Below are 223397 nucleotides of genomic sequence, written 5' to 3'. Positions count from 1 at the left end.
GAGTGGGAGGAAAAGCACTCCGGGCAGAGGGGACAGTCTTACAGTAGTCCGGAGGCAGGCAGGAGTGGGGAGAATCCGAGCTACTCCGGTAGAGAGGGCACACGCAGAATGAGGGAGCACATGGGGCCACAGAAGGAGGCCACACCACAGAGGGCTTTGCAGGCTTCGGATTTCATTCCCAGAGGAGTGAAGAGATCAGAGAGTGAGGGGCTGCTGATACAGAGGAGGAGAGATGGGTGAGGGGCCACTACAGTGTCTGAGGAGAGCTGGACACTGGGACAGCACCCCCAAAGGACACATGGAGTCTCCCAGGGTGATGGAAGTAACGAGAGTTAACGCATCTAAGGAGGGACCTTCCAGTTACCCTCCCATCTTCTCACCAGGGACCAACACCATCCTTCACAGCCGCATCGCAGGCTCCTATGGTAGCCAGGCGATGGACAGAAGTGGAAATCAAAGGATGTCTTTAGAATGAGAGGGCTTGTTAACACAGGCCGGAAGGAAACGAAGGTGGTTCTTGGCAATGGCTAAGAACTGGGTGAACAGGTGGGGTCCTTGTGACTGTTTAAGGGGCCTGAGGAGGGGCTGCATGGAGATGGGATGGGAACACAATGGTGAATGAAAATCCTGGGACTTCCCCAGTGACTAAGACTCCATGCTTCCAATGCAGGGGGCCTGGGTTCAGTCCCTGGTCAGGGAACTACATCCCACATGCCACAACTAAGATCAAAGATCTTGCAGGCTGCAACTAAGAACCAGCACAGTCAAATAAATCTTTTTTTAAAAAAAGATTTGAGTCAGACTGACATACTGTGCTTGACCCTGAAAAAAATCAAAAGGGAGCCAGTACAGCCCAACTCCCCTTGTCCTGTGCCTTGCATCACAACCACCCTTTGGGCCCATGGCCTCCTTTCCTCTCCGATAATTACACCCTGGGAGGGGCCTCCAGCACAGGGAGCAGAGTAGAGGGGATACACTGGGGTGATGGTGCCACCTCCTGGAGGCCACAAGTAGTGTAGCATCCTGCTTCAGCCTCGTTTCGGGTGAAGATGGGGTATTGGGCTATATCCATAGAGCTTTCATGCTGGTGATGATCACGTCATTCTTGGAGGACTGTTCAGGCCTGGGTACTCCATTTGTCAGTGAGGTGCTGACATGCCCTCTCCACCATACCCAAGGGAACCACTGTAGCTGCCCCTGATTAAAACCCTCCCACTGCCTTCAGGACTGGGGCCAAGCTGTCTGGCATAGCAACTATGGATCTGGCCCTGGCCTTAGGGATGCCCCATTCCTATTAGTCTCCATCCCTACCTGTCCCCCACCCCAACCTGCCACACACGCACCTCCATCCCTTTGCACAGGTTGTTCTCTCTTCCTGGAACCAGTTTTCTCTTCCCCTCCAACCAGTTTTCCCAAACACTCTTGCAGGTTCCAAATTCTCCATTCCAGGGCTTCCCTGGTGGCTCAGTGATAAAAGAATTCCCCTGCCAATGCAGGAGACATGAGTTCGATCCCTGATCTGGGAGGATCCCACATGCCTTGGAGCAACTAAGCCCCCTGTGTGCCACAACTACTGAGCCTGTGCTCTAGAGCCCAGGAACCACAACTGCTGAAGCCAGGCACCCCAGCACCCATGCTCCACAATGAGAGAAGCCACAGCAATGAGAAGCCCGCACACAGAAACTAGAGACTAAGCCCTCATCTGTGGCAACTAGAGAAAAGCCCCCACAGAAATGAAGCCCCAGCACAGCCAAAAATAAATAGAACAATAATTTTTTTTTTAATTCTCAAGAAGCTTCATAGTTTTAAAATACAAACAAAAATTCTCCACTCCCTTCCCCACCCCCACATCAGTTGGGCGAAGAGAGGAGGGAAGAGTGTGTCAGTCCATGGGAACAGCATGTGCAAAGGCCGAAGGTGGCTTCAAGGAGCTGGGAAGAGCCAGAGACCAGAGAATGTGACAGAGCTGACAGGGCTACAGCAACGGATCCATAGAATCACAGGTTCTGTGAGGGGCTGAGACCCCAGTGTGCAGCGAGAGGACAAGCTTTTCAGTAGCAAAGGACATGATCAGAGGCGTGTTTGGAAAGGCCAACACAAGGCTGCCAAGTGGGAAAGGCACCGGAGAAGCTAGAGAAGCCACATTCTTAGAACAGTTCCCAGGGGCTGCCCAGGTAAGAGCTGATGGGAGCTTGGACCCCTGAATGCCTACTTTCTGAGGGCTGGGTCCTGAGCCAGGGCTCCCAGTTATTGACTGCAACTTCCTTGACAGGACCTTGAACTTAACCTCAGTGTGCTCCATACCAGCTCTGACTGCCAACTGTGATACCCTCCCCCACTTCTCAGCCCTGGTGTCATGTCCCCAGACACTACCTGCCCCATGGAGTCAGCGCCTGTGCCTTTTGGAGCTGCCATCTCATTTTAGAGGAAAACAGGCCTCTTGGGCTCAAAATTGGGAAGTCAGTAGTGAGCAACAGAGATAGAATTTGAACTGAGGTCTGCCTGTCTCCTCCAGCACACCAGGTGTCACAGAAGTTGTAAGCAGGCTCCTGTCCCCTGATGGCAATGCGACTTTTGGTGGGTCACTTTACCTTTCTCTGCCTCAGTGTCCTTGCCTACAAAATAGGGGCAATGCACCTGCTCTGCAGGATTTGTGAAGAGTATATGCACTAAATGCCCATAAAGAGCCCAACACAGCACCAGACACATAGTAGGTGATCAATAAATGGTTGCTGTTCACACGAACACTGTTCCAGGAACTTAACATGTTCATTGGGAAAATGTACTTTGGCGCTGTGAATTAGGAGGAGGACAAAGTAAGCTCAGGAGGGATGGGAAGGAAGGAGAAAACAGCGAGCATCTCAAGGCAGGTCTGGAGCTAGGTGGCCCTAGGATTCAAGCACACAGCAGGTGTCAAGGACACTAGCTCTGAAAAGGTTTGAGAGACACAGTGAGGAACCACTGAAAGTTCTATAGTAGAGAAGGCACAACCAGAGCCCCACACCTAGGGGTGGAATGATTTCTCCTCCACAGGTGACAGCACTGACACTGGAGGCCAGAGGGAGCCTGGACAGCAGAGCACTGGCAGCAAGGAGCCAAATTCTCAGGTTTCAGAAAACCCAAGTCTAGGGCTTCCCTGGTGGTTCAGTGGTTAAGAATCCGCCTTGTAATGCAGGGGACACAAGTTCGAACCCTGGACTTGGAAGATCCCACATGCTGCAAGGCAACTAAGCGCCTGTGCCTCAACTGCTGAGCCCATGCACCCTGGAGTCCACGCCCCACAACAGAAGAAATCACCACAGTGAGAAGCCCATGCACCGAGAATAGAGAGTAGCCCTCACTCACTGCAACTACAGAAAGCCAAGGTGCAGCAATGAAGACCCAGTAGAGCTAAATAAATAAATAAATATTTTAAAAGAAAAGAAAATCCAAGTCTAGGTAGCCCTTTTCAGGCCAAAGAACCTCCCTTATGTAGTTTTCTATCTTGTCACATGGTGGCGATAGTCTGCCACCAGGAAAATCCTCTTTACCTGTCTTTCAGCCAAAACAATAGCCAAGTACCAATACTTGTCAGGTTCCTCAAGGACTCTAGGGAGAATCCTTACCAATCTCTATGACGTAGAGTCTCTTTATATCTCTAACTTACAGGTGGAAATGTGGGCTCACAGAAGTCCAGGAGAACCCATAAAATAATCCAACCAGGATTTGAACCCTGCTCTGTCTCCCAGTCTGCCTGCAGCAGCTTCCTGTCCTGGAATGAAAGTTCCTGGCTCTCTTCTGCTCCATCACTGGGCAGTGCTACCTTTGTGGAGCAGACATATTAGACAGGGAGTAGAATGTTATACAGGGCAAGAAGGACTTTCACTTCTGCTTTTTCTCTCTTGTTTACCTCCCTTATGCACCTTTTGCATTGAAGGTGAGGTGATGGGACAGTTTCCATCCCTGGGGTAGAGAGAAGCTGGGCTGAGGGATAAGGCAACTAATTTTGAGCACCTTCTCTGTGCCAGACATTATGCCAACCAACATTCATTCCTACATTAATTCAGGACACAGTAATAAAGCACCCACTGTTGGCCAGTCACAGGTGACACAGTACTTCCAAGCTTTTGGCATACAGCAATAAACACTTATACATTTATATGTAAAGAAAGAAAGAAAATGAAGTTGCTCAGTCCTACCCAACTCTCTGTGACCCTGTGGACTGTAGCCTGCCAGGCTCCTCTGTTCCTGGGATTCCCCAGGCAAGAATACTGGAGTGGGTTGCCATTTCCTTCTCCAGGGGAACTTCCCGACCAAGGGATCAACCCAGGTCTCCCTGACTGCAGGCAGACTCTTTACCGTCTGAGCCACCAGGGAAGCTTTATATGCAGAGATATGTTTTAAAATATAAATACGTTTAAAAATACTGTAAATGAGCCCTCAGCTTAAAAATGTTTATTGACTAAAACACCTACTTTCAGCCTTAGGTACCCGTGAGACATGCAGGTATCAAGTCTGGAACCCTGGGACAAATCTAAGCTAGAGACTGAGACTCAGAAATTACTGGCATTTAGGATATGCCAGTGACCAGACGAGATTCCTCAGGAACTCTGGGTAAACAATCAGCAAGGTGAACCTCTGTTTGCCAAACAGGAAAAAAGGAAGGCATACCCATGACAGGAGAGAAGGGCTTGATAAAGAGGTAGGAAGAGACCAGACTAGAGCGGGAGCTTCTGGAAACCTTGTTAGGTCCCAAGGGTCAAGAGAGACAAATGCTGCAAAGCGGAGCAGCAAAGATTATGAAATACCACCGGTTCTGGCAGAGCAGGACTGCTGGTGACCTGAAGCCAGACTACAGTGCAATGAGAAATGGAGGCCAGAGTCAGCGGAGGGGAGAAGAGAGAGAGCCTCGCTGTAGACGCATGGAGATCTTTCTCTCACCAGGAGGAAAGACTGCATGGTTTGCGGGCTGCCGAGAAAGAGCGAGAAAGACAGGAAGGCTTGGAGCTCCAGGGGAGCGAAAGGAGAATGATGCACAAAAGAGGGCGGAAGCATGAGGGCGGGACCCAGAGCCCAAGAGGAAGGCCAGCCCAGCCCAGTCCTCTTCTCTATCTCAAAACGATGGGCCAAGGCGCAATCTCTGGCTGGATTTGCGGCATGCCGGACATTACTAGATATTGCCGGCCCTTTCCGAGCGCGCCCCGCTGCGTAAGATCACCTTTCCCCAGGCTACACCACCCTCTGCTCCCGAGGGCAGCGCGGATCGCGCGGCCCACGGTCTGGCCGCTGCTGATTGGCCCACGGGAGCCACCTGACCGAGCCGGCCAATCAGAGGCTCTCTTCCGAGGAATGGGGCCCCACGTGTGGCCCCTGGTGCAGGGCTGACCTGCTGTGAGGCCCGGCGGCCATACGGACAGCGAGGTTAGAACAGTTCTCAGCCCCTGAGGAACTCAAGAGGAGGCCTGGCCTCCCCCAACCCCGCCGGATTCCTGCCTATCCGGCTACTACAACCCCCAAACCCTTTTGCTAAATTTCCTCTCTTGGCAGCTTCTGTGACTCAGCCGGGGTGGGTTCATCCTTGTCCCTCTGCCTTGACTGGTCCAAAGTGGTGATTTGGAGGAAGACAGACCTAAGTTCCAGTCATCGTGTGACCGATGGCAACTGTTTAACGTTGTTGAACCTCATCTATAAAACGGGAGTCCTAATACCTACTGCGGTGTTTTTGTGAGGGTTGTAAAGCCCAGCGCCTGGTACATGGTGAGCTCCCCAAAACATTGATTATATATATATTTTTACTGTTGTCTATATTTCTACCTATCAGGAATTCATAATCCTCATTATACAGGGTCTTGTGTTAAGCTATTTTTTATTCCTGTTCTTTTATTAGAATGTAAACTGTTCACGGGAATGTGCCTATATACCTTTTTAGTCTTCCAACTCCATGGTCCCTTCACTTGGTCTGACAAAGGTAAATTTAACTTACATAAACAGTAGCAGGACAGAGTATACAAAATCAAGGAATTTATAGCATGGAGAATCTCAGCAGTTAGGTTGGGCTATTTATAATGCAACATTAATGTACTAGGGGGAAAAAAAAAGCCTTAGAAGACTACCAGGTGCCAGCTCTGTGAGCTCAGGCAGATCTTGACCTCTCTGAGTCTCATGAGAACAATAATGATGACTGTAACAACTTCAGGACTAACCGGCTGCTAGATACTATTTGAAGCTCATATTAGCTGTCCACAACCCCGCTTGACAGAGAGGACACACAGGCATAGAGAGGTTCTGTAACTTGCCTGAGATCACACAGCTATTAAGTGGTAGAGTTGGGGGTTCAAACAAGGTCTTTTGGGTCTGAGTCTATACCCATAACTGCACTGTGTGCTACCGTTCAGGCACCAGCACAGGCAGTTGGCACACAGCACAAAACTATGGAGAGGGCTGGGCTAACAGGGCAAAGTCTTCTGCATCTACCAACCAAAGGAGGCCATTGTAGCTAAAGGGCGGAGAGGGAGGGGAACAAGGTAGATGACGAGCCTGGACTTGCAGGCAGGTCCACATCTGTCAGATGTCTAGGCCACAGTGAGGAGCTGGTGTCAGCACGGCAGAAGCATGTGACTAGGTGTTCCAAGGGCTTTTTTTTTTTTTCCACACTGCGAGGCTTGTGGGATCTTAGTTCCCCAACCAGGGATCGAACCTTCACCCCTTGCATTGGAAACACGGAGTCTTAACCACTAGACCACCAGGGAAGTCCCTCCACAGGCATTTCTGACCCTTTTGTTGCCACAGACCTGGGATGCAGAAGGCAGCAGCGGTCTTTCTTCTACTATGGTATAGCATCAGTCCCTGCCAGGATTGGAGATCCAGGGCCCATTATAGCCCTAAGTCCCCTAGCTGTCCCACAGGGTTCCCTCCCTGGGCAGGACTAGAGATGTCACCACCTTGCCCCCCACCACCTTGCCCCCCACCAACTCCTCCCTTCTGGTCTCATAATTGTCTTAGGCTCATTAATATGACTAATTAGATAGGCCTGAAGTCAATTGCATCTTCCTATCCTCCCACTATGTAAACCCTGAGATGCCTCATTATTTTAAGCCTCTGCAAGTCTCCCTGGGGCTTATTATGAACTCTGGACATATGAACTGACTTTCCAGGCAAGGGGCCCAGAATTTGGGGTATCAGGGCAGGGCTCCTGTTGACCATTGAGCCTCAGTTGTTCATTTCATTGGTCCTGTCTTATCACTGACTTCTCTGGAAACTCCCTGGCAGTCTCCTCATACTCCCTGGGTTTTCTCACCGCCTGTCCTGCCGCTATCAAAGGCTTCTGGTCCCACCTCCTCAGTGATGACTCTTGAGGTACTCTCTCTCACCTGGTTCTTCCTCTAGGTCTTCAAACCGAATGTATTTCCAGCCACTAGCATGACATGTGCTCCTGGTGTCCTTCAGGCTCTCCATACCTAACATGCCTGAACACCAGCACCTGCCTTGCTTCAAAGCATTCTTGCAAAAACATTAACCCAAGTGTGATCAAGCCTCCGCCCTTATATCCAGTTTACAGGAAATACAGGGGGCATATGAACAGGTAATGAAGAAGCATCAGCCGAATGCAGAACATGGGGCCAGATAACTGGCCCAATCCCTGCAAAAGTCAATATTTCAGAAAAACAGGAGGTGGAGCATTTGAGGTTGCAAGAAACCTAAGAGCTACAGGGACAAATGCAATATATGAAATTTGACTCGATTAATTCAGAAAAATCATCTATCAGAAACATTTGGCAGAAATTTGAATATGGAAAGAATGTTAGATATTAGGGAATTATAGGTGGTACTGTGGTTATATAGGAGAACACCCTCATACATTGGAGAAGTTTGCTGAGTCTTTAGGTGAGAAGTATCAGAATGTCTGTAACTCACTTTGAAATTGTACAGAAAAGAAATATCTTTATCTATGGGACTTCCCTGACCGTCCAGTGGTTAAAACTTAGTGCTTCCACTGCAGGGGGAATTTAATCCTGCACATTGCACGTAGGGGGAAAAAAATTTATCTCTGAAGCAAATATAACAAAATGTTAACAGACACTCAGTGTATTGATTATATCTTTTTGTTTTGTATGTTTGAAAAATGTCACAATAAAATGTATATTTAAAAACTTAACATAGGGAGAAAAAGATGGTGGCGCCCAGCTTCCTAATGCTGTTGTACGAGCCTATGGGCCGCAGACCCTTCAGTGTAGAAGCCTTCAGAGGACATGTTTCTGCTGCTGGATACACTCCAGGCAGCAGCGGTGTCTGCATTCCTAGCCTCTGTGATCGGTCTTCAAGCTTTGTACATCTGCACTTCTGTCAACCCCAAGGCAACAGCGTGTACCCTGGAGAGAGCGCGCTTTAACAAACTCCATATTCAACCAGTTATTACAGATTTCGTTCCAGGCTTGCTACCAAGATTGAAGGAAAAAGTTGATCTTCTGGTGTTTAACCCAGTGTAGTTACTCCACCTGAGGATGTAGGGAGTCATGGGATTCATAGAGGCAGCTTGGGCTGGTGGCAGAAACGGCAGTGAAGTAATGGACAGATGCTTACCACTGGCCCCAGATCACCTTTTACCAAGAGGATTGTTCTATTTGGCCACTGTTAAAGAAAACAATCCATAAGAAATTTTGAAAATAATGAAAACAAAAGGTTTACAAGGCATCACTGCACTTTCCAAGTAAGCAGGCCAGGAAATCCTGTCAGTCCGCAAGTTCACCAAGTCCTAATCTACAGAGTGTGCTACTTAAAGCTGAACACATTTGGCATATTTTGAAACTGAAGTCATCTCTTAGTTAGTAAGTAAAATTGTAAGAAATTTGCTATCCAGAAAAAGGCAGACAAGTAAGGGTATTTCCTTTTACCCAAGAATCAGGCCTATAGAAATATTTGCACAAATGCAAGTAAGTATGTATATATTATATATATATAGATACAATTTGAATTTTGCATATTATATATATATGTAGAGAATATATAATGAAAAAGTTATACTTAATTATATGTGAAGAGGATATTCATTTCAGCATTACTTGTAATGGCAAAACAATGAAGTTAAGTGTCCATCAGCAAAGGAATTGGTAAAATAAATTACAGTATATTCATGTTACTGAATATAAGTGACACATCCAACCATTAAACATGAGTCAGGTCTGTGTATACTGAACCAGAAGGGGTTCATGGTGTACTACTGAGAAGTGAAACAAAGCAAATTACAAAACAGTGTTAACCTATATATATATATTTTTTGAAAAACTAACAAAGAAGGTTTGCATGTATTTGTATATGAGAAATTCTCAAAAGGTCCATAATAGGTGGGAATAGAGGAATTTTAATTTTTTTGTGTTGACAATGATAACACCTACAATGATAATGTATTCTATAATTAAAGAAATTTTTTTATTAAAAAAAAAACTAACATATATTTCCACCCCTTGTCCCAGCTGTATTCCTTATGTTTGCCATCTTAGTGGTTGATGCGGCCATCTCTCTAGCCTGGAAGTCTGGACCCCCGCTTTGACCTTTCATACTCCCTCATGCTCCCATACAGTCTCCATGTCCTGCCCTCTCTTCTTTCTGAAACCATTCTTAGTCCATTTTTTTTTTATATTGAGGTATACCTGATACAAATAGCTCAACTGGCATTCCATCACCTCCACTAGCTTTGTTCGTAGTGATGCCTTCTAAGGCCCACTTGACTTCACATTCCAGGATGTCTGGCTCTAGGTGAGTGATCACACCATCATGATTATCTTGGTCATGAAGATCTTTTTTGTACAGTTCTTCAGTGTATTCTTGCTACCTCTTCTTAATATCTTCTGCTTCTTTTAGATCCATACCATTTCTGTCCTTTATTGAGCCCATCTTTGCATGAAATATTCCCTTGGTATCTCTAATTTTCTTGAAGAGATCTCTAGTCTTTCCTATTCTGTTGTTTTCCTCTATTTCTTTGCATTGATCGCTGAGGAAGGCTTTCTTATCTCTCCTTGCTATTCTTTGGAACTCTGCATTCAGATGCTTATATCTTTCCTTTTCGCTTCTCTTCTTTTCACAGCTATTTGTAAGGCCTCCCCAGACAGCCATTTTGGTTTTTTGCATTTCTTTCCCATGGGGATGGTTTTGATCAAAGCTGAGCGCCGAAGAATTGATGCTTTTGAACTGTGGTGTTGGAGAAGACTCTTGAGAGTCCCTTGAACTGCAAGGAGATCCAACCAGTCCATTCTAAGGGAGATCAGTCCTGGGTGTTCATTGGAAGGACTGATGCTAAAACTGAAACTCCAATACTTTGGCCACCTCATGCGAAGAATTGACTCACTGGAAAAGACTGATGCTGGGAGGGATTGGGGGCAGGAGGAGAAGGGGACGACAGAGGATGAGATGGCTGGATGGCATCACCGACTCGATGGACATGAGTTTGAGTGAACTCCGGGAGTTGGTGATGGACAGGGAGGCCTGGCGTGCTGTGATTCATGGGGTCGCAAAGAGTGGGACACGACTGAGCAACTGAACTGAACTAAACTAATACCTGATAGATAACATGTGTTAGTTTCAAGTATCAGTTTCAAGTTTCAATGTTTCAAGTATACAATGTAATAATTCAATATATGTAGGTGTTATGAAATGATCACTACATCAGCCTAGTTAATATCCATATTACTATTACAAAAAAATTTTTTCTTGGATGAGGATTTTAAAATCTACTCTCTCAGCAACTTTCAAATATGCAAAAGAGTATTATTAACTATAGTCATCATGCTGTATAAAACATCCCCCAGATTTAGTCCATCCTTTATCCCCATTTCCCTGCCATTGCTCTGGTAAAGACCACAGCTACCTTTTGACTCATGGTCCCAGCATCTTCCCAAGTATCTCTGCCTCCACATTCATCTTCCACATAGTCCCAAGTTCATGTTTTTCAATGTTGTATCTGATTGTGGCACTCCCCATGCCAGTGGAATTAAATTCCAGTCCTTAGAACTCTTCATAGTCTGCTTTTGATGACTTCTTAAAATTCTCTCTCCCTTTCAGCCACTCAACCAGACCCCTTTACATTTCCTTTATACCCTTCAAAAACATCTTCCGAAAAAAGAAAAAATAGATACAAAGATATCTTCTAAGAACTGAGTCTTGAAAAAAAAGTAACTAGAAAGCTATAAATTCAATCTGAGACACTGTTAAAAAACAGAAAAATCTAATTCTTAAAAGCATGATTGAAGGCCTTGCTGTTAAAAAAAAAAAAAACCCATCCTATTAAACTGGGTATTTAATTGAGAAAAACCTAATATATGAGCTTCATCAAATGGGAAAGTGTCCACATAAGAGACTGGGTATCAGTGGTTTGAAGTATAATCCTGGGGACAATAATGGAGCCCTTTTTAATTTTTAAAAATATTTGTTTATTCATTTATTTATTTTTGGCTGCACTGGGTCTTTGTTGCGGCATGCAGACTTTCTCTAGTTGCGAGTGGAGGCTACTCTCATTGCAGTGCACAGGCTTCTCACTGAGGTGACTTCTCTTGTTGTGGAGCACAGGCTCTAGGGCATGTGTGCTTCAGTAGTTGAGGCTCCTGGCTCTAGAGTGGGCTCAGAGTTGTGGCACTTGGGCTTAGTTGCCCTGAGGCATGTGAGATCCTCCTGAACCAGGGATCAAACTTGTGTCCCCTGCATTGTCAGGCAGATTCTTAACCACTAGACCACCAAGGAAGTTCCATGGAGCATCCTTAAGAAAGGCCATGTCACAAATGATCTGATAACACAAAGAAGGATAATTGAGCAAATTAACATGAACATCAACAATTCTGAACCAAAAAAAAGTGATTCAGGAGTCTATATTCAAATGTAAAGAAGTTTTAAAAATACCTTAATTAATTTATTGCACTTTTATTTTTCTGTTTATGAATGCACAAAAATGATATATGAGTTTTTAAAACTATAAGTATATCTAAAGGAGCTCCTTATGTAAGTTTAAAATTAAGAATATAAGGAATTAAGAAAAAAATCTTCCAAGATCTCCCAAAGATTCAAGAATATTACAAATCTACAGACAAAAATATGTAGCTAGCAAGTCCAGAGATCAGCCAAACTCACTGAGGGAGGCAGGGTTCATTTAATTCACTTCCACTCTCAAACTGGCCTCATGGCTTGCCTTTGCTCCTACCCCAACCATGTTGGCCTGTGATCTGCCTCAGGTCACTTTAGCCTGGAGAAGTCTCCCACAGGAGGTAACACTCCACACTAACCAATGTGTGCCCAGCGGTGGCTGGTATGTAGGGTTTAGGAAATGTTACCTGAGGTCAGGCGCCCTGTGCTATGGCTTCTCCCCTACTTCAGCCAGCCTGGGCCCGAAGGCCTTGACTTCACATGCATTCTCTCTAGCCCATCACCCCTTGACCTTTCGTCTGGTAACCATTTCCCCCTAGAACCTGGAGGGGATTCAATCATGAGTGGAGAGTGCCCACTTGTTAGGTCCAAGCCTGGGCTCTGGTCCCAAGGTCACTCAGCTGTCCTCTGATTCCTTGAGCCTGCAAGCCCCTCCCTTCCCTCTCACTTCCTATCTCTGGAGAACACAGAGGTACTGGGTGGGACCTCTCTCAATTTCCTTCCTTTCCCACTTAAAACATAGCTGAGGTCCCTTGCCTTTCCCTGCATGTCTCAGATATTAAGGGGTTTCTCATCTACTCTCGGAGAAGGCAATGGCACCCCATTCCAGTACTCTTGCCTGGGAAATCCCAAGGACGGAGGAGCCTGGTAGGCTACAGTCCATGGGGTTGCGAAGAGTCGGACATGACTGAGCTACTTCACTTTCACTTTTCACTTTCATGCACTGGAGAAGGAAATGGCAACCCACTCCGGTGTTCTTGCCTGGAGAATCCCAGGGACAGAGGAGCCTGGTGGGCTGCCATCTATGGGGTCGCACAGAGTCGGACACGACTGAAGCGACTTAGCAGCAGCAGCATCTACTCTCTGGGCCACCCATCCCACTATGGCCCCATTCAAACACCCTGTACCTCCTTGCACCTCCTTGGCCTCAGTGACCTCTCATCATTATTGTACCCTCAACCTTCCCCTCCCAATTGGCTTCTTCCCAAAACATTGTACTTATTCAATGTTATTCATTCAATAAGACATTGAATAAGTTTCAATTGATCTACTCATTCAACCCACAAATATCTGTCAAGCATCTACTGTGCACCAGGTACTGGGAACAGAGCTGTGAATGAGTCCTAACTTCTTGGTATGTCTATTCTAGACAATGAGAAAGATGGAGGTATGGGACCAAAAAAAAAAAAAAATCAGGCAATTTAGACTTTATAAGGGTGGGAAGGAGAGAGAGGGATAGACTGGGAGTTTGGGATTGACGTGTACACACTGCTATAGTTAAAATAACATGCTTTTCCATAAAATAAAGAGAAAAGACTTTGTACTACTGGCACAAAGACAGATCTATTGAGTCAGTGAGAGTGAGATGCATGAACCTAGAGCCTGCCACACAGAGTGAAATAAGTCAGAAACAGAAAAACAAATATCGTATATTAACACATACAGATGGAATCTAGAAAAATGGTACTGATTGACCTGTTTGCAGGGAAGGAATAGAGAAGCACATGTAGAGAAGGAACTTGACACAGTGGGGAGGGAGAAGCTAGAACGAATGGAGAAAGTAGCGTTGATATGTATACACTACTGTGTAAAATAGACAGCTGGTGGGAAGTTGCTATATATACACAGGGAGCCCAGCCTGGTGCTCTGTGATGACCTGGAAGGGTGAGGGGAAGGAAGGAATATATGTATAAGTATGGATGATTCAAGTTATTGTATGGCAGAAACCAATACAACATTATAAAGCAATTTTGCTCCAATTAAAAATAAATTTTATAAAAGATCTATTGGTCAATGGAATAGATTAAGAATTCAAGAAGAAAGCCATGCTTCTATGCTCAATTGATTTCTTCTTTTTCTTTTTTTAAAATTAATTTGTTAAAATTAATTTAATTAATTTTAATTAATTAAATTTTTTGGCTACACTGTGCTGCATGTGGGATCTTAGTTCCCCAACCAAGGATTGAACCCACACCCCTTGCATTGGAAACATGGATCCTTAAGCACTGGACCACCAGGGAAGTCCCTGATTTTTTGGCAAGGGTGCCAAGACCATTATCGAAGAGGAAAAGTCAGTCTGTTTAAAAAATGCTGTTGGAACAACTAGTTATCCACATGCAAAACAATGAAGTTGGATCCCTACCTCACACTGTAGTAAATTAACTCAAAAGTCCTAAATGTAAGGGCTAAAACTATTTCATGGGATTAAGCAATGGTTTCTAAGATATTACAAAAAACACAGCAACAAAAGAAAAAGAAACCAGATAAATTGGACTTCATCAAAATTAAAAGCCTTTGTATTTCAAAGGATACTATCAAGAAAGTAAAAAAGTCACAGAATGGGATAAAATATTTGTAAATCTTAATCCAAAAAGGACTCGTATCCAGAATACAGAAAGAATCCTTATAACTCAGCAACAAAAAAAGATATCACCCAATTTAAACAATGTGCAAAGAAGCTAGATAGACATGTCTTGAAAGAAGATATACGAATGGTCAACAAACACAAGAAAAGGAGCTCAGCATCACTAGTTGTTCGGGAAATGCACACTAAAACCACAAAAAGATGCCAGTTTGTACCCACTGAGATAATTACACTCAAAAAGGCAGATAATAAAAAATACTGGTGAACATGTGGAGAAATTGGACCCCTCACACATTGCTGGTGGAAAGGTAAAATGGTATAGCCACTTGGGTAGCATTCTTCAAAGACTTCCTGATAATTCCTGAAAAGGTTAAACATGGAGTTACCGTATGACCAGCAACTCCACAATTCCACTCCTAAGTATATATGACAAATAAGTGAATTCACATGTCCATGCAAAATTGTGTACATGAATGTTCACAGCAACATTGTTCATAATAGCCCCAAAGTGCAAGCATCATTGAAAAGCAAAACAGCAACTGATAAATGAAACGTGGTATATGTATATAATGGAGCATCATTCAGCCATAAAAAGGAATGTAGTACTTCTACAAACCATGACATGGACGAGTCTGGAATGCATCATGCTCAGTGCAAGAAACCAGACGTAAAAGACCATGTCCTAAACAGGCAAATCCACAGAGGTAGAGAGTAGATAGGAGAAGGCAAAGGCACCCCACTCCAGTGCTCTTGCCTGGAGACTCCCATGGACGGAGGAGCCTGGAGGGCTGCAGTCCATGGGGTCGTGAAGAGTCGGACACGACTGGGAGACTTCACTTTCACTTTTCACTTTCCTGCATTGGAGAAGGAAATGGCAACCCTCTCCAGTGCTCTTACCTGGAGAATCCCAGGGATCGGGGAGCCTGGTGGGCTGCCATCTATGGGGTCGCGCAGAGTCGGACATGACTGAAGGGACTTAGCCGCAGCAGAGAGCAGATGAGTGGTTTTAGGGCCTAGGGGGAGGGAGGGATTGGGGTGTGACTGACTGCTGATGAGCAAAAAGTTTCTCTGTAAGTGATGAAAGTGCTCTGGGATTAGATAGTGGTGATGGCTGCACAACTTTATGAGTGTATCAGAAACCAGTGGGGAATTCCCTGGCAGTCCAGTGGTTAGGACTCTGTGCTTCCACTGCAGGGGACCCAGTTTGATTCCTGGTCAGGGAACTAAGATCCTACAAACTTCAAGGTGAAGCCCAAAACAAATTTTTAAATTAATTTTAAAAGATCACTGGATTGTACATTTTACTTATTTATTTACTTATGTATTATTTTCTATATTTTTCTATTTTTTGGCTGCACCACATGGCTTGCAGGATCTTAGTTCCCTGACCAGGGATTGAACCTAGGCCCCCTACAGTGGAAGACCAGAGGCCTAACCATAGGACCACTAGGGAATTCCTGGATTGTACATTTTAGAAGGGCAGATTTTATGGTATGTGAATTATATCTCAATAAAAAGAAAATAAAGAAATAAGTAGGGAAAAATCAGATAATTTCAGAGAATGGTAATTGCTGTAAGTTACCTCAACAGGAAGATGTAACAGAGTGACCTAGTGTCAGTTGGAAGTCCTCAAGTTGAGGGAGGAGCCAGGGAGGCCTGTCTGAAGAGAGACTCTTGAACTCATAGATAGAAAGAGTCCTGGCAGAGGTGGTAATGGAATCTTCCAGACACAGAAACACAGACCCTGAGAAATTGTCTTCCCTCCTAGCCCCTCTCCAGCATCCTCCTGTTCTACATGGCCACCTGTTTTCCATGGTTTTTGCCTAAAGTCTTTACCTGAGGGTGCGAAGATTTTCCAGATTATTTGGAGCATTGTTGTTTTTCAAATCATGGTTTTTGCCTAAGGTTGTCACCTGGGACATGTGAAGACTTTCCAGATTTTTCAGAGCTTAGTTGGAGTTAAGGATACAAATTCCCAGACCTTTAACTTCCATTTGAACTCCTTGATCTGCCTAAGAAAACACCTCTCTTCAGTTCCTTCAGATGGCTCCCACTCATGAGAGACAAGCCATATCCCACCCAGATGAATCTCTGTGGGCCAAGCACTCCAAAGAGAGGGTGCTGGAGAGCCCTCAGAGCTTCCTAAGGACTTACTTCATCCAGTAAACTCAGGTCAGGGCTTTAGCCTTATCTGTCAGTCCTAGAATTAGAACCCAGCAAGAGACATTACTTTGCCAACCAAGGTCCGTCTAGTCAAGGCTATGGTTTTTCCCGTGGTCATGTATGGATGTGAGAGTTGGACTGTGAAGAAAGCTGATCGCTGAAGAATTGATGCTTTTGAACTGTGGTGCTGGAGAAGACTCTTGAGAGTCCCTTGGACTGCAAGGACATCCAACCAGTCCATTCTAAAGGAGATCAATCCTGGGTGTTCACTGGAAGGACTGATGCTAAAGCTGAAACTGCAATACTTTGGCCACCTCATGCGATGAGTTGACTCACTGGAAAACAGTCTGATGCTGGGAGGGATTGGGGGTGGGAGGAGACGTGGAAGACAGAGAATGAGATGGCTGGATGGCATCACCGACTTGATGGACATGAGTTTGAGTGAACTTCGGGAGTTGGTGATGGACAGGGAGGCCTGGCGTACTGTGATTCATGGGGTCGCAAAGCGTCAGACACGACGGAGCGACTGAACTGAAGGGCATGGTTGTCATGGGGATGCATATTATAACATGCTGGTTTTAATTGAGAATGGAGTCAAATCTTTTCTAATCGAAAATCAGGGTGAGTGCTTGCTTCAGCAGCACGTATATTAAAATTGGAATGCTACGGAGATTAGCATTGCCTTCGTGGAGGATGATTCGCAAATTCATAGGGCACTCCATATTCTTATATTAAAAAGTCAGTCTCAGCTGGCTGAGGCATTTGATGATGGGGCCCGGTTTTGCCATTTTAGACACACGAGAGACATTTTCTATAAATTGATAGAGCTGAATCTACAGCCCCAGGGCTTTATGATGTATTTAAAGCACATATATAGTATGAGTGAGTGTTAGTTGCTCAGTAGTGTCCGACTCTTTGTGACCCCATGGACTGTCTTATCCCACTGTGCTCCTCTGTCCATGGAATTTTTTCCAGGCAAGACCACTGGAGTGGGTTGCCCTTTCCTTCTCCAGGGGATCTTCCTGAACCAGGGATCGAAATTGTGTCTCCTACAGCTCCAGCATTGCAGGAGAATTCTTTACTGAAGAGCCGTAAGTGAGTACTGGGTTTAAACTCTGAGCCTTCAACCACTTGCCAGAACAAGACACTGCTTCTTTCTCAGCCTCTGTTTTCATATGTAAAATAGGACAATATCCTCTTTTTGCAGGGAGATGATGGGTGGGTGGGTGTAAAATGGTGACCCTTAGGCAGGCAGAAGGTACAGGGCTCTCCTGGCCACCAGCTGCAGACCTCCTCCTTACTCTGACTTCATCCCCCTCCTCCCCAGAGCCCAGCATTCTTCCACAGCCCCCTTTCTCCCCTGGGAATTAGTACCTTCAGAAGTGCTCGTCTGGCAGCTAAGGGTGCATCTGAAAAATCAAGTGCTCAGAGAAGAGGTTTGGAATGGAGGGAAGACTGACCTGTTGGGTTGGGGAGCCCGGTGGCATCTGAAGCAGGTGTCTCATGGGCAGCTGCTCTGTGTGAGCCCTCCTACCAAGTCCTGCCTACACTGACATATTCAATCTGCCCAATGACCTCATTTGTGAGGCTCAGGAAAGGGAAAGATTTGCTGATAAATGGCCCCGCTGCAGTTTGAACCCACATCTATCTGACTCCGGATACTATAGGCTCTCATACTTTCTGAAAGTCTCGTCTGGCACAGAGGCCTGAGTGTTCCCCAAACATCCCTGAATCCTTTGAGGGATGGTTTGACATGACCAAGTGGTCCATGTGAAAGTGAAAGTTGCTCAGTTGTGTTCCCCTGGACTGTAGCCCGCCAGGCTCCTCTGTCTATGGGGTTCTCCAGGCAAGAATACTGGAGTGGGTTGCCCTACCTTCCTCCAGAGATCTTCTCAACCCAGGGATCAAACCCAGGTCTCCCACATTGCAGGCCGAGTCTTTACTGTCTGAGCCACGAGCCATAATTCTTCTGTCATTTGAAGACACAGACTTAGAAAAGAGGTGAGCAATAGGAAATGTTTTCCCAGCACTTACTCTGATCTTCATAGTCCTGGGCTTGGTCACTGGTGGTCATAAGGGGCTCACCAACTGGCTTGGATTAGATATGTAAAGCCAATAGTTACTGCAAAGGCTCATCAGGAAAAAAAAAAAATGACTGCCTGCAAGGAAGGAAACAGGGAAGACTGCCAGGAGGAGAAATCTTCTAAACTGGGCTCTGAAGTGAGCTTGCATGACAGGGGAAAAGGCAGAGGGGTGGGCCTGAACACAAGATGGATGGGATGTGGCCTGTCCTGGCACGGTGATACACTGTGCAGCCGGGAAATTGAGGAGGGCAGAGATTAGAGGCCACTACACTCAGGGCTTTCCAAAGAGAACATTTGAAAAACAGAACACTTGAAGGTGAAAACTTGAATCCTTGGAGCTAGGGCTACAGCATCAGGTTAGCTGACAGAAACCTGGTATTTTGGGCAGGAAGGAAATTGCTGGAGGGCTGTATGGCTCCAAATGCCAAACCTTCCTCAATCTTAAGTGGAAGCCTGATCCAGTTCTGGAGAAACCACTTGGTGGTACAGAAAGTCTTAGACCCATCACAAGGAGTGGTTGTAGTATTCACCAGCAGTGTTTGGGACTCATCACCACAGGCCTCCAAACCTCCCCACAAAACCTGGCTATTTCACCAGAAAACATGTGCTGCTCTTGTCCAGCATGGATGAAGAGCTTGAACTGGAAGTTGGGGTGGGAGCTCAGCCCTGAATAAGTCACACTTCCTCACTTCCTCCCTGGAAGATGGAGATAACAAGAGCGCCCATCTCAGGAGTAGATGAAAAGTGTCTTGCAGAGTAGCCACACAGAAGAGAAGCCACAACTGTTACTCTAACAAAACAGTCCTAGCATACCCCAAGGCAAAACCCTCTTATTTCTAGAGAAGGTATCCATCTCTTCTGGGCACTGCTGGCAGAGCGAGCTTTCAGCTGCACAGATGAGATTCTTAATCTGCTTCTTAACCTTCCATGGCTCCCTACTGCCTTTCCAGTTAAAAGCTGAATTCTTTAGCTTAAAAAACAAAGTCCTGAATTGTCAGGTCCCTGTGGCTTTCCCCATCTTCGTCTGAGGCCTCTTAACTGCACTCATCACCTCTACTGCTCCCGCCTTGCACTAGCCTCTGACCACACTGAACTGTGGTCAGTCCCTCCAAATCCCAGTTTCTGCTGGAATCTCTAATTTATCCCCTCCTTTCTAAGCTATTCCTGTATATACTTCTGAGTTCCTTGTGAATGTTACTTCCATGGAAGGCCTTCTCTGACTGTCTCTGAGCCCTCCTCAACTCCCCCAGCACCTCTGGCTTCTCTCGCAGTGTTCAGCTCTCTACCTTGTTACTACTTCTCTGCCTTTCCCACAAGACTCTGAGGGGGAACACAATAAGTATCTGCTGAATCAATGCATAGCCTTTTTTTTTTTCCTGCCTCATTACATAGCTTACAACCCCATGGACAATAGCCCGCCAGGCTCCTCTGAGGGGAATTTTCCAGACAAGAATACTGGAGTGGGTTGCATTTTCTACTCCAGGGGGTCTTCCTGATCCAGGGATCAAACTTGTGTCTCCTGCATTGGCAGGTGGATTCTTTACCACTGTACCACGTGGGAAGCTATATCTGCTGAATTCATGAATGAAAGGGGAGGGCAGTTCTAAGAAAAAAGGAGTACACTGGCAGAATGCCTCTACAGGTATCTCTTTCAGTAGGTTACCAGTATCGGTAATTTACAGATGAGGAAACTGAGGCTAGGGTAATCTCACTCCGCCCACCACTCAAATTCCAGAGTCCTTATGCGCAAGGCAGTGGCCTTCTCACCTACTGTACCCGGAAGGAGTGTTTGCCAGGAGCAGAAGATGTGAAATGACAAGACTCTGAGACCTTGCAGAAGGGCTTAATCTTTCGGGCCTCTTTTCTGCATAGGGCCGCTAAAGGTTTAAAGGAACTCATGCATGTCAAGTGCCCAGCATGGTGTCCAGTATACTGCATAGACTCAGCAGGTATTTACTGATTCTAATCTCTGTCTTAAGGATGGGAGGCACAGGCCCAGAAAAGTTCCGTGTGCTGAGACAAAGAGGGCAGGCCACAGCCCTATCCTTTCTTCCCCTAATTTGGGAGCCAGTGTTCTTATGAGAATATAGGGTCCTGTGGGTCCCCTCAACCAAATGTTGGCACCCAACAGGTGCTTAGCCTTCTGAATGGGAGTCACCAAAGGAAGCTGCTGTGGGTGAGACCTCTGTAGCCAAATTCTATTCTGAGAGCCAGGAAAGGACGCTTGAGTCATTCCAGGAAAGTCCAGGAGGTTTTCTCTGGATTCCAGTCTTTTCCCTAAGACCATCATCAGTAAGCTGTTCATCCCCAGCTGCCTGTCCTTCTTTAGCTCCTACGCCTATTCTGTGTGGGGCAGTGGGAAAGAATCCACCTTCCAAAGCAGGAGACACACAGGGGACTTGGGTTCGAACCCTGGGTCGAGAAGATCTCCTGAAGGAGGAATTGGCAACCCACTCCAGTGTTCTTGCCCCGAAAATAACCTATGGACAGAGGAGCCTGGCGGGCTACAGTCCACGGGGTTGCAAAGAGTTGGGCATAACTGAGCACGTAGGCACTAGACCTATTCCGTGGGGCCTGTGAAGTTGGAGAGAGAGGTTCGTTTAGGTCAGTGATGTCTAGAGGTCAGCTCTGGAGGAACCGCTGTCCTTGTCCCTCTTCACACCTTTGCACCTTTAAATGTTTTTTCCTAAGGCTGGGGGCTTCCTAAGGTAGGGATCTCATCCTTTGTTTTCCCAGCATCTAGCAAAACTGCCTGGAATACAAAAAAATGGTTGCTGAAAGAAGCAATGAAATACATCTCATCATTTATCAAGTATGTAGTGCGTATAGGCTCCAAACACCTTTGCCTTGCAAGAGCCTCAGAGCCACTCTGTGCATTGGAAACCACAGGTGAGGAAACTGAGGCTTGTGGCTTTTTAACTGAGTGACTCAAGGCCATTGAGTGGCACCTCACAGGCTCTCAGGATGGTCATGGGAGAATAAAGGGTTGCAAGTAATCTGAATTGGGGCAGTTGATAGGAGGTTACTGTCAGTCAGAAATGACTAGTTTAAAAGATTAGGTGCAAAGGAGTCCCAGGTGGCGCTAGTGGTAAAGAACCTGCCTGCAAAGGCAGGAGACATGAGACGCTGGTTCGATCCTTGGGTTGGGAAGATCCTCTGGAGGAGGGCAACCCACTCCAGTATTCTTGCCTTGAGAATCCCATGGACACAGGAGCCGGGCAGGTTACAATCCATACTGTGGCATAAAATTGGACACGACTAAAACAACTTAGCATGCAGGAAGGAAGAAGGAGCTAGTCAGAGCTCCCCCATTGAACTGACTAGAAAGGATTAGCAGGAGTCACTCCTTAGCAGAACAAAGGGCGGGTCCTTGTAGGGCGGGACCCTGAAGTGTAGACCCAGCTCTTCTTCGACTCACTGCCAACCTGACTATGCACTTGGGAACAGTCAGGATACCTCATTCTCTTCAACAGAAGGAGGCCGCCTGAGGTCACAGTGCTCCCCTCATCACACTGGTTCCAGGGGACACCTTCCTTCCAAGACAGCCTGCTTGCTTTCTTGGCAGGGATGCATCCCAGCACTCAGGTGTGGTAAGGACCTGTTGTCTATCTCCTTGGCTGGTCTGTGGGTCTTGGAGGGAAGCTACGGGCATCCTGAGCTCCAAGTCTACTGGGGCCAGTTTCGGGGTGAAGGCTGGGGAAGGCTGAAGGACGGAATTGAGGGAGCAGCAAGCGAAAGCCAATACCGCACAAGACAACGCCAAATGTGCCTTTCTCCCAGGTGGGCTCGCTATTAACGGATAGAAGGATGGCGGGTAAACACTCCACTGAGGCAATAATTATGCACATTTACTAAGCCCTAGGAGGAATGGTAGTCACGTGGCTCTCGAGGGCGGCGCCCTCAGCTTTGAGATGGAGTTAACTCTAATCACAGAAGGCTTTCTGGAGGAGGCGGAATTTTTTTGTGGCGGTCGTTTGTGATTGTCTCTGAACATCGAGGATGAACTTAGCACTCTAGGGACCAAATAGATACCCAGGTGAGCTTTTTGTCGGGGAGCAAGCCGGGAGGGGGAGGGGGGGTCAGAGTTGGATCGGGTTAGGCGAAGGGCCTGGGGGAGGTCGGCGTCGCGGGGTCGTTATTTGGGTTTCCCCACCTGCCCTCGCGGTGTCTTTGGTGATTGGATGCGGTAGGCCAGTGCTGCGGGGCCCCGGGTACTGGGTGCAGGCCTCGAGGTGCCAGGCGCCCGAGGACAGAGCGCCCCAGACCAGGAATTAGGCGAGCAGTCTTGGCGGGGCCAGCCCGGCGGTCCGCCCTCCCAGCGCTGTTCCGCCGGGGTCCCGATGCCCGGCCCGCAGGGGCGAAGCGCGCTCTCCCCGGGGAGCAGGGCTGCGGAGCAGGCGGCTCGCGCGGGGCGGAGGTGGCACGAGAGGGCCATCTGCCTGGGTGCAGAGAACTGCAGCGTCCGCGGTGCGAGGCTCGGCCCCCAGGGCCCCCAGCCCGCGTCCACTGCCCCGCGCGCACACACCTACTGACGCCCGCCCGCGCCCCCGGCCCGAGTCCCAGTGCCAGGCCTAGACCCGGACTAGACGCGGGAGGCGGTGCAGGGATTAGTGGACCCCTCCCCCAGCGCTGCCCTCGCCCCGCCCGGGGCTGCGAGGACCCCTGGGCCCGGGGGTGACGAGGGAGCTTCGTCCCGGCGGTGCCCGGGCTGGGGACTCGGCCTCACTGGGCGGGGGCCGCAGCGCGGCAGGCCGAGGTGCGGGCGCGCTGTCAGACTGCTGCCCGGCTCGGGTGCGGGGGGTGGGCTCAGCGCGGGGGTCGCCTGGCCTCATCCCCCCCCACGAAGGCCAAGGCTGGGCGGGCAGTGCCCGGGCGGGTAACCCGACCCGACCCGGCTCCCGGGAGCCGCTCACCCCGCACGGCCGGGCAGGGGGAGGAAGAGGAATGGAGGGAGGGGGAAGGGAAGGGATGGTGGGTGAGGGGCTGTGGGGACCGCAGGGCTGAGTCCCCGGCCTGCCTGCGCTGCTCTAGGGCGGCTGCCTTTGGTGCCCGGGACGAGCCAGCCCCCTGCCTCGCGGGCGTCGGGCCTGCGGCAGGAGGGAGCCCTGGGGCTGCTCAGGCTTGGCTCGGGGAGGCAGACCCGAGCTGCTGCCTCCATTTTGTTTCCTGCTCTGCTTGGTCTGTGGTGGTGGTGATGTGGGCTTGGGGTGCGGCCCGGCAGGGGGTTCACCTGCGGCCGCGCCTGCTTGGGGTTTGAGGCCTCGAAGACCCCCAGCCCAAGCCCCCAGGTGAGCCCCGCGGCAGGAGGGGGGTTGCCTTGGTCTCGAGCCCGAGCCGAGCGGGCTGAAGGCAGGTGCCCAGTGGATGGGGAACCCGGGCTGTAACCTAAGATGGAGGCCGGGACTGACGCGGGCCCGAGCGGGGCTGGCGGGGCGGTCGGACAGGCCTCAGCCCAGCCAGGTGCCGCCAGGGCTGGGGCTCCAGACCGGTAGGGTGCTCTAAACGTGTGCAGCCCGGGGCCGGCGCAGCTCCCCGAGGTAGGTGAGGGGATCGGAGTGCCACCCACGACGCCCGCAGGCCCCGACACTCCGGGGAGGCGCGCGAGGCCCCTGGGGAGCCCGCCTCAGGCCCCGCCCGGGCAGTCGGGCCGGCCCGTAGGCCCGGGCCGCGAGCGGGCGCGCAGGGGGAGGGGAGGGGGCGGCAGCGGCGGCTCCGCTGATTGGGTGGCGCGCTCGCGAGCCCGACTTCACCCGCCCTGAACCCCGAAGAGCGAGGCAAAGGAGCGCGCGCCCTGGGGAAGGGGTGCGCGCGCACTCGGGGCCCCAGCCGCACGCGGGCCGGCGCGAGGCGCTCGGTCGCACGCGCCACCGCGGGGGCGCGCGCGGTGGGGGTGTGAGGAGGAGGAGGCGGCGACGGAATAGGCCGGGGCAGGTCGCGCTTGCTACCTTCTCTCCTGAAGAGAGACGCGGGGGGAGGGGGGTGCGGCGAGCGGCTCCACGCTCTCCCCACCGCTCCGCTCGCGCCCCAGTGTAATGAGGGTCACCCCCTCCCCCCAGCCGGCCCGGGAGGGGGCGCGGGGCACGGTAACTAGTGCGCTGGGGTGGGCGGCGGGCTGGCGCGAGCGGATGGGGGAGGCGGCCGGGCGGGGAAGATGGTGGTGGCCGTGAGGTGAGGGGCGCGGGGGAGGGCCGGGCGCGGCGCAGGGTTGGTGGCCCGCGGCGTTGCAGCCGCAGGCCCCCTCCCCCTCCATCACTACCAGCCGGGCTCAGGCCTAGCCGGCCGGGCCTCCGCGAACTTCCTCCCCGCGCGGCCCGTGCCCCGCCGGCCTCCCGCGCGCACCTCGGCCTCCGCCTTCCTTCAGGTAGCCGGCTGGGGGGCACGGGGCCGGCTGCCCTCCTGCAGCAAACTTTGCTTGGAGTTGAATATTGATGAGTGCGATCGGCTCGCCCAGGAGGTGCTACCGGCGCTGCGGGAAGGGACGCGGCCCGGGCAGGCGGCGGCGGCGTCGGCAGCAGCCATGTTTGTCAAGCTGTAGCAGCTGCTGCTGCTGCCCTGACTCGGCTTCACCGACTGCCTCCGTTTCTCCCCCTGCCGCGTTCCGGCCTTTGGGCCTGCAGCTGTGGACCAAGCAGGCCTGCAATCAGAAAGGAGAGCTTCGGGGTGCACCCGCTTCGCCGACTTGCTTGCGGCCTGAGCACGGCCACTGCAAAGGCTCGGGCGCCAGTTGGGGCGCAGGGTGCAGCGCTATTGTGACCGCTGCGCCAGAGCGAGCCAGGAAGGATGGGGGGGTAACCTTTTTGTGCAGCGTCCCGGAGCCCCCCTCGAACCCTACAGCCCCCTGCTTTTGGGAGATCCGGCCGCTGGACTCCTAGCGGGGGAGGGGAAAGACAATCCTGTTTGAGATTTGGAAATTTCTACTGCCAACGGGATTTTAATTTTAGATCAGCCCAACTGTCCACCAGTCTGCAGGAAAAAGGGACGGGCTGTTTCCATGTGGCAAGATCTACCCGTCTCCGGGAAGATGGAGTTAGCGGAGGCTCACCGAAGCCGTTTTTCTATCGTCAGCTGGGGGACTTTTTCCACCCATGGAAGTGCAGCAGAAAAGCATCGAGGCCACTAGGCCTTGAGAAGTGGCTGCCATTTTGAAGATAAGAGTCAAATGGCCCATTAACTCAGATTAATTGCCATGTTTTTGGATTCCAGGTTGATGCTGGCCCAGGATGGATCAGACCTGTGAACTACCTAGAAGAAATTGTCTGCTGCCCTTTTCCAATCCAGTGAATTTAGATGCCCCTGAAGACAAGGACAGCCCTTTCGGTAATGGTCAATCCAATTTTTCTGAGCCACTTAATGGGTGTACTATGCAGTTCTCGACTGCCAGTGGAACATCCCAAAATGCTTATGGACAAGATTCTCCATCTTGTTACATTCCACTGCGGAAACTACAGGATTTGGCCTCCATGATCAATGTAGAGTATTTAAATGGGTCTGCTCATGGATCAGAATCCTTTCAAGACCCTGAAAAAAGTGATTCAAGAGCTCAGTCGCCAGTTGTTTGCACTTCCTTGAATCCTGGTGGTCCAACAGCACTTGCTATGAAACAGGAACCCTCTTGTAATAACTCCCCTGAACTCCAGGTAAAAGTAACAAAGACTGTCAAGAATGGCTTTCTGCACTTTGAGAATTTTACTTGTGTGGACGATGCAGATGTAGATTCTGAAATGGACCCAGAACAGCCAGTCACAGAGGATGAGAGTATAGAGGAGATCTTTGAGGAAACTCAAACCAATGCCACCTGCAATTATGAGCCTAAATCAGAGAATGGTGTAGACGTGGCCATGGGAAATGAACAAGACAGCACACCAGACAGTAGACATGGTGCAGTCAAATCGCCATTCTTGCCATTAGCTCCTCAAACTGAAACACAGAAAAATAAGCAAAGAAATGAAGTGGACGGCAGCAGTGAAAAAGCAGCCCTTCTCCCAGCCCCCCTTTCACTAGGAGATACAAACATTACCATAGAAGAGCAATTAAACTCAATAAATTTATCTTTTCAGGATGATCCAGACTCCAGTACCAGTACATTAGGAAACATGCTAGAATTACCTGGAACTTCATCATCATCTACTTCACAGGAATTGCCATTTGTAAGCAGTTTTTGGTACAACTTAAATATATACATTAATGTATATATACAGGCAACTTAAAGGGAAACTATAAAAACCGGTTATAACTAATCGATTTTTGGTTGTTTATCAGTTCACAGATGAAAGCTTATTGCTAATGATAAGCTCTCTGGGAAAATTTTACTTCGCTCTAAAATTTTTTCTGTATTTGAGTTTGATTCTTTTCTCATTTTCCAAGTTAACTCTCCATTGAGGGCTGGTTAAGAGTTAAGGTTTTAAGGGCATTTGATTGAGTTCAGAATTAAGTTTTCAAGATAGAGGTATACATTTGTTTAGCTTTTTTTTAAAAAAAAAAAAAAGCTTTGGCTTTGGCTTGCTGGTGTCATGAGTACAGGAATCAATGAATTACCTGGAGTCCTATTTTTGCATAAGGCATGGCTTATATTTTTAGTTGATGGGATGACTTGCAGGTTGAAGTACATTTTGGGTTCACATTCAGGGTAGCTAAGATGAAAAGGCCTTTTTGGACATCAGTCAAAATTTAAATTAGGCTATTTTTTTCTGAGGTACGTGTTGTATAGCATCCTATGGTAACAGCCACCATCAGTAGGCTCTTGAACCTTTTCTACTTTTAAATTTTGAAGTGTGTGTATGTGTGTGGTATGGGTGTGTGTGTATAGAAATGGGGAAAAATGTCCTTTGAGTTACTCAGTAGTGCTACCTACTATTGTTAGATTGTGGTAAATGATACTTGCTTTTTAAAAATCTGGTCTTCATCCAGAATTTTTGACTGTCCCTAGTTAGCTAAATGACCAGTTGACTTCACTTACCCTGTTTTCATCACTTTTAAAATCTGAACCAGCTTGATTGTTAAAAGATTCCTTTCAACTTTGAATATTTGATTCTGATTTTTGTTTCTGCCCAGACACATTGTCATGGTCATCTGTTATGTCACCAAAGAGGATCCCATTCCCTCCCCAACATGCCTCTGAAATACTCTGTAAAGATTTAGATAGAAAAAACTTTGTGGTGTGTGGTGATAGTTTTGAGTGCATTAAACGTTCATTTTACTATATAGCCCTGCTGTTCTTTAAAATTAGGAGTGAGGATGTGGGTGTATCGCTTTTGTTTCTGTTGATTCATATCTTAAATATGCTTTAGTACTACTCCTTGACTTCTTAGTTTGGCAGTTGCAGATTTTAAAAATTTGTTTCGGTAGTTATCTTGAGTCTGTTTTGTCCTAGATGTTTTTTAGGGTAGATAGGCTGTGTTGTCAGCCTATCAGCAGCTCAGACAAATTCTTCTTGTTACATTGAAATGTATCTTACATGTATATAGTTTTGTCTTTACATAAAAACTTAGATCGGAAGGTAGAGATACATGTTTCTCTAGAAGTGTAAGTGTAAATCTATGTGGTTCTTATCAAAGAGATGTCATTATTTGTTCTAAAATACTAGAGCCTTTAGAAAAAACGTTACGCATCTAAAATGAGAGTTAACGAACTTGTATGAGTGTAGAAAAAATTTTTTCACGTAGAAAATAAAATTACTCAAAGACTGAACTTGAAACCAGTATCTATTCTTTTTTTTGACCGTCCTGCATGTGGCTTATTGGATCTTAATTCCCCTGACCAGGGACTGAACAGTAATTCAATCTTAGTTCCAGACCACGACAGTGAAAGTCCTAACCACTGAATGCCAGGGAATTCGAATCTTTATTCTTTTAAGACTTTCTTACAGATTGTGGATAAATCTGAATTGCTTCATCCGAAATCTATTGCTTTCATTTTCGCCTTTGATATTTTCTGAGAATTTAAAGTGAAGTCAGTCTCGAAATGCAAATTTAGTTGAATAGTAAGCTTGAAAAAGGTGTAATTAAAAGAAATTCTATATAGCTACACACTTGATGTATTCAGACTATTCATAGTGACTGGTTGATGCAGCAGGTATGGAGAGCACTTACTCTGTATTAGAGCCTGTGCTTAGGGCTAGAAGTTGTAGAAAATCTTTTGTACATGCTGTTGTCCTTTTCTGTATGTGATATTGTGATAGAATAAGATTCTCCTGGCGAGAGTAACGAGTACTTACTAGGATTTTAAAACGAGTACTTTTTAGGATTTTAAACCCTCTGTCTGGAACTAGAGAATGACAACATAATTCAACATTGTACAACTAGCTATCAGCAGACTTTTTGTCTCCTGTCGTAAAGGAGCAACCTCTTCAGTTTACCTTCATGCTCTCCAGTTACTTTTTCTGCATACAGTGATGTGAAATAGTTCTCACTATAGTTAATAATCCTGACTTGGTGTTTTTATATTTAATTGGGTTGATACTGTCTAATTTCTGCCAGTGTACATATATAGTATACAGTGCTTTGTATATTGTAGGTTCTTGGAAAAAAATCTTCAAGGAAGGTTGGTTCCCAGAGCTCCAAGTTATAATAGGCAATAATTTAGTTTTAGGTGCTTTGGTCTGTATTGTCTCATTGGGTCTTCATAGCCTTGTAGTAAAAAACAAATGTCATGGAAGGTCTGCTGCTGCTGCTGCTAAGTCACTTCAGTCGTGTCCGACTCTGTGTGACCCCATAGACGGAAGCCCACCAGGCTCCCCCTTCCCTGGGATTCTCCAGGCAAGAACACTGGAGTGGGTTGCCATTTCCTTCTCCAATGTGTGAAAGTGAAAAGTGAAAGTGAAGTCGCTCAGTCGTGTCCGACCCTTAGCGACCCCACGGACCCCTCCCAGGCTCCTCCATCCATGGGATTCTCTAGGCAAGAGTACTGGAGTGGATTGCCATTGCCTTCTCCGATGGAAGGTCTAGGTCTGCCTTAAAGGTACTTGAGATTATTGGGGATAAGACTGAAAACTATTGAAACCATAGAATTATTTGAGTACTCTTGTTTTTCTTTAGGAACTTTTGAAGGTCCCTGATACCGTTGCCTGGGCCTGAAGTAACTCCTGGTTTTCTTACTAGGCTGATTGCAGCAATTGTTTGTTTGATATTCTTCCTCATTTAGATATTTTATGGAGGTAAAATTGAGTCAATTTATGCTGTGGCAATATTCATGAATTTTGGGAATCCTCAAAGTTCTTAGGATGTAGGCAGCCTCCAGAGTAGTCTAGAGTGTATGTTATATTAGTGATTCTCTTTATCTGAAGAAGATCACTAAAAATGAACACAATTAAAATTGAGGATTAAATTTCACAAGTAAATACGGAGGAAAAGGTTTATTTAGATTTTATATTGAAAAGTAAAACTGAGAATTAAAAAAGTTTTAAACCTTTATCAAAATTTTGATTATGATGGCAACTATTTTTTATAATAAGGCAAGAATCAGATAGATTTTTATTTTTGGCTATGATGGGTCTCCATTGCTGCACATGGGCCTTCTGTAGTTAACTGGGAGCATAGGCTCATTGCGGTGCTCAGGCTTCTCGTGGCAATGGCTTCTCTTGTTGTGGAGCATGGGCTCTAGGCACCCACGCTTCAGTAGTTGCAGACCTCGGGCTCTAGAGTGCTGGCTCAGTAGTTGTGGTGCAGGGGCTTAGTTGCTCAGTGACATGTGGAATCCTCCTGGACCAGGGATCAAACCAGTGTCCCCTGAATTGCAAGGCAGATTCTTAACCACTGGACTACCAGAGAAGCCCTCAGGTAGGTTTTTAAAAATTTTGTCCAGCAAAATTGTACAGTGGGTAGATGGCATACTTTGTTTTATTTCATTTTCTTACCATGATCATAAGGATAAATTTTTATAAAATATTTAAGGTATTCTTTTAAAAAACTATCCACTATGCACAGTTTCAGGTGTATACTAAAGAAGAAAAAATGGCTGAATTTCCATGTACTCCTCACCAACCTTTAAGAATTACTAATATTTTGCCGATCTTGTTTTATCCTCCCTCCACTGTGTCATTTCACTAACTTTTCTTAGTCCTTTGATGTTCATCGTCTCTCTCTTTGAAGCTCTTGTCCTATTCTCCTTGTCAGTTGTCACTTGTTTATTGGTTGACATAGATCACCTTTTTCTTGCCTTTGATTGGAGTAGTTCTTTATTATTTACATTGACTTTGAGAAACCCAGCATCTTTGTGCCAGATTTGTTTGCAGTTTTACCTTGTACTTGATTTGCACTGTAGTACTTCTCTGCTGTGTGAAAACTCTCAATCTGACTTCTGAGCTTCAGACCAAGAAACAAATTTCCAGCTGAGTTTCTCTTCCACCTGTAGCCTACTTACCTACTTTTGACCGTCTCTTTTTGCCAAACATGCTTTTCCTTCTGTCTTTTTTAAAAAAATATTTATTTTTGTTTGCCCATGCCAGATCTTAGTCGTAACATGAGGCATATTTGATCTTCATTGCAGCACTCATGATCTTTTAATTGCAGCCTGTGGGGGTCTTTTAGTTGCAGCATGCAAACTTGCTGCATGTGGGATCTAGTTCCCTGACCAGGAATCAAACCCAGGCTCCTTGCATTGGAATTGAGGAGTCTTAGCCACTGGAATGCTAGGGAAATACCCTCCTGTCTTAATGATGGCATCATCCTCCAGTTCTTTTCAAGGTTGGAAACCTTGGAGTCACTTGTTTATATCATCAAAATGCACTTGAGTGCCTTCTCGATGCCAGGCACTGCTGGTTTTAAAAGGAAAGATACAGTCTGCTTTTAAGGAACTTTACCATGCAAGGAAGAGTAGTGTAAACAATGACAGTACAGAATACCACATGGCCTGGTAGAAGTTACAGAGCAGTACTGTGGGAGTTTGGAAAAACTCATGCCTGGAGTAATGTGGAAGAATTTCATAGACGGTTATATATATTGAAGCAGAGACATGCCAGTAAGTAAGGAGGAATAGCATATGAAAGTGGCAAGAAATTCTTTGATAGGAATCTGAGAGGAGCAGGGTTGTCAGGAGATAAGTATAAATAAATATAGACCTTGTATTCCATGTTATAGGGTTGAATTTTTATGCTGTTTCCATTCTATTATGTGATCTTTATTACTGGTCTTCATATTGTTTTTCTTTCCAGTCTGTCTGGAGAGACAGAATTACCTTTGATCTTGAAAATGAGAAATACTAGGTGAGGTCTCTGATGGGGCTTCCCTGGTAGCTCAGATGGTAAAGAATCTGCCTTCAATATGGGAGACCTGGGTTCGCTTCCTGGATTGGGAAGATCTCCTGAAGGAGGGCATGGCAGTCCACTCCAGTATTCTAGACTGGAACCCCATGAACAGAGGAGCCTGGTGAGCTACAGTCCATGGGGTCACAAAGTGTCAGGACTGAGTGACTATAAGCACACAAAGAGAACACAGGTCTCTGATGAAAGCTTTACCTTCAGTGCCTAACTCTTCTCCCCATTTGCCGAACAAATAAAGCCCAAATTCAGTGTCTTTGATAAGACCTCAAGCCACTCCAGTACTCTTGCCTAGAAAATCCCATGGATGGAGGAGCCTGGTAGGCTGCAGTCCATGGGGTTGCTAAGGGTCGGACACGACTGAGCGACTTCACTTTCACTTTTCACTTTCACACATTGGAGAAGGAAATGGCAACCCATTCCAGTGTTCTTGCCTGGAGAATCCCAGGGAAGGGGGATCTATGGGGTCACACAGAGTCGGACACGACTGAAGTGACTTAGCAGCAGCAGCAGCATCTTGACTTTCCCAAATCTCATATGCTAAACCCAAGATATTCTGGCTGGCCTGAGTTCAGCCAACCTGAACTATTAGTGGTGCCTTACTTCACAGTCCCCTAGCTATGCCTTTCTCTTCCTGGTCTAATTTCAGCATTTAGTATCTTAACAGTGTGTAGCTTGATGCTTTCTTTGTAGCAGACACTCAGTGTACTTGTGGATTAGAAGAATGAATGGTACTATTACACAGATACAAGTTGGGAAGGGGAGTACATTTTAGGTAGAAAGGTGATCAGATGGTGAGCTCTTATCCTCAATGTATCAAATTTCAAAACTTCAGAGATTTTTTTTTACTTCATTCCCTCGTGCCTTCAGTTTCTAAGGGCTTTGAATTTGTGCTCCTTATTTCTCAAGCTTTCATTTTCCTCTCTATTCTCATGTTTAAGCTCTTAAGGATATTAAGTCATAATAGTTTCAGATTCCTTGAGATGCTACCTGTTTAGTAGAAGTCCCTAATCTCTTAGAGCCCATTCCTCACTTCTAAATGGGGCAAATACTGTGCAGCTTTGCACATTTGAGAGGATGCAGCAAGATAATTTATCTGAAGCAGCTCGCACAGTGCTATTTTTGAAATAAGTGCTCAATAAGTGATGCATGTTATTCTATGCCAAGAGCCAAATGTACATTTGGAAGAATTGTGAATTTTGAGAAACATGTCTTTACAGTTTTGCTTTATTCTGTTTATCCAAACTCTTCTTGCTTAATTGGTAAGATAAAGGCATTGGACTATTTGACAGTTTCAGTTTTTGTTTAATATCAGGAGAATTTGATCCATTTTTTGATTGGTAATCAGGATAATTTAATTTCTGAACTGAACTGAAGTTCAGTATCTTTCTGTATTCCAGCTGTGAAGTGGTACAATTTATTACATTGTTGCTTTTTGCTGGGTGTTCTTTGTCAGGGACATAAATGTTTCATTTCCACACCCTGGTTTGTAGGAGAGCCCACCTCTTTTCTGGTGGTGGACTTGATTTTCATTGAAGATCATTTCTGAAACTTTTTTAAATGATCTCAAATGAAGAAATTGCTAGGAATCTTTTTAGTTATAAAAGTAACATAAATTCATGGTAAAAGTGAAAAATGGAATATTAATAAAAAAGGATCTTTATTTCTGTCACCTTCATATGTTACCTCTTTTTTTCTTTTTTTGGGTCAAACTGCGACTTGTGGGATCTTATTTCCCTAAGCAGGGATTGAACCTGGGCCCCCTGCCGTGAAAGCAGAGTCCTAACCATTGAACTGCCAGGGAATTCCCAATGCTCCCTCATTTTCACTCTTAGTATTTTATCAGAATTTTCTTTGTAGACTTTTTTTTTTCTTAATCTTTTGGTCAAACAAGTGGCCTCATATACATATTATTGGATATTTTGGTTAATATATTAAGGACATGCATTCAAAGGAACATGTAGGTAGATTTTTTTTTTAATTGAAACTTTTATTGAAATTAGTGTAAGTTCACATGCAGTTAGTTGTAAGAAATAGTACAGAGATCTCATGTGTGTTTTGCTTGATTTTGCAGTGGTATGTTTTGTGAAAGCATCTAATACTACAACCAGATTATTGACTTTGGTATAATCCACCAAACCTACTCAGATGACCCAGTTTTTGTTTTTCATATTCTTTTTTAAAGAAAATTCTTCGTTTCTATAAGGACATATTCCAGATGTCCCTGGTTTTACTTGTATTTGTTTGTGTGTACCGTGTTAAGTTCTTTGCATTTTTGTCACCTGTATGGATTTGTATACTCAGTACCACAGTTAAGATGTTTAACAGTTTCAGTGCCACAGGGGCCTCTCCTGTGGCCCTTTTGTATCACATCATTTTCCTGGCAATTCCTCCTCCATCTTTGCCCAACTTCTAATCTGTCCTTTGTTTCTAAAAATTTGTCATTTAAAAAGTGCCTGTAAATGGAATCATGCAGTATATATATGTGTGTGTGTGTTTATCATGCAGTGTTTATGTGTGTGTGTATATATATATATAGCGTTGTATTGGGTGTTTTCACTTAAAATTACCTGGAGAGTCATCCAAGTTACTGAGTATATCGATATTTTATTTCTTTTTGTTACTAAGTAGCATTCTGTCACACACACACACACCAGTTTGTCTAAACACACATACACATACACACACACACCACCACCACCCCCCGCCCCCAGTTTGTCTACCCATTTACCTGTTGAAGGACATCTGGGTTTATTTTGGCTATTAGAAGTAAAAGTGCTGTGACCACTCATACATAGCTTTTGTGTGAATGTAAGTTTTCCTTTTTCTGGGAATAATGCCCAAGAGTACAATTGCTGAATCATATGTTACTGGAATGTTTGCTTTTGTAAGAAACTGCCAAGCTGATTTCTAGAGTGACTATACTATTTTACATTCTCACCAGCAGTGATGAGTGATCCACTTTCTGTTCATCTTCACCATCATTGAGTGTTGTCACTATTTTTGTTTTAACCGTTTTGATAGTTATGTAATAATATCTCATGGTTTTAATTTGCATTTCCCTGATAGCTAATGGTGTTGAACATCTTTTTGTGTGCTTATTTGCCATTTGAATATCCTCTTTGGTGAAATATACTCATGTCTTTTGTTCATTTTCTAATTAATTTGTTTGATTTTAATTGTTGAGTTTTGAGAGTTCTTTATGTATTCTAGATGATCTACATTTTTTATTATGCCTGTATACAAATCCTAATTTTTAACTATTACGTTTTTTAGATGACTTACTAAAGAAACTATATAATCATACAGACTTGTTTCCCCTTAATAAATTGGAACAGATTTTAGTGTTACTGTTATTAGGTAAAATTACTTAGTCCTCTAAAATTCTTTTTACATGTCTAGTGAACTTACAGGAAATACCATAATACTATGTTAAAGACTGCTGGAAGGATAAAATACATTTTGGAGGATGAACAATTATATTTACACATTAAATTAAAAATAATTACTGGTTATATGATATCCCCTCATATACCAAGAATAATCTGACGGTAATCTTTCTCTGTAAATTATGAGGGTATATTCCTCTTGTCATCTCTGTAATTTCTCTTGACGCAGTAATTGGAGCCGTTGGGGATCCCTGATGATGTCGGCAGTGTGCATTGTGCAAGTTCGTCTATACCAGTAAAAATAATAGACATTAATGCCATGCTAATTGTTAATGAAATTTTATGTCCAAAGGCATCTCTTTAATGTTGCAGATGGTTCAACTGACAGTGTATTGACTCTATTTTTCTTATTAACATATGAAGAAAAAGCACTTCCATCATGCCATGATCTGTAAAGAATTGCAGAGCAGTGGTTGAGAGGTAATAAAGTGCTACATTTGAAATGCTTTTTTAATGTAGTAGAACTTTTGGGGCAGAAGTGTTACAGTGCCGGTAGTTATACCACTGAAATTAGTTACTTGGTGGAGTAGATACTGGAGTTTTAAGTGAAGTCTTGATAGGTACCTTAATAATTTCATAGTGATGCCTGTCGAATTGTTCCTAAGGATAAACTGGTAATAGTTTATTAGGGCAATGGGTTAATTTTCTTTGTGTCTTAGATATGCCTATTTCTGTATGGTTCTCCAAAAGGATTGTACGATTTTTGCACAGTTCTAAATAGTGTATGAGTCCGACGTTTTCCTCCCTTTGATAACAAACCAACTTTGATAGCATTGATTTTTTTTTAAGTTTTTTACATAATTAAATAGATGCATATTTCTACTGAAAGTTTGATTTAATTAATACAATTTTATTGTTGGAAATGATTTGTTTGTATTTCTTCTGTGACCTTTGCTGTCTGTATCCTTCGCTGACTTATCTGGATTGTAGTGTTTTGTAGCTATTATCCTTTCATTTTATGGACATAAATATTTTCTCTCAATCTGTTTTTCATTTTAGTTAATAATTTTCTATAGTTGTAGAGCTGAAGTTTCATTTTTCATATAGCCAAATTGGTGTTTTGGAGTAATTTCTTTTACCAATTTGAAGCTTATTATGCTTCTATATATTCAATAAACAAACTTTATATGCTTGTAAAAATTTGAAGAAATCCTGTCTGCTACAGTCTTACTGATTTAATAGAGATTTTAATATCCAGCACTGTACAGATAATTTTTATTGTGTCTTTAGTATTCTTTTTGGAAACAAATTCTTTTAGTTGTGGGAAATGTTTCCCTTTGTATTAGGGAAGCAAATTACCCTCAAATTACCCACAAATTGAGTAGTCTAAAACAATAAACATTTCTGTCATACGAAGTTAGGAATAAGGGTGTGGCTTAGCTGGATGGTTCTGCCTTTCTCTCATGAAATTACAAGCACGATGTCCTTTACTGCTGCAGTCACTTGAAGGCTATTGTAGGATCCTTGTCCAAGATGATGCACTCATGGCTACTGAAAAAAACAACATATGGCTGTTGACTGTAGGAGACCTCAGTTCCTTACCTTGTGGGCCTCTCCATAGGGCTGCTCACAGTGAGTAGCAGGGTTTCCCCAGAGTGAGTTGTTCAAGAGAGGAGAAGTCTAACAAGGAGATCCAAAGAGATATACAGTGTGGGAGGGGAATACCTTGAACTGTGGATCACTGGGGGCCACTAGGGCAACTAGTTACCAGCCCACCCAGTAAGAAGTAAATAGTTTTAATTAAAGGAGAAAGCTTAAGTATACATAGTAGTGATTCTTTTTATTAAAACTTTTGAGCTGAGCTAATGGACCTTGGATTTTTGAATTAGGTATATGATTGAAAAATATAATATTGAAAGATAACTAACTAATGAAGTACCCTGAAGTCTTCTTCTACCTTGCCTGCTTAATTAACACTTTGAGTTCCTATGGGCCTTCCTACCTTTTTGTATGACAAAGGTAGCAGATTATGTACACTTTCTTTTTCACTTAATTTGTTTTCTAAATCTTCACATTTTTGAACAATATTTTCTCATTTGTTTATATACTTGGATAGTATTTTATTGTATGAATGTATGAACATTTTCATTCCACATATTCTTTTGCTGAAAGGGAACAACTGTGCACATAAGTCATTGTGAATGTATGCAAATAAATCTGTAGGGTAAATCTTCAGGACCGAATTCTGGGTCAAAGTTAAATGTTTATGATTTTGAAAATATTGCCAAATTACCCACTAAAAGAATATATGTATTTACACTCTCAGCCGGCAGTATATGTATTTCCCTGTTTCAATGGGGATTCTTTATTTGATTTGTCATAGTATAAAATTTAGGATCCTAGCTTTTTTTTTTTTTTTTTGCCACACTGTGTGGCTTGCAGGATCTCAGTTCCCTAACCAGGAATCGAACCTGGGGCCACCTCAGTGAAAGCCTGGAATCTTAACCATTAGACTACCAGGGACCTCCCCTTCCTAACCATTTTGAAGTGTACAGTTTGATGGTATGAAGTGTATTTACATTTTGTGTAGCCATTCTCCAGCACTCTTACCATCTTAGAAAACTCTCCCGTTAAACAGCTGTGCACTTTCCCTTCCTGCCAGCTCCTGTCAGCTACCATCCTGCTTTCTGTTTCTGAATGTGACTGCTCTCGACACCTCTTGTAAATGGAATGATACAGTGTTTATCTTTTTGTGATTACCTTATTTCACTAGTGTAATGTCCTCAAGAGTTTACCCATGTTGTAGCCTGTTAGAATTTTCTTCCTTTTAAATGTGCTGTATACCACATTTTCTTTATCCATTTCTCAGTCGATGGCCACCTTTTGGCTGTTGTGAATAATGCCAATATGAACATAGGTGTACAGATATATGTCTTCTAGATTCAGTGGGGTTCCTTTTTTTTTTTTTGGTCACACCATGCAGCTTGTGGGATCTTAGTCCCCTGACCAGAAATTGAACCCACGCACTCAGCAATGAAAGCGCACAGTCTTAACCACTAGACTGCCAGGGAATTCCTTACGGGGATTCTTTAAAGCTTTTTTTTTTTTTTTAAACTTGGCTCCACTGAGTCTTAGTTGTGGCACTTGGGATCTAGTTCCCTGACCAAGGTTTGAGCTCTGGCCCCCTGCACTGGAAGCACAGAGTAGAGTCTTAGCCACTGGATCACCAGCAAAGTCCTCCTGTGGGGATTCTTAAGATACTTCTTATACCCCAGAGAGAAGAAGGAATAATAAACGTTTGTTTGATACCTAAATGACCTATAATGTGGATAGTCTTTTTCTTTTTTGCCCCTCTTTTTCCTTCCCTCCCTCTCTTCCTTTCCTAAGGTATTTTTTGTCATTTAAAGCATGGACCTGTAAAAATCAAACATCCTTTTCATCATGTATAATTTTTTTCAGCATTTCAATTCTGAGTGTATGTCTTATAAATTAAAAAAGCATAGTAACTGCATTTTAAAAAATCAGGATAAAATTCACATATTGTAAAATTCGCCTTTTTAAAGGATACAACTCAGTGTGGCTTTAATGTATTTATAGAGTTGAGCAACCAAAACCACTATCTAATTCCAGAACATTTTATCACCCAAAATGAAACCCATAGCCAGCAGTCACTCTTCATTTTTCCCTCTCCTAGTCCCTGTCAACCTCTGATTTACTTTGTCTCTATGACAAAGTAGTCTATCTGTTGTGGATATGAATTTCATGTAAGTGGAATTGCACAGCCTTTGGCCTTTTGTGTCTGACTTCTTTCATTTAGCATGTTTTAAGATTTATCCATACTGTAGTATTATTATAGCTACTTATATCTATTTTATTACCAAATAATATTGCATAATATTGATAATCGTATTTTGTTTACCCGTTCATCATTTGATGGACATTTTGTTTGTTTTCACTTTTTTTGGCTGTTAGGCATAATGCTGGCACTAGTGATAAAGAACCCGCCTGCTAGCACAGGTATGTGTAAGACACAGGTTTGATCCCTGGGTCAGGAAGATCCCCTAGAGGAAGGCACAGAAACCCACTCGTGTTCTTGCTTGGAGAATCCCGTGGACAGAGGATTCTGGAAGGCTGCAGTCCATAAGGTCCCACAGAGTCAGACACAACTGAAGCAACTTAGCATGCATGCAGGCACGATGCTGTTAGAAACACTTGTGTATAGGTTTTTTTAATGGATATATGTTTTCAGTTCTGTTGGGTATATTCCTATGAGTGGTGTCACTGGGTCACATGGTGACTGTTTAATGTTTTGAGGAACTGACAGACTGTACCATTTTATCATCCTTTTAATGATGTATGAGAGTTTTAATTTCTTCATATCCTTGCCAGCACTTGCTTTCTTTTTTTTAAATTTTAGCCACCCTGGTGAGTGTTACATGTTATCTCATTGTGATTTTGATTTACATTTCCCTGATGACTGATGTTGAGACTCTTATGTGCTTTTTGGCCATTTGTATAGCTACTTTGGAGAGTCTGTGTTGTAAATTATTTGTGTATTTTTTAAAAATAGGGATTTTTTTATTGTTGCGTTATAGTTCCTTATATATTTTGGATTAAGTTTCTTATCAGATATGATTTGCAAATATTTTCTCCCACTCTATGGGTTTTTTCATTTTCTTGATGGTATCCTTGAAGCACAGAGGTCTTTATTTTCTTAATTTGGCCATGCTGAGTAGCCAACCAGGGATTAAATCAGGGCCCTTTGCAATGAAAGCATGGAATCCTAACCTCTGGACTGCCAGGGAAATCCCAAAGGTTTTTAATCTTTTTTAAAAAATATTTATTTGGCTGCACTAGGCTTAGTTGTGGCACTTGGGATCTTTAATATTTGCTGTAGCATGTGGGATCTTTAGTTGTGGCATGTGAACTGTTAGTTGCTGCATGCAAGATCTAGTTCCTTGACTAGGATCAAACCCAGGACCCCTGCAGTGGGAGACCATTGGACCAACAGGGAAGTCCATGCCACATAGGTGCACACACACACACCTATATATATAAATATATAATTAATTAACTTATTTATTTGGCTGTGTCTAGTCTTCGTTGCTGATGAATCTTTGTTCCGTCATGCAGGATCTTTCACTGGAGTGGATGGACTCCAGAGCACACAGGCTCAGTAGTTGTGGTGCGTGGTTAGTTCCCTGACCAGGGATTGAACCCGTCTCCTCTGTTTTGGCAGTTGGATTCTGTACCACTGGACCACCAAGGAAGCCCTCCCGGCTGCCTCCCCCTATCCTCCGCCTTTTTTTTTGTTTTTTGTATTGGCTGCATTGAGTCGTCATTGCAGTGCATGGGTAACTTAAGAGTTGTGGTGCTTGGACTTCTCTTACTGTGGAGCACGGGCACTAGAGCTTGCAGGCTCAGTAGTTGTATCGCACAGGTTTCTTGAGTTTCGCTTAGTTGCCCTGCAGCATGTGAGGTCTTAATATCTTAGTTCCCTGAAAAGGGATCAAACCCTTGCCCCTTATATTGGAAGGCAGATTCTTAACCACTGGATCACCAGGGAAGTCCTTCCCTTCCTTCATTAGTACGGTATATTACATTAATTGATTTTTCTGTATGTTGAAGCAGCCTTGTGTTCCTAGGATAAATTTCACTTGTTCATGATATGTAATATTTTTTATTTGTTGCTGTATTTGGGTTGTTAGAATTTTTGCATCTTTATGCATAAGGGATGCTAGTCTGTGGTTTTCTTGCAATGTCTTTCTGATTTTGGTATCAGGGTAATACTATTCTAATAGAATGAATTTCATTTTTTAACATGATTATTTTTAATAGTAAGAGTTACATTGTAAGTTTTCAGTTAAGAATAATTTTACCAGGTACATTTTATTGTAACTTTGCATTTTGAAAATTGCTAACATTGGGACAGTACATTCTTCATTCATTACTCAATAATTTTTTTTTTTTTATTACTCAATAATTTTTTATGTGCTAGGAATGCATAAGATGGGAATATGATGGAAGCTGAGGCAGGGCAACTGCTAGGCTGAGGGGAGTGTGATTTAGGATTGAAATTGCTGCTGCTTTGGGAGGATAAGAAGTTGAATATGGCATGATTAGTTTGGGAAGATGGTGTAGGAAGGGATGATATTGAAGGGAGAAGTTCGGGTCTAGGTCTTTCCCTAAATTCTCCCATTTCTTTTTGTTTGTTTAAATGATTGAAGTGATTTTTTATGTATTTATGGCTGTGTCGGCTCTCCTTTGCAGCACGTGAGCTTCTCTCTAGTTGTGTTGTGCAGGTTTAGTTGCCTTGCAGCATGTGGATCTTAGTTCCCTGACCAGAGTTTGAACTCATGTCCCCTGCATTGGAAGGCAGATTCTTAACCACTGGACCACCAGGGAAATCCCCGATTGAAGTGATTTTTTTTTTTTTTTCTATTTGTATTTGACATTTGTATCTATTGTTCACCTGTTTCTGTTTCTTACATTTTGATTGCTGCTCACTAGGAATAAGCATAGATTAAATCCCATTAAAAGAGGTCATAAGAATCTTACCTTATTAGAAAGGCAGTTTATGATTGTAGAAAAAATGTGGGAGGAAGCAGACCCTTAGAGTTATTTGGAAAGCTGTGTCTTGGGCTTAGGTGCCCAGTTATGTCAATCAAATAAAACATAACTCTCATAAAACAGTTGTGGGCTTTGGAGTTGGACATGTCTCCATTTGAGACCAAGACTTGATTCTTTTGTTTTCCTTGGACAAATGACTTTTCACTCTTCGTTTCTTAATCTATAAGCTATTTTGAAAGTTAACTCACAGAACATGGTGAGTATTTGCTGCTATTGTTAATTATCACAGTTAACATCTGTTGCCCTATGGTAGGCAGCTAGGCTCTGTACTAAACAGTTAACAAGTATTAGCTCATTTAAACCTCAGAACAAGCCCACATAAGTTGCTGGGCACAAATGTTACTTCAGGTTCACACATTAAGAAATGGAACCCAGGTGATGGTGTTGGTGTTTCAGCTAAAGCCATCTGGCTTCAGAGCATTTTCTCTGCTCTGCTGCAAGGGCGCTGTTCATCACATAATGTATTTTTAGTGGACTCTTGTCTTGTTGGGAGTGGGAGATTAAAATGAGAGGAAGAAATTTGACAGTTAGTTTTTCTCAAGTTTACATGTCAATTTGGCCTGAAAACATGAATAGAAAGATATGTGTCATTAGCAAATGTGTCCTGTCCTCTACTTCAGAGTCAAATGTAACTTCTGTCCAGTATGAAGATTTATTTCTGTCTGAATTCTGAGTTATTTCTATGAATAAATAACCGAATAAGTAACTGCAGTGTTAAGTGTGGCTATGTGGTAATAAAATGTTCTTTCAGTTTATCATAAGCAGATGTGAATGTTCCATTTAAAAAATAGTTACCTTAGGAAGCTAGGACTTTTTTAAGAATTGAAATAAAATTTAAATTAGTTAAAATTTACCATTTAAACCACTTTAAACTGTATAATTCAGTGGCATTTTTTATATTTACATTGTTATATTACCATTACTGCTAATTCCAGACCATTCTTATCACTCCAGAAGGAAAGTACTTAATCATTAGAACAGTTACTCCTCTTTTCTTCAGTCCTTGGCAACCACTAATCTTTTTTTCTTTATGAATATGCCTATTCTAGACATTTTGTGTAAACGGAATCAAAGTATGTGGCCTTTTGTGTCTGGTTCCTTTTACTTAACCATCATGCTTTCAAGGTTTATCCATATTGTAACATGTGCCATCACTTTGTTCCTTTTTGTGGCTGAATAATATTCCATGGTTTGAATATACCACATTTTGTTTATCATTGATCAGTTGATGGGCATTTGAATTATTTCCACTTTTCAGTTATGATGAATTATGCTGCTATTAATAGTTGTGTACAGGCTTTTGATTGACTACTTGTTTTTAAATCTCAGATGTATACCCTCCAGTGGAATTTCTGGGTCATGTGCTAATTTTAATTAATCTTTTGTCCCCTTTTATTTTTTATTGAGGCATGATTGACATGAAAAAGCTATACATAGTTAATGTATTTATCTTAATGAATTTGAAGATAAGTATGCATCTGTGAAACTCACCATATATGATGCCATATATAATACCATACAATTAATTTAACTGTAAGATCTACTCAACAAATTGTAAGTATATAATACAGTATTGTTTATTAAATGCACTATACAGTACATCTCTCAGTCTTGTTTGTCTTGCGTAAGGGGAACTATGTACCTTTTGTTTCGCATATCTGCTGTTCCCCCTCCTCCCAGTCCTGATAACCTCCCAACCCCTGATACACCCCTGAAAATCACCCTTCACTTTTAGCTCCTATGAATTTGACTATGTTGAATTCTGTGTAAGTGGGATCATACAGTATTTGTTCTGCGTCTGACTTATTTCCCTCAGCATAATGTCCTCCATGTTCATGTAATAGCTAGTGGCAAAATTTCCTTCTTAAGAAAATTCATAATACTCTATTGTACATATATACCACATTTTCTTTATATGCTTATCTGTTGGACTCAGTTGGTTCTGTGTCTTTGCTGTTGTAAATAAAATGCTACAGTGAGCATGGGTGTTCAGATATCTATTTGAGATCCTGATTTCAGTTCTTTTGGGTATATATGGCAGAAGTGGAATTTCTGATCATATTTTTAATTTTTTGAGGAACCTTCACATAGATTTACCTAGTACCAATTTATATTCCCATGAACAGTATATAAGGGTTCTCTTTTCTTTATGTATTCTCATCAACACTTGTGGAAGTTATTTATGTGTTCTGGATGCTAGGTGTTTATCAGATACTCGATTTGCAAATATTTGCTACCATTCCATGAGTGTTACCATTCTTGATAGTTGATAGTGCCCTTTTCTGCAAAGAGAACTTTAATCTTGATGATGTCCAGCTTAATCTTTTTTCCCTTTTGTTGCTTGTGCTTTTGGTGACCTTACTATGACTCCATTGACAAATCCTGGATTGTAAAGATGTACGGCTGTGTTTTCTCTTAAAGTTTTTCTAGTTTTAGCTTCTACGTTTAGATCTTTGATACATTTGAATTAATTTTTGTGTATGGTGGGAGGTAAGGGTATAACTTCATGTTTTAAATTTTAAAAAAATTTAATGGCTTTATTGTATAATTACCACATAAATATATCCATTTAAAATATATAATTAGTGATTTTCAGTATATCCATTGAGTTACATGTCCATCACCACGATCTAACTGTAAGTTTTTTTTTTTAAATCATTTGTTTATTTGGCTCTGTTGGGTCTTAGTTATGGCCTAGGAATCTTCATTGCGTCATGCAGCTCATTGGTTGGATACACAGACTCTGTAGTTGTGGTGCTCAGTCTCAGTTGGGGCATGCAGCCTTAGTTGCTTCGAGGCATATGGGATCTTAGTTTCTTGATCAGGGATCAAACCTGCATTGCAGGGTGTATTCTTAACCACTGGACCACCAGAGAAGTCCCTGTAAGAATTTCTTTATTATTCTATTAGCAATCATCATTCTCAGGCTGAGGCAACCAGCAGTTTTATGTTCTTTCTTTATGGGTTTTCCGATTCTGGACATTTCATATAAATAAAATCATATAATGTATGATCTTTTATGATGAGTTCTTTAACTTAGTGTAATAATTTCAAGTTTATCCGTGTCATAGCATGTATCAGTACCTCAATTTTTTGTGTGTGGTTGAATAACATTCCATTGCATAGATATAGACCACATTTTGCTATCCATTCATCAGTTGATGGATCTTTGGTTTATTTCCACAGTTTGGCTGGTTGGAATGCAAATGTGAAGTTTCATGTAAAAGTTTTCGTTTGGACACTTAGGTTTTCTGTTTTTTCTCTCTTGGGTATATACTGAGCTTGAATCCACATTTAGTGTTTTTCAAAATTTTTAAGTTAAATGTCACAACTAAGAAAATTATTATTTATGAAAATTACAGCTGCTTCCTTGCATACTCCCAGTAGTCTCTCCTTACTTTTTATAAAAGTTGATGTAAATTAATATAGCATAAAATTAATTATTTTAAAGTTTATCTGTCATTGGCATTTAGTATAGATATTCACAGCATTGTAGAACTACCACCTCTATCCAGTTCCCATAGCATTTTCATCAACTCAAATGAAATGAAAATCCCATGACTATTAAAGTCATTTCCTATATACCTCTCATCTTAGCTCCCAGCAGTCTGTCTCTGTATTTTGCTTATTCTGGATATTTTATATAAATGAAGTCACATATGTGTGACTTTTTTGTTTCTGGCCTCTTTTCCTTAGCATAATGTTTTCATAGTTTATCCATATTGCATGTACACCAGAACTTCATTTCTGTTTATGGCTGAAGAATCCTCTGCTGTATTTATATACCACATTTTTTTCATTCTCCATTGATGGACATTGGTTTATTCCCACATTTTGGCTATTTTGATTAATGCTGCTATAAACATATGTGTATTAGTCTCTTTGTGGACATAACTTTTCATTTATATTCACTGTATACCTAGGAGTAGAATTTCTGGGCCATGTGGTAATTTTACATTTTAACTCTTGAGGTGCTGAAACTTTTTCAGTGGTGCACCATTTTTACATTTCCACCAGCACTGTACTAGAGTTCTTATTTGTTCATATTCTTGCCTATGCAGTGCTTTATTTTCCTTTTCTTTTTAAAGTTAGGGCCATCCTAATGGGTGTGAAGTGGTATCTTATGTAGTATTGATTTGCTTTTCCTCACTCACTAGGAATGTTAACCATCTTTTCATGTGCTTGTTGGCCATTTGTATACCTTCATTGTAGAAATATCTGTTCACATTCTTTACCCATTTTAATGTTCAGTCAGTTCAGTTCAGTTCAGTTCATTCGCTCAGTCGTGTCCGACTCTTTGTGACCCCATGAATCACAGCACGCCAGGCCTCCCTATCCATCACCAACTCCCGGAGTTCACTCAGACTCAAACATCACCATCGAGTCGGTGATGCCATCCATCCATCTCATTCTCTGTTGTCCCCTTCTTCTCCCGCCCCCAATCCCTCCCAGCATCAGAGTCTTTTCCAGTGAGTCAGCTCATCGCATGAGGTAGCCAAAGTATTGGAGTTTCAGCTTTAGCATCAGTCCTTCCAATGAACACCCAGGATTGATCTCCTTTAGAATGGACTGGTTAGATCTCCTTGCAGTCCAAGGGACTCTCAAGAGTCTTCTCCAGCACCACAGTTCAAAAGCATCAATTCTTCGGCGAACAGCTTTCTTCACAGTCCAACTCTCACATCCATACATGACCACTGGAAAAACAGCCTTGACTAGATGGACCTTGGTTGGCAAAGTAATGTCTCTACTTTTTAATCTAGGTTGGTCATAACTTTGCTTCCATGGAGTAAGCGTCTTTTAATTTCATGGCTGCAGTCAGCATCCACAGTGATTTTGGAGCCCAAAAAATAAAGTCTGACACTGTTTCCACTGTTTCCCTATCTATTTCCCATGAAGTGATGGGACCAGATGCCATGATTTTTGTTTTCTGAATGTTGAGCTTCAAGCCAACCTTTTCACTCTCCTCTTTCACTTTCATCAAGAGGCTTTTGAGTTCCTCTTCACTTTCTGCCATAAGGGTGGTGTCATCTGCATATCTGAGGTTATTGATATTTCTTCCGGCAATCTTGATTCCAGCTTGTGCTTCTTCCAGCCCAGCGTTCCTCATGATGTACTCTGCATATAAGTTAAATAAGCAGGGTGACAATATACAACCTTGACGTACTCCTTTTCCTATTTGGAACCAGTCTGTTGTTCCATGTCCAGTTAATGTTAGGTTTACCTTTTTGTTGTTGAGTGTTAAGAGTTCTTTATATATAGAGGATATTAAACTCTTACCAGTTATGAATTGCATATATTTTATCCCAGTTGGTAGGGTGTCTTCTCATATTCTTTAAAAAAATTTTTTTGATTTTAATTGAAGGATACTTACTTTACAATATTGTATTGCTTTGTGCCATACATCAGCCTAAATCAGACACAGGTATACATATGTCCCCTTCTTCTTGAACCTCCCTCCCACCCCATCCTACCCCTCTAGGTTGTTATAGAACCCCATTTTGAGTTCCCTGAGTCATACAGCAAATTCCCATCAGCTATCTGTCTTGCATAGGGTAGTGTATGTGTTTCTATGATAGTCTTTCTATTCGTCCCACTCTCTCCTTTCTCCCTCCACCTCTGTGTCCCTAAGTCTGTTCCCTATGTCTGTGTCTCCATTCCTGTCCTGCAAATAGGTTCCATGTATATGCATTAATATATGATACATATTTTTCTGATTTACTTCATTCTGTATAATAGGCTCTAGGTTCATCCACCTCATGAGAACTGACTCAAATGCATTTCATCTTTCAAATGGACATCTAGCTTGCTTCCATGGCCTAGCTATTGTACATAGTGCTGCAGTAAACACTGAGGTACATGTGTCTTTTTCAGTTATATTGATAATGTTATTTGATTGGCTAAAGTTTTAATTTTGATGAAGTGTAATTTATCTTTTTTTGTTGTTGCTTATCCTTTTGATATCAAACCTAAGAATCCTTTGCCCAGTTGGAGGTCTTGAAGACAACCCTTTGTTTTATATCAGTTCTTAAATAGGCTTCCTTGGTGGCTCAGTGGTAGAGAATCTGCCTGCCAGTGCAGGTAACGCGGGTTTGATCTCTGGGTTGAGAAGATCCCCTGGAGAAGGAATTGGCAACCCATTCCAGTATTCTTGCCTAGAAAATTCCATGAACAGGGGAGCCTTGCAGGCTACAGTCCATGGGGTTGCAAAGATCAGACATGATTTAGTCTCTAAATAGCAACAGATAGTCTATGATCCACTTTGAGTTATTTTTGTATATGGAATGAGGAAGGAGTCCAACTTTATTCTTTTGAATGTGGTGATCAGGTTGTTGCAGGACCATTGTTGCATACAGAAGAGAATGTTCCTTCTCCATTTAATGGTGTTGGAGCCACTGTCAAGTCTACTGAAGATGTTTGTGAGAGTTTATTTATGGACTCTAAATTTTATTCCTTTGATCTATATTTCTGCTCTTATGCTAGAATCATACTGTTTTGATTGCTTTAGCTTTGTAGTAAGTTTTGAATTCAGGATGGGTGAGTCCTCCTGTTTCTTTACCTTTTCCAATATTATTTCAGCTATTTTGTTTACTTGCAGTTCTATGTGAATTAGAGAATTGGCTTGTCCGTTTCTCCAAAAATGTCCTTTGGAATTTTCATAGGGAGTGAATAGAATATGAGGATTACTTTGGAAAGTATTGCCATAGTAACAAAATTAAAAATTCTGATCAGTGAACATTGATGTCTTTTCATTTATTTAAGGTCTTCTTTAATTTATTTTCAGCAGTCTTTTGTAGTTTTCAGTGTACAAGTCTTTCACTGTTATTCTTTGGATGCTGTTATAAAGTGAAATTTTTTCCAGTTTCTTATTCTGCATGTTCACTGCTCCTGTATAGAAGCAAAGGTAATAGTTGAGGTAATGTTATACCCTGCCACTTCGCTGAATTATTAGGACTAGTATTCTGTGTGCCTGTATGTGTTTTTGTGTTGTGTGTGTGAATTATAGGTGATTTTCTGTGTATAGGGTTATGTCACCTGCAAACAGAGGTAGTTTTACTTCTGCTTTCTAGTTTAGATGCCCTTTTTTTTCTTTCCTTGCTTTGTTACTCTGGCCAGAACTTAAAGGATACAGTGTTAAAAGCAGTTGTGAAAATATTTTGGTCTTGTTCCTGATGTTGAGGGACAAGCTTTTAGTCCTTCATTTGCCATGGAATATGATGTTAGCTGTGGGTTTCTCATAAATATCCTGAATTAAGTTAAGGAAATTCCCTTCTAAGTTTGTTCAGTTGTTTTTTTTTTTTTAATCATGAAAGGGTGTTAGATTTTGTTAGATGGTTTTTCTGTATATATACAATGGTAACTGTGTGTTCTTTCCTTTGCTCAGTTTTTCTCTTTTGGCCACTCTTGGCAGCTTATGGGATCTTAGTTTCTGTCTGTGAGTCTGTTTCTCTTGCATAGATAAGTTCATTTGTGTCATATTTTAGATTCCACATGTAGGTGATATCATATGGTATTTGTTGTTCTCTTTCCTATCTATTTTATTTAGTATGATAATATCTGGGTCCATCCATATTGCTGTAAATGGCATTGTTTTTTTCTTTTTTACAGCTCTGTATCGTGCACCTTTGTCAGTTCTTCTATCAATGGACATTTAGGTCATTTCCATGTGTTTGCTGTTGTAAATAGTGCTGCTATGAACATAGGGATGCATGTATGTTTTCTAATTGAAGTTTTCTCTGAATATATGCCCAGGAGTGGGAATGCTGGGTCATATGGCAACTCTATTTTTAGTTTTTTGAGAAATCTCCATACTGTTTAATATAGTGGCTGTACCAGTTTATATTCACACCAACAGTATACAAGGGTTCGCTTTTCTCTACACCCTTTCAAGCATTTATAGTTTGTAGACTTTAATGTCGGAGAAGGCAATGGCAAGCCACTCCAGTACTCTTGCCTAGAAAATTCCATGGATGGAGGAGCCTGGTAGGCTGCAGTCCGTGGGGTCGCTAAGGGTCAGACACGACTGAGCGACTTCACTTTCACTTTTCAGTTTCACACATTGGAGAAGGAAATGGCAACCCACTCCAGTGTCCTTGCCTGGAGAATCCCAGGGACGGGGGACCCTGGTGGGCTTCTGTCTATGGGGTCACACAGAGTCGGACACGACTGAAGTGACGCAGCAGCAGCAGCAGCAGCAGACTTTAATGTTGGCCATTCTGACTGGTGTGAGGTGGTGCCTTATTGTAGTTTTGATTTGCATTTCTCTGATAATTAGCAATGTTGAGCATCTTTTCATGTGCCTGTTGACCATATGTATATGTTTGGAGAAATGACTGTTTAGGTCTTCAGCCCGTTTTTTGATTAGGTTGTTTTTTGTTGTTGTTATTGAGTTGTATGAACTGTTTGTATATTTTGGAAATTAAGTCCTTGTCAGTCACATCATTTCAGATATTTTTTCCCAGTTTGTGGGTATCTTTTTGTTTTGTTTATGGTTTTCTTTGCTATACAAAAGCCTGTAAGTTTGGTTAGGCCCCTTTTGTTTGTTTTTGCTTTTATTTTTATTGCTTTGGGAGATTGACCTAAGAAAACATTGATATGATTTATGTCAGAAAATGTTTTGCTTTTGTTTTCTTCAAAGAGTTTTATGGTGTCATATGTCCTATATTTAAGTCTTTAAGCCATTTTGAGTTTATTTTTGTGTATGGCATGAGGATGTTTTCTGACTTCATTGATTTGCATGGGGCTGTCCAACTTTTCCAACACCACTTGCTAGAAGAGACTCCTGTCTTTTCCCGTTGTGTATTCTTGTCTCTTTGTTAAAGATTGATTGCAGGTATGTGGGAATACTTCTGGGCTCTCTATTCTGTTCCATTAATCATTATGTCTATTTTTGTTCTAATACCATGCTGTTGATTAGTTTTATGGAGAAGGAAATAGCAACCCACTCCAGTATTCTTGCCTGGGAAATTCCATGGACAGAGAAGCCTGGTGGGCTACAGTCTGGGGTAACAAGAGAGTCAGACACGACTGAGCGATTTCACTTTATAGTATTATCTGAAGTCTGGGAGGGTAACGCCTCTTGCTTTGTTCTTTTTCCTCAGGATTGCTTTGGCATTTCTGGGTCTTTAATGGTTCCATATAAATTTTAAGATTATTCTGTTTCCTTGTAAAATGTCATGGGTAATTTGATAGGGACCACATCAAATTTGTAGATACCTTTGGTGGTTTGGCCATTTTAAGAGTTCTCTTACAATCTAGTAGAATGGGATATCTTTCCATTTCTTTGAATTATCTTCAGTTTCATTAATATTTTATAGTTTTCAGTTACCTCCTTGGTTAGGTTTATTCCTGAGAATATTTTTGGATGCAATTTAAAAAGGTTTTTTTTTTTTTATATTCCCTTTCTGATATTTCATTGATAGTGTAAAGAAATGCAACCAGCCTTTGTGTGTTAATCTTATAGCCTGCTACCTTGCTGAATTCGTTTATTAGTTCTAGTAGTTTTTGTGTTGAGTCTTTCATATTTTCTGTAATAGTATAATATTATGCCATCTATCGGAGAAGGCAATGGCAACCCACTTCAGTACTCTTGCCTGGAAAATCCCACGGGCAGAGGAGCCTGGTAGGCTGCAGTCCATGGGATCATGAAGAGTCGGACATGACTGAGCGACTTCACTTTCACTTTTCTCTTTTATGCATTGGAGAAGGAAGTGGCAACCCACTCCAGTGTTCTTGCCTGGAGAATCCCAGGGACGGGGGAGCCTGGTGGGCTTCCGTCTATGGGGTCACACAGAGTCGGACACGACTGAAGCGACTTAGCAGCAGCAGCATGTCATCTATATATATAATGACAATTTTACCTCTTCCCTTCCAATTTGCAAACTTTTTACTTCTTTTTCTTGTCTGATTGCTGTGGCTGGGACTTCCAAAACTGTTGAATCCAAGTGTTGAGAGTTTCATCCTTGTTCCAAATTTCCACAGGAAGGCTTTCAATTTTTCTCTTGAGAATTGTCTTGGCTGTCAGTCAGTCAGTCAGTTTAGTAGCTCAGTCATGTCTGACTCTTTGCAACCCCATGAATTGCAGCACGCCAGGCCTCCCTGTTCATCACCAACTCCCAGAGTTCACCAAGCTCATGTCCATCGAGTCGGTGATGCCATCCAACCATCTCATCCTCTGTCATCCCTTTCTCCTCCTGCCCCCCCAGTCCCTCCCAGCATCAGAGTCTTTTCCAGTGAGTCAACTCTTCTCATGAGGTGGCCAAAGTATTGGAGTTTCAGCTTTAGCATCAGCCCTTCCAATGAACTCCCAGGACTGATCTTCTTTAGGATGGACTGGTTGGGTCTCCTTGCAGTCCAAGGGACTCTCAAGAGTCTTCTCCAGCACCACAGTTCAAAAGCATCTATTCTTCGGCAGTCAGCCTTCTTCACAGTCCAACTCTCACATCCGTACATGACCACGGGAAAAACCATAACCTTGACTAGACAGACCTTTGTTGGCAAAGTAATGTCTCTGCTTTTTAATAAGCTATCTAGGTTGGTTATAACTTTCCTTCCAAGGAGTAAGCATCTTTTAATTTCATGGCTGCAGTCAGCATCCACAGTGATTTTGGAGCCCCAAAAAATAAAGTCTGACACTGTTTCCACCTGTGGGTTTGGCAAAAATGACTTTTATTTTGTTGATAAATAAAATGACTTATTCTTTTATTTTATTATGTTGAGATATTAGGTTGGTGAAAAAGTAATTGCGGTTTTGAAGCATGAATTTTGAATCATGAAAAGAACTGAAAGTGTAGTCGCTTAGTCGTGTCCAACTCTTCGTGATCCCTAGCCTTACCTAGCCTACCAGGCTCCCCTGTCCGTGGAATTTTCCAGGCACGAGTACTGGAGTGGGTTGCCATTTCCTTCTCCAATCATAACTATGCTCAAACACATCTTTATTAATCAAAATAGGAACCATTACAATCAATACATTTTTCCAACAAGAAGTTGTTTTTTTATTTTTGGTGTTTGGGAGTGATTTTTATTCATACGTGACGATTTCCAAGGGAGAAATTTTGCCTTACAGTTTATAACTTTTCATTTTTCATTTACATTTTTGTTGCAATTTTCAGAGTGAACTTAATATTCCCCACTTTCTTAGCCCTTTTAAACAATTACTAGGTTTTATTTTTTTGAGCAGTTTTAGGTTTACAGAAAAATTGAGTGGAAAAGACAAAGAATCCTCATGTACCTCATCATAAACTGTAAAATCCCATATAATGTACAATACAAAGAGTAAATTGTAGTATAAACTGTAATGTAACTATTTAATAATAATGCAGTATCGGCTCATCAATTGGCATAGGAAATGGCAATCCAGTCCTGTATTCTTGCCTGGAAAATTCCATGGGCAGAGGAGCCTGGTGGGTTACAGTCCATGAAACAAAGAGATGGACAAGACTGAGCAGCTGAGCACATAGACTCATCAGTTCTGATGTATGTGCTGCATTACGGTAAGATGTTAAGAGGAATATGTTTGTTTATTCCTGTAGCATAAAAATTTGTGCTTGGGGATTCAGTGAACTCTTGGAAAGCATTTTCTGCTGCCTGATAGCTCTGGAAGCATTTTCCCTGCAAATAGTTGTCGAGATACTTCAGGAAGTGGTAGTCGATTGACAAGAGGTCAGGTGAATATGGTGGATGAGACAAAACTTCATAACCCAGTTCATTCAACTTTCAAAGTATTGGTTATGTGATGTGTGGTCAGGTGTTTTTGTGGAAAAGAGTTGGGCCCATATTGTTGACCAGTGCCCACTGTATGAGTGTCAGTTTTCAGTGCATCTCGATTTGCTGAGTGTGCTTCTCAGACGTAATGTTTCGCCGGGATTTAGAAAGCTGTAGTGGATCAGACAGGCAGCAGACCACCAAGCAATGACCATGACGTTTTTTTGGTGGAAGTTTTTGCCTTTGGGAAGGGCTTTGGAGCCTCTTCTCAGTCCAACCACAAAGCTGGTCATCTCCAAGTTACATATAAAATCCACTTTTTGTCATATGTCACAACCTGATTGAGAAATGAATGATGTGTTGTTGTTGGATACAATAAGAGAAGATGACATTTCAAAATGATGATTTTTTTTGATTTTCAGTCAGCTCATGAGGCACTTATTTATTGAGGTTTTTCACCTTTCCAGTTTGCTTCAAATACTGAATGACCATAGAATGGTCAACATTGAGTTCTTTGTCAGCTTCTTGTGTAGTTGTAAGAGGATCAGCTTTGATGATTCTTTGAACTGGTTGTTGTCAACTTCCAGTGGCCAACCACTGCTCTCCTCATCTTGAGGCCTCTTGTCTCATTTGCAAATCTTCTTGAACCACCAATTCTTTGTATGTTGTTAGCAGTTCCTGGGCCAGATGCGTTGTTGATGTTGTGCGTTGTCTCAGCTGTTTCCAGCCAATTTTAAACTCGAATAAGAAAATTGTTTGAATTTCCTTTTTGTCTAACATCGTTTCCCTAGTCTAAAATAGCAAGTCATTAGCAAAAAAAAAAATAAGGCTAGAAATACACATTAAAGTGATATATAACATAACCACATTTATTTGAATGTATTCCAATATCAAACAGCAAAGTTCAGCAATACAAAATTGCAGTTACTTTTGCACCAACATAATATGCCCTCTATTCCCACTTTGGTAAGAGTTTTCATCATGAATGAAAGTTGAATTTTGTCAGATGCTTTCTCTGCATCTGTTGAAATGGTTTCTGTTTTTTCTTTTGTTGATGTGATGTGTAACAGTTACTGATTGGTATATGTTGAACCATCCTTGTGACCCTGAGATGAATCCAGCTTCATCGTGGTGTATGATTTTTTTTTCTTTTGGTAGCCTTTTAGTATTTTCTTTTAGTTTTCTTTTAATATATATTATTTTATTTAAGTATAGTTGACTTACAGTGTTTCAGGTGCACAGCAGGGTGATTCAGTTATACACGTATATTATTTTTGAAATTATTTTCTATTACAGGTTATTAAAAGATAACTGACTATAATTCCCTGACATATAATTCCCTATACAATAAACCTTTGCTGCTTGTTGCATATCTGTTTTTTTAAATTAGAAATCTAACATTCTATTCATACTAAGTCAAACAAGTGGAATCAAAATGTCATAACTTTTTAGGCAAAAATTAAGTTTTCTAAAATTTATATATTAATACATGTTATTTATGTATGTTATACAAAAGTTTTTCTACTACGCTGATAAAGGCTTGAGAAAGAATATCAAAAAAAGAAAGAGATGGAGAAATTCGAAAATATAAACTGAATGAGATGGAAACACTGAGTATGAAATAGAGTGAAGCAAACTAGATAAAAGTAATAAAAGATCATCATATAGTCCATTTGTTTTTAAACATGACTGCCCGTTAGAAACATATCTGGAACTCTGGAGGGAAAAAAACAATACCTGCGCATTTGTATTTTTCAAAAATTGGAAGATAATTCTGATATGCATCTGAATTTTAAAAAGAGATTACAGGTTTTTCTATTAAATGGTAGTTTTGGTGATAGAGAATTCTATAATTTTTCTGTTGACCAATCATGATACACTATGTGGGGTCTGCAGTTCAATTAGTAAAGAATCTCTGGAATGCAGGAGACCTGGGTTCAACCCCTGGAGAAGGAAATGGCAACCCAGTCCAGTATTCTTGCCTGGAAAATCCTCTGGACAGAGGAACCTGGTGGGCTCCAGTCCATTGGGTCATAAGAGTCAGACATGACACACACCAAACCAATCATGATACAATAGTATTAAGTGAGTAATAGTTACACAATCACAATAGTAAAAGATGTTCATCAGTTTTCTCAATCAGCCAGAGAAAAATAAAAGAGAATTACAATTGCAAGTCATAATGGGAACATGATTAACTTAATATAAAATAATTAAATTCAACTTGAGGGCGGGGGTTGGGGGGAGTCAGTCAGATGTGGTAAGTGGAAGTAAGTACATGTACGTGTTTTCATCTGCCCAGCCAGTCTGTGTCTTTTGATTGGTGCATTTAATCCATTTACATTTAAGTTAATTATTAATATATATGATCTGTTACTGTTTTCTTAATTGTTTTGGGTTTATTTTTGGTAGGTCTTTTCCTTCTCTTGTGTTTCCTGCCTCCGTCCGTCCGTCCGTCCGTTCAGTCGCTCAGTCGTGTCCGACTCTTTGCGACCCCATGGACTGTAGCCTACCAGGCTTCTCCGTCCATGGGATTCTCCAGGCAAGAATACTGGAGTGGGTTGCCGTTTTCTTCTCCAGGGGATTTTCCCGACCCAGGGATCGAACCTGGGTCTCCCGCATTGGTGGCAGACGCTTTAACCTCTGAGCCATAGTGTGTTTCCTGCCTAGAGAAGCTCTTTTAGTATTTGTTGCAAAGCTGGTTTGGTGGTGCTGAATTCTCTTTAATTTTTGATTGTCTGGAAAGCTTTTGATTTCTCCCATCAAATCTGAAGAGTCTTGCTGGATAGAGTATTCTTGTTTTTAACTTTATCTTTAATTTTTGTCAGTTTGATTACTATGTGTCTCGGTGTATTCCTCCTTGGGTTTATCCTTCCTGGGACTCTGCTTCCTGGACTTGGTTCACAGTTCCCTTTCCCATGTTAGGAAGGTTTTCAGCTCTTATCTCTTCAAATATTTTCTCGGGTCCTTTCTGTCTCTCTTCTCCTTCTGGGACCCCTATAATGCAAATGTTCATGCATTTAGTGTTGTTCCAGAGGTTTCTTAGGTTGTCTTCATTTCTCTTCATTCTTTTGTCTGTATTCTGTTCTGTGGCAGTGATTTCCACCGTTCTGTCCTCCAGGTCATTTATCCATTCTTCGCTTCAGTTATTCTGCTATGGATTCCTTCTAGTGTATCATTCATCTCTGTTTGTTCTTTAGTTCTTCTAGGTCTTTGGTAAGCATTTCTTCTCCATTGTTTTCCCAACATCCTGGATCATCTTCACTATCTTTATTCTGAATTCTTTTTCTGGAAGGTTGCCTGTCTCCATTTAGTTGTTTTTCTGGAGTTTTATCTTGTCCCTTCATCTGGGACGTAACTTTCTGTTTTTCATCGTGGTTAGTTTTCTGTAGTCTTAATTTTCTGGAACAAAAACAAAAATATGTTTTTTTCTGTGGGACTGTGCTTCTTGCTTCTTCTGTCTGCCCTCTGATGGATAAGGCTAAGAGACTTGTGTAAGCTTCCTGATGGGAGGGATGGATGATGGGAAAAACCTTACTCAGTAAAGTTTTAATCCCATTATCTGCTGGTGGGTGGGATTGCACTCCCTCCCTGGTAGTTGTTTGGCCTGAGGCAACTCAGCCCTGGGCTCTCTGGTAGGATTAACTGGTGAACTCCAAGAGGGTTTATGCCAGGGGGACCTTCCTGGCCTAATGCTGCCAGTGTCCCAGTCCCTGTGGTGAGCCCCTGCTGGCCCACACTCCACAGGAGGTGCTCCGGCACTAGCAGGTGGTTTTGGTTGTCTCCTGTGGGGCCACCGCTCCTCTCCTCTGGGTCTTGGTGCGCTCCAAGATTGAAGTCTGTTTCCCCAGTCCTGTGGAAGTCCTATAATCAAATCCCGCCGTCCTTCAAGCCAGATTCCATGGGGGTTCCCAGTCCCTTTGTCGGATCCCCAGGCTGGGAAGTCTGATGTGGGGTTCAGAACCTTCACAGCAGTTGGAGAACTTTGCTATTACTGTTCTCCTGTTTGTGCATCGGCCATCCGGCGGGTTTGGGATTTGATTTTATCATGATTGTGCCCCTCCTACAATCTCACTGAGGCATCATCTTTGTCTTTGGACGATGGGTATCTTTTTTTGGTGGGTTCCAGCATCCTCCTGTTGAGAAGGAGCTAGCTGCAATTTTGCAATTTTGGTGTTTTCACAGGAGGAGATGAGAGCATGTCCTACTCTGCCATCTTGAATCAGAAGTCCATGGGGTATGATCTTTTTAAGGTGTTAGATTCAGTTTGCTAGTATTTTACTGAGGATTGTGCATTAATATTCATCAAAGATATTGGCCTGTACATTTCTTTTTTGGTAGTGTCTTTGTCTAGTTTTAGTATCAGGGTTATGGTGGCCTCATAGAATGTCTGGGAGTTTTCCGTCTTGAGTCTTTTGGAGGAGGTTTGAGAAGAATGGGTATAAGTTCTTTGTATGTTTGGTAGAATTGAACTGTGAAAGCCATCTGATTCTGTACTGTTGTTTGTAGAGAGGTTTTCAGATTTTTTTTAAAATTACTGATTCTATTTCACGTCTAGTGATTGGTCTGTTTAAATTATGTGTATCTTCTTGATTCAGTTTTGGTGGGTTGTATGTTTCTAGAAACTTACAGGTTGTTGAATTTTTTTCATGTATTGTTTATAGTGTTCTCTTACGACCATTTGTATTTCTTCAGTATCAATTGTTATTTTTCTTTTTTCATTTCTTATTTTATTTGGGTCCTCTCTCCGTGATCCTGGCTAGAGGTTTGTCAATTTTGTTTACCGATTCAAAGAACTAGCGATTGACTTCATTGATTCCCACCCCCAGCATTATTTTAAAAATCTCTTTCATTTCCTACCTGATCTTTATTATCTCTTTCTTTCTATTGACTTTTAGGTTTTGTTTGTTCTTTCTTTTTTCTGATTCTTTTAGATGGTAGCTTACGTTGTTTATTTGATATTTTTCTTGTTTTTAGAGGAAGGCCTGTGTTACTGTGAACTTCTAAGAACTGCTTTTGCTGTATACCATGTATGTTGTGTTGCTGTGTTTTCATTTTCATGTATCTCAAAATATTTTTTAAATTTTTCTCTGATGTCATTGTTGACCCATTAGTTTTGTAGGAACATGTTGGTTAGTCTCCATGTAATCTTTTTTTTCTCTTTTTCTGTGATTGATTTGTACTTTTTATGCCGTTGTGGTCAGAAAAGATGCTTGAAATAATCTCTGTATTCTTACATTTGTTGAGGCTTGTTTTGGGCTGTAGAGAATGTTCAATATGTACTTGAAAAGAGTGTACTTTTTTTGGATGTAATTTCTTGAAAATATCAAGTAAGTCTGTTTATTGTATCATTTAAGATCTCTGTTGCCTTATTGATTTTCTGTCTAGAAGATCCATCCATTGATATAAGTGGGGCATTAAAGTATCCTAATATTATATTCCCATCAGTTTCTCTCTCTCTGTATGTTACTATTTGTTTAACGTGTTTGGGTGTTCCTGTATTGGACGCATGCTGATGGGTATAATACCCTCTTCTTGTGTTGATCCTTCTGTCATTTTCTTTATGGCCTTTGTTTTATCTGATATGAATATCACCACCCCTGCTTTGTTGTCATGCATTCCAGTTTTTTCCATCCTCTCTCAGTCTGTGTGTTTCCTTTGCCCTAAAGTGGGTCTCTGTCTCCTCTTTCTGGCTGCACTAGTGGCTTGTGGGACCTTAGTTCCCTGACCAGGGATCAAACTTGCACCCATGGCAGAGTCCCAGCCACTGGACCGCTTTTCCCTACTCCATATCTTTTGATTGGAGCATTTAGTTCATTGACATTTAAATTAATTATTGATAGATATGTTTTTATTGCCATTTCAATCCTTGTTTTACTTTTGAGTTCGTATTTCTTTTTTATTCTTTTCCTTTTGTGATTTGATGATTTTCTTTTGTGTTATGCTTGTGTTCTCTTTTTGTTTTTTGTCAATCTATTGTATGTTTTTGATTTGTGGTTTCAAGTATGTTAACCCTTTACTATGATATTTCTTTGCTTTAGACTAATAGTCATATAGGCTCAAACACATTCCAAAAAAAAAAAATCTGTGTTTTTTTTTTTTTTGCTCTCGTCCACATTTTATGATTTTGATGTCCTCTTTTTACATCTTTGTGTTTATTCTTTTGCTGTTATTTTTTTGTTGTTGTTCATATTGGTTGTAACTTTCAGAAATATACTGGCTTATTTAAGTGATTTATTTGAGAATTGTGATTTTCTCTTTATTATAACTGCTTGATTTTTTTTCCTTTTTTTATTTAGAGAAGACTTCAATATTTCTTTCAGAATAAGTTTAGTATTCTTTCAGTTTTTGCTTGTGTGAGAAATTCTTTCTCTCTCCTTATTGTAAATGATAATCTTGCTGGGTAGAGTATTCTAGGTTGCAAATTTCTCCCTATCAGTACCTTGATTGTATCTTACCACTTCTGGCCTGCAGCATTTCTGTAGAGAATCAGCTGATAGCCTTACAGGGTTTCTCTTTTGTTTTCCTCTTGCTGCCTTGGAGAATCCATACTGTCTTTAAATTTTCTTATTTTAATTATAATATGTCTTAGTATAGGTGTGTTTTGGGTTTAACTTGTTTAGGACCTGTTATGCTTCCTTTCCTGGATTATCTGTTTCATTCGTGAGGTTTGGGCAGTGTTTAGCTATAGTTTCTTCAAATACATATTTTATTTGTTTCTTCTCTTTCTGGAATCCCTTTTATGCGTAGATTGGCACACTATGTTATATATATATATCCCTATATATATATATGTATATCCCATATATATACTATATATATCCCATAGGTTTCTTGTATTGCTTTCAGTTTTCTTTTTTCCATTTGGCTTTCTGCCTGATACTCTGATTGGATAATTTCCATTATTCTGTCTTCTAGATCACATATTCATTCTTCTGCATTTTCAATCTGCTATTTATTGCCTGTAGCTTGGATTTTGTCTCAGCAAATGAGTTTCCTAATTTTTCTTGGCTTCCCTTTCTAGTTTCTAGTTTCTTTTTACAGTAGTCCACATTTCTATTGATAGCCTTTCTTAATTCCTCGATTATTTTCATTGCTTCCTTTTTGAACTTGGTGTTTGTTAAATTGAAGAGATTTCTTTCATGGTTTGTTCTTTCAGGGGAATTCTCTTGATCTTTTAATTGGTAGTGGTTACTTTGCTTTTTTATATTTTACTTATATTTCTTACTCTGTGAGATTAGGAAAAACAGTTTTCTGCTGTGGTTTTAGAGGGGTCTTTTTATGTGGGAGCATCCCTTGTAGTCTCCAAGTTTTAACATTTTTGGTGTGAGGGCTGTTTTTAGTATGGATGCCTGCTACCTCTTTCCTCAGTGTGTGCTGACTTTTATTCCCTTGATGAAGGGGTGTACCTGGTGTTGTGATCAGAGCCTGCACTGCAAGTTGAGCGTGGCCACCTCTTTGCTCTGTGATTGTCATAGCCCTGTTATGGGCAGAGTCTGCTCCTTAGTTGTAGGAGTGAAAGTGAAAGTCACTCAGTTCAGTTCAATTCAGTTCAGTCACTCAGTTGTGTGCTACTCTTTGCGACCCCATGAATCGCAGCACACCAGGCCTCCCTGTCCACCAACTCCCGGAGTTCACCCAAACTCATGTCCATCAAGTCGGTGATGCCATCCAGCCATCTCATTCTCTGTCGTCCCCTTCTCTTCCCGCCCACAATCCCTCCCAACATCAGAGTCTTTTCCAGTGAGTCAACTCTTCACATGATGTGGCCAAAGTACTGGAGTTTCAGCTTTAGCATCAGTCCTTCCAGTAAACACCCAGGAATCGATCTCCTTTAGAATGGACTGGTTGGATCTCCTTGCAGTCCAAGGGATTCGCAAGAGTTTTCTCCAGCACCACAGTTCAAAAGCATCAATTCTTCAGCGATCAGCTTTCTTCACAGTCCAACTCTCACATCCATACATGACCACTGGAAAAACCTTTGTCGGTAGTCATGTCCAACTCTTTGTGACCACCTTGACTATACAGTCCATTGAATTCTCCAGGCCTGAATACTGGAGTGGGTACCCTTTCCCATCTCCAAGGGATCTTCACAACCCAGGGATCAAACCCAGGTCTCCTGCATTGCAGTCGGATTCTTTACCATGTGAGCCACAGGAAGCCCAGGAATACTGGAGTGGGTAGCCTATCTCTTCTCCAGCAGATCTTTCCAACCCAGGAATTGACCGGGGTCTCCTTCATTTCATGCGGCTTCTATACCAACTGAGCTATCAGGGAAACCCATAGTTGTAGGAGTAGATGCCCTCAGTTTCTGAACTGTGGTGTGAGGTAGATGGGATTGGAGCTTTCCCATTGGTAGAGGAGCCAGAGTATTCCTCTGCTGGAGCTGTCCACTGGGGAGTGTGCTTTGGGTGTCACCTAAAACCTATTGTATAAGCTCACAAAGTACACTGTTGCTAGCCCTGTCCTCATCGCTGGTTCAACTGTGGGAATGCTGCTTGTAGGCCCTGGTGTCCCTCAGGCACTGCATTTACAAAACTACTGGTGCGTATCCACCAGCTCAGATCCAGTGAAGTCCAGTACCAGGACCAGAGTAATTGCAGTGTGGGAACTATGGAAGCAGCTCAGACCCTGGCCCAGCCTCCATGTGCATACTCCCACACAGCCCGCGACTGCTAAGGCTAGACCTGTCCCAGCCTTGGGGGCACCCCTTGTCTACTTGGATGTCCCCCAGGTGCTGAGTATAAAAAGCTGGCAGCCTCGCCCTTTTCTTGATTAATCTTTTGCTTGATTGTTGCACACCTTTTTAGTTGTTCATGATGGTTGTGTAGTTGTTTGTGGCAGTTTTTCTTTCCCCTGTTGAGTTGTTATTTTTGTGGACTGACTGGCCTTTAAAATTGCCTGTTCCTTCATTTCTTCTGATGTCATTCGAGACACATTTTACTGTTACAGCCTTTGTGCAAAGTATTTTGGGAGTTTATTTTTTGTAATCATTGTTGGCTCTTGTTTTTCTCTTTTTGGCAACACCTCATGGCATATGGGATCCTCGTTCCCTGACCAGGGATCGAACCTGTACCCCCTGCAGTGGAAGTGGGGAGTCTTAACCACTGGACCACTGGAGAAGTCCCTCAGACCTTGCTTTTATTAGGGAAAATGAAGTAAGGATGGAATCTGGTGAAGAAGTTAAACTGATAGTAGTTTAGGTTTTGCATGTAATTTGTAATTAACATGAAAGAGTTTTATCATGTGGTATGTAGAGTTGACTTGTTAGTAGTTTTTTATAAACTACAGATAAATCGGTTACCACCTGTGTTTGTAACAGCCCACAAGCCAAGAATAGTTTTTTTGTTTTTAAATGGGATCAAATCAAATCAAAAAGAAACTATGTAACATGTTAAAATGATACAAAATTAAAATTTCAGTGACCAGAAGTTCTGTTGAAACATGGGTCTTTTATGTGTTGTCTATGGCTACCTTTGTGCTATAATGGAAGAATTGAGTAGTTGGGGAAACGATTGTATGAAATATTTACTATTTGGACGTTAAGAGAAAAAGTTATTGCTCTCCTGTGTAAGTTATCCTGAGAATATTTTAAATTGTCTTGTTAAGGACCATACTTGTTTACAAATTCTGGTGTGTGATGTCAAAATATTGTTCATAAACACATCTCATATTTTAAGTTTTAATGAATTAAAACTAATTCATTAGTTAAATTAGCTACAAATACAACTTTTCTGGTTAATGGGAAAGATGTTCATAGGTAGTCTGATACTCATATTGTTACTTGGTTAGCATTTCTTCTTACTCTCTTAATACTCTTCCTTGGTTTTCAGAAAGGTGGATAAAAAGTTCTGTGTTCCCATAATACTGTTACAGCATTTTTCATATATGTTTTGATTATTGTTCTGTCCTGTATCCCCCCCAGTAAACTTACAACTTCAAGCTTGGGATTGTGTTGTCTTTATTTTGTATCTTTGAGTCCTGCTACAGTTTCTCGTAAGTAGGTAAGCAACAAATATTTTTAGGAGGAAAGAATGGATATTTGTTAGAGAAATATCTAAGTCATTTCTCATTCTTGATCCTCAGAGAGGAAAGAGATTAAACCTAGATGTATATTTTACAGATGTAAGTTAAAATAACTAAGGACTTGCCAGAGACTGAATCAATTGTAGGAAATTATTATACATTCAAAGTACTACTGGCCAAAACTGTTACCATCTTTTAACTCACCAAAGTGTAGATGTACATATTTATTACTTCATTGATTTTGTTTTGGGCCTGTGTCATCAACTATGTGATCACAAAAGACGTGGGTTAATTTTCTGTGGTCAGTAGAAAGATAATTTGAATTGCATTTATGTTATTGGAAGTAATAAATAGTATTTAAAAAGTCTTATTCAGAGGTTATTCTTGGAAGGGCAAATAATGTTAAAGCTTGTCTATGATATGTAATGTATTATTTAAACCATATGGAAAAGAATATTTTATATGTCACCTAAAATAATAATACACAAGGTAAAATTCTAAAAATATCTCTCGAATGGCAAATGATACATCCTGTCTGCATTTTACAGTAAAGCTTGTAATGTGAACATTCAAATTAGAAAATTCTACCTTTTCTTCATTTAGTGTCTTCAAACAGTGTTTCGAAATTGAAGTTTTAAAAACTGAATTGTTCTTTTAGATTTTATGATTGCAAATTCTGAATACTGTCTACATTTTGCCTGAAATGTTTAAAATAGGTTTTGTCCTTACTTTTCCTGATTTCAGTTCAGTCAGTTAAGTCGCTCAGTCGTGTCCGACTCTTTGCGACCCCATGAACCACAGCACGCCAGGCCTCCCTGTCCATCACCAACTCCCGGAGTTCACTCAAACTCATGTCCATCGAGTCGGTGATGCCATCCAGCCATCTCATTCTCTGTCGTCCTCGTCTCCCCCCACCTCCAATCCCTCCTAGCATCAGACTCTTTTCCAGTGAGTCAACTCGTCGCATGAGGTGGCCAAAGTATTGGAGTTTCAGCTTTAGCATCAGTCCTTCCAATGAACACCCAGGACTGATCTCCTTTAGAATGGACTGGTTGGATCTCCTTGCAGTCCAAGGGACTCTCAAGAGTCTTCTCCAGCAGCACAGTTCAAAAGCATCAATTCTTCGAAGATCAGCTTTTCTTCACAGTCCAACTCTCACATCCATACATGACCACGGGAAAAACCATAGCCTTGACTACACGGACCTTGGTTGGCAAAGTAATGTCTCTGCTTTTGAATATGCTATCTAGGTTGGTCATAACTTTCCTTCCAAGGAGTAAGCGTCTTTTAATTTCATGGCTGCAGTCAGCATCTGCAGTGATTTTGGAGCCCAAAAAAATAAAGTCTGACACTGTTTCCACTGTTTCCCCATCTATTTCCCATGAAGTGATGGGACCAGATGCCATGATCTTCATTTTCTGAATGCTGAGCTTCAAGCCAACCTTTTCACTCTCCTCTTTCACTTTCATCAAGAGGCTTTTGAGTTCCTCTTCACTTTCTGCCATAAGGGTGGTGTCATCTGCATATCTGAGGTTATTGATATTTCTCCCGGCAATCTTGATTCCTGATTAGTACAGTATAAATCTGAAAGGATTGTGTTGGAAGAGTTTATAATAACTTGGAAAAAATTTTTTAAAAAAATGTGGTTTTCAAAAATCCTCCTCCGGTGATATGCTCAGGTTTTTCTTTTAACTCTAGACCTTAGTTCAGAGTCCAGGCCCAGACTTTTTGCAGAGAGCAAGATGGTAGATACCCAGATTTTGGGAATCAGTCAGAATTGAGCTCAGCAATTAATGATGTCCCATTGGAAATTTTCTGTTTTGGGTTTCTCAGTAGTAAATGGAGGTTAATACCCCACCTATTAGCATTTTTTATGATTCCATTATATTACATGTAAAAGGTCTTGGCACATGGTTGAAGGTTTTCAGAAACGTTTTTTTCCTCTAAACCTAAGATTCAAGTTGGTCCCAGTTTCTAAAGGATCAAAGTTTTTCTTTAAAGATTCAAATACTGATCCACAAACATTGGGTTTTCAAGCTATGTGGGTCACCGATTAGCTCAGCATATTTACTTAACTTCGGTAGATTTAAGACCTGTGGGTTCTTCATAATTTGAGTTGGTGTTTGATCCAATTTGTTCACCAGAAACTTCAGATACATCATATTCATAAATCCAACAGGTTTAGCATTGAGAATCTACATGGATAAACTGTGAAACTTGTTTTCTGGTTCCTTCCTGTTTGTATCAGGGTCCTCTTAGCACATGCTGTAGCTTTCTTTTCTTAACAGCTCTTTGTATTTTTATTTCTTCTGTGTGGGAATCAAACCATACACCACTGAAGAGGACTAGTTAAATTTCTGGAATATTCTAAGTAGACTACTGGCAACCAAAGGAGAAAATGCCCATTGGCTGTGGTTTTTAAATGAGTGTGACACTTTGGCAGGTACTTTGCACCTCTGTGCCTGCAGCTTTTGTTTTCCCACTTAAAGATGCCTTATGTTGCAGGGAGTGAAATGGAAGATAGAAACTTTTACAATATCTCATTAAGTTATTTTTTTATCTTTCATTTATTCATTATTCAACAAATATTGAGCATTAACAATGTGCCGGACACTGTTTTAAGTACTGGGAATATAGTGACCCTCCTTTGAGTACTGTGGGAAAGACTAACATTAAACTGAATACTCCACAATACTTATGTAACTACAGTAAAACTGAGGATTAGGAAGAGAAGTAGGGAATTCCTTGGCAGTCCAGTGGTTCGGACTGCTATCACTCCGAAGGGTTTAATCCTTAGTCCAGGAACTGAGATCCTACAAGCCACACTGTGCAACCCCTCTCCTGGCACTGCCCCCCCCACAACAAAGAAATGAGGGGGAGTGGGAGAGGAAAAGTATAGGGAACTTGGAGCTCGCATCCCAGGAAGACTTGATATAGTTTGATGCTTACTTAGGGAGTTTTCCCTAAGAATGTGGAGACTGGGAATCCAAAGATTAAGTAAGAGTTAACTGGGACATAAAAGGAATTGGGAGGGTAGTGGTGACAGTGGGAGAAATGAATTTTTTTTTTCTTTGAATGTGTTAGTATCTTTTTTCTTTTTTAAATTTTTTATTGAAATATGGTTACACTGTTGTGTTAGTTTAATGTGTACAGCAGAGTGACTGGTTATACATGTATTCTTTTTTAGATACTTTTCCATTATAGGTTATTACAACATGGTTCCATGTGCTGTACAGCAGGTCTTTGTTGGTTATTTATTTTAGACATAGCAGTGTGTATGTTTTAATTCCAAACTCCTAATTTATCTCCACTTCTCTTTCCCCTTTGGTAACTATAAATTTGTTTTCTGTGTCTGTGAGTCTATTTCTGTTTTGTAAATAAGTTCATTTGTATCAGTTTTTTAGATCCCACATGTACATGATTTGATTTTTTTTTTTTTTCGGCTTCACTAGTAAGATAATCTCTGGGTGCTTTCGTGTTGCTTCAGATAGCATTATTTCATTCTTTATATAGGGGGGAAAGAAACTAAAAGACCATTTTAGGCAGAGGAACCAGCATGAGTAAAGGCTAAAAGGAACTACAGTAATTTAGTAATTGTGCAAAGTCTGTGAGCTTATGATTGAATTCTGGGCACCCTGAGTGTCTGCCTTTCAGATTTCCTTTCTTTTTTTAATTCAGAGATAGATTGTGTACTCACATTGACTATGGTGAGAGGAAACTCTTTATACCAATGCCCACATTTTCCTCTGTCTCTCATGATGCCTTCTAAATAGATTGTTTCAGTTAAGATTTTAGAGCCATTCTTTTTTGTTTCCTGCTTGAAAATGGCATTTTACAATGCCATTTATGCTATAAAAGATTTATAGTGAAAAGTATTTAAGTCAGCCAGTTTCTGTCCCTGGTAAATCAGTTTATCAGTTCTTATGTGTTATCCTTTGAAATATTTTATACATATATAAGCAAATGCATATACTATTCACCCCGTTTTGTTTTTTTTGTTTTTAAATAATGGTGGCGCATACAATTACTTTTTTTAGTGTAAAAATATTTTAATAGCTAGGTTTTTTTTAGAATTTTTATTTTATATTGGAGTAAAGTAGATTAACAATGTTGTGATTCAACTCATTTAGATTATTATAGTGAGCAGAGTTCCTTGTGCTATACAGTAACTCCTTGTTGGTTATCTATTTTCTTTTTTTTTGGCCACATCACACAACTTGTGGGATCTTAGTTCCCACACCAGGGATTGAACCCTGGGCCCTCCACAGTGAGAGCACAGAGTCCTAACCACTGGACAGCCAGAGAGTTCCCTGTTTATTTTAAATATAGTAGTGTTTACCTGTGAATTCCAAGGTTCCAGTTGGTCTGCCCCCCAACCCCCATAACCATAATTTCTGTATGAGTCTGTTTTGTAAATAAGTTAATTTATGTCATTTAAAAAAATTTCTTCATATAATCAATATCATATGTTTGAAATGGAATCTCATCCAGAACATCAGTATAGAACAGAAAAAATATGGAGCTGCTTTAATTTGGGATGGAGAAAAGGCATATTTTCTTCTTCCTCTCTTGGGCAGACTCTGAGGGACTCTTCAAGATACACTCTCTGAGAACACAATTGAAACTACTTTTTGAATGGAGTTTCAGCAGAAGGAGTTTGAGAAGTCCAGAGGGAGAGATCACCTAAACCAGTAAATGTAAAATGTGTTGTTACAGGGGAAAAATTGTGTAACATGTGGAGGAGGGCGAGGGGGAAGGAAGCCAGTCCACCTGTGTTTGGGCTGTCTTGAAACTCTTTCTGTTCTTTCAGTTCAGTTCAGTTGCTCAGTCGTGTCCGACTCTTTGCGACCCCATGAATCACAGCACGCCAGGCCTCCCTGTCCATCACCAACTCCCGGAGTTCACTCAAACTCATGTCCATCGAGTTGGTGATGCCATCCAGCCATCTCATTCTGTTAATAGATAATAAATGTTAATTAGACGTTCCTTTAGAGATATATACTGAAGTGTCATGAAGGAAAATGTATATCTTGGGATTTGCTTCAAAATAATCAAGATATGAGGCTTGTAGATCATCACAGCTTGTACCAAAATTCTTGCATCCTGGGCCTCTCCATTGTATGAGAGGGCTGGTGATGTAGGGTATTAAGACTGGAAAGACTGCACAGCCTTAGTAAAAAGACACTAGAATAGAAGGCCACATATTCTAGTCTTGTTATCTTGAGCAAATCACTTAGGTATGGCAAAAAACATTGCTTTTTTTTTTTTTTAAGGTGCATGGGGACATATAAAGTTAGATTGAGTAAAATTTGCTCTTTTTTTAAATTGCAGAAAGCTATACAAATTGTTTTACTGTGTTTTCTGAGGGCATCTTTGTTTTAAACTTGAGCTGACTCAAGTTTAGTACTATCCGTTAGTGACTTGTCTCTTTAACAGTATTGATTAATTTCTCTTAACAGTATTGATTAATTTTGACTCAGATAAAGAAGTACAGTAAAGAGAACAGATAGCTTTTTTGAAGAGACTGAGGGATCTTCTGTTAGTTGAATTAAGATGTAAAGGTGTTGTGAGGAACGTTATGAGTTTATGAGCAGAATCCCCTTATTGAATGAGAGAGTAAGGTCACTAATTGTGTTGAGGTTGAGTATAGTTACGGATACTAAAGGCTGATGTTTTTCTTTGTTTTTCTGTGGTGTGATCTAGTGAAAAGAGCATGGGCGATTGAACAGAGCACAGACATGGCTCTGTTTGGCATTTGACCAGCTCACTTCCCATTTCTGAGCCTCAGATTCTACACCTGAAACAGAGAGATAGTAATTGATATGTCTCATTGTCACTAAGAGGTTTAAAATAGAATATACATTTTCATTTTCTCCTACTTGGGGTATCAGAAAAACACTTCCTTTTTTCTGTGTGACTTTACATTGGAATTGTATAGTCAGTTACCTCTTGCTTGTGTCAGAATACCTCTTTTTAAAATTTTTCTTACCTCTTCTCCCCCACCAAAACAAACTCACTCAGGCCTATAATTACAATAAAATACTAGCTAGATATATGATTTGTTTTCAACCTTGGCTGTTCATCAGAATCACCTATGGGTCTAAAAACAACTAGATGCCAAAACCCTCACTTTATATATATTGAATCATAGTCTCCAGGCCTGTGGGTGGGTGTGAGGGTCTGCCTAGGGTTGAGAACCATTGATCTGCTTCTTTTGAAGCAGAAGCAAATCGTAAAAGGCATAGACTAAAGCAGAAGTCAGAGGGAAAATAAGCCCCAGGTCATACCCAACAGTTACATGGTATAATGGTGAATGGGAATTGTGGGGACATAATAGCTTCTCAAACAGTGAAAGAAAAATTTGTGGACAGAAAGACTGTGCAAAATGAAGTTGATCTATGTTGTAATGTTTTGGCACTAAGTTTTCTATTGTAGCAAAAATGCTTCTGGTCAGTGTTATGAAATTCTCCAGATAAGAGTTCAAGGATATCTCCAAACTAATGTTTAAATCATTCAGTTCCAATTTAACATACAGGCATAATGGCATACAGCAGTTTCTTTTCTTGCATCAGGCTTGAGAGCATAGCCCTCCTCTCTCGTTCTAGCCTTTTGGGGTTTTAGAGGGCTGCACTGTCTTCTGTGCTGTTATCAAACCTGTTCTTTTATGGGTTTGAGAATTTTTATGGCATAAAACCAAAGGTCTGGGCTAAGCAGGAATGCCTTGGCCTGCGTGTTTCTGTTCTACCTCTTGAGCAGGCTGCGCTTTGTGAGCAGCTTCATGCTACATCCAGGCGGGGCTTCCACTGATAGTCTCCTAGCCTCAGCCTTAATTATCATGTGGTCATCAATACACCTGTTTTCATGAATAACCTAGCAGCTTGCTCTGCTTTCCAGCTTTCAGTGGACAAATTCCCTGCTTTTCTGCTGAACTTTTCCAAGACTTCAGTGATTCTCTTTGATCTATTGTCAATGACTTTCTCTTTGATCTGTTGTTCCTGATATTTAGGCAATAAGCAAGAGATCATTTCTTACTCAGTAACAATTAAATTGTACACAATAATCTTTAGTCTTTTGCCTCAGCTTGCTATAGGTTAAAGTTGTGATGCTGCCAGAAATCGTTTAACTACTCTTTGCTGAATTTTTTTTGCTATCTGGGTCCCAGAGCCCCTTTTTTTCTCAGTGAAAGTTAATAGACCTAGCTCTGACTCCCATCTGCAGTGTAGAGAGGATTGGTGGGAGGAGACTTAAGGACTCCAGTGCACTCCTTTGTTCTGTGATTGGTATGGTGAAGTAGGGATCAGAAGATGCTGATTTCTAATCCCCACCTTTTGTTAAAGCTCTCTACACTTCTGACAAGGTCACTCTTTGTTTCTCTTTCCTTGTCTGCTGTAAATATGGGATAATAAAAACTGTGCTGCCTACCTCACGTGATTGTTTTTGAGATTCATGCGATATAATGGATGTTAAAAGAGCTTTGACAACTAGAATGCACACGAACATTTATTTGACTATGTAGCTGTGAGCAAGGTGGGAGTAAAGCAGATGCTTAAAGTAGTATTTTACTTTCTATTCTAGAGTTGAACGTTTCCTTTGCAGTTCTGGGTTGATACTGGGAAAGGAAATCACAGTTCTCATACGGGAGAAGAATTGTAATCACTGACTAAAAATAACTATCATTTATTTTTGATTTCTTGTACTGGATTAAAAATAGTATTAGAGTTGTTCAGCCTCCTACAGAATTGGAGGCATTATTATCCTACTTTCACAGGCAAAGAAAAACTGCCAACTAAAACATTGTACAGGAGACAGGGACCAAGACCATCCCCATGGATAAGAAATGAAAAAAAGGAAAATGGCTGTCTGAGGAGGCTTTACAAATAGCCCTGAAAACAAGAGAAGCGAAAAGCAAAGGAGAAAAGGAAAGATATAAGCATTTGAATGCAGAGTTCCAAAGAATAGCAAGGAGAGATAAGAAAGCCTTCCTCAGCGATCAATGCAAAGAAATAGAGGAAAACAACAGAATAGGAAAAACAAGAGACCTCTTCAAGAAAATTAGAGATACCAAGGGAACATTTCATGCAAAGATGGGCTCAATAAAGGACAGAAATGGTGTGGACGTAACAGAAGCAGAAGATATTAAGAAGAAGTGGCAAGAAAACACAGAAGAACTGTACAAAAAAGATCTTCATGACCAAGATAATCACAATGGTGTAATCACTGACCTAGAGCCAGACATCTTAGAATGTGAAGTCAAGTGGGCCTTAGAAAGCATCACTACGAACAAAACTACTGGAGGTGATGGAATTCCAGTTGAGCTATTTCAAATCTTGAAAGATGATGCTGTGAAAGTGCTGCACTCAATATGCCAGCAAATTTGGAAAACTCAGCAGTGGCCACAGGACTGGAAAAGGTCAGTCTTCATTCCAATCCCAAAGAAAGGCAATGCCAAAGAATGCTTAAACTACCGCACAATTGCACTCATCTCACACGCTAGTAAAGTCATGCTCAAAATTCTCCAAGCCAGGCTTCAGCAATATGTGAACCGTGAACTCGCAGATGTTCAAGCAGGTTTTAGAAAAGGCAGAGGCACCAGAGATCAAATTGCCAACATCCACTAGATCATGGAGAAAGCAAGAGAGTTCCAGAAGAACATCTATTTCTGCTTCAATGACTATGCCAAAGCCTTTGACTGTGGATCACAATAAACTGTGGAAAATTCTGAAAGAGATGGGAATACCAGATCACCTGACCTGCCTCTTGAGAAACCTGTATGCAGGTCAGGAAGCAACAGTTAGAACTGGCCATGGAACAACAGACCGATTCCAAATAGGAAAAGGAGTACGTCAAGGCTGTATATTGTCACCCTGCTAATTTAACTTCTATGCAGAGTACATCATGAGGAACGCTGGGCTGGAAGAAGCACAAGCTGGAATCAAGATTGCTGGGAGAAATATCAATAACCTCAGATATGCAGATGACACTACCCTTATGGCAGAAAGTGAAGAGGAACTCAAAAGCCTCTTGATGAAAGTGAAAGAGGAGAGTGAAAAGGTTGGCTTGAAGCTCAACATTCAGAAAACTAAGATCATGGTATCTGGTCCCATCACTTCATGAGTTTGAGTGAACTCCGGGAGTTGGTGATGGATAGGGAGGCCTGGCATGCTGTGATTCATGGGGTTGCGAAGAGTCGGACACGACTGAGCGACTGAACTGAACTGAAGAGAGGTAAAGTAACTCTTCAGAGTCTCACAGGTGGTTTAAGAGCATAGCAGGAATTAAGCCCATACATTTCTGTTACGATGACTAGCAATGTATGTAATTCCTCGTTTAATTATAAGCAAATGTATATGAAGGATTAAGACTTTAAATTTAGTCACTGTAAGTTCAGTTCAGTCGCTCAGTTGTGTCCAACTCTTTGCGACCCCATGAACCACAGCACCCCAGGCCTCCCTGTCCATCACCAACTCCCGGAGTTCACCCAAACCCATGTCCATTGAGTCGGTGAGCCATCCAGCCATTTCATCCTCTGTCGTCCCTTTCTCCTCCTGCCTTCAATCTTTCCCAGCATCAAGGTCTTTTCAAATGAGTCAGTTCTTCGCATCAGGTAGCCAAAGTATTGGTGAATTACAAATGCACAGAATAGTATAGCTATTTATCTTGTTACCCTACTTATCTCATAGTCATGGACAAGTCATTTGGTCCCTTTGTCTTTCACAGTCTCTTTGGGAATAGTTTATTCCTCAGAGAGGAAACTCATTTTTAATAAGTTCTAGAAAGTGAAAATCACTCAGTCATGATTGATTCTTTGCGACTGCATGGACTACACAGTCCATGGAATTCTCCAGGCCAGAATATTGGAGTGGGTAGCCTTTCCCTTCTCCAGGGGATCTTCCCAAACCAGGGTTCGAACTCAGGTCTCCCACATTGCAGGCAGATTCTTTACCAGATGAGCCACCAGGGAATCTTAGTAAGTTATAATACTATGTAGATTATATAATAGCCTCGGAATTGTGTTACTATTTAAATATTTTTAGGTCAGTTATTTTGAATTTGAAATATTTCTCTAAACATAGTGTTACGTGGAGGTTAAGTGCCTGTACTTCCATATTAATTCTTAAAGTAATTGAAGTAATACCTTTGCAAAGAAACACAGTGAATAATAATATAGCAGCTGCTATTGAGTTGTAATTATTTGTTAGGCCCTTTATAACTTTGTAAGTTTGACTTCAGAGAGTCAGTGTTTTTTAAATTTATTAATTAATTTTGGCTGTTCTGGGTCTTCCTTGCTACCTAGGCTTTTCTCTAGATAAGGAGAGTTGGGGTTACTCTTTAGTTGTGCTACACGGGCTCCTCATTGTGATGACTTCTCTTCCTGTGAAACACAGGCCCTAGGGTGCACGGGCTTCCGTAGTTGCAGCATGTGGGGTCTAGAGCACAGGCTCAGTAGTTGTGGTACATGGGCTTAGTTGCCCCATGGCATGTGGAATCTTGTCACATCAGGGATCAAACCCATCTCCTGCATTGGCAGAAGTATTCTTTACCACTGAGCCACCAGGGAAGCCCCAGAAAATTTCTGAATAGCATTCAAATGTATTTGTTCTTCAGTCACTCATTCATGCCCCGACTCTTTGCAACCCCATGAACTGCGGCATGCCAGGCTTCCTTGTCCTTTACCATCTCCCGGAGTTTGCTCAAACTCATGTCCATTGAGTCAGTGATGCCATCTAGCCATTTCATCCTGTGTCGTCCCTTTCTCCTCTTGCCCTCCGTCTTTCACAGCATCAGGGTCTTTTCCAGTGAGTTGGCTCTTTGCAACACGTGGAAGTATTAGAGCTGTTCAGCATCAGTCCTTCCAGTGAATATTCAGGGTTGATTTCCTTTAGGGTCAAACATACAGATACTGTGTAATTAGCCAGGTACCTGTCCAACATCTATCTGTATTATTTCCTTTTCTTCCATCATTTAAAAAGTGATGCGACTAACTTACATTTAAAATACCGCTTTTCTAAACTATGCCACGTTCTCTGAGTGTTTTTTTATAAACTGAAGTGTGTTTGCCATTTCTGAGATTTTAGCCACTGCCCTTTGTGGCAGAAGAAAATGCTCTTTGAAAATCAGAAAATGTGTTGACAGCTAAGTAACAGCTTCAGTGGCTTTGCTTGCATGAATAAACTTTTGAAAGTTAGTTGATTTTTTTTTGAGGGGGCTATGCTGTGCAGCTAGTGGGATCTTACAAGTTCCCCAGCAAATGATTGAACCTGGACCCTGGCAGTGACAGCTCCGAGTCCTAACCACTGTATCTCCAAGGAATTCCCTAAAGTTATTGAGTTGGCCAAAGAGTTCCTATGGTTTTAAAGTAAAAATAAAAGACACATTTTCACCAAGAATTATTGAACAACACATTTACCATTTTGTTCCACTTTGTTCTGACATTTTTCAGGCAACTTTATAATTCCACCTTCCCAAACTTTTTATCTTTTTGAGCAAAGAACTGTACCAGGTACCTTTTACAGTCTTCCAGAGAATTGAAATTTTTTCCATTAGGAGAATTTTGTAAAGACTGAAATAAATGGAAATCCAAAGGTGCCTTGTCGGGTGAATACTGTGGATGAATCAGAACTTCCCAGCTAAGCTGTAACAGTTTTTGTGTGGTTATCAAAGAAACATGCAGTGTGGTCTGATGGAAGATAACGTGGTTTCTGTTGAGTAGTTGTGGTCATTTTTTGTCGAGCGCTGCTTTCAGTTGGTCCACCTGGGAGTAGTACCTGTTGGAATTAATTGTTTGGTTTTCCAGAAGTGGCTCATAATAGAGGATCCCCTTCCAATAGCACTGTACACACAACATCACCTTCTTTGGATGAAGACTGGTCTTTGTTGTGGTTGGTGGGGGTTCATTTCGCTTGTTCTATGATCTTTTCTGTTCCATAGTATTATATAGTATCCACTTTTCATCATGTCAGCTGTCTCCTGCGTGATCTGATGTTGACTGTTCTCTATATCTCGATTTGATTGCTATCCCCTTCAACTGGCCTGCTCGACTGTGGAGCATTGCCCAGTGAGAAAACTCCAGTGCAAAACTTCAAAAACCATTTTTTACACATTTGATCAGTCACATCACCTTCTCCACATACTGCACAAATCTTTGTTTGCATCTCAGTTGCATTTTTACCTTTCTTTAAATAATAAAACATAATATGCCAAAGGTGTTTCTTTTTTCTTTCCATACTGAATATTAAAATGGCTACAGAAAAATTCACCAGTCTTGATAAGTTTATTTTTTAATTCATGGTGATATGACAGCTATCACAATGCAGTGTAATAGAATTGTTTTGAATGAAGTTAAAGACAACCAAGCACTACTAGAGCCATTTTATGGGAAAAACCGAATGAATCTTTTGGCCAACCCAATAGCTGTTCTTGATGGGGGAATATTTGGATTTCTAAAATGGTTAGGGGGATACAATATATATTTAAATTGTATGGAAAATTTATTTGTAAAGTGTAAAATCTTCTGTAAAGAAAATTTTGGTTTATCTTCAGTGAACAGATTGGTGCAGTGTTAAAAGCATTTTTATTGGAGTCAGATTTGAATCCCTGCACTGATATTTTAGTTATAGTTTTGTGAACCTGGGTGAATGAATTAATTTCTTCCTCAGTCTTTGCATGCATGGTATGGAGAAAGACACCCTGCTACCCTGTTCTTGGAAGCTGCTGTGACATCAGAAATAAGTGTTCAGCAAAGTGCCTGATTTTTTTATTGTGCCTAAATATACCTGGCTAGGTCGTTATACTTAGTCCAGTTATTTTCCTTAGCAGTTACTTGATGTGTGATGTGGTTGGGATGCACTTTAACCCTCTTAAAGTACATCTTTAGTTACAGTGTGCAGGCTTCTCTTGTTGGGGAGCATGGACTCTGGAGCTTGCAGACTTGAGTTGTGGCACTCATGTTCAGTTGTCCCAAGGCATGTGGGACTTTAGTTCTCCAACCAGGGATCAAATCTTTGCCCTCTGCAGTGGAAGTGGGAAGTGGGGAGTCTTAACCACTGGACCTCCAGGGGAGTCCCATGGAGTTTTATACTTGTTCAAGACCAAATTCCAGATTTTATTTCCCCAAACCTGCTTTTCCTGTAGTCTTCTCCATTTTAATAAATGGGAACTCCATCTTTGCAGTATTTAAGGCATAAAGGAGTGATCCTTGATTCTCTGTTTTAGCATACACATTCCAGTCTATCAGCAAGCCCCCTGCCATCCCAGCTAGGTTCACATAACTGTAATCACAAGCCCCTTTAAAAGCAAAAGATGGGGGGAGGGGTGTGATTAGTTGTTGCAAACTTCTTGGTGCTAGATCTTTTGTTCTTGAGGTCAGGTGATGGTCAGGTAACAATGTTTGTATAAATCTCTACCAGATGAATGTTATTCTCTATCTTTACAAGAAAGAGAAGTGCCAAGGCACTGCTTTTACTCTCCAAGGTCTCAGTTCAGTTCAGTTGCTCAATCGTGTCTGACTCTTTGCGACCCCATGGACTGCAGCATACCAGGCCTCCCTGTCCATCACCAGCTCCCAGAGCCTACTCAGACTCATGTGCATTGAGTTGGTGATGCCATCCAACCATCTCATCATCCTCTGTCGTCCCCTTCTCCTGCCTTCAATCTTTCCCAGCATCAGGGTCTTTTCCAATGAGTCAGTTTTTCGCATCAGGTGGCCAGAGTATTGGAGTTTCAGGTTCGATGTCAGTCCTTCCAATGAATGTTCAGGACTATTTCCAGTCCTGACTAAGAGGAGGCAGAACTCAGTTGGCAGCTCCTTCAGGGCCAGGTTCCCACATCTTGCCCAGGTGTCATCACTGAGGGAGCCAGGCTCCCAACCCAAATGGCCCTCAGTATCCTCAGGCCACCCAAATCGGGGAGACCAGGTCTCACTGACTGCAGCTCAGACAAAATTACCACTGCTACTAGGTCGCAGAGACAGGGATGGGGGAGAGGTTCACCGCTTCCTCAAAGCCTGGGCCAAGTGATGACTCTGAAGCCCTGCAGGACATAGTCCCCAGTCTTTTCCCTGGGCCCTTCAGCTCACCTGCTGGCCAAAAGGCTAAGTGAGCTGGAGGCCGTTTAGGACAAGGCCTGAATCTGCCTCTTACCTCACACTCCACCTGATGACCACCACACCACTGACCCTTGGCTGAATCACTTCCCTGATTGTTCCTCATTGATAGTTACTTGTGGGCAGGGCCCTGCTGACCAATAGCTGAGCAGGACAACTGCTCAGAGTCCCTTGTTGATGGTTGCTTGTGGGCAGGGCCCACTGAGGCACCGACCAGTGGCTGAGCAAGACCTGTTGCCTATTAATAGGGTGTAGAGTAATAAGGCACAGCACTGGCTGCCTGATCAGGGCTGTGCTCATACTGCTCTGTTAACAACGTCTCTTGTGGAGCATGGGCTCTAGAGAGAGCTGGCTCAGTAGTTGTGCATGGGCTTACTTGCCACTTGGCGTGTGGAATCTTCCCAGGCTGTGTCCTTTAAATGAGCAGGTGGATTCTTAACCACTGAACCACAGCGAAGTCCCCCAGTGGTATTTCTTATAGGGCAGATTTGCTAGGGAAGTCCTTTGAAATTTGGGGCTCCTCCAAGTGGCTCAATCTTAAAGAATCTGCCTGCAATGCAGGAGAGTCAGGTGACAGGGGTTCTATCTCTGGGTTGGGAAGATCCCTTGGAGGAGAAAGTGGCAACTCATTCTGGTATTCTTGCTGGAAAATTCAGTAGACTGAGGAGCCTCTTGGGCTACAGTTCGTGGGGTCTTGACTGAGTGACTGAACAACAACAATATTTACAATATGCTTAAGTGTTCCTTCAATAATAAAGAATATCATGTTAGTTATTTTGGGGAATTAGCTGGACAGTAACTATTGAACACCCACTGTTTGCCAAGTACTGCTCGGGCTAAGTGTTGGACACAGATAGTGTGAGAAGCCTCCTTTTTGTTAAGGTGTCTATAGTCTCTGAGGTCAGCTACCTTAGACTTGAAGGTAAGCTTTGCTATTATCATGTTATAATGAGATCATATTGGAAAGTGCTTTATAAACCACCCAACTTATAGAAATGTAAGATTAAAAATAAAAATATTTTATTTACTCAAAAAATTTGTATGTTAAAGGAACAACTGTGAGTTTTATGTAATCTGTCACCTTAGGTATCCTATTTGTAAAATACTGAAACTACCTACTTTTAGCATAAGGATAAAGGAATAGGTAGGACAAAGTTGAAATTCCAAAAGAAAATTCAGATAGCCCTGTATAATGTAATTATTTAGAATAATGCTTAAAATTTGGTATTTTGTAAATTTTTTTTTAGCATTTTTTGAATTGTGCTGTGAGTCATGCAGGATTTTAGTTTTCAGGGATTGAACCCTTGCCCCTTGCAGTAGGAACACAGAATTTTAAACACTGGACCTCCAGGGAAGTCCCAAAACTTGGTATTTTAAATAAGTTACTAAACATATTTTTTCTCCTTTTGGACTTGATAAAAGCAGTTGTTGTTGTTGTTTAGTTGCTAAACCTTGTCCGACTTTTTGCAACCCCTTGGACTCTAGCCCATCAGGCTCGTCTGTCCATGGGATTTCCCAGTCAAGAACACTGGAGTGTATTTCCGTTTCTTTCTCTAGGGGATCTTCCTGACAGGGATTGAACCCATGTCTCCTGCATTGGCAGGTGGATTCATTACCACTTAAGCACCAGGGAAACCTGATGGAGGCAGTAGCAGACTGTTAACAGATCTTTGGAATATGATTTCTACTTGTTTATAAACCAGAGGATTATGTATTTATACTCTGAGTTGAAGTTCTCAAAATGGATGGTTTGAACTATGGAAATCAGTTTTTAGATACCAAATAATCAAGCATCTAAAGAGATGCATTTTGTCTTATACATTGCTATTGTCTTCTTATGTGATTTTAATTTTATGCAGTTTCTGTTGCCTAAAATGACAGCTGAGTCCTAGAGTTACAATAAGGCCTCTGATAATTGTCATGACAGTATTAGTTTCCCCCACATTAAGACCTATATCCCTGTACATTCTTGTTTATTTCTTGGGGGCTATTCTCTAGTTTGCAGTGCATGGACTTCTCACCGCAGTGGCTTCTCGTGTTGCAGAGCTCGGGCTCTAGAGTGCGCAGGCTCAGTAGTTGTGGTGCACAGGCTTGGTTGCCCTGAGGCAGGTGCAGTCTTAGTTCCTGGACCAGGGTTCAAACCGGTGTCCTTTATTTTGGCAGGTAGACACTTAAGCACAGTGGACCAGCAAGGAAGTCCTCACTGTACATTCTTAAAAAGTTATTTTAGAAGATATTGTTTGATACACCAGTATACAATACTAATGGGTTTTATATTTTAAATTTGTTAAGAGGAGAATCTCAGTTAAGTTTTTCTTTTTTTAAAAAATTAATTTGCTTTTGGCTGTGCTGTGTGGACTTTTCTCTAGTTGTGGCAAGTGGGGGCTACTTTCTAGTTGTAGCTTGGCTGGCTTCTCACTGTAGTACCCCTCACGCTGCGGAGCACAGGCTCTAGGGAAAACAGGCTTCTGTAGTTGCAGCCCGAGGGCTTCCGTAGTTGTGGCTCCTGGCTCTAGAGCACAGGCTCGATAGTTGTGGTGAACAGGCTTAGTTTCTCCTCACCATGTGGGATCTTCCTGGATCAGGGATCAAATCCTTGTCCCCTGCATTGGCAGGTGGATTCTTTACCACTGAGTCACCAGAGAAGCCCAGTTATCCTTACCACAAAAATTATTTAAATTAAAGGGAAGAAGGATACCGTTATAGTATGATTTGGTTGATGTGTAGTTTACCTCAGTATGCCTGGGAAGAATCTGGTATCTAAGGGTCATCCACTCTGTGGTAGCATTCAGGTAAAACACAACTTTGCCTGTACCACCTGAGCTGTTTTCATCTTAGAAAACCATTATAGGTCTGGTTTGGATCTCTTGATGGAAATTCAAGGGAAAGTGAAAGTTTTGGAGTTTAGAAGTCCAGTAGTTGTTGGTAAGGGGTGGTTCCTTCTGAGGGCCGTGAGACTCTGTCCCATGCCTTTCTCAATGTCTGGTGGCCTCTGTCGAACCTTGGTTTGTAGAAAGCATTCTCCCTGTGCGTTCACATTACTTCTTTATATGTGTCTGTCTCTGTGTCCAAATTTTCCTTTTATATAAGGATATGGTTGTATTTTAGGTTGTTGTTTAGTCACTAAAATTGTGTCCAACTCTTTGAGAATCCATGGACTGTGGCCTGCTAGGCTCCTTGTCCATGGGATTTCCCAGGGAAGAATACTGGAGTGGGTTGCCATTCCCTTCTCCAGGAGATCTTCCCGACCCAGGGATCAAACCCATGATGGCTGCTCAGTAGACGAATTCTTTATCGTTGAGCCACTTGGGAAAGCACAGTATATTTCTTCTGATTGGACATCGCTGTTCTGAAATATGCCTATCCTCCAGTCTAAGCTTAGATGACACTTCTTCACTCTAGTCTTTACTGTTAGTCTCCAGGAATTTTGGAGTCAGGAATTTATGTTTGTGTTTCTTGTTTTGCTTTGTATGTATGTTTTTAGTTGAATTATGGGCTTTTGCAAGGAGTTGTTCTTTCTATCTGAGGTGGTATTTTTAAGCTCTTCTGAGGAGTCATATTCCTCCCCCCTCCTTTAATTTCCTTTGTCCTTATTTTCTCTATTTTCATGCTTGGAAGCTTGTTTTGACCTGAAATTCTTGCCCGTTTCTAATTTTTTATATATTGAGGTCACTTTTAGGGACTTCCCTGGCAGTCCAGTGGTTAAGAATCTGCCTTCCAATTCAGGGGAATCATGTTCCATCCCAGTCTGGGAATTAAGATCCCATATTTCTTGGGGGGAGCTAAGATCATGTGCTGTGATGTAGATATTGCAGCGAACCCAAAATGACCAAAAACAATTTTTTTTTTAAAAAAGATCACTAGTATTTGGATATTGTTGTTTGTTATTAATATGTATTTGTATAGGCATTTTTTCCCAGTAGGTTTTCATATTGTTTTTTTTTCCTCTTGGTTGTCCTGGTAAATGAATTAAATAGTAAGGAGAAAATTAATGTTTCAAGTTTATGAAAATCTTCACCCATGATACCTTTAGTTTAATGAAACTATTTTTTGTGTTTCTGGGTGACTTTTTCATCACTGTAGTTAATCAGGCATAGTTTCTAAATAGTAGGTATAACTTATGTAAGGCTGTGTATTACACTTTCAGTATCCCTTAACTTCCTCTGCACTTTGCAGATTTCATTGTTTTCTGCATAATTAGTTTAACAGGCCTCTTGTTGGTTGTTAACTTTTTTAAAAAATTGAAGTACATTTGATTTACAATATTGCATTAGTTTCTGGTGTAAAGCAAAGTGATTCAGTTATACACATTCTGCTTTCAGATTCTTTTCCATTTTAATTTGTTACAGTGTATTGGATATAGTTCTCTTTGCTTTACACTGGGACCTTGTTTATTTACGTTATATATAGTAGTTTACATATAGTAGTTTATATTTGCTAATCCCAAACTCCCTAATTTATCAACCCCACCTTTCCCTTTTAGTAACCATACTCTTAATCTTTAGTAATCATACTCTTAAGTCTGATTCTGTTTTGTAAATAAGTTCATTTGTAACATTTTAGATTCCACATATAAGTGATATCATATGTTGTTCATCTTTCTTGGTCCAGTTTACTTCACTTAGTGTTATAATCTCTAGTTCTTCCGTGTTGCAACAAAGAGCATTTCTTTATCCTTTTTATGGCTGAGTAGAAATTCTGTTGTGCTTCCGTGATCTCTCAGATGGTAAAGAATCTGCCGATCTGCCTGCAATTTAGGAGACTTGGCTTCAGTCCCTGCGTTGGGAAGATCCCTTGGAGAAGGGACTAGCTACCCACTCAAGTATTCTTGCCTGGGAAATCCCATGGACAGAGGAGCCTGACAAGCTACTGTCCAAGGGGTCACAAGGAGTCAAACACAGCTGAGTGACTAACACTTTCACTTTCAGAATTCCATTGTATATGAATACTGCATCTTTATCCATTCATCTGTTGATGGACATTTAGGTTGCTTTCATGTCTTGGGTATTGTAAATAGTGCCCAGGAGGTGGATTGTTGGTTCATATGGCAGCTCTACTTTTAGTTTTTGAGAAACCTCCGTAGTGTTTTTCCAGTTTTTGCTTTTCTCCACACCTCTCCAGCATTTATTATTTGTAGATTTTTTTTTTTCAGTGATGGCCATTCTGATCAATGGTACCTTGTTATAGCTTTGATTTGCATTCCTCTAATAATTAGCAGTGTTGAGCATTTTTTCGTGTGCCGGTTGGCCTTCTGTGTATCTTCTTTAGAGAAATATCTGTTTAGATCTTTTGTCTTCCTTTTAAACATTACTTTGGCTGTGTGGGATCTTACTCGCAGTATGTGGGATCTTTAGTTGCCGCCTGTGGGATTTGTGAGAAGGGGCTGCTCTTCATTATGATGCATGGGTTTCTTGTGGTGGCTTCTCTTGTTGTGGAGCACAGGCTCTTGGCGTACAAGCTTCAGTAGTTATGGCATGTGGGCTTTATGAGTTGTGGTACTCTGAACTCTGGCTCAGTAGTTGGGGCTCACAGGCTTAGTTGCTTCATGGCATGTGGAATCTTCCTGGCCTAGAGAAATCGAATCTATGTCCCCTGCATTCACAGGTGGGTTCTTAACCATGGTACCAGCAAGAAAGACCAGATTTGTTTTTCTGTCCCATCTTGGTATCATGGTTTTAAAGTTTTGAATTTATTACTAGCTTTGAAGTAATTTTTTTTCCCTGATAACTTACAGAATGATAATAGGCAAAAATGGCGTCTTTGCATCATGCTTTTCAAAGTTTTTTAAAAAAGCATTGTAGCTTCTGTCTCTGTTCCTAGTAACTGTATATACATGAAGAACTAATGACACTTCTTAAAAAATTTATTAAGCACCTACTATCTGCCAGACACACTAGGCATTAGTGTTATTTTTAACTATTTTACTTTTGGCTGTGCTGGGTTTTGATTGCTGTGCAGGCTTTTCTCTAGTTGTGGTGAGCAGGAGCTACTCTGTCGTTAAAGTGTGTGGGCTTCTCATTGTGGTGTCTTCTCTTGTTGCAAAACACAGGCTTGACGAGTGGGCTTCAGCAGTCGTGACACGTGGGCTCAGTAGTCACGGCTCCTGAGCTCTGTAGCACGGGCTCAGTAGTTGTGGGGCAGAGGCTTCAGTTGTTCCTTCTCATGTGGGATCTTCTTGGACCAAGCGTTGAATGCATGTCTCCTGCCTTGGCAGATGGATTCTTTGCCCCTGAGCCACCAGGGATGCCTGAGACTATTTTTAGTAAGAGTATTTTGTGAGAATTACCTCGCTCTGAATGCAGTCTTAAAGTTGAATGGTAACTTACAAATCATGGAATTGAGCCCAGTACTTTTGTATCCTTGAGCCCCAGATATTATTGATCATTATTTTATTTGAATGATTTCACTCATTTCATTCACAAATATTTCATTAAAAAAAATTCCTATTTATTTATTTGGTTGTGCTGAGTCTTAGTTGCAACATGAACTCTTAGTCGTAGGCATGTGAGATCTAGTTCCCTGACCAGAGGTCAGACTCAGGCCCCTTGCATTGAGAGTGAGACCACCAGGGAAGTCCCTATTCAGCATATTCTTTATTGAACACTTAATATGTTCCAGGTAGGTACTTCAGTAGGCAGTAAGCAGGGACAATCAGGTCTGAAACAGGAACTCATCAAGCCTCTTTTGAGACTTGGAATTTATGGAAAGTCATAGTGTCTGTATGCCTCCTTGGAGTAAATGTACAAATCCTTTGTCCAAGTACCTTAGGTGCTATTTTTAGCTACCTAGAAACACTTTGGCATATGTGACACTCCTTTGTGTGGTTTATCAGGTGGGAAGCTCAGTCCTAGTAAACACAAAGCCATCTTTCTCTCAGGGCAGGAGACCTGTACTGTTGATGGGGTGTTAAAGACGTTGTTGTTCATTCACTAAGTCATGTCTGATTTCTTTGTGACCCCGTGAACTGTAGCACTCCAGGCATCCCTGTCTTTCACTATCTCCCGGAGTTTGCTCAAATTCATGTGCATTGAGTCAGTGATGCCATCCAACCATCTTATCCTTTTTCTCTCCCTTCTCCTCCTGACTCATTGGAAAAGACCTTAATGCTGGGAAAGATTAAGGGCTTTTCCAGTGAGTCGGCTCTTTGCATCAAGTGGCCGAAGTATTGGATGCTGAACATCAGTCCTTCCAGTGAATATTCAAGGTTGGTTTCCTTTAGAGTTGATTGGTTTGATCTCCGTGCAGTCCAGCAAGAGTCTTCTCAAGCACCACAGTTTGAAAGCGTTGATTTTTTTTTTGGTACTCAGCCTTCTTTATGGTCCAACTCACATATCTATACAAGACTACTACCATAGCTTTGACTATACAGACCTTTGTTGGCAAAGTGATGTCTCTGCTTTTTGTGCGTTGTCTAGGTTTATCATAGCTTTTCTTCCAAGCCACAGTTCAGTTCAGTCGCTTAGTCGTGTCCGACTCTGCGACCCCATGAATCACAGCACGCCAGGCCTCCCTGTCTATCATCAACTCCCAGAGTTCACTCAAACTCATGTCCATCGAGTTGGTGATGCAATCCAGCCATCTCATTCTCTGTCGTCCCCTTCTCCTCCCGCCCCCAATCCTTCCCAGCATCAGAGTCTTTTCCAGTGAGTCAACTCGTCGCATGAGGTGGCCAAAGTATTGCAGTTTCAGCTTTAGCATCAGTCCTTCCAATGAACACCCAGGATTGATCTCCTTTAGAATGGACTGGTTGGATCTCCTTGCAGTCCAAGGGACTCTCAAGAGTCTTCTCCAGCACCACAGTTCAAAAGCATCAATTCTTCCAAACCACAAGCATCTTTTAATTTCATGGCTGCAGTCACCATCCACAGCGATTTTGGAGCCCTAGGAACTAAAGTCTGTCACCGTTTCCATTATTTTTTTCCATTTATTTACCATGAAGTGATGGGACCTGATACCATGATCTTTGAATGTTGAGTTTTAAGCCAACTTTTTCATTCTTTCTCCTTCATCAAGAGCTTTTTAAGTTCCTCTTTGCTTTCTACCATTAAAATAATGTCATCTGCATATCTGATGTTGATATTTTTCCTGGCAATCTTGATTCCAACTTGAGCTTCATCCAGCCCAGCATTTTACATGGTGTACTCTGCATGTAAGTTAAATAAGCAGGGTGACATTATACAGTCTGGACATACTTCTGTTGTTCCACGTCCAGTTCTAACTATTGTTTCTTGACCTGCATACATATATCGCAGGAGGCAGGTTAGGTGGTCTGGTATTCCCATCTCTTTAAGAATTTTCCACAGTTTGGGCTTTCTGTAATTGCAGTGAGCAGGAGCAACTCTTCCTTCGCTTTGCATAGGCTTCTCATTGCAGTGGCATCTCTTGCTTCGGAGCAGAGGCTGTAGGCATGTGAGTTTCAGTAGCTGTGGTACTCGGGTTCAGTAGTTCTGTTACATGGGCTTAGTTGCTCCTTGGCTTGTGGGATTTTCCTGGACTGGGGATTGAACCCATATGCCCTGCATTGACTGGAGAATTCTTAACCACTGGTCCTTTATTGTTAATTAATTAATAGAAATGTCTATGAGAAGAATGGAGAGTATCACCTGCCCAAGGGACCACAGTATCCTCCCCACCCTCCAGTTTTATTGAGATGTAGTTGGCATGTAACATTGTAATGGGATCAGAGTCTCTTGATATTGTTAAAATTTTTCTTGGGCTCCCTGCTTCCACCCTATGTTGTATTGTGATCCAAGGACTAAGGTAAAGATATCTTGGGATGATTCTGTTTCTCTGTTACTCAGTTTTTAGTTTTTTAGAACTTTAAATACTTATTTTCTTAGAATGTAGGTAGATTGCTTATGTCAAGTAGATACAAATTGAGAGCTACTACCAACTGGAATATGTTATAAACAGTTAAGACAAAATAATTTAGTTCTACTTATTTTGTAATTGTTGTTAAGATGGAGTGTTTTCATCTAGTATTCATTAGGTCATGTCTCAGAAGGCATGTGGGAAGGTGATGTTTTGTTTTAAAAAGTGTTGATTTTTATTGATGCTCCATGTTTTGTCTGTCTAAAGTGTCAACCCAAGAAAAAGGCTACGCCACTGAAGTATGAAGTTGGAGATCTCATCTGGGCAAAATTCAAGAGGCGCCCATGGTGGCCCTGCAGGATTTGTTCTGATCCGTTGATTAATACACACTCAAAAATGAAAGGTAAAACTTGAGGCTGATTATATATAATAAAATATAGTGTGGAATTATAAACTTGCAGTTGCCTTTAGGAATAATTCATATTTACTTTTGATCATTTCATTAGTGCATTGTTATGTATTTTAACTTCTTTTGGATTTCTTTTAAAAAGGTTTGTTTTATTTTACTCTATGATTTTTAAAATTCTCATTAGTCTGTCTGTAGATGCCAGAAAAATGTTAGGCTTATTGTGTAAAGTTTATATTATTCAGGATCATTTTTCAGTATGTTTTTTCTACTTCAGTCTTCAGATTTGTGTCATTTGTTAGTTTTAAAGCTGAAATAATTACAAAGAATGCTTATAAATTATCTTGAATTTTAAAATCTTGATTTAAAATATTTTCTTCAGTTACTATTGTTACTTGATTATTCTGTTTGAATCTTAATGTCTTAACTTTAAAATGGTATAGCATAAGGGTGAATCTTTATTTTGAGCTCCCTGTTTCCTATTAAGATATTCTGTGATTTTATTGTAGTTTTACTATATGTATTTTAGTTTTTGACTAAGTTGCTGACACACATGGGGCTTCCCTGGTTGCTCAGCTGGTAAAGAATCAGCCTGCAATGGGGGAGACTTGGATTTGATCCCTGGGCTGGGAAGAGTCCTTGGAGAAGGGAACGGCTACCCACTCCAGTATTCTGGCTGGAGAATTCCATGGACTGTATAGTCCATGGGGTCGCAAAGAGTCAGACATGACTGAGAGACTTTCACTTGCACTTTTTTCACTAACATATGCACAAGGTTTAAAAAAAAATCTCCGATCTGTCCCATTCTTTACCTCTTTTCAGAGAGTAGCCAATTGTTCGGAGAAGGCAATGGCAAGCCACTCCAGTACTCTTGCCTAGAAAATCCCATGGATGGAGGAGCCTGGTAGGCTGCAGTCCATGGGGTCGCTAAGGGTCAGACACGACTGAGCGACTCCACTTTTCACTTTCACACATTGGAGAGGGAAATGGCAACCCACTCCAGTGTTGTTGCCTGGAGAATCCCAGGGACGGGGGAGCCTGGTGGGCTGCCGTCTGTGGGGTCACACAGAGTCGGACATGACTGAAGTGACTTAGCAGCAGCAGCAGCAGCCAATTGTTACTAATGTTTCTTTCTAAACTTGCTTTATGTAAATGCAACTATATATTCTCATCTCCCTACCTTCCTTTTATTTAACATAAACGTAGCATATGGTAGGTACAGTTTTTTCACCTGTTAGACTTCTTGGAGGTTATAACCATTCCTCTATTGATGGATGTTTAGGTTGTTTCTAATCTTGGGTTGAAAATATTATACATATACATACACATGTGTTTGTGTGCATACAAAACAGTGTTATAATCGATGACTGTATTTAATGTCTATTGATCTGTAGGATGATTTACCACAAGTGGTATGCTGGATTTTATTTTATATTTTGAGTACTAGTATTGAAGTACCCAAAGACCTTTATAGCTCACTGTTTAAAGAAAATGATACCTGACTTTGTGACCTGCTTGGACATTTACGTTCTTCTGTAGGAAATTCTTTCAGTACCTCTGCCCTTCCTACACCTGTGACATCGCTGGTTTCTCACTCATCGTGGTGTCCCTTATGTGCACTAGTTGGGTCGATGCCATTGGTTCAACAAGTAATCAGTATGTTCTAGAAGTACTGTGCTAGGTACTGGGATCTAGTCATTGGCAACACATTTTGCTTGCCCTTATATATAATTAGAGTCCAGTTAAAAAGAGAAGGCACTAGCAAATAGACGAAATAACTAATTACTTAACAGAGAGGTGTGTTCAAGGAAAAATACTGATGATGTGAAGTTGATGTTGGTGATGATGTGAAGGTACCTAACCTGAGCTTTTGGAGCAGGGGTATTCAGGGCCAGTGGTGTGGGGTCGTCGGGGCCAGTGTTGTTGTAAAGTTATGTTTGATCTGAGATGTGATAGGGCAAGTAGAAATTAACTAGGAAAAGAAGGTTCCAAGCACAGAAAGTAGTGTATGTTCTGCTCCTGTGAGGGCTGCAGCCCATACAGTTATGGAACGTGGTACAGTATGAGGCTGGAGAAGTATATGTGATTCAGATCATGTAGCATTTTGTAGACTTCATTAAAATTTTGTATTTTTTCCTAAGAACAGTGCCATTAACATGCTGTGAGCAGAGGGAGATGTGATCTGATCTATATATTTTCAAGTTCACTGAATGCAATGTGGAAAATGATTTCGAGGGGGCACAGATAAATTGGAGGAGATGACTAAATGGGTTTTTACAGTGATTATGTCACGATTACAGTGGTAAAGAGGAAATGAAGACTACTTAGAAAGTAAAATGTGTATGATTTGTTAATGGATGGATAATGGGAAGTGAGGGAGACTAAGGTTTCTGTATCTCAGGATGGTTCCCAAGTTTTTAGCTATTTGCCATTTACTGAGAGCACTGGAACATCTATAACTTGGAGGTGACATCTTGCTGATATTATTTGAAGCCATGAGGAAAGCATGGATGAGTTGGCCTTGGGAGAAGATAATATGGTGAGAAAAAAAGGTGGCTCTGAGGAAGCCAACATTTGAGTTCTGTGTGGAGGAGACTGAGTGTGCATAAGAGACGGGAAAAAAAAGATGAAAGGGAAACACCAGGAGCATATGGTATTGGTGACTAGATTTGTTTTATAAAGCAAGTGTGGTCAGTTTGGTTGAACGGTGCCTGGAGATCAGATAAAAAGTCCATTAGGTATAAGGAGATCACTGGTAATCTTTTTTGATGGTACAATTGTGGCTGAAGTGTGTGTGTGTATGTGTGTTGGATTCTTAGTATTCTATGTATTTATTATTGGTAGTCAGTCTCTTCTAGTTTCTGTTCTCTCTCCATATGAACTGCTGCATCAGTAATTTGTTATTTTTCGTCATCTTGAGGAAATACCACCTGGAACTTTTTCTGTTCCTTCAGTCGACATGAGTTACCTTCTGTGCCTGGTGAAGAGCAATCATCTTGGAGATTGCCTTCAACACTCTTGTGTCAAATTTCATCTCTTCCTTGTTTTTGATTTGCTTACTATTATATAAAATACATAGTAAGCCCTTAAGTAACTTCCTGTAAAGGAAGCACGGAGGTTAAAATTTTTTGAGACCTTTGAGATCTGGACATATATTTCTATTCTTTTCCTGTACTTGTTTGGTAGTTAAGCTGTATAAAATACTAGGTTGGAAATAATTTTTGCTCACAATTCTTTGAAGGCATTGCTCCATTGTCTTTTAGCTTCCAGAGTTTTCTATTAAATCTGAGATTGTTTTGATTTATGATCTTTTGTGTGTGATTTTTGTCCTTTTACTCTGAAAGCTTGTAGTCTCTTCTGTTCCAATAGTTCATAGACTACACCTTGCTGTGAGTCTGTTTTCATTCTTTGGAATAGGACTTAGTAGGCCCCTTTTGATCTCCAAGGTTAGTTTTCTTTAGTTCTGGAACATTTTCTTGACTTTTCATTGATTGTTTTCTCCCTTCTATTTTCTGGTAAGTCTTATTCACATGTTGACTTTTCTGCATTGAATGAGTTTTTGTTTTTTTTTTGGTTGAATTTTTGTTGTTTGATGTGCTGCGTCTTTGTTGCTGTGCATGGGCTTTCTTTAGTTTTGAGTGGGTGCTTCTCATTTCTCTGGCTTCTCTTGCTGCAGAGCATGGCTTCTAGGGCACACTGGCTTTAGAGACAGGTTTAGTTGCTCCGTGGCATGTGGATTTTTCCCAGACCAGAGATTGAACCTGTGTCCCCTTCATTGGCAGGCAGATTCTTGACCATTGGACTACCAGGGAAGTCATGCTCACTGTTGATTGATAAATTTTAGTATCTATTACATAAGTTAGCATAATCCTTATCCAGGTGTTTCCCAGCTTCCGAAACTGTGTCACATACCTGCACGCTAATAATTTATTCACCTGTCCCCTCTTATTCTCCTGTCCTTAATGAGCCTATTTTGAACATCTCTTTATTGTAGTATTAGTGGAGATCAGCAGATGGAGTGAATTTAGGAGTGCTTACTCATTTCTTCATCTTGACCTGGAAATACTCTGACTTCATCTTGAACACACTTTCAGCCAGTCTTGTTTTTATGTTTTTCTATATTTTATGCTTTTCTGTGCTTCCACTTCTGAAGTTTCCGTTGCAAAGCAATCTAGGGGTAAATCAGATTGCTTCTTAGCTTTTCTCAAGGCTGGCCTCTCGTTCATTTGGTTTAACTCTTGTCACCATCTGACTTTCAGCTTTCCCAAATTTTTATTGTTGTTTCTTTTCCTGTATTTTATTTTTTGTATCTTTTAAAAAATTTTATTTGGAGGATAATTGCTTTGCAATATCGTGTTGGTTCCTGCTTTACAGTAATGTGAATCAACTATAACTACACATACATCCCCTGCCTCTTGAGCCTCCCACCACCACTACCCCCGTTTGCTTTTATGAAAATTTCTCTTTGTCGTTCAGTTGCTAAGTCATGTCTGACTCTTTCTGACCCCATGAACAGCAGCATGCCAGGCTTCCCTGTCCTTTACTGTCTCCCGGAGTTTGCTTAAACTCATGTCTGTTGAGTCTGTGATGCCATCCAGTCTTCTCATCCTCTGTCCCCTCTTCTCCTCCTGCCTTCAATCTTTCCCAGCATCAGGGTCTTTTCTAGTGAGTCAGCTCTTTGTATCAGGTGGCATCAAGTATTAGAGCTTGAGCATTAGTCCTTTCAGTGAGTATTCAGTGTTGGTTTCCTTTAGGATTGACTTGTTTGTTCTCCCTGCAGCTCAAGGGACTCTCAAGAGTCTTTTCCGGTACCACAGTTTGAAAGCAGCAATTCTTTAATTCTGATCTCTCTGCATTCTTACCACCAATTGTTACCTGAGTGTTGTTTTGTTTTGTTTTTTTAAGTAAAACAACGTACATATATAACAGAATTTTATCATTTCATCCATTTTTAAGTTTATAGTTTAGTGGCATTAAGTACGTTCGCATTTTTGTGAAATTATTTGCACTGTCCATCTCTAGCACTTTTTCATATTCCTCTACTAAAACTCTGTATTAATTTAACAAAACTTTCAGCCCCTGGTAAGTACTATTCTACTTTTTCTTATGAATTTGACTATTCTAGGTACTTCATATAAGTGGAATCATGCAGTGTTTGTCCATTTGTGTCTGGCTTATTTTATGTAACATGTCTTTAAGGTTTATCCATGTTGTTATTGTGTTATTCATTTATAAGGCTCAGTGATTTTCATTTATATATATATATGTACACACACACACACCTCATTTTGTTCATCTTTATATCCTTCAGTGGATATGAGGGATGTTTTCTCATTTTGGTTATTGTGAATAATGCTTCTGTGAACATTGGTGTTCAGCTATCTTCCCTATCTGACTTTTTATTAATGTCTAGTCCTTTTCATTTGTTTTCTTAAGCAAATCTTCCGAATTTTGTTTTCCCCCACTGTAACCACCTTAGTTTATGTTCTAGTCATCTTGAGTATACACTAGTGGTAATTTCTGGCCTCCTGTGTCTCCTTTTTGTTTCCTCTTAAATGTAATATTCGTTGGTCAAGGTGATTTCTCTTTCTGAGGTATAGAACTGAACCTGTAGTTCCACAGTTTAAATGCAGTTCAGTGCTAATAGGATAGTGGTCAGACTCTTAACATGGCATCCAAGCTCTTCAGGTAGTTTCCCTTTCCTTCAACTTTATGATTTAGTGTTCTGAACTACTAATTGTTCCTAGCTGTTTCATTTGTTTTTTTTTTTGTTGTTGTTTTGTTTCATTTGTTCTGTTCATTTTTGTCTTTGAGGGTTCTGGGCCCTCTTATAGGAATTCTTCCCTCAATTCTCTCCCTTTAAAATTTTCTACTTAGGTGTCCCATTTGTCCTCCAATTAATGATTTTCATTAAAAAAATAGAATATTAACAACCTAAGTGTCCATCAGTATATGAACAGATAAAGAAAATGTGGTGTGTGTACACAATTGAGTATTATTCAACCATTCCAAAGAAAGCACCCTTTCCATTTGTGACAGCATGAAAGTACCTGGCAGGCATTATATTAAATGAAGTACGTCAGATAAATACAAATACCGTATGAAGGCCCTTATATCTGGAATCTAAAAAACCCAAAATCTAGAAAACGAAACCAAGTTCATAGATCCTGAGAATAGACTGCTTGCTGCCAGAGGCTGGAGGTGGGTGGGTCAGGAATGGCAAAATGGGTGGAAAGGGGGTCACAGTAATAGTTACAGAAGAAGTAAGTCACGTGGATGCAATAGACAGCATGGCAGCTGTCGTTGATACTGCATTGTATATTTGAAATTTGCTAAGAGAGTAGATCTTAAAATTTCTTATTACAAGAAAAAAAATCTTTGTAAGTATGTATGGTGATGGATTGATATAAATGTCAAATCATTATGTTGTATACTTGAAACTAATTACACCTTAGTGTTAAAAAATTCCATTGCCAATACATGCCATCAAATGATAAATTTGAGTGTATGCAATGCCCTCAAAGATTAAAAAAAAAAAAACAATGTTCATGTTGCATCAATTCGCATGCTGCTTTACCATAATCTCTTTCTACTGTATGTCTCATACCTGTCAGGCAGTGAATTCTTTCCATTGTCTGTAATAGTGAGTGTTTTCACCTCTGTATGGTGTTCTCTGTATATTGTTCTTTGTGTAGTGAGTGCTTTCAGTTCTCTCTATGCTGGCACATCATAAATGTTCAGTTTGAAGTAATTGAATTTACTTGTTTTTGGGCGAATGACTTACTTTTCAAATTGACTTTAAGAATCTGTGTGTGTGTGTATGTGTACATTTAATCTTCCTTTATAGGTGGTTTCTATTGAAGTGTTTACTAGGTAGAGACTAAGGAGTTCAGTGTGTTGTTTTTTTGTTTTTTTTTAACAGAACTTGTTTTTAAAATGTACAGTAACACAAAATTTAACCAGGTTGTAATTCAGTGTTAGTTAAAGTGAATTTTTATATAAAACAATTTCCTTTTTTTTAAAATAGAGACAAATCATTTTACCTGTGTAGCCCTGGGTGTATTTCTTTTGTGACTTTTCTTTTTTTTACTGGTATGAAAAATGCTAAGAAAATAAGTGTATAAAAATACATTTATTATGTAAATTAGATTATCTTTTCTGGATGAGATTTGTATTGATTTTTTATAATTGCATTCATACAGCTTTGGACAGCCAAGAAACTGTAGAATAATTGGATTTTTTTAATTTATTATTTATTAAGTTATTTATTTATTTAATAATAGTTATTATTTAGTTTTTTATTTCCTTTTATTTTTAAAAAATTTCTGTCGTTTGAATTATGAAGTCCCATTTTCTCTACAAATGCAGTGTTTCATTCTGAATTTGTTCTCTCTGAAGTTGAATTTATTATTGTCTGTAAAATAGAGGTTATACCACTTATTTTTTAGAGTTCATTGTGAAGAATCTATGAAAAGCAGCTTGTCCAGAGTAGCTGTGCCACCAGTGTTAGCACATCATATGTGGAATAATGTTGAACCATTTCTTCCTCCATATATTTTAGCATAATATTTTATAAGTTTGTTTAGTGTTTAGTTCTTGATAATTGTCACTTTTACAATACTGCAACTTATTATATGCCCTTTGTGATTTCTGATAATGAGGGTATAAAACTTCTGGTTTGGAATAGGTAACATATCACCAGAGCAAAATATTATATTGTTTCATTAACATCTAGCCATTTTATTGTCACATAAACTGAAATTTTACTTTCTGTCTGAGCTACCTTAAAGTTTCTTTTTCTGTAGGTTTTTCAATTTGTTGTTTTTTATGTTACTTTTAAGTGACAAGAGGGTTCTTTGCAACTGCCATGTTGCTGTTCTCTTGATGATGAGTAGTCTTTTTTTTTTTTTCTTCTTTTTTAAGTAATGACATTGTGGTTTTTATCTAGTTTCTAACCGCAGGCCCTATCGACAGTACTACGTGGAGGCTTTTGGAGATCCTTCTGAGAGAGCCTGGGTGGCTGGAAAAGCAATCGTTATGTTTGAAGGCAGACATCAATTTGAAGAGCTACCTGTCCTTAGGAGAAGAGGGAAGCAGAAAGAGAAGGGATATAGGCATAAGGTATTTTTTTTTTTTAAGTGTCTCAGATTATCTTCTTACTTTTAGGGAGGGAGGAATCCCCAACCTTTCTGGGACCAGTTTTATGGACATAATTTTTCCACGAACCAAGGTGGAGGATGTGGTTTGGGTATGACTCTTATAAGGAGCACGCAACTCACAGTAGGGTTCTCACTCCTATGAGAATCTAATGCCGCCGCTGATCGATGGGAGGCAGAACTCAGGTGGTTTATGTTAGCCATGGGGACTGACTCACCTGTCGCTCCCTTTCTGCTGTGTGGCCCAGGTCCTAACAGATCATGGACCAGTATCAGTGTGGGGGTTGGGGACACCTGGTTTATGGGCTCGAAGGAAGAAATATTATAATTTTTGAACTATAAGTTGGTGAGAAAATTGTCAGAAAGCAAATTTTTTTTTTTCTTTTTTTTTTGCAGGGATAAGATAGGGCTAACCTTCCAAATATTTCTACTCAATTTTTTAAGAAGTGATTTCAGCTTACTTTTGCCATGTCACTTACATGTGATAGTACAAAATGGCACGACCAGTCATGTTTGGGTCTATCTAATTTAAGCAGAAAATGATCATCAAAATGAAATGTTCTTCTCCCTCTCTAGATTAATTATTTCTCTTAAAAATGACAGATATAAGACTTTGAACATTCTTGTTTTGTTTGTCATTTTGGTTTTCGTGTGTGATTATCAGTGCTTAAGATTATAGTTTCACACCTCATTATGTTTTAATAAAGAACATGATGTTTTTGTTTCATTTGCTTGATGTTGTGTTTTAGCTATTTCTTTTGATACTCCTTTATAGTCCATTCTAAAAGGGGAAATAGTTTCTTTTAGATTTGTATTTCCTACTTTTAGACATTATTGGGTAATTTTGAATCAGTATGCAGTCCCTGCTATTTCCAACTGGAGTTTCTTCATCTCTAAAACTAAGGTAATAATATGTACCTTGTTGAACTCTTGTGAGGATTAGAAATAAATACTTTGTATGTCATAATATTCATGCTTTGAAACAACTAATATGTGCTACTGTTAGGATACAGGAGGCTAACTGCATCCTTTCTAATACTTTGGGTAGTTGGTGGTAGGGAGATATCAAAGTTTTTGTGTGAAGCCTTTAAGTATGTGTATTAAACAAGCACCCTTTCAAAGTTTGCTTGGGCTTTCAGGTTCTGGAAAATTGATTTACTAAGACCATAGTTAGACAATTAATGGCTGTGTGTTTGTGTCTAAAGTAAATCAGATGATAAGAAGAGGCTACCTGTGGTAGTGGCCTGAATTGTTACATGGTCAGGAGAACATCTCTTTCACAAGTATTAAAGTATTTGTGGATACTAAATGATAGTTAGAACCTTGGCTAACATCTATTGTATGAAGCCAGGGAGGGAAATAAGAGTCTTGAAAATTAGATATATTTCACAGAGCCTTGATGTCCTTATGCTATGCTGTTGCTGCTGCCAAGTCGCTTCAGTCGTGTCCGACTCTATGCGACCCCATAGATGGCAGCCCACCAGGCTCCTCTGTCCCTGGGATTCTCCAGGCAAGAATACTGGAGTGAGTTGCCATTTCCTTCTCCACCTTACGCTATGAGGATTCAAGAAAAGAGCATATGGAACTTGTTAAGCTATCCAGGGTGTATTGGTGTCTCTGGACTACATGATTAAGCCCAGGACACTGTTTGATTATAATCCAGATTGTATGTAAAACGTATAGAAAATTCTTGATTAGTCAAGGGCCTGATGATAACCTGAGTTGCAAATTTCAGGTCTTTTAGGGCAGATCTGACTTAACTGATTTCCAGTCCTAGTTTTTCCACATTCATCTTCTTTAGCCTTTTGTTTTCTCTTTTATGCAACTGAGCAAATGCATGGCCTTCATAATTCAGGAAGGAAATCTTTGTGATTGACAGAGTAAGTAGGAGTCATCTGGTTGTTCCTTGACTTAGTATATATAATGTTGATTAGTAACGTAATGGCAAGCCACTCCAGTACTCTTGCCTAGAAAATCCCATGGATGGAGGAGCCTGGTAGGCTGCAGTCCGTGGGGTCGCTAAGGGTCGGACACGACTGAGCGACTTCACTTTCACTTTTCACTTTCCACTTTCACACATTGGAGAAGGAAATGGCAACCCACTCCAGTGTTCTTGCCTGGAGAATCCCAGGGAAGGGGGAGCCTGGTGGGCTTCCGTCTATGGGGTCACACAGAGTCGGACACGACTGAAGTGACTTAGCAGTAGCAGTAGCAGCAGCAACAGTAACGTAATATGGTAGTCTAATTTACGGTCCACTTTTTTGTGCTTTTACTGGGAAGGAGAGTGGAGGGTTTCCAGGATCAGTCTTCCTTCAGTGATAGATCTTAGTGATAGAAGAAGTGCTGTGGAATCCCCATTAGCTAAGGTCTGACTGGGCTGTGGGAGTTAACCGCCTGACAGTCCCGTAAAAGAGCCTTGAAGAAATAAAACAAGGCTTGAAAAGCTTCTGATTTGAGAGGTGTTCAGTGATCATTTCCCTGTTTGCTCTTCTATTTCTTAGTTGAGAAATAATCTTTTTTTTTTCATTACATTTAAGGTTCCTCAGAAGATTTTGAGTAAATGGGAAGCCAGTGTTGGTCTTGCTGAGCAGTATGATATTCCCAAAGGGTCGAAGAACCGAAAGTGTGTCACCAGTTCAATCAAGTTGGACAGTGAGGAGGATATGCCATTTGAGGACTGTACAAATGATCCTGAATCAGAACATGACCTGTTGCTTAATGGCTGCTTGAAATCTCTGGCTTTTGACTCTGAACATTCTGCAGATGAGAAGGAAAAACCTTGTGCTAAGTCTCGAGCCAGAAAGAGCTCTGATAATCCAAAAAGGACTAGTGTGAAAAAGGGCCATATGCAATTTGAAACACATAAAGAAGAACGGAGGGGAAAGATTCCAGAAAACCTTGGCTTAAACTTTATTTCTGGGGATGTGTCTGATAAGCAAGCCTCGAATGAACTTTCTCGGATAGCAAACAGCCTCACAGGGCCCAGCACTGCCCCAGGAAGTTTCCTGTTTTCTTCTTGTGCAAAAAACACTGCAAAGAAAGAATTTGAGACTTCAAATTGTGACTCTTTACTGGGCTTGTCTGAGGGTGCCTTGATCTCTAAACGTTCTGGGGAGAAGAAGAAATTCCAGCGAGGTCTGCTGTGTAGTTCAAAAGTACAGCTCTGCTATATTGGAGCAGGTGATGAAGAAAAACGAAGTGATTCCATTAGTATTTGTACCACTTCTGATGATGGAAGCAGTGATCTGGATCCTGTAGATCATAGTTCAGAGTCTGATAACAGTGTCCTTGAAATTACAGATGCTTTTGATAGACCAGAGAACCTGTTACCTGTGCAGAAAAATGAAAAGATAAAATATTCTAGGTATCCTGCCACAAACACTAAGGTAAAGGCAAAGCAGAAGTCTGTGATTACTAACTCACATACGGACCACCTAATGGATTGTACCAAGACAACAGAGCCTGGAACTGAGACGTCTCAGATTAATCTCTCTGATCTTAAAGTGTCAAATCTTGTCCGAAAACCCCAACCAGATTTTAGAAATGATGGTTTTTCTCCAAAATTCAACATGTCATCAAGCATTTCCAGTGAGAACTCAATAATAAAAGGTGGGGCTAAAAATCAAGCTCTGTTACATTCAAAAAGCAAACAGCCCAAAATCCGAAGTATCAAGTGCAAACATAAAGACAACCCAGTTGTAGTAGAACCTCCAGTTGCAAATGAGGACTGCAGTTTGAAATGCTGCTCTTCTGATAACAAAGGCTCTCCTTTGGCCAGCATTTCCAAAAGCGGGAAAGTGGATGGGCTGAAACTACTGAGCAACATGCATGAGAAAACCAGGGATTCGAGTGACATAGAAACAGCAGTGGTGAAACATGTCCTGTCAGAGTTGAAGGAACTCTCTTATAGATCCTTAAGTGAAGATGTCAGTGACTCTGGAACGTCAAAGCCATCGAAACCATTACTTTTTTCTTCTGCCTCTGGTCAGAATCACATACCTATTGAACCAGACTACAAATTCAGTACATTACTAATGATGTTGAAAGATATGCATGATAGTAAGACCAAGGAGCAACGAATAATGACAGCTCAGAACTTGGTCTCTTATCGGAGTCCTGGTCTTGGGGACTGTTCTACCAGTAGTCCTGTGTCAGCTCCTAAGGTCTTGGTTTCAGGAGGCTCCAATCACAGTTCAGAAAAAAATGGAGATGGCACTCAGGATCCAGTCCACCCTGGCCCTGGTGGGGGTGACTCTACACTGTCTGGGGAGCTGTCTACTTCCCTGCCTGGCTTGGGGTCTGATAAAAGAGACCTCCCTGCTTCTGGCAAAAATCGTTCAAACTGTGTTACTAGGCGCAACTGTGGTCGATCAAAGCCATCCAAATTTCGAGATGGTTTTTCAGCCCAGATGGGAAAGAACACAGTGAACCGTAAAGCCTTAAAAATAGAACGCAGAAGAAAACTGAACGAGCTTCCAGCTGTGACTCTTGAGGCTGCACTACAGGGAGACAGAGAGAGTAGGGGTTCAGAGAATAGCTCCTCCAGAGGTGAGGCAGAAGACCCTGGTAAAGAACCACCCCTTCAATTAATGGGCCATTTAACAAGTGAAGATGGTGCCCATTTTTCCAGTGTTAGTTTTGATAATAAAGTCAACCAGTCTGACCCTGAAAAAATTCCTGAAAAAGGCCCCTCTTTTGAAATCAGAAAAGTCCCAGAGCTGGACTCTGAAATGAACAGTGAGAATGATGAACCCAGTAGTATAAATGAAGCAGTGCCTAAAAAGCGATGGCAGCGTTTAAACCAAAGGCGCACTAAACCTCGTAAACGCACTAACAGATTTAAGGAAAAAGAAAACTCTGAGGGTGCCTTTGGGGTCTTGCTTTCTGCTGACCCTGTAAAGAAGGAAGACGAGTTCCCAGAGCAGAGACCTCCTGCTTCGACAAACAAACTAGAGGATGCACTGACAGATAAAAATCATGCTGACCACTTAGATTCAGCTGGGCCACGGTTGAATGTTTGTGATAAATCCAGTGCCAGCAATGAGGAGATGGAAAAGGAGCCAGGAATTCCCAGTTTGACTCCTCAACCTGAGCTCCCCGAACCAGGTAAGGATTCCTAACTGTGAAAGAAAGGGACTAGATGAAGTGATGATAATGATACTCTACCAAGTTTGGTCTGTTTGACGGAAGACCTAAGTGTAAATTGGGAGGAATGGGTTAATTACTTGAAGTGAAAAAAGGGATTTATGTAGAAGGGTCTGAATTTTGATGACCAGGTTTCCACATACTTTCAGAAGTTACATTTTACCAAGAAGCTCTTTTTTCTTTTGCTTTTAATAAGTATCAAGAACATTTTATGTCTGCTCACCATTTCATACCTTTTAAAATCTGTGAACTTTTGGGGACTCTGTATTTCAGAGGTTCTGAGCGTAAGATTAAAATCTAGTTGTTAGTTTACAGAAAGCAAATAGATTTTATTGCATGTTAAGCTCTTACAGCTTAAGTAAGGTTCTTCTGTTATAGAGGCAAAGGGGATATGTTTTTGAAAAAATGTGACCGTTTTGTAGTACTTATTTGAAGAACTTAGATTTCTTGCATCCCTTCTGGAATGAAGTTTGAGAATAAATTTTTTAAAAATCTGAAATACCGGGGTATCCTACCTTAACCGCAGAAGGAAAGCAGCATAAGTTTTTCAAAATATAAGTATTATGCATTGAGGATAAAACTGACTTTCCTTAAAAGATTTCTCCACATTGTTTACCATAGTAGATTCTGTTTTCTAACAGCTTTATTGAAATATAATTCACATATCATATAATTCACCTTTTGAAAGCTTGTACTTCAGTGGTTTTTAGTATACTCAGAGACTTGCACATCCATAAACATGATTAATTTTGGAACATTTGCTGCAGTCACTAAGGGTCGGACATGACTGAGCGACTTCACTTTCACTTTTCACTTTCACACATTGGAGAAGGAAATGGCAACCCACTCCAGTGTTCTTGCCTGGAGAATCCCAGGGACAGGGGAGCCTGGTGGGCTTCCGTCTATGGGGTCACACAGAGTCGGACACGACTGAAGTGACTTAGCAGCAGCAGCAGCAGAAAGAAATCTTACAGCTTTTACCTATCTCTCTTCATTTCAGCCCTGTCTATAGATTTGCTTGTTCTATACATTTCATATAAATGGAATCATATAATTTGCTTGTTCTTTACATTTCATATAAATGGAATCATATAATATGTGGTACTTTGGGTTTTTTTGCTTTGCATTTATATTATCACTTATATTTATTATGGTAAGAAACACATGAATTTACCTTCTGAACAAGTTGAAAGTGTATACTACAATCTTAACTATATGCGTATTATTGTACAGCACCATTTATTAAGCATACTGTACTTTTCCCCATTGTATGTATAGTCTTGTTCAGTCACTAAGTCGTGTCCAGCTCTTTGCAACCTCATGGACACTGGCATGCCAGGGTCTTCTGTCCTCTACCAGCTCCTGGAATTTGCTCAGATTCATGTCCATTGAGTTCGTGATGCTACCTAATCATCTTATTCTTTGTCACCCCCTTTTCCTTTTGCCTTCAATCTTTCCCAGGATCAGGGCCTTTTCCAGTGAGTTGGCTTTTCATCAGGTGTCCAAAGTGTTGGAAATCCTTTGTCAGAGATAGTTGACATATGTTTAACGGTTTATTTCTGTACTCTGTTCTTTTGATCTGTATGTTTGTCTTTATGGTAATAACAAGTTTGTTTTGACTACTATAGTTGTGTAATATGTTTTGAAAACAATGTATGATCAGTCTTTGTTCTTTGTTAAGAGTATTTTGAGTATTTGGGGTCCTTTGGGCTTTCATGTGAATTTTAGGATGGCTTTTTTGTATTTCCGCAAAAAATGACATTGGGATTTTGATAGAATACTGAATCTGAAGATCACTTGTGTAGTATGGATGTTTTGTTAATGTTAAATCTTTGAATCCATGAACACAGACTGTCTTTTCATTTCTTTGTGTTTAGTACTTAACTCCTTTACATCCTTGCTTAAGTTTATTCGTGAGTGTTTTATTCTTTTTTATTGTATTGTGAGATTGTTTTCTTAATTTTCTTTTTGAATTGTTTGCTGTTATTGTATAGAAACAAACTGATTTTTTAAAATTAATTTATATAATTCATTTATTTTTAATTGAAGGATAATCGCTTTATGGTATTGTGTTGGTTTCTACTAAACATCAACACCCAATCTGATGTTTTTTAAAAAAATATTTATTTTTCACCGTGCTGCGTCGTCCCTGCTGTGAGGGCTTTTCTCTAATTGTGGCAGGTGGGATTTGTACTCTTTAGTTGCAGTGTTCAGGGCTCTCATTGCGGTGGCTTCGCTTGTTGCTGAGCTCACTCTACGTGAGCAGGCTTCAGTAGTTGTGGCTCCTGGACTCAGCAGTTGTGGCACATGGGCTTAGCTGCTCCTTGGCATGTGGTTATCTTTCTGGATCACGGATCGAACCCATGTCTCCTGCATTGGCAGGCAGATTCTTTACCACTGAGCCACCAGGGAAGCCCAGAAACACAACTGAGTTTTAAATGTTGAGTTTTCTATCTTGCAGCTTAACTGAATTCGTTATTATTCTTACGGGTTTTTTTGTGTGGAATCTTTAGGGTTTTCTTTACATAAGGTCATGGCATCTATGAACTGAGATCATTTTACTTTTTCCTTTCCAATTTGAATGTCTTTTATTTATAAAATGTCTTATTTATAATTGTTTATAGTTCTTGTCAAATTGCTCTGGCGTGGACTTCCAGTGTCATGTTAAATTAGCCAGAATGAGCATCCTAGCCCTCTTCCTGATCTTTCAGTTTTTCACCATAGACGCTTATGTTAGCTGTGGGATTTTCATATTTAACCTTTCATTTTAGATTATTTATGTTCCTAGTTTGTTGAGTGTTTTCTATTAGGAGAAAGTGTTGAATTCAGTCTTTTCTGCAGCAATTGAGATGATCGTGGTGCTTCCCAGGTGACTCACAGGTTAAGAATATTCCTGCCAAAGCAGGAGAGGCAAGAGATGTGGATTCTATCCTGGATCTGCAGTCATCTCACACGGTAGCAAAGTAATGCTTGAAATTCTCCAAGCCAGGCTTCAACAGTATGTGAACCATGAAATTCCAGATGTTCAGGCTGGATTTAGAAAAGGCAGAGGAACCAGAGATAAAATTGCCAACATCCATTAGATCTTCAAAAAAGCAAGAGAGTTCCAGAAAAATATCTACTTATGTTTTATTGACTACGCCAAAACCTTTGACTGTATGGATCACAAAAAACTGGAAAATTCTCAAAGAGATGGGAATACCAGACCACCTTACCTGCCTCCTGAGAAATCTGTATGCAGGTCAGGAAGCAACAGTTAGAACTGGACATGGAACTACAGACTGGTTCCAAATCGGGAAAGGAGTACATCAAGTCTATATATTGTCAGCCTGCTTATTTAACTTCTCTGCAAAGTAAATCATGCAAAATGCTGGGCTGGATGAAGCACAAGTTGGAATCAAGATTGCCAGGAATAATATTATTAACCTCAGATATGCAGATGACACCACCTTTATGGCCGGAAGCGAAGAGGAACTAAAGAGCCTCTTGATGAAAGTGAAAGAGGAGAGTGAAAAAAGCTGGCTTAAAATTCAGATCATGGCATCTGGTCTCATCACTTCATGGCAAATAGATGGGGAAACAATGGAAATAGTGAGAGACTTTATTTTTTTGGACTCCAAAATCACTGCAGATGTTGACTGCAGCCATGAAATTAAAAGACGCTTGCTTCTTGGAAGAAAAGCTATGACCAACCTAGACAGCATATTAAAAAGCAGACATCACTTTGCCAATAAAGGTCCGTCTAGTCAAAGCTCTGTTTTTTCCAGCAGTCATGTATGGACGTGAGAGTTGAACTGTAAAGAAAGTTGAGCGCTGAAAAATTGATGTTTTTTAACTGTGGTGTTGGAGAAGACTCTTGAGAGTCCCTTGGACTGCAAGGGACTAGTCCATCCTGAAGGAAATCAGTCCTGAATATTCATTGGAAGGACTGATGCTGAAGCTGAAACTCCCATTACTTTGGCCACCTAATGCTAAGAACTGACTAATTTTCCAAGACCCTGATGCTGATGCTGGGAAAGATTGAAGGTGGGAGTAGAAGGGGCCAACAGAAGATGAGATGTCTGGATGACATCACCAAACTTGGTGGACATGAGTTTGCTCAAGCTCTGGGAGTTGATGATAGACAGGGAAGCCTCGCGTGCTGCAGTCCATGGGGTGGCAAAGAGTCCAAAGCGACTGAACTGAGCTGAAAGGTATTGAAATCATAGAGTGTTATCTTATCACTGTGGAATTATGTTAGAGATCAGTAGCAAAAGATATTTGAAAATAACCCATATATTTTCAAGTGTAACGTGACATTTACCAAGAAAGATCTTTGACCTAGCCATTGAAAGTTTCAATAAAGTTAGAAGACTGAAAAAACACAAAGGGCGATTGCAGAGAAGAAAGCATTTAAATGATTTTTTTGAAAATAACCTGTATATTTTCAAGTGTAATGTGACATTTTCCAAGAAAGATCTTTGACCTAGCCATTGAAAAGAAAACTGAAAAACACAAAGGGCAATTGCAGAGAAGTAAGCAATTAAATGAGCAATTAGTATCAGAATGATAAATTTATATCAAAGATACTTTAAAAATTCCATGTATTTGGAAATTAATTGTCCACTTTTAAACGGTGTATCTTAGAAGCCGTATCAAGGAAATAGAAAATATTTGTAATAGAATAAAAATGCAAAGACAGCTTTCCAGAATTCGTTGCATGCAGCTGAAGTTGCTGAGTTTTGAGTTAAGGTATGAAAAGGAAACAAATAATCGACACTAGGATAAAAATTTGTGAAATTTTGAACAAAATCTGTAGTTAATAATGTTGTATCACATGTTAATTTCCTGTTTTTGTTTTATTTTTTTTTACAGAACATAATATTTCTTTAGGTTCTCAGAACTGGATTAGAAATTTCAAGCCTCATTCAAAAAATGTTTTTAAATCACTAAGATGATAAGCTTTCTATACTTTTAGCTGTAATACTCGATTCTAAAATACATAGAATTATATCAAAGTTTTGAGTGAATATAAATTAGAAATCTCGCATTCAGATTAAGTCAAACAAATGGAATGAATGTCATAAATTCTTTTGCTATCAGTAACTCATTTTTTCCAAAATATATGTTATACATACTGTGTGTGTGTGTGTATATATGCAAGCTGCTGCTAAGTCTTTTCAGTACACCCACACAAAAGCTTTTCTACTATGCTTATAAAGACTTAAGAAAGAAAATTTTTTAAAAAAGGATGGAGAAATTGGAAAACATACGCTGAATGAAATAGTTGCACTGATTTTTAAATAGAAGTAAAATAAACTAGATAAAAGTAAAAATCATCATAGAGTGTACTTGTTTTTAAACATGACTGCTCGTTAGAAACACATCTGGAGCTTTGGAGAAAAAAGTAATACCTGGGCATTTGTATTCTTCAAGAAATTCCAAGATAATTTTGATATGCACCTGGATTTTAAAAAGTGATTATAGGTTTTTCTATAAAATGGTAGTTTAGTCTTAATTCTATTATTTTTTGTTGACTGTCATGATTTCTTTTAGATATCTGTGTTCTCTTGTAGATCACTGAGTTTCCTTAATAACAATTGTTTTGAATTCTGTGATAATTCATAGATATCTGTTACTTTATGATTAGTTTCTGGAGATTTATTTTGATTCTTTGGGATGTGTTTCCTTGTTTCTTCATATATTTCATAATCCCCACCCCCACCCCCCTGCCCCTGGTTTCATGCATTCGAATTTGATTAAACAGTCACTTTTCTGAGTCTTTCCAGACTGGCTTCATATCGGGGAAGGCACATCAATCAATCCTCTTGGCTAGAGATTCTGGGGACCTCTGGAATCTTTTTTGGAGAATGGGCTTCTGCGGGCTTGTGTGTGTAGTTTCCTAATCAGAGAGGTTTATCTATTTCTGTTTAAGGAGTTTGCAATCTCTTGCTTCCTCTTGTGTTTTTCTGCAGTACTGCAAGTTCGTTGTTGCTATTGCAACAAGCTTTCTCACTGTCTTTAATTCTCAGCAGCTCCCAGGTATATGAAGAAGCCAGCTCTCTGTTAGCTCCCACAAGCAGGCCAAACAGGTCCGTTTGGCAGTTTCCTAAAAGTCCAGATTTCCAAATGTTCCCTCTTTTACCTCCCTTTGTAGAGAGAAGCCAGGAGTTGAGTACCTTCTCCCAGTCTCATCAATTTGGCCCCTGTCTATGTCACTATAGCCCCTCTGGTTCCACAACATGCTGTTCCCTTTCTCCCTTATTTTTAGTGCCTCCAAGAGTTCAGACTGTGTGACTTCTGTTGGGTTCCCAGTCAGGTTAGACAGAAACAGAAAAACTGGAATGTTGGACACCCCCAACATTCAGCTTTAAGGGGAACTCAATTGTGCTTGCTTTCGGAGTGGAAATCTCAGGTAAAGTAAAGGCTGTTCTAATCCATTTCAGTGCTGTTTTTCATGGGTTTGCAGTTGCCCTGGGGTACTGTAACTTCCTAACTGATTCTGCCTTCCTGCTGTACAAGTTTTGAGGAACTGCCATAATGTTTTGCAAAGGTGTCTACCTCTGTATATACACCTGTTTGACAGAGCTGTCCTGGTTGGTGTCAAGTGGTATCTCATTACTGTGATTTTGATTTGCATTTCTGTGATGACTGACGATGTTGAACATCTTTTTTTATATGTTTTTGATCAGTTGAAATGTTTATTGGACTATTTGTCTTTATTATTTAATTGTAAGAATTCTTTACATGATCTATATATAAGTCCACTATTAGGTATGATTTGCACATATTTTCTTACATTTTGTGGGTCATCATTTATATTCTTAATCATATATTTTGAAGCACAGACATTCTTAATTTTGATGAAGTCTGGTTTGCCTGTTTTTTCTTTGGTTCTTTGTGCTTTTGGTGTCATAGCTAAGTAACCATTGCTTAATCCAGTTGTCTCAGCACCATTTGTGGAGAAGGGTATTCTTTCCCCATTGAATGGTCCTGGCATCCTCTTTGAAAATCTTTTGACCATAAATATGATGGTTTATTTCTGGACTCTCAATTCTTTTTATTAATATATATGTCTATCTATATGCCAGTACCACAAATTCTTAATCTTTGTAGTAATTAATTATTGTAGCTCTGAAATCAGAAAGTGCAAATCCTCCAACTTTATCCCATTTTGACTTTTCTGGATTTTTGCATTTCTGTATTTATTTTAGTAGCTTCTTATCATTTCTACCAAAAAGCCAGCTGAGATTTTGATAGAGGTTGTGCTGAATCATCGGAGAAGGCAATGGCAAGCCACTCCAGTACTCTTGCCTAGAAAATCCCATGGACGGAGGAGCCTGGTAGGCTGCAGTCCATGGGGTTGCTACGGGTCAGACACGACTGAGCAACTTCACTTTCACACATTGGAGAAGGAAATGGCAACCCACTCCAGTGTTCTTGCCTGGAGAATCCCAGGGACGGGGGAGCCTGGTGGGCTGCCGTCTGTGGGGTCACACAGAGTCAGATACGACTGAAGTGACTTAGCAAGCAGCAGCAGCAGTGCTGAATCATAGATCAGTTTGAGCAGTGTTGGCATTATAACAGTGTTAGGTTTTCCAGCCTATGAACAGGAGATGGCATTTCAGTAATTTAGGTCGTCTTTGCTTTCTTTCAACAATAGTTTATAGTTTTCAGTGTACAACTCTTGCATTTCTTCTGTTCATTTTATCCCTTAGTATTTTTATCCTTTTTTGGTGCTATTATAAATAAGATTATTTTCTTAGTTTCATTCTTGGATTTTTCATTGCTGGTATGTAAAAAATACAGTTGACTTTTTAAAAAATTTTTTTACTTATTTTTTTAATTTAAGGATAATTGCTTTCTAGAATTGTGTTGGTTTTTGCCAAACATCAACATGAATCAGTCATAGGTATACATATGTACCCTCTTGTTTGAAGCTCCCTCTTACTTTCCTCCCCATCCCGCCCCCTAGATTGTTACAGAGCCCCGGTTTGAGTTCCCACAGTTGACTTTTATATATTGATCTTATGTGTTGCAATCTTGCTGAACTTTTTTTTTTAAGCTCTAATCGTTTTATTATGAATTCCTTAGGATTTCCTGGGCTTCCCTAGTTACTCAGACGGTAAAGCATCAGCCTGCAATGCAGGAGACCTGGGTTCGATCCCTGGGTCAGGAAGATCCCCTGGAGAAGGAAATGGCAACCCACTCCAGAATTCTTTCATGGAGAGTTTCATGGACAGAGGAGCCTGGCAGGCTATAGTCCATGGGGTTGCAATGTCTTCAGCTAAAAGAGATCGTTTTGCTTCATCCTTTCTAATCTGGGTACATTTTGTTTATTTTTCTTGCCTAATTGCCCTAGCTTAATCCTTCAGATCATTGTTGTGAACAGACATCCTTGTGCTACTCCTGATGTTAGGAAAGCTTCTGGGATTTCGCCATTTAACTATGATATTTGTTTACTGGGATTTTGATACATGGCCTTTCTGACTGAGAAAATTCCCTTCTATACCTAGCTTGTTTAGTTTTTCAGATTTTTTTTTAGAGTGTGTGTGCTTATTGAGATGATTATTCCTGTTTATTTCATTTAATATGACCTATTAACTTTCTTACAGGGGCTTGAATTTTCCTGTCCATCAGACTGTAAACCGACAGGAGGATCAGTCACAATTTCTCAAGGACTTGTCCTCTCTGCTGCTCCCCTTCTACTTTGTGCCAGAGCACCTTTCCTTGTGGTCTCCTCAGGGTTGGGATACAGTTTACTTCTGTTTCACTGTAACTCTGAGGATAGAGTCTTTTGGGGCCCAAGTTTAGTCTCCTTTAAACTCCTGCCTCCCAACAGGATTGCCAAGAAGTCCTCAGGACAAAATCAGTTTCAGTGCTCTCCTTACTTCCGTGGGTTATTACTTTCCATTGGATTTTGGTTTGTAGTTCTTTACAGTTAGTAGTCAGTTTTTACTTCGTTTAAGGTCGTTTTTTAAACATTTATGCAGTATTTGTATTTACTTTCAACAGGTGATTTGGGCTGAGTAACTTGCCATTATTATGAAGAGTTCTTTATATTTTTGCCTCCCCCCCGCCTTTTAAATTCTTTTTCCTCTGAGACCCGAGAACTAAAGAAGTAGAGGTATGACAGGGTTTAATAATCTGTATTGGTGGATTGATGTTGCTGTTAGTATTCTAGTTTCTTGGGAAATACCAGTGTTTTGAAAAAAAGATCTAAACTTACTCAGGGTAAAATTTACATTCTACAAAAGTCACACACTTTTTAAGTGTGCAAGCAAATGTTTTTTAGTAAATTTATTGAGTTGCACAAATATCCCTATAAATCGGTTTTTTAATATTTATAGCATTTCTGTAAGATCATCGTAGTTAGCCCCTGTTCCTATTCCTAGTCCCAGGCAACCACTAGTCTACTCTCTCATCTCTATAGATTTGCCCTTTCTAGACATTTTGTATTAATGGAATTATACAATACATGATCTTTTTGTCTTGGTTTTTTCATTTAATATAATATTTCTGTGGATTACTAATATAGTGGCATGTAGCAATATCTTCGGAGAAGGCAATGGCAAGCCACTCCAGTACTATTGCCTAGAAAATCCCATGGATGGAGGAGCCTGGTAGGCTGCAGTCCGTGGGGTCGCTAAGGGTCAGACACAACTGAGCGACTTCACTTTCACTTTTCACTTTCACACATTGGAGAAGGAAATGGCAACCCACTTCAGTGTTCTTGCCTGGAGAATCCCAGGGACGGGGGAGCCTGGTGGGCTTCCGTCATGGGGTCACACAGAGTCGGACACAACTGAAGTGACTTAGCAGCAGCAGCAATATCTTACTCATTTTGGCAGTGTGCCCAGCATCACCCATGTCCCTGATGTCATATTTCTTATTCCTAGTGTGTTCCTCACTTTGAACATCCTACCTTGCACTCGGGGACTCCCACAACAGGCGTGCCTTGGATACCCCATGTCCTGTGTATCCTGAGCACCTCATCTTTCTCTGCACCTGCCAGAAAAATCCCACATTCAGGGTGTCCCATTCCTAAAACACCCCCACTTTATGACTTGCTATGTCTTGAGAACCCTATATTCTGTGCACCTAGCACCTGGGCACTCGGGCCCCAGATATGGATGGCTCTGCCTACCTGTTCCCTGCTTTCCAACACTTGCCCTCTTTTTGTTGTGCCCAGTGTCTTGGGCCCCCATGCTGACTGCCCTGGGTGCTGTACCCTAGTTTGCCCCAGTGCTTGGTGAGCCTGTGACCTTTTTTTGTGTGTTCCTTTTATTAAGAGAACACCCATATTGCCACATTAAAATGAGGCAGGAATAATGTTCTCTGAAGTCGTCATATTATGAAATACTCCTGGCCTCTTGAGTAGATTGTATCCAGCATTCTGTAGGCATTAGCCTCTGCTCCCAAAGAGCTTGCCAGTGTAGTAAAATGATTCTTGTTGCTATTCAGTCACTAAGTCTCGTCTGACCCTTTGCCACCCCATGGACTGCAGCATGCTAGGCTTTGCAGTCCTTAACAATCTCCCAAAATTTGTGCAAATTCATGTCCATTGAGTCAGTGATGCTGTCTAACTCTCTCATCCTCTGCAGTACGAAAAGTAAAGTGATTACAGCATGCTAAGTATATTAAGACTAGGATAAAGTTTTATAGGGAAATTATAATAGATACTTGTTTCACTGTTAATTCAAAGAGAAATGGTATGGTACTTTGATATTTTAGTTATAAAACATGGCATGAGGGTTTTTTTAAAAGCAGGTACCCAGAATTCTATATCTTTTCCATCGGGGTGCATGCCATACATTTTTAAATGTTATATTGGCATACATTTAATGGTATACAGATAACTTTTTTTGATGTTTCTAAAGTGAAACTCATCACAGCTGTGATAGAAAGTACGTGTGAAATGCTTTTGAAATTCATGTTGTAGTACTGATTGGGTAAATATTCTATCTGAATATTCATCTAATATTCTGCATAATCCAGAGAGAAGTCATTGTTTAGTCGCTAAGTTGTGTGACTCTTTTGCAGTTCTATGGACTGTAGCCCACCAGGCTCCTCTGTCAGTGGGATTTCCCAGGCAAGAGCACTGGAGTGGGTTGCCACTTCCTTCTCTAGGGGATCTTCCCAACCCAGGGATCAAACCCATGTCTCCTGCATTGGCAGGCGGATTCTTTACCATTGAACTACCTGGGAACCCCCTTAAGAGAGATGCTATATGGTGTTCTTTATGAATTTGCCTGATTTGGAATCTATATTGTTTTATTAGCTCTGTCACTGTAGGACACTGTGCTATGCTGTGCTTACTTGTTCAGTCATGTCTGACTCTTTGCAACCCCATGGACTGTAGCCTGCCAGGCTCCTCTGTCCCTGGGATTCTCCAGGCAAGAATGCTGGCATGGGTGGGCATGCCCTCCTCCAGGGGATCTTCCTGACCCAGGGATCAAACCCAGGTCTCTGCATTGCAGGTGGATTCTTTACCATCGGAGCCACCAGGGAAGCCGCTGTAGGACTGGTTTCAGTTTAATTTCCTTAAGATTAGGTGGGCTGTTTGTGGATAGAGCAACAAAGGTCTTCCTTCCTCCCAATATTTGCATAGGATAAACCATAGCAAATCATTTTTACCCTCTTGGAGTTTAAAACCATGGTGTTACCTGTGAATTTCCTATTTCTGTTCCTTTGGGAATGCAGAGATGGTTATATGAAAACACTGGGTTTCTCTCTAACTTTTTGTTTAATACTGAACTTGTGCCTCCTCTTTTAGCTGTGCGATCAGAGAAGAAACGCCTTAGGAAGCCAAGCAAGTGGCTTCTGGAATATACAGAAGAATATGATCAGATATTTGCTCCTAAGAAAAAACAAAAGAAGACACAGGAACAGGTGCACAAGGTATACTCCAACATTTCAACAATGTTTATCAGTCCTTTTCAGTTCAGTTCAGTCACTCAGTCGTGTCCGACTCTTTGCGACCCCATGAATCACAGCATGCCAGGCCTCCCTGTCCATCACCAACTCCTGGAGTCCACTCAAACTCATGTCCATCGAGTCGGTGATGCCATCCAGCCATCTCATTCTCTGTCATCCCCGTCTTCACCCACCCCCAATCCTTCCTAGCATCAGGGTCTTTTCCAGTGAGTCAACTCGTCGCATGAGGTGGCCAAAGTATTGGAGTTTCAGCTTTAGCATCTGTCCTTCCAGTGAACACCCAGGATAGATCTCCTTTCGAATGGACCTGTTGGATCTCCTTGAAGTCCAAGGGACTCTCAAGAGTCTTCTCCAACACCACAGTTCAAAAGCATCAATTCTTCGGCGATCAGCTTTCTTCACAGTCCAACTCTCACATCCATACATGACCACGGGAAAAACCATAGCCTTGACTAGACAGACCTTGGTTGGCAAAGTAATGTCTCTGCTTTTTAATATACTATCTAGGTTGGTCATAACTTCCTTCCAAGGAGTAAGTGTCTTTTAATTTCCTGGCTGCAATCAGCATCTGCAGTGATTTTGGAGCCCCAAAAAATGAAGTCTGACACTGTTTCCACTGTTTCCCCATCTATTTCCCATGAAGTGATGGGACCAGATGCCATGATCTTCATTTTCTGAATGTTGAGCTTCAAGCCAAACTTTTCACTCTCCTCTTTCACTTTCATCAAGAGGCTTTTGAGTTTCTCTTCACTTTATGCCATAAGGGTAGTGTCATCAGCATATCTGAGGTTATTGATATTTCTCCCAGCAATGTTGATTCCAGTCGTGCTTCTTCCAGCCCAGCGTTCCTCATGATGAACTCTGCATATAAGTTAAATAAGCAGGGTGACAATATACAACCTTGACGTACTCCTTTTCCTATTTGGAACCAGTCTGTTGTTCCATGTCAACTAGGACTACTGCAATTTTACCTTCAATATCATGTTTTATCTTCATGGGACAATAGTTTCCTTAACTGGAATCTTGTTTTTTAGTTTTTTATTTCCAGTTTCTGGCATAGTATTTAGCATATACTGGTTATACAGAAAAGGTATAAATGCTTCTACATACTATGTGTATATAGTGTATGTATGTATATTTTCCACTTTTGCTTTTGAAATGATTTTAATGATTTAGGAGTATTACTATGATGAAATATTTAGTAAAAAATAATACAAATAGTATAAAAATAATAGCTTGATCCTGATTCTGTCAACAAATGTTACAGTACCTATTTGCTTTGTTTTTCAGTTGAATTGCTTGAAACTCTTAAGTATTTTAAAGTAGAGATATTTTGCGGAGAAGGCAATGGCACCCCACTCCAGTACTCTTGCCTGGAAAATCCCATGGATGGAGCAGCCTGGTAGGCTGTAGTCCATGGGGTCGGTAAGAGTTGGAAACGACTGAGCGACTTTCACTTTTCACTTACTTGAATTGGAGAAGGAAATGGCAACCCACTCCAGTGTTCTTGCCTGGAGAATCCCAGGGACGGGGGAGCCTGGTGGGCTGCCGTCTATGGGATCACACAGAGTCGGACACGACTGAAGCAACTTAGCAGCAGCAGGGATATTTTGACTCTGTTTCCCTAGGTAACATGGACCTCTAAAAATCTAATAACAAATCCTTGTTTAGATTTCCCCAGTTATTTCCTAACCTTTACATTTAATTTATCTGAAACAGATCCAGTCCAAGACTACACTTTATATCTTGTTGTTGTATTTCTTAAATCACTTTAAATCCAGGACAGTCCCCTCCTTTCATGACCCTATGTAAGTGATGAGAGTGATATATTAAGAGAATCTGCCTTCTCAGTTTGCAGTTACTTCTAGGTTCCCTGTTAAGTGGTAGTTTTAAGTAACATTTTCATAGATTCAAGTTAAACATTTTGGCTAGATTACATCATAGCTCTTGCATGACATTGGAAAGTATTTAACCTCCACTAGCTCAGAATGGTGATTAACTGATCTCTCTGGTTTGAGTTATGCTTCACCTCTTTTGATCAAGTAACAGTACATGTATAATTAATTTGACTCCAACAGAATATCCTGTTTCCCATCAGCTATTTCCCTGGTTTTTAAAAATCAATTATAATTCCTTGTCTATATCAATAATTTCATTTGAGGTTATAAAATGAAGATTTACAGATTTTATTATTTCTTCTGCTTATATTATCTGGCAGTCTCTCATTTTATAGTATGGAAATGGGTATATTTCTTTCCCATTAATGTATCAATTCAACATTGGAAGTTTATTATTAGCTGCTTTTATTGGTGACACATTAGGGAATCTTTTGGAGAAATGGGCAACGCACTCCAGTATCTTTGCCAGGAGAAGTACATGGACAGGAGACTGGCCGGCTACAGTCCTTGGGGTCTCAAAGAGTCAGACATGGCAGAGAAACTAACACTTTCACTTTAGGGAATCTTTTTTTTCCTTTTTTTAGATAATCACTATGACCTTAATGAATTTTTATAGCTTTAGTGTTTCTCAGTCACTGTGATGTTGAATGATTTGCTTTGGAAATGAACCAAGATCATTTTGTCGTTCCTGAGATCATTTTGTCATTTTTGTCATATCTGTCAATGACAGATACCCAAGGATTTTACCCTTTAAAAATTATACACGGGCTCAGTAGTGTCGGCAGGCTTAGTTGCTCTGTGTCATGTGGAATCTTCCCAGACCTGGGATTGAACCTGTGTCTCCTGCACTGGCAGATTCTTATCCAACTGTGCCACCAGGGAAGTCCCTGACCATTTTTTAAGTGTAAAATTCTGTGGCATTAATATGCCATCGTTGTCTTTGGAACTTTTTCATGTTCCCAAACTGAAACTCGGTACCTGTTAAAATGTTTCCACTTGCCCCTTCCTTTAACCCCTGGTAACCACTATTCTATTTTTTTGTCTCTGTGAATTTTCCTGTTCACAGAATTCACCTCATATAAGTGAAATCATACAATATTTGTCATTTTGTATCTGCTTGTTTCAGTTAGTGTTATGTCTTCAGGTTTCTTCCATTTGTAGCATGTGTCAGAATTTCATTCCTTTATAATTGCATTATTCTTTTTAACACTTGAATTGCAACAATTTTGGCCTATGGATTGCCTGTTTATCTTTTGTTCTTAGGTAAGTTCCCGCTGTGAAGAGGAAAGCCTTTTAGCCCGATGTCGATCTAGTGCTCAGAACAAACAGGTGGATGAGAATTCTTTGATTTCAACCAAAGAAGAGCCTCCAGTTCTTGAAAGGGAGGCTCCATTTTTGGAAGGGCCCTTGGCTCAGTCAGAACTTGGAGGTGGACATGCTGAGTTGCCACAGCTGACCTTATCTGTGCCTGTGGCTCCGGAAGTCTCTCCACGGCCTGCCCTTGAGTCTGAGGAATTGCTAGTTAAAGCACCAGGTAAGATGGGGATGGGTCTCAGTATGTAAGTGGGTACAGTTAGAGAACGCAGGAGATTTTAGTATGTTTTGATGGAAAGCCAGTAATGTATCTGTGTACAACAAACTATCCATTGTGATCCTGGGAAGTTCTTATAGTACTGGCTAATGGATGCAGTTACTGATCATAAATTGGTGGTGTACTGTCAGGAAGACATATTAAAAAAAAAACAAAACTAGGCTCCTTACAGTTACTGCTCTTCATAATTGTTGATCAACCACAGTGTGAATCAGCACTCAGACTAGGATTTTGGGGAAGAGCACTGCATTCTAGTTGAGTAAACACATAAAAATTATACTTCAGACACTGATTTTACCAGTCTTTGTGTTACTTGGGAAGTTGTTTTTAATTTTATAATACTGACTATTGAGTATTGTAGTCAGCCAAGGAAAATTCTGCATGTAACTTTCTTAAATTCCCAACAGTTGCTTGTGATGTTATTCTTTAGAAAGGTATCCAGTTGTGCAGAATCAAATAAGACAGAATCAAAAAGAATAATAAAGATGGTTAGCAGTTCATTCCCCATTATGTGCCAAACTGTTGTTTGGCTGTTTTATATAATTCTTAAGAGCAGTCCTATAAAGTAAGTGTCTCTACTTATTTATGAACTGAACAAAAGTTCTACTCTTGGTCTATTTATGCCCAGAATTCTGGCTCTGTTGAATTAACTTCTCCTTTTTTTCTTAGCACCAGTTGATTGCTCTAAAGGCAGTTCTGCCCTTTCAGTTTCTCCCTTAGTTCATTTGTGATTTAAAAAGCATATATATATATATACATATATAGTGTATATACACACACATTGACATAAGAACAGCCTCACATTAGCTTGTGTCTGTATTCAGAACTGTTTTCTTATTTTGTTTTACATTAACTAGTATTTTATAATAAATAAATTTTTACCCTGTCTCTTCCCAGAATATCATGAGAAAAACAAAAAAAATAGGATGACTAATTTTTGCATGATATATAGGTTTTTTAAAAAAATCAGCTTGTGCCCAGTTTCTAAATCATCTAATGAAAAGATACATGCATTTCAGGAAATTATGAAAGTAAGCGTCAGAGAAAACCAACTAAGAAACTTCTTGAATCCAATGATTTAGACCCTGGATTTATGCCCAAGAAAGGGGATCTTGGCCTTACTAAAAAGGTATGTTAATTTTAGTCAATTCTAAAATAGGGTTGCATCCAGGAAATAGGGGATTTTAAAAACAAATCTTTTAGTAATACCTATAATATCAGTGCACAAATACATAGAAATTCTAGAATGTCAGAATATATATGGTTGATCTGAGAGATTCTACATTAAGAGACCGTTTTGCATTGTATGGACATAAGTATCAATTGGTTTCAGATTTTCTTTTCAAATGAAAATGAAAAAAGCCTTTACAATTCAATAAAGTTTGCATTTGTTGTAATTTCTTTTCTGGGCTCAAAACCTCTTACCTGAGTTCTACTTCACTTCTGTCTCTACAAGACACTGTAAGTTAATACCATTGCACTCACTGTCTGCGTAATACCTCAGAAAAGACCCTGTTCAAGTATAATCCAGGCGGAAACATTTCATCTTCAGTTTTGCGAACTTGGTTCCCATTAGCCAAGATGGCATAATTCTATAGTAGTTAGAAAATTATTTTCTAATTCTATAGTGGATGATAACTGGATATTGATGCCTTAGGATATATCGTGTTCTCTTTGTATTTGAGGAATAAGTGTATGTTAAAGTTTCAGTTGTAGGGTGCACAGATTTCCTGTTTTTAAATATATATATATATATATATTTGGTTGCATTGTGTCTTACAATAGTTGTGGCACACAGGATCTTTCATTATGGTGGACAGACTCTCTAGTGTTTGCGCTTGGCCTCAGTGCTTACGGCTTCCATTGCCCTGTGGCATGTAGGATCTTAGTTCTCTGACCAGAAATCGAACTTGCATCCCATGCACTACAAGGCAGATTCTTAACCATTGGACCACCAGAGAAACCCCCAGATTTTCTGTTTTTGAAAATTCTTTTTCCTTAAGGAAAAAATATACGATTGTAATCAAGTCATAAATAAGTTGAATTTCTGGAATTCTTTTCTTAGCCCTGGCAAACTTCTAATCTTTAATCCTATATTAGGTCTCCTTGTTTTTGTTAGTCACCCACCGGTAAATGTAAAATTTATTTGTGTTTTTATTAATATATTATTTTTAAAAGTCATTTTATGTACTTCAGTTTTTCTTCTCAAAGCAATCTTATGACATGGACTTTTCAGTTTTTCTTAGGTTCATCTCCTGCTCTCTGCATTTTCTCTGCAGTCTGTGCAACCTTCAGTGACAATATATCTCCAACTCACTATCCTCTTGTTGTTCCTTATACTCTAATAAGGCTGAGAACATCTCCTGCAGTGCTTTCTCTCCTGGCTTGTATTATTCACATCATAGCCACTTTGCAAGATTGTTGGAAAAGGGCCAGGGAAACTGGGATTCAGTTGAGCATGGAAGTGACTTTTGCAATCAGATGATAGATTTAATAGGTGAGTCATGGGAGGCCTGTTGTCTTACTGCTAGAAGTTAGTCATTGCAAATATCAAAAGAAAGAAAGTAAGAATTCAGGCGAGTTCTCCCATTTTGTGGTAAGCTGCTTCAGTCATGTCCAACTCTATGTGACCCTACGCAGTGCAGCCCGCCAGGTTCCTCTGTCCATGGGATTCTCCAAGCAGGAATACTGGAGTGGGTTACCATTTCCTTCTCCAGGGGGTCGGTCTTCCCGACCCAGGGATTGAACCTGTGTCTCTTACATCTCCTGCCTTGACAGGTGCGTTCTTTACCACTGCTGCCATCTGAGAAGCTCTGTGGAGCTATAATTGACATACGTAAGTTAATGATTTGAAGAAATAAGATGAAATTCGAATCCTCAGTTCTGAGGTTTTGAGACTGTGTTACTTAAAAAAGTGTTAATTTGTTTTATAATAACTGTAAATGGAGTGTAACCTTTAAAATTGTATTTTAAAAAAGTTAATCTGTGTAACCTTGCTCTGTCCAATGTAGGTTTCTAACCTGAAATTTAAGAGGCTAAAAAGCCTGATTTAGTTGGAACTTCCTTGGCTGTTCAGTGGTTAAAAGAGTCCTCTTGCACTCCAGGGGGCAGAAAACACATGGTTCAGTTGATGTGTGTGTGCTCACTTGCTCAGTTGTGTCCTTTTCTTTGTGACCCCATGGACTGTAGCCCGCCAGGCTCTTCTGTCCTTCGGATTTCCCAGGCAAGAATACTGGAGTGGGTTGCCGTTTTCTACTCCAGGGGATCTTCCTGACCCAAGGATCAAACCAGTGTTCTCCTGCATTTCCCGGTGGATTCTTTTTACCACTGCTCCACCTTGGATGCTGATTTAGTTGATACACTTAATTTTAATAGGTGAATGTGTCCCAGAACTCTTAAGTTGAGATTTAATTTACACCAATAAAATGTACAGATCTTAATTGTTTGATGTCAATTGATAGACAGTTGTATATACCATGTAAGTACCAGCCAAACTAAGTATGCTATATAAATCCATTACCCCCAGAAGTTCTTTTGTGCCCCCTTTCATTAATTATCCATTCTCATCTCTTCCAGAGGCAAAAGCTTTCTAACTTCTGTTATTGTAGATTAGTTTTGCTTATTCTTTCTTTTTTTTAAGCTTTGGTTGCGCTGGGTCATCATTGCTGCAGGTAGGCTTTCTCTGGTTGCGGTGTGCAGGCATCTTGTGATGGCTTCTCTTGTTGCAGAATATGGGCTCTCGAATGCATGGACTTCCATAGTTGCAGATTGCAGCCTCAGTAGTTGTTGAAAATGGGCCTCTTTGCCTCGTGGCCTGTGGAATCTTTCTGGAGCAGTGATTTAACTTCTGTCCCCTACATTAGCAGGCAGATTCTTAACCACCAGACCATCAGAGAAATCCAGTTTTTCTTGTTCTTAAATGTCATATATTTTGTTTTGTTTTTGTTAGCTGGCTACTTTTATTCAACACACATTTATTTGAGATCCATCCACAAAGTTGCTATTTCAGTAGTTCATTTCCTTTTATTGCTGAGTAGTAGTTTAAGTACAGTTTGCTTGTCTTTTTTCCTCTTGAGGCAAATTTGTGTTTTCATTTGGGGGCTATTAATCGTAAGCTGGTATGAATATACTAAGAGTCTTTTGTATACACGTATTTTCATTTTTCTTGGTGTTGTAAATACTTAGGGTTGGGAATGCTGGCTCATAAATGTTTTCCTTTTAAAGAAAATTCCAAACACTTCTCCAAAGTGCTTGTACAACTTCACATTCCCACCAACAGTATATCAAAGTTCTAGTTGCTCCACATCTTTAATAGCATTTTGTTTACTGGTCTTTTTAAGTTTAGCCATTGTAGTGGATGTGAAATGATACCTAATTATGGTTTTAATTTGTATTCTCTAGTGACTAATGATTTTGAGCCCCTTATGTGCTTACTGACCATTCCTGTATCTTATCAAACAACTATTCAAGCACACATATTTTTGGTTGGGCTGTTCAGCTTTTTTATAGTTGTCTTTTTAGGAATACTTTTTGTATTTGGAATATGAGTCTATTTTCAGGTATATATACTGTAAATATTTTTTCCCAGTCTGATGGTTGCCTGTTCATTTTCAAGTTGTATCTCTCATGAAAAGGAATTTTTAAAGTTTTTTATGATTTATATTTTGTGTTTATTTTAAGAAGTCTTTGCTTACCACATCAACACAAAGATGTACTTGTTGTGATTTCTTTAGGGATTTTACCATTTTGATTTTATGTGTAGATCTTTGTTTTTTAAAAATATTAACTGATTAATGACTTTATTCGATAAATTTCTGTGAAGAGTGAAGAATAAGAGATAATACTTATATTAGTTTGGCCGCCATAACAAAGTAACACAGACCAGGCGGCTTATACAACATTAATTTTTACACAACTCTGGAGGCCAGAGTGTGGGATCAAGGTTTCAGCAGAATTCCTTTTTTCTGAGGTCTCTCTCCTTAGCTTGTAGACGTCCGTCTTCCTCCCCGTGGCATCACATGGTGTGTGTCTATGTTCTAAGGTCTTCTTATGAGGACACCAGTCCTTTCCTGCTCAGTAGAGCAGCAAGGGTAAGAACAGTGAGAAATGAAGAAGGAGAGTCACCGTAGGGTCCCAGACTGACCCTCATGTAAGTTATTGGAACCAGAACCCAGGCACCCAGAGAGCTGGGAGGAGGGGGCCTGGAGGCAACTCATCTCCTGTCACCGTGTACCCCATAGGTCCCTGCTGGGCAGCATCCACTTCCTGCTCCCGGTCTTCTTGAAGGTACCCCTGCTCCTGGGCATGCTCTGTGCTGTCCTCTGGGTCAACAGGTCTCTGAGGAGATCTGGGGGGAAGCCCCAGGAAAACTGGTAGCCCCCATGCTCTTCAATGTCTTGTCCAGAGAGAAAGACCAATAAAAGTTGGAGGTTTCATTGCAGTAGGACTTTCAGGCTTGTCCAGTTCCAAGGAAGGCAGAGCGGGTGCCATCAATGATGAAAATGGGGACACGGTCTTTTTTCTTTTCTTTCTTTCTTTTAGTTTTCTTTATTTTTTTACTTTACAACATTGTATTGGTTTTGCCATACATTGACATGAATCCGTCGGGACACAATCTTTTTCAAAATCTTCTATGAGAACTGAGCATGTCCTACTCTGAGAGACTAAGACAGTCATCTTCTTCTGATGTCATACACTCATTCCTTCACTCACTCACACTCATACCCATGGTCTCAGGGGAGGGTTTGGGGATTCATCTCTATAGTTTGAATAAGAATGAAGGGGATCCTGGGACCTTCACTGACCGGCAACATGATGCCTGGAGGAAGAGTCCTTATCTGGATCAGTGGTCACTTTAACTCAGACCCCAGGGTCCAGTTTGATTCTCTCAGCCCCACACCAGTAAGTGTCTGCATTGTTTTGCCTGAGCTCCTGCAGATGTATTGAGAAGCTGGAGCTAGTGTGTTGAATGAAAACTGTGCAGATTATAGAATGAAACAGTGCCATTTGCAGCAACATGCTTGGACCTAGAGATGATGATACTAAGTGAAGTAAGCCAGAGAAAGACAACTATCAAATGATATCAGTTACATGTGGAATCTAAAAAAATGATACAAATGAACATATAAAAAACAGATGCAGAGACAAAGAAAATCACCTTATAGTTACCAAAGGGGAAAGGAGGGGGAGGGATAAATTAGGAGTTTGCGATTAACATATACACACTACCATATATAACATAGACAACCAACAAGGACCTACTGTATAGCACAGGGAACTCAACTCAATATTTTGTATTACTAATAACCTATAAGGGAAAAGATTCTGAAAAAAGTTATGTGTTATATACAACTGAATCACTTTGCTATACACCTGAAATTAATACAGCATTGTAAATCAACTATACTTCAGTTAAAAAATGAGTTTGAAAACCCAAAAATAAAAAAAGAATATGCAAATGATACTCTGTTGAATGAGGAGGTACAAGCCACTCACACAGGATGACCCTTAGCATTCAAAAATCCCACTTTGGAAGTGAAGCCCATGAGGTCATTTTGTTTGATGTTGTTGTTGTTGTTTAGTCCCTAAGTCATGTCCAACTCTTTGCAACACCATGGACTGTAGCCCACCAGGCTGCTCTCTCCTTGGGATTTCCCAGGCAGGAATACTGGAGTGGGTTGCCATTTCTTTCCCCAGGGCAGATCTTCATTTTTTGAGATGGAGTTTTGAAGTGCATATCCAATTGTTTTAGTACCATTAGTTAAAAATCTCTATTGCTATCCAATTCTTTTACATATTTTTTGTTTCTTTAAGCATTAAATATAATTAATGACCCTGTCACTGTTGAATTTTTAGTTTTTTGGTAGGGAAATGGGAATCAGATTTGGTGCTAGAACAAGTGAAATCTAGAATTGTTGGTGATGGCTAGACCCAGACTCTGGAGAAAAGTGACCTCTAAGTCAGTTCTACTGTCTGACCTAGTCAACTTCACAGTTAAATTCCTGGCTACTCCGAACTGTATTTTGAAATGCATCAGGTTAAAACCGTGATTCAGCTCAATATTGGGGCTACGTCATGGGTTAACAGGCAGGCCACATCTTTCCTATAAATGGATCAGTCGGTGGCTCAGAGAAAGAGGTAGTCTGTTGAGGTATTGGTACCTTAAGAGTACACTGACTTAATACATATCCACATCAAGCTACACATAAAATAAATTAATGGAATCTTTCATGTACCCTCCAAGGCACTTACAGAGTTCTGTGATCTTTTTTATGACAAGCAGAGCAGATGGATTTTTATTCATGTAGTGTGATTTGTGTGTATGTACCTTGTTATTTCTGTTTTAACTTATAAAGTTGTTGATATCAGACAGAATATTTTCTGTATTGTTCTCTGACTATAGTTTTGGGAACATTCTGATTATTTTTGTCCCACAACTTTTGGGTTAGTGTTAAACAACGAAGTATGAATTAGTTATCAAAGTAATATAAATGGTAGTTTTCTTTAAATTATGTAATCTATTTTGTGTGTTTATCTACTGGTGTTTTGTTTCTTTTAACTAGATACCTAACATTAGCTCTTTGATTTTATTTGACTTTATAAGACTGATCTACACTGAACACGAGGAAAGTTATATTCTTATAGTTTATTAATGTATATAAGAAGCGTTCAGAAATTCACAGCTGCATTTTATGTTGTTTTGACCTCAAACTCTGGGAACTTCATAGCAAGAATAGCATCTGTTAAATTTGCTTGTGTGGCCACTAAATTTTTACAGTCATGATGAAGGATATTATTCTTGTAGGAGAAGACATTTTCTTGGAATAGAACTAATTGATACAGGCATTAGTAGTAGGGGAATAAAATGTGTAGTAAATTATTCTTGATGTTTAAGGTTGACTTTTTTTTGGGGGGGGGGCATGCTGCATGGCTTGCGGAATCCTATTAATAATTCCCCAACCATGGACCCTTGGCAGTGAAAGTGTGCAGTCCCAGCTGCTAGATTGCCAGGGAATTCACAATATTTTAAGTGTTTTGTTTTTAGTTTCTATGTTGTTTTAATTTATATTTCTTAATGTACAGCAACTTGAATTAGAAGGACTTGCCATGATACAAACTTTTTATGTTTAGATTTCACCAAGTAAATAAGTCTCTGTAAAATCCAGTGGCCATAAGTATAATATTGGGAAGGTAGATTTTAAATACAGGGTGGCGTGGAATAGAATTGAGCTGGTGGGTATATGAGTACATACTTTTCCACTCCCACTTCAGTGAGAACAGTGTTCTGTATATGCTCTATACACTGGAAATCTCTGAGTAAGCCAGTGTCTTGTGTGTGCACCTCCCTTCCGCCTAGTGCCTGTCTGCCCCATGCGGTGTTCTTGAGTTTTAGAGCATTAAAAATATCTGATGCTTTCCCTCACAAAGTTTCTTTATTATTGTACTGTTCCTTTAATTGTCAAAAATAGCTAAGATTCTATATCTATGTCAATAGGCAGCTCAACTTTTGGCACATAATGTAAAGGGTTTAATTTCTACTCCTGTGTAAAACATGATGCATTTTACTTATTTACAGTGTTATGAAGCTGGTCACTTGGAGAACGACATTACTGAATCATGTGCTGCACCTCGTTCTAAAGAGTTTGGTGGAGGTGAGTATCTTGAGATTTAAAAAATGGATTACAGAAATAACTGTGAAGTCGACTAATGAGAAGAGTGAGATTGCAAGTTCTAAGACTTGTTTGCTCAATATGTGCTTCAGATAACATTAGGAAATTGTATTGATTCATTTCCATCTTTATGCTGAAATTAGTTAAATGTTATTAGAATTATATTAGTGTTAAGGAAATGTTAGGAACAGCAGAGAAAAATCAGTTCCTTTTCTTATTAGATAATTCTCTATACTGCATCATTCATTACTTTCTTGGCTTTGATTCAGTTTTTGTTTCTGTAGAATATAAATAGAGAATTTGAGTTAAGGGGAAATTGCAAATCCTCTTAAGTCTTTCATAGTCTTATATTCTTTTATCACACCTCTGACCTTGGTCAGAGAAGAGTTTAAACATTTGAGCCTAGTCTATTATAGTTGCATCCTAAGGCCTTGTGAATCTTCTGGATTAAATTTAAATCTATTTCCTGGAACTTCTGCTTGGTCACCTTGTTTCTGCCCACAAGAAGAATTGACAGCGCTTCATTCAATAACAGATGAAATAATAATAGTTATAGTATCTACTTGGTTTTTGCTTAAGGACTGTTACCTTTAATCAGTGTAAAGCATTACAAGAATTGGGTTATTATCTATATTATCCCTATTTGTAGAAGAAACATGACGATGAAAGAGGTTGGCAGAGTTGGGATATTCAAATCCGACCAAATTTATTGCCACACTGCTGTCTCGTTATCCACTCTGTATTTTCTTTTTGCTCCATTCGAATTCTTCCTACCCCTTTGATCATGTGGTCTGCCAGTGCCATGTATTAATCTGTCATTCCTGAAATATTAGCCTATATTTGAGCACACTGCATCAGATACGATCTATCTGCAAAAGGTATTATGGGGAGATTTTTTTTGTGGTCTTCAGTGTACACTTCTGTAAATGTGATCTGTGATTATTAAGTTTTTCAGCAAGTAAGTTTAGCAGTATATTAACTTATTTTAACCCTGTATGCAGTTACAATATAGGGTGGTAAATTTGTTTGTTTGATTTAAAACAAAAAGTACTTGCAAAATGATAGCAGCTCTTTCCGTATACACTTGTACTTCAGCTTTTTGTAAAACCTATTGCCTGTACTTAATCCTTTGTAAGTTTCATCTAAGTGTTTTAATTTGTGAGAAATTTGAAACTTTATTCTGCCACCATATTGACTCTTCCTTTTTAATGTTAGTCTGTCAGCTGCTTTGATAGCAGAGCTTCTCCATCTCGATCAGGCAGTTCAAGAAGAGAACCCTAAAGCAGTCTTCCAAAGTCCAACCTTCATGTTGATATCTAGCTTAAATATCCAGGAACATTTTACAAAGTACCTCTTTAGAGTTCTCCTAATGTTTCTATAACAGAAAGTTGAAGTATGTAGAATATAAATTGAAGGAGAGTCTAGACCATTTTCTAAATATGTCAGACTAGGCATTTATTTTATACTGTTGCATGTTCAAGGTTATAATAATTGTAATACCGCTGCATGAATTTATCCTTTTGGCTGATAGATGTATTGGTTGGGGGAGGTAGGTGTTCTTCTCTCCTCCTGTAAACCACATCTTACATATTTCAGTTTTTTATCTTAATCCTTAAGTCAGAGAGTGATATATACTTTATTGTCTTTAATCTTGGAGGCCTGGTTTTAGTTATCTTTACCTGACTACTAAATGCATTTCCTCCCTATCTGAAGGATATTAAAGTCCTTTCTGGAACTAGAAAGTCTTTCATATCAATCATATAAAATGAAATTGCTTTAATAATATATACATTTACTGTTTAATCTGTATGAAACAGAACATATATATACACCCATACATACTTCCCTGGTAGCTCAGATGGTAAAGCGTCTGCCTACAATGTGGGAGACCTGGGTTCAATCCCTGGGTGGGAAAGATCCTCTGGAGAAGGAAATGGCAACCCAATCCAGTCCTTTTCTTGGGAAATCCAATGGACAGGGAACCTGGTAGGCTACAGTCCATGGGTTGCAGAGTCGGACACAACTGACCGACTTCACTTCATGCATACTTCGTACATACATATATGTATGTGTATAGCCATATTCATACATATATATATGTATGTGTATAGCCATTTCCCCAACTACATATATACTAATGGGTAAGTCTCTTTTTTTTTCTCTTCCCCTGTTTTCCTCATCTACAGAGTCAGAGAATTAAAATTAAGGTTGATTTTTACTCTTGACATTCCATAATTCTAGGAGGTACCTTTTGTCGAGGTTAGAAGTTCTTAGACATGTACATGATCAGCCATCAGGTAACAGCTGTTGTCCTGTCCTAGGCACTACCAAGTTGTTTGATAAACCAAGGAAGCGAAAACGACAGAGGCATGCTACAGCCAAGGTGCATTGTAAAAAAGTGAAAAATGACATCTCATCAAAAGAAACTCCAAACTCTGAGGTATTACTCAGTTCTTCATCTTTTGACCTTCCATAGTGAAGCTTCTTTTGACAGTAGAGTCCACACCCCTCTTTCCCTTGAGTTTACCTGAAAATAGTATTCTGTTGAAACTGCTAGTAGTGATAAGGAATACTGGAGAAAAGGAGAACCTGATTCTAGTAAGTCAAAACACATATGGTACCTGTGGGCATGACCGGTTTAAAAGATCACACCTCATGCTCTAACTGTCAGATGAAATACATAACGTGTTTCATCATGAAGTGAAATTGTTCTCAAACCAGCGCGCACCAATACCAACAAAGCGCATGACCCAAATGAACTTGGATATCGCCCTGTAAATGCTGAGACTGCTGCAACTGAGGGAAAAGCTCAGTTGCTTTTTTACTGAAACCACCAACTGCTTAATTCAGAGTAATGTTTGGAAACGGTGACTTTTAGGAAACAGAGGTTTAAAGCCATTTCCTTACAGAGCATCACTGAAGTCATTGATGCTATCCCTCACTTTCCAACTCAGGTTAAAAGAGAATTAGAACAAGTCAGGTTAGCATCACACATTATGGTGCAGAGCATTTCTTTCCAGGACAATATGAATAGAATGCCCAAGGGGGGCATTATTTAGGAAATATTGATCTTGGAAGGACAAATAAGTAATCAAATAAACTTAAGAATGTTTTCTCTCCCTTAGTGAAACCTTAAAATGGAACAGCTCAAAAAGTTCCAGTGGAACAGCCTCAGAGCAGTTAGTGGCAGGGCATGAGGCGCCCACTACCCGCCCAATCACAGCAGGGTTAGAACTAACATTGCATGCAGTCCGCCCGCGTGATTGGCTGAACATCTGTAAGTGCTTAATGGATAGACAAATAGCAGCCCAGAGGGAGGGGGTCAGATGGCGGAGACATGAATAATACAGATGTGGGATATTATTTTTTTCTCTGCAAGGGAGAACTGATGACACACAGGACAGCTGCAAGCCCTAAGGAGACTGTTGAGGAGGGTGTAGAAAACGACCATGGAATGCCTGCATCTAAAAAGCTGCAGGGGGAACGAGGAGGTGGCGCTGCACTCAAGGAGAATGTCTGTCAGGTAGAGAATGTTTGCCAACTTGCATTTTGATTGCATGCTTATCGTTTAAGAGAAATTGTTGTCTCCCGTCTCTTGATGACTTAGTCATGGTTAGAATAAAAATTTTCTGCAGTGATTCCAGTGGAATCACTTATCTTCTATAAGGCTTTAAAAACTCTGCTCTCTCCCCACAAAAAGAGAAGTGAAATAGTGGTATCCCTGGGTAGATAACCTAAAGTTAGATCTGAGATGGCAGAGGTGAATCTGTGGTTGTTCAGCCAGAGGTAATTTTGCTGATCCTCTCATGGTGTAAGAATCTTTGGGTTTCTAGGGAATTTTTCAAGGAGAATTTTCACTTCGAAATTTTCTTGGTCTGTTTTCGTTTGTTTGCTTAAGTAGTTATTACTACTTTAGCGAACCTACCGTTTATATTTTTCTATCTATTTAATAAGCATACAGTGTTTTTGTTATATGTTCACTGTTTTTACATTCACTTTTTGAATACTGTATCATTTAGGTATCATAACAATCTCATAAGATTTTACTATCGTCATTTTTGTTGTTCAGTTGCCACGTCATCTCTGACTATTGCCAACCCCATGAACTGTAGCACACAGGCTGCAGTATCCTTCACCATCTCCCAGAGTTTGCCCAAATTCATGTCCATTGAGTCAGTGATGCCATCCAACCATCTCATCCTCTGCCGCCCTCTTCTCTTTTTGCTTTCAGTCTTTCCCAGCATCAGGATCTTTTCCAGTGAGTCAGCTCTTCACATCAAATGGTCAAAGTATTGGAGCTTCAGCATCAGTACTTCCAGTGAATATTCAAGATAGATTTTTTTGTAGGATTGAGTCCTTGCAGTCCAAGGGACTCTCAAGAGTGTTCTCTGGCACCATAGTTCAAAAGCATCTATTCTTTAGCGCTCAACCTTCTTTATGGTCCAGCTCTCACATCCGTACATGACTACTGGAAAGACCATAGCTTTGACTATATGGACCTTTGCTGGCAAAGTGATGTCTTTGCTTTTTAATACACTGTATAAGGAAATTGAAATAGCACCGGGTGTTAAATAGCTTGCTTGTAGTCATTCTGTGAAGCCAGGATTCAAACCCAGGCAATCTGGGTTTTGAGCCTTAACTGCTATGTTGTGTGGCTTTTCTGTGAAATGTGACGCTATAATGTCACATGCCTTTATCTTACTTGGAAATAGAGTCAATTAAATGGATGCTTTGGTTATATTCTCTTTTCACAGTCTTAATTTACCCTTGTAAATGCATTAAAACTTGCATATAGAAAGTAGAAAATTTTAGTGTCTTTTTTCCTAATTAAAGCTTCTAAAAAAAATTACTCCAGGTATAAAATATTATTATTATGGCCAATATAATTTCAACTCAGTTTGTCTCTCGTTGATTATATTCAGTCCTGTTCCTAGTGTTAGTCCTCAGAGCCTTAGCCCACCAAAATTGTCATATAGTATGAGGTAACATAACCCTGTGGTCCAGGTTTGTTTGGATCAGTCTTTGTTTCAGTCTGTTGTGCTTGTATAATTTATTAACAGCACCTTCTTTCATGTTCTGGTGTCCTGGTTGGAAAGATGAATTACATGGTCATCCCAATTAAAGGGTTAGTCTGTAATATCTGGTTAATTTGAAAATTTATTCTTCAGTACATAGTATACTTGAAGTGCTCCTGTTTGAGTGATGAAGGTGGATTTGTATGAATAGTAGATGATGGGAGGGCCAAACGTGATACTGGCTCAGGATCTTTTGTGGTCCCCCTCTTAATTCCTGGCTGCCTCTGGCCCTTTATTCCCAAAGCTTTTCTCCTTTCTTGCTTATTTAAACTTTGATGTTAGGTGGCCAAGATCTGTTCTGTTTCTTTAGGTTGTTGAAAATATTAGACTTGGCTAGCCATCTTTCCCCTTTTCTTGTCTTAGAAAGTAAGTATAAGACTTTTTTTATTTTTAACATTTTTCTGCTGATATTAGTATAGGGAAACAAGTGGAAAAATCACTGTAGGGGAAAATATTTAGAGGTGTAACAAACATTGGGAATTTCCAGAATTTTCATAACTCTTTAAATGTTTTGAAAGCAACAAAGTCAGATTTTTATTTCCTAAGACTCTATCATCATTCACACCCTGTTTTAGATGAGTTTAATTTAGAAAGGTGATCTGTCTCATATGGTTCTTGATGTATCTCAAGGGTTGTTCAGATGTCAATCAGAGCCCTTCTGGACTCTTGTGATCCCAATCCAACTGGGCAGTATTTCTTGCTTGAATGATTGCAGTAGCCTCTTTGATTATCTCTGCTTCCCTTCTTCATTTTTCATGTAGTCATAGGGACCTGTGCTTAGATAAATACCTAACTTCAACCTTTCCTTGGTATAGCTCTCATTATAGTGACACACATTTGTAATTAGAATAAAATCTGAAACTCTGTGCAATAATCTATAAGGCCACACAGCCAGGCTCTTGTTTGTCTTTTTCTCACTTCTACCACTTCTAACTTTTGTTTGCTTTTGTCCAGTGATGCTGACTTTGTGATTCATAAGCATGCAGTGGTTTTTCCTATCTGTGGGCTTTCTGTAACTTTCTGCCATCTTGGTCCCTTCATATCATATGGCTGACTTGTCATTCAGAGCCGAGTCTAAGAGGCCAATCCTAACCACTCAGTCCAAATTTGCTATTTGAAATTCTACTTATTTTCTGATATTTTTGTTTATTCATTTACTTGTACCTTCGTATCCTTAGAATGTAAGAATGATGGGAGCCAGGACCTTGTTGTTCCTGGCATAAAGGAGGTAATTAAATACTAGCTGAATGAATGGTGGTATTTCTTGTTTCTGCCAGAGCTGCTGCTTAATTTTTGCTTTAATGAAGACTTTCTGCTTGGTATTTTTAAAACCTTTCTCTATAGCCAGATCTGTTTTCTTTTTCCTAACAGAACTGTGAGAAACTGGGTGAGCTGCTATTATGTGAGGCTCAGTGCTGTGGGGCTTTCCACTTGGAGTGCCTTGGATTAACTGAAATGCCCAGAGGAAAGTTTATCTGCAATGAATGTCGCACAGGTAAAGTAGATAGGTCTTCTTCCAAGGAAGTTTTGAGCTTTTAAGTTTTTTAGGAAAAAATTGTTTATTAGAGACACTTTTTTGGGGTAATACTTAACTGATTTCTACAGACACTGAGATAGGTGCTCTGTGGTCTTTGCCCTCAAAAGAACTCAAAGTGAACAATGAATGTGCAGCATAACGTAATGCCAAGAGTGTTGTGAACATTAAAGTGCTGTGTGAACAAAGATGCACTAGTGCCAGAGAGGAAGGTATCTGAGTTTGGATTTAAGAGACAGATAGAAACTGGTCTGTGGAGGAGAAGAATGGAAGGTCCAGTAAAGAAAGTGTGAACTATTTGGGGAATAGATAACATAGTTCATAGTTTATGTTTGGAGTTCTAGGTATTTTAGGGAGGAGGCGAGGTATAGGTAGTGATGAGGAGGACTGCTGGGTTACTGATATTTTGTGTTTCTTGATCTGACTGGTAAGAAATGTATTCATTTCATGATTATTTGTGAACTTAATTTTATTAACGTATAATTAACAAAGAATACAAATTGTTTGACAGAAAAGTGAGAAAGAGCTGTTTTGTGAGAGTTATAAGATATATATATTGGGTCAGTAACTAGGAGTGGTCAGATGAGACCTCACAGCTGTGCTAAAAGGATTGCTCTTTCTTCAGCATTATGAGATGTTACAGTATGAAAATAGTGAGAAAATAGGGTTGACAATAAAGATCTTATAAGTCATTAAAACTGTAGGTGTGCATGATGTTGTGCAAATAGAAAGTATCTGTAGTATGAGAAGAGGGCTAATAGTACCTGGGGATACCATTTAAATGTGGCTACTGGAGGGTAAGGAGGAACTAGTCAAAAAAGAATATCTGTAGAGAGGCAGACGTGTCAGATAGACAAAGGAGGTTTTGGAGTGAAAAGGAGATCTGTTTTTGGAAGCAAGAGAGAGTGCCTTACTGAACCAGACTGAAAGATGAATGGGTAGCAGTGTACACTATGTATTACAGAAACTTAACTTCATTGGGAAAAAAAGCTGAAGGCAGGATATTTTAGGGTCAGGAGGAAGAACATCTTTAGTAGAATGAAGGTTGAGAATTATGTAGGGAAATAAATTTCCGTAATAGGGGAGATTATTGATATAGTACAGTCAGAGAGACAGGAGAGGATAGTCTTGAAGAGATGAAAAGATTAAAAAAGAATGTACCATGTAATTATGAGGAAGACAAACATTTTCCTTGACTTGGTGAGAGTGGTGGGGAAGGTTTTATAACTTTGTAGCTTGAAGGAAAGAGTGTAGGCTTAGACTAGCCCCTGTGGAAAATAAGAGACAGAATTAACTGGTGTCTGTAAGTAGATGGCTATGTCAGATTGAGTTGTTTCATCTTTCTGCCACCATCTTTCAGCAGTGTAGGAACAAAAGTTGGAAGACAAGATAGTTATGGGGTAATTTTGCCTTCTGCATAGTTGGGCTTTTGATCAGTTTGTGCCATACAGTGCCATCTAGCCCTGTAAATGAAATTTAGAAACTAATTTTAGGTATGTGCTTATCTCTGTTATTCTTATCTTCCTTATCTTCTTAGAAAGGTCTTTTTTTTTTTTTTAAATTTATTTTAACTTTCCGTTTTATATTGGACTGTAGTTGACTAACAGTGTTGTGTTAGTTTCAGGTATATGGCACAGTGATTCACTTGTATCTATTTTTTTAAATTCTTTTCCCATTTAGGTTGTTATATAATGTTGAACAGAGTTCCCTCTACTACACAGTAGATCCTTGTTGGTTAAGTATTTCAGATATTGCACTCTATACATGTCTATCTGAAACTCTCTAATTAAGATTCTGTGTATAAACCCTATCATACTGTATTTGTTTGTCTCTGTCTGACTTAGTTCACTCAGTATGACAATCTCTAGGTCCATCCATGTTGCTGCAAATGGCAGTTTCATTCTTTTTTAATGGTTGAGTAATATTCCATTTTATATAGGTACCACATCTTCTTTATCTGTTTGTCTATAGATATTTAGGTTGATTCTATATCTTGACTTGTAAACAGTGCTACAGTGAATACTGGGGTTCATGTATCCATTTAAACCTTGTTTTTCTCTGGATAATGCCCAGGAATGGGATTGCAGGATCATATGCTAGCTAAAAATCATCTTTATTGAAGTTCAATTTGCCTACTATACAATGTGCTTCTTTTAAATACATGTTTTGGTAGATTGGATAAAATGTATACACCCATGCAACCATGACCATAGTGAAGATTTAGAACATTACCATGATGCCAGAAAGTTTCCTTGTGATCAGATCCAGTCAGTCTTTTTGCACCTCACCCCTTCACCCCCATCATTAATTTCAGGTTAAACAGTGATCTGCTTTCTGTTCATAGCACATTAGATTTACCTTTTTTTAGAGTTTGTGTCCAGCTCACCATGATGAGACTCGTGTGTATTGATGTATGTATTGGTAATTCATTCTTTCTTAAAATAGTGTTATTGAGGTTTAATTGGTGTATAGTAAACACCCAAAGTACATTTTGGTAAGTTTTTCGTGTATGTGTGTGTACACACCTTTGAAACTATCCCTCTGTGTAGTTATCTTGAGAGTCAACAACATTGTTGTAGGTATTGAGAATTCATTTATTTTTATTGCCAGTGGTATTCCATTGTTTGGATATACCAGTTTGTTTATCCACTCATCTATTGATGTTTGGACAGTTCTCAGGTCGGGCTATTTTAAACAAAGCACTGTGTATCCTTTGTATGGATGAATTTTGTTGTATATTTATCAAAGAGCAGAATGGTGGTTTATATGGTCAGCTTTACTTTTTAAGAAACATTCAGTCCTGTACCATTTTGCATTCACATCAGCAGTGTGTGAGAGTTTTAATTCTGCCACATCTTCATCAACACTTGGTAGTGTCAGTCTTGTTAATTTAGCCATTTGACAGATGAGTAGTGGTATTTCATTATGGTTTTAACGTGCATTTCAGTAATGATGGATGATACTGCACATCTTTTTATGTGCTTAGTTTTCTGTTTTGAGGAAGAAAAAGTGCTCAAAGCTTGTTTTAAATTTTTTTTTTTTAATGTTGAGGTTAGTTTATCAATTTTTGTTTTAATTGACTGATTAATTCTTTTTATGTTGTTGTTAAGAAATCTTGCTAGACACGGTGTTGAAAAGATTTTGTTCTGAAAAGTTTTATAATTTTAGGTTTCACATTTAGGTCTATAGTCTATGTTGAATTAAGTTTTTTATGTATTACATGATGCAAGAGAAATTTTTTTTTTTTATTATTATTGGCTGCACTGGATCTTCATTGCTGCATGTAGGCTTTCTCTGGTTGCTGCGAATGGATGTCTGGGTGTGGTGCATGGGCTTCTCCTTGCCATGATTCCTCTTATTGTAGAGCTCGAACTCTAGGGCTTGTGGACTTCAGCAGTTGTAGCTCTCTGGCTCTAGAGCACGGGCTTAGTTGGCCTGCATTATGTGGAATCTTATGGACCAGTGATCAAATCCATGTCTCTTGCATTGGCAGGCAGATTCTTAACCACTGGACCATAGGGAAATCCAAGGTTATTATTTTTGAATGTAGAAAATTTTACCCAAGTTTTAGTAAAGGTGAATAAGTAAACATAAAGGAGTCATTTCTTATTTGGCTCACCCTGTTTTCCTGTAGTAGGATGAACGCACCATAACTTAAGGTTACTCCACTTCAGTATTGGCTGCCAGTTATTCAACATCAGGCAGGTAGATAGCTTCTTTTCAAATACTTAAGATTTTTTTCATAAAATTATTATTAGTTGGGTGATATCACTTATTTATGAAGATTTTAAATGGGTAATTTTAATATGTTCCTGTTTCCAGCAAGTGCCAAAAGCAGGCTTCATGTTCAAGTCTGTCTTGCCTCTCAAATCTGGAGAGAGGTAGATTTTTTTTTTTCCTGTCTTAAATTTTTCATTACAGAACTCCTCAGACATCTACAGAAATAGAAAACTATAAAAGTATAAACGATTCAATGTACTCATCACTTAGCTTCAGTAGTTACAACTTTTGGCCTCATTTTACTCAAAATATATGTACCTAGCATATTTTTTAAAAACTTAATTAATATCCAAGATAAACAGTAACTCCTGTGTGTCTTCAGCTACTCAGTCCCACTTTCAGATTTTCCCACTTTGTCTTTGAATATATTGTTCTATAGTGTTTTGAATCAAGATCCATATAAGGTCCCTGTATTGTATTTTTTGATAAAAAAAAATTCATCTATTGAATTTCTCTTAGTCTACAACTGTACCATTCCCCTCACCTGATTTTTTTTCAAAAGAGAAGTATATGTTTTATTTAGTCCAGTATATTAAAAATGTATTTGCATATAATTAACACATCAAGAGTGAAAGAGGAGAGTGAAAAGTTTGGCTTGAAGCTCAACATTCAGAAAACGAAGATCATGGCATCTGGTCCCATCACTTCATGGGAAATAGATGGGGAAACAGTGGAAACAGTGTCAGACTTTATTTTTTGGGGCTCCAAAATCACTGCAGATGCTGATTGCAGCCATGAAATTAAAAGACGCTTACTCCTTGGAAGGAAAGTTATGACCTACCTAGATAGTATATTAAAAAGCAGAGACATTACTTTGCCAACCAAGGTCCGTCTAGTCAAGGCTATGGTTTTTCCCGTGGTCATGTATGGATGTGAGAGTTGGACTGTGAAGAAAGCTGATCGTCGAAGAATTGATGCTTTTGAACTGTGGTGTTGGAGTCTTCTCTCTCTTGAGAGTCCCTTGGACTGTAAGGAGTTCCAGTCAGTCCATTCTAAAGGAGATCAATCCTGGGTGTTCACTGGAAGGACAGATGCTAAAGCTGAAACTCCAATACTTTGGCCACCTCATGCGACGAGTTGACTCACTGGAAAAGACTCTGTTGCTAGGAAAGGTTTGGGGCGGGAGGAGAAGGGGACGACAGAGAAATAGATGGCTGGATGGCATCACCGACTCTGTGGACATGAGTTTGAGTGAACTCTGGGAGTTGGTGATGGACAGGGAGGCCTGGTGTGCTGTGATTCATGGGGTCGCGGAGAGTCGGACACGACTGAGCGACTGGACTGGACTGAACTGAACTGAACTGAACACATTATTGACTGGGGAGTTTTTGCAGAAGGTAATGCCCATGGTGTTACATTGTCTCCAGTGAATAATGTGTTAATATGAAAATGACTGAAAATTTTTCCATTCTCTTTTGCTTGCCAGGTCTTCAAGCTGCAGTGTGTATTGACATTGACTACACATCTCAGATTGGACTAGTCCCATTTTAAGCGCTTAGTTTCCACCTGTGCTTTCCCTGTTGGCACCTGTGCTAAACCAGACCTTACCTGTCACCCCTGCATGACGAACCTTATAGCTGGATCCAAATAACTGCACATATTTGAGGGGCCCCTCACCCACTTTTTTAGTATTCTTTATTTCTTGGAACAGTGATCATTTGTCTGCTAAGTTTTCCATATTCTAAATTTGGTTGATAATATCCTTAATGTATCCTTTTAACTTGTTCATCTATCCTCTATATTTCCCAGAAACTTGTAGTTAGATCTGGAGGCTGGGTTAGGTCAGGTCAGCTTTCTTTTGGCAAGAGTATTTTGTGGGGGATGTATATGTCCTATCACATCACATCAGCAAGCATGTATTAAAATTTCTACTTAATAGTAACACTAAGATTGTTCAGTAGGTTCATGTTGTCATCCTGACCAGTCTTATAACGTTCTTTACTGTGATATTATGATTTTAAATAACCACATATTTGGTCTTTGTCCAGTTTCTGGTACAGAGGTCCTTAAACACTTGAAATTTCCTGAGTGATGAGAGCTATAAAGATGTTTGTCCTTTTTTTTTTTTTAATGTTAATGAGATGACTTTTGGATCCACGTAAAGGATGGGAGCTTATTGCCAGGAGAAACAATCATATGAGTAAAGGGATTCATCTCCCCCTGACATTTTTGGAGGGGAGAGTGCTAGAGGTTGGATTAGTCCCCAGTTGCTTGTGATCTAATCAACCATACCTAAGTAATGCGGCCTCCATTGAACCTTAAAAGGATGGGGTTTGGAGAACTTCTGGGTTGGTGAACACATAGAGATTAGGGGAATGTGACATGCATAGAGAGAGCCTGGAATCTCTGAGCCCTTTCCCCATACCTTATTCTGTGTATTTCTTTTATCTAACTGTTCCTGAATTATATCCTTTTTTAGTAAACTGATGATCTAGTAAGTAAAATGATTCTCTGAGTTCTATGAGCCACTGGAGCAAGTTAATCAAACCCAGCCTTTGATTTATAGCCAATTGGTCAGAAGTACAGATGACAGCCTTGTCTTATAACTGGTGTCTGAAAGACTGAATGTGGAGGACAGTCTTATGGGACTGAACCATTACTTAACCTGTGGAATCTGATATTACCTCCAAGTTGATAATGTCAAAATTGAGTTGAACTGTAGGATACCAGCTGGTGTCCGAGAGTTGCTTTGTGGTGTGGGCAACCTCCCACTCCCACCCCATGCTGGAATTTGTGGTGTGGCAACCTTCCATCCTCACCCCATGCTGGAATTTCATGCATAATTGTGTACTCACTAACTCTCCACCTAATGGGTTAGCACTGAGTGAATCCTTGTGTTTTATATTGTTTTTTTCTCTTTCCCAGGAATACATACCTGTTTTGTATGCAAGCAGAGTGGGGAAGATGTGAAAAGGTGCCTTCTGCCCTTATGTGGAAAGTTTTACCATGAAGAGTGCGTCCAGAAGTATCCACCCACCGTGATGCAGAACAAGGGTTTCCGGTGCTCCCTCCACATATGTACTACCTGCCACGCCGCCAATCCAGCCAGTGTTTCTGCATCTAAAGGTATGTGTTTCTTGTGTGGGCCAATCTAGTTACAGAACCTCAGCTTCATTGGTAGTGGATGTTTCCAGATGGAATCTATTGTCTATCTTCATGGCGTCTATCTTTTGTCAGCGTACCAGTATTTACTGTGAGAGGTCAGAGAGTAATAGACTAGTCTAGCAGCCACATTTTTACATGTGCTTTATGGAGCCTTGGCATTATGTAGTAGCTGTAAAATATTTATGTATTTATGGCTGTGCTGGGTCTTCGTTGGCTTTGCACAGATATGTGCAAAACTTTCTAGTTGTGGCAAGCAGGGTCTGCTCTTCATTTCACTGCACAGGCTTTTCATTGCAGTGGCTTTTCTTGTTGCAGAGCATAGGCTCTAGGTGCATGGGTGTCAGTAGTTGTGGCACATAGGCTCAGCGATTACCACTCATATCCTCCAGAGTGCGGCCTCAGTAGTTGTGGAACGTGGGCTTAGTTGTTCCCTGGCATTTAGAATCTTCCCAGAACTAGGGATCAAATCTTTCCCTTGCATTGGCAGGTGAAATTTTATCCACTGCACCACCAGGGAAACCCAGTAAATATTTGTCATTCAAGTGACATTTAGTTTGCAAAGGTGTTCTGCTAGATATCTTACATATTTTTTGACTGCACCATGTAGCTTGTGGGATCTTAGTTTCCCGACCAGGGATTGAACGTGTGCCCTGGGTAGTGAACACGCAGTGTCCTAACCACTGGACTGGTAGGGAATTCCCTCTGCTGGATATCCTCCTCCATTAGAACAAACTGTATTCTTCTCCTGTGGGCCCTGTATCTGTGGCTACCAGATGTGGTATCATTCGGACATGATATAGGGCAGAATTTGTTTTGTGCTGATTGGTTTTATTTTTGAAAATGGAAATTCCTATCCTGAAAATTTTTTCGTCTGTCATAGTTAGGCTGAGAGCTGAGCTTTCCAAACTGTATGTGGGCACAGGTAAACTCGTTTCTAAATTCTTTCTGCTTAGTAATAGTGGGTCTCTTACTGATTTCACTGAAAGACAAATATTGTGTCTCTGCTATTAAATCCTTATTTGCCCAAAGAGCCTCCCTTCTCCCAATAGGGACTGAGCAGGAAAAATGCAGCATGTTGACTTTTCTTTTAAACAGAGTGGCAGTACCTTCGGTAAAATGATTAAGATGATTTCCTGGCCCTGTAGATACAGTAACGTTCTTGCAATTTAACCAGCAGCTACCTTCCCCTTTTCAGTTGCTATTGCAGATTGCATTCAGGTGGCTTAGTAATGGTTTTTAATTGGTAAAGTATGTTAGAAAATATATCTCAAGTGGGTTTGAAGTAGAGAGGTTCATTCATCTAAAAGAATCACAGAAAAGTCAACAAAAGCAACCATTAATGTTTCTACCATCTGGTCTTTTAGTCTGATCATATACACACATACCACCACCGTTTAGTCTGCAGCTGATTCCAGTTTCCAAAGAGTCAGGACAGTGGTTTGAGTAGAGCTTATTCTTGCTGAGGCAGGCTTGCATACTGTTTTGGTGACTTTGATTCCGTAAGACTGTTTATCGTATGGTTCCCATCTCAGCTTTTTCATAGAGAATTGGGTATTTAAGATCTCTTCACCTAGCAGTGCTTCCATTTATTTGTGTCATTTTCCCAGTGCTAGCAAATAGACTTGAATAACATTGCTTTTATACTTATACTCACATTGTTTTTATACTTAATCTCTTTTTCCTTTGTCCCTCCCTGGTTTTTCTGCTTCTTGTATTTTTAGGTCGACTGATGCGCTGTGTCCGCTGCCCAGTGGCATACCATGCCAATGACTTTTGCCTGGCTGCTGGGTCAAAGATCCTTGCATCCAATAGCATCATCTGCCCTAATCACTTTACCCCCAGGCGTGGCTGCCGAAACCATGAGCATGTTAATGTTAGCTGGTGTTTTGTGTGCTCCGAAGGTAAGACATAACTTGCTGATGTATGGATAGTGTAAAGAGAGATGAATTTAGCAGTATTAGATTGCAACAAATATATAGTTTTCTTCACATTGCCACTAGAAACTATATTGGGAAGTGATGTCCTGAATTACTGATAACGGTACAGTGGTTTTGTTCCCCAATAGGGAGAGGTTTTATTTCTGTTATTTTGAATAATGATTTAATTTTAACAAAATGATAAACAGTTGAAACAATTAAAAAGATTAAGAGAAAAGGAACAAAGTCATTCTTGGAAAATTTGAGAATGTGGTCAAATGAATAAATTTAGGGGATATAATGTACAATATGGTGAGTATAGTTAACGATACTATATTTTTGAAAGTTGCTGGGAGATCAGATCTTAAATTATACACACTGCTTAAAATTGTAACTATTTGAAGTGTTTTTAATTTTTGGCTGTGCTGGGTCTTTGTTGCTCCATGCTGCACTCTCTCGTGGTGCATGGGCTTCTCATTGCAATGGCTTCTCTTATTGTGGAGCACAGGTTCAGTACTTGCAGCGTGTGAACTCTAGAGCACACAGGTTTCAATAGTTGTGTGGCACATGGGGCTTAGTTGGCCCGCGACATGTGGAATCTTCCTAAACCGGGGATCAAACCTGTGTCTCTGGTGCTGGCAAGTAGATTCTTAACCCCACACCAGGGAAGTCCGTGAGGTATTGAATGTGTTATCTGGTATTATTGTGGTAATCTTTTTACAGTATGTACATATCAAGTACATATATGTTTTTCACTTTAAATGTACACAATATTATATGTTAATTATATCTCAGTAAAGGTGGAGGTGAGTGAAAAATAAATTGGAAGTAAAAAAATAAATTTAAAAAACCCTAAATAGCCCCAAGTCCTATATCAGAAAAAAAACATTGCTTAATATTAAGTCATAATACTCCAGACAGAGGTGCATATAAGCAGGTAGAAGGGGCAGATGTTTGGATAGAAATAGCTCTAGAAGATGGTGTTACATAATTGTGTGTGGTTTTTTAAAATCAATTTTATATTTAAAAGGGAATAAATAAGAGGAAAGTAAAAGAATTTATGAACTTCTGTTAAATATTTCCTCACTATAACATATATTAGTTTCTATAAAGTTTTCTATGAAGGAAAAATAAGTTTTATTCTTTATCTGTATCTCCCCCACATCCCCTACTTAAAACATACTTACTTCTCCTAATTTAGAGCAGAATCAATATTATCCTTCTTAAACACAGCCTGATTTTTGCTAGTTACATTGAGTGGAATATTTAGTACTCCACCAGTCTGTTTACTGTGGTGCTTATAGTTCTGAATTCCTTATTTCAATTTTTCTCTTAGTTGGCCGAACTTCTGAGAAGCACCCAGGAGGCCTACATTTCTCTGCTTGAGACTGTTCAGCTTTTACCTCTGTTCTAGAAGCACACATTGGGTTACTATAAGATTGTTGGCCGCTTGTTCTTTTTCTAAAACTTTTATGGGTATTACTCTACTATCTTTTAGTGTTGAGGGTGGTACCAACACCCTCTTATCTAGTTTTTTTATTTCCTTTTCAAATTGACTAAAATTTGTTGGTTAGTAATTTGAGGGAAACAATTTTCTTGACTTTTCTATTTCTTAAGATCTACTTACTGGTGATACAATTGTATGAAAATTTGACTGGCTGCAAACATCCTGAGGGACTAATTTTTAAGAGTCAGCATTTGTATTTGAATTAGCATCCCTTTTGAAAAATGTGGATATACTGAAGAGTGCTAAAGCCAAAAAAAGTTTTATGACTGCTTTATGTGATTGAAAATGGTCAATCAGGACTTTGTTGTTGTTGCTCATAAGATTTTTGTAACATGACTAGGGTTTGCATCAGGACATCCTCAAATTATGGTGCTAATGTAGAATAAATAAAACAATATTAAATGCAGTCATTTGGGTAGAAATGGAATTGTTATGTAGTTATGGATATTTTACTGCACAAAGGTTTGTGCTGGATTTGGTTTTAGACATGTTAGCTTTGTGATAGTCTTGTATAAAATTTTATGGCATCATACTTTATTTTTGGCTTTTTAATATCTGTTCTTTATAAAATTGGTAAAGTGCTGCCTGTTTATCATTATACCAGTTATCTTTTTTATTAGAAGAAAATTAAAGATAATTTTGGTATGTAATAGCATTTAAATACAACATTGTATAATCCTGCTCTTAGTTTAAAAATAGACATCTGTCTGAGGCTAAAATGCAGGCTGCAAAAGTTTTCCATGTTTTATGAAAATGGGGAGATAAAAACAACTTTAGCACTAAACTGTTTTTAATTACATAAGTAGTATGAGATGGTTTCGAAAGTAGTGTGGTTTCTGTGTGATGGCAGTCTTAATTTGTGGCATAGTAATGAATACCCGAGAAAACTTAGTAGCTGTAGCAGTGGCTCTGAAAATGTGAGCCATGAATCCTTGGGAAGTGGAGAGGATCCAGAGACACGTTCAGAAGCCTTCATGACATCATGGCTCTTTCCATAATAATTCCTAGATGTTCCTTGCCTTTTTTACTTTGTTGGCATTTGCACTGGTGGTATATAGCCAGTAGTGAGTAAAAATACCAGCACCTTAGCACAAATCAAAGTGGTGGTTCTAAACTGTCCAAGTAAAAGCAGTAATTGTGTTCTGTGTCATTCACCCACTTGCAGTAAAAATAAAAACATGGAAGTTTCACGAAACAGTATCCTTGATTTTATTTATTTAGTTTTTAAAAATATTTATTTATTTGGCTTCGCTGGGTCTTAGTTGCAGCATGCAGGCTCTTTAGTTGCTGCATGCAGGATATAGTTCCCTGAACAGGGATTGAACCCAGACCCCTTGCATTGGGACCACAGAGGCTTAACCACTGGACCACCAGGGAAGTCCCACAATGTCCTTGATTTTAAAAAGTAAGTAAAATTTATTAAATCTCAACTCTTACATAGATGTGGTTTTGGGTATACATAAAGCAGGACATGAGTTTGAGTGAACTACGGGAGTTGGTGATGGACAGGGAGGCCTGGCGTGCTGTGATTCATGAGGTCGCAAAGAGTCGGACACGACTGATCGACTGAACTGAAAGCAGTTCTGTTGCATACTGATGATGTCTTAAGTTAAAGCATTCATGTAATTGAGTTGCAATCTGAACGAGCTGTCTTGTTTGTGGAACACCATTTTTAGTCTTAAAAATTACCGAGAAACTATGGCTCTTCATTCTTGGATATTTGTCAGATATTTTCTTGGAATGGATAAAAATGAGCATGTCAATTCAAGGGAAAACAACTGACAAAGTGTTGCCAATGATAAAACTTGAGTTCTTTAATGGAAATTAGAATTTTGGAAAACCTATACCTACTGACTCTGAGCTTAATGACTTCCTAGTATTTACTGATGAGATCATGGTGACACTAATAAATGAGACATTTTAGTGGTATGTAATGAAACAGGTCAGTATATGGAAGGTCTGGGACTTCCCTGGTGGTCTGTTGGCCCCATGCTCTCAGTGCAGGGGCCCCAGATTCAATCCCTGTTCAGGGAACTAGGTCCCACATGCCATAACTGAGAGTTCACATGCCACCGTGAAGAGTGAAGACCCAGTGTGCCACAACTAAGACCTTGTGCAGCCAAATAAATAAATAGAAATAAGTATTAAAAATATCTGGAAGATCTACCAGACTCAGCAAACTAATATTTTCCATAGGAACAATGCATGATGTTAAAAACCAGGCATATGTAAAGGATCCATTCAAAGTGCAAGACAGATCAATGAATTTTAATGTAATAGTACTGAAAGTTTATTAATATAGTTTCAGAGTTGACACCAACTAAGGTTTAGCCTGTGAGGTTTTAGTGTATAGTATCAAAGAAGGAGAGTTACAGTACTCCTTTTTCCAACTGTTCATCTGTGAGAGACCACATTTTCTTCATGTACATCAGCCAGACCACATTTTGCAACAAATTCAAGTAAAAAATATTTGCTAAAAAGTATGATGACCATTGGTCAAAATCATCAAAAGGTCTGCAAATAATAAATGCTGAAGAGGATGTGGAGAAAAGGGAACTCTTCTACACTATTGGTGGAAATGTAAATTGGTGTATGGAGAACAGAGAATGTTTACTCAGTCGTGTCCGACTCTTTGTTACCCTATAACCCACCAGGCTCCTCTGTCCATGGAATTTTCCAGGCAAGAATACTAGAATGGGTTGCCATTTCTTTTTCCAGGGGATCTTCCTGACCCAGTGATCAAACCCTGGTCTCCTAGCATTGCAGGCAGAGTCTTTACCTTCTGAGGCACGTTCCTTATGAAATGAAAAATAGAGTTAATCATATGACCCAGCAGTCCCACTCCTGGGCATATGTCCAAAAAAAGATGAAAACTCTATAATCTGAAAAGATACATGCACCCCAATATTCATAGCAGCACTATTCGCAATCACTAAGTTATCCATAAAAGTGTTACTTAATGTTAACGTAATAGGTTCATTGTTACTTTTTAATGAATTAATGCTATTTTTAGCCCATATCAACAAAAGTTCACTGGGAATCTCCTTATTTTTCAAGATTATAACATGTTCCTGAAAGATTTTTCTACCAAGGCCATGTAATTGGCAAACGGTTTTATTAAAAGGCCTGAGAATTTTTGATCCCAGTATCTAAGATTATCCTGCTGTTACAAGACGAGGAAAGAGTAATCTTAAGTCATTTTTTTTGCCCATGCCCATGTGTAGGAGAAAACTGAAGGTGGTTATCAGTGTTAGGCTAATAATATGGTAAATCATAAATTAGAAAGTAATCTATTCCTAGAATACAAGAATCTATTTATACTTAATTTTCTCTTACCTTCTTCCACCAAATATCACCTTTTCATCTTTTGGTTTCTATGCTAAAGCTGAAACTCCCAATACTTTGGCCACCTCATGCGACGAGTTGACTCACTGGAAAAGACTCTGATGCTGGGAAGGATTGGGGGCGGGAGGAGAAGGGGACGACAGAGGATGAGATGGCTGGATGGCATCACCGACTCGATGGACATGAGTTTGAGTGAACTCCGAGAGTTGGTGATGGTCAGTGAGGCCTGGCGTGCTGTGATTCATGGGGTCGCAAAGAGTCGGACACGACTGAGCGACTGAACTGAACTGAACCAAAGATGGTTCATGTGGTTTTCCTTCTTTTCTTCCTCTTTCTCCTATGTGTTTCCTTTATTCCCACCAGACAGACCCTCCTGCTTGTCTCCCATTCATCACCCAGAGTAATCCTGTCGATTTCTTTCTTCATATCCTTCCTTCATTTCAGTTCAGTTGCTCAGTCGTGACCAACTCTTTGTGACCCCATGAATCACAGCATGCCAGGCCTCCCAGCAGAACTGTTGTGCTTGCCACCCTTGCCCTTTCTTCACTGGTTATTCTTCAATGCAGATTTTTTCCCATGCCTTCTTTGAAGCCCTAATTCAGATGCCTTATTGTATATATTTTCTAGTTGTCATGAATGTCAGGTAAATAAAAGGATTTTTTTTTGTCTTTTTTACAGAGGCCATGTAATTGGCACATTGTTATTAAATTTTAACTCAGCAGGTAAATAAGCATAGAGAGGAATGTTATAAAGGGTATTCCATCATTGGGGTGGAGTTCTGGAAACTTGTTTTGTAGTAACAGAACCTCTTACGAAATGAAACCTTATTCTGAATCTGAACTCCAATGTACAAAACAGGAGATTTTCTCCAGTTGAAGCCAGAATTGGGTCTTAAGAGCACATTTCTGGCCACAACAAAACAAATACACCAAAACTTGTTTTATTGAGAAAAGGAAAGGCACAGTAGAAATCATTTGAGGATGGTGTCACAAAATTAAGTTTTTCATAGGTTTTTATGTGGGCAAAGAAGCACAGTTAAACCAGGAAGATGCACATACATACCTTGCTTATGGCTTTGTCCTTCGTTATCTCTTCAGGATGAAACTTGGAATTACATGCTTGAGTCTAGCCTGTTTGAACATGCTAGTTTCTAGCATGAGATAAATAAGGCATTTATTGTATTACTTATACGTGAAACTTCTTTATCTGAAATTCTTTATTACCTGTAACCATGATGTTTCAGATTCAAATATGTAAACTGAGTCACTTTGAGTAAAAATCTTTTAAGAAGTGAAAATTCATTCTCATTGCAATGTATATAGTTAATCTGGTATCTGAAAACTTAGCAGGAAAGGGGAGATCTTATATCTAACTGAAGTTCAGGCAAAAAATCACAGTAGTACATGTGATTTCTGTCACCAGTAAAAATCAGATATTATTGTAGATACATTGAAACCTTGTGTCCAGTCATTACTACTGCTAGATCTTATTTATGTGTTACAGAGGACTGTATGTAATTCTAAAATCTTGTTCTAACATTCTGATCATTTCACTCTATGTTCTTTTACGTATTAATTTTATGCATTTGTATAGTTTATTCTGCAAAGGGCCCTTAAGGTGGTGTGAGAGAACCCAACAAAAAATGATTAAAAAGTAATTTTAAAAAAGAGAAAAACTGACCTTATAGAGACTACTAATGTGCCAGACACTGTGAGGCGATTTATTTTCTTATTTAGTTCTCAGATAGGTATGATTATTTAGTGTTCATTGCAGAAAATACCTTACCATTGAAGAAGTTAAAGCTCAGCAAGGAAAGTGAATTCCCCATACTGATATATCTGTCATTTCAAATCTGACATCACTTAAAGCTTGTGCTCTTTATACTCTGGTCATTATGTATCATTGATATTTATTTATAATGTGTTGTCTTTTAATGAAGAGGAAGAAGTTTGGGGGGGGGGCAGGTTGTGTACATACATGACTTTTAGCGATTTATTTCTGCCCTCATTGCCCTAACTTAATTTTCCCAGTAAGATCTCATGACTCTTAACAGATCCCCAGGGGTATGATTCAAGTACATTGGAGAGGGAATATCTTATATAAAAGTCTTTGTAAGTAACTAATTAAATTACTAAGCCCTTGGCTGCAAGATAATTGGTTAGGAACTGAGAAAAACCTATTTCAGCTGGGTCCTTGTATGCAGCCTTGTGGTTCTGAGTGCCAGATTTTTTGATTCCCACAGGAGGCAGCCTTCTGTGTTGTGATTCTTGCCCTGCTGCTTTTCATCGTGAATGCCTGAACATTGATATCCCTGAAGGAAACTGGTACTGCAATGACTGTAAGGCAGGCAAAAAGCCACATTACAGAGAAATTGTCTGGGTAAAAGTTGGAAGATACAGGTGAGTAAGCATGAAGGGGACTGACAGTTCTTTCAACAGCCTGTGTTTCTTGTGTTTAACTTTTTAAATAAATGGCCTAATTAAAGAAGGTTTACCCACTCCCCCATTAACTTTCCATCATGAAAGAAAGAACTATATACTAAACTATATGTCGTCTGTAGAAGCTTTATTAATGAAAACAAATCAATGATATCACAAAAATGAAGGTGCATTGCTAACATTTTGGCATATTTACTTTCAGACACACCAATACATGCTCCTTCAAAACAACTGACCTGTTGTTATTTGTACCCAGTCATGTGTGTTGCTTTTTCTTTTTAAAATTACTTGTATTGCATATTGTTGATGTTTGGTTACTAAGTCATGTCCAGCTCTTTCTGACCCTGTGAACTGCAGTACGCCTGGCTTCCCTGTCCTTCCCTATCTCCTAGAGTTTGCTGAGACTCATGTCCATTGAGTTGGTGATGCCATCCAACCATATTATCCTCTGTTGTCCCCTTCTCCTGCCTTCAATCTTTCCCAGCATCATGGTCTTTTCAAGTGAATTGGCTCTTTGCATCAAGTGGCCAAAGTTTTAAAGCTTTGGTATCAGTCCTTGCAGTGAATATTCAGAGTTGATTTCCTTTAGGGTTGACTGGTTTGATCTCCTTGCAGTCCACAGGACCCTCAAGAGTCTTCTGCAGCACCACAATTTGAAAGCATCAATTCAGTTATTCAGTGCTTAGACTTCTAATGGTTCAACTCTTATATCTGTACATGACTACTGAAAAAACCATAGCTTTGACTATATGGGCTTTTGCTGGTAAAGCGATGTCTCTGCTTTTTAATAGCTGTCTAGATTTGTCATAGCTTTTCTTCCAAGGAACAGGTGTTTTTTAATTTTGTGGCTGTGGTCTTTTGGAGCCCAAGAAAAGAAAATTTGTCACTGTTTCCACTTTTTCCCCATCTATTTGCCATGAAGTGATGGGACCAGATGCTATGATCTTCTTTTTTTGAATGTTGAGTTTTAAGCCAGCTTTTTCAGTCTCCTCTTTCACCCACATTAAGAGGCTCTTCAGTTCTTCATTTTCTGCCATTAAGGTGCTATCATCTGCATATCTGAGGTTGTTGATGTTTCTCCCAGCTATCTTGATTCCAGCTTGTGAGTCATCCAGCCTGGAATTTCACATGATGTTGAGTGCACAAAAAATACTATAACATGCATGATTTTATAGAAATATTTGTGTGTGTACCTTCCAGTTTAAAAATATAGCATCTTTGAGGTTCCCTCCCTGCCCCTATCTGAATCTTCTCTCCCCATCCCTAGAAGTAACTGCAGTACTGCATTTTGTGTTTTTTCTTTGCCTGATTGTATACATTTACCATATGTGTGTTTGATTCTGTATGTTTTAGTCCTTTATATAAAGGAATTGTTGCCGTATTTTCTTGCAGCATGTTTTTTTATTTGTTCTTTTGCTCCTTAGATATTATGTTTCGTGCAGCGCTCCAGTTCATTCATATTTCACTGTTCCAGAGTGTTCCTTTATGTTTACATGCAGTGTGGTGTATTTATTTATTTATGTATTCTCATGTTTGAACTATGAACATTTTGTCAGTGTTTCTTGGTATATATGCACCGGAGTTTATTTACTGCATTGTCACAGTAGAATAGCATTGTCTTCCTAAAAGGTTGTTGTTGTAATTTATATGCTTGCTTTGCCAATCTGGTGGGGGTGGGGTATTATTTTGGGTGTTCCATTTTTGTATACTAATAATTTTTCAAAGTTGCCCTCTTTAAAGGCCAATTTGTATTTTGTTGTATAGTGTCCCACAGCTACTTCCATCATTCCCTTAATGTTGAATATTTAAATTGTTTACAGATTTTCATTCTTTCAGATTCTTCAGTGAGCACTATAGTCATAAAGTTTTGTCCATGTCTCTAATTACTTTCTTTTCTACATTCCTTAAAGTAGAAGAGCAGTCTGAGGGCGTTTGTTTGGGTCTCTGAGCATGTGTGTGAGGGTGGCATCTGCAGGCTTTTGGCACATACTGCTTGTTTCTTCTCTAGTTATATTGTAAGGGTGCCCTGGGTCAGACATTAATGTAGGCTTGATAGTATATTAAAAAGCAGAGACATTACTTTGCCAACAAAGGTCCGTCTAGTCAAGGCTATGGTTTTTCCCGTGGTCATGTATGGATGTGAGAGTTGGACTGTGAAGAAAGCTGATCGCCGAAGAATTGATGCTTTTGAACTGTGGTGTTGGAGAAGACTCTTGAGAGTCCCTTGTACCGCAAGGAGATCCAACCAGTCCATTCTAAAGGAGATCAATCCTGGGTGTTCATTGGAAGGACTGATGCTAAAGCTGAAACTGCAATACTTTGGCCACCTCATGCGATGAGTTGACTCACTGGAAAAGACTCTGATGCTGGGAAAGGTTTGGGGCGGGAGGAGAAGGGGATGACAGAGAATGAGATGGCTGGATGGCATCACCGACTCTGTGGACATGAGTTTGAGTGAACTCCGGGAGTTGGTGATGGACAGGGAGGCCTGGCGTGCTGTGATTCATGGGGTCGCGGAGAGTTGGACACGACTGAGCTACTGAACTGAACTGAACTGAGAGAGACATTGCTATTCTTTATTCCTCTCTCCAAAGTAGGATTCCTTTTAGTGCCTTGCAGCCTTCTAGAGGTTTTCTTCCTTGTTTTCACATTTCCCAGGTGGTGGCCAGCTGAGATCTGCCATCCTCGAGCTGTACCTTCCAATATTGACAAGATGAGACATGATGTAGGCGAGTTCCCTGTGCTCTTCTTTGGGTCTAATGACTATCTGTGGACTCACCAGGCCCGAGTCTTTCCCTACATGGAGGGGGATGTGAGCAGCAAGGATAAGATGGGCAAAGGAGTCGACGGGACATATAAAAAAGGTAACTTTATCCTTTTTATTTCTTGGGCCAACATAGATCTCTGTTGCCTGAGTATCTGCTCTCTGTTTGAATTAAATGTTTTAGAATTTATATACAGTCTTATTAACAGCTGTGTTCTACCCTCTGGACCAGTATGTGACTGCAGCTATAGAATTTTGCAGACAAGTTGACCCATGTAAATCAGTATTTTTGAAGATAACCTTTACTTAACTGAAATTTCCTTAAGGGATGTTTCTTATCAGTCCTGTTTTATCAGCATCCCATCAAGTAAGTACTGGAGCTTTGGAACTGTTTTATAGCTTGGCAAAGACCAGAATCTTAGCAGAGTCACATTTGTTCCAAGGAGAGTTGCTTTTTTTTTTTTTTTTTAAGTTAAGAAGAAATAAAATTCAACCAAAATTATAGAACAGTATAAGATAGTGAAAGCACATAAATGTTTTAAATCAGAGTTTTTTTTTAAGCTGGCCTAGCAATGAAGGAGAAAGGGCTATTTTGAGGCCAGGAGGGTCTGACAGCGATATCTCTCCCTATGTAATGAGTAAGAGTTGCTTTGAGAATTCAGTGAGATAATATAATAATCAGCCTGCAATGCATATAGTTGGTATCCCATCAGTGATAATTAGCTTCTTCCTTTAGCTGTCCTTTGAAAGGCAATACTGGTATCTCTTGTTATTTGAGTATGTTTGGACAGTGATGTGTAATATTTTGTCTGCATAGTGAGGTGAAGAGATTCCAAGTAGGTAGAACTTATTAGATGGGGAATGAAGATGATGTACATAAGGAACAAGTTTGACAGAAGTTTTGTTTGCCTCATGTTATTTCAAGGGTCCTCACTTACCTGTTGGAATGTGCTTTCTGTACAGATATGGGCCATCAGTACTAATACTACAGGAGTTTTGGTCTTGAGCCTTAGACTCTCAGGTGGTCAAGGGCCAAGTGATCAACATCTTTGCTTGTATAGAGCTGGCCACCATCAAGGCTAGGGGTGAAGTTGGAGTGTAGGAAATATTGCAGATCTGAGCCTACTGCTGTCTATGCCTTGAACTTCAGCTGGCTAGATGCCTCTGCCTTTAAGGAACCCATGGTTTTGTAGGAGGACACAGTCAAATGGTCATTCTTTGAGAGTGTTGTGGCAGAAATGTGCATGGTATGCTGTGGGAGCCAACCAAGAGGAAGTGAAACAGTGCTGAGGATGACAGTATGGAAGTCATGGATGAGTTTTTTCTTAAGTGATGCTTTCAAGATAATTAAAGCATTTTTTGTTTCCCAGTCCCTGTTCAAAGTTTGTTTTCCCACTTTGAGGCAACCCTATAAGTTAGATGCTATTATCTTTATCTTCTAATGAGGAAACTGAGGCACATAAAAGTTAAATTGGGAAAATTCTCTTGTGGTTAGGACAACGTGTTTTCACTGCTGACGGGCCAAATTCAGTATCTGGTCAGGGAACTAAGATCCTACTAGCTACATGGCATGGCCAAAAGGAAGTTTAATTTGTTGTCCAAAGTCCCTGTGCCAATAAGTGATATTCATACTCTAGAAGTTGGACCCCAGAATCCAAACTCTTAACCACTACACTGACTGTGAAGAAGTTAACTTAAAATGTAACAAGAAGACAGTGTATGTAAAAGTGCACCGTGAGTCTAACATGATGAGTTACTGATCTCCTGTCGGACACGACTGAGCGACTGAAATGAACTGAAGCATAGTGTTGGGCGAGTACCAGACTGTTTTACTGATAAGGTAGTTTAGTTATATGGTCAAAACAGAGTTTTATAAGTCTCAGTTTGAGTAGGATTTCAGGACCATGGAAAGTGAGAGGCTATATAGCCAGAACTGTCGATGAGATGGCTGTTTTAGTAGTTTGAAGCAGAGATGATGTGACTGTTACAGGGACTAGTCCGTTGGGTGGAGAGCATGATGGGTATTAGATAGTCAGTAAGTAGATCAGCTAGGTAGCACATGCCGAATAACAGGATGAAGGAAGGAGGGAACAACTGCAGGGAACATAAACTGCTGGATGGTAATGAGGATATGGAGAAAGAAGGGGTGAATCAGAGGGAAGATATTCTTTATTGTTTTGACAGATCATGGGGAGAGCAACAGAGAGGAAACTGGGAACATTTGGAATTCTTTTCAGTTTTTAACCTGAATCAAGAGTGATGAATTAAAAATTTAAAATGGATTAAAGATCTAAATGTAAGACCAGAAACTATAAAACTCCTAGAGGAGAATGTAGATAAAACACTCTCCGACATAAATCACAGCAGGATCCTCCAAGACCCACCTCCCAGAATATTGGAAATAAAAGCAAAAATAAACAAATGGGACCTAATTAAAATTAAAAGCTTCTGCACAGCAAAGGAAACTCTAAGCAAGGTGAAAAGACAGCCTTCAGAATGGGAGAAAATAATAGCAAATGAAGCAACTGATAAAGGATTAATCTCCAAATTATACAAGCAGCTCCTGCAGCTTAATTCCAGAAAACTAAGTGACCCAATCAAAAAATGGGCCAAAGAACTAAACAGACATTTCTCCAAAGAAGACATAAAGATGGCTAACAAACACATGAAAAAATGCTCAACATCCCTCATCATCAGAGAAATGCAAATCAAAACCACAATGAGATACCATTTCACACCAGTCAGAATGGCTGCTATCCAAAAGTCTACATGCAATAAATGCTGGAGAGGGTGTGGAGAGAAGGGAACCCTCTTACACTGTTGGTGGGAATGCAAACTAGTACAGCCACTATGGAGAACAGTGTGGAGATTCCTCAGAAAACTGGAAATAGAACTGCCATATGATCCAGCGATCGCACTCCTGGGCATACACACCGAGGAAACCAGAATTGAAAGAGACACATGTACTCCAATGTTCATTGCAGCACTGTTTATAATAGCCAGGACATGGAAGCAACCTAGATGTCCATCTGCAGATGAATGGATAAGAAAGCTTTGGTACATATACACAATGGAGTATTTCTCAGCCATCAAAAAGAATGCATTTGAATCAGTTTTAATGAGGTGGATGAAATTGGAGCCAATTATACAGAGTGAAGTAAGCCAGAAAGAAGAACATCAATACTGTATATTAACGCATATATATGGAATTTAGAAAAATGGTAACCTGAACCCTGTATAAGAGACTGCAAAAGAGACATAGGCATTTAGAACAGTCTTTGGGACTCTGTGGGAGAGGGTGAAGGTGGAATGATTGGGGAGAATGGAATTGTAGCATCTATATTATCATAAGTGACCAGTCCAGGTTCGACGCATAAAAAAAAAAAAAAACAAAGAAAAGGCAGAGGAACTAGAGATCAAAAAAAAAAAAATTTAAGTGGAGAAGAATGAGATTCTTAGGATTTTTGTTGGACTTTGCAGATACTCCAATCTTTTAAACCTGAAAGTGCAGGCCTGGAGTGAAGATGAGCTGTGAAGATCTATCTTTGTTGTGTTAGGGTTGTGTGTGTGTGTTTCAGTCACTCAGTCGTGTCTGACTCTTTGTGACCCCATGAACTGCAGCCTGTCAGGCTCCTCTGTCTATGGCATTCTCCAGGCAAGAATTCTGGAGTGGGTTGCCATGCCCTCCTCCAAAGGATCTTCGCTACTCGGGGATTAAACCCAAGTCTCTTCTGTCTCCTGCATTGGCAGGCGGGTTCTTTACCACTGTTGCCACCTGGGAAGCTGTATTAGGATAATCACTGATATTTACAGAATGAGTTTTAGAAGTAGACTAGGCTAGGTGTTCCAGAGAATAGATAGGAAGAAAAAGAAAACTTCAAGTTTCATTTCTTCCAAAGGAACACGGTATGTTTTTTTGATACCTATGAGGTATGTTGGAGAAGGCAATGGCACCCCACTCCAGTACTCTTGCCTGGAAAATCCCATGGGCAGAGGAGCCTGGTAGGCTGCAGTCCATGGGGTCGCGAAGTCGGATACGACTGAGTGACTTCACTTTCACTTTTCACTTTCATGCATTGGAGAAGGAAATGGCAACCCACTCCAGTGTTCTTGCCTGGAGAATCCCAGGGACGGCGGAGCCTGGTGGGCTGCCGTCTATGGGGTCGCCCAGAGTCGGGCACAACTGAAGTGACTTAGCAGCAGAAGCAGCAGCATGAGGTACGTTATTTGTGGAAGCAGAAAATTGGGGTCTGAGAAAAAGAATTAGGCTTCTTGGCAGTGACATTGCTGAGTGGATGCAGTCTGGTTGTTGTGAGGAGATATTATATATATGTGAGCTTTTTCTGATTGTTTAGCTATGTTTTTGTTTTGTTTTAAATTTTCCTCTGAAACTGGTAGTGCATATAGGGCCATTGAGTAATGTATTATGTTTTATTTTAATGCCATATATGAGTACCCTGGGAACTATGACTTACTTGAAAATAGAAATTGTATGTATGTCTTAGATTTTTGTCTAAAACATGAATTTTCTCCGACTTATAAGGGAGAATAGGCAAAATAACTACCCAGAGAGAAAGTGACTGTGCTGTATGTTTTCTTAGCTCTTCAGGAAGCTGCAGCAAGGTTTGAGGAGTTGAAGGCCCAAAAAGAGCTAAGACAGCTGCAGGAAGATCGAAAGAATGACAAGAAGCCACCACCTTACAAACATATAAAGGTGAGAACAGACTTCAGGAGAGACCATGTGATAGCTTGCCCGCTTCCCGCTCTGTTCATGGTGAGAACTGGAAGCACAGTTGCTTTTAGGTAGAGACACGAGCTTAAAGGAATACAAGAAAAAAGTGCCAGAGCACCATTTTTAGCACATTGTTTGTATTGATACTTTATAAATATCAATTGTATGATGATACAGTTTTATTGTTGCTTTGGAAAGTCTTCATAAAGGGAATTGGAATGATTCTGTTAACAATCAACGTCTTGCAGTTTGAATGACAGGCACCAAAGAACCATGATAAAAAATGACAAATGACCCTGAGATAGTGTGAATAATACACATGATAATTTATTCTGGTAGTAGCTGATACTAGAGATATTTTAGGTGACTAGTATAAGTAGAATTCCCAAAGTCACAAGAATTCATGTTAAGTGTACTTAGGTATGCTAGTCTACTTGGTAAGAGTCACTGTCATTTATCATCTGGGTCTGGTAGACCTTTTGTATTTTTATATTGTTATTTTTATAAAGAATTTACAGAGGTAAAAATAAAGGAATAGTGAGGAACAAACGTATTAGAAATCTTAGTTAAGTATTTAGTAAGTACTAAAACATCTTTTTGAAAACGTTTTAATCATGTTAGTTTTGTTGCTCAAATATCAGACCACGTGAAAGAATACTATAAGCTCTGTTAACAAAATGAAATTGACCAAGTTCTTGTTGTGAAATGCTTGTCATTCCTGGATAAAACAACTATATATTTTTATTTTTGTCATTGGTAATGCATTAGTTGTGTACTCGTTTTTTTTTTGAGTTTCTGAAGTCTGAGGTTTTCACTTAGAGATCAGTTTCACCACCATTTTTAGAATCTAGTGTGTTTAAGTGTCCCAGATATTCTTGAGACATTCTTAAACTAAAAAACTGTTTGTTATTTATCTGAAATTCAGATTCAGTTGGGTGTCCTAGATTTTTACTTACTAAATCGACCAATCCTACTAAAGGTATCCTGAAAGATACTATCTCCCGTCTTCTCTGCTTTCTGGAAGGATATTGTAGTACTTTGAATAATGCAGTGCAGAAACTAAACTGCCTGTTTCACTGTTGCATCAAGCCTTTATGATTCTCTCATTCTTCCACTTTCTTATTTTTGTCTTTTTTAGAATAGTTGGGAATCATTGAGTAACAAAATGGGGTGATAAAATAGTAAAGAATTATGAGATACAGGAAAAGGAAACATGAAACATTTAGTATTTAGAACACTGAAACTCCATAATGAAGCTTAGATTTATAAAAGAGTGTAATGGATCTGCCTGGTAGTATGCAATATAGAATGAGTTAAAATATCAATCCTTACAAATAGTTAAAACTATTGGAAAAGAAAAAAGAAACAAAACTTAAAATTGCATAGACTGAGAGTTAAATGGAATTAATTGTTCATGGAGACATAACACTGAATTGTAGTTCATCCTCAGAAAAAGGGAAAGTAATTCCTGTTTCCACAGTCGTAGATGACACACATAACAGAAGTTAGGCAGGCATTTCAGGGTAGCTTGTCAACCGTATTGAACCTGAGTATTGAGAGACCAACTAATATCCTGTGTGATCTAATCATAAAATTTAGACCCCACCTTCTTTCCTCCACCTTTGAAACAAAGATGTATTTCCAGGGAAAAGATTAAACCAGGGATTGGTAAACCATAGTCCCAACTCTGGCCTACCATGCATGGTCCAGAAAAACTTTTTTTTTTTTTTTCAAAGAGTTTTTTCTAACACATGAAGATTTTATGAAATTCAAATATTAGTGTCCATAATTAAGGCTAAGGCTTTATTGGCACACAGCCATGCTTGTTCATGTACATGTGGTCTGTTCCTTCCTTGGAGCTACAGTGACAGTTGAGCAACATGTACCAGAGATCTATGTCCTGAAAGCATAAAATATTTACTCTGTGACCCTTTACAGAAAAGGTTTGTCAATCCCTGACCCAAAGTGAGTGTAAATGCTGTAGTTATGTATCTATGTTGTTCTTACTTAACCATGTATGGGGTTTTGTTCTTGCTTTATGTTATGTTAGGCAAGAAACTTATTTGAGATTAATATCAGTTTAGATCAGATGTCAAGGAGGAATGATTGAAACATACCTCTATGTAGAAAAAAGGAGTAGAATGCAACTATTTTGGATGGGGAGTGTCAGGTAAAGATAACCTTGAATCAAGGTGAATATTCAGATGGCCCTGTGTGGGACCAGGTGATTGAGCTCAGCCCTGGTCTGCTGCCTTGGAGTTTGCCTTAGTAGGTCTGTGACTTGCAGTGGCATGTGGTGAGAGTGTTCCTCCATTGACAAGCATTTACCAGTGTTTTGAAGAAGCAGTGAGACTTACTGTCATTTTAAGTTGTTCTGGAGAACATTTGAAGACAGTGTTGTTAGTATCTAATGGAGTCAGTATCACAGCCATTGGCCTTTGTGTTACCACGTTGGATATCCAGTACTAGCACCACTAAAAATGAATGCTTAGGTGACATTGCTGTAGTCTGTTAAAAAGATTTCAAGTTGTGATAGTCAGTTTTGAAATATATCTTCACATATTGGAACTCAATTACTCAGAGACCTTTCCATGTTAAATAAAGATTTACCACTTGAGAAGGGTGAAATTTTTTTTTTTAATATAGCAGCTAATGTGGCGCCATCATGTGGCAATAGCGGAAACTCAGATTTGCAATTGACTTCACTTGTTTAGTTGCTCAGTTGTGTCTGACTGTTTTGTGATCCCATGGACTGTAGCCTACCAGGCTCCTCTCTCCATGGATTTTCCAGGCAAGAGTACTGGAGTGGATTACCATTTTCTTCTCTAGGAGATCTTCCCCGACCCAAGGATGGAACTCTTGTCTCCAGAATTGGCAATCGGTTTCTTTACCACTGAGCCACCAGAGAAACCCAGGCTTGAAATTATGAATTTTTAAAAAATAATTTATTTTTAAGTGTTTATTTAGACTGTACTGGGTCTTCGCTGCTCTGCAGGCTTTTCTCTATCTTCATTATGCATGGGCTTTCTCTAGTTGGGACAAGCAGGAGCTATTCTTCCTTTCAGTGTGAGGGCTTCTCGCTGCAGTGGCTTCTCTTGTTTTGGAGCATGGGCTCTAGGCTGTGTAGGTTTCTATAGTTGTGGCACGTGGGCTCAGTAATTGTGGCTCCCAGCTCTAGAGCACAGGCTCAATAGTTGTGGTGTGTGGACTTAGCTGCTCTGTGGCATGTGGGATCTTTCCACATCGGGGATCGAACCCATGTCTCCTGCATTGGCAGGCAGATTCTTATCCACTGGGGTAGCCCAGAGATGATTTTTTTTTTCTATTTGTGGTATTTATATTTTATGTATTGAGTGAGGGTTTATTTTTATGTCAAACTGCCTAAATTTTTATTTCCTATGCCTTTTTAATTGTGGTAAAAATATAGATGCATAAAGTTTTTTATCTTAACCATATTTAACTATACATTTCAGTGGCATTAAATGCATTCATGTTTATAACTATTGCCATTGTCTCTTTGTATGAAGTGGTATAAGTATTTGTCTGTTTTGACTGGCTTATTTTGTTTAACATAATGTCCTCCAGGTTTATCCATGTTACATATTGTGTGTCAAATTTCCTTCATTTTTAGGCTGAATAATACTCCGTTATTTTTACCACATTTTGCTTATCCATTCATGTACTGGTGGACACTTGAGTTTGCCGTATTTTAGATGTTGTTAATAATCAAAATCATGTAAAATGTGGTGTGCAGCTTTAAAGGAATCTGCCTTTCACAGGTCCTGAACTGTCCTGCGTTGACTTGCCTGCTGTACTGTAGTGTGTGTTTCTTCCCCAGGTGAACCGTCCTATTGGCAGAGTACAGATCTTTACTGCAGACTTGTCTGAGATTCCCCGTTGCAACTGTAAGGCTACTGATGAGAACCCCTGTGGCATAGACTCTGAGTGCATCAACCGCATGCTGCTATATGAGTGCCACCCTACAGTGTGTCCTGCTGGAGGTCGCTGCCAAAACCAGTGCTTTACTAAACGACAGTATCCAGAGGTGGAAATTTTTCGCACATTACAGAGGGGCTGGGGTCTCCGAACAAAAACAGATATTAAAAAGGTGAGGAAACTTAATCTTCCGGTTTTTTCCATCTTTGCAATTGCTTGATACAAATAATTCTTCTGATTAACATGAGGAAATTGGTCATGGAGGAACATCATAAAGTGTAATGTTATTATAATGTTTTGCCTTATCCTTACAAAATTCAGAAGCCTGTAAAATAGATGGTCTCTTTTCTGTATGAAGTTCACTATGTATGAGGATGAAAAACATGAGGGAAACTCATAGAGATATTACGGTTTTGTCCACTCATTTGTGGAAATCCTGGAACTTGTAGTTAAGAGAGAGAATAGAAAGAGTGTGATACAGGTGCTAATCATCAACTAATGAAATAAAGTTTATTTTTACTGAGAGAAAATAGGTCTGGGTTCATAGAACATGAAGGAAAAGAGGATTAGGTCTTCTCTAACGAAAATGCAGTAACATCTGCAACTTGAAACTTGGAAGGAACTATAAATTTCTGATAAATAGATAGTATTATACTGTCTCTGAGTGGAATAAATCATATTTGACATTTAAATGTAATAAGTCTTACTCTGGTTATTTTTGAAGAATTTTATTGAAGTTTATTTCTAGGAAAGAAGGTGAATGTGAGTTGGTTGGTCTCTTTTAGTCATTTGCTGAGTAACTATTGTATATCTCCTTTGTGCCAGGTATGTTGCTGTGTAATGCAGTGTTCAGTAAGAAAGACATGTTCCATGCTTTCCTAAAGTTTACTTTCTAGATGGAGAGAGATATTGAACAAATAATCACTCACTGTGGAAGCACAAAGGGTTCTGTAGGCATGTGACAAAGGGCCTGAAGCTAGCTTATCTCTGAGAATATTTTAAACTGAGACTTGAAAGATAAATAGTTGTTGGCTTAAGCTGGTTGAATATTTTAGCATTTCAGGTAGAGGGGACAGCACATGAGAAAACCAATATGACCATAGTATAGTGAATCATTAGGACAGCGCTGTGAAATGTGGATGGGCAGTAGGCAGGGCATGTTCCATGAAAAAAGAATATAGTTTAGGAAAATTGACTTTTAGGTTCTTAGACAGGAAAAGGGATAAACCATTATAGTGGAGCCTTAGTTTATTTACATCCATTTTGGTTGATCTTAAGGTGAATTCCAAGTTTTCTGCTGTTGGCTGTGGTAGGAGTGGGGAGATCATTCTTACTGTTAAATAGTTGAAGCATCATATTTATGTTTTATCTTGAATAAGTGAAGTGACAGTGTTAGTCGCTCAGTCCTGTCTAACTCTTTGGGACCCCATGGTCTATAATCTCCTAGGCTCCTCTGTCCATGGAATTCTCTAGGCAAGAGTATTGGAGTAGCCATTCCCTTCTCCAGGGGATCTTCCTGATCTGGGGATCAAACCTGGGTCTCCTGCATTGCATGCAGATTCTTTGCCATCTGAGCCACAACCTTTGTTAAGTACAAAAGTACAGAGTGAAGTCACTCAGTCATGTCCAGCTCTTTGTGATTCCATGGACTGTATGTAGCCTACCAGGCTCCTCCGTCCATGGAATTTTCCAGGCAAGTGTACTGGAGTGGGTTGCCATCTTCGTCTCCAGGGGATCTTCCCAACCCAGGGATTGAACCCAGGTCTCGTGCATTGCAGGCAGACACTTTACTGTCTAAGCTACCAGGGAAGCTTTTGTAAATCTGTTACTTTCTTTAATTTTTAAAAAATAAAGTATACCTATGAACACAGTTGGCACTTTTTGCCATTTAAGTCATTTCTCGTTCCAGGGTGAATTTGTGAATGAATATGTGGGTGAGCTAATAGATGAAGAAGAGTGCAGAGCTCGAATCCGTTATGCCCAGGAACATGATATCACTAATTTTTATATGCTAACTCTAGACAAAGTAAGTAATGGAAAGTGCTGTTTCCACTGTTTTAAGCTTGTTTTTAATTAGTGTTGTCCCAGCTATTCTTTGTAGGCATGTCATACACTGCATGAAAACAGTGTCTTTCTCCCATGTTCATAGGAATTGCTTTATCAGGGTCCTGGAGTTGGATAAGGTTACTAATTTCTAGCTATACATCCATGGGCAAAAGGCACTAAAACTGCTTTTCAACTGTCCAACATAAGTTTGGGATAAGTTCTTTTAGTGTTTTTCCTATAAGATTAAAACTTGAAGCCAGGAAAATAAATAATAATTATTTTACTGTTTATTTTACATATTGAAACACTGATTTGTTAATATTTAGTTAGTACATTGAGAAAGTCATAAAAATTTGACTATAGAACTCATCTTACAAACACAAGTCAGCTCTCCAATTATTGGAATTTCCGATGAGTTGTGTTTCATTGGTGTCTAGAATTATATTTTGGATTGATTTTTTTTTTCCATATGTTGTTTCCAATATGTTTTATTTATTTCTTTATAAAAATTTATTATTTAAAAAATATTTTATTGAAGTATAGTTGATTTACAATGGTGTGTTAATTTCTGCTGTACAGCAAAGTAATTGTTAGACATATGTTTTTCCATTATGATTTATCACCAGATATTAAATATAGTTTCCTATGCTGTATATAGTAGGACCTTGTTGTTTATGGGATTTATTTCTAATTCTGGCATCCTAATGAATTTTGTTTCTGTGTACACTGAGATTCCTCTTTGTATGTGAGTATTGGGTTCTGTTGGGTATCCCCCTGTCCCCAGCTTTTATAGTGGACTTTTCTTAGTGTGAAACTTTGTATTTACCCAGTTGTACTTTGATGGTTTGTGAGATCCTCAGCTCAAGGTTCTCTGATCATTTGGGATGCGGTCTGGATGTCATTATTAAAATCTTAGGTGATTACTAATGTTTAGCCAGGGTGCGGAAGAGGATACAAGAAGCTGCTGCTTGCTTCTAGGATGGTGGTCCTCAAACTTCAGCATAATCCTAACCACCTAGAGGGCTTGTTACTGCAGAGATTGCTGGGCCTCAGAGTTCCTGCTTTAGTATCTCTGAAGTGCCACTAAGGACTTTGCGTTTTTAGTGGATTCTGAGGTGGTGATACTAGTGCTAATCTAGGCACTACATTCTGGAAGAGTCAAAGTTTACAAATAGGAACTCCAGCTTATTAAAATACTCTAATTTTACTCAGTAATAGTGGAGGTCTGCTGAATAGCATCTCTTGGAATTCTAGGACCGGATTATTGATGCTGGCCCCAAAGGAAACTATGCTCGATTCATGAATCATTGCTGCCAGCCTAACTGTGAAACACAGAAGTGGTCTGTGAATGGAGACACCCGGGTTGGCCTTTTTGCCCTGAGTGACATTAAAGCAGGTAAGACTCATTTAAGGGTTTTGGAGCCAGGACTAGGACTTCAGTTTTTATGATCTAAAATCCCCATTTGTCCTGTAATTCAAAATGAGGCTGCAAACCCCTGAGGACACAAGGAGACTATCTTGGTGGTGCCTGGTGGGTACCAAGTCTGTTCTTATTGGTGCTGGAATGCTAAGACACATGTAACCTGAAATTTACCATTTTAGACATTTTTAAGTGTGTCATTCAGTGGCATTTAAGTCCATTCACATTGTTGTATAACTATCACTACCATCCATCTCCAGCACTTTTTCTTTTGCTGAACTGAAGACACCCATTAAACAAAACTCCCTCTTTCCCCACTCCCCCAGCCTCTAGTGACCACCATTTTACCTTCTGGGTCTGAGTTTTTAGCTGCTCTAGGAATCTCATATAACTGCAGTGATAGAATACTTGTTTTGTTGTGACTGACTGATTGTATTTAGCATGATGGTTTGGGCATGCTCTCCAGGCGCACCATGCAGCTTGCGGGATCTTAGCTCTCCAACCAGGGATTGAACCTGGGGCCATGACATTGAAAGCACTGAGTCCTAACCAGTGAAGTGCCAGATAATTCCCTGTATGGTTTTAAAGGAATAAATTTCCAGACCTTTCCATAACTTACATGAACGCCATAAAAATTGGTCTGCCTTAAAAATCATCAGCAGTTAAGGTCTCCTTTCACAATCTGTATTTTATGGTTTATGGCCTCAAGGCTAAGAAAAACAAAATCCCTCACCTCTTGGGTGTCAAAGAACTGGACATTTGGAGAATGTACATTTATGTTGTGGCCGGCCTAGATGCCCATGCCTCTGAGAGTTCAGAGTGCAGAAGTGAGATTGTTATGGATTGTTGTGTTCAGCACAATATTCAGATGTTTAGTTAAACTGAAAATATATCTGGTAAGGCTGAGAGGTTCGAAAGTAAACGTATATGATGGATATTTTCCATAAATTAAAGCAACTTAATATTTAGTGTCAAGGTTTTTATGAAAAATTTGAAGTATATTATATGACATGCTCTAAATTTTTTATTTAATATTATGACTTACATAAAGTTTGAGTATAAAGAAATACCTAATTTTTCAAAGTAAGTTTTTGCAGGAATACTAGCAAAGCATTTAAAGATCACTGTCCCATGTGGTGCTACTGGTAAAGGATCCTCCTGCCAGTGCTGGAGACATAATAGATGCAGGTTCAATCCCTGGGTGGGAACGATCCCCCTGGAGGAGGGCATGGCAACCCACTCCAGTATTCTTGCCTGGAAAATCCCATGGACAGAGGAGCCTGGTGGGTTACAGTCCAAGGGGTCGCACAGTCAGACACGACTGAGAGACTGAGCACGTGTGCACATACAGTCTCTCTTTACTACCCCCCCACCCCAACTCAAAATGAGACTGGCCTGAGTAGGTTTTTTTTTTCCTCTCATCAAAGCAGACTTTACTGGTGGAGCACCTAGAAGCCCTGCGTCCCTGGGTGCCCACCCTGTGCTCAGCAGGCAACCACTGCGGCGTTATTACCCTGAGTTCTGGCTTTGCTGCTCTTGTACCTCGGAGGGCAACTCACAGCTTGGGCAGTTCGTAATTGACAGTAGCATAGTCCAGTGACTCTCCAAGTGGAAATCGTATATGAGCCCAGTCAGTGTTACTCATGTTTACCTCAAGAAACGCTAATCAAAATAAAGAGTAATTTGGTCAGCTTTTTGTCTGTTGCCTTTTTTTTCATGTACTGCTGCCCAGGAGTCTTTTAGGCTCTTTAGAATTTTAAAATTTCTGACAGTTTTCCTAGTTTTAAAATTGAGCCACTAGCTCCTTTCTCCTGTTTTGCATTGCTTCATATAAGGTATTTAATGATGAAAGTAACAATACTTGAGCATCACTGTGCACTTGTGTTCTGCTGACTAAATGAAACTGATTTTTAAAACCATAATGTGTGTCAGGTTTTTAGAATGGATGGCTTCAGAGTAAATTGTGTAGATTTCTGATTTGTAAGAGGAATTATCAACTGAATGCTGTTAAGAGCTACATTTATCAGATGCCAAACTTTGTTCCAAGCTTGCTATTTAATCCTTACAAAGTGAAAGTGAAGTCGCTCAGTCATGTCCGACTCTTTGTGACCCCATGGACACCAGGCTCCTCCGTCCATGGGATTTTCTAGGCAAGGGTACTGGAGTGGGTTGCCGTTTTCCTTCTCTAGGGAATCTTCCCGACCCAGGGATCAAACCCAGGTCTCCTGCATTGTAGACAGACACTTTACCATCTGAGCCACTAGGGAAGTCCAGTCCTTAGAAAAGTACTATAAAGTATGTGTTATCATACCTGTGTTATCTGCATTCTTTGACCTTATCTCTCTCTCAATCTTCTATCTGTTTTTCTCTGTAATCACCCTAGGGGAAGAAGGGGCAGTGTTCCTCTGTATTAATTACGCAAATGTTAGTCACATGACTTCAGTGCTTATCTCTGTTCTGACTGCTTTTAGTACCACACTTCCACTTCAAACTTGAGTCTGTGTCTGTGGGGATAGCCTGTTCTACCATGTGCAGCCACAAATTTCTCTGCTCCTAGGTTGTGTGGGAACTGACTAACCTTGTTCCTGTCCTCCCAAACTGCAGGGGTATCTTCCGTGTGTTGTTCTCATTCTTTCGCCAGTGCCCTTTGCTCTCCCCCCAAATTGCAGATATCTGTATTTTGGACTCTTTTCTAGAATGGCTTTCCTGTATGCACACTGATACCCTCTGATTAACCCCCTCCTGTGGTTTTGTTTGTGTAGTGGATTCTGAGTGAGCAGCAGGTAATAACAAGTATCCTGCTATCTTATACTTGTGTATTTGGTTGAGTTGCTTTGTAAGCCCATTAAATTTGTGAAAATTTCAGCTATATATTCAGAAAATTTTAAAAAAGGTTATTGTGAATAAAAGTACCTATCATTCAGTCCAGTGAGTTCACAGTGGGTGTGAGAGGCTAGATGTGACCCTGCTGACACCCTGGTCAGTCTTGGTTTCTTCAGGCTCTTCACAATGTGAGCATCTTACCAGGCCACAAGTAATTCTAGCATTCGTACCATTCAGATTCCTAAATAGAAGCCAGCTGCTTTATAATTTACTCAGCCAAATTTAAGGAGTAATGATCTCTTTCCAATATTAGATGAAAACCTATATTAGTTAATCTCACTGATAGAAGATATATCATTCTGCAGTGGGAAATCTTCCTCAGTTTTGACAGTTTTAACTGAAGTTATCACTTTGTACAGTAACAGTAAGCCATTACCCCTACCCAGGGACAGTCTCGTATATTTTTGTAAAATTTTTCTGTTTGTTAGGCTTTCCCTAGCACACTTTGATTTTGAATGTTTGTGTGATTTATTTGCTCTCAATTTTGATGAAATGCGCTTGTGAGAAAAAGGGGAATATTTGAATGTTAAATTTATAAATCTCCTATTAAAGTTGACAAATTCCTGCTGTGTGCATTCTCAGTAAGCTTGTAAGATTGTTATCTGCATTTAAAAAATGTAGGCTCAGCTCACCCAACTAGACTGTGGTGTAACTGGGATGTAAAGCCAGGGCTTAGGTCTTGTCATCTAGAGTTCCTAGTACTGTTCTGTATTGACTTGTCTCTAGAGTGCTGCCAGGTAAGCTGCTCACTTTGGGACAGACGACAGGCTTCCTTCACACTTAGTTCACAGTGCCTGGCACATCAGTGCATAAATCGCATTTTGTTGTTTTTGGTAATAATATAATTTGAATCTGAATGGTTAGAAAAAAAATTTAAAACAACTTGGGTAACACCTCGATGGTAAAAATTGTTTTTAAGTATTACGTGTTAGATCATGTTTTTTTGTTGTTCAGTTACATTAGTTGATTAATATTGTTATTAGATTCAAATTCATTAACATGTTATTAATATAGTGGGATTAAAGTTAATATGCCCTTTTATTCCTCTTAAAAACTAACCTTGTTCTCTTGGAAGTCTGTATCTTTTGTGGTTAATACAGAACTATTGTAATTAAAACTATTGATACTAATATTTTTCATGGTCTCTTACGCAGGCACTGAACTTACCTTCAACTACAATCTAGAATGTCTTGGGAATGGAAAGACCGTTTGCAAATGTGGAGCCCCAAACTGCAGTGGCTTTTTGGGTGTAAGGCCAAAGGTACCTGTTAAACGTTTGCATCAAGGATAATGATGTGGTCATTTCTCCCTAACCTATTGGCAGGACTGAGTATTTAAGAAGATGTCTGTCTGAAATGATGACATTGAATATTTGTCAGTAGGGACACTGGCAATTTAAGCATTCTAATAACCAGTTTGGTACACTAGAGAAGGTCTTTGGATATTGTTGAAGTGTTTTGAGTAATCTGACTTCTAATTGATGATACCTTTGAAGCTAAAAAAGATGTAAAATAGGAATCTATAAGGTAGGTTACTTCCCATCTCTATTGGTCTTAGTCAATCTTACATTTCCTAAGAAACTACTTAGATTCTCAGTCTCTCTTTGCGTCTTTCTTTTTATAAAGATGTTAGAGAATCTGATATTGAATTTAAGATTCTAAATGTAATATAAGATTGTAGGTAAACATAGGACCCTTATTTTTTTCTTAAGGACCTTTAATCTTTTTTTTTTTTTTTTAACATTTTATTTTGTATTGCTGCTGCTGCTGCTGCTAAGTCACTTCAGTCGTGTCCAACTCTGTGTGACCCCGTAGACGGCAGCCCACCAGGCTCCTCTGTCCCTGGGATTCTCCAGGCAAGAACACTGGAGCGGGTTGCCATTTCCTTCTCCAGTGTGTGAAAGTGAAAAGTGAAAGTGAAGTCGCTTAGTCATGTCTGACTCATAGCGACCCCATGGACTGCAGCCTACCTGGCTCCTCCGTCCATGGGATTTTCCAGGCAAGAGTACTGGAGTGGCTTGCCATTGCCTTCTCCGCTGAATTTCCCTGCTGCTGCTGCTAAGTCAATTCAGTCATGTCCGACTCTGTGTGACCCCATAGACGGAAGCCCACCAGGCTCCCCCTTCCCTGGGATTCTCCAGGCAAGAACACTGTATTGTATTGAGGTATAGCTGAATAACAATGTGTACATATAAGAACCCTTAATCTTAACCATGTGCCATGTAACAGAGTATAAACTTTGTAGTATTTTATATCCTGTTTTTTATGTATATGTTAACTGAATTATAATTCTATAACTGTTAAAAATTGTTGTTTATAATTCATAGGTATTATTTAAAAATATTTTCTTGCTGTTACATTATTTTATTAACCATCATTTTCAATGACTGTTAAAGTTTTTATATAATGGATGAACCATAATAGGTGAATATCTGGATGCTTCCTGAGTTACTCTATCATAAATAATAGCATACTGAAAATTGAAGTTTAACTTTGATACAAGGTACACAGTGACTCCAATTGGCTGTTTCTTATTATACATCTTTGATAGTGAAGTCAACATTAAGAACTGAAAAGTGAAAATTAGCATGAAACTATTTAATAAAAGGATAATTTTGACCTATAATACATGAAGAACACCCAGTAATTATTCTTTTATCTATTAAATAAGAAAATGTATATTGGATTTTGTTTTTTGTTTTGTTGGTTGGTTAAATGGTCTTGTTTCATAAGGTATTCAGTGGATTTTAATTAAAATCCCTTTAAACCCTGTAAATTAAAATAGTAACAGAATTTAATGGTGTTTGGTGCACTTGGGATGTCTGTTTCTGTATCCTTAAGGTCTGTGTAGCACTTCACAGGTGAATCAGTGAGAGAAATTTGAGAGCAGAAGTTTAGAAATGGGAGGAGATCACTGTGGGCTGGCAATAAACTGGATTGGTCCTGGATGTTTCTAGGCCAAGGTAAATAATGTGATAAAACCATTTAGTTTGGTGGCCACATGTGGGCTGCAGGGAGCACAGAGTAGACCTGCTGGCTGTTCCAGGGTCTATCTTGGCAAGTGGTAGATATGAAACTAAACTGATGCAGATAAAAATGCAAAGACCACAAATTAGTTTTCTGTGTCTTGCTGGAACATGGGTCATACAAAGAACTCAGTGAAGGTTTGTTGAATAAATTAAGAAATGTCTGTGACCCAGAGAAGTCTTCGTTAGTTTTGAAATTAGATAAACTTAAGAATAAAAATAAAACTTATCATTAAAGGATGATCTTTAATGCCAGCCTTGTGTGTCAGCATAAAGCAGCATATTTCTTTCTTATTGCACTCAGGTGGTAGGAGTACTTGATGTCAGATACACTTAGTGCTGCCATTTTTTGGGTACCAATGATATGCCCTGTGCCTTTTTCTGCAGTTTCTTTTATCTTCACAATAGTCTATGAGGACTGTCTTTCTAGAGGAGAGTCTGAAGCGCAGAGATTAGTTAACCTAGTCAAGATCATACAACTAATGTGTCAACAATATTTGACCTCTAGAATCAACCCATTGCCACAGAGGAAAAGTCAAAGAAATTCAAGAAGAAGCAACAGGGGAAGCGCAGAACCCAGGGTGAAGTCACAAAGGAGCGAGAGGATGAATGTTTCAGCTGTGGGGATGCTGGCCAGCTTGTCTCTTGTAAGAAGCCCGGCTGCCCCAAAGTTTACCATGCAGACTGTCTCAATCTAACCAAGCGACCAGCAGGTTGGTGCCAAAATCCGTTTAGAGTACTCTTTGTTCTCTGCCAGAATTCTCAGGTCTTCTCATGCATAATACGGAGGGGTGGCATAGTTCATGTTCTCGCTATCAAAATAAATGACAACAAAGACTATAGAGAAGGGAATAAACTCACTTACTCCTTGAAGCATTTTGTTAGTTTATCCTCCCACCAACCTGTAAAGATGAGGCCTTTTTACCTTCCCATGTTCCAGATGAGGAAACTTGAGTCTTGACTTGTCATGTTAAAGCATATAGATGGAAGAACTGGCTTGAAAGCCGGAAGTTTTCTGCCTTTAAGTCCACTACATCATGTTCACTCTCTAGAGAAAGAGACGCTGAGAAAGAGTGGAGCTTCTGGGTGATTATAGCCCCTCTCTGGCCCACTTCCCTCTGAAAGAGATGCAGCTGTGTTAGTAAACACAGGACAACCTGTGCAAGCAGGTGTGGTACTCAGAAATATGTGGCTGGAAAAATTGTCACTGATCTTTGGATGATAATTTGATATTAGAGGAGTTCAGGGATTTGGGTGTGCTATCTATTTTAAACAGCAAAGGTGAGAAACTATCCTGGGTGACACACATCATTAGCGGCCTGCTTCTGGGAACTGCAGAAAGAGAACTTTGGGTTGGGAGTGAGAGGAGTTTGTCTGAAAATCAGCTTTTCTTCAGTATGTGGTTGCCAGGATAATGAAATAATAGAAACTGAGGTAGCTTGGGGGCAAGGCCATAACATTGATTTCAGTGCCAGGAAATGGGGAATTGTTTCAGAAGGAATTACTCGGGGTCAGAGCTGGCACAGGTTGTGATAGAACTCATCTTCCCAATTCTAGAGCCAGGAGTGAGCTCTAGCATAGTTCACTTGGAAGGAGCTGGGATGGAAACAGCTATCCATGTCAAGAGACTCTGGTATCATGAAATGAGGATAAAAGAGAACAGCTTAGGTTGGCTTTGGATCTTTTCTGCTGATTTTTTGTAGACAACACAGATTAAATTTGTTGTCATTTCCAGTTTCAGTGTTGAGCAGAAAGAAATCTGTTTCCATTTTTCACCGTGTGTATCTACTCCCTGTTCCTAGTAATAATGAAGTAAGCAGTTTAATTGGCTGATATTTTCCCCCTAGAGTTAAATATTTAACGACTGTGTAGGACAAATGGAGTTTGTAAATATATAAAAGTAACCTGTTCACATTCCATCTAAGGGGAGCTTTGGGTTTCGCTTTGTTGCCGTTTCTCTCTTTGTTGGAATTAGTCATAGAAATCAGGGTTTACTCCTTGGTTGTTGTTGTTTACCCACTGCTGCCTTCTGCAGATAGCTCGTGCCCCTTGTCCACATCCCCTCCCTCAGGATCTCAGCTTTACTTTCTGCAAAATGTGTAAAAACAGCAGCCAAATATTAAATCACAACTGAGTGTCAATTAAAAACCAAGTAGGTTTGGTTTTGTTATTGTTGTTTCCCTCCTTGTTGGAAGTAGTCACAGAAATCAAGGTTTCCTCCTTGGTGGTGGTTGTTGTTTACTCCTGCTTGGTTTTCAATTTATACTTAGTTGTGACAATATTTGGCTGTTACTTTTACACATTTTGCAGAAAGTAAAGCCCAGATCCTGAGGGAGGGGATGTGGGCAAGGGGCACGAGCTCTCTGCAGGAGGGAGCAGTTTGCAATCACTCCTTTGACTTGGTTCCAGAGCCGTGGCCCATCTCAGGCATGTTTTGTTTTCCTTAGTTTGTGTTTCACTTCTGTGTTTTCAGGGAAATGGGAGTGTCCTTGGCATCAGTGTGACATATGCGGAAAGGAAGCAGCCTCCTTCTGTGAGATGTGTCCCAGCTCCTTCTGCAAGCAGCATCGGGAAGGGATGCTCTTCATCTCCAAACTGGATGGGCGTCTGTCTTGTACTGAGCATGACCCCTGTGGGCCCAACCCTCTGGAACCGGGGGAGATCCGTGAGTATGTACCTCCTCCAGTACCGCTGCCTCCAGGCCCAGGCACGCACCTGGCAGAGCAATCATCAGGAGTGGCTGCTCAAGGGCCCAAGATGTCGGACAAGCCATCTGCTGACACCAACCAGTCGCTGTCGCTGTCCAAAAAAGCTCTGGCAGGGACTTGTCAGAGGCCCCCGCTGCCTGAAAGGCCTCCTGACAGAACTGACTCCAGGCCCCAGCCTGTAGATAGGGTCAGGGACCTTGCTGGGTCAGGGACCAAACCCCAATCATTGGTATCCAGCCAGAAGCCATTGGACAGGCCACCTGCAGTGGCAGGACCAAGACCCCAGCTGTCTGACAAACCCTCTCCAGTGACCGGCCCAAGCTCCTCACCCTCAGTCAGGTCTCAGCCACTGGAAAGACCTCTGGGGACAGCTGACCCAAGGCTGGATAAATCCATAGGTGCTGCCAGCCCAAGGCCCCAGTCACTGGAGAAAACCCCTGTCCCTACTGGCCTGAGACTTCCACCGCCAGAGAAACTGCTTGTCACCAGCGGTCCCAAACCCCAGACTTCAGACAGAACCCCTGACAAATCCCATGTCTGTTTGTCCCAGAGACTTCCACCTCCTGACAAAGTACTGTCAGCTGTGGTCCAGACCCTGGTAGCTAAAGAAAAAGCACTGAGGCCCGTGGACCAGAATACTCAGTCAAAAAATAGAGCTGCTTTGGTGATGGATCTCATAGACCTAACTCCTCGCCAGAAGGAACGGGCAGGTTCACCCCATGAGCTCACACCACAGGCTGATGAGAAGATGCCAGTGTTGGAGTCGAGCTCATGGCCTCCCAGCAAAGGTCTAGGACAGATACCACGAGGTGTTGAGAGAGGCAGTGTGTCAGATGCTGTCCTCCAGCCACTGGGCAAAGCAGCGGCCCCTTCAGAACACTCCTGGCAAGCTGTTAAATCACTCACCCAGGCCAGACTTCTTTCTCAGTCCCCTGCCAAGGCTTTTTTCTATGAGCCAGCAACTCAGGCCTCAGGAAGAGCACCTGCAGGGGCTGAACAGACCCCAGGGCCTCCCAGTCAAGCACCAGGCCTGGTGAAGCAGGTGAAGCAGATGGCTGGAGGCCAGCAACTACCTGGACTTGCTGCCAAGAGTGGGCAGTCCTTCAGGCCTCTTGGGAAGTCCTCCCTCTCCACTGAAGAGAAGAAGCTGGCACCCACAGAGCAGAGTCCCTGGGCCCTAGGAAAGGCCTCACCAGGGCCAGGGCTCTGGCCCCTGGTAGCTGGACAGACACTGGCACAGTCTTGCTGGTCCTCCGGGAGCACACAGACACTGGCACAGACTTGCTGGTCTCTTGGAAGAGGGCAAGACCCTAAACCAGAGCAAAGTACACTTCCAGCTCTTAACCAGGCTCCTTCCAGTCACAAGTGTGCAGATTCAGAACAGAAGTAACACCAGTAAATGCCACATGACCAGACCAGCCACCCCCAGGGTTCTTGGGGAAGGGAAAAATCTTTTTCCCTCTTAAAAAAAACAGACCCCAACACTTTTCCACTGTTATTCTTTCCTTATATCCCAGCATTCAGAACTCTTGTGACGTAAGCCAGTGGGGGTCTTGTGGTTGTGTGAGCCATGTATGGAAATCCAAGTGGGCCCCAGCCAAGGAAACAGACAGACGCGGGTCTCTTTCCCCCGAACCTTTACTCATGGTGAACTTGAAATAAAAAGTCCACTCTGGAGTCAAGCATGGGATTCAATTCCACTGGTCAGGTTGGAAGGCAGTAGGGCTCTCAAAGCCCTGTCTAGTCCTGCCAAGCCCCACTGAGGGTACCTGATGAATCCTTGGGAGGAACTAATACCCGTTCAAGTTGGTGGTGATTTTCTTGAACATCTGTGTGTGCTAGGTGTGGTACTAGTCACTGGCAGGAAATATAGAGATAAATAAGACCTGATCCCTGTGAGCCTAACATGCCTGCCTGGGTTCTCAGGTTGTTTTTAAAGAACCTTTGACCAGGAAATAAATAACAGGAAGTTTGAAGGGCCCTGGGGCTCTGGGCTCATTTTGTAATGTCCTTTGTGGCCCCAGAAGTGGTTGTTCTTGAGTGTCTCCTGGTCAGGTGTCCCTGTGTGCGTGTGCATGCATGCAAGCTCATGCAGAGGTCTCATAGGCAGGAGGGGGCTGCACCAAAGCCAAGGGTGTGGCTGGGCAGCCAGTGCTGCTTCTGGCTGGGTTCTGCAGAGTCTAAAGATCTGTCCTTAGTGGAGCAGTTGGTTGAGGGGCTGGGCTCTATGAGGACACAGCTTTCCCTCAGTGTAAGAAGGCAGTTGGCAAGCTTACCTTCCTTTTCTATAAATTGTTCCCTTTTACATCAACTCACCCCAAGCCTGTCCCCCAAACACTCAGGTGCTTTCAGATTTCAGACTCTCGGGCAGTAGGTCTAGGGAATCTGGCAAACTCTGGGCTAGATCCACCACCAGCTCAGGGAGAATGCCAGATCCTGGAGAGAAATTACTTATCTTCTGATCCTTTGCCCTCCTACCTGAACAGAGGAGTCGTCATCTTCACTAGTGGATCCTATCACTGAGAAATGGTGTGCTCCGTGTTGAGAGCGCCTACCTGCTGACTTAGCCTAAGGGCAAGCCAGAAACCCTCCCCTATGACTGGCAAGATGGGGCGTACAGAGCAATGTCCAGCCTAAGAGATGACTCCTCATAACTGCTGATTATCTGTTACTGCTGCCCTGAGCTGGGGCCCAAGGGCTGGGAAATCTGTTGGTGCTACCCCGCCCTACCATTCACCCAGCTCACTGACTGCCAACAGGAAGTGCTGTTTGGCCAGTTCCTTCCCATTCACCCACCCCCTCGTCCCTAGACCAAACATGTTTACCTCTGCTTCGCCAATGTAGCCAGCAGCTTTAGCCAACAGGCCATCTCCTGGCCCCAATGTCTCCTGGCCATTTCTGTCTCTCAGTTATGGCTTTTATACCCTCAACAGGATTCTGTATTGTCCCAATTTCTTCCTCCTGAGTTTTTATTGAGGTTATTCCCGTCACTTCTAAGGAGGGAACAATAGTTGTTTTAGAAGCATTTGCGCTTTATATAAAGATTTTTAAAAGAATTTGCTTTTATTTCCCAAAGTCGTCTCTGGGGTTGAGACATTTGAACTCAGGCAGAGATAAGAGGCTGGGCAGAGCTGCCCTGAGTTTAGGGGCCTATTCTTGCATCTCACTTAGACCTCAGACTCTGTAAATTCCACCTGCCTAGTTCTCCCCTTTCATCCTCTCTTCCCACATCATCAGAGAGGAAAAGCTCTTTGTTTAAGAGGAAGAGAAAACAAAGCATCTTATTTTTCTTTTAAAAAATTTTAAACCATGGAAAAGATATTTTTAAAGAAATCCACCCAAAACATTAAAGTTCATTATATTAAGTATTTATCATGTGTGAGAATAATAAGTATATAACTGCAGCTAGTAGGTCCCTTTCCCTAATCTCTTAGGTTGTATGAGTAGGATTTGCTTGGTGCCAGTCCTGTACCCTTTTTTCTCCTGTCATCTGTAGTTGTGATCAGAAAAAGATAACCGCACTGCGCTGTCAGAATCTCTTTCCACTATGTTGTGCGTTCAATTACCGTAGCTCTTTGTTTCATGAAATAAACTGTGAATTTTTTTGGGGGGGGTGGGTATGCAGGCTATGTAAAATTTTTAAGAGAAGTCTGATCATGAAGTAGCTTCTCTGATGTAGGCTTTGGTAGGTAATTGACTTGACAGCCACTCTAGATATGTCTCACAGGACAGGAACGAGTGAGGGAAAGGTGGACCACTTTGTGGTTTTCAGTTTTCCATTCTCCATCATTCACTGGAAGCTTCCTTCCAGACCTGCCTAGTAAACAGCTTCTGAACTGTGCTTGGTTTGGGGGAGGCGGGGTAGCTCTTTAAATGGATGGATAGCCAGCCAGAGTTTTGTGAGGGCCATTGACCTTAGATTCTTAGATTGATTGGAAACCTAGACATTCAACTCAGGCCCACTAATAGCATTTGATACTAGATTGTTAACATCATGAAAGCAGTCACTGTACAATTAGAAGCAGAATTGGAAAGACTTTTGGAAAAAGAGACTCTTGCATGAAAGGGGGGTGGTGACCTTGCCAGCCTCTGGGGATTTTCCTGGAGCCTATACTGAGACCTTTTCTCCAGGGAGTGTGAATTGGCAGTTAACAGGAAATCTTTACTCTTAGAAACTCCTGATCTTTGTATACGGTGGTATTTTGGCATTTGGCCAAGTGCTTATAAATCAGCATCTCCAGAGCCTGCCTCTAAGCTGGTTCCCCAGGAAGCCTTTCTGAGGAGGAAGTCATAGCTTCCACAAGTGGCTGGAGAACTAATACCTCCCTTAGCCCTATTCAGAAGAAAATTATGAAAACTGTTGAAATTTTTATTCAAAGCCTCATTTGCTTCTCTACTGGAGCAAACCCATTCTCAGAGCAAAATAGTTGTTGCTACAACAGCATTTAAGTTTTTTTTAATGTCTGCTTCCCCCTGAAGTTACTGAGTTTGAAGTGATTTAAATCACTGTGTTGATACTCTTCTGAACAACTACCAAATCCACATCTTTAGCATTGATATAATTGTTTTATTCTTTACATTCTCCACCCCACACTACAGTCAGGGCATGAAGTGCATCAGCGATCCTTTTCCAGGCTTGACAGCATCTACTCACTGGAGCTGGACTCGCATGTTGCCTCATGAGAACAGAGTGGCAGGAAGGAAGTTGGTCCTGGCAGCTTCCCCTGTGGAGAAGAATCAGGAGAGCACTAAACGTGGATGGATTTTGTTTTTTGCATCAGCTCCTATAAAAAGTGGATTTTCTCCAAGGCTTTTTGGGGGATATCTTTATCCTCTTGGTATCTGTCAACCAGGAGGTCAGAGTTAGCCCAGTGTCCTCACCTCTCAGATCATGGCAGGAAAGGATGTGGGACAAGCCCCTGTTCCTCCTGAATAATGACTGGCCTGTTCCATGTGTTCGACATTCCAGATCATTTAGAGCTCAGCAGCTGCTGCATGAGACTTTCATTGACTGTGGCCCATTAGCTCTCAGCTGAGCTTCCTAGGGCTAGTGTAGCAGGGCCAGAGGTTGCTATAGTGTAAATTGAAAAAAGAATAGGTAATTTGCTTTGTACACACACAAAAATGTAATGATGGTGCTAATTTCCTGGTAAAAATAAGCACTGCCAAGGGTTGAAGGACTGGTGACTTGAGAAACCTAGATTCCTGTTTGGGAGGAAGAGATCTCATGTCTTAGTTTCCTCAAGGTTCTGTTAGAAGAGAAGGTAGAGCCTTGGTGAGTCCTGCACCCGACCCTGGGGTGATCCAGTGCAGTCCAGAAGCGGAAGAGACGCTGTTTGCAGATGAGGGAGTGCCTCTGAGTTTCTCAGGGCTGGTGTTACCTTGTCCACAGCCTCCGTCCATACTGCCTGAGCAGGTTGGTAGAGAGCTCCAGGTGTGGGATCTCCCTCAGATACCTTCTGCCCCACTACCTCTTCACTCTCATGGGAGCACCTCTATTGCTTATGAAGACTAAGGATATTATTTCTTAAGGAAGTGCAAAGAGTTTATTTTAATTAGAAATCCAAAGCCTGGGCAGAAGCGTTTCCTATCAACATAAGCAAAAATAGCACATGTGGTCCCTTTTCTAGAGCTACTTTCCCGTGACTCTCAAAACATCAGGCTCTTTTAGGGGCTTCAGGTATAACACCTTGGAAATCCAGCAAACCTTTGCAGATAAGAGGTGAGCCCAGGGAGCAGGAGCAGAAATGATGGGTCCTGGTGCTTCAGACTTGCAGGGTCGGGGCAGAGAACAGGCAGTGTCCAGGTCTGAGATGCGTGCTGCCTGTGTGCATGTAGGCGAGAGTGTTGAAGACGGGCGAGTGCAGCAAACAGGAGCTCATGGAAGAGCAGCTTTCTGAGTCTTGGCAAAAAAACAAGCTGACAATAAGAGATCTATCTTTATATTTTTAAGGGGCAAAAGGGGGTGTCAGCTGAGGTCCATCACTTTTTTTGCCCCCCTTCACCCCAATAGATTGTCAGCGGTAAGTGAAACTCTTAGTGAAAAAGAGGGGAGCCTGTGCTAGGAATCCCCATAAACATGTACTGTAATTCTTTGTATATAGAAAAAAAATTACTGTAAAGTAAAGTTTAACTTTACTCTTATGGCCCTTGCCCTGTGTTTTGTTTTGTTGTCCGTGGGGAGATAGAGCCTAACAGGAGGGAGGATGGGTGTGGCGTGAGAGCAGAAGCCAGACTCTGAGGTGGTTCCCAGATGGGGACAAGGAGCTGAGCCCTTCCTCCAAGCACCTCATGGAAGTGGTGTGGGTTTCCTCCCAGTAGCCACTGCTGTCAGAATGTCTCTCTGCTGCTTTTGGGAGTGGCTGGTACCAGTCTCAGCCCCTACCCAGGAGGCCTCCGTCACCCACACAGAGGAAGGGTATTTTGAGGAATTGGTTTTTGAAAAGGAACTGGAACCAAAGCACTTTTTTGATTATGAGTATAGCCATCTTGGCCAAGTTTTTAGTTTTTTAGAGGCAGGTGCTAAGCACTGCAGAAGACCCAGCCCAGGCCTAAAATGGGATAGTGAGGCAAAGAGGCTGAGTATCCCATGCCAGAAAGGGAGGGCTGCTATATGATTCCTTGTGAAAATGAAAGGTCAGTCCTGTGTACAGTAACATCTGGTTCTTCTGAAGTATCTTGACATCCAAGGCCTAAAAATAATACTTTCAGGGAACCCTGGAAATCACTTCCCTTTGTGACTTTGTCCTGAACTTCCTGCCCCAGGGAAGAATAGGGGAAAACAAGCATTTAGTCCTGCAGTTAACATTTCAACCATACTCTTCATAGTCTCGAACTAGGGACTAGTCACCTCATTTTAAAAGGAGAACGCAGACAAGTTTTGAGTCCCTTTTCTGGGCAGCTGAGTGAGTTAGAGCCCAACCTGGATCTCTAAGACCTTTCTAAGTCTTGCAGAACCTGTAATTTGTCTACTATTAAGCCACATTATAGCATGTTGCTGGGAAGCTTAGGCTCTGAGCCACAGTGTTGACTCACAGACCTAGTTGTGACAGAGGTGCAGTAGAGCCAGCCAGTCTGAGGTAGAAATGCTTGACCCTTTGATCTCTGGATACCACCTGAGTGCCTTTCAGGTTCTTAACACCAAAAGGAACCATGTGAGCTTTGCACTGCCCCAACCCCAGCTTTTCACCCTATCTCTGCCCCCACCAAAGAACCCAGCAAAGGGCCCTTTTGCTTCTCCATCATCTCAGCTGCAACCCTAGGGTGAAGCCACTTGGTTTCCAAAGGAAAATAAGACCTGAGGAGAACCCTGATTATAGGAAGTGAGGCCAACCAGGTGGCCCCGGAAAGTCCTAGGTGTCCTGACACCCAATCCAAACAGCAGGGAAAGGGGTTGAGTGTAATTCACAGTGCATTGATTTTATTTACAAATCAGAAGCCATTTAAATAATCTGTAGACACAACTGCTGTCCAGGGCAGAAGCCTGGGGTCCAAATCAGCCCTTACCCTCTTTGTGCCCATCAGTCAGCCCCAATGCTGTCTCCGTTCCATGGGCCAGCACAGGCAGGTGCCCCCTCTGCTGCCACGGGAACCCAGGTAGCTCAGATGCTTGATCATCCAAGCCCAGGCACGAGCTAGGGCCAGCCTCTCTGGGGGAACCCCCCCAGGCCAAGTGCGTGGCGACTCAGTGATGACAACAGCTGTAGAAGTAGGGGTTTGCCTTCCGGCCCAGGTCCACACCCTTGTCCTCTGTCAAAGAGAGGAGCAGCTCAACATACTGTTGGGGGGGTGCTGTGGGCCTAAAGGGAGTCTCCACAGGAGCTGAGGAAGAACACACCTGTCATCACCTGGAAGGCGGCCACACTGACGTAATCCTCTGCCACTTTCTGGAAGAGCTCGTCTGGCAGGAAAAAGGGCGGTCAGTGAGGACCAGACGCTAGGAGCCCAGGGATCACACAGTAACCCAGCCCTCTGGGCTTTTCTCTGCCTCTTTTGTTGCCCCTGTGTGTTCTGCTGTGAGGCCAAGGACAGCACTCACCCACACTCTGGCCTGTCTTGCTGGATGTTTCAAAGAGCTGAGCTTTGATATCTGTAAAGAGAAATGACTAAAGCCTCATACCTGAGAATGAGGTGGGTGCAGACTAGCAGTACAGGGACTCCTGAACCCCACAGAAGCGGGGAGGCCAGAGAAAGTCTTCCTGTGGGGGATCTTGTCAAGGCAGCTCCCGTTTTCTGTGACCCACCCAAGCAGCCACTTCCCTCCCCACCCCACCCCCAGCCCAAGGAGCTAAGGAGCAGCTACTGTCTGCATAGTCCTGAACGTCGTGGAAGTCCACTCGTCGCCGCCTCCTGTCCTCCTCCAGCAGGTCACTCTTGGTGCCACACAGGTAGATCTGACAGCCCTGGAGCAGAAGACAAGGTCAGGGTCACCTCCCTTGGACCACCAGACCCCCAGCCCCCGCCTGGTCTTCTGGTGAGGTCAGGCCACCTACCTCCTCTAGGTTGCGAAGTTCCTTCACCCAGAACTTTGCCCGTTCAAAGCTGCTGCTGTCCGTCAGGTCTTGGTGTGGAACACAGGAAACACAACCAAGGGTGAGGGGCTGTTCTGTATGGCCAGCCTGGCACCCTCCCCTTCTTGTTTGGGGAACAGGCCAAAACCCTTCTTACCATAGCAGACGATGGCAGCCTTGGCACCCCGATAGTAGATTCGGCTCATGGCCTCATAGCGCTCAGAGCCTGCTGTGTCCTGAAGGGCAGGGGAAGGCTCAGCCCTGGCCTGAGTTACGGAGCTATACTCCCCACGACTTCAAACTAATACACGTCCTCCAGACCCCTGTTCTTAAATTGGGGTCTAGAGAACAGAAACCTCCGTGAGCCCACAAGTCAATAAAAGGTAGGACCTACGCCTCAAGAATGGGTTTTCCCAGATTACGTGCCCAGAGAACTTACCCAAATACCCAAAGTCACCGTCCGGTCTCCGACGGACATCACCTTGGCTACGAAGGCGGCCCCAATGGTCTGCAACCAAGGGGTAGCCATCAGAGCCTCGCGTGTCGGCTAGCCCCCTCCCACCCGTGCTGGGCCCCGCCGGGCGTACTCACATTCTGATAAGGCCCCACCAAGAAGCGGTCGTGCACGTATCGCTCCACCAGGCTCGTCTTGCCCACGTACTCCTTGCCCAGCATCACCACCTTGACGTCCACGCGCTGCCCGCTCATGCTCCCGGGGCCGCCTCACCCGCGTCAGGGTCCTGAGCGGGGGCGCGAGGCAAACCCGGATCTCCGCTCCGACAGGCAGCGCTCTTAGCTTCAGTCCCCGACCCCAGGTGCCGACCTAAGGTTCCACACGCCGCGACGAGCCTGAGCGATGACAACGCCTCCGTCCGCCCCCGCTTTTCGGGCCCAGGAATTATCCTCCTTCTAAGAGCCCGGGACCCGGGGCGGCCTGGGAGCGCGCGGGGCAGCGCCCTTAACGGCGCCGCACGCCGCCGCCCGACTTGCTAGCTCGCTCTGCCGCTCGCTCGCCCACCTGCTTAGAGGCCGCGCCGGCACAGACTCCCCACCGAGCCCGGGGGCTCCTCCAACCCAGCTCCGGCCCGCAGCGCCGCGGCTCCAGCGGGGGCGGGGGCGGGGAAGGGGAGAAGGTGGAAGGGGAAGGCGAGCGTGGGGGCGGGGCCGTCGGGTCACGTGGGCAGGCACCGGAAGAGGTGAAGACTTCACCCCTGAGCCGGAAGTGGCGCGCGGCCCGACGATTCCTCATGGCGGCGGCGGCGGCGGCTGGTTGGGTGCGGCGCTGTAGCGACTGATCTGCTGCTAGCCTGGCGGCCGAGCGTCGAGCTCCAGCCCGGCCTCCGCGTGCCCCTCGGGCTCCGCACCCCTGATGCTGCTCGGGCGCTGAGTTCGCCCCGGCCGGGACGATGGTGAAGTATTTCCTGGGCCAGAGCGTGCTCCGGAGTTCCTGGGACCAAGTGTTCGCTGCCTTCTGGCAGCGGTACCCGAATCCCTATAGGTACGTGGCCCTGGGAAGAGCAACCCTCCCACCTCGCTGTTTGGAGATCGGAGTCTGGGGGCCGGGAAAGACTCGACTTCGAGTCGGGGGATCACCAGAGCCTGGCCATGTTTAGGGCAGAAGAACCCAATCGGGGAAGCGGCCAGACTAGGCCTGCAAGGTCCTGGAAGGAGGCTGGGCCTGGGCAGTGGATTACTTGAAGCCCTGGTCTTCAGGGTCTCTCATCTCAGTGTGGTGAGACAGGAAGAGGAGGCAGCACAGGAACTGGGGAGGGATCTTGGGGTTGGAAGTCTGGGCGTTTGCCTGCTTCTCTGCCCTTGACTGCTCTCCAGTGGTGCAATAAATCAGGAGGTCCATCCCTGCTGGAATGCCCAGGAATCCAGGTCAGCGAGGGGGCGGGAGTTGGAATTTGCCCTGGGAGAGGCTCAAGGGCTCCAGTTCAGGTCTGAGCCACAACCACAGCTTACTCTAAAAGTTTCGGAAAAGGCCTGGCCATTCTGAGCGTGGAGGCTCCAGATGGGAACCTCAGGAGGCAGTCTCCCAGGGTCAGGCTCCTGAGGCTCACCTTCACCCTGATACCTGCAGCAAACATGTCTTGACGGAAGACATAGTGCACCGAGAGGTGACCCCTGACCAGAAGCTCCTGTCCCGACGACTCCTGACCAAGACGAACAGGATGCCCCGCTGGGCTGAGCGACTGTTTCCTGCCAATGTTGCTCACTCAGTGTACATCCTGGAGGATTCTATTGTGGACCCACAAAACCAGACCATGACCACCTTCACCTGGAACATCAACCACGCCCGGCTGATGGTGAGACCCCTCCCATTTCCCCCCCAAACTAGAGAGCTTTGGATACATGTGGCTAGGGAACCATGAGAGAGCTTCTATGATTCAAGCAGATCTGGAGTGACAGCTCTAGAGTACAAACTCAGATGGTCTTTTCAGCCGGTTATCTTCTCTAGGCCTGTCTTCTAACTCGTTCATACAGTGGAGGAGGAATACTTGTTTTCCACTTGTAAGTACTAAATACAGGGCACTCACACTGTGCCTGGCATGAGTATAGGTTGGGCCACAGGCATGATGCTGAGGGAAGGAGAGTGGTTTTCAAACATCAGGCCTCCAGAGTACCTTAGATGTACCTCAGAGGGGAGAGGACTGGGCCCGCCCCCTTCTTTGACTATCTAATGTAATGGATTTCTGCCTGAGATTTTAGGGCAAGGAGAGGGAAGTTTCACATAACTTTGATTTCTTGCTTTAAAAAGAAAAAAAAAAAGACTTGAAAGCCCATGGTTTATTAATAGTTTAAGGAACATTTCTTTGAGTACCTTGAAACCTTTCAGGACACTTTTATTCTCTTTCTCAGTTAATCGTCACAATAACCAAGGGAAGTGGGTCTTACTCTATTGTGCAAGGAGAATAGTGAAGCTCAGGGAGGGGAGTGTGCTGCAAAGTCACAGAATGAGTCGCCTTAATGTTTCGCCCCAGAGTCATCTGAGGGCCCTATCTCTGTGTTTTGTAAATTACTAAGAAAAGACCTCTGAGACCTCCCTTTGAATTCAACTGTGACAGGTGTCTTTTTTAAGTGTTTCTCTTGGAAGTGCAGGTCCACTTCCTCCTCTCTGATAAGGATAGCTGTGGTGATTGCCAGATTTCCTTTTCTGTTTTTGGATTGCTGGCAGCTTAAGGGCCAAAGTGGGTGGTCACAGTTGCTCAGTGGTGATGGACAGGGAAGCCTGGTGTACTGCACTCCATGGGGTCACAAAGAGTCGGACACGACTGAACTGAATTGAACTGTGTCTCTTTGCAACCCAATAGACTGTAGCCCACCATGCTCCTCTGGCCCTGAAATTCTCCAGGCAAGAATACTGGAGTGGGTTGCCATTTCCTTCTCCAGAGGATCTTCCTGACCCAGGGATCAAACCGTGGTCTCCCGCATTGCAGGCAGATTCTTTACCATCTGAGCCACAAGGGAAGCCCAAAATGGTTGGCAGGCAGGCTGAAAATACCAGATTTGTGTGAAGGGTCAGAGCAGAGGTTTTGAGAGAGCAAAATGACTTTTTTTTTTTCATCTTCCTATTCTCTTCCTGAAATACCATTTGAGAATGCAGTAAGGTAAGGGAAAGAATGCTTTCCCTCATGAAAAGAAGCAGGGGATCAAATTGATGTGTAACTTGGCCAAGTGAAGGACTCCCACGCGATTGTGGTTGATTTGCCTGCCTGCACAGGTGGTGGAGGAACGATGTGTTTACCGTGTGAACTCTGATAACAGCGGCTGGACCGAAATCCGCCGGGAAGCCTGGGTCTCCTCTAGCTTATTTGGCGTCTCTAGAGCTGTCCAGGTGAGCAGAGTTGGGGTGCTGGGGCCCAAGCCATTTATCATTGAGTCTGGGCTGGGGTTCCATGGGCAACTCTGAATCCTTCCCTTTGTCATTTTTTGCCAGGAATTTGGTCTCGCGCGGTTCAAAAGCAACGTGACCAAGACGATGAAGGGTTTTGAATACATCTTGGCCAAGCTGCAAGGTGAGGGCTTGGGACACAGACAGAGGCTGTCAAGTCCTAACTGCTATGACTGGGCCAGAGCCTACTCTGAGCCCACCTTCAGCTCATCTGTACCCTTCAGTATTTCCTTCAGAGCCTGGCCCCCTGGAGATAAATGTCCTGAGAAGTAGTTTAGGTTGGTTTTCTTGGCATTCTCTAAAACCAGCCCCCGACCCTTTGCTCCAGGTGAGGCCCCTCCTAAAACCCTTGTTGAAACAGCCAAGGAAGCCAAGGAGAAGGCCAAGGAGACGGCACTGGCAGCTACAGAGAAGGCCAAGGACCTTGCCAGCAAGGCAGCCACCAAGAAGCAGCAGCAGCAGCAGCAGTTCGTGTAGCCTAGCAGACTACCAGCTTCAGTCCCTGTGCCCCCTCCTCCTGTACTTTATTATTAAAAGCCAGCTTCTGTCCCTCTTGACTGTCTGGGTGGTGGGCTGAGGGTAGATGCCCTGTTTGGCATCTCCAGCACAGCCGGCCGGTTACCCGTGTCTGAGCCGGGCCTCCTTACTCCTGCATCGGGTGGCTGAGGACAGAGGCACAGTGACTTGCCCAGGGTCACTGCATCCAGGTGAAGTGGTCATAAATGCTAGACTGTAAGCTCCATGAGGGCAGGGACCGTTCTTTTATCCTCTGATGTGTCCCAGGTATCTGAAACAAAATCTTGCGTGTAACAGGCACTCAATAAATACTTATTGAATTCAATCGGACCCAGCTCTGGAGTCAGAAAGCTTGAATCTTGACCCCACTTGTTTTCTGGCTTTGGCCCTCAGGCTGGTCACATCAGTCGGCCTTGGTCCCACTCTTGAAGTGTGGACAGATGGCCTCCAAACTGTGGGGAGTAAAGGGGTGCTGCCTGGTGCGGTCAGTAGGGTTTGTGGTGGCTGTGAATCTCATTTCTTCTTTTCCAGTTTGTGGCTGGAAGTTCCCACATTGTCATCAGGCAAGACCATGGACAGAAAGTTAAGAAAGAGGCTTTTAATGAAAATACAGTATGCATGGGGCAAAGGCCAGGGGCCCTTGTTTAGGAAGGAACATGAGGGCCTAAGAGGCTTCCTGCTGCCGTGGACAGCTGGGCCAAGTGCTATAAAAAAGGCCTGGGAGGGTGGCCTGGGTCCAAGCTGCCTGCCCTGCAGGGCTCAGGGGGGCCCAACACCCCTCTCTCAGGTGGGATTGCCAGCCGCCAGCAGCAGGGTACGAGGAGCACCTGTTCCCACACAGGGTCCTTTTAGTCCATTCCAACAGTGACTCCAAGCAGCCCTGGAGGCTTGGTGAAGGCTTTGGCCTGACAGCGCAGAGTGGGCTGAGGTCAGAGGCCACTCTGGGCAGTGAGGGTCATAACCAGGCACCGCTGCTGTGTGAGTAGCTGTGCTCCTGGCCTGCGCTGAAGCCCCGCAGCAGCTCAGCCTCACCTCCGAACACCAGGCTCTCCACATCCACCTCCAGCTCCTCTGCACAGGGAGAGGGCCAGTCAGGAGGCCCGGCCCACTCATCCCACCCAACCCCTTCACTCCAGGGTACTTACCCTGGTCTGAGTCGGAGCGCTCGGAGGAGAGGCCCGAGGAGTCTAGGCTGTCCGCCCGCAGCCGCTCCCGCTCGCCCGCTGTGCCCAGCCCCCGGAGTTGTTCCAGCTGCTGCCGCAGGCTCTGCTGCTTGCTGCGCAGCTTCTCTTTGAGCTGCCGGGCCCGCTGCTCCTGCTCCTCCAGCTTCTGCAAATCCAGGGGAGCAAGGGGCTGGGCTCAGGCACCGCTCGACAGCAGACTGGTCATGTGACAGGCTGGCTAGATGGGGGTGCCAGAGGGTTGCTCCCACATCCTGCAGGAAGCCAAGGCCCTCCTATCTCATGTAAGTGGCCTGGGAGTTCTGTCTAGATGGTTGGGAGGGAGGGCCACACAATCTCAAAGACCCTCCGGGCTGTCAAGTGATGTGAAGGAGTGGAGTGTGCTGGTATCAGGCGATGGAGACGGGAGAGGGACTGAGGCACACCAGCAAGTGCATACTAAGGCTAGGAGGAGGTGTCCCAGGCCAATTACTGCCACGTGGAGGAAACAGGCCCAGTGTTGCCAGATCTCCTAGGGCTTGTTGTTTTTGTTTTGGCCACGCCACACAGCATGTGGGATCTTCATTCCCTGACCAGAGATCGAAACCACATCCACTATTTTTAGAAAGCTATGAATCCACCTGTCAATGCAGAAGACGTGGATTCGATTCTTAACTGGGACAATTCCCTGGAGAATGAAATGGCTACCCACCCCAGTATTCTTGCCTGGGAAATCCCATGGGCAGAGGAGCCTGGCAGGCTACAATCCATGAGGTTGCAAAGAGTCAGACACGACTGAGCAACTAAACGACAAGAGATTAAACAAAGGCTACCAGTTTGTAACTCCTCCTCAAGACCCTCCCAGGAACCTTCAGGATTAGTCCCCTCCTGCGGCCTCCACACAAGCTCTGCCAGCCCTGAGATCCAGGGACTGGAGGGCCAAGGGTTCTCCCATCAGGCCCTCAGTGGGCAAAAGCGTGCATACAATCAACAAGAAGGGGAGAATTGGGTGAGGAGGTATTTGCACTGGGTGCAGATGGATGAATAAGTGCTACCCAGGTAAAGGTGGAGGAGGAAACATCCAGGCAGAGTGAAAATGGGAAGAGTATGGAGAGTTCAGCTTTTTAGTGGGACACGGGGCAAGATGAGACCAGGGCAAGGCCTGTGTTGTGAAGGGCCTTGATTTTAACAGGAAGTAAGAAACTGAAACAGTCCTGTCAGAAACCATGGAAGGTTTTCAGCAGGGGACAGACCCGGACAGATCTATGAGCAGCAAAGAACATTCCAGGGCAAGGAGGGGAGGACAGTCCAGTGGAGGCAAAACAGGAAGCAGAGAGTCCAGAAAGGAGCAATCCCTAGGTCCCGTCCATGGGACAGCCAGCACCTCTGAGACACACATCCCTCTGAGAACCAAGTCAGGCAAACTCCACGTGAGACACTGGAGCCCACTTTCCAACCACAGTGTTATTCAACCATAAGGCACCGTGAGGACAGTGCTAATAGTTTCCACACCATTTTATTTGCTGTGTGGCACCTCCAGCCTTCTCTGCCACAGCTGCCTGTGCCCACAACAGGGCCTGGCAGAGCACATGCTCACTTGTTGCAGAAAGGAATGCAAGTCAAGAGACACAGGCCTCAGTTCTGAATCTGCCTCCCATCAGCCCGCTGTACTTCATTTCTTCCTCTGTCAAAAGGGCCAGGAGGGCAGGAAAAGACCTCCATTGTTTCCAAGTCGCTTCTAAGCGCCCCCACTCTGTGGTGATGCCTCGTCTTGAGTCAGCACATCCCACTCTCATCCACCAGGGGGCGCTGAGCTGAGCCCGGGAAGGAAGGGTCACTGGAGTCCTCTCAGCCCTTTCCCCCTTCTGGCCTCTGGACCTGCCTCCCAAAGCGGGACAGGTCCCTCAGAACAGGAGGATGCAGGAGACGAGGAGTGAGAAACAGCCCTCTCCAGTCTGAGGGACTCTTACAGTGACCCATCACAGAATGTCCCCCATACAGAGGAGGAGATGAAGTCCAGAGAGGCTACCTAACTCGCTCCAGGTCTCACAGTTGGGATTCAAGTACTGATCGTTGTAATAACAAGTGAACATTTATTGGGGAAACTTGCTTAAAGCCTCAGAACAATCCTCTTGGGTTACTTCCTGCTTTTCTTCCTACTTTAAACTTGGAAACTAAAAGCACAGAACCCAATGTCACACAGTTGGTCTGTTACATGAGAGTTCCTCCCAGCCTCTCCCTATTACGCTTCCCCCAGCATCCCGGCAGGCTGGCCCTGGGCCCCAGGGTAGTGTCTTACCTGGATGTGCATTCTGGCCCTGCGCAGAAGGCTCAGTGTGGTGTATCGGACACAGTCAGCCCCCAGGGGCATCTGCTGCTTCAGCTGCTCCAAGCACCGCTTCAGCTGGGCCCTCCTGCAGAGGGAGGGGTCTAGAGGGCAGTGCCAGCCCAGGCTCGCTGGCCAGATGAGGGATGGCAGGGGAGGGAAGGCCAGAGGGTGGCTGTTCCTGGGGACTGGTGCTCTCAGGGCAGGGTTGGGACTCACCTGCGCTTCTCCAGCTCGTTGTGCACAGACCTGCCAATGCCAGAGAGGATGGCGTGAGGGAGTGTCAGTTAGTGTCTACACCCTCAGTCCCAGAGTCCCCAGGGGCTCAAAATTCACTACAGATGTGTGTCCCAAACTAGCCCACTGTGGGGACCTTGTGCTGGCCTCAGACAGCTGAGCCCCACGCAGAGGCAGAGAAAGTAAGGTCAAATGCTGAGAGAGGTCTGCCCAGGTGATGTGGGGTCCAAACAGAGTCCCCTAGCCACAATCGGGAAGGGCTTCCTGAACAAAAGTGACATTTGAGCTAAGGCCAGCCACATAAGTTACCCAAAATGAGTAGTGTGGGGGGAGAGGCATTCGAATTGAGGGGGAACGCGTGTGCAAAGGGTTGAGAGGACAGAAAAGGAGAATGCCTGTGAAGGAAAGCAAGTGGTTTGTTTTAGGAGTGTGAGTGGAAGCAGGACCCAGAACTATTATTCACAGTTCCAAACACATCAGAGGTGCTTGAGAAATAGTCCTTGAACGAAGAGTATGTGTTCGGAGGATGGGGAAACGTCAGGAGTCCGTATGCCTCCAGAGCAAGGTACTTGGCCCAGAAGATGCAAGCAACAAGGAGGAAGTGGGCAGTAGAGAGACCCGATGAAGGGCGGCGCCCATCCCCCTACTCCCCGCTGCCCCCGGCCCTCCTCACCGCCCACTGTCCAGCGCGCCAGGAGCTTGGGGAGACCGCTTCCTCCTCCTGTGGACTGGACCTGGACTCCGGTGCGGGCACAGGGACGCATAGCCATGCTCGGCCTCTGCCAGAGAGAGTCCCCGCCAGCGTGAAGCTAGTACCAGCGGGCGCCCCAGGCACGGCACCGTCAGAAAGGGATTTTGGGCCACAGGGCCATTTCCCCAACCCCTCCAACCCACTGCCCGCGGACCCCTCTTAAGTTGAGTGCGGCGGTGCCGCAGGACTACTGCCCCAAAACCATGCATTCTTCAAGTCGGGAGTCAAGCCCAGCCCAGGCCAGTGTCAGCGAGGTCGCCGCCTGGAGTCCGACCAAAGGTTCTTCCTCACCTCTCTCGCGGCGCTCCAGGAACTCCGCTGCCTGCAGCAAGACTTGGATATTGCTGGCCACCGGTTCCATGTCGGCAACAGCCGGAGGCGGGCGGGCCTGGGTGCAGACCCGAGCAGCGGCGGCACCACTTTTGTTACAATGTAACTGACACGGGGCAACAAACACAGGCGCCCGGCCCGCCCCCAAGACGCCCCGCCCCGGGACAGCCTAGCTCTTGGCCCCGCCCTTCTGGAACGCGCCCGGGAACCGCAGCCCACCCTCCGCCCACCTGCCCGCCCCCGGGGACTCCCGTAGCGGCTGCCACGGACGCCTGCTCCAGGTCCGGCCCTCGGGCGAACGCCCAGGCTGGAGTGGGGGTGCCGCGTCTTGCCGCTTCGCTCAGCGACCCCGCGCCAACCACTTGGTGCTTCTGGACCTCAGTCTCCAGCCCAGTACTTGTGACCAGAGTCCCGCACGCTGAACGGCGCTCTAGGGGCGGGTGGCCCACCCGAGGCCCCGGGCTCGGCCGCCGCACGTGGGCGCCGCGGAGGCGGGGCCGGCGGACGCCCTCGCCCATTTGCTCTCCGCCCATTTGTAGCTCGCTGACGTCACCTTGTGGGCGGAGCAGGAGGGCCTCGGAGGCACTATTGGCTGCGCGCGGCTCCGCCCTCTCCCGCCGCTGGTCAACACGTTCGGGCGGGAAAAGGAGCAGGTTTCAAATTTGAAAACCCCGGCGATGGGGGCGGGGCTAAGCGGGGAATGGGGCCGCAGTGCGCAAGCGCGCCGGGGGAGGGGGCGGGGATCTGGCTCCGGCGCTAGGGGGTTAGTATCCTTGCAGGCTTGCCGTCTGCTCCCGTAGCTCCTTGCTGAGCTTCAGCTTCCTACTGTGGCGAATGGGAATAGTCTCCCGGCTTCTCCTCATCTGCAGGGAAGCTGTTGCTACGAAAACGTCAGAAGGGTACCGATTTATGAGAACCAGCTGTCTACAGTCCTGGGTTCTGGAGCCATCAGAGTTGAGTTCTCTCACCGCTACTTCTCAGCTGTGTGGCTGGGGAAATGCCCTCTTTCCTGTAAGTTCGGGAAGCCCTGCGAAACCGTTGTCGTTGAAGACCTGGGCATTGAAGGATCAGAGCCGTGCGCAGTTTGCAGGAGCTGCTGATTTTGTAAACTGACACAGGCTTCTTCCTCCCACAGAACCCATGGTTGCCTTACCCAGAGTCAATGAGCCCTTCTTTAACGTGACTGTCTAGCCTCTCGAAGGAGATGATCCAGTGACTTCTAAGGGCGGCACCGCCCCTGCGGAGACAATGACAGTCTAAGGGTGGGGCCCGGAAAATGAAAGCAGCTGTTACAGAGGTGAGCATTACTGTTAGGCTGGGGCTGAATCTGTGGCCCGGAAATGGAGAGGAGGGAGAAGGAGGAACTAGATTCTTTATAGACAGCCCTGGGTAAACACACGGCACACGGCAGTCAGTCCTCTCAGTTCTTTGGACAAAACCTTTGAGTTTCTCTAGGAGTCACTTCAAGAGGAATCACTAACATGCTCAGCTAAGAACTGCTGCCTGGGACTATCCACCCTTTCACCCACCCGTTCACTCATGAAATATTTGCTGAGAACTTGCAGGACCCTAGGCAATGTGCTGGGGGCTGGAGAATACAAGGTTGGGCAGAACCAGACAGGGTCCGTCCCTCTGCCAAGCTCTTGCATGAGGGGGAGGGAGACTGACATAGTAATCACACAGTAAAGATACACTGTGACAGGTCCACACAGGAAAAGACACAATGTAAGGGAGGGATTGGGGGCAGGAGGAGAAGGGGAGGACAGGATGAGATGGCTGGATGGCATCACCGACTCGATGGACATGAGTTTGAGTGAACTCCGGGAGATGGTGATGGACAGGGAGGCCTGGCGTGCTGTGATTCATGGGGTCGCAAAGAGTCGGAAACGACTGCGGGACTGAACCGAACTAAACGGAAGGGCACTTCCTAAGGAGCATTTGACCTAATCAGAGAGGTCAAAGAAGGTTTTTCTGGGGCAGGGATGAGTAGGTGTTATCTATGTATAGGAGGAATGTATGAGAATTCCAGACACACTAATAGAAGGTGCAAAGGCCCTGGGGCTGAAAGGATGTATGCAGATGGAAAGAAGGTCAACGTGGTCAGCGTAGAGAGATCAAAGATAATGGTGCAGGTTGACACTGGAGAGGCTCGCAGGGCCAGAAGAGACTGAAGGGTTCCCAAAACCCCACCCCCAATTAATTCTGTCCACAGAAAAGAGTCACAAGACTTGTGAATTAATTTCCCATTTTATTTCACTAAAGTCAGCACCCACACAGTGTAGGCACAAACCAACTAGTAAGATATCTGGGACCCAGGTGGCCCAGTCTTGGGCCAGGAGAGCTGAGAAGGATAAGAGTTCCCAGCAGCGGGAGGGAGCTCTTAAAGAGTTGTACTGTGTGCTTAGTAGTGTCCAACTCTGGGACCCCATGGACTGTAGCCCACCAGGCTCTTCTGTCCATGGGGATTCTCCAAGCAAGAAGACTAGAGTGGGTTGCCATGCCCTCCTCCAGGGGATGTTCCCACTCAGGGATTGAACCCAGGTCTCCCACATTGCAGGCAGATTCTTTACCATCTGAGCCACTAGGGAAGCCCAAGAATATTGGCGTGGGTAGCCTATCCCGTCTCCAGAGGATATTCCTGACTCAGGAATCGAACCAGGGTCTCCTGGATTACAGGCAGATTCTTTTCCAGCTGAGCTACCAGGGAAGCTCAGAGTTAGAACTGCTCCAACTGGAGGTTGTGGAAGTGAGGCAGAGGCTGCAAAGCGGACTTGAGTAACCATGTCAAGAAATTTGGACTTCATCCTAGAAGGGTAGGATTCGAGCTAGGCAACAACACGGCCCTCAGGACTCCCAGGGTCACTAACTAGAGGAACAGGAAACAATCCTTCCCAGGGAGCAGGGCAAGTGAGGAGGATGGGGTTTGCCCCAAACCTTTGGATGGCCTTCTGGGCCCCTCTGAGGCAATGCTAGTGCTAGTACCATCTGGGCACGGGGCTGGGCAGAGGCTGCCAGTGCTCCCGCCCTCTTAGCAGTGGCTGGTCTTAGAGCCGCTTCCCCAGACCCTTCAGCCTGCACACTGAAGCCCTATGGCCTCCCCACCCCTCAGGCCTTACTGCCCACACTTCAGTGCCGGTTCTGTCCGAAACCGGTGTCCTCTGGGCTCCAAGGGGCAGAGCCTGCATCTGTGCCCTGAGTGAGTGGGAGGGGACAGGGGACCCCCACCCTGCTGCCTTGCCCCAGTCTGGACATCTGGAAGAGGGCAGCTTTCAGGGCCTCAGCCCCGGGCTGACCATCCTCTCTCACGCTACAGACAGGATGCCTGAGGAGACAGCTCCTGCTGTTCCCCCAGGACCCTCTCACCTCCTTCCCTGCAGGTGAGAGTAACAGTTGGGGGGGGGGTTGGGACAGTACTGGAGCTGAGGCCTGGCTCAGACTCTGGACCCTGCCCAGCCTCTTCCCTATGCTCCCTGTCCCAGCCTCTCCCAGTTCACTCACCCTCACCTTTTCCCAGAGAGTAGCATTCCATGGCCGTGGAGAGTAGCTAACCAGGCCGTGTCCCTGCTGAAAGTCCCTCCAAGACTCTCTCAGTCCTGAGGACAAAGTTCAAGCTTCCTTCTGCCCTGTCAGGCCACATGCCCTTCCCTTGCCCCACTTCCCTGACTGCTGGTTTGGCTTACATGTCACTTCCTCCAGGAAGTCCTCAGGCCTCCATTCTTCTGAAAACAGCAGAGCATCCTTCTGAAAACAGCAGTGGCTCTGTGTCCCTCAGGGTCAGCCTTCTCTGTCTGCCTATGAGCACAGCAATAGAGGAAGCCTGTGCTAAGAAAGGGGTTTGGCCGAGCTGTCATGGGGGAAGGGGACAGCAGACCTTGGTGGGCCTGGGTCTCTATGTACACAGGAGGCCAGTGGCATAGCAGTCAACAGGCCCCCAACGTGGAGGCCCTCCCGGAATGCCACTCCAGGTGTGTTGTCAGGAGCTGCACAACACAGGGACTGACAGTCAGGAGACTAACGGCTCCCTCTGCAAGTGCAGGGGCGGGCCATGAAGCCAGGCCTGGCTAGACTGCGCCTCAGAAGTGGCTGGCAGTCCTGGTTATCCTGGGTGGGGCTGTGGGGAACAGGCCTCCATAAGACCTGTAGTGTGTCCACATTTTTACTCCTGATACAGGTAGATTCCCCACCACCACCCTTGATAAGTTTTGCTGGGAGTGTATCCATTTTGTTAATTTTTTAAAACAATCGACTTTGGATTCCTTTTGCTCCTTTGTTATCTAGTTTCTTACCATGGAAGTGTATGTAATTTATTCCTTTCTTCTTTCCTGCACCTTGCTTTCACTCCATCCCACAGACGTTAAGGTGTTGTTTTTGTTTTGTTTTTAGTTCACATAGAGATATTTTTAGAATTTTTCTTTGACCTGAGGCCTGTGGGTAACCTGAAGTGTTTTCCATAAAGTCCAATACTTGGGAATTTTCTAGATGTCTTTTTATTATTGGCTTGTAATTTAATTCTATGGTGGTCAGAAAATATACTCTTATGATTTTGATCATTTGATTAATGAAATTTATCAAAGCCTGTATGCCCCAGTATATGATCCAGCTTGATGAATGTTTCATATGCGTGAAAAATAACACGCATCCTCCAGTTGCTGCCTGTAGTGTTCTAAAAGCATCAGATTAAGTTGGTTGACTGTGTTGTATAAAAAAAAAAAAATTATATCCCTACTGATCTTTTTTGTCTACTAGTTGTATCAATTAGTAGAAGGTTAGTGTTAAAATTTCCAAATTTAACTGTGAAATTGTCTATCACATTTTACTTTATATATTGTGAAACTCTAGGTGCATATACATTCACGATTGTTTTATCTTCTTGTTGACTTCATTGTTTTTGCATTCTGAAATATCCCTCTTTATGTCTGACAATCTTTTCTTTAACGCTGCTTTGATATTAATATAGTCACAACAGTTCCTTTTGATTAGTGCTCTCATTGCGTGTTTTTTCCCATCTTTTTTACTTTTTACCTAACAGTGTCTTAGTATTTAACATGTTTATCCTACAAATAGCATATGACTGGGGAGTTTTCCCCTGTGGGCGGATAATCTCTGTCTTTGAATTGTGTTTAATACAATTGTTTTGACATAGTTGATGTTATGGTCTATCATTTTGATTTTTATTTTACATTTGTCCCATCTGTCCTCTTTCCCTCCTTTTCTGACTTATTTTGGATTATTTGAGTCTTTGTCAGCCTTGCATTATATATTATATATTAATATCTACAATTGGCTTATCATTTCCTCTTTCAAGTGGTCTTTTAAGTATTCACTTTAAGAACTGTAATAACAAATGTCTTTAAATTAGCACAGTCTACCCTGAATTAACAATTTAAAATATAAGGTAAGAAATATACACCATGATGCTTCATTTACTCTCTGCCATCCTTTTTACTACTGTTATTATATATTTCGTTTCTATATGTATTAAAATTCCTAGAATACATTGCTACAATCTTGCTTTAAACAGTCAATTGACTTTTTAAAACTGAAGAACAAATAATATTTTGTGTTTCACCACTTTTACCATTCCCAGCATTCTCCATTCTGTCCTGTAGAGCTGGGTTTGTTGGTACCATCTTCCTTCAGCCACAGGAGCTGCCTTTGGCCTTTCTTGAAGCGTGGGTCTTTCAACAACACAGTCTACCAGCTCTTCTTCATTGAAAATGTATTTATTTCATCTTCATTCCAGTAGCATATTTACACTACATATAAGATTCTAGGTTGACTGCCTTTCAGCACTTTAATTATGTTACTGGTTTGCCTTCTGATTAGTATTTCTTTTCCACGTCAGCTGGAATTCTTATCACTTCCCACTGTATGTAATGTATTTATTTCCTCTATTCTAATTTTTTTTTCTATTTTCAATTATTGACCCTGGTAGCTCAGATGATAAAGAATCCACCTGCAATGTCAGAGACCTGGGTTGGGAAGATCCTCTGGAGAAGGGAATGGCTACTCATTCCAGTACTCTTGCCTGGAGAGTCTCTTGGACAGAGGAACCTGGTGGGCTGCAGCCCACGGGGTCACGAAGAGCTCATCACGGCTGAGCGACTCTCACTCTCACTGGCTGCAAAACCCGTGGATGGGGTTTTCTTTGCGTTTGCCTTGCGTGGTGTGTTTTGAGCATCTGGAATGTTTTTTAGTCTTTAGTTCTTCAAATATTTTCCTCCACCTCTCTTCTGTCTCTCCTCTCTTTATCTGATCTCAATTTCATGGATGTTTCCCAGTTTCAAAATATATCAAGAGGAATTGACGCTGTTTTCTTAAATTTTTTAAAATTGAAGCCTAACTCTTTACAATACAGCACTGTTAATGTTTGTGTGTGTTTTAATCTCTTTGCTTCACTGTGGATAAGTTCTATTTACTTGGCTTCAGGTTTGCCTACTCTTTCTTCTAAACATCTAATTTGGTGTTTAGCCCATCCATTGTAGTTTTTACTTCAGCTATTGTATTTTTCAGATCTGGAATTTCCACTTAGTCCTTTTTTTAAAGTTTTCTACCCGTATCCCAGAATATCTCATTACCCATGTGTTATGGGCTTCCATAACACAGTATTATAACTCAGTGGCTTACAACAATAGAAATTTGTTCTCTCACAGTCCTGGAGAAGTCCAAACTCCAGGTGTCAGCAGGGCTGGTTCCCTCCTGAGGGTCCCAGGCTGACCTCATTTTATAACTATAATATGTAAGGATCCTATTTCCAAATTGGGTCACATTCGAAGTTCTGGGTGAACATGAATTTTTGAGGGACACTATTCAACTTATTATTACCCCTTCTCTATCCCAATTATTCTTTTGCTATTAATTTTTATTTATAATAGTAGTTGCATGTCCTTGCCTGCTAATTCCAATAACTTAAGGTTTTATTTTTGGGAGGGGGGCTTCCATTGACTATATTTTCTCTTTATTATAAAGCATATTTTCTTGTTTCTTCTCATGCCTTATAATTTTTTACTGATTCTAGAATATAGAAGTGAGAGAAAATATAATGGAGTATAACCATATCAAAGTATATATTGGGTTTTTTTCAATTTATTTGTTTTTTGGCAGTGCTGGATCTTCACTGCTGCTCGCGGCCTTTCTTGAGTCGTGGTGAGTGCGAGCCACTCTCACCATTGCGGTGTGCAGGCTTCTCCCTGCGGCGGCTTCTCTTGCTGTGGAGCACAGGCTTCAGTAGTTGCAGCTCCCGGGCTCTGGAGCACAGACTCAGTGATTGGGCCACAGGGGTTTTAGTCGTGCCGTGGCATGTGGAATCCTCCCTGAGCAGGGATTGAACCCATGTCCCCTGCACTGGCAGATGGATTTCCATCCACTGTACCACCAGGGAAGTCCTATATTACTTTGTTTTGTTTATTTTCTTAAGAGTGCAAGTCCTTACCTGTTTGGCAGTTAGAGGGAGAGGCTCATCATTCAGATTCCTACTAAGTTTTGTGAGAAGATTAACAAACTGTACAGGTTAGCGATGAGAAGGATCACACTCACATGGGACCACCATCACTTCAGACCCTAACTGCAAACTCAGGGGCTTCACCAAAGTACTGTTGGGAATGGCAGTTTTCAAGGGCTCACAGAAGCTGCTCAAAGCTATTATACTCCCTATATACACTGTATTATACAGTTTCTTACAGAGAAGGGATACAGATTAAGACAGACAAAGTGAAGAAGGCCGTGAGTACAGAAGTGAAAACTGGGCTGTCTGCTCCTTCTCTCTGTGCAGCCGGACGTTTACCCACAGTGCGCCGTGCACTAGGGAGGCTGTTCTGAGCTACTAGGGCAAGACACTAACTGGTTGATCTCAGTCTGCAGATCAACCGACACCTTGTGACCCTAAATCACCTGTGCGGTTTTTCTGGTGAGAGTAGTCCCCACCCTGAGGTGTGGTCAGCACGCACTCTAAATCATGTCTTTTTCTCTGGCTAGCCCAACGCTCGTTGGAAGAAAAGCTATGACCAATCTATAGAGCATATTAAAATCAGAGACATTACTTTGCCAACAAAGGTCCGTCTAGTCAAAGCTATGGTTTTTCCAGCAGTCATGTACGGAGTGAGAGTTGGATACAGAGAAAGCTGAGCGCCGAAGAACTGATGCTTTTGAACTGTGGTGTTGGAGAAGACTCTTGAGAGTCCCTTGGACTGCAAGGAGATCCAACCAGTCAACCCTAAAGGAAATCAGTCCTGAATATTCACCGGAAGGACTGATGCTGAAGCTGAAACTCGAATACTTTGGCCACCTGATGTGAAGAACTGACTCATTTGAAAAGACCCTGATGCTGGGAAAGATTAAAGGCGGGAGGAGAAGGGGACGACAGAGGATGAGATGGTTGGATGGCATCACCAACTCTATGGACATGAGTTTGAGCAAGCTCTGGGAGTTGGTGATGGACAGGGAGGCCTGGCATGCTGCAATTCATGGGGGTAGCAAAGAGTCAGACATGACTGAGCAATTGAACTGAACTGAGCCCAACACTCCCAGAAAATAAAGCATAATTTAGGGAAAACAAAGGTATCTCCCAGAACCTGAGGGCAAAATCCAGACTTCTTTTGGGACAGTTACATTCTTTAAGACACAGAACAACCTTTGCCTTTGGCCAAGGCTCTGACAGCAAAATGATCATATTGCCTAACAGCTGGGGGACCAGTGTTGAGGTTATTGCTGTTGTTCAGTCACTAAGTCATGTCCAGTGATTTGTGGCCCCATGGACTGCAGCACGCCAGGCTTCCCTGTCCTCCACTACCTCCCAGAGTCTGCTCAAATTTGAGTTCACTGAGTTGGTGATGCTATCTAACCACCTCATCCTCCGATGCCCTTTTCTCCTTTTGCCCTCAGTCTTTCTCAGCATCAGGGTCTTTTCCATTAAGTCTGTTCTTTGCATCAGGTGGCCAAAGTATTGAGCCTCACTTTCAGCATCAGTCCTTCCAACGAATATTCAGGGTTGATTTCCCTGATGATTGACTGGTTTGGTCTCCTTGCTGTCCAAGGGACTCTTAAGAGTTTTCTCCAGCACCACAATTCAAAAACATCAGTTCTTCAGTGCTCAGCCTTCTTTATAGTCCAACTCTCACATCCATACATGACTACTGGAAAAACCATAGCTGTGACTAGAGGGACCTTTGTTGGCAAAGTGATGTCTTTGCTTCTTAATATGCCATCTAGGTTTATCATAGCTTTCCTTCCAAGGAAGCAAGCACGGTTTAATTTCACAGCTGCAGTCACCACCTGCAGTAATTTTGGAGCCCAAGAAAATAAAATGTCACTGCTTCCGTTTTCCCCCCTTCTATTTTCCATGAAGCAATGGGATCTGATGCCATGATCTTAGTTTTCTGAATGTTGAGTTTCAAAAAAGTTTAACCCTCTTCTTTTACCCTCATCAAGAGGCTCTTTAGTTCCTCTTCATTTTCTGCCATTAGAGTGGTATTCATCTGTATATCTGAGGTTGTTGATATTCCCAGCAATCTTGATTTCAGCTTGTGATTCATCTAACCTGGCATTTTGCATGATGTACTCTGCATAGCAGGGTGACAATATACAGCCTTGTTGTACTCCTTTCCCAATTTTCAATCAGTCAATTGTTCCATATCTGGTTCTAACTGTTGCTTCTTGACCTGAATACAGGGTCGAGTGTCCCTGTCAGAGTAGGGATAAACAAACAACTCATCTGTCCTAAAAGCATTTTCATATTTTTGTACTAATTAAATTGTTCATTGTCCCCTTTGTATCTTATGATAAAGTTGTACAGAACTATTTACCTTAGAAATTAGCTAATAATTAGGTAAATCCAGTTCTTCCTGACACCAGTCATTTTTCACCTATTTGACTTCTTCAAGGGGCTTTAACTGAATTTCCCCAATACATGTGACTATGAATATAAGTATTATAGCAAGGCCAGTGTTGCACACTATTGCAGTGTGGCAGCAGACATGTCCTGAAAAACCTCTGGCACATGACCAGAGTCCCACTCAGCCAGTAAGCATTAGTTCAGTGATGGAAATGTCTCCCAGAGTGATGGATGTCATTCAGGTCTGCAACTTCCATTCAATTGTTTCAGGCTGTAAAAGCAGGAGTGGTCTCAGCAACATGTCATCATCCTTTCAGGCATCTGGTATAACTGAGCTAAAAGACAATAACAGCTTACTCTGAGCCTCTCTTGAGGTACCAATGTAAACTGCATAAATCATTAAACTTTATGTTCAGCTACCATTCCTCACGGGCTTTCCTGGTGGCTCAGATGGTAAAGAACCTGCCTGCAATGCAGGAGGTCCAGGTTCAATCCCTGGGTCAGGAAGATCCCCTGGAGAAGGGAATGGTTCCCCACTCCAGTATTCTTGCCTGGAGAATTCTATGGCCAGAGGAGCCTTGTGGGTTCATGGGGTCACAAAGAATCAGACACTACTGAGAGACCAAAACACACACACACACACACACACACACATTCCTCTTCCTTCTTTCCATTCAAACCCTAATGTTCCCACTTTGGGAGAGGGTTGTTAACAGTGGCCACTGTGCTGGTCCAGACTGTCAGCAGCAATACAAATCTAGTCTAGCACCTACCCTCCCCAAGGCCACTCTCATTCCTGTGGGTAGGGTTAAAAGGGCACGGAACTGGTGGGCTATCCCAACCACTAAGCAATACAGCGGTATTCACCCTCAGCCCCAATTTTGCCAAGTTGGGTGAAGGCACAACCCACCCCATCAGACCCTTAAGAATCTGACATAAAAATTTAAAGGCATAGTTACAATTCTTAGGGGTCATCCCTGCGTTCAGCACCTGCAGTTGCAGCCCTGGTCCTGGACCACTGCATCAGGTAGGACAAAAGAGGTAGAAGTGATGTGAGGAAAAAAGAAAAATAATTATACCACCATCTTTCCTACCTCCTCTTTCCCAAATACCATCCCCCAAAAGCAGGGGAATCTAAGCAGGGGAGACTATCCCTTGCACACCCACTTGTGTGTAAGTGCACACTCATAATGGTGTGTAAACCAGCCGTTTATGCCTTTATTTCCCCATGTTTTCGACCTCCAGAATAGTTCCACATTGCTAATGATTAGTGAAACGGAAGTCAAAACTACAATGAGGTATCATCTCACACCAGTCAGAATGGCCATCCCCAAAAGTCTATAAACAATAAATGTTGGAGAAAAGGGAACCTTCTTACACTATTGGTGGGAATGTAAATTGGTGCAGCCACTATGGAAAACAGTATGGTATTTCCTTAAAAAACTAGAGTTGCCATATGATCCAGAAAGCCCATTTCCATGCATATACCCACAGCACTATTTACAATAGCCAAGATATGGAAGCAACCTAAGTGCCCATTGACAGATGAATGGATAAAGAAGATATGTGATGGGATATTACTCAGTCATAAAAAGAATGAAATAACATCATTTACAGCAACATGGATAGACTTGGAGATTATCATACTAAGTGAAGTAAGTCAGAGAAAGACAAATAGCATATGGTATCACTTATATGTGGAATCTTAAAAAATGATATTAATGGGACTTCCCTGGTGGCACAGTGAATGGGAATCTGCCTGCCAATGCAGGGACACAGATTCATCCCTGGTCTGGGAGGATTCCACCTGCCACTGAGCAACTAAGCCCATGCGCCACAACTACTGAACCTGTGCGCTCTAGGGCCCTTGAGCCACAGCTGCTGAGCCTGTGTGCTGCGACAGCTGAAGCCCACTTGCCTAGAGCCTGAGCTCCACAAGAGGGGCTGCCACAATGAGCCTGCGCTCCACAGCGGAGCAGAGCCCACTCGCCGCAACCAGAGAAAGCTCGCACGCAGCAGTGAAGACCCATAATAAGTAAATAAGATTATTTTTTAAAATTATACAGATGAGCCTATTTACAAAATAGAAGCAGACTCACAGACATAGAAAATAAACTTACAGTTATCAAAGGAGAAAAGGGGGTGGTGTAGGATTAAATAAGGAGTTTGGGATTAACAGATACACACCATGTCATATTGGAGAAGAAAATGGCAACCCACTCCAGCATTCTTGCCTGGAGGATCCCATGGACAGAGGAGCCTGACAGGCTACAGTCTATGGGGTCACAAGAGTCGGACACGACTGAGCGACTAAGCATACCACGTTATATAAAATAGTCAAGCAACAAGGTCTTATGGTATAGCACAGGGAACTGTACTCAATATTTTGTAATAACTTCTAATAGAAAATAATCTTATATATATATATGATATATAATTATATAGTTATATATAATTATACATATAATTGAAAGACTTTTCTGTACACCTGAAACTAACACAACATTGTAAATCAGCTATACTTCAATTTAAAAGAAGTTTCAATTGTTCATTTCTCCATCAAACTCGCTCTGAGGATGACATCTCTCTGTCCGTCTACTTCATGGACCCAGGTGGCCACCTCAAATGAGCACCCTAGGAAACCTATTTGTTAATTCAAATCATCTTCCAAATCTGGAAGGTGTTCTGCTGGGTGTCACATGTCCTATGCACCCCATATGGTCATCCTGTTAACAGGCCAGTTTTCCATTGCCCTCTGCCTGACCATATGGCCAGGCCATTGGCCCCTGCCTGTGAGTCAGTAAAAACCCAAATATAGGGTCTTTTTACTATTGTTCAGTCCTTCCACCACTGCTAGGAAAAATGTAAATCGGCCCCCTGAGTTGATTTGCTTTGATTTTCTTCTATCAGAGTGGTAGCCTGCCAAAATAGGAAGGTGTCCACTCACTGTGGAGCTTCTGCCCACAAACCAAAAGCTCTTTGTTGGCCAGTGGAGGGCAGCTCATAGAGCACTGCCCCAGTAGCCTGTAGCCATAGGATCCAGCAGCTCTTTTTTTTTTTCAGATTTCAAACTTTTTATTTTGTATTGGGGTATAGCTGATTAACAGTGTTGTGGTAGTTTCAGGTCAATAGTAAAGGGACTCCACCATACATATACATGGATCCAGGCTTCCCTGGTGGCTTAGGAGAGAATCCACTTCAATGCAGAAGTCACTGGAGACGCAGGTTCGATCCCTGGGTAGGGAAGATTCCCTGGAGGAGGAAATGGCAACCTGTTCCAATGTTCTTGCCTGAAAAATCCCATGGACGGAGGAGTCTGGTGGGCTACAGTCCGTAAATAGACAGATGTAGACATGACTGAAGTGACTTGCAACTCAGCACACATGCAAACATGTCTCCATTCTCTCCCAAGCCCCCTCCTATCCAGGCTGGCAGAGAACATTGAGCAGAGTTCCATGTGCTATATACGAGGTCCTTGTTGGTTATCCACTTTGAATATAGCAGTGTGACACAACCTTCCCAAGCTTCCCAACTACCCCTTCCCCCAGGCAACCACGAGTTTGTTTTCTAAGCCTGTGAGTCTCTGTTTTGTAAGTTCGTCTGCACAATTTCTTTTTAGATTACACACACAAGAGACGTCTACAATATTTCTCCTTCTGTCTGACCTACTGCATTCAGTGTGGCTCTCTCTAGGTCCGTCCATTTTGCTGCAAACGGCATTATTTCCTTCTTTTTAATGGCCGAATGATATTCCATTGTATATATTTACCATGTCTTCTTTATCCATCTGTCTGTGGATGGACATTTAGGTTGCTTCCATGTCTTGGGTATTGTAAAAAAGTGTTTCAATGAACACTGGGGTGCGTGTATCCTTTCTGATCATATTTTTCTCCAGATATATGTCCAGGAGTGGGATTGTAGGGTCATACAGTAGCTCTATTTTCAGTTTTTTAAGGAACCTCCATACTCTTCACAGTGGCTGTGCACTAAGTTGCTCAGTCATGTCCAACTCTTCGTGACCCCGTGGACTGTAACCCACCAGGCTCCTCTGTCCATGGGATTCTCCAGACAAGAATACTGGAGTAGGTTGTCATGCCCTCCTCTAGGGAATCTTCCCAACCCGAGGATTAAATCCACATCTCTTGTATCTCCTGCATTAGCATTACTCTCCTGCATTAGCACCACCTGGTACACAAATGGCTGTACCAATTTACATTCCTGCCAACAGTGCAGGAAGGTTCCCTTCTCTCCCTACCCTCGCCAGCATTTGTTGTTTGTGGATCTTTTGATAATGATCCAGCAACTCTTTAGGTGGTTCCGAGTCAGCCCTAGAGGAAAAGAGTAAGTATCACCTGGCGTTCTGTGGCATGTTCCTGTATGAAACACTCCATTGTATGATGGAACACTCCTGGGCATTGCCCTCCCCATTAGAGTATTTCTCCATTATCACCCAAGGCATAATGAGTGTTTCAGGTTCAAGGTTATTTTATGTCTCTCAGTCACAGGGGAAATCTCAAAGCCCAATAGCAAGCTGTGTGTGAGTGCTTAGAGGCTCAGTCATGTCCAAGTCTCAGTAATAATTTTCTCTCAAATGTGAATGTTCTGGTCCCCAATCCCAGAAGTTGCCACTAGGTGGCACTCACAGGCTTTTGCTGTAAACTCCAGTCTACACTGCACATTGGGCTTTGGAGTTGCAAATCAACAACCTGTGTGGGCTCAGGCACTCTCACAGGTTCCCATTTAATGTTACCAATCAATATTGGAGGAAGGGTAGATTTCCATGCCTTCTGTTTTACAGTGCTGGTAGGGAAAGCCTTCCCCAGTCAGACACAGTATCCATCCTCAATAATTCAATACTATATTCAGGTAAAGAAGATGCAGCCACTTCATACAGTCTTGATGTGAGTTCAATACCTGGGTCAGGAAGATTCCCCGGAGTAGAAAATAGCAACCCACTCCAGTATTCTTGCCGGGGGAAATCCCACGGACAGAGGAGCCTGGCGGGCTATAGTACATTGGGTCACAGAGTCAGATACGACTGAGTGACTAAACAACAAAGTAGACACAACCACTTCATATAGTCTGTTCATACCTTCGACTTTCACCCAAACTTTCACCTTTATCCCGTTTATCCTCCCAATTTAGCTATAGCACTGTTAGGACTTCACATACAGATTCTGGAATCACAGTGCACGGGGCTCCCATATCAAGGAGTCCCAGAAAAGTCTCTTCTCCATCCTCTGACCATTTTACTCCCTCAAGGTCGGATGGCCTTGGCTCTCCAGCAGGGGTCAGTTCTTATCTTGATTATATTGCAGGGCCATTGCCCCAGATAATTGGAGGTCTCTAGCCATGTTTGTCTTCCAGCTTTAAGAATTCCTCCACAAAGAATAAATAAAGCAAACTTATTTAGGGTCCTTCATTATCAGAGCTTGTGTTCACTTCAGCAGCACATACACTACAATTGGAATGATACAGAGAAGATTAGCATGGCCCCTGTGCGAGAATGACATGCAAATTTGTAAAGTGTTCCAAGTTTAAATATATATATAACTTATAGAACGTGTGCATGTGTGTGTGCGTTAAGTCACTTCAGTTGTGTCCAACTCTTTGTGACCCTATGGACTGTAGCCAATCAGGCTCCTTTATCCATAGGATTCTCCAGGCAAGTACTGGAGTTGGCTGCCATGCCATGCCTCCAGGGGATCTTCCCAACCCAGGGATCGAACTCAGATTTCTTATGTCTCCTACATTGGCAGGTGGGTTCTTTACCACTAGCGCCACCTGGGAAGCCCATAATATAACATATAATATATATATATCTCTTCACTGTGGTTCCAGTATCATTTCTCCCTTCAATAGTGGCCCTGATACTAGTGCCTGTAGCTCAGACCAGCTTTAATCCAAGCTTGGCCCGGTCTCAGGATCCGCAACACTCTTTTGCTTTCACTTTAGCAATTACAGATAATAACCAAGGCAGAATTTCTTGTTACTTTTGATTTCTTTATGCATCCAGTGAACCAACTCCATGGGAATGGGTTCTATCATTTCTAAATTCTATTACTGATTTTTTAATATATATTTTAAATTTTTTACTTATTTATTTTTGGCTTCTTGAAGTGGCTTCTCTTGTTGTGGAGCACAGGCTCCAGGACTTGCAGGCTCAGTAGTTAGGGCACCTGGGCTCTAAACAGCTGGCTCAATTGTTGTGAAGCTCAGGCTTAGCTGCCCCGAGGCATGTGAATACCAGATCACCTTGTCTGCCTCCCCAGAAATCTGTATGCAGTTCAAGAACCAACAGTTAGAACTGGATATGGAACAATGGACTGGTTCCAAATTGGGAAAGGAGTATGTCAAGGCTGTATATTGTCACCCTGCTTATTCAACTTATATGCAGAGTACATCATGCAAAATGCAGGGCTGGATGAAGCACAAACTGGAATCAAGATTGCCGGGAGAAATATCAATAACCTTAGATATGCAGATGACCACCCTTATGGCAGAAAGCGAAGAGCAACTAAAGAGCCTCTTGATAAAAGTGAAAGAGGAGAGTGAAAAACTCAACATTGGCTTAAAACTCAATATTCAAAAAACTAAGTTCATGGCATCTGGTCCCATCACTTCATGGCAAATAGATGGGGAAACAATGGAAAGTGACAGACTTTCTTTTCTTGGGCTCCAAAATCACTGCAGATGGTGACGGCAGCCATGAAATTAAAAGACGCTTGTTCCTTGGAAGAAAAGCTATGACCAACCTAGACAGCATATTAGAAAGCAGAGACATTACTTTGCCAACAAAGGTCCGTCTAGTCAAAGCTATGGTTTTTCCAGTCATGTATGGATGTGAGAGTTGGACCATAAAGAAAGCTGAGCACTGAAGAATTGATGCTTTTGAACAGTGGTGTTGGAGAAGACTTTAGAGAGTCCCTTGGACTGCGAGATCAAACCAGTCCATCCTAAAGGAGATCAGTCCTGAATATTCATTGGAAGGACTGATGCTGCAACTGAAGCTCCAATATTTTGGCCACCTGATGGGAAGAACTGACTTATTGGAAAAGACTCTGATGCTGGGAAAGACTGAAGGCAGGAGAAGAAGAGAACGACAGAGGATAAGATGGTTAGATGGCATCACCAACTTGATGGACATAAGTTTGAGCAAGCTCCAGGAGTTGATGATGAACAGTGAAGCCTGGCATGCTGAAGTCCATGGGGTAGCAAAGAGTTGGACATGACTGAGCAACTGAACTGACTGACTGAGGTATATGAGATCTTCTCAGACCAGGGACTGAACCAGTGGCCCCTGCATTGGAAGGTGGATTCTTAACCACTGGGCCACCAGAGAAGTCCCTTCCTTAATCTTTAAGAATGTCCATTTTTTCCATCTCCTCCCAAAGTTTTCTAGGATACTTCTCATAAAAGAAATATTCACATATTGAGATACGGGAAAGTCATTCTGGTTTAAACATGAGCACACTTGAATTTTATGCTAACTAGCCTATTTATGATCTAGCAAACATACCTTATACATCTGCTTTAATTATTTTAAAAAAGAGCTCATCCACCAGAAGTAGACTGTTCCATGTTAAAAATAAAAAATTAGGGCTTCCCTGGTGACTCAGTGGTAAAGAATCCACCTACCAATGCAGGAGACGCAGGTTTGATACCTAATCTTGGAAAATTCCACATGCCCTGAACCAACTAGGCCCACCCACCACAGCTATTGAGTCTGTGCTTTAGAGTCCAGGAGCTGCAACTACTGAAGCCTGCACGCCCTAGAACCTGGGCTCCACAACAGAAGGGACCACTGCAGTGAGAAGCCTGAGCACCAGAACTAGAGAGTAGCCCCAGCTCGCCACAACTAGAGAGAAGCCTGTGCAGCAACGAAGACCCAGCACAGCCAAAAATAAATAAACAAAAAATTTGAATTAATACATAAAGATTAAATAAGTGTCTCTTATTATTAAAAAAAAGACTAAGTGACCAGTTCTCCAGGACAGAATGCTGGAGTGGGTAGCCTTTCCCTCCTCCAAGGGATCTTCCCAACCCAGGGATCAAACCCAGGTCTTCCACATTGCAGGCAGATTATTTACCAGCTGAGCCACAAGGGAAGCCCAAGAATACTGGAGTGGGTAGCCTATCCCTTTTCCAGGGGATCTTCCCAACTCAGGAATCGAACCAGGGTCTCCTGCATTGCAGGCAGATTCTTTACCAATTGAGCTATCAGGGAAGCCCTGTGATCAACCAAGACAGCATATTAAAAAGCAGAGACATTACTTTGCCAACAAAGTCCATCTAGTCAAAACTATGGTTTTTCCAGTAGTTATGTATGGATGTGAGAGTTGGACTATAAAGAAAGCTGAGAGCTGAAGAATTGATGCTTTTGAACTGTGGTGTTGGAGAAGACTCTTGAAAGTCCCTCGGACTGCAAGGAGATCCAACCAGTCCATCCTAAAGGAGATCGGTCCTGAATATTCATTGGAAGGACTGATGCTGAAGCTGAAACTCCAATACTTTGGCCACCTGATGTGAAGAACTAAGTCATTTGAAAAAAACCCTGATGTTGGGAAAGATTAAATGAATAAAAGATGGTTGGATATCACTACGGACTCTATGGACATGAGCAAGCTCCGAGAGTTGGTGATGGACAGGGAAGACTGGCATGCTGCAATCCGTGGGGTAGCAAATAGTCGGACACGACTGAGTGACTGAAGTGTCTCTCCCTTCCTGGGACACCAAGATGATAAGACCCTTAGATGATAAGACTACATTTCACATGCCAAGGTCATACTGATTCAATGTATATGTGCTGATCTGATTTGTTTTAAAGAAACAAGACCCTGAAGGGCTGTATCCCTGACTTTGATGTTCTTTGCTCGACCAGACATAAAACCGTGCTATAAACCATGTTTCTCTGGAGCAGTCCCTCAGAGTAATCTGAGAGGCTGTCTTCTGGGCTATAGCCCTCAGACTGGCTCAAATAAAACACTTTTCTGTTCCTGTTGTAGATTATTATTTTCATCCACACTTCTTTGACTGGATCTTTTGATTTACTAGTTTGTTGAATCCATGTTGCTACTCAACCCATCTACTGAGATCCTTATGTCAACAATGACACATTTCAGGCCCCGTGCCTCCAGTGGGTTCTTTCTAGCTGCTTGTTCAGGAGCCTCCTGGGTCTGAGGAAATCCTTACTGGCAGGTCTATGCAGTTGGCTTCACTAGTACAAGTTGTTCCATTTCCTCTTTGCAGTTCCTGCAAGTCTCAGATCCCCGGAGGACCCACAATCCTACCTGCCTGGTATTAATAAAAGAGGCCCAACTGAATCTACTGTCAACTCTGCCCTGATGGTGAACCGACTGTGGGGGAGACTACACCTCAGGGCTGAGGGCTTCTCAGGTACATTTTGGCCCCTTCATTTTGCATTTTCTCACCCCCTCCCCACGTACCCCCGCCACGTGTGTGTGTGCTAAATCACTTCAGTCATATCTGACTCTTTGCAACCCCATGGACCATAGACTGCCAGGCTCTTCTGTCCATGAGATTCTCCAGGCAAGAATACTGGAGTGAGTTGCCATGCCCTCCTGCAGGGGATTTTCCTGACCCGGGGATCTAACCCACGTCTCTTAAGTACATTGGCAGGCGGGTTTCTTTACCGCTAGCGCCACCTGGGAAGCCCACCAGAAGTCATTTTCTATGAGATGTACTGTGTGATTCACTCCTAGCTTCCTCACTGCTCTCACTCCTGTGACTCATTTCTGTCTGCAAGCCCTGAGATCACTGAAGGTCAAATGACTGAACTGAAATGCTTAACCTCATTTTCCCTGCTGCTGCTGCTGCTAAGTCACTTCAGTCGTGTCCGACTCTGTGTGACCCCACAGACGGAAGCCCACCAGGCTCCCCCGTCCCTGGGATTCTCCAGGCAAGAACACTGGAGTGGGTTGCCATTTCCTTCTCCAATGTGTGAAAGTGAAAAGTGAAAGTGAAGTCGCTCAGTCGTGTCCGACCCATAGCAACCCCACGGACTGCAGCCTACCAGGCTCCTCCATCCATGGGATTTTCTAGGCAAGAGTACTGGAGTGGCTTGCCATTGCCTTCTCCAAAGTTCATCTACATTTACTGATATAACTGATACTTTGGTGTCAACTCTCTGTACCATGTCATATTCACTCTGTATTATTTTTAGGGCTTCCCAGATGGCTCAATGGTAAAAAATCAACTTGCAACGCAGGAGACCCAAGTCTGATTCCTGGGTTGGGAAGATCGCCTGGAGAAGGAAATGGCAACCCACTCCAGTATTCTTGCCTGGAGAATCCCATGGACAGCAGAACCTGGCAGAGCACAGTCCATGGAGTTGCAGAGTCGGACACTACTGAAGTGACTAAAACAGCAGCAAATTCTCTGTATGATTAGTTTGCTTTTGTTTTTGTATTTCTTTTGGAAGTGAGGAGGTTTGTATTTTTGGTTAGTGATTATTTTTCGGTTAATTACTTCTATGAGGCCCTCAGGCCTTTGTCCTTATTTAGGTTTCTGCTATTTTACTTGCCAGCTCTGAGTGCCATCTTTGGATGCTGACCCGTTCTCTCTGCGAGAATCGGTGAGCTCACTGTGCTTTCCCCATGCTCTCCGCATCCCCCACTGTTCAGTCACTGTTAGCACACACAAGGTTTATATACATTTTGTCCACCCTTTTTCCTATCTTTGTTTTATAGTTTGACCCACAGATAACATATTCCAGGCATCAAGAGCTTTTTGCCAGTTTTTCAAATCATCTCCTTTTTGGCTAAATTTCATCCTCAAAGGACCTGTGAATGGGTATTTCCTGTTTCTAAATTTTTAAAGCTGCTTTTTTTGAGCATCTTAATACTTAAAGGATTACTTGTCTGCATATAAAGTCATTGGTTTACACTCTCAGACACTGTTTCTTTTTAAAAATACTATTAATTTAATTTATTTATTTATACTTATTTTTGGCTATGCTGGGTCTTTGTTGCTGCTCAGGCTTTTCTCTAGTTGCAGCAAGGGGGGCTACTCTTCATTGCAGTGCTAAGAATTTGGCAAGACAGAATCCCATTCCTTCGAGGTGCCATCTCCAAGAAGGTACCATAGCTGAGTCTTCAGAGAGCCATTCCACATTTCCATTGACTCAGCCACTTCTGGTTGACAGACAGAGAAGAATAAACCTGACTGCATACTGGATCTATTCCTTTAGCTGTAAACTCTGCACTCTGTTGCCTGTGCCTGGTCATGCTGGTTCTGAATATCTGTAAAAGAATATTCCTTGCAGCCTGAAATATACATACTAGTTCCTTCTCAATGCTCTGCCTCACAGGCTTTAAAAGTATAACACTTTTCCATTCAAATAGAGATAAATGTAGAACAGAAAGTAACAACTGTCTTGTTGGAAGATTATATGTGAGCAGATCTAAGCAGAGAGCTGCAAGAACAAAGGATTAAAGAATCAAGAAGTCTGCAACAACCAGTCACACCTCCTCCCCTTTTAGTACAAAGATAGCCTGAATTCTAAGTCAGGTAAAATGGCTCTTTGGAACACTAGCCCATTATCTTCTTGGTCTGCTGGCTTCCTGAAGAAAGTTGTTATTTCTTGTTATCAACACCTTGTCTCTTGATTTATTGGCCTGTCATGCTGGGACCTGGGGCTTCCCTTGTGGCTAGAGGTACAGAATGCAGGAGATGTGGGTCCAGTACCTGGGTGGGGAAGATCCCCTGGAGAAGGAAATGGTAACCCACTCCAGTATTCTTACCTGGGAAATCCCATGGACAGATGAGCCTGGCAGGCTCTAGTCCCTGGGGTTACCAAAAAGAGTTGGGACACAAATTTGCAACTAGACCATAATATGCAGAGAGGAGTAGGAGCTTGGATTCGGTAACAAGACCAGTTAATGCCATTAGCATGGAGCCAGTGCTGCATCTTTGCAGTGGAATTAATTCTTGGTCAGAAGCAACACTGTGCAGAGTACCATGGCAGTGGGTAGAGCACTGTGTGAGTCCAGATGGTGGAGCAAAAAGCAGCATCAGAAGCAAGGAAGACAAATCTAGTCTCAGATCTAGACCAGGTGAAGTGAAAGTGGTGGTAGTCGCTTCAGTCGTGTCCGACTCTTTGCGACCCCATGGACTGTAGCCTACTAGGCTCCTCTGTCCATGGAGTTCTCCAGGTGGGGTGGGCAGCCATTCCCTTCTCCAGGGGATCCTCCTGACCCAGTGATCAAACCCAGGTCTCCTGCATTGCAGGCAGACTCTTTACCGTCTGAGCCACCAGGGAAGCCCAAAGATATGCCAAGGAAGACAAATCTATACTCAGATCTAGATCAAGAGTCTGTGCCTATTTCTGTAAGAGTGAATTTCCCTCCCCTCCGTGATGGGAAAGAGAATACAATCAACCAGAAACCAGGAAAGTGGCTACTCTTCCTTCATCAGGGGCTCAGGGCTGGTCTCTGCAGCTGTCACACAGCTCACTCAGCAGCGGCATGACCCCGGTCAGATGTGGTCAGGAGAAGTCCATGGTACTGAACCATGCACAGGCTCCACTGCTGTCACCAAAGCCACTTTGCACGTGGGTCCATTGAGCCTGCTGTGGCTGGGAAAAGGCTGATGGACACCCACAGGTGTTATTCTGTCCACCTAATTATGAAGAGCCTCCTCTGCATAGATGCCCTTTGATGGGCATCCACACAGAACACAAAAAACTTCACCGTCCGCTCCCTTCCAAGAGGCCCAAACATACTCTTCTCCAGATGTCCTCATTATTAATTTTCCAATTTTGATCCTCTTAAGACGTTGACAATCCAGCCAAATAATCAGCCACTGCCCATAATCATGGTACACCCGTTCTTCCAGGCATTTCTCACTCCAGACAAAGTGCACAGCCAGATGTGCTGCCTAGAGGATTTCTCTTCACCTCTGACCCCAATTCAGGAGGGTCAGAGTCGGGAAAAATAGATTTGAAGATGTTACACAATTGGCTTGGAAGATGGAGAAAGAGGTTCTAAGTCAAATAAAGTAGGTGGCTTCTAGAAGCTGGACAAGGCAAGGAAATTTCATGCAAAGATGGTCTCGATAAAGGACAGGAATGGTATGGACCTAACAGAAGCAGAAGATATTAAGAAGAGGTAGCAAGAATACACAGAAGAACTGTACAAAAAAGATCTTCACGACCAAGATAGTCACGATAACGTGATCACTGACCTAGAGCCAGACATCTTGGAATGTGAAGTCAAGTGGGCCTTAGAAAGCATCACTACGAACAAAGCTAGTGGTGGTGATGGAATTAAGTTGAGCTATTTCAAATCTTGAAAGATGATGCTGTGAAAGTGCTGCACTCAACATGCCAGCAAATTTGGAAAACTCAGCAGTGGCCACAGGACTGGAAAAGGTCAGTCTTCATTCCAATCCCAAAGAAAGGCAATGCCAAAGAATGCTCAAACTACCGCACAATTGCACTCATCTCACACGCTAGTAAAGTCATGCTCAAAATTCTCCAAGCCAGGCTTCAGCAATATGTGAACCATGAACTCCCAGATGTTCAAGCAGGTTTTAGAAAAGGCAGAGGCACCAGAGATCAAATTGCCAACAGCCGCTGGATCATGGAGAAAGCAAGAGAGTTCCAGAAAAACATCTATTTCTGCTTCACTGACTATGCCAAAGCCTTTGACTGTGTGGATCACAATAAACTGTGGAACATTCTGAAAGAGCTGGGAATACCAGACCACCTGACCTGCCTCTTGAGAAACCTGTATGCAGGTCAAGAAGCAACAGTCAGAACTGTACATGGAACAACCGACTGGTTCTAAATAGGAAAAGGAGTGCGTCAAGGCTGTATATTGTCACCTTGCTTATTTAACTTCTATGCAGAGTACATCATGAGGAACGCTGGGCTGGAAGAAGCACAAGCTGGAATCAAGATTGCTGGGAGAAATATCAATAATCTCAGATATGCAGATGACACTACCCTTATGGCAGAAAATGAAGAGGAACTCAAAAGCCTCTTGATGAAAGTGAAAGAGGAGAGTGAAAAGGTTGGCTTGAAGCTCAACATTCAGAAAACAAAGATCATGGCATCTGGTCCCATCACTTCATGGGAAATAGATGGAAAGATAGTGGAAACAGTGTCAGACTTTATTTTTTTGGGCTCCAAAATCACTGCAGATGGTGATTGCAGCCATGAAATTAAAAGACGCTTACTCCTTGGAAGGAAAGTTATGATCAACCTTGATAATATATTAAAAAGCAGAGACATTACTTTGCCAACAAAGTCCGTCTAGTCAAGGCTATGGTTTTTCCCGTGGTCATGTATGGATGTGAGTGTTGGACTGTGAAGAAAGCTGATCGCCGAAGAATTGATGCTTTTGAACTGTGGTGTTGGAGAAGACTCTTGAGAGTCCCTTGTACCGCAAGATCCAACCAGTGCATTCTAAGCGAGATCGATCCTGGGTGTTCATTGGAAGGACTGATGCTAAAGCTGAAACTGCAATACTTTGGCCACCTCATGCGACGAGTTGACTCACTGGAAAAGACTCTGATGCTGGGAAGGATTGGGGGCGGGAGGAGAAGGGGACGACCGAGAATTAGATGGCTGGATGGCATCACCGACTCTGTGGACGAGTTTGAGTGAACTCCGGGAGTTGGTGATGGACAGGGAGGCCTGGCGTGCTGTGATTCATGGGGTCGCGGAGAGTCGGACACGACTGAGCCACTGAACTGAACTGAACTGAACTAGAGTGTCTAGAAGGAACCCAGCCCTGCTGTCCCCTCAATTTTGCCAGTGAGATTTCTGACCTATAGTAGGGCTGTCCACTGGAGCTGTCCACTTCTGCATGTCAAAAGCTTCTCATGCAGACCATCTGGAAACCAGGCTCAAGTTCTTTCTCTGTCAGTCAACTGGCCAAGAAGGCTCCCCATGAGGTCACAGGCCTGGACTGATGGCAAGAGGCCAGCACAGGAGTTGGCAGCAGAGGAGTCTGAGCCACCCCTTGGTGTGCCCTGTGTGTGCCTCTGGACATGGCCAGGCTCGGTCTCTAGTCTGCCATTGCCACTGCGGCTCTGTTGCTGCTGGGTGCACCAAAGGACAATTTAAGGACAACAATGCCAGGTTTGTTGTGCATGCTGCACAACTCAGGCTGCATCATCACCTGATGTCCCATGGTTAGGCCTTTCCAAACCAAAGCCAGAAAACATTTCTCAAAGGGAGAATGGTTCTATATGCAAAGGAGGGGGTGAATTTGCTCTAAAACCCTGCGGTCTGCACTGTAATTCTCTTGGCACTTTCCAGAAGCTCCGCACAGCATTCCTACTTGTCAGAGACACAGCGAGTGTCACTGGTTCTGCTGGATCAGGAGGCCCAAGTGCTGGGGATGCTTTTACTGCTGCACAGCCTGCCCTTGTTCTGGTCTCCTCTCAAACCCAGGTGGCTGGGACTTCCCTGGTGGTCCAGTAGCTAAGACTCCAAGCTCCTAACACAAGGGGTCCAGGTTTGATCCCTGGTCAAGGAAATAGACTCCACATGCCTCAACTGAAAGATTCTGCATTCTGCAACTAAAGAGTGCTGTAACTGAGACCTGATACAGCCAAATAAATAAATAATAATAATAATATAAGAACAGGTGGCTTTCCAGCTGGGTGAGGAATGAGACACAAACAGCCGCGTTGTCTCTCCGCTCTGAGACGACTCACCAAGAACTGTGCCTCTCTTTTTTGGTGGTAGGCTGTGGGAGGTGTGTTTGTCTTTTATCAGAGAAGAAACATATTCCAGACCATCAGACTTCCCAAATAAGGAAGCGGTGGACCTATGAAATTTTATGAGGTTTTATGAGGTCCCTACTGCTCACCATATGACTTGCGTGCATCTTACTAAGACATCTAAAGTATCTGCTGGTTCTTGTTCATCAGACCACTCAACGTCACGTCAATGCAGAGGGCCAGCCTCAGGTTTTCTGGAACGTCAAGGTGGTCGAGTGGTCCATGGATTATATTACAGCCAAGCAGGTGAGCTGACATATCCCTGAGGTAAGATCGAAGGCAAGTTGCTGGTCCCAGTAGGTGAAAAAAAACAAAACAAAACACAAACACTGTCTTTGGACAGCCTTAAAAATTGGTATAGAGAAAAAGGCATTAGCTAGATCAACAGCTACCAGCTGTCAGCAGATGTGCTGAATTGCTCCAGTGATGCCTGGGACAGCAGCTGCGATTTGAGTCACCAGCAGCCAACATCTGAGTTAAGTGGGGATGTGGCATTAAGCTCGGCAACTCCCCTTGGGAGGCAGTCTTGTTTCCAGGTTCCTATATTGGTACAGAGGAGCAGCTTCTGGAGCTTTCACTCCAAGGGGTAGGGACCAACGTCAGCATTCCTCCAGTTTCCAGGTATGTCTTTTCCAATTATACATTCAAGAATTGAAGAAATATCAATTGAGGGACTTCCCATCCAGTGGTTAAGAGACCACTGGCCAATGCAAGGGGCACAGGTTCAATCCCTGGTTCAGGAAGGTCCCACATATCGTGGAACAGCTAAGCCCATGAGCCACAACTACTGAGCCTGTGCTCGAGAGCCGGAGAACTGCAACTACTGAGCCTACATTCCGCAACTACTGAAGGCTGCATGCCCTAGAGCCTGTGCTCCGCAACAAGAGAAGCCACTGCAACAAGAGAAGCCACCACAATGAGAAGCCCATGCACCACAACTAGAGAATAGCCGCCACTCTCTGCAACACTCTCTCCCCAGGCACAGCAATGAAGACCCAGTGCAATCAAAAATAAATAATTTTTTAAAAAGAAATATCAATTGATTTTTGACAAGGGTATCAAGACAATTCAATGGTAAAAAAGTCTTTTCAACAAATGGTGCCGGGACAACTGGATACCCACATGGAAAACAATGAAGTTAGGCCTCTACATATACCATGCACAAAAATAAACTCAAAATGGATCATGGGCCTAGACAAATGAGCTAACACTATAAAAATCCTAGAGTAAAATGTAAAAGTAAACCTTTGTGACCTTGGGTTAGGCAAAGCCTCTTTAGATACGACATTAAAAATACACACACACACAAAACACAGATAAATTGAACTTCATAAAAATTAAAAACTTTGAGTACATCTACTACTTGATGTACTAAAGATCTTGGTTTCAAATACCATTCTTCAGTGAAAGGAACCAGGGATCCTTGGAGAAATGGCTGATTCTCGGACCAGGTAGGAATTAGATGAGGCTGAAACAGCTTATAGTGCCAGAAAGTAAAGAAGTGATAAACACACACGCACGCACACACTTAGTGGTGGGAAAATGTCAAAGGAACCCAGGACCAACTGAAAGCAGAGTTGGAACAATTTGAGCAACAAAATAAAGTTGTAATGGCTTATAAAAATAGATATCATTGAGTCTATACTGATATATAGTGTGGACATAACTCCAGTTTAACTAAGAAAAATCCATCAATTAAAAAGAAAGAAAAATATATCCGATAAACTCAAACTAAAGAACATCCTTAAAAAAAAAAACACCTAACCTGTACTCCTCAAAACTGTCAAGGTCATCAAGAACAAGGAAAGTCTGAGAAACTGTCACCGCCCAGAGGAGCCTAAGGATACATGATGACTAAAGGTGACGTGGTGCCCTGGATGGGGTCCTGACACAGAAGCAGAACATTAGGTAAAAACTGAAGAAATCCGAATAAAGTATCAATATTGGTTCATTAATTGCAACAACTGTGCCATATCAACATAAGATGTTAATTACATGGGAACCTGGATGTAGAGTATATGGGAATTATTTGTACTATCTTTGTAATTTTCCTGTAAAACTCTTCTAAAATTAAAATTTTATTTTTTAAACATGTAAAACTTGTGAAGGACACCCTAAATAAAGTGAAAGGAAACCCAGAAGATAAGAATTTTTCCTAGGAGAGAAAGGTCTAGAAAAGCAGGCGGGGCCAATGATACTGAGTATTTTTCATGTGCTTACTGGCCATATGCATGTCTTCTTTTGTGACGTGTATGTTCAAATCTTTTGCACTTGTAATATTAGATCAATGGTCTTATTACTGCCTTTTGTGTGGAGTTTTATTGGCTTAAAACAATATAAACTTATTATCTTATAGTCAGGTAGATCAGAAATCTCACTGGGCTAACATCAAGGGGACAGTAGGGCTGGGATCCCCCTAAAGCTATTAGAGGATCATTATTTCCATGCCTTTTCCACCTTCCAAACACACCTGTGTTCTTTGTCTTGTAACCCATTCCTCCATCTTCAAAGCCAAGAATGTAACATCCTCAAAAATCTGTTTTTCTCCAACTCTGACCTTCCTGTCTCCCTCTTCGAGGGTCACTGTGATTACATTGGGCCCAACGAGGTAACCAGGACAGTCTTCCCATCCAGAGATCCTTTATTTAATCACAACTGCCAAGCTCCTCTGCCATCTAAAGTGACATATTCACAGGTTTTAGGTATTAGGATGTGGACATCTTTGGGGAAGCCATTAATCAGCCTACAACACCCACAATCTATCATAAAGTATAAAAAGCTAGCAATAAATAATGCACATAGATTCAGTTACGTAAGAAAAAAACACCATTATCACTGAGTGTTAAGAGCTCATTATATGCTCTAGATCAACTTCTTTTTTTATTTAGTTAATTTATTATTTTTGGCTGCACTGGGTCTTCGTTGCTGGGCGTGGGCTTTCTCTAGTTGGGTGAACAGGGGTTTCTCATTGTGGTGGCTTCTCCTGTTGCAGAGCACCGGCTGGAGACACTCAGGCTTCAGCAGTTGCAGCGCTCAGGCCCTAGAGCATGTAAGCTTCAGTAGCTGCGGTGCACAGCCTAGTTGCCCTGCCGCATGTGGAATCTTCCCGAACCAGGGATCACCCATGTCTCTTGCATTGGCAGGCAGATTCTTAACCAATGGATAACCAGGGAAATCCTAGATCAAGTTCTTTGACAGGTATGTGTGAATACCATCTCCCAATCTGTGACATGTTGCTGCTAAGACACACCACAACCAAGATGGATCTCAACAACATTCTTCTGAGTGAAAATGACCTCACACAAAAAATTATACTGTATGACTCCACTGACAAGAAGTTCTAAAGGAGGCAAGACTAGTCGATGGTGGAAAAAAAATCCAAACAGTAGGAAAAGCCTTGATATTTGTGCAGTTCAGACCCGGGGGACCCTCTGCTTAGGGTAGCTACTCTGTGTTTCAGGCTTCTGCCCCCCCAGCAGATGTTGAATATAAATCCTCAGCAGTCCATTCTGGCTGCTTTGCCCTGTTCTCAGCTTAGGGACCATGATAGAAAGAACGATGGCCCCCAAGAATGTCCATATCCTAACCCTGGCATCACACATGTGAATACCTTAATGCTGCGTCACAAAAAGGGAATTAGAGTGGCAGATCAGCTGACTTTAAAATAGGATGATTATCCTGGATTTTCCATGTTGGCCCAATGTAGTGACATGGGCTCTCAAAGGCAGCAGCAGCAGATGGAGAGACGCAGTGATGGAAGAGATTCAAAGTATAGAGGGACCGGTCCACTATCGAGGGCTTTGAAGATGGAGAAAGCAGGTCACGACCCAAGGAATGTGGCTGGCCTCCAGAAGCAGAAGCAGGGGATGGCCCTAAGCCGACAGCCAGCAAGAAAGCAGGGACTCAGCCCTATGTCTGCAAGGAAGTGAATCCTGGCAACAACCTGGATAAGCAAGCACACCATTCTCTTTTAGAACCTCCAGAAAGAATCAGGGCCTTGATGACACCTCGATTTCAATTGGTTGAGGTTCACCTTGAGCTTCTGACCAATGGAACTGTAAGAAATAAACCTGTGTTGTTTAAGTCACTACATTTGCAGGCATTTGTTAGAGCAGCAATAGAAAACTAGCACAGGAGCCAAGCTATGTGCTCATGAATCCATTAATTCTGTTTCCCCAGGCATATCACAGACTACTTCCAAGCCCATCTTATCACATACACACACCTTAATAAACCCTAAAGCTCAATGTATTTCTTGTGCACTTTTCTTAACCTAATACATTTCTCTTCTCAGAAGTTCTGTCCCCAGGATATGATGCTGCCACCCCCAAGATCTACTCCCACCCCGAGTCCTGTGTCATTCTGCTCTCATCCGGGGCAGGTGCTTCTTAAGCCTCTGCCTCTCTGTGGGCCTGTGTCCGCCCACTGCTATTCTCCTGGGTTGGAAGAAACAACTAGAAGAGATTAAAAAGTTGTTCCCTGGGTGGGTGGGGACCATAGAACTGGTGTTTTTCACGCCAGAGGGAACAGCCTCTCTTAAGACTTTCTCCTGAACAAAGCACAAGGGCAAAGCTTACAAAGGCCGAAAGATCAAAACCCACAATCTACACCGACTGAATGGTCCATTGAGTGAAGCCTGTGGGTGGTCCATTCAGGGCTGGTTGGGTTGGGCTGGTTACTAATCTGTGAACTTGCCGTTTTCCAAAAGACTGTGTTGGTTTATCCAGTCTATGACATTTTGTTTTTTTCTGGGAGCTGTGCCCATTTGTTGCCTGTCCTCTGCTGATGGTGGCAAAGCCAACCCAGAGCAACGAACCAAACAAAGACAGAGTCCAACACTTACTGTGGTTAGGGCCTTCCTCAGTTTCCCTTCTGGCCACATTCTGCACTTGGCAGGGACGGGAACGAGTGTAGGTGTCACTCTTTAGGTTGGACTAGATGGGTTTCTAGGCTAGGTCCTTCCCCTCCTTGCAAGCTGTGGCTGCCACCAGGGCTTGTGTGCGACTGGGTTATTTTGATAAACAATCCAAATAAACAGAGGGGGAGGCCAAGGAAATGAAAGCGAGGCAAGGAAGTCAACCAGGGGGTTTCGGGGACCCGGTAACCTCGGTAGGTCACTGAGGTTCAAAGTGGCCAAGAGGATGGAGGTCCCCCGGGCATCCGGCACGGAGGGTTGCTTGGTTTCTGTCTGTCCTCGGACCGACCGTGTGCCTGTCGAGGCAGAGGCTCAGACTGAACAGCATTTGCTCAATAAGATATTGTGATACAAAAATCACAACACATATGCAAGTACCTCAGACAGTTACAACTTGATCACCAACAACACTGTTCCTTAGAAAAGCCAACCCGTTCCTTGGTTCACATCAGGGAACCAAGAATTCCACCAGTGAGCTGGGAACCTTCACCATGTTTTGAATGTATATAATTACCCTGATGTGCGGGGCTATTTGGCGTGCTTTCCCTAAAGGGGTAAGAGCTGTTCTTTAATACTTAGAGCCTCCTTAGGAAGCTGACAACACTCCACCTTGGCACTGCCCCCACAGTCACAGTTTCCATAAAGCCAGAAGTACTATCTAAGGTTCTCATCAGTTCCTCCACTTGGAGTTCAGGAACCAAGGGCTATCACAACTAGCCTCTACCAGGTTTCATGGGCATAACCTTTAACTAGATGGGTATCATCTTTCTTGAGATCCCAAGTTTGCCAACGTGTCTGACCTGCCAGGAAGTGACCTCCTTACTGCCTGTAGACTGGGACTACACAGGCCATTAAACCAGCAGCAGGTCAGCTTCCTGAAATACTTTGCAGGGATCTTTTCCATGTGTGCTCCCTGGAGGGCAGCCAGCCCTGAGTGAGTGGGACACGGCTGAGCGAGTCATAGTCACAAGTCCAGTCTATCCAGCAGTAGGAAGGTAGCCTGGCTGGGCCTATGCCAAAGAATACAGCACCATGCAAAGCCAGGTTAAACACAGTTAAACACAGAATTACTGTAAAACCCAGCAACGCTACCCCTAGGCTTATGCTCAAAAGAACTGAAAGCAGAGGCTCAAACAGAAATACCTGTCGACCCACATTCCCAGTAGTCTTTTTATTTTCAATGTATTTGGCTGTGCTAGGTCTTCGCTGCGGCCTGGGCTTTCTCGAGTTGCGGCGAGCGGGGGCCGGTCTCTAGCTGTGGTGCTGTTTTCTCACTGCAGTGTCTTCTCTTGCTGTGGAGCATGGGCTCTAGAGCGTGTGGCCCGTGGGCTCAGTAGCTGTGACTCCCTGGCCCTGGGGCAGCATGGGCTCAGTTGCCCTGTGGCATGTGGGATCTTCCTAGACCAGGGATTTAATCCATATCTCTTGCATTGGCAGGCGAATTCTTTACCAATGAGTCACCAGGGGAAGCCCCACAGCAGTCTTCTTCCCAACAGTCAGAGGGTGCAAGCAATCCAAGTGTCCTTCAGCAGATGAACTAATAAACAAAATGTGGTATATCCATATAACGGAACATTATTTGGTCATTATTTCTGACACTTATTAACCTTTTAAAACAATATTTATTTGGCTGTGCCAGGTCTTGATCACGGCACACTCAATTTTTGATCTTCATTGCAGCATGTGGGATCTAGCTCCCTGACCAGGGATTCAACCCAGGCCCCCTGCATTGGGAGCTCGGAATCTTAGGCACTGAATCACCAGGGACGTCCCCCTGATACTTGTTAACTTTGAAACCCTAATCCTAACCTTGAAAACATGTGAAATGAAATAAGCCAGACCCAAAAAGATAAATATTACATAATTCCACTAAGCGTGGAATCTACAATAGGCAAATGCAGAGATGGAAGCTAGAACAGAGGTTCCCAGGGGCTGAGGCTGGGGAAAGAGGAGTTACTGTTCCGTTTGGGATGAAGAAAAAGTTCGAAATGGACGACAGTGATGGTTGCATAATACTGTGAACGCACAACTTAATGCCACCAAGCTGTATACTGAAAAATGGTTAAAGTGTTATGTACATTTTATTAAAAATTTTTATAAAAGTGACTTAGTACTGACCACAAACTTGGGTAGTTTTATAGATAAAGCCAAGTCAATATGTTCTATTTTCAAAGAATAAATATCTTATTAAGACCTGATTATTAGCCTATAATCTACATTATCTCCCAATGAATATTTTTCCTTAGTACTGACTGTTCTCATTCAGTTGGAACAATATATCACTCACAGACTGCTTCATTCTAGTTTGTACAAGCACAGCCTGGTAAGCTAAAGACTAAAGATAGACAAGAAAAAAGGTCAAGTGCTTCCTCATATGCTGCTCAGAAAAAAAGAACATTAAAAAAAACCCCTATGTTCATGCATGAATAAAAAGTTATCAGAAATACCAACAGTATTCTAAAACAAATGACCTCAGTTGGTTTTTCTCAATTTTCATCACACAAACCAAAAAGGAAAAATACAGAGCATCTGAGGAATAGAATAAGGCTGACCTAACACAGACAGATCAAACTCCACCTCTGAAAACTAACTGTACGATCACAATGCAAAAGCTAATCTACATTTTACATCACAAAGAAAAGCTCAACTCATTGCCAGAAGAATACAGACTAGATCCCAAGGGAAGGCACATGCGTCTACTTCTCTACTCTCCAAAAACCCCATTAAAGTCATTAGAAAACACATATCCCATAATTTCAAAAGAAATTTCTAGAAGTTCAGTACAGACTCACAGAAAAATGAAAGCACCAAAAAAAGCCCAAAACCCACAGGATGAGGCTCTTCAGAGGCTAAGCACAATGCCAAGGAGAACAAGTAGGAAGCGACTCGGGTGGACAGCACTCAATGAAAGAGAACTAAAGTAAGACACTGGCTTCCATCTGCCTGGTCTGGGGAGGTGGGCATGCAATTTCCTCTACAAATAGTGAGCAGATCCTGGAGCAGACCAGAGGAGGTGGACATAAACATTTGGGGGAGTAGAGAGCTTTAGGAAGAACCGGAAAACTTCAGGGAACAGGAAACAGAAGCAGAAACAGCTGAGTAAACGTGAGCCTTAAGGTGAGACAGCAACAAGAGATGACAGCAGAATCATAAACATTTTTCGTGAAAATGCAGCTCTTCCTTTTCTACTTTCAAATATGGCTTGATCCTATTGTATACAACACAGAGAACTATATTTAATATCCTGATAGGCCATAATGGAAAAGATTTTAAAAAAGAATAAAGAATTTACATATATATTTATATACTGTTTATAATTATATATATTTATATAATTTTTATAATTACATATATATATTTATATAAATTTTTTCCTGGAGGAAGGCATGCAACCCACTCCAGTATTCTTGCCTGGAGAATCCCAGGGACAGAGGAGCCTGGCAAGCTACAGTCCATAGGGTTGCAAAGAGTCAGACATGACTGAAGCGACTTAGCATATGCACACACACATAAAGAATTTATATATATATAAATAAAAATATAAATATATATTTATATATATAACTGAATCACTTAGCTGTACAGCAGAAACTAACACAGGATTGTAAATCAACATACTTCAATAAAAATAAACAAACAACAATCAGGGAGTGAACCGGCGTGAAGAATTAGGTCCCAGACACAGTCTTGTGTAAATGTCACTTCATAGTTAACTGTGACTCTTCAGAATCATCCTTTAGGGAAAGCAGTCTTTTCAGTAAATAGCTGAAGTCTCTCTTTGCAACTCGAAGGACTGCAGCACGCCAGGCTTCCCTGTCCATTACCAACTCCTGGAGCTTACTCAAACTCATGTCCATCGAGTCAGTGATGCCACTAGAAACTGAATTAGGCTGCCAGTGACAGAGGCTGCCTGTGGCTTAATCCCATAGGGCTTTTAATTGCTTTTAAGTGACGTATGGTTGACTTTAACTATATTAGTTTCAGGTATACAACACAGTGATACAATACCATACAAAGTTATTACAACATACTGATTATATTCCCTGTGCTGTACATTATATCCTTGCGTCTTACTTATTTTATACATACTAGTTTGTACCTCTTAATCCCCTTCATTGATGTTACCCTGTGGTGGCCAGCAGTTTGTTCCCTGCATCTGTGAGTCTGTTTCTGTTTGGTTTTGAGGCGGGGGCCACAATGAGCAGTATGTGGGATCTTAGTTCTCTGACCTGGGATCCCAAGCCCCAGTGGAAGTGTGGAGTCTTAACCACTGGACTGCCAGAGAAGTCCCAGTCTGTTTCTGTTTTGTTATATTTTGCTTTTCTCTCAGGAAACAAAGTGTTCAGCATCAGGTATGCAGGGTTGGCAGGACTGCTGCAGCCAGCAACTCCTTCTGCCTTTCTGCAGTGACACGGGATATTGTCCTGGAGTTCACCTCGTGGATGGCCACTGCACTTCCAAACATTAGGTGGACATCCCAGGAAGGAGCAGGGGCAGAAGGGTGAGCTTCAGGCTGAGCCAGCCCCTTCAAAGAACATTCTGGAAGCACCACTT

General features: G+C 42.0%; 4 protein-coding genes, 2 long non-coding RNA genes, 2 other non-coding genes and 1 pseudogene across 21 annotated transcripts; 6 read left to right on the top strand and 3 right to left on the bottom strand.

The window, feature by feature from the left end:
• Positions 1–8228: 8228 nt before the first annotated feature.
• Positions 8229–8735, top strand: LOC129558882 (methyltransferase HEMK2 pseudogene; annotated as a pseudogene).
• Positions 8736–17258: 8523 nt separating this feature from the next.
• On the top strand, positions 17259–17361 carry LOC148777098 (U6 spliceosomal RNA). Its single transcript, XR_016038141.1, has one exon. It is a non-coding gene; the product is annotated as a U6 spliceosomal RNA (small nuclear RNA).
• A 6537-nt stretch (positions 17362–23898) lies between these two features.
• NSD1 (nuclear receptor binding SET domain protein 1) lies at positions 23899–180626 on the top strand. 6 transcript variants are annotated; one of them, XM_055430179.2, is made up of 24 exons: positions 23903–24005; positions 25921–26034; positions 26775–26864; positions 86894–87029; positions 94981–95153; positions 97726–100294; positions 112089–112213; positions 115411–115681; positions 116758–116867; positions 124314–124389; positions 126729–126847; positions 127787–127930; positions 130854–130977; positions 137662–137862; positions 139623–139802; positions 146912–147068; positions 149766–149971; positions 154473–154585; positions 158442–158711; positions 160449–160565; positions 161840–161981; positions 166043–166149; positions 168422–168626; positions 170387–180626. In XM_055430179.2, the coding sequence occupies exons 2-24, from the start codon at positions 26005–26007 to the stop codon at positions 172009–172011; spliced, it is 7290 nt and encodes a 2429-aa protein (XP_055286154.2). In that variant the 5' UTR covers positions 23903–24005; positions 25921–26004; the 3' UTR covers positions 172012–180626. The 6 variants fall into 6 exon arrangements, with proteins under 6 accessions (XP_055286150.2, XP_055286154.2, XP_055286149.2 ...); XM_055430177.2 differs by lacking the exon at positions 23903–24005 and adding an exon at positions 24503–24800; XM_055430178.2 differs by lacking the exon at positions 23903–24005 and adding an exon at positions 24864–25078.
• RAB24 (RAB24, member RAS oncogene family) lies at positions 175168–179864 on the bottom strand. Of its 7 annotated transcripts, none has more exons than XR_008686450.2 (9): positions 179723–179864; positions 179571–179639; positions 179289–179367; positions 179114–179181; positions 178924–179023; positions 178660–178710; positions 178459–178521; positions 175503–178370; positions 175168–175345 (listed from the first exon to the last, which is right to left on the bottom strand). XR_008686450.2 is itself a non-coding variant. In XM_055430184.2 (8 exons), exons 1-8 carry the CDS (start codon positions 179837–179839, stop codon positions 178306–178308), a joined length of 612 nt encoding a protein of 203 aa, XP_055286159.1. In that variant the 5' UTR covers positions 179840–179864; the 3' UTR covers positions 175168–178305. The 7 variants fall into 7 exon arrangements, 1 of the variants encoding a protein (XP_055286159.1); XR_008686451.2 differs by having other exon boundaries at positions 175168–175692; positions 176329–178370; XR_008686453.2 differs by having other exon boundaries at positions 176329–178370.
• Positions 180488–183867, top strand: PRELID1 (PRELI domain containing 1). Its single transcript, XM_055430181.2, has 5 exons — positions 180488–180629; positions 181215–181440; positions 182856–182969; positions 183072–183150; positions 183355–183867. Exons 1-5 carry the CDS (start codon positions 180538–180540, stop codon positions 183501–183503), a joined length of 660 nt encoding a protein of 219 aa, XP_055286156.1. The 5' UTR covers positions 180488–180537; the 3' UTR covers positions 183504–183867.
• A 536-nt stretch (positions 183868–184403) lies between these two features.
• MXD3 (MAX dimerization protein 3) lies at positions 184404–188537 on the bottom strand. 2 transcript variants are annotated; one of them, XM_055430182.2, is made up of 6 exons: positions 188308–188537; positions 187939–188074; positions 187248–187277; positions 187002–187116; positions 184688–184871; positions 184404–184613 (listed from the first exon to the last, which is right to left on the bottom strand). In XM_055430182.2, exons 1-6 carry the CDS (start codon positions 188375–188377, stop codon positions 184498–184500), a joined length of 651 nt encoding a protein of 216 aa, XP_055286157.1. In that variant the 5' UTR covers positions 188378–188537; the 3' UTR covers positions 184404–184497. The 2 variants fall into 2 exon arrangements, with proteins under 2 accessions (XP_055286157.1, XP_055286158.1); XM_055430183.2 differs by having other exon boundaries at positions 187939–188044; positions 188308–188525.
• A 518-nt stretch (positions 188538–189055) lies between these two features.
• Positions 189056–216676, top strand: LOC129558377 (uncharacterized). 2 transcript variants are annotated; one of them, XR_016038055.1, is made up of 5 exons: positions 189056–189357; positions 189482–189643; positions 207425–207571; positions 214079–214174; positions 215717–216676. It is a non-coding gene; the product is annotated as an uncharacterized LOC129558377 (long non-coding RNA). The 2 variants fall into 2 exon arrangements; XR_008686415.2 differs by having other exon boundaries at positions 189059–189357; positions 214079–216676.
• LOC129558378 (uncharacterized) lies at positions 189271–192132 on the bottom strand. The gene is made up of 3 exons (XR_008686416.2): positions 192027–192132; positions 189500–189583; positions 189271–189398 (listed from the first exon to the last, which is right to left on the bottom strand). It is a non-coding gene; the product is annotated as an uncharacterized LOC129558378 (long non-coding RNA).
• On the top strand, positions 203610–203716 carry LOC129559624 (U6 spliceosomal RNA). Its single transcript, XR_008686578.2, has one exon. It is a non-coding gene; the product is annotated as a U6 spliceosomal RNA (small nuclear RNA).
• Positions 216677–223397: the final 6721 nt, after the last annotated feature.

This window comes from Moschus berezovskii, chromosome 8 (genome assembly GCF_049115385.1).
Source record: "Moschus berezovskii isolate FMDL1 chromosome 8, NW_MosBer_1.0, whole genome shotgun sequence".
Lineage (NCBI taxonomy): Eukaryota > Metazoa > Chordata > Mammalia > Artiodactyla > Moschidae > Moschus > Moschus berezovskii.
Note: the sequence above shows the minus strand (reverse complement) of the source record. Positions and strands in the feature narration are given on the sequence as shown.

What these genes read in the sequence shown, in the direction of transcription:
- PRELID1 (XM_055430181.2), top strand. Translation starts at nt 180,538, where the DNA reads ATGGTGAAGTATTTCCTGGGCCAGAGCGTGCTCCGGAGTTCCTGGGAC. An exon ending in GCGTCTCTAGAGCTGTCCAG is followed by an intron (nt 182,970 to 183,071) that starts GTGAGCAGAGTT and finishes ATTTTTTGCCAG; the next exon opens with GAATTTGGTCTCGCGCGGTT. An exon ending in CATCTTGGCCAAGCTGCAAG is followed by an intron (nt 183,151 to 183,354) that starts GTGAGGGCTTGG and finishes CCTTTGCTCCAG; the next exon opens with GTGAGGCCCCTCCTAAAACC.
- RAB24 (XM_055430184.2), bottom strand. Translation starts at nt 179,839, where the DNA reads ATGAGCGGGCAGCGCGTGGACGTCAAGGTGGTGATGCTGGGCAAGGAG. An exon ending in TGGTGGGGCCTTATCAGAAT is followed by an intron (nt 179,640 to 179,722) that starts GTGAGTACGCCC and finishes CCTTGGTTGCAG; the next exon opens with ACCATTGGGGCCGCCTTCGT. An exon ending in GGCTGCCATCGTCTGCTATG is followed by an intron (nt 179,182 to 179,288) that starts GTAAGAAGGGTT and finishes TTCCACACCAAG; the next exon opens with ACCTGACGGACAGCAGCAGC.
- NSD1 (XM_055430175.2), top strand. Translation starts at nt 25,938, where the DNA reads ATGGATCAGACCTGTGAACTACCTAGAAGAAATTGTCTGCTGCCCTTT. An exon ending in CTTCACAGGAATTGCCATTT is followed by an intron (nt 26,865 to 86,893) that starts GTAAGCAGTTTT and finishes GTCTGTCTAAAG; the next exon opens with TGTCAACCCAAGAAAAAGGC. An exon ending in CAAAAACAGATATTAAAAAG is followed by an intron (nt 158,712 to 160,448) that starts GTGAGGAAACTT and finishes TTCTCGTTCCAG; the next exon opens with GGTGAATTTGTGAATGAATA.
- MXD3 (XM_055430182.2), bottom strand. Translation starts at nt 188,377, where the DNA reads ATGGAACCGGTGGCCAGCAATATCCAAGTCTTGCTGCAGGCAGCGGAG. An exon ending in CCTGGAGCGCCGCGAGAGAG is followed by an intron (nt 188,075 to 188,307) that starts GTGAGGAAGAAC and finishes CGCTGGTACTAG; the next exon opens with CTTCACGCTGGCGGGGACTC. An exon ending in AACGAGCTGGAGAAGCGCAG is followed by an intron (nt 187,117 to 187,247) that starts GTGAGTCCCAAC and finishes CTCCCTCTGCAG; the next exon opens with GAGGGCCCAGCTGAAGCGGT.